The following is a 288,358-nucleotide window of genomic DNA, read 5'->3' on the forward strand; positions in this document are numbered from 1 at the left end:
ACCCAACTGCCACCACAGCACAAGCAGCCCTGAGGCCACCAACCCAGCTATCCAACACAAAGATGGTAGGTCCCCTTAACCCACCCAAAACATACCCCCATAATGCCCCGCTGGCCCCGGATTACCATACCCCGCCCCCACAGGCACACTAAAAGCTGGCACACACACACACACACAGACGCCACAATATATACTTTAAAAAGTTTATATACCCACTTAAAAGTAACCAGGCAGCATAAGGCAGACATGGCAAAACCTCACACCAAAGAAGACTGTATATAATCCACAGAATGTACTTCAAAGTATTTCATATTAAAGTGGTCTATTTTTGTAATAATGTGTTCTTTCAGAGTAAACCTTGAAAAATGTGTTTGTATGAAATGAAAGGGGAGCTATTATGTCTCTTTTTACACAAGTTAGAATAGGTCTGTGGGCTATACATAACATATTAATGAAAGATTGGAAGTAGGGATGATTGTGTGATTTTAAATGTGAAATTTATATTGTTTTAAGAACTACAGACTGCAAAGGTTTATAAACATATCATACTAGTCCATCTCAAAAATGGACTAGTCTTTATTTTAGTAATTCAGTCCAAAATGTTGAACTCATGTATTATATAGATGTATTACACACGGAGGGATCTATTTAAAGTGTTTTTTATTATTTTTTATTATTGTTGATGATTATGGCTTACAGCCAATAAAACCCAAAAATCAGTATCTCAGAAAATGAGAATATTATAACAGACCAATTGGTACTTTTGGCAGTGTGGGCAGTGTGCCAAGTCCTGCTGAAAAATGAAATCCGCATCTTCATAAAAGTTGTCAGTAGCAGAGGGAAGGCTGAAGTGCTGTAAGATTTTGTGGGAAAACAAAACTGCACTGACTTTAGACTTGATAATAAAACACAGTGGATCAACACCAGCAGATCACATGTCTCTCCAAACCATCACTGATTATCAGATACATTTCATTTGTAAATCAAGAGACCACTGTCAGGAATAAGAGTCACAATCAGTGATGGTTTGAAGAGACATGTCATCTGCTCAGACAGCTGTGAATGCACATTATAGCACATGTGAGCTGTACATTAGAAACACCCATTTACATTACAATTATTCAACATTATAATAGTATAATACAGTAAGAGTACAGTAAATATACACTTAATCTTCTTATGTATGTATTATGTGAATGTAGGAGACTGTTATTAACAAAGCACTAATGATCGTCTGACTAAGAGGATATCACAGCAAACCTAGAGATTATATGGATAAAACTGATTTATAGTTTAATATATGGACATGACTTTAATCATTTTACTGTGTGTTTTATCTTTTAGTTAGTAAGAAGAGCCCACTAATGTAAATGTAAATGAGCCAGTATGTTGACTTTTTTGTCATTTTATTTTAGGTGGCAATTTTATTTTATATTGTTTTATTAAATGTTTTATTTATTAAGGATATTAATACATTATCAATTCAAATTCCAATGTCTGAATATTGTTATTATTTATTATTATTATTATTATTATTATTATTATTATTATTATTATTATTATTATTATTATTATTATTATTATTATTATTATTATTAATATTTTTAATCAATAGTTTTTAAATAATTTGTAAATTCTTTACAATTATGATTGTTAGGTGGCATAAAAAGTTCTGAAAAATAAAATAATAATATTATTCATTACAATATTTTTTTTTTGGTACAATATATAAATCCAAACAAAAATATGTATTGAATATCAAATTGTATTATTGTATCTCACATTTCTGAAAATATTTTATTAGATCTTTTTATGTGGAAACACTGAAGATATGACACTTTTTAAATATTCAGTGGCCAGTATGAGAGAACTGAACCCGAAACACCAAACTTACCAGTCTTACTCCGCCTGAGACCATATAACCACAGGATACCGAGGAAGGAAAATGCCTAATTGGGCACAATTTGGCCATTTGGGTGTACTAACTTTTATTGCAGCTGTTTGGGCCTTAATGGCTGTGTGTTTATTTAATTTGAGGGCACAACAAACTTACACTCCTTACACTACATTACACTGTAGCAATGTGTCATACACTGCCTGACCAAAAAAATGCCTCCATCTGGATTTAAGTAAGTAAATGATGTGGGGTTGATGCTGCAGTTGGTCTGCAGGTTTAGGTTCAGCAACAGTATGTGCTGAAAGAATGAGGTCAGCTGACTACCTGAATATACTGAATATAGACCAGGTTATTCCATCAATGGATCAATTTTTTCTTCCTTGATGAACACGGGCATATTCCAAGATGGCAATGTCAGGATCCATGGGGCTGGAATTGTGAAAGAGTGATTCAGGGATCATGAGATCATCATTTTCACACATGGATTGAGAGAGAGTTCACCACAGAGTCCAGATCTTAACCTCATTGAGAATCTTTGGGATGTGCTGGATGGAGAAGAGCTGCTTTGTGCAGTGGTCAGACTCTACCATCATCAATGCTGCTGCAAGAAGATCTCGGAGAAACATTTTAATTTTAATGAATTAATAAATCTTGTAACATTGCAGAATCTTATTGAAACAATGCCACAGTGAATGCACAGTGCAGCAATCAAAGTTAAAATGTATCTTCATTGCCAAAAACTTTAATAAAATGCTTACAAAAATATAAGAAGTGTACTCACTTTTGTGAGATACTGTATATTGTCTGACTCAAAGTAAGTCACTCTGGATAAGAGCATCAGCTACATGTGAATTAAAATCCTTGGGCAAGACTCCTAATGCTAAATTCACTATGTTTGTGATACGATGAAATTCTTTAAAAGGTTAGTGCGAAAGACTGTCTGCTCAGAGACTGTTAAGATTATGACAGATAAATAAACAGCTTTTTTATTTTAAAGCTCACCTTCCGTCGTTTCATTTTGAAATGTCTAGTTGTGGTCTCTAGTATGAATGAATGACATGTGAGCCGTTTTTGTAAAAAAAAATGCTCAGGTGTCTCTGTATAGCTCTTTTTTAATGGACTGTTTTAGGGGTGTGTCCAAAATGACCGGATTCCAGCTTTGCTCATGAATATTCATACATGCAAACAGCATGCAAATATCTCTCCTCTGATTGGCTAGGAGCACTGCGACGCCCCTCCACCGCTCTGCCGCTCACTGCCTCCCACCTCCTAACTGATGAGCGGTGATGTTGCGTCGCTTCAGCTCCGCCTCTGGGAGTTTCTCGAGCCAAGGTGGGCTGGTCTGTGAGTTTCTGCCTACGTAGGCAGAAAGATAATTCAAAATTCACCCGTTTTTCGGAGGGGGGGAGGGGGGATTTCTTTGCTTAGCTCCTGCAGACAATGGGGGCTGCAAAACAGTTTAATGTGCAGGTGTACACATTCAACTCGGAGAGACCTACTGTATTCCACAAAAAACAAGAAAAATCGGATTTTCGCGGAAGGTGACCTTTAAACTGTAATAATTTCTTTCATTCTTCACTGCTTGTTTTTTTTTTTACAGTTTAAGCCAGTATTGTGTTTCCATTCAGTAGCAGTTGTCTTTAAACACCTGCTGCATGAATCTGTAGAAGTATCTGTATGAAAAAAAGGAAAATATATCTTATATCAGGCATAAATGAAAGCTTTAATGTGCAGAAACCCATCTGGCCTCTCAGCAATTCAGCAGTAGTGAGTGAAGGTATGTGACTGCGGCACCTGTTATTACACTCCACATCTTTTAATACATGGTGTTCGGCTGCAGGGTTCTTCAATATTATCTCCAGCTCTACTGTAATGACCTCTAAAAACGGCCGTGACACAGAAAGCATTAGCACTGTGAGAACTAGGCTTAGCTTTGTGGTTTCCTAGTTTTGACTCATACTTCTGATCTGAGTTGAGAGAGATCGGTTGAAGCCGGGGAACGAGGCTGTTATTTCGGTTCCAACATGGCCACTCTCTGTCTTTATCGGGGTGGTGGTGTGGGCTGCTGAGAGCTAACAGTGGCACCAGGAATCAAACAATCAAACTGAAAAAAAAAAGTTAATGAACTCAGAGGCCTTTGTCTCCTTTTAAACACACTGACTTCCTGCCATTATAGGCTTCTGTGTGTATATGCCTGTGTGTGTGTGTGTGTGTGTGTTTACAGCATTATCTGCTGCACCATCTACACACCTACTGTGTCCCAATTACTGTGCAGGGAACAAGTACAGGTGTGTGTGTGTGCTATGTGTGTGCTATGTGTGTGTGTGTGCCATTCTGTGATAATATATATATATATATATATATATATATATATATATATATATATATATCATTTACAGGCTTGAGTTCAGTCTTGAAGTCATGCAAAAGCATCAGTTCAAGGGTTTGAGCTTCTTCACACACGTAAAAATGATCAGTACGCTGGATTAAAGTGGCCGTCTCCCTTTTGAAAGTCTTTAGCCAGAAGCAACAAATTACATCTCTGTTTTATGTTTTATAAATGTTTGCTGCTAGCATTGTATGATTGTTTTTAATGGCATCCTCACAAAGATGCATTTCACAAAACCGAGCAATGCATATAACATTTTTTTTTTGATGAAACATTAAAGAACGGAAATAATTCACCTTCATTTCTGTGAAAATTCGCAGAAAATACTGTATCAAGTGCTGCTTCACACGGTTATCACAGGCCTCGTGCAGGTTGCAAAGTTCTCCCTTTTGAAACTTTCTTTTCTTTTTTTTCATTTTGCTGAATGTAAGTAAAAAGAAAAGAAAAGGAAACCTCTTATAAAAGGCAGAGAATGAAACTCTTTTCTTGTCAAATCCACCCACGTTTCCTGGGCTCATTCGTTCCCTCCCTCCTTCTCTCTCTCTCTCTCTGACTGAGCTATTGTTAGAGAAATAGAGAAAGAGAGAGAGAGAGTAAGAAAGAGAGAGAGAGAAAGAGGAAAAGGGGGGGGGGGGGGACTTTGCTTCAAACTGACTCCCTCTCTTAAAGACTACCAGACCAGTTACATATGTGGTCTCGTTAGCTAAAAATGTTGACATGGAAACCAGGGCCCATACGTTGCTCGGCCACATCAAAGCAGGAGAAAAATGGCCAGAAAGAAAGAGAGAGACAGAAAGAGAGAAAAAAAATCTCCTGTCAATGAGACTGTTTGGTGCACGTTGCACCGCAAAAGTTTAGATGCCGCACAAGTGGAAAGTTTCCATGAAGCAAGTTTCCTCAAACTGTCTCCTCGCCTCAGACCTCCTGACCAAACGTCCGGCTACTGTTCTGCACTTGACCATGTGCATGTGCTCAAAACATGTGTTTCAGCCTGTTCTGTAGTTCTGTGTTTACAGGATTGTCGAAAATTGGTGGTGGTTGTTTAAAGTAAAAAAAAATGGAAAAGGATGAAAAAACAGCATAAACTTAATTATTTTTCTTGGAAGTTGTTAATAATAAGAATTGTGTAGAAAAGTGAAAAAACAAAAAGGTGCAAAATTTCAAGACTTCAATTTCAAGTTAAATGGTGTAAACAAATAAACAAATATAGAAGTTAATTAATAAAATATTTATTTTAATAATTATTTATCTGTTACTAAATAGTTATATTCATGCTTTATGAAGTTAAGTTGATGGGTTTTTACTGTCTGCAAATATTTATTGTAATAATATGTGTAAATTGATTAATATTGTTTTTAAAGTAAAAAAAAATGGAAAAGGATGAAAAAAAAACATTAACTTAATTTTTTTTAAAGTTGTTAGTAATAAGAATTAATAAGTGGAAAATCAAATAGAATTTCAAGACTTTCCAACAGTAAGAAGTTAAATGGTGTAAACAAATAAACTAATATAGAAGTTAATAAATAAAATAATTATTTATATTCTACTAAATTGCTATATTTATGCTTTATGAAGTTTAGCTGATGGATTTTTACTGTCTGCAAATATTTATTCCCTTTTAATAATTATTTTTAGCTGTAATTAATAATAAGAATTAATAAGTGGAAAAACAAATAGATGCACGACTTTCCAACAGTAAGAAGTTAAATGGTGTAAAAAAATAAACTAATATAGAAGTTAATTAATAAAATAATTATTTATATGTTACTAAATTGTTATATTCATGCTTTATGAAGTTTAGTTGTTGGATTTTTACTGTCTGCAAATATTTATTCCCTTTTAATAATTACTTTTTAGCTGTAATCTCCACACTGGTTGAAATTCTTTAGTGATTTTTACCTGTTTTAATAGTTCGACCACCAGCATGAAGTTTATTAAGGAACATTTTAAACATTTGGCACCAGTAAAAAGTGTAATGTGTAAATTGATTTATATTGTTGTTAAAAGTAAAAAAAAAAAATGAAAAAGGATGAAAAAAAAACCTTCATTATTTTTCTTGAAAGTTGTTAATAATAAGAATTAATAAGTGGAAAAACAAAAAGGTGCAAGATTTCAAGACTTTCCAACAGTAAGAAGTTAAATGGTGTAAAAAAAGTAAACTAATATAGAAATTAATTAATAAAATAATTATTTATCTGTTACTAAATTGTTATATTCATGCTTGATGAAGTTTAGCTGATGGATTTTTACTGTCTGCAAATATTTATTTCCTTTTAATAATTACTTTTTAGCTGTAATCTCCACACTGGTTGAAATTCTTTAGTGATTTTTACCTGTTTTAATAGTTCGACCACCAGCATGAAGTTTATTGGAGAACATTTTAAACATTTGGCACCAGTAAAAAGTTTAATGTGTAAATTGATTTATATTGTTGTTAAAAGTAAAAAAACAAACAAACATAAACTTCATTATTTTTCTTGAAAGTTCTTAATTATAAGAATTAATAAGTGGAAAAACAAATATATGCAAGATTTCAAGACTTTCCAACAGTAAGAAGTTAAATGGTGTAAACAAATATAGAAGTTAATTAATAAAATAATTATTTATCTGTTAATAAATATTATATAAATGTTATATTCGTGTTTTATGAAGTTTATTGGGGAACATTTTAAATCCTCATTGCAAACACTTTGTGTGTTTTGCATTATTTAATATAGTATGGAATAAAATGTGATTGATATGAATTCATTGTCAAGTTACATTTTGAAACATTGCGTTTTAAAGAACAGCTGTAATTCAGTGTAAATATAAAACATTAAAATCTATCTTTCCATCATGTGACTATGTTCAGATTGCCTTTAACTTCACACCTCAGAGATTCTCAGGCTGGGTGTTATTTAGAGGTAATTAATTAGAGATAAGTTACTGATCTGTAACATGAATCATAACATGTTCTGTAGTTCTGTATTTACAGGGTTGTTGAAAATATGTGGTAAAAAGATAAATATGATATTAAACATTTCTCACCAGTAGAATGTTTATTGTTTAAATAGATTTTTTAACATACAAATACATGCATTATTAAAGTCATATTAAAGAAGAAAAAAAAATATCTGGACTTAATTTTGTGTGACAGATCAATAAGTACCTATGATTTTTTTTTAATTACAAAATGAAGTTGTAAAATTAATTTATCTATTCACTTGTTTCTTTTCTTTCTTTTCTGTCCTCATTAATATCTTGTTCTGCACTTGACCATGTGTGTCCTAACAGTAGAAGTTAACTGGTGTAAACAAACATACAGGTTAAAATATTATATTTGATTAAATGTTTCATGCTTTATGACGTTTAGCTGTCAAATGTCTAAACAATTCATCTTACATATTTTCACTGTTTGCAAATATTGTTGTCCATTTTTAATCATTTTTAGCTGTAATTTTCACAATAGTTAAAATGATTTAGTGACTTTTACCTGTTCTAATAGTTCTTAAAATAGGATGAAGTTTATTGCAAAACCTTTTAAATCTTCATTGCAAATGCTTTGTGCGTTTTGCATGATTTCAATAGTATAAAATTAAATGAAAAAATAATTCAATTATATTGATATGAATTATTTCAAATAATAAAAGTAAAATGTTCCTCACAAACAGGTAAGTTACATTTTGAAACATTGCATTTTAAAGAACAGCTGAAATTAAGTGTAAATGTAAAACATAAATATCTAGCTTCCCATCATGTGACTCTTTTTAGGTCATAAACATGTAAAATACTCATATTTCAGTATGTTAATTGCATTGTGTTGATTGCTTTCAACTTCACACCTCAGAGATTCTCAGTCTGGGTGTTATTTAAGGGTAATTAATTAGAGATAAGTTGCTGATCTGTAACATGAAACATATTAAAGCATCAAATACTAAACATGCTGCTTAGAAAAACACAGCTTATAAATGATGCTGTATTTCTATCATTCACTGTAAACAACTAGTTTAGTGCTGTGTGTGAAACAGTGCCGTATATGAAGGAATAAAGTAATACTGTATGAAATACGGAGGCAGAAACAGCATTTCTAGAACATACACAAAGCACTCATGATGCGCCACCTCCCATTACCTTGTTTCATTAAGAATGTATGACTGAGATTTCCACATAATGTGCGTCATAACACAAAATGGTGCTTCAGTTTTCCGATTGCTCAATAATGATCTATTTGTCAATTAAATACTAGCAGAGGTGCCTGCTGCAGTATGAATAAAACATTTAATGGGGTTTGGGGGGGGGGGGGGAGTGGGTAAGGGGTGGGGGTGTTACTTCAGGCAGAACAGCAGCACAGAGTACATGAGATCTACCTGCAGACCCTCAGAACTGTCCTTCTCAGAACAGCACCTTTAAATCCCCATCACCGTCTCTAAAACACGCATTTAGTTTATTAGCCACTGAGGTGTTAATGGATAAATATGATTAATATCGCTTGTTATGTACAGTGCTGTAAAAAAAAAACTACAGATTTCTTTCATTTTTATTTTTTTTATAATACTTTCATTTTTAAATGATCAAACGAACTTTAATATTAGACACGGATATAAGATAAACACTAAGTAAATATAAAAAGATTTTTTTTAAATTATACTTTCATTTATTTAAGGAAAAAAAATGGTATTGTTTTAAAATAAGGCTCCTTTATACATTGTTTATAAATGAGCTAATTAGATAGATAGATAGATAGATAGATAGATAGATAGATAGATAGATAGATAGATAGATAGATAGATAGATAGATAGATAGATAAATCAACAGTGACTTTTTTAACATATGTAATAAAATAATAAAGAAAGTCAGTTAAGCCAATCCATATGCTTTAAGAGTTAAATTAATAAAGTTAATAACAGAAATTTTTAAAAAAGTAAGATAAGCATCTATTAAGATTTGATGTTTAACAGTTTTTTTTATTATAAATGAATGTGGAAATCCTTATTTGGTACACGACAGGCCATGGTTGTCCTTCGTATTCATGTGTCGTATCAGCTTATGAATGGTTTTTAACCTAATTAATAACCGTAAATAAACTCCTTCATAAGCTATTTATAAATCCTTTATAAAGGAGTCTTATTTTAAAGTAGTACCCATAAATCTAACCAAACCAACCTGGTACTGTAGATCTAAATCAATAAGAAATAAAGACAACTTGTTTCACCTTTAACATTTTTTTATTACGGACAAATGAAACAAAAAGGCATAGTGACACAAAATGACCTGGCTGGCAAGGAAAGAAAAGGCCAGCATCAAAAAGTAAAAAACAAAAAAACCCCAAAAAAGCAATCATCATCAAACCAAAAAAAAGAGCAAAAACAAAAAAACAAACAAACAAACGAGAAAATTCAAATAATGTAGTTATAAGCAAAAAATGATCTCATTTTGTTCATAAATAGATAGGAAACCTGTTAAACAATTAAATAACTGATGGGCAACTTGCAAAAAAGATAAGTTGGTAACAATTTAAAATAATTATCATTACTGGCTTTACAAATAAAATAACTACAATTGGCAGGTTTGTACACAAATTAAATGTCTTAAAAGTTATTCTTTTTTTTTCCCAAACTAAAATATTATGCTACAGTGAAAGAAAGAAAGAAAAAGTTTGACTAAATGATCAAATGTAATTTTTTTTCCTCACAAAACTTAAGGATGAGATCAACACAATATAACACCTAGCAAAGCTACTAGAAAACTATAGACCCACTGTTGTTTTTAAATGTGTGCTGTAATATCTCACATTGAGCATGGTTTAGTTCACCTGGTGTGGATTCATCAGTCAGACTAGACAAAAGCTTTGCCTTTTCATCCAGACCTGCGCTTGTCTTTATTCTGGGGGTCTAAATCTCTTTAAACCTGTTCCCCAATACAAATGTTCTCCCGTCTGAAATGTACAACCTGAGACACAACAGCCAATCAAATCGCTCCAGATTTTATTCCCTAAAACAAAGCTCGACAGAATCAGACTCGGGCAGTAAAGGTTTCCACGTGAGCGACGCGGGCGGAGCCGGAGCGCGTGGAACCCGAGTGCGGAGCCAGGTCACGCGGTCAGTGATGGTTTCGGCCAACCGTCTATCTTTAAATATCCAACCAGTGACCACAGATTTAATGCAAGATTGTGTTTATGTGAAACACTCCTCTGATATCACCTGCACAGGCTGATCAATGTTTACAATGCACACTCTCACACACACACACACACTCGTTCACACACTCACACATTCTCTCACACACACACACATACATACAGACAAGCACACTCGCACGCGTTCGCTCAGTCACCTATCAGCACACGCTCACAAGATACCATTTAAAATACAAATTAATGAATTATAAGTCATATTAAAGAAGAAAAAAATATCTGGACTTCATTTTCCCAATTTGATCCCAAAAAAAGTGATATTTACAATCACACTGTGACAGATCATTAAAGACCTATGGAGGTCTTTAAAAATTACAAAAAGAAGTTGTTAAATTCATTTATCTATTCACTTGTTTTTCTTTTTTTTTTCTTTTCTGTCCTTACTAATATCTTCTCGAAATTCACAGAGCATCAGGTGGACCTACATTAAGCTGTGGGCCTTTGATGACTTCATCAGAAGAGTATTTCTCTACAGTACAGGACCTGTTATTGGCAAAAAAAAGCGATGTAGCAAGCAAGAAATAAATAAACCAACATAAAACGAGAGCATGAAAAAAAAAAAGTAACCGAGAGGAGGAGAGTTTTTCCTCTGTTTTAGTTAAAGCTCGTTCGCCCTGAGGGCCAGTTTTACGGTAGTTTGTCTGTTTGTTTTTTTTCCTTTAATATATCTCTTTTTTGTCTTTTTTTTTTAATTTATTTATTCAGAGAAAGAATGAGTGCTCTGGAAGGTCTCCAGTGGGAGGCCTATACATTTTAAGTGCTTGGCAAAAAAATGAGAGGATCACTAGTAGTCTTCAGAACACGCGCACACATCCTTCTAAAAACGAATGCAAAATGACACTGAGGAAAAACAGAGGGTGTCGGGGAAGGGTGGAGAGGTGTAGGGTACTCCCTGGTGTTGTTTCATCACTTTTTTTGTCTTCTTCCTCCACAATTCACTTCAAGTGAGGTAGAGTGTCTTCTCCCTGCCTATCATGCTGCCACTGTGAAATCAACACACACAGACAGGGCAGGTTAGGACAGAAGTCTGGTTCAGTTTATAGAAGCAGAAAAATTGCAATACTGCAGGTATAACAAGATTGTTTGATACAGAAGAGCACAGCACTTTACTGAAGGGCAATTTTTTTAAGGCTGCAGAAAGTTGGTATACAGTGAATAGCCCTATTTATTTAATGTTCTAATCCATATTATGGCCAGAACTACTCAACTAAGTAAATAAAAAAATACTTTGAACTTTGAAAGTTTTCATAAGTGCATTGGAAAAGACCATCAAAAACATTATGATGAAACTGGCTCTCATCAGGTCCGCCCCAGGAAAGGAAGACCAAGAGTGCCCTCAGTTGCACAGGATAATAAATAAATGCTCTTATACAGAGTGTTTTGTTTTGTTTAACACTTTTAAGTCTCTACATGATTCCTGGATGACTTCAGTATTCATTTACAATAAAAATTACAATTACAGTAAATATTAAATAAGAAGGTGTAACCAAACTTTTGACTGGTACTGTATATTGTCTCTGTAACACACACACAAAAAACTTGTATTTCCAAATCTTAAAATGTTTCCCTTCAGTAAAGTGTTACCAGAAGTTACAATTAGAATCCAGTTCCAAACACAACCACATACACATTGCTTTAATGCAAAAAACATATATATCTTCTAAAATTATTAATGTATTTTGTATTCTTTGTATTAAATGATTAAATGATTAAAATAAATTTGGATGCTCCTTTTCCTTTATCTTAACCCTCCTGCTATCCTCAAATTTACTAACACTCTTTATTTCTAGGGTCAACATGATCCCAGCAATTTAAACCTCCAGAAAATTTAAATAATATTATTAAATTATATAAGTATTGTGTTGTTAAGTTAGGGCCTAAAAAAAGGAAAGGAACGTTTAGAAAAAGCTTATAAAACTGAACATCATAGTGACCAAACAAATGTCTTTAACATATTTTTTTATTTATTTTTTTTAGCTTTTACTTATTGTCTTCATCAAATTAAGAAAAGACAATATATATATATATATATATATATATATATATATATATATATATATATATATATATATATATATATATATATATATATATATATAGAATCCAGTTCCAAATATATATATATATATATATATATATATATATATATATATATATATATATATATATATATATATATATATACAAAAACTAATGGCAACCATTTTTCCGAGACTTTAAAAACTGAATGGAGTCAAATTGACCCCAAAGATAATAGGTTGGTTAACAAAGACAAGGACATTGATCAGCAGTGATAATAATTAGTAAAAAGGAAGTGTAAAAACACTTTTAATACAACACACTAAAGTTAAGGTTACAAGGCAATTAAACCCTTCAATTTACATTTTCCACGGAAGCATAAATGCAAAACGCGATCTGTTCAGGATTCGTTATTTTTAATACGTGCCCTAGAGGTCGTTATATTCTACATATCAAGGTTTTCTGACACTTCAGGTTCTCTTTCAGTCACTCAGTCAAACGCAGCGCTGCATACAGGCTGTAGAGCAGACCACACAACCGGGCAGCAAAATGCCACAAATGAGGCGGCGCTGCCACTTCCAGGCTCAGTGTGCTGACAGTGGCCTGGCTGCTGCATCTAATAACTACCAAGTGTGTGGATCTCAGCTCAGCTGATTCAAGCCTGCTTGACATCTTCTTCCACCTCCACCAGACGTAGCAACTACATGATGAGTGTATTCTGGGACAAGCTCTCTCCAAGCCAGTGCCTGGAAAGCAGGGATGTTTACTGGGCAGTAAGGGTGCCAGTGTGATCTCTTTGGTGACAGACACTGCTAAGGCTGGTGGCACAGCTGCTACGACTGTCAGGGGAATAGTCTCACATGAGCACTTTGGGAGCTGCCTGTGTCACGGCATTGGCCTGCAGAGGACACTCTCAAATCCACACGAACACACACACACACATTCTAACACTCCTCAAACAAGAATATCATTGAACCAGAATTTGGTTGTTTAATCTGGCTTTGTTTTTTCTGTATTTTCTCCCAAATTTACGAGGCCAATTACCCAACCGACTCATTAGGATTTCCCCTATCACTAGTAATGCCCCAACACAAGAAGGGTGAAGACTAGCACATGCTTCCTGCAATTTGGAGGAAAAAGTAGCAACTCGGTTCTGATACACCAGCTCACAGACGCAGCCTTGTGCTGATCGACATCACCCTAGGTGATGATGAGAGGAAAGAGCGCCATCTACCCACCCAAAGAGAGAGCAAGGACAATTGTGCTTGCTCAGGGCTCCGGCAGCCGATAGCAAGCTACATGAACAGGATTCGAACCCGTGATATCCTGATCATAGTGGCAGCGCTAAGCCCGTTGGACCACTCAGAGCCCATGGCTTTGTTGTCTAACTTTATTGGTTGCCTTATTAACGACCAAAAATTTTTCAACAGTTGTAACACACTACTGAATACTGTGCCAAAAAATACACAAACGTTTAAATCGTAATTAAATTTTCATTATAGTGACAATATTTTACATTATTTTAAATATAAAAAAAAAAAATAGTAAAACAGAGGTTTATACTCTACAGCCTAAGCCTGGACTAAAACCATTTTTTTGTGGTTCTTAATGGTTCTTGATATTGCATTTAATTGAAATGTTTGGTCAGTGAGTGTGTTTACATGCACTTGGCTAATCATGTAAAAGAAAAAGAAAACACTAATAATATAATAAATACTCTGATCCTAAGAAATCAGAGTATGATGTTTATATGAATAATTATTATAATGGATACAGGGATTATAAACAGCCTGGTGGACCACTTGGAGCCCATGGCTTTGTTGTTTAACTTTATTTGTTGCCTTATTAATGGCCAAACATTTTTCAACAGTTGTAACACACCACTAAATACTGTGCCAAAAAATACACAAATGTTCAAATCGTAATCTATTTGTCATTATAGTGACAATATCTTACATTATTTTACATATTAAAAAAAAATAGTACAACAGAGGTTTATACTCTACAGCCTAAGCCTGGACTAAAACCATTTCCTGTGGTTCTTAACTGATTTTGCATTTAATTGAAATGTTTGGTCAGTAAGTGTGTTTGCATGCACTATAATCTGCTTACTGCACTTGGCTAATCATGTAATAGAAAAAGAACACTAATAATAATAATAATAATAATAATAATAATAATAATTACTCTGATCCTAAGAAATCAGAGTATGACGTGTATATGAATATTTATTATAATGGATACAGGGATTAAAAACACACCAAATTTTCAGGAAACTACAACACACTTTACCACAATAAAAGTCAATAGTTTATGATGACCAAATACTTTGAAGTTCATAGATTACTCCATGGTAAATGCAAAGATTTTTGATAAATTAAGGCATTTACACTGTTAAACTCTATTAAACTGTCATCCAGTATTTTCATATTTTAAACAGAAACCGTCTATAAATTCATTAAATTTATCGTAGATTAAATCTGAAGCTGTAAACAGCTCCTAAGCAGAAAGCTACAAAGGCTAAAACACTGTTAGCCCACTTAGGCAGGCTACTGAAGCTTGTTGGCAAAACTACCCAAACAGCAGCAGATCAACAGACGCTTCCAGCGAAACCGGGCCAGAAAAGTAAACAGTCCACTTATGGTGGAAACAGCTCATTTTCAAGAGTGGAAAAGACTGAGCTCCACAAATCCACTCAGTGTGAAAATAACAGGCCAGTTAGGTGCTAGCATGCAGGCAGGCCCACTGAGAAGAAAGCGAAGAATCCCTCTTAACAAGATAGACCCTCTTCTGATTTACTGCAGCATCCCGACTCCCAGCAGAAGAGCTAATCTCTCAGGCTGTTCAATTAGCAGAGGAGGTTCTGTCAGAGATTGGGGAGGTTGCTGATGTTTCTGCAGGGGCTGCAAATCATCATAAGTGTGTGTGTGTGTGTGGATAAAACGGAAACGGCTTCATGTACAGTATCTGATTATGGGCTGTCACTATTGATTATATTCATCATAGAGTAGTTTAGCGATTATTTTTACTATCAATCAAATATTTAGAGATCTGAATACAAAAATGAAGAATAATAAATAATGCATTGCCTTTCAAACACTGCAGAATAAAAAGTGATGAAAAAGAGTAGAGTTTATCCTGTTTTTGTTGGAGTAAGTGTCTCAGGACTGTGTAGGGAAATGATGGGACTAATGATGATAAATAGAATCCACCTGTGTGCCTCTGTATAAATGCACCTGCTCTGTGATAGTCTCAGAGCATCATGAAGACCATGGAACACACCAGGCAGGTCCGAGATACTGTTGTGGAGACTTTTAAAGCCGGATTTTGATACAAAAAGCTTCCCAAGCTTTACTTTCAACACCTTAAGGAGCACTGTGCAAGTGATCATATTAAAATAGAAGGAGTATCAGACCACTGCAAATCTACCAAGACCCGGTCGTCCCTCTAAATTTTTATGGAGAAGACTGATCAGAGGTGCAGCCGAGAGACCCAAGATCACTCTGGATGAACTGCAGAGATCTACTGAGGTGGGAGACTCTGTAAAGCTGCTTTGTGACGACATTTGTTGTAATAAATACGTTTTAAATTAATTTACGTTCAGCATAGTTCAACACTGGCATGGGTCTATGTTTTTTCTTCTTCTTGGTGTGGGAGGGATCAGTACAGGACTGAAATATAAAATATGCAGCATCATCTTAATGCAAACAGCCAACTAATCACTGCTGATTCATTGAGCGGTAAATTTTAATGCACTGTCTAAACTGACCAATCACATTTAATTTCTTAATTGTTGACAAACGCAATGTGCTCTGGGAACTCTGTTTGACGAGAGTGACTGAAGGAGAAGCACACACACACACACACACACACACACACACACACACACACACACAGAGATACACACACACACAAACATAGGAACACACACCTGCAGTGGTTTCCACACTCCCGATTGCAGTACTCACTGTCCCACTCAGGGTTCTGTCCCACTGGGTTCGGAGCCCCAGGAGACTGAGAGCCCCCCACAGTCTTCTGATACTCTGACTGTAAGTGAGAGAAGCCCTGTGGAAGAGATAGAGAGAGATAGAGAGAAAGAAAGAGAGAGAGAGAGACTCATTTACTGCTACCTCCACAGTAATTCAAAATATTGATTTTTTTTCATCAAATTCTACAGTGATGAGCAATTTAAAAAGACAAGACGGGGAAAAAAGGGGGCTACACTCCGACAATTTCAATCTTCAACCTGCAACCTCCCTCCTGTGTCTTAAACGCTTTCTTTTTTCTTTTTTTTTCTACTTTACGACTTTGCAGAGAGGCGCTAAGCACGAAGAGCCGGTTTCTAAAATCAGACGTTTTCACTCAACTTCACACTTTGCAGGTCTCTGCTGATTCAGATGACACCTCAATACACACCTCCATCTCACAAAACAACACACCAACTGAGCCCATCTCACCTCAGTCACAAAACATCACACTTCATTACAATATATCCACTGTGAACACACACGAGAGGAGATCTGTGTGTGTGTGTTTGTTTCTTCACTTTAGCTGGTAGGAGGTGGTGGCTTAAGGTTTTTAGTAGCACTTCTAACATCTGAAAACACTAAACTCTAAAGCTCTCATTACCAAACACAGCAAGACCCTGAAAACTTGCAGCCGCACCAGTTAAAAGTGTAGCTGCATCTGCTATTATAACACTTTTGCTAACACTTCATTTTTAAGGCCACCTACACAGGGACTTCACAACACGTGGGTAAGCACTGAACAGCACACTTAGAAAGCCATCCTTAAGTACTTGAAGGTGCAGATTATGCTGCTAATCATCAAATAAAATAATGTGTTTTATTACTAATAAAGTCATTAATACTAAAAAAAAATGCTGGTAATTTAGTTTAAGGGTTCACAGGGCCCTATCTTTGTAGCGCATGAAGTTTGAGCATCTGTACAGGGTTTAACCAGTTACATTAAAATTGACCCTGTACTAAAGCATTATTTACAAGCACTGTATCTAATATGGATCTAATAATGCCTTATTAATAATATGCGTTCATTATTTCAGTACAAGATTCAGTGAAGGTGTAGATTATGCTGCTAGTCATCAAATAAAATAATGTGTTTTATTACTAATACAGTCATTAATACTATACAATTATTGGTAGTAATTTAGTTTAAGCATTTTTGTGGGTTCCACAGGGCCCTATCTTTGTAGCGCATGAAGTTTGAGCATTTGTATATTTGGTTTAACCAGTTCAATTAAAATCGATGCATGTTTGTTCTATTATTACCTTGTAATAAAGCATTATTTACAAGTACTGGATATGTACTTGTAATATGGATCTAATTATGCCTTATTAATGATGCACATTCATTAGTTCAGTAAAAGATCTAGATTGAATTTACAGTATGCGCTTATTTGCATACATATTTTCCATCTGTATGAAGATACATAATTCATGTTCTTTTGCATGAAAGTAGAAACACTCTGTATGATTATTACAGTTCTGCTAGATTCATTTTTTTCTTGAATAATTTCTTCTAAGAAATTAAACTCAACCTTATTTATAAAGCACTTATAATGTACAAATAACAGCTGAACAAATTGTTGTACATAGATAATAAAAAAAAAAAAACATAAAACAAACACTAAAACAACAACTAAGTCAAGATAAAATAATTAAGGTAAAAAAAATATATGTATATTTTGGGTCAAAAGCCAAAGTATAGAAATGAGTTTTAGGACTAGTTTTTAAAACAGACATTGAAGAGGAATGCCTAATGTATAACAGTAGGTTGTTCCAAAACTTGGGAGGAGCAGCAAATCGAAAATGACAAAATAACAAAATTACAAAAATAAAAATGTCTGCAGGAAAACACACATCCTTAATATAGAACTGTGAAAGTGTGGTGTTCATACTGTAACTTGGTCTAATGAGCTAGGAATGATGCCTAATTACAGTGTTGTAAATGGATCAAATGTCCATAACTTTAGCGTAAACCTCTTAAGCCAGTACAATTAAAAAAAATCTAATTGTATAAGAGGTTATTAAAAGTTTCCAAAGACCATTGATAGCACAAAAATACTCTAAATTAGCATAACAAGAGTTTGCTACAGTGCAAAGTTTCAATTGCACACCAGAGCAGCACTAAGAGAAAACATATAAGCTCTATTCTGGATGACAAACTTTCGAAAAAATGGCAAAACCTCTATAAATGCTGTATATATATATATATATATTCATGTTTATTAACCATTGAAGGAAAGCTCTGTAAAATCTGTTGTTCTTGGAGATGCTAAATGCACTTATTTAGGATTTAGAGTTAGCTTTCTGCATTTTCTATTCTATTTTCATCAATGGAAATTGATTAATTGAATAATCTGTAAAATAACCAATAGATAAATTGACGCCAAAATAGTCATAATACATAAAAGAGTGTAAATATACACATCAGACTTGCTGCTATCTCACATACAACAGTTTGTAGACACTTAATAGTGGTGAGCTTTATTGCAGCTTCAAGATATTTTGGTCTAAACTCTATTTATTACCATATTACTATATCTAAACTTTTAAGCGATCTTTTCTGAGCTTTTTTATTGTTTTGTATAGATATTGTAACACAAAACAGCATCTTCTAAGCACCAGCCAGCATCTCTGCAGCATCCTCAGGTGCACTCACCTGTTGGCCTGGGGGCGGGGAGTGGAGGGAGGCCTGGAGGCCCATCTGGTGGGAGATGATTGGCTGTGACTGGACCTGCTGCATGCGGATGGGCTGGTTGAGGAGGGAGCCCTGGTGCAGGGAAAGCTGCTGGTGGAGAGGGGGGCTGATCTGAAAGGAGGCAGGTGGGGAGGCGCTGAGGGCGGGCAGCATGGCCGAGCGTGGCAGGCCGTGGCGGGGCGCCCCGGCCGCGTAGCTCTGCAGGTCGGACAGAGGGAAGGGGCTCGGGCCCAGGTAGGGGGAGGAGGGCTGGGGAGGCACACTGTACAGCGGTGGGTTGGGGGGCATCATGTGCGACGAGGGTTGGCTGGACTGGGCATTTTTGCTCTCCACTGGGTCATTGTAGGTCTGGAAAACAGGATGAGAAAAAAAAGGGAGAGAGAAAGAGAGTAAGAGAGAGAGTCAGGGATCAAAGAACTGCGAAACACTTATCACAGAGCACAGAGACAGAGCTTTAAGCTATTCGTTCAGAAAAGGAAATATAATTTATACAAATTTACACTGCATCCCCCCAAACCCCCACCCTCAACTCAAACCTCCAAATGTGGTCAATCATACAAGAGATGCTTGGGTTTAAAGTTTCTAGAGTTACAAGACATACAAAGAAAAAAATACACCCATGATCCATAACACTATATTTATATTGACAATCTCACAACAGATCTGATTCATTGAGGCATCAAATCTACAAGACCTCAGAAATTGTCCTGCTGTACACTGCCTGACCCCCCAAAAAAAAGGTCGCCACCTGGATGTAAGTAAGTAAATGATGTGGGGTTGGTTGATGCTGCAGTTGGTCTGCAGGTTTAGGTTCAGCAACAGTATGTGCTGAAAGAATGAGGTCAGCTGACTACCTGAACATACTGAATATAGACCAGGTTGTTCCATCAATGGATTAGATTTTTTTCTTCCCTGATGACATAGACATATTCCAAGATGACAATACCAGGAGTCATGGGGCTGGAACTGAGAAAGAGTTCAGGGTTCAGGGAGCATGAGATCATCATTTTCACACATGGATTGAGAGAGTTCACCACAGAGTCCAGATCTTAACCTCATTGAGAATCTTTGGGATGTGCTGGATGAAGAAGAGCTGCTTTGTGCAGTGGTCAGACTCTACCATCATCAATGCTGCTGCAAGATCTTGGTGAAAAATTTATGGATTGAAATAAACTTTGTGATATTGCTAAAGCTTTTTTTATTATTAGTTATACAAATAGGTGTTATGGCTGATTACTCTTACTTGAAGACTTGGATTTCACTTATAATTGTTCATGCTTTCAACTATACACTTACATCACTTCAAACCATGTGGAGTTGTTTAGCATGTTCTGTATGACCCACTGCTATCTAGAACCCTATGGGCCAAGATATATTAACATAGCTAATATACCTTAATATATTATTGACTCTAACGTTCAGCTGGAACACCACTAATGACACTAGAGCACTAGAACACTGCCCTTAGCTTAGAGTGAGACATGATCTAATGCAGCGGTAAACACAACCTTAGTGAGTGGGTTAGCATCTATGCTAGGCTGAAGGCTAACCCCAAGTGGGTGGTGGCTGGATGAATAGAAACATGAATTATTAGAGTTTAAAGAAGGCCTGATAAGGGGGTGCCAGGCGGATTAAACATTTTATTGGCATGCCAGTGTCAATCTATCTGTATATATGACAGTCTGTCAGTCTCTCTGCATATCTACTATATCTACCTAAAGTAAGTATCTAAAAATTCAGTCTCGGAAGAATTAATACGACCCACACTAATAAGTAACAGAATCACATACAGTAGAATAAATTACATGATTGGTGTATTGGAAAATAAATGATTCCATAGCTGTTGTATCTTAGTTACTTAAGTCATCTTAACACTAAACTCCAGCACACTTTGGGGTAAGTTAGGCCAACAGTTTATGCAGTGCTTTTTTTAAATAAAATTTACATTACATTACATTTATGCCATTTAGCTGAAACTCTTTTTCAGAGCGACTTACAAGGTTATTTCTAAATAAAGATGGTGGTAGGCCAATATACTGTTAGGAGTCTTGCCCATGTACTCTTATTGGTGTAGAGCAGTAAAGTCACCCAGATTGGGAATTGAACCCCAGTCTCGCGCATGATGTGGTAGCTCACTGGCAATGCAGTGGTGTCAAAGATCCACTACGCCACACCAACCACACCGCTTCTGGTATCTACAGTGCAAACCTAGTATTATAAAGTATAAATCTTTGACACTAATAAGCTGACTGGATTTACAGTATCTGCAGTAAGAGCAATGTTACATTTCCTTTTTTGGCTGATCTGAGCTTTAAATTAGACGTATAAAATACACCACATTAAACAGCAATCTCTGTCTTCTAGCAGGGCAGTTTAAGAGGAGGAACAAGGAGAACTGCCCCAGGCTATCCTCCCACTGGTTCATCCTCCATTTAAACCAAAACCAGTTATGTCACTCAGTTTGTAATAACATTGCTGGGCAAATCTTCTCAAACATGCAATGCAGGATAAACAAACACATAATTCCAAGCAGGAAATAAAAAATAAAACTAAAACGAACAGACCATGCAAACTAGTTTATTCATAGTTTTCTGCTTCGGCAATCTGTAAAGGTCACCGTCTATTGCTCCTTTACAGTTCTCTACAGTTCAGATCTACAGGTTCTAAACAGCGGTATTTATAGCGCATGATGAAAAGCTGGAGCTTTCATTACCTGCCACAATAACTGCTGTGATCTACGATCAGACTACTTATATATATTGAACAGTGAGGCAGAGCTGATCAATATGAAAACAGCACATGGATGAAGGGAGAGAGATGCATTTGCAAGGCTGTGTGGAAAGGGAGTGGACGTGTGTGTGTGTGTGTGTGAGCATGAGTGTGTTTGATAGAAGTCACCTGCTCCGAGAAATTTCTAAACATATCCATCTTAAAATTAAACAAGGAGACTTGGAGCTCCTCCAGGAAGTCATTTTTTATCCTTCTCCCCCCAAAACATCACTCTGAAATCCTGCGTTTACATTAAAACCCTACAGCCACGGATATACAGCATGGACATAGGACACATAGGATTTCACAGCATTCAATTAAATAACCACCTCATATGTCATAAAACAGTGCAACATTTCAGACCTTCAGCACATTCTAGCACTCATTTAATGTCTCTCTTATAACATAGTTGTGCGGATAGATAGTTGTTTTTGATGCGCAAGACCGAAATACATCAGTTTGCGCACCAGATGTGCCTGAGAGAGGTGTTAATATATCATTCCACATTAGTGTTACGCCTGAAGAGGGAGGAAGGCCTCCTTTAAAAGTGGGCTTTCACTCAGCTGCCATAATCAAGCGATGTACATTTACAGAGACAAAAAAACCTTCACAATAACTTATTAACCTACAAAATGCTGCCAGGTGTGTGCCCAATCCAGAAGCTTTAGGGAAAAAAAAGCCCACTGCTTCAGCTCACACACAATCAAATCTGTCTTTCAGTTAGGGTTTTAAGTGCGCTCTCCACAAGCTCTCCGAAGAAATATACGAAAAAATAACATCCTTTAAGAACAACAGTCATTTTCTCTACATAAATATATGTTTCAAGCCTCGGAGGCTCTGAATGTGCTGCGGATTTGCTGGTTATTTCATATTTCCACCCTTCTTTTTCAGTTTTTCTTTTTTTTCTTTCTTTTCAGAGCCTGCTAGTTCACAGACGCATCAATCAAAGTGTCTGTGAGAAACAGATTTTGACGAAATATTTAATTACGCGAGACGAAGGACGAGAAAGGCGTTTAATAGGAGCTGCTGAGGGAGGAGGCTTGATGAATACACCATTCATGGCTTAATCAAGCCTCTTGTTTTGGGCCAAAGAGCTTAGAGACAGAAGTATGGAAAACGAAGGAGAGAGAGAGGGAGGGAGGGAGAGAGAGAGAGAGAGAGCAATAGGGAGAGAGTGTAAGTGAGAGAGAGAGAGAGAGAGGGGAGGGTGGAAGGGAGAGAGAGAGAGAGAGAGAGAGAGAGATTGAGAGTGAAGCAGAGAGAGAGGGAGGAAGAGAGAGAGGGTGAGGGAAAGAGAGGGTGTTTAGCATGAAAATGCAATTTACGTTTTTGAAAAGGAAAACAATGGCTGTGAAATTAGGGGTATGAAAATGGTGTGTTTTATTATGTAGATAGAAATATGCAATGAAGCGATCCATTAAGCGGCTCCTGCTGAAACGACCCTGAGATGAATCACTTTCTGTAAATTAGAAAAATTATATAGATCTATGGATTATGTGTATGACCGACTCTCTCTCTCTCTCTCTCTCTCTATATATATATATATATATCAGTATATGGGATCTAATGGACTACAAAATCCAGATAAACTTACAGCAATTCCATTATTCCAAAAAGCTATTAGCTATATATCACGAATAATAATATATTTTATTATTATATATTATTATGTAAGCAAACAGAGACTATTTTTGCATACAGACCTATTAAGGGGTCTAATTTTGCATGCACACACACACACACACACACACACACACATATCTACATCCACAAAACACACATGCACATTTCCCTTGACAGCCCCTCCCTGGAGACTCGACTGAATTCTCCATCTAATGTATAATATACCCTTACCCTCACCCACCCCCCACCTCACCGCTGACCGCACATATCAAAGACATGACCCCCTCCTCCCTAGGTTACCTTGGAAACCAGGCTCGCTCGGTACGCTGCCAGGGCCTTCAGGTACTCCTTTTTAGCCGCTTCTGTTTTTCTCTTATACCCCTGCGAAAGAGAGAGAGAAAAAGAGAGAAAGAGAAAGAGAGAGAGAAAGACAACAGTGATTAGAAACAAACACACAAGCAGGACTTCATGATCAGATACTTAACCTGACTTTAGATACTTTCCCCTCGTCCAACACATTTCCTCACATCTTCAAGCACAACCGAAAAACTGCAGATAACAGATGAAGTCCTTTTCTCCACCGTCCCATTTAGAATTATTGCATGAAACTCAATTACGGGTTCTCTTCTAGACCGTTTTAGAGAGTGACTTCTCTAAGAAATGCAGGCCAACACAACACACACACACACTGAAAAAAACGAGCACACACAAATTCAAAGAAAAAGGAAAATCAGTTCGGATTTTAGCATTTCTGCTGGAGAGTCCATTAAGAAGACACATCGTTCTATCAGAGTGGTTGTCACATCAGAGAAAGAGCACAAAGAGAGAGAGAGTGAGAGAAGAAAAAGACGACAGGGTTTAACAGGGAAGGCAATCTATAGCAACGGAATGAAGTCACCGAGAAATGGTGAGATTGGAATGTAGGCTAATGTAATGGCATGTCAATCATTTCACCGTCTCTGGAAAAAGAAAAAATCCATTCGCTCCGAAATTGAGCGGGACAACAGTGCGGTTTCGGCCGATGAGAGAAAACATGGTTTAAATTGGTGAAAGAAAATAAAAAAAGAGCACTACTTCAGTGTGTACTGAATGGAGCTGCTTGTGTGTTGGTTTAATTGATGGGGAAGAACAGCATTAAAGAGAAGCAGTATGGAGAATATGGTGTTGAAACTGATGAGGGAAGAAAAACACATTCTTGCTGAAATTGGGTGAATGAGAGAAAACGATTCAAATTAAGAGAAAACCACAAACCAAACAGCAGCAGAAACACACAGTCACACAGTACTGAACTAAACAGAGCAGCAGCACCGTAAGCGCAGTGTAATTGATGAGAAAACAGCATTAAAGTGATGAGCGCGACTCACGACAGGGTTTAAACTGACGAGGAAAAACTCCATTCACTCCTAAACTGAACCGATGACAGAAAAAAAAAAACATGCTCTAAATGAGAGAAAATAACGGCACAGTCACACTGCAATGAATGGAGCAGCAGAAGTGGTTTATTAATTGATGAGAAAAACAACATTAGAGTGATGAGTATGAGAGGAAAATATAGTCTCACTAAATTGGAGTGAATGAGAGAAAAATTGTTATAAATTGGGGGAAAAATATAGTGTAACAGTGCACTGAATCAAGCAATGGTCCAATTGATGAACATGAATATGAGAAAAATGGGGTTTAAATTCAAGCAAAAACATTGTAACTCTTAAACGGCTACTTTACAAAAGGTCCATTTATTATGAAATGTTAATACAGTGTAGGAAAAATGCCAAAATGAAGATTTATGGTTTTGCATGATATCAACAACATAAACGTATGTAAAATCACTATAACTATTTGCACAGTGACAAAACTATAATTGGAAGAAACGTAAAAAAGTCAGATTAGGGTGTAGATTTTAAATTTTCATATGGAATTCAAGGGATTTAACAACACTATTTCCTTAACCTTTTAGAAATGTTTTCTATCTTTCTTATCTCTTAAAGTAAACCTTCTTTATTCAATTTTGGGCATCTTTTGGCAATGATATGCCTATACCTTCTCAAGAGTGTTCTTGACTAAATGTTATGAAATAAAGTCTCCTTGAATTCTTGAAGAGGTTTTTCTTCACCAAGAAAAGAAGTATGTGATCATCTACTACCATCTAAAAACGAGTTACCTTCAGTGGCGCTTCAGGCCTAGTGTTGCTGAGCTCATCAGTGCATTCATTCTTTTTAAAGATGGAACAAACTGTTGTGTTCCAATGCTAAAGTTTCTTCTATATCTCTCTTTCTCTCTTTGATAAGATAGGATTGTATATATTTTTCAACCAAATGATGACCACCTTAGTGATCATCACCTTGCATTATCTTCTGAACCGTTTACACACCTCATACAACTCTGTAGAACTCCCTTATAATCTCTTTTAATTTGTAATAAGAAGTAGCACATGGCTGTGAAACTCCTTATCCGTACTACTACTGAGTAAAACATGCCTGTATTTCCTAAACATTTAACTTACACATATATATATATATATATATATATATATATATATATATATATATATATATATATATATATATATATATATATATATATATTATAATGATTATGCAACAAACTGATTACGAAACATGCTGTTCTGCTGTTGATGAGAGAAAAAAAAAACATTAAAGCAACAACATTAGAGCGATGAGCACAGTAACAGTGTTTAAATTGAGAGGAAGAAAAAAATAAATAAAATAAATAAATAAAACAACGGCGCCACCTCTCCCCGGGGAGCTTGTTATGGAGTGGAAAGATGGAGGAATGGTGAGAACAATGATTTTAAACATTTACATATGGCTGGACCTGGGTCTGCCGGCTCCAGTTACCATTAAGCTTTAATGGAACATATGCATGACTACTGACAGACAGCAACACGGACATGTGACAGACAACCCCCTCACCCAACTCACCCGCCCCCCCCCATACACACACACACACACACACACACACAGATATATAAAGTATAGAATATACTATGTACATATTGTACATATAAGTACACAGTGCTGAACCCCCACCCCCAGTATACAATCCAAGGACACTGCATGCAAATACAAAGCAAAAGCAATGTTCCCATATAAAGCTTCTAAACACACTCACACAAACACACACACACACACACACACATAAACACACACAAACAGAAACAGCGGCGGCCGGGGTTAAATTAGAAGGCCAAACTTCTTTTATTCCGTTCACACTGGCTGAAACAAAAACGCCAAACAAACGGCAGCAGAAGCGCGTGGCTATTATTAGCAGATTATTAGTCTTAAGCATTTTTAGATAAGGCAGCCGGGGCAAAGTTTGAGAGCCCCGCATCCTGACAGTTAAATATTGAACGAGGTTGTGTGGCTTTTGTAATAATGAACTCCCGAGGAGCTCCCGGCAGCTCTGCTTTCAAATTAATTTAACCCGAGCTAATGAGTGGCCCTAACGACAGCAACTCTTAAATAAATTAGCACGCCTAAGGATTTCTAATTATTCCAAAGTGAGCGGATTCATTAGCAATTGAAGCCGTCAGAGAGAGGGAGAGAGAGAGAGAGGGAGAGAGAGAGAGAGAGAGAGCAGGTCGCGTTGAATTAGAAATAAGGAAGGGGATGTGCTGGAGCGAGGGAGCACATGTTGCCTTCTTAATCCCGACATGGCGGGTGTCCCCCCGCAGAATTATCTGGTAATTGTACCTTAATGAAATGTTCCTGTTTGATAACCGGTTAATTATGGAAGACAATAACTCGCGGAACCTCCTGACACGAGGGAAGGGGCGTATACCCTCGGGGAGGGGGGGCACGAGAGCGAGAGAGCTACAGAAAGACAGACAGAAAGAGAGAGAGAGAGAGAGAGAGAGAGAGAGAGAGAGAGAGAGAGAGAGAGAGAGAGAGAGAGAGAGAAAAAGAGTGAGAGGTAGAGGGAGAGAGAGAGATTGAAATAAAAGGGCTTTTTCTAGAAAGGGACCACTCAATTCAATTCAAAGGATGTCATTATGGCATTATGGAAATCTCTTTCATTCTCTTTCTCACTATTCTTTCATTCTCCTTCTTTTGTTTACTTTCCCTCTCCCTCTATGTTCTACCTGTTTCTCATCTTTGTCTCTCTAATTCTGTCTTTCTCAATCTTTCTTTCATCCTCTTTCTTTTCCTTGTCAGACTTTCAGTTTCTTTTCCCCCACTCTTTCATGCTCATTTTTTTATATTTCTCTTAATTCACTTTGTCCTTCATTATCCCACTCTCTCGCTTTTATTCTTTCTTCTTGCTGACTTTCTCTCACTTTTCTCACTCTGGTTCTGTCTCTCGCTCTTTCATCTCTCTCCATTAACTGTTTTTCTTCTGCTTCTATCTGTCTGTCTGTCTCTCTGTCTCTCTCTCTCCCTCTTTTAATGTACACGGAATAGTCTAAATCTAATTCTGCACCACAGCTGTAATATTTCCTCTAATCTCATCCCCTCAGTCTTCAGTACTGCATGACTACTGGACTACCAGTCTACAGTACTACAGGACTAAAGGATTACAGGACTACTGCAGTATACAGGTCATTAGTACTACAGGAATAAATTACTGCAGTATTACAGGTCTACAGTATTACAGAGCTACAGTACCACGAGGCTGTAGGTCTTCAGGACTGCAATACTACATAACTACAGGTCTACAGTGCTACAGGACTCATAGACTGCAATACTACAGTATTACACTATTGCAGGTCTATTAGACTATTAGACTATATGACTACAGGACTGCATGTCTACAGTACTACAGGACTAAAGTACTACAGGACTACATGACTAAAGGACTGCATGTCTACAGTACTACAGGACTACATGACTACAGGTCTACAGTACTCTAGGGCTACAGTACTACAGGTCATAAGTTCCACAAATAAATGACTGCAGTATTACAGGTCTACAGTATTGCAGAGCTACAGTACCACAGGGCTGCAGGTCTTCAGGACTGCAATACTACAGAACTTCAAGTCTACAGTGCTACAGGACTCATAGACTGAAGTATTACAGGATTACACTTTTGCAGGTCTACAGGACAGTATGACTACAGTACTACAGGACTGCATGTCTACAGTACTACAGGACTAAAGTACTACAGGACTACATAATTAAAGGACTGCAGATCTACAGTACTCCAGGGCTACAGGTCATTAGTACTACAGGAATAAATGACTGCAATACTACAGGACTAAAGTACTACAGGACTACATAATTACAGGACTGCAGGTCTATAGTACTACGGGTCTACAGTATTACAGGTCTTAAGGACTGCAGTACTACAAGATTACACTATTGCAGGTCTATAGGAATATATGACTACAGTACTACAAGACTGCAGGTCTTCAGGACTAATGTACAACAGTACTACATGACTGCATGTATACAGTACGACAGTACGACTGTATTACAATACGTTAGGACTACAGTGCTACAGGAATGCAGGCCTACAGGACTAAAGGATACAGGTCTACAGCACTACAGGATGTACAGTGCAGTGATGGCAGGATATTCTGCACTGTTACTCATTGCTGTAGTGCACAATACATCTCAGAAACACTAAAACTAATGAGGCTGACTCCAAAGCATGAAACATTAAATCCCATGGGAATTAATATGAAAAGACGGGGTTATTAAACTCTGCAAGCCAGCAAATGAAAATAAACAAACAAACAAACAAACACAAACCCGACATCTAAAACATGCTTGCTGGGGCTCAAGGACGACATGACAACAAACCGAGCACAAACACAAAACACAGACAACGATAAGGGCGTGTACTATTTTAATATCTGGGTCTTTTTTTATCCTGATTAAATTATTTCATGCTCTAGTTTGAACGCTAGAGGCTCCATACTCAACGTCAAAGGGTAACAAGGATGGAGAGACCGCAGGACTGAAGGCTTGGGAGGAAAGGGGTATTATTGGCACCGTGCGTGATATAAGTGGGGGCAGGACGGATCAGTACTACAGCGTCTTGGGCGTCACGGTTCTGAGCCGTTTAACATATTCCTCATTGGTATGAGTGACGGGTCAGGGCCATCACTAAAAGAAATGACAGTCATCTATTGGAGAGGAGGTCTATCAATCATCACTTAATGGGCCTATCAGAGAGGCTATTCTGGAGGCAGATAAGGATCCTTCACCTCTTCTCCATTCCCCTCCTTTCTCTGAATGCTGGGGATGGACAGATCAGAATGGATAGAACAGACATGGATTACACGCTGTTTCACTACTGATGCCCATCTGTGGATCATGTCAGAACCAGCTGTTCGGGTTATCAAATGCACTGATGCTCCACATCAATAAGCAACAAACAAAGTGAGATGTTTTTTATATATTTAGAAATATATGAAAAGCATGTACTGTACCTATCAGAGGAATAACATTAGAATTATTTAGCACACATAAGAAAAAAAGATGCCTAGATGAACACATACTAGTGCATCTCAAAAAGTTTGAATATCATTGAAAAGTTACTTTATTTTAGTATTTTTAAGCATTAATATATTTTATTGTTGATGATTATTATAGCGTACAGCCAATGAAAACCTTAAAAAATCAGTGTCTCAGAAAAATAGAATATTATATAAGACCAATTGGTACTTTTGGCAGTGTGGGCAGTGTGCCACGTCCTGCTGGAAAATGAAATCCTCATCTCCATAAAAGTTTTAGCAGCAGAGGGAAGCATGACGTGCTGTAAGATTTTGCAGGAAAACAAAACTGCACTGACTAATAAATAAATAAAGAAAAACACTATTATACCATTAATTAGTATTATACCAATAATTCGGTACTGTATTATTAAACAAATAATTCTTGTTATTGTGCTAAAAACAATGCTAAGATAGGTTAGGCTATGCTGCTATGTATGTATCTTCTGAGTTGTAATAACAGGGGTGTAAATAGGTGTGCAAAACTACATCTGGGGCTTTTTTTTAGCCCTAACCAGAGTCACATAATTACTATTTAAACATCATAAACTTGCTTACAAAAACATGCTGAATAAATGCATCCTATGCCAGCTTTAAAGTGTGATTAGCTTAGCCTGTTCTTTCGAGCATTTTATAAGTAACATGTAACTTGACATGAAAGTGTCAGAATCCACTTAAATTATGAGGCATTACTAAACTACTTCTCACAGAAAATGTGTGATTTTTAATTACTTAATCCAGGAAAAGGAAGTGCAATACGTTTAACTATCACTATACTGTATATTATAATTCATAATGTATAAATATTAGCCTCATAGCTTCAGTACAAAACTTAAAAAAAAAAATAAATAAATCTAACCTTACTCAACAAACACTTCTGAATCACTACGCTGGAGGTTATGGGGGGAAATTGTGTCTCTAGGAAGGAGAAATTTTGTTATTTGAGGACTGCAAATGATTGGCGGCAGGTGATGAGGTCATCAAAAGCCTGAGCCATCTCCTGATGACCTCATCAGCTCCACTGATATGGAACAGATGTGTTCTGAAGTTTCCGAACTGAGTCAAAGGAAATGGAGCCTACATTTTTTTTTCTTCTTCTTCTTCTCAGGCTTACTTAAATAAAAGAGGATGCATTGTTATATATTTTAGTAGGGAACAAAAAAAGGAACAAAAACAAGACAGCAAGCAAGCAAAAAAATAAAAAATAAATAAAAATAATAATAATAAGCTACACTGGATGCAACAATCCAAGGACAAACCCTATTTTCCTCAGAGCTTATGTCTGAGATAATGAAGCAATTAAAAGAGTTAAAAATATATAAGAAAAATAAAAAAATAAAACAGGAAACAAATAATGAAAAGTACAGATATTCACAGATCTGTATCGATGTCTGAACGTCCTGGTGGACGAAGGGTTAAGAAGCACAAACAATAACATTTCGGAGAGCAGATGTCCTTGAGGGAGAAAAGAAGGGCGCCGGGCGATGGCTAATCTTGTATTCTCAGCATGATCAAATCACCAGGCAACAGATATAAATAAAAGGGCCGAGGAAATGAGGAATTCACATTCAAGAGTGTCAGCAGCAAAATGAAGATTCATGGTGAAGAGGGGAGAAGGGAAGGAGGCAAAAATTAACTGCACATAAAAGGACACACAGCGGCCCACAGAAAAGAGAGAGGGAGAGAGAGAGAGAGAGAGAGAGAGGGAGAGAGAGAAATATCACATGGCAGAGGGGTGAGTGGTCTGCACTCTGTCATGGAGACAGGTGCTTTTATTTGACATGCAATAGCAGGCCTTTGTTATGGAGGATATTCTAAAAATACGGTGCCCCCCTCTCTCTTTCTCTCTCTCTCTCTCTCTCTCTGTCTCTCTCTCTCTCTCTCTTTCTCTCTCTCTCTGTCTCTCTCTCTCTCTCTCTCTCTCTCTCTGTCTCTCACACACATCATCACTCTGCTTCATGCACAGCTCATTACTGAAGAACACTCATATACACACACACACACAGACACACACAGCCAACTCTACACACACACACCACACACACACACACACACACACATATATATATATATATATATATATAAACAAGCAAAATTACATGCCAGTAAAAATAGACTTTTAGTATGTAAACCTTAAAACTTAAAACAAATACTTATTTTTAAGAATCATTAGAATAATTCTGACCATATTAAATATATCATTTTTGCTGTGTACTTCAAGAACTGGAGTTTGATCTTGACATTTCCCCTGAGGGTTTTCACACAGTATACTAACTAAGTTGAACTATGGAAACCCATTCCCACCACCTAAAAAAAAATAAAATAACCCAGCACATTTCAAAATAATGACTTACTATCTCAAAATATTGAGATAGCAGTTTACTTAATAATAATAAAAAAATGTGCTGGATTATTGTTACATTTTGTAGGTGGCAGGAAAGGGCTTCCATACTGAACCAACCAATACAGATATAAAATTATTTTCCACAGATTCCTCCCATCCTACAGGCCCTGTAAAATCCTGAGCACAGTGTTCTTACCTGTTTCTGCTCCTCTCCCAGACTGTCCCACATGGAGGCCACAATCTTGGAGACGTCCCCGAAGGTGGCGTTGGGGTTCTGGCCCTTGATGGCCGCCTGAGTGTCCCGAAAGAAGAGAGCGTAAGCTGAGACCGGCTTCTGAGGCTCATTGGGGTCCTTCTTCTTCTTCTTCTTCTGAGGTTTGGGCTTGGGCTTCATCATGTCTGTGGAGGGTCTTTTCTCCCCCGTGATCTGCAGAGAAGGAGGGAGGAGGACAGTGTAAGGTAAAGGCATGGAGCTAAACACATACAGAGAGATGCAGCCACTAGGATTTACTGTGATATAGTAACAGAAGGTAGATGGAAGCAGAATACTGAGCCACTTCAGTTTCTGTATCAGTTTCTCTGATTTTGCTATTTATAGGTTTATGTTTGAATAAAATTGCATAAAACAACATTGTTGTTTTATTCTTTAAACTACAGACAACATTTCTCCTAAATTCCAAATAAAATATTGTCATTTAGGGCATTTAATTGCAGAAAATGAGAAATGGTTAAAAAAAAGATGAGAGCTTTCAGACCTCAAACAATGCAAAGAAAACAAGTTTATATTCATAAAGTTTTAAGAGTTCAGAAATCAATTTGGTGCAATAACCCTGGTTTTTAATCACAGTTTTCATGCATCTTGGCATGTTCTCCTCCACCAGTCTTACACACTGCTTTTGGATAACTTTATGCTTTACACTCCTGGTGCAAAAAAATCAAGCAGTTTAGCTTGGTTTGATGGCTTGTTTTCAAATGTTAAGCTGTCTCTTATTGTGGTCCAGAGCTGTATATTATAAATATTATCACATTGTCACGCAAAAACTTTGAGTCTCCAATGGAGAACTTTGCAGATGAAGGTTTTTTATTGCTTTACAATATTTTCAGGTAACTTATTCAAGCCACTGGATGGATATATTTTTATTTTAAACATGAAGAACATGTTAGTTATCTTGACAATGCTTTTTATCTACTTGCATATCTTCAGTTGCAATGTCACTACAGTACCCAAACAATACCATATATGTTTTTACATCAAATAAAGTTATTTATAAACCAAATATACAAGATTTGAGGGTTATTATTGGGCAAGATAGCCATTCAAACAGGTCAGATTGGTCAAATCAGTGAAACCAACTTTGAGTTCAATACTGGTTCAGTCAATATTAACCCATTAACATGCCTTGTCCTGTATACAGGCTACAGGTGTAGATGATACAAAACCCTTTTTTACTGCAGTAAAATAACTTATTTATTTACATTCTGGAAAACTGAGGGCTTTGAAATCTCCTACAGGACACTGTAGGAGAAGCTGCCTGTCTTCCCTCTACTTCACTTAATACTTCCAGATCAGTAACAGGAATTAAAACAAATTCTGCAGATTTGAAAATAGACGTAAAAATTAAACAAACATAATGAAACTAAAGGTTTGGAGGTCATGAACTGTCTGATTTGTATTCAGAAAAATATTGATTTTAAAATGAAGTTCAGGAAAGAGCCAATTTCATGATGTAATTCATTATATTTTGATGTTAGCAGATTTACTTAAATCTTTTTTGTATAGTTTCTTTAACAATTACAAATATGCTTCTAAGTAATGTTCCTTTACACACATAAAAGCTTTATATGTAATTCTTGAATAGAAATCCTCAAGATTTAATAATGTAATATCAGGCAGACAACTGACAAAAATCCTGGCCTGTTCAGGGGGGTAAAGCATGTTCTGTTCACCTTGTTCTGTTGTTCAAACCCAAAAGTTTTATAAGTTGCTGAAGGGTGAAGATATAAGAACTGAAACATTATGAGTTTGTAAAATGAACACACAGGAGTAGCGAGCGTCTACCGGCCTCAGATCTGTACCTGCTGCTGCTGCGTCTGAGAGCCCGAGTGGTAATGAGCTTCTAGTTATGCGCGTGTTTGACTATGCAAATGTGAGTTGTTCTTTTAACTGCAAACATCATGAAATAAAAATGGGATACACTGAAATCCAGAGAGTGCTTTCACTCAAACCCACTGTGTGTAATCTGCTCTGACAGGTTATGGACAATCTCTCTCTCTCTCTCTCTCTCTCTCTCTCTCTCTCTCTCTCTCTCTCACACACACACAAACGCACACACACGTGAGTGTAAAGCACACAGGACAGAGAAGCCCTGGAGAAAGAGCACTGAAATATTCAGGGCGAAATTGATTGCTCTACCGTGGGCCGAGCTGAGCAGGCATTGTTAATATCCCATTTGAATCAGTGCTACATGGCTTCATCTCGTGTCGGACGCACACTAAAATTTGTTTCTTCTGTTCAAGCATCCACACACATCTAAAACAAAACAATTTCATATTTCAAACGAGTGGAAACGCAGCGAGAGAGAGAGAGAGAGAGAGAGAGAACCATGAAATATTTGGAATAGAGAGTCTAAACTCAAGAGTGTTCGAGGTTTCTGGGACAGCGGCATACTTAAAGGCTGCTTAAGAATCACTATTCACAGTTGTCAGCATTTTCATCAGTGCCACTACAAGATTAGGGTGGAAGTAGGTGGTGTATTCGCTAGCGTGTAATTGCAAAAAAGTAAAGTATAAAAATGTACACTACCACAGACTTATATGTATATATGTAATATAGACTTATTTAGGATATTTGGACCTATTGTACATTTTAACCCTTGTGTGGTGTTCGGGTCTGTGGGACCCGTTTTCATTTTTCATCAAATGATACCAAAGAAATATTTTTTCTAACTCAAACTCATTGGCATTGGCCCATTTTTGGTGAGAAACATATATCAAAACACATTTTCGATAAACACACACTGTACACCCCCCCCCCCACACACATTTATATTACATACAGTATGTTTGGCCAAGGGCTAATAAACATTGCTTCATTTGTAAATTTGAAACTAAACAAATTTTCAACTCATATCTTGAGTTTAATTCATTTTCTTTTACATTTTATTAAAAAACTAATAAAAAAAGGAGTAGCACTTTTTAAAAGAAATGTAACATAAGAAAGGTAAAGGGCAAATATTAACCATGTAAGCTGTTTATATTGCTTGCAATTTAGGTGAAGCAAGAATGTGTAAAGCATTTTAATGTAGAATTGCTTCATTTTGCTGAATTAAAGACAAGTAACAAAGTAAACGAGTAACAAAAATATGAACACCACACAAGGGTTAAGTCTCTATAATTACTGTGTAGTTACACGTAGTTACACAAACTATGAGATAGCAATGCACTATATATGCAATATATATATATATATATATATATATATATATATATATATATATCAACTTCAGTTTTGAATACTGCACATTGCTGAAACAGGTAATGCTTCTATATTCCTCTTATCTCTCCCTCACACATTATTTTTACATTAAGTCCCTATAATTACTGAGTAGTTACATGTTAACAAACTATGTAAACATAATGCACTATAGTATATTAAAACTGGTATAATTACACATGTGTATCAACTTATTACACATATATAACCACAGTAATTACACGAATGTAATCTAAACTAAAGATACACATGTAATTTCACAAGCTGTACTACTGTAATCTATCTCTAATAGTAATTATTAGGGTTGAGGTGGGATGGTGATCCAATAGGATTTTGGCTCTTTTTCATGAATATTCATACATGCAAACATATCGCCTCTCATTGGCTAACAGCACTGCGACACCAGCGAGACGGACAATAGTTAAAAACAATTAAAAATAAAGACATTTTTACACCAATAACAGTCTTTGCAATATCATATGTGTAATTCCTTGCTAAGTGCAGTTCAGCCTCTGACCTAGTCTTAGAGTCTCTGTACAACGCAAAATCCACCGGAGATCCTGTGTAAACACAGACACGGGTCCAGGTCCAGAAAGTAAAATTTCTAAATTCCAAGAAAAATTGGATTTTAGTGGAAGGACACTTTTAACTGCATGTGTGAGCATTAATAATGACTTGTGTTTAATAGGGCATAATGTATGTGAATTTTCACATGCAATAGTAGGTTGTAGTGTAGTGCGTATAGTAAATGTTGTGTATAAATGTATATTTTTGTATCTGTACATAATTAAGACGATTGTTTTTGAATGTAAAAATATTCTACTTTGTCTAAATTAAAACCTTTATACACATTTTTCATAACATAACTTGTACAACTGTAATTGGTGTGTAATAATGTGTAGTTACACACTTATTACATGGATTGTTAATGTGTAACTACACAGTTATTAGAGACACTTATTATAAAGAGTGATTGGTATAAGCAAGTGCCCAATTACTTTAGTCCATATAGTGTATACATTAAATACTGCAGCACTGGGGTGGAGCTACGCAGATTTTTTGTGTTTTTTATGTTATATTATCACTTTGTTTTAAGAAATGTTATAATAGGATCTAAATGAGAAACACAGCAGTTTTGGGGGTTCTGAGGTTTTATCATGTTGTCATAAGGTTGTAAGTTCTGTAGTAACTTGAGGCAATAATCCCATCAGTCACTCAGTCTATCAGCTGGGGTGTATTTTAAGTGAAGAGAAAGCTGTGGTTAGTTAAGAATGCATGAATATAACATGTTTAATTGGCGAGAGCAACTCAAAGGAATCTGAATATGCATGTTCTCATATTCATATTATTCATTTCTCATTCTGTTAGAACATAAGTTACGACTGAAGTGAAATCTGACAGATTTGCATTTAAAAAAGGAGGATTTGAATCACGTCCAAACATAGTCTCCGACACACACACACACACACACACACACACACACACACACACACTCAACAAACACATATTCACACAGATACACGGGGAAGTGGGTGGGGAATTTACACTCTTATGCAAAAGTCTGAGCACCCTTAGTCCAATGACATCTAGGTAAAATAAGTGTATAAGTGAACAAACACTCTACAGTAAATAAAAAAGCAAATGTTCATGTATTTGCTGAACATAAAGCAACATTACACAGCAATTGTTTGTTATTATTAGAATAACAGCTTCAAAATCATGTTGATGCTTCATTAACTAGATTTCCATCCAAATGTTTTGCAAACATTATGCACAATTAGGAGATTTTGGCAGTCATTTCTCAATTCATTATAGTTATATGAATACATCTTTGATGAAAAAAAAGCAAAACGGAGAGACTTAACTAATTATAAAAATTGTTACAGTTATTTGTAGTCTTTTTATGACAAAAGAGTTCAGGTTTCTTTTCCCCCTTTTTTATTTCAGCAAAAAAAAAAAAAAATATCAGGGTAATCAGGGTAATGGAAAACGCTGACTGTAACCCTGACAGCACTAGGGAGAGTGGCATCTCTGTAATTGCCTTTCTGAACTACATAACACTACATAACACTGTTCACAATTGTGTTAAATCCTGTAATATTCATCCACTGCCTGTATCTCTCAGCTTGTCCAGAAATGCATGTGCAGAGCTCTCCATGAGGGGGAGCTCAAAGAGCATGTTGTATTTATGACAGTGGTCATATTGCTGCTTTTTTAAACTTATTAGAACATATAAAATATATGACATGTGCCATAACCTAGATAGATGTCACATTTGAACACTATGAATTTCTTTAAAAAAGGGCTTATTTACAGAAATAATTATAAATAGTTATAGTGTAATAAATGTGCAGATGTGTGTGCTTTCTTTAGAGAATGTTAATTTATTTATCTCCGAAAATCATGAATTATTCAGAATTTTGCTTAAGATAGAGGATGAATGTGGTGCAGTGTGCATGTATTTAGGCACACTATAGACAGTATAATCTTATGCATACAGGTTTATGAAATGAATACATTCTTATGTGCAGTCTGAAGAGCATGAGTGTGTGTGTATGTGTGTATAATCTCACATCTATACCATGTATGTGTATGTGTGTAGATCTATATACTCTCATATACTCTGTATATGTGTGTGTATAGGTATATATGTATGTATTTGAATGTGCGTTTGTATGTATGTATGTATGTATGTATGTATGTGTGTGTGTGTATCTGGTGCACAGCTGCAGATAAATATGCAAAAGTAAAGCCTCCCTGATTCAGTTACAGCTCTATTGTGTTGATGCTCACTCTCTCTCTCTCTCTCACATGAGAGAGACACGTGTGCTGAGAGAGCTGCCTGGAGAGCAGCCAAGACCTACCTTACTATATGGATTTACATTCATTAAATTCATTAAATACGCTTTCCAGCAGCCTAGCGTTGCGGTCATGAAAAAAAAAGAAGAAGTACTTATTGTAGTGTTAGGTAACGTGGACCTACACATAGATTAATGAATATTACAATAACTATAAATTATCTGTCTTGACTTATTATATTTATATTAATGTGTATTATATCAATTTAATACACATTAACAGCCCACAAATACAGCTACAAATGACAAAATACCATATACAACAGACCACAACAACGTTTTCAATGCTTAATTTTCCTACAAGTAAAGCTGTTTAACAAGGATCACTCTTTTGTATGTCTACAGTAATTAAACCAGAGCAGCCAAAACATTAAGTACACACAAAAACTCTCCAGTCAGGTGGCCTATTATTGTGAATTAGTTTCACATTGAAGGGCAGCATAGAAAAAGGCTTTTTTATTAGATATGACACAATACCTATTTTATCTGCAGTCGCAATTCCATGATAGTTAACTAGCTAACTATTAAACTAAGGGGTTAGACAGCCATGGCCCCGCCCCCATAGTGAAAATCATGAGTCTGATTGGTTTGATAGCCCTTGGACTTTGCTAATAGACTCTTTACTATACCCTTCAAAAAATCAGTAGAAAGGGTACGCAGCCATTTTAAAAAGCAGTTCTGATTGGTTAGTTCCTCTGTCAGTCAGATATGCATCCTATAGCAACTGAAATGAAATGCAGAGTAATGCTTTGAATTTGTTTTCATGAACTATATGCAATTTACAATAACTATGTAAATAGTTTTATTGTATTGTATTTTATTGTATTTCATTTATTGTATTGTAAAATACAATTTACAATAACTATGTGGACAGTGCAGTGGGTGGTAATGACAGTGAAAGGTGACATCTGGCCAGAATTGTCCATGTGAGCACACATAAAGCATTCCTTACCATAAAAATGGTCTCATGCAAGTCATGGGAAAAAGATAGTAGTTCATAACTGTGTCAATTGTCACTGAAGGTCAATGTATGTAGGTCAAGATGTAATTCTCAGTTATTCTGGAGCATTTCTATTGGTGCATTCATTGTAATTTTTTTTATATAAATGTAAAGAACACCTGTTATATTCATGTTACGTCAAAAAGTAAAATAGTCTGACTGAAAATGGGTAAAAAAAAAATAGAATACAATGTTTTTGTGATTACTGGCACAGTTTGGTGGTTGTATACTGTGTACTGTATGAGTGTACAATGCTACCATTTTCCATTTCCAGCAGCAAACACAAAACAAAACAAAAAAAAAAAAAAAACAATGCTGCAAACATATGCACAATATGCACTATCGCTGTTCACCAACTTGTCTAAGGCAAAAGAATCGAACAGTCTGTTCGAGTAAAATCATCTACACATATGGGAAAACGCTAAGAACGTCCAAATTTACACAGCCTGGAGCGCACCTAGTGATTTGTGCTCCACTCTAATAGATCTTTGTGTAATCCGGCGGCCTAAAACAATGTAATTTAAGCATTGTGCAAGTTAATTCACTCTTTTTACTCTGGGATCCAATTAAGCATGCTGCATCGCGATAATGAGGGATTTCTAGCAGCCAGTGCATTACTGCCGCAGTCAAATTAAATTCCAACTGACACTTTCAATAAAGGGAGAGGATGACGGACAAGCTGGAGTAATTGGATTTCTAGGACAATAAAAATAGAAAGAGGGCGAGAAAGAAACATAGAGAGAAAGAGAGAGAGAGAGAGAGAGAGAGAGAGAGAGAGAGAGGAGTAAAGAGAAAAGACAACATGCTTTAGTAAAGGAAAGAACAAAAGGTGGCTGTATGTGAAGCTGAATTGCTGTAATTTGTAAACATATAAAAGAGACCTCTTGCAGAAAATGCATTCGACAACTGCAATTACTTCCACACAAACTAACACCCACCCCCCCCCCTCAAAGAAATCACTCTGCACAAAATAGAAAGTTTTAAACACCTTCTTAAACAACCTGCTCCTCCTGCATGAACACCTAAAACCTACAAAACTACAAATCCCAAGCCTACACATCACAGTCCTTTCCCTCAGTTAGCTTTTTGCAATTTTTGCCATTTCAGGCATCCTGAGCTTCACACAGAAAACACAGTCCACTTCCCTTCCCTGTACCTTCGTGTGGTAATCTGCTTCCTCTTCCTGGGCGGAGCTCGAAGGGGAGGGTGTGGCCGACTGGCTTCCCGGCGACGAGGGGGAGCCACGAGTATAGGAGCCTCGGCCAATCTGAGAGCTGAGCTGGGACAGAGCGCTCATGGGGTGGGGCAGTATCCTAGGAGACCTGTTTAGCATGGGCGCGTGGCAGGCCGGGGGGTAGCGGCCGCCATCTGGCCCGGCCAGCGCCTGCATCTACGGGCAAGAGAAGAAGACCAGACTTTACTAGGAGATCCAGCTAGCTGGCTGAGGCAGGAAGATGTTATACTCTTTGACTGGAGCCTTTAATTTAGTCTTTTTTGTCTTTTAACTGCAGGCAGAATGGAGCCAATCGAGCTGTAAATGTCAAAACTTCTACATTAGTGCTATTTTTTCTCACCTGCGGGATTTCTAATGATATGTTAGCACCAGTCTAAAGCGAATGCACATGAATATGTTGGGCTATTTTGAAATTAAACACTGAAAAAGAGCTTTAAAGAATTTATTTAGGTTTTCCCAAATGTCAAGAATTAAAGAATTATGTTTATAATAAAACCGAAGACGGAAAATCGTGAAGAAGGAAATAGAAGGTGAAGGGTCGTGCCACACTGGGAGAGGGAGCAGCACAAGGCAGCAGTGACTGATTGAGAGGCTGAGGCACACTATAAAGCATATTAGCACGGCCATTGGCATTAATGGTGGCTTTGACATTAGCACTGGAATGGAATCGTTTTCTGGAAATGATGCTCATGACCACTGTTTATCATCATGCTTCATCATTATCTGTGCTGGAAAACTGATGGCACCTTCCCTCGACCTTGGAAACCACCTTCCTGGCCTTCCCTCAGCCAATGAATCAACCTGCTTCACCTTTTATCAGCCAATAAATATTGTATTTTACTCAGCATATTTATATTTTTAGATAAGTTTGACAGATCAGTCTATAATTGTAAAAAACACTACACCGATGCTACTTTCTTGTAGCATCTCTGTGGAATTTCTCTAATTCTAGATACTATTGATCTCTTTCATAATATTTATGCATCTATCCAAGTCTTTTGGCTAACGATATATGTTTTTTTGTACATGATCTGCTCTAGCAGGGTGGGTATTAGCATGTAAGCTAGCTAAAAAGGAGGCAAGCACACCATTCTACACCAATAAGTGTTCTTGAGTAAAACATTGAGTGGACATTCTTAGTCTATGTTCTCTCCTACATGTTCTCTCCTACAAATTTCTGTAGGCTTAACCAATAGGAACGCTTGCCTGGCTGTCTCAAACCTGATATTACAAAGAAAAGAAATATCCAGACAGTTTTGTGTTGAGATTCAAGGATTTTTGTTTCTTAAAAAACTAAAAGAAATACTGTAGAACTTGTAGAACTGAAATCTTTCTCATTAAAACAGTAGGGTCAGCATCTTCGAGAAAGTCTTAATGCCCAACGTCTTGTCATGCCCAACGAAACTGAGAATGTGAAGCAAATCAGTACTGTGCACTCTATCCCCTCACAAAGCAAATCTTCAAAGGTGCCCTTATTACCAACCAAATCCTCAAAACCACAAGAAAAAAAAAACAGAAAACGACTTCACCCAAATGCAAAGAAAGCACCTACCTCTACAAGCTCCGTTCAGAACTTTACACTATTGAGGAGCAACGAATCTACTGTGCCACTGGCTGACCTGGTATATCAAACACGATCGTGTGCGAGATCACAGAGATAAGCTCTCCATTTACAGTAAGTCGTTTACCGCACACTGTTTTCAGCATGACTTTCAAAGGCACTTCAGAAACCATCAAGGCTTATCTTAGTACAATCTGAGAGCAACCACAGGAGAACAGCTTTGGCTAATAACAATTCGTCCGCAGACCGTCTTCACACATTCGCACGCCCGACTTCAAATAAAGCGGGTCACGACACCAACACACTTCCGAACACGGTGAGAAAACCCTTACAACAAGGTAGGAAACAATGCAAACGCATTCATATTCATTCAGACGCTCAAAAATCAAGCGTTAATCTTCCAATTCAGCATCTGCTACACTTTCCATCCCTCCTCGGGGCCTCAGTTTCACCGCCGCAGCTCAATGAGAGATGTGAGCAACTGTCTGTTCCACAGCAGCAAACGCATGTATTCATTTACACATAAATAGGAATGCTTAAAAAAAAAAAAAAAAACGAGCAAAAGTTGATGAACCAGCATTTATTAGCGCCATGCAACATTTATGCGCTGAATAATACATTACACAGGAACTTAGTGCTTCTTAAAGTGATTGATGAAGTTAGAGAGGGTCGAGATGGAGCTCGTCTCGGTAAACAGAGGAGGAGGGGCTGTGATCTTTGTCAGGGTCTGTAATCGTGTTAATTGGCCTCAACAGAGTCTTCAGCGTAGTTAAAAAATAAAAAAGGGTGGGTGGGGTTAGAGGGGGGCCTTGCGAGGGATGGACTGAGACTGAAGAACTGAAGACGTAAGCGCTGTAAGGACTGGTGCGCTGGTGGAGCTGCTGGTGGTGCTGGAGATGAGATGATGTTGTATTTACAGGACATTATACTGTGCTTCCTCACTGCCAGTAACAAAAGGGGGAAACCCTGAACAAAAGCAGAGAGAGAGTCTTTTGCATTTCAAATTTTTACCCCTGAAAAAAAAGATAGAAAGAAAAAAAAAAACAGAAAGAAAGAAAAAAGAATGACGCCCCTCCCTCCCCCTTCACCTCCTCCGAGCCCAAACACAACCTCCAACCTCAAATCATATTTCAAAAACACCATCACTTCACATTTCAAATGCAGTGAAATAGCTTCTGCGTGGAAAGAAGAAAAATAGAGGGGCAAAAAAGAAAGGGGAGATAGAGAGAGAATGAGTGAGAGAGAGAGAAAGAGAGAGAGAGAGAGAGAAAATCCATTAATTTTCCATTTTCACTAGAGTTGCTCTTTAAGAGCTTTCACAAACCAAGAAGCATCGAAAAACCAATTAATCAAACATGAATGGCCTATCATAGCTAGTGCAACCCTATTTCCATAGCAACAGCCGCCGGCTAGAAGCGTCAACCCTGTTCTTTAATCTGAGCACACTATAGCGTTCTCTAAACAACAGGAGGAGAAGAAGAAGAAGAAGAAGAAGAAGAAGAAGAAGAAGAAGAAGAAGAAGAAGAAGAAGAAGAGGAAGACAAGAGAGCCGGGCAGAACAGAGCACAACACAGCCTCCACCTTCAGATCACTGCTCCAGATTCAGCCTGTGATTGGAGACCCCGTATTTTTTTTTTTTTTTTTTGGGAGGGAGGGAGGACGAAAGGTATCATCATCATCGCTTCTCCACAGTCAGCCGAGCAGAGCACCAATCTATCCCAATCTGCTCCCTCTCTCTCTCTCTCTCTCTCTCTCTCTCTCAGAAAAAAAAAATCTGAATAATTTATGGTATTTGTTTCAAAACTGGCATAGCAGCACCATGATTTAAATTCTGAATATCATTTCAGCTGCATTGACTTGAATTACTGCTCCCATTGCCTGCTGGATGGACTGGTGCTCCAATTTGAAGCAGGAAGTGGAGCGAAAAAAAAAAAAAGAAGAAGAAGGTAGGGAGGGAGCAGTGCACAGTGCAAGAAAAGCCATTATTATATACAGTATTTTATATTTTAGAAGGTATATATATATATATATATATATATATATATATATATATATATAATAACATTTTTATTAATGCATTTAATTTTTGTTTTTTTACCAATTGTCATAGGTAGAACCACCTATATTCCTATCTTTATGTTCAATTTAATGACGTATCCCTTTTTATTGTTGATATAACTTTACCTTTTACTTTGTGCCTTATCTTTGTACGTAAAGCGTCTTTGAGAATTTTGAAAAGCGCTTTATAAATAGAATGTATTATTATTATTATTATTATTATTATTATTTTTGACATTACATGTATTTATGTTATGTTGCTGTCCAGTAAAAAAACATGTATCTCTAAAACAGCGACTTTACAGGAGAGAAAGAGAGAAAGAGAGAGAGAGAGAGAGAGAGACTTTCAATGGAAGTCAACGTAAAAAGAGTTACGTACTAAACCAAAAATCAACAAAAATGGAGATACTTCTTTTTCATTGGACAGTCACAATATACACATATGTAATACATATTACTATTGCTACAGTATATGACTATTACAAAAAACAGTACGTATATAGTGTTACATTTATTTTGGTTAAGGCAGTGTTCTCTATCTCTGTCTATAAATACAGTATAATTAAGCTTCAAAAAACAACATTTACTAACATTAAATAACTGCACATTTGAGCTATTAAATAATTAAAAACTGCCACAGTCCAGTAACTACAGGTTCATGTTTAATATGTTCTCTATTTTCAGGTACTAGACCAGGCCTTTTTGGACTAATAGTGGATCATCATTGTTAAACAAAACCTTATATCTCTTAAAACTTCATAAAAGAAGGAAAATATCTTCTTACACAACTTTTAACAGATAAAGAACAACTGTCAGATTCAAATAATGAAAGTTTTAAACAGATAAATGTGTTTTTTTTAGACAAGGTTTTTGCATGACAGCTCACGAGCATTAAAGCAGCGACAGGCACTCTGCACATGAACGTCAGATTTATTTTTAAAATAATACGTCAGACATAAAATTGCATATTTGCGCTAAATATATCATTTATTCTTTGAAAGAGTGATTTTCCTTTATTTCTTTCCATATTATAAAGCCATCACTTCCAAGACATCTCGCATCATTTCAGCAAATAGAGAACAAACAATCTGCCGAACACTTCGGCGGCGAGCCCGGCCCCTTTTGTTTAGTGTTTAGTGTTGCGTTTGCATTCGGTCTGTTCTGAGTCACGAGTGCAATAAAGAGAATAAAAAAGCGCGAGACGAACACCTTCGACGAACGACGCGCCCCTTAAGTATTGCTTCCAACAAATCAGCCCGTGTGAATCATTAAACAAACCATATTTCATGCAATGGCTGCTTCCCATACGTTTAGAGTACAGAGCAAATATTTGTTTTCGATGCTGTCGGCTGTTCTATCAGCGGAGGGGAGAGGAGGGGGGCTGGGGTGGAAAAAAAGAAAAAAAGAAAAGACAGATTGAGCAAGTATGAGGCAGAAAAATAGGGGGAGACGAAATGAGAAAGTGAAGCGGTTAAGAGCCAAAGAGAGAGAGAGAGAGAGAGAGAGAGAGAGAGAGAGGGATAGTGAGAGAGAGCAAGGTGGAATGAGAGAGAGAGTGAGACAAAATGTGTGAAAGAGAGAGAGAGAGAGATAAAAAGAGAAAGAGAGACAGAGATAGAGAGTGATAGATATAAAGAGAGAAAGGGAGAGAGAGCAAGGTGGAATGAGAGAGAGAGAGAGAGACAATGTATGTGCATGTGTAAGAGAGAGAGAGAGAGAGATATAAAAAGAGAAAGAGAGATAAAAAGAGAGAGAGAGAGAGAGTGACAAATATAAAAAGAGTGAGAGAGAGAGATAAAAAGAGAAAGAGAGAGATAGAGTGATAGATATAAAAAGAGAGAGAGAGATAAAAAGAGAAAGAGAGAGAGATAGAGACTGATAAATATAAAAAGAGAGAGAGAGAGGGAGAGAGAGAGAGAGAGAGAGGGCTATCTCTAACAGTCATCAGTAAAGCAGGTTGGGGACGGCTGTACAAACATTATGAAAGAGTCTTACAAAGGTTACCCGTTGCCATAGGTACTGTATGCTAATTACTAAATGGTATCATCCGCGGCGGGGGTGGTGGTGGGGGGTGGTACTGTCTGGGTAACTGCCTTTATTTGGCCATTACTGTCTCTGAGGCCAAGACAAACAGCCCTGGTCCCCTCTGCATTCTAATACAAAGGGTCAACACCAGTGCCAATATCCAGATATACACACGATCAGGCCAGATCCATAAATTTACCTTTTTTTTCCTCCCCCTGGAGATAAATGTGGAACAGGCCTTTTGAATTACCTCTGAGACGTGATAAGAGAGAGCCATTCTACACCCCACACACACAGACACATTAACACACGCACACACACACACACGCTCATATACGCAGCATATTGTTCATTTTTGTCTTGGCAGTGAAAACACTGGAAAGTTCTCCGATTCGTTTCCTGTTTCTCTGTCGTACCCAGAACGCTCTGTGTCCGTGCCATGTCCATCATACTCAAACAGGACCCAAACAACAACAACAGCAGCAGCAGCAGCAGCTCTTATCCAATTATGGGCGGCGCATTGTGCGCATGTTTGTGTGTGTGTGTGAGAGACAGAGAATGGGGAGAATTAGAGCGAATATCTCAGTGTTATTGTTCCAGTGATCCCATGACCCGGGCTTTGATTCGCTCGCATACACTCCACCGTGTCCGCTTCGACCCGGCCACCATCGCTGGAAAAAAAAATCACAGCTGTGCTCCTGCCTGTGCTAAAACATATACCGTATTATAGCATATACAAATCACGAGATAACGAGATAACTTTATGGTCTTGGCAGTAGTTCACACACGTGTTTATTTGTATATTCGAACATTTGGAGATCAATGCTATAGCTGCATTTAAAGCCATGCAGTGACAGACTAAACTATATTTACGTTTTTGTGTAAACAATAGGAGAGTATATATTGGGTATCTGAACTACAAAGCTACTAATAATAAAGCTAACAAGCAATTTTAGCTCGCCATAGAGCAACTGCTACAGTAGCTTTGTGTGAACTAGACATGTACTGTACTGCAGTCTATATATAAGTCTTTGATTTAAACACACATATGGCCTCAGACTTTTATAGTTAGTATAAGCATTTATACTGTAGTTTGTAGCATGTTTACATACATAGTGGTCAATAAAATAGACATAACACTATCAGTAGCAATCCCATCTGGAATGCTACATTTTTGACACAAATATTGAATGAATATCAGTGTGAATCAATGTTTTACTAACAATATCTGCCTTTTGTAGATCTGTGATAATGTAAAAAGAGATGGCTTGTCGTTAATTATGAGTATGGTTATTAGTGTAAAATACAGGCCAAGACCCAGACCTCAACCTCATTCAAAACCTAATCAAGAGCAAGATGGATCACATGACAACATGCATCAAAAAACAAGGCTACACTGCTTGAATGCTTGTGCCAGAAGTGGCATGAGGTCACCCAAAAGCAGCATGAAAGACTGGTGGAGAGCATGCCAAGAGACAAGAAAGCTGTGTTTATTTACAGTATCTTCCTGAGTTAAAACATTAGTTTTATTGTTGCTGTTTTGAAATGAATATGAACTTTTTTGAGCACTTTTTTGTTATTTTGATCATTTCACATGTTCTGCAAATAAATGCTCTAAATGACAATATTAATAAATCTTAACATAAATAAAATGATTATATTCATTTTACTCAAACATATGCCTATAAATAATAAAATCAGACACAGGGGTCTTTTTTTTTCAAAGATAAAGAGAGTAAATCTGATCTGATTCTGAAGCAGCAAAATAAATGTAAATATCTATCCAATGAAAATGATTTATTTTAAAGAATTATCTTCTCTGTGGCCTCCATAAATATCACTAGCATGAATTCCTGAAGCAGTAAAGCCGTCCACTGAAATTCAATAGATTTGATTTAATGATTAATTCATTGTTAAACCTCTGAAATCTCCCTGTGCTGAGATCAGGCCTCACTGTAATCAGGCGTGTTGGTCTGTGAGGTCACCAGCTGGAGTTCCAGTCATGACACTTTTGCAGGATCGCGGTATGAATGCAGTGAGCCTAATAGCCGCTGGGTGACGGGGCATATCTTGGCATCTTGGCATCCCCATTGTCCTTCCCTTTTCCTTTTTCCATCCCCCTCCAGCTCTTCACCCCCTCCCCCCCTCTCTGATTGGAGACATCTTGTTGCGAGTGATGGCTCACTCGGCGCAGGTTCACAGTTGCTATTGTAAAATCACAGAGCGTTTAATTGAAACAAATGACTATAATAATAGAACATTATCCCGGCAGGCTCGCGGCCATGGCAGCTTTAATTAGCCAAGCGCCGGAGACTGATCCTTCACAAGCGCCGTAAACAGAGCGAGAGAGAGGGAGAGAGAGAGACTGAGAGAGCGAGAGAGAGAGAGAGAAAGATAGAAGCAGAGGGAGGCTCGCCGTGCCTTGCCCTCCCTACGACTCCTCGTTCGCCCCGAGGGCAGAACATGAAAACCCTCCACCGTTCCTCACCTCCTCCATCTCTCTCTCTCTCTCACTCGTTGTCTTGCTCTCTCTGTCTGCCGGAGAAAGAGAGAGAGAGAGAGACAGAGACCCCAGAGGGTCATTTATAACACAGCTAAGAGCGCTAATAAGGGAGTGGATTTATAAATCACACGCTGGTTAAAGCAAAGTGGACCTGCTCTTTCTGCAGACGTGTGTGTGCTGCGTCAGGTAAAAGAACCAGGATTAGGGACCGAACACACTTACAGAAAAAAAAGCTCTAAAGAGTGCATACAGAACCAATACACTGCCGTTATATACTGTGATTCTATACATATATATATATGTATAGAATCAGTTTCTCTGATTTTGCTATTCATAGGTTTATGTTTGACTTAAATGAACACATTATGTTTATTCCATAAACTACAAACAACATTTCTCCCAAATTCCAAATAAAAATATTGTCATTTACAGCATTTATTTGCAGAAAATGAGAAGTGGCTGAAATAACAAAAAAATAAATAAATGCAGAGCTTTCAGACCTCAAATAATGCAAAGAAAACAATTTCATATTCATAAAGTTTTAAGGGTTCAGAAATCAATCTTTGGTGGAATAACTCTGGTTTTAAATGAAAGTTTTTATGCATCTTGGCATGTTCTCCTCCACCAGTCTTACACACTGCTTTTGGATAACTTTAGGCCACTATTGGTGCAAAAATCCAAGCAATTCAAGCAGTTCATCATCCATCTTACTCTTGGTTATATTCCAGAGATTTTTAATTTGCTAAAAATCAAAGAAACTAATCATTTTAAATACAATTTTAATTCTATTTTTTCCCATTTTCTCACGAATTTACACAGCTAATTACCCAACCCACTCACTAGGACTCCCCACTATTACTAGTGATGCCCCAACACACGAGGAGGGTGAAGACTAACACATGCTTCCTCCGATACATGCTGCTGCTGATGCAGCATTGCCGAGTAGCATCACAGCACGCTCAGAGGAAAGCGCGATGACTCAGCTCCTATACATCAGCTCACAGACACCCTGTGCTGCAGACATCACCCTAGGAGTGGGGGGGAGAGCGCCATCTACCCACCTGGAGGGAGCAGGGCAGCTTGAAAAAACTTATAATTTGTAACTGCTAAGGGCGAGTAGAGAAAGAAAAAGAAAGAGAAAGAGATAGAATACCAAATAATAGGTAAAAGAGAAAATAGGTGAGAAATATATAGCAAGAGAGTGAAAAGAGAATGAGTGAGACATAGAGTGAGAGAGAGACAAACTGAGATAAGGAGTGATAAACAAGGCATTAGTGAATAAAACAGAGCTACAGTATAGAGTGTAAGAGAATGATGGAGAGAGTCACACAAAGAGGTAAGAGAAGTATAGAGTGAAGGAAAGAAAGAGAGAGAAAGTTAAAAGCAAAGAGTGTGAAACAGACAAGACTGCAATAGTGTTTGTGTGTGAGATAGAAAAGAGATAGTATGAAATGGAAAGTACAAACGGGTGTTTGTGGGCACCCATTCTAATTAGTGTGTTTACCAACTTGAAGTCACACCTATTGCTGACACAGATGTGCAAAAGCAAACACACAGCTTGTGACCCTTTGTCCTTGTCTCTGTTAAGAAGTACTGCCAATAGAATAGGACTCTATAGAGTGTATATACATGAATCTATTGGCACCATGATAATAAAACCAGGAGTGGATGAGATGAAGAGTTTAAAGGCCCCAACATTGGGCTTCAGTGGAACGTCCACAGTCTAATATTTAATTGAACCGCCTTTATCTTTGATTGCAGCAATAAGCTTCAATAAGCTTCTGCAATGTTACAAGATTTATTTATTTCAATCCAGTGTTGCTGGATTAATTTTTCACCAAGATCTTGCAGCAGCATTGATGATGGTAGAGTCTGACCGTTGCACAAAGCAGCTCTTCTCCATCCAGCACATCCCAAAGATTCTCAATGAGGTTGAGGTCTGGACTCTGTGGTGAACTCTCTCTCAATCCATGTGTGAAAATGATGATCTCATGCTCCCTGAACTCTGCATTCTTTCACAATTCCAGCCCCATGAATCCTGATATTGTCATTTTGGAATATGCCCGTGTTCCCATCAGGGAGGAAAAAATCAAATCCATTGATGGAATAACCTGGTCTATATTCAGTATATTCAGGAAGTCAGCTGACCTCATTCTTTCAGCACATACTGTTGCTGAACCTAGACCTGCAGACCAACTGCAGCATCAACCAACCCCACATCATTTACTTACTTAAATGCTCCAGGTGGAGACTTTTGGTAGAAATTCCACCTTAGAAGCATTAGAAGCAGTAAATGAGCAGAAAATATTTAATATATAATACTGTTGTATATATATATAGCGATGGTAGAACGAGCAAGACGGATCAGGGTGAGAAAACGTGTAGTCTGCACTTGACTGCAAATTCTGAATTCTGTTCCGACTCTGAAGGCTCTGAAGTATTAAGCTATGGTTTTAATAAATAAGGAAAGACGGGCGGAGCGAGGAGAAGCTGAGCAGGAGAAGTGCGTCACGCTGTTCTGTGCTTTTCTTTATTAGCTGTTTACACTGTGAACTGTGAGCTGTTAATGAATCACGGTACGGTAGACGAATGAAATAAAAAAAAAGTGAAATAAAAAGTGAAAAAGTGAAATAATTCTGTTATTAGTGTAAATACCGGGTGATGATTGAAATATAGAAAATATTGTATGGCTAATTAAAAAAGAGAACAATAGGGAAAATATGTCAGTATAGTCTCTAAACAGCTGCTCATTTCTTACAGTCATCTGTTCAGCTGAAAGAGCATCTCTCTCTCTCTCTCTCTCTCTCTCTCTCTCTCAGAGCTTTGACATGACAGCTTTGGAGAGGCTGGGGAAGAAAAGACGCAGCCGACTCCACACATGATCCAGACAGTAAGACAGAACATTTCTGCTGCGTCTAATGAGGGGAAAAAGAAGCCCCTCACACACACGCCGCACGCGCGTACACACTCCTCAGCGGGGAGCCGCAGCAACAATTAGGTTCATTTGAAGATGATTAGCGAGTGTGTTAACTCTTCACACGTGCTCGGCGTGTGTGTGTGACAGCAGAGCAGCACTCCAAAAAGTCGGTCCAAAACCCGCTGCCAACTCCAAACACATCTGCCTCGGCACTCCCACCGTCTAAACGGGCTTCACACACTCTCTGGAGCGTGACTCTGGTGTTCAGAGGGAGCCTTTTGATATCACTTATACTCAACTTTGGCAAAAATCAAACTGGAATTAGAGCTGAGAGCGGAGATCTGCGCTTCTCGAGTCTGAGGGACTTCAGGGCATGTTTTCTTTGTTTGTTTGCGACGACTTAACGCATTAAAGCTGAGCCTGACGGTTCTGAGAAAAAAAACAAAAAAACAAAACAATATCACACACGAATTTCTGTGACAGAACCGCTGTGGCAATAAAACTGAAGCCCGAGCAGCGAATCCCCTTGTTGTGATGTCAGCACTCATCAGAACTCAAACCTGTCATTTTTGGGTCAGCGGTGGTTTTGATCTGTGCTTTTAACAAAGGTTTATGAAAAAAAAGAAAACTGTAGGAAAGTTCAGTATATGTATTTAATCTACAGTTTATATTTTAACAAGCATGATATTTTAATATAATCTACATTTGGAAAAATATAGATGATTTCCCGCAGTATTGGGTTTAGGGTTAGGTTTTAGTCCAGGATTAAGATTAAGTTGATTTTTATTGAGTTACTGAGCATTTTAATATAACTAAGTAAGTAAGTATTTAATATAATATGTGTGTGGAAAGAAGTTTATAATTATATTTGATAGATATTTTAACCAATAACACAGGTTTAGGGTTTAAAGTAGGGGTGGGCGATATGGCTCTAAAATAATATCACGATATTTCAGGGTATTTTTGCGATAACGATATACTTGGCGATATAGGAAAACTAAAATAATTAATTCATTTCAGGAATATAGTATAATAGTATAACAGAATAATCATAATGTGGCAAAATAAATAATATAGCATAAAATAATACAATGCTGGATTTTTAATATCATGATATTTCTGTGTCATGATATATTGTATACAATATAATGTTGACCACCCCTAGTTTAAAGGATTAAAAATAATTACAATTTAAATTGCAAAAAATCGCAATTAGATATTTTTCCCAAATCGTGCAGCCCTATCAGTTTGGCTATTACACCTTCTACGATTATTATTATTTTTTTTTAAGAATGTGGCAATGTCACAAACTATTATGCACAACATTGTTAAAATAAGAAGTAATTTAGTTGATTCTCAGCAGTATTAGGTTCGAAATTAGGTTTCAGACCAGTTGAAGGTGAGATTTAAAGTTTAGAGTACAGTATTTTAGGAGATAATATGAAATCTATATAAATAATATGTTAATAATGTAGTATTTCAATATGCACACCTGTACACTTTATCTTTCTTATTTTAAACAATGCAGCACTGTTACACAGATATTAGGTACAAAATAAAAATAAAATACAGAAATATTTAATGTTCCTATGTTTTAATAGCCATTTTTTTTCTGCTAATACCCTTAGTTAAATTATATTATATATATTTCCACCTGAAAATTGTAAATCACTGTACTATGTGGCACACAGCTATGTCAGCCCCATTCTTTCAGCCAATCACAACCCAGGAAAGAGACGAGGTGGGATTGGCTGCTGGTTTAAGCTTCTTCTGTATTGCACACTGCAGACAGTTAATCACATTTGCTCCCTTTAACAGTGAAGTGTAGCACACCCAGAATTCCCTGTCAGCCGGAATAGAGAACAGCCTCTCTTTGATAAACTGAGACAAAATTCAGTTTTGAACTTTAATACGCCTTCCAAGACAAAGAGTTCCCCACCAAACTCGTCCAAATGCATTATCACGAGTGTGTAAATGCATCCTGCTGGCTGACTGTAGGAATGCCAGGAACAAAACAATGATTATTCACATATGAAAAAATGATTTTTGGAGGAATTTTGCCTTCAGTGCTTCAGTTTCCTCCCACGGTTCAAAGACTTGGCGGTAGGCCTGAGCGATGTATTGAGGTTTTTAGGAATTATCAATATATTTTCATACAAGATATAAGAAAGTTGTGTTGTAATTAGCTCTGAACAGATCTCTTTTCTCTTCGCTCAGTTATTTTAGGTTTCTTAATAGAATTTATTTATGTGTTCCTTGTTTTTAAGCTACTTAAAGTGATTTTTTTAAAGAAGCAGTTTATAACTAACATGTATATTTTGAATTGTCTTTCAGTTGTTAACATAAACATAAACATAAAATGCTGCTACAACTACTAGTGTACCTCAGAAAATTAGAATATCAATGAAAATGTACTTTATTTTAGTAATTCAGTTCAAAATGTGAAACTCATATATTATATAGATATATTACACACAGAGTGATCTATTAGAAAATTATAATATAAGTCCAAAGTCAGTGCAGTGTTTTGCCAGAAAGTCTTACAGCACTTCATGCTTCCCTCTGATGACAACTTTTATGTAGATGTGGATTTCATTTTCCAGCAGGACTTGGCACACTGCCCACACTGCCAAAAGTACCATTCGGCCTATATAATAGTAACATTTTCTGAGATACTGATTTTTGGGTTTTCATTGGCTGTAAGCAATAACCATCAAAAATACAATAAATAAATGCTTAAAATAGATTACTCTGTGTGTAATATAATATATGATATAATGTAATATATATGTGTTTCACTTTTTGAACTGAATTACTGAAATAAAGTAATTTTTAAATGATATATTTTTTTTAGATGCACTAGTACTAGGCTACTAGAACTAGAACTAAAACTGGAACACGTAGCTTTGTCTAAGAAGTGTCTTTTTGATATTACTTTCTGGGATATTTAATAATATCAATATATTTATTGTTTATCGCCATACAGTGAAAAAATATTGAGATATCATTTTTGATCCATTTTGATCACTGTACCTTTAATTTAAATGGTACCACTTTAAAATAAGACTACCTTTATAAAGGGTTTATAAATGGTTTACAATTAGTTATTAATGGTTACTAATTAGGTTGTAAATGCCTTAAAAATCATTAATAATCAGTTATAACACATATGTAGAAAGGGCAACAATGACCTGTTGTTTGCCAAATAGCGAACCCACAGCCATCTATATTTTTGCCCTTTCTACGTATGTGTTATAACTGATTATTAATGATTTTTAAGGCATTTACAACCTAATTAGTAACCATTAATAAACTAATTGTAAACCATTTATAAACCCTTTATAAAGGTAGTCTTATTTTAAAGTGGTACTATTTAAATTAGTGGAATACTTGGCTTCTTGCACCTGTAACTGTTTTTTCTATACTGTAAAACATGAGTCACACATACTGTTAGCTGCTTTAGAGCCCAAACAATATGAGACACTGGACAGAAATAAGAATTTACCAGCACACAGGCAGACTCCATCTTTGTTTACTGGCATGTAGAGGGCATGTCCCGAATGACAATTTGATTTCTAGCCGACGGCCTTTATTTGACCTCTATGAGCTTCTACAATGGAGGGAGCAGCCGAGAGGCCAGTAGTTTGACATACAGCTCTGAATTGACCTAGCCAAGCTCCGTCCACAAACGTGCTTTTGTAGATCCTGCTGGAAGGGTGGATAAGGTTTAGAGAACATTTACAAAACTTCTATCTATTGAAATTGAAAATTGGTAGAAAACTGCAACAAGCTGTTTCATATTAACAAGCAATAAGTGGAGATCACCAACATCTATCAAACCTACGGAGTTGATAATAAGGAACCAGGTAAAGCTTAGTGTATTTAAATAGCATTATCTTCCAATAGGTCGCATTGCTAGGATCATACAGGTATACATATAAAAAATGAGGAGCTTCTTTGATTTTAACCAATTAAAAATCCTCTAAAATATAATCAAGAGGAAGACGGATGATCACAAGCCATCAAACCAATCTGAACTGCTTGAGTTTTTGCACCAGGAGTAAAGGCATAAAGTTTTCCAAAAGCAGTGTGTAAGACTGGTGGAGGAGAACATGCCAATATGTATGAAAACTGTGATTAAAAATAATGAGTTTTGAACTTATTTTCTTTGCATTATTTGAGGTCTGAAAGCTCTGCATTTTTTTGTTATTTCAGCCATTTCTCATTTTCTGCAAATAAATGCTCTAAATGACAATATTTTTATTTGGAATAAATAGAGAGAGAAAGAGAGAGAGAGAGAGAGAGAGAGAGAGAGAGAGAGAGAGAGAGAGAGAGAGAGAGAGAGAGAGAGAGAAAAGAGAGGGGTCATATAATTAACCTTATAACACCCAGACATTTTTATAAATTTTCTGCCTGAAATGACCTGCTTTTATCTTTAGGAATTATATTCAAGCATTGCATAAAAAGATTCCATGCTAGATAAGAAATGTTACTGAAAATCTTAATTGTACTTGTAATAGAATTGTCAAAATACAATAATAAAAAATCATAAAATCTGCACTTACCTGAAATTCATTTAAAATTAGTATTTTCCTGAATACAAATCAATCATTTAACATTACAGTTGTCTAGTTTTTATGTCTATTTTTTAAGCTTAAGAATTTGTGGTTGATTCTTGTTACTGATCTGGAATTATTAAGAGGAGTGGAGAGAAAACAAGCATCTTCTCCAAGTCTCCATGTCAGTCCTGATGCTGTCAGTCGGCCTGCTTGTCTGACTCTCTGAAGTGTGCTTTAAAGACTCTACTTCCCAACATGCACCTACACCAGAGATCCCTGACTCCACTGACACTATTTCCATATGACACTACAGTGTTCCTGCTCTCCGAGGTAATAATTGGTTCCACCTGCCCTCCCTAGTATATATACCCCTCAGTTTGCTCAGTCGTTTGCTAAGTAATGAATCTAGTTCTCCTAGTTTTTATATGACACATTTTATTGTTTTGCCTTCCTTGTTACTGACCCTTTTTGTATATCATGTATTATCTTTTGCCTTGCCAACTCTATTGATTACCTGTTGCCGACCGTTTTATATTTTTGGACCTCTCTTTTGCCTTCTCTTTTTTTTTTTTACTGTGCTTGACCCTACTTGCCTGACTACTACTCTTTTGGTATGTTGTTTACATTTTTTACCATTTTGTTAATGTCCTTGCCTGTCCCCCATAATTCTTGTAAGCCTATCCCCATTTGTAATAAACTTTTTTTACCCGTGAGTGTCTGTCCATGGTCTGGCCAGCCCTTAAAGTCTCCAGAATGTAAATAACTTATTTTACTGCAAAGAAAAAGAGTTTTGTATCACCTTCAATGTATTTTATTAAAATTATAGCTTTTGTTTTAGCTTGGTTCCAAAACCAAAAGTGTGATTAACATACTAACAGTAACTAAGGGAGAAAGGAATTGTCAGAATTGTGCCATTGGTCAATTCCCTGCTTCACCACCGTATCACTTTAATCTCGGATCTATTGGAAAAGAGCAGGAAATAGAAGGACAACTGGAGAAAAGGGCTTCGAATTCTCCACCTCTCCTCTGTCCTTTCTTTCCCATCACCATCCCTTATTCTATCATATTCTCCTTCTCTCTTTCTCCCACCCCCTTCATCCCCCCCACTCCACACACCTCCCAATAGCAGGCAGTGAGCTAAAAGTATGTCATTTGGAAGAAGCTGCAGTAGTCAGCTGATGCATGCAGGAGATACACAGCACAGTAATACGGACATGATTTCATGCTACGATAAGATGGAGGAGCCGGTGGCCAAATGAGATACATAAAATAGGGCTTTATCTATAGCGGTAGTAATAGCTGCTAACAGAGCAGCATACCCCCCTCAGCACCACCAGCACCACCCTTCTCTGTCTCTATCTCCTTCTCTCTGGCTGAGATAAAGACATTGAGGATATGCTGTTGGTACACCGACTCAACGCAAAAATCAAATCAGAGTTTGTTTTCCCAGCAACAACATCCTTCCCAACGTCCTTCCCAAATCCAGAGCTCCTCTGCTACACATGCATGACGAGACAGGGCACGTGTACAATAGCAGGGCAATGGGGAAAATGCTACTTCTAAAAGGCTGGAGTTGTCATTATTGTATTTTTTTTTTCAATTTAAAGTTATAATTAAAATATGCATTTGATGTACATCCAGTACATACAGGTCCAAAAACCACACCTCTCACCTCTACGTATATTTGTTTCAATGTGTAGTTAATTCTAATTCTAATATACTCTAATTTAATGTCTTCAACTTTCACACAAAACACAAACGTGGCTTAAATGGCTTGAAATCCTGTCTTTTAACTGATTTTCTCTGTTTGTTTCAATGTTCACATGCTGATATGTGATATTACACATTTATATATCTGCCAATGTCAATGTTTATATACATATTTATAACTTACAGAGAGACTACATAACCCCGGTATAACTTTATAACTGTAAAACTAATACAAAAAGTAGATAAAAGCTAGTTTAAATCAATTCATTTTAAAGTAGTTTGGCCAGTTTTGGAAAATGATAAAATCCAATAAATCTGTCAGCATATCAGCCGATGACAATGATTTTGAAAAAAGCAATTATTGAACGATACCAATATAATTCCCATATCATCATGCATCCCTATCAACTGTACTACATAATCATTGTTTATAGTTTCAAATATATTAATAAAAGTTAATATTTGTCATTCACAGAATGTTGTGACTTGAGTTGTACTGAGGCATGAGGCAAATGATAAATTTACTATATATATACATATTCCCATTGAATTAATTTTTCAGATTTGAAGAAGTTCTGTGTTGAAATAAATATATAGAACTCTTCTAAATGCTTAATTTTATGTTTTTTTTTCTTTCCATAATTAAGCAAATAATAAAAAATAAGGTGCACTATATGTGCAGAAATGTGTTAAGAATCAACATAAAAATCACCAATATTCTGTGACTGTATGTAGTTCAAACAAGGGTGCTGTATATCCATACTGTTACACCATCAGCCATCAGAGCAATGCTTATTTACATATTTAAATGAGTCTTAAAGTCACAGTACTAATTTTGAGGGTAATCATGTAGTATTCACGACCACCCTTGTAATAAACATAAACAAAGTAAGTAAATATTAGAAAATACTAGCCAGCAATAACTATGTCTTCTCATAAGCAGACATAACAAGATACCAAGTTTCAGTTCTGCCAATCATAAAGGACTTTATCTATGATCTGAAATGTTATTCTTAAGAAGACCGAACCTATTAGCCCATTAGGCCTAGAAGTGAATGTGTGAGTATGGTGAAGTGCACATGAATGGATCTCTACCCCTCCCCCAGGAAATCTCACTTAACATATAAAAAGAAACGAAATTAAATCCATACATTGTGCCTTGATTAGGAGGCTAATTAACTTTATTAGAAAAAGAGAGGGCTTCTCATCGGAAAGTGGAGTGCTTCTTCTTTTACTCAAAACCCCCCCTTCCACACCCCCCCCATACTCTTCTCCATTTGTGATATAATGAAATTGGAAAATAACTTCTATTTCTTTAAAACATTTCTTAATACACAAGCGCAGTCTCATATCATATTGCGGGGGAAAGAAATAAGGCACCTTCTCCCCAGAGATAATAAAAGAATTGAATTTTTCCTTATCGGCCCGGTCATCTATTTTTCCACGGAATGCTATTACTTGCTGCCTGCGGTTGCTAGGCAACAGGAAATATTAATAGGGCCTTTTATTAGGCAGGCTTTCACAGTGCAGCACTAAAATGAAGAAGTGGAAAACATGAATGTGTTACATAAATCTTTAGACCTCTCCGAGCTTTCGCACAAGTCTCTGTTTGGCTCTTGATTTATCGCGCCTTCGCCTCATTTATGGGAAATAGCGGTGTGAAATAAGAAAATGGTACATTACCCTGAAGGACTATTTGAAAATAAATAATCGCAAAAGGTGAAAAGAAAGCTGTTTAAAATCCAGGGGGAGGGGTTTTCCCTCTTTTCCCCCCTCTTTTCTGTGCTCGGATTTCACAGAAGCCACGAAACACAAGAGCTTTTCTCCCTCTCTCTCTCTCTTTTTCTCTCCTTTTCTCTTTTTCTCTCTCTCCCTCTCTCTCAATCTCGTTCTCTCTCTTTTTTTTCACGTTTTTGCTGAATGCATCAATCATCTCTGTAATACTGCTTACAGAAAATGCATTCTATCATGCTTTCTCAACTGCCAGAAGCAGGGACAAAAAAAATATAAAAGTTATTAATAGTTCCATAAAGTGTTTCCGCTGAGATTGTAATTCTGGGATTGTGCGGTGATGCAAATATCTTTGGACTGGAGCTGATTAATCGGGACAATATTTTACGCTTTAAAGAAAATATGTTCCTTTCTGCTGTTCCTTTCTCTTCTTTTTTTTTGCCACTGCTCTTCTTTTTTTTTCCGCAACGAGAAACATGCACGCGAAAGCACCACCCTTGGCCTCGCAGACAAGCGTCAGACATGACAAATGAAGTAAGCTGCTGGGCCAGACGTTTATTTAGAAAACCTGGTTCTGATTCAACTTAAATACATTTGATTAAAGCTGGTCAGAGCCCTAATGCCCACAAACAGTCTCTGAATTTCGGTAGGCCATCATCTGGAGGCTATTTACGGCCCAGGGCCGACCACAGTCCAGTTAATTCGGGCCGTGATGAATTTACCAGGCCTGCGCAGGGCTGCGCATGCACTGCAGCGAAGTGCATCCCTACACTAACATTATGGAAGCGGCCGCAGACACAGAATAAAGCCTGGTATGGGTATGGTGTCAGACGCAGGCTTTAAGAATAACCACGTGTAAAGAGCAGATGGCAGAGTGCGCGCAAATCAACGTGGAGGTGAGAAGACCGTCAGCGATTTTCCGAGCTGTAAACCAGGTTTTCTCACACTGAGAGAATTAGAACTACTTTCGCTCTTTTGATTCATTTTAACTCGTTTGTGTGTCAGAGCAATTGCACAATTGCCGCGTACAGTGTGAGCATTCTTCACTTACAGGAAATTTTACAGCAAATTTCCCTCATTTTCACACTTTCTCTGAGTGCTTCATATATATACGTGTTTATGTGCGGAGGTTTTCAGCACTTTAACGCATTATTTAAAACTATGGTAACACTTTATTTGGATGGTCCAATAAGGATAGCTCGTACTGTAGATGCTGAACTGACATTTAATTTAACATTTAACTGAATGCATATTTAATGCAACTGTACTCTTATTTGAATGTATTGTAAATGATTCTATATAGAACCTTAACCCCACACCTAATCCTAACCCTAAGCCTAACCTCAACCATGAGTCAACCCTTTAACCTAACCCTAAACTTAACCTTTAAAAAATGTTTAGATTAGAGTTTGGATTGGTGTAAAGGTACAGTCAATAGAGAATCATTAATAAGACTTTACAATAAGGGTACATTAATTAACAGTACTTAATACATTATTAATCACTGCAAAATGTGTAACTTTTGCCTCAATTCATTATTAATTAAAAAAATTCTAATGATTAAAATGCAGTTATGTTTAATAGCGTGTTGACTAGTGCCAATTAATAATTAGTTGAGACATTACTTAACCATTAAACTAAATACTGTTATTTGTGATCCCTATTGTAAAGAGTTACCGAATCATCTAATTTCACCATAGAGTTCAACTGCATTTAATAGACACGGAGTTGAATATTAATTGAATGTTATTTGAGCATAACTATACTAAGGTATCTACAGTAATAATAAACCATTTAAATAAAAAGTAATACTACTATAAAACTATTTATCTTAGATATTTGAATGTCTAAAGAGCCAAGTTTGGTTCTTATACTCATTATTATACAACTGAAGCCACTACTTAGGAATGTTGTTTGTACATATTCTAATATCAGTGTTTTACTGAGCAAATAAACAGTAACTGCCCAAATAAGGCTCTCTCTCTCTCTCTCTCTCTCTCTCTCTCTCTCTCTCTCTCTCTCATTCTCTCTCTCTCTTTCTGCTTTGTTTTGCATTGCTGTAACAGTGAGTCAGTGGCAGCTTGCTAATAGCCTACTTAACTGCAGAAATGCTGCTAGTTTCTCACAGCTGAGCTTTGCCTTAATAACTTAGTCGACATTAATGTTTCTAATGTTTCTTACTAATGCCTGAAGTCATAAGGCGTGGCGTGTAAGTGGAAATGAACCTTTCAGACTGTTTATTATTGTGCTTTGTGAAACGAACTAGTGAGAGAGTACAGTCAAAAAACATGTATAGTCAAGAATCAAGTCAGAACACGACACTTGATGCACTGTAGTTTTTCTTTATGTCATATCTGTGCCAGTTTTACAGGCGCTTACAAAAAGCGAAAGCCAAGAGCCCCTTATTAGCATCAAACAAACCGCAAGCCTGAACCGTTTCATTTTCACTCAGACTAGTCCTTCAGATTGGCCTCCTTTCTCTCCTGCAGACTTGCCAACAGAGACTTTTCTGAGTTTGTTAAAGTGTAAACTGGAATACAGTATTAGCATACCAGTAGTAGCACCGCGGGTGCCACTGATGTTTACTGCCTTTCAATTATATACCTACACTGAACCATGACTCTCTCCACATGCAATATCCAGCAGGTAGCTCGCTCTCTGAAAAGCTAGATAAGGTAAATATTGGAGGTTCACTAGGCAGAATCCTCCACTAAACTGTGACCAAATATTAAGAGAAAATGAGTGTTGTATAATGAAAGCAGGTACAGAATGTCACTCAGTGACCAGAAATAAAGGCTTTTCATAGCCGTTGAGCAAATGAGCCATGAAAATGCCTTTCTGTTCTTTAGTAGCTGAGCAACACTGGAGTTTCTCCCCATTTCTATTTTACAACAAGTCACAAGGCCCAGCTGTGTGACTAGAGAGGAAAAAAAAAACATGTTTTTACTCCGATTTTGCTATTTATAGGTATATATTTGAGTAAAATGAACATGGCTGTTTTATTTTATAAACTACAGACATTTCTCTCATATTTAAAAAATTATTAAAAATATTGTCATTTAGAGCATTTATTTGCAGAAAATGAGAAATGGATGAAAAAAAAGATGCAGAGCTTTCAGACCTCGAATAATGCAAAAAACAAGTACATATTCATAAAGTTTTAGAAAGTTTTGGTGGAATAACCCTGGTTTTTAATCACAGTTTTCATGCAACTTGGCAAGTTCTCCTCCACCAGTCTTACACACTGCTTTTGGATAAATTTATGCCTTTACTCCTGGTGCAAAAATTCAAGCAGTTCAGCTGGGTTTTATGGCTTGTGATCATTCATCATCCTCTTGATTATATTTCTGAGGTTTTCAATTTGGTAAAATCAAAGAAACTCATTTTTAAGTGGTCTATATTGCTGTATATATTGATTGGCCCAATGTTTATCATGTAGATACTATATACAAATTGTGTGTACTGTTATTTATATAAATATATAAATGCAGAATCTAGAAACTTGCTCTACCTGAATTAACATCATGGAGACATATCTGTTGCATCTTCATTTTTGTTTTTATTACAAAAAAAAAGTACTTTATTATGTATAGGCCAATAAAACCTGTCATATATAAATCTGATATGTTGCAAAAAGTGAGTTTTAATCACCATTAAAATATACACAATGGTTTAACATATTTATCTGGCAGTACACTTCTTTTAAACATTTATCTGCCCACACTTATACAATATATAAATATGATACCATTGTGCATCTTGACTAATATACTGTATTACGATTTGTGTCATAAAATTCTCTTCTCTTCTCTGTTTCCTTCATCAGCACCTTGTCGCTTGAGGGGCATGTCTGACTTCAAAGCAGAACACTATGGAATGTGTCAATCATGACATGTCAAATGAATGATTTCTTCATATTCTCATTAAAAAAGAGGCATTTTTATTTTGTTTATGTTTAGAGAGGTATGACGGTAATTAAAATATGACTTTTTAACTTTTAGTTTTTCTGTCTATTTCTAATGCCATTCAATCAAACACATTTCTGCTTAAATTTGCTGCTTTTTGTATTGTACTCTGCTAGAAATATATAGATTTAATGGTACCACTTTAAAATAAGACTACCTTCATAAAGGGTTTATAAATGGTTTACAATAAGTTTATTAAGGGTTACTAATTAGGCTGTAAATGCCTTAAAAAACATTAATAATCAGATATAACACATACATAGAAATGTACGTAGACCTGTTTTTTTTTTGCCAAATAGTGAACCCAAAGCCATCTATATTGTTGCCCTTTCTACATATGTGTTATAACTGATTATTGATAATTTGTAAGGCATTTACAACCTAATTAGTAACCATTAATAAACTTAATGTAAACCATTTATAAACCCTTTATAAAGGTAGTCTTATTTTAAAGTAGTATCGATTTAAGACTTTAGCTACATCATGCCTCGGAGAAAGAAGGCAGTTGTGGCTGCTGTGCTCTATATGCTCTATATGTGCTGGAAATGTCTCTGTATTTTCTGGGTTGAGGTCCATGTCATGTATATAGATGAACTAACGCTTTTTTCCACTATGACGTGTTAAACAAAATAGGAAACTTCTGATGACGAATTTCCATGTCCCTTTAGGCGTTTGTTGAAGTGATGAATAAAAATCGATTTGCAAAAAAAAATAAAAATAATAACAAATTAATAAATACTACATTAGAATAAATACAAAATACCTATAGTTTCCAAACCTTCCCTTAACAAATCCTATAATTAATCATCCAATACCTATATAGTTAATAGTAGCTAATCCATAACCATATATTGGCTGGGAGTATCCAGCTACAATTGTTCTTAAGTTGCAGGTTGTTTTACTATATAGTTTACATCGATAAATAAGGTATCTTTAAAAAAAAAAAGGTCTTTGTAAGTACTATTGAGGTTGTGCAGGTTCAGTTTTAAATAGCGTTGATATATTATAATATTAAAAGCAGAATGTAATCTGAAGTTCAGGGTGATGCAGGCAGTGTTTGTTTCCTGAGTAAAACACAGTAAAATCCATAAATAATAAAAGCTAAATGGTACCACTTTATAAAGGGTTTATACATTGTTTATAAAGGAGTTTATTAATATTATAAATTAAGTTGTAAATATTTTAAAAACATTAATACGCACTCAAGTTTCTAAACACTTTATTTTGTATCAAATATACAGGCTCATCTATAAAAGGTTTATAAATAGTTTATAAAAGAGATTATTAATGGTAATTTATTAGTTTATAAAGCATTAATAAGCAGTTAAAACCCATACATAGAAATATAAAAAATATAGAACATCAGTTTAGTTTTTTTAATATGTTATTATAGCTAAATGAATACAGTTATTAACATAAATGTTAATGATGACTGATGGAAAAGTAAGATCTGAGGTTTAACAGAGTATATATATATATATATATATATATATATATATATATATATATATATATATATATATATAATTGACTGTGGAATCACTATTTGTTACACCACAGGACACAGTTGCACTTCCAATGTTTGTGTTGTAACTGCTTAATAATGGTTTATTTAAACTATTTATAAACCCTTTATAAAGGAGCCTTATTTTAAAGTGGTACCAGCTAAATAAACTGTATGAACAGAATGGTTTAAGCAGCTTGTAAAGCATGGCTAAATGTTCCTCATCACATCCTTGTTTACAAAGCCCTTGCTGGGATCAAATCCCCTTTTCCCTTTTCAGAAAATTTGTACAGTACCTTCCTGGGTCTGATTGATAAGATCGATGCCACCTGATCGTGGATATTAGATGTCTAATGCGTTGGGGCCGGTGGAAGATGCTATGACAGCTAGCGCATTAGCGAGACGAGTGGGGGGCTTGCCAAGTGCATCAGTGCATCAAGACCAGATATCATGTTCATCTGGAAATATTTGATACTCTCTCCTGAAGGAATCTTAGGCCTTTTGGCAAACGGGCAAATGCTTTCAATCAACAGATGAGGCTGCTGTACAGAGGGTCTAAGCTAGCAGCTGAAAAATTAATGCATGGATAGCTTTGAAGTAATTTTTCAGATTAAGATCAGCTTTTAAATGACTCTGATATACTGTATCTGGCAGTACACTGTCTGAGAAAAGCCCACGCTCGCTTACAGTGCCGCCTCAGAATCAGATAATATCTCCTAGACGCTGGACGTTCATATCTGCACATAGAATTAAAATCCAGCCTTTAAATTCACTCACTATGGACGACTTGAGGGGACGGGGGGTTGGCCGAGTCGACTGCTAGCATATTCATGCCGTATTGCCCTTACTGTAACTTGAGGTTAAAAGCCTTGCTTAAGGGCACAAATGCACCGAGGTGATGAATTTCCATCCCTCATTGTAGCAATTTAGTTTTACTTAATGTAGCACCAGAGACTCCAGCGGCATCCCTCTGGTTACTGAGCTGAATACATGACCTCTGAGTTTTCCTGCTTACAGAATTAAAGTGAGTGAGTAAGCGAGGACCCAACAAACTATATATATTCACTTGCTAGAGTTGCCAAGATAATTTAAATTAAAAATATTGACTGAAATGTAACTCTGAATGAATTGGTTGTGAATTTTAATATCTGGTCTATCCATTTCCAGGATGATAATTCACATTCTAAAAGGCTAATATCCAACAAGTGTATTACTCAGTAGCGACAATAAATTATCCAGGAACCACTACAAACAATTTAGTATCTACAATCGATTATCTAATGGATACTATGAAATATTCAGGAACCACTATAAAATATTCCATTGCTACTTTTAATTATTCAGTGTCTACTGTAAATTTCTCAATAACCACTATGAATGATATTATATATAAATACTATAAATACAATTGCTTTTTCTGCACTCATGATTTGTTCATGATCTACTATACATTTCTAAGTAACCATTATGAATTATCCAGTGACAACAGTAAAATATTCTGCTTTTACTATAAATTATTCAGTATCCACTATGATTTTTCTGTACTTGCTAATGTATTATGACTAGTTTCGCATCTAATATGCATTAATCAGTAATCACTACAATGTATTCATTATCTGCTATTAATTACTCAGTAGCCCCTACAAATGATTTTGTACAAATTATAAACTATCCTGCTTCTACTATGAATTATTCAGGATCCCTTATGAATTGTTCAAAGAATACCATGGATTGTGCTCATAACTTCTTATGATTTATTCAGTATCTACTATGAATTATTCAGTGACCCCTAAAATGTATTCATTATTCTGAATCTACTATGAATTATTCAGTATCCACTATTAATTGTTCAGTAAATACTATGACTTTTGTTTTCTTTTTAACATATTTGTATCTAATATGAATTACTCAATAACCCAGAGGTTATTCAGTATTTATGACAAATTATTCAGTAATAACTATTAATTGTTCTGATTCTACTATGAATTATTCAGTATCCACTATGAAATGTTCAATAAATACAACGGATTTTATTTTCTTTTTCACTTATTATGATTTATTCAGTATCTACTATGAATTATTCAGTAATCCCCTAAAATGTATTTCAGTACTGGCCATTGATTATTCTGATTCTACTATGAATTATTCAGTATCCACTAAGAATTGTTCAGTAAATACTACGGGTTTTCTTTTCTTTATATCTCATTAAGCTTTATTCAGTATCTACTATGAATTATTCAGTATCCACTATGAATTGTTCAGTAAATACTATAGGTTTTCTTTTGTTTCTAACTTATTATACTTAATAACTCAAAGGATGAATAATATGGATTTTCTTTGTATTTATGACAAATTATTCAGTAAACCCTAACATTTATTCTGTAATAATTATTAATTATTCTGATTCTACTATGGATTATCCAGTATCCACTATGAATTGTTCAGTAAATACTATAGCTTTTCTTTTCTTTCTAACTTATTAAGCTTATTTATTCAGTATCTGCCATGAATTAGTTAATAACTCAGAGGCTGAGTAATTTAATTTAATCAGTATTTACAACAAATTATTCTGATTTGACTATGATTTATTCAGTATCTACTATAAATTATTCAGTAACCCCCTACAATTTATTTAGTACTGACTATTAATTATTCTGATTCTACTAAGAATGTTTCAGTATCCACTATGAATTGTTCAGTAAATACTATGGATTTGGTAACACTTTACTTGGATGGTCCATTTTATGTCCTTGTTGATGCTCAAATGACATTCAACTAACACTGAATTGAATGTCCATTAAATTTAACTTAACCCTATGTTGAATGTGAATGATTCAAAATAGAACCTAACCATACACCTAACCCTAACCTTAACCCTTAATCAACCATAAAATCTAACCCTACACCTAACCCTAACCTTAACCCTTAATCAACCTTAAAATCGAACCCTACACCTAACCCTAACCTTAACCCTTAATCAACCATAAAATCGAACCCTACACCTAACCCTTACCCTAACCTTAACCTAAGCTTAAAATCTAACCCTAAACCCAATCCTAAAATATTAAGATAAGCGTTTAGAGTTGAATGTTGGGTTATATTCAATAGAGAATAATTTACTTTCACCTTTCAGTTCATTTGCATTTAATAGACATGTAGTTGAATGGTAGTTGAATGTCAGTTGAGCATCAAAGAGGCAATCAAATGGACCATCCAAGTAAAGTGTTACCATGGATTTTCTTTTCTTTCTAACTTATTAAGCTTTATTCAGTATCTACTATGATTTACTTAATAACTGTGAGTAATTGAAGCATGGGCCAACGTAAAGGTCTTGATGCTTTGAAGAGTAGCTTAAGCATTAGGTAATAAACTTCTTATTACTCTCTGTCAGCACTGCTGCTGCTGAGTTTGTGAAAAGGCGTCCGTGTGTCAGAACTGATCGAACAATAATATATTGAAATCAGCTTTACCATAAAACCATAGGAGAAATATGATCCAGCCAAGCAAATGTTCTTGCTTAAGAAGTGCAGTCTTCATGATGCCTAATGGAATGGGAGCTGCATCCATGAGCCAAAAAACTCCTGCAGACCTCTTAGTACTGATGACATTCCATTCAAACCTGTGCTCCTTTCTGCCTTTTCATTCACTCAACCATTTTTCACTCCCTCTTTCTTTCCCACTATTTCCTCCATATCTCTCTCTCTCTCCTTTTCTCATTTCTTTTCACTGACAGTCTCTCTCTCTTCTCCCTCTCTCTCTCTCTCTCTCTCTCTCTGCTTCCTTCCACCTCATTCTAAACCACTCTAATGAAAACAGATCTCTCTATCTCTCTTTAGCAGGGAGAGAGCTGGGGGAGGAAGATGAACCCTAATGGCTTTTTTTCCCCTCCCTCCTCTCCTCTTTTCTGGTGATGGAATATATGCACTGACCTCTCGATGCGTCCGATACATTTCATCACCGCAGATTCTGTTTACGTGGAAGCCAAAGCGGCGCAAACAAAGCCTGGGAAACGACATGACCCAACGACGTCAGGCGACGTGCCAGACACGACACACACCAAAGCCAGTCGCTCTACGTTAGCAGGTCTTCTAGAGCTCTACCTGTAAATGAAAATGCTCGTACTCATTGCTTTGGTGCTCGGGTGTTTTGGTTTGGGTTCAGAACCACAGTGTCTATTGAAATGAAAGAGCAATGCTGTTTTTTTTGTGATTTGTTGAGGTGTGGTGTGTCTGTGTTTTGTGTTAAACGTGAAAACACACAAAAAACACACAAAAAACACACGAGGCAGTGAAACTACCACAATAATCTGGAGTAAACGAGAAAGAGTGACATTTTTAGATTCAAATCAGCAGCATTTCCTCAACATTAAATATGTTACCATTATATTCTACTAATAAAGTCTCATCTGTTATAACGTTATTATTCCTCCTAAAGCACAGTAATTCACAGTGAACAGTATCAGACTGTATTACTGCTCATTATCATTGTAATGTACACTGTATTTGTACAGTACGGACAGCCTGGCTCAGCTCCAGAGCTTCAAGAAATCAATTAGACAGGACAATTATGCCCAGATACAAGACCACATTTATTTCCGATCCTGCAAAGTGATTGGCTGTTAGGTTTTTTTTTTAGAGCTGTTATCAGCCGGTAGTGCACTGTAACCGACGCTCTCCATGTATTACTACGCCACATACACGAAACCTTGCAATGATGCAGCCCTTACGAGCCAAATAGTGCAGCTACAAACAGAGCAGCAATGGAACTATTTTAACTCGCCGAGTGTTTATAAACGATTTATAACAGATCATATTTTCTCGTCCTTTTTAACTCAAAATCTTTCAATAAAAAGAGAGGTACCACTTTAAAATAAGACTACCTTTATAAAGGGTTTATAAATGGTTTACAATTAAGTGTATTAATGGTTACTGATTAGGTTGTAAATGCCTTTAAAATCATTATTAATTATTAATAATCAGTTATAACACGTACATAGAAAGAGCAACAATATAGATGGCTGTGGGTTTACTATTTGGCAAACAACAGGTCATTGTTGCCCTTTCTACATATGTGTTATAACTGATTATTAATGATTTTTTAAGCCATTTACCGCCTAATTAGTAACCATTAAAAAACTAATTGTAAACCGTTTATAAACCCTCTATAAAGGTAGTCTTATTATAACGTGGTACCAAAAGAGATAATGAAACTATAGTATAATTGCAATAATACACTCAAGGTTCGTGCTATAATGTGTGATAATGGGACTGTTGTGCTGATCTACGGCACTCCCTCTCATGTATTATTGCTTAATTATACCACAGTTAGTTCCGGCCCTGCAATATGACTGGCTGAGAGGCGTTTTATAAGTGACATTATGAGCCGGTAATGCACTGTAACCGAAGCTCTTCATGTATTAATCCGTCACATACAGGTAACCTAGCAATGATGCAGCGCTTACAAACCAAATACAAACCAAATGCAATGTCATTATATACCACTGGGAGCCACTGGATCCCATAGAGGCTCAGTCCAGAAACGCCATCCCACAAATAAATAAGCCCAGCGATTCAAAAATACACATTATTACATACATTATCAGCCACCATTATCAGTTCAAGAGTTGCTATTATTAAAATAAAAGCTTAAAAGTATATATTTTTCAGTTAATATAGGGTATTTTAAGCTGAATGTAAGGTGACCGAAAATAGGGGACCCTTTTAATTCTGTAGATCTTGCCGCTGGGGGGCACCAACGTAAACAAAAATCGAAAAAAAAAGAAAGAAACAAACAAACAAAAAAAAAATGCTGGACTTTAATCTGCACATATTTCTCTTCTGAAAAACGTTTATTTGGGTGAGTAAAGCTCTTGCATTCATTTACAGTGCGCTAAGATTTCCACACTTTTGACGTCGGTGGCCGAAAATAGAGGCCACTATGCTAACCTGCGGCCTCGTGCCTATGACCACAGCATAGCAGTGCCAATATTACACAGTATAGTACCACCTCTCATATATTATTGCCTAAATATACTGTGGCAGTGAGTATCTAGTAAAAAACTAAATAACACAAATTTAACCAGTATGAAGAAGAGAATTTGCCTTGGATGAAACCCAATATATAAACATTCAAACTGATCAAAAACGTGTAGAGTTCTGAAAATAAATGTACAGTACTCTCTCTCTTTGTCTCTCTCTCGCTCATCCTTCATCCACCCATCCACTACAGCACAACATACAGTACCTGTAGCACGTAGGATGTATGTAGCACATATAGGAGGCCTTTGTATGCTTCACACTGCGTGTCTACCATATATAGTCAACGCTACTGGCTCCCTGTTTAGCAGCTGTGAGTAATTCTCTCATCAGCAATATAGCTTTCAATACACTCCTGCCTCAGCTAACACCCCCGTAACAAATGAGAAGACTATGGTGTACAAACCAGAAACCTTCTTCCACAGCTTGAGAAGTAGCCGTAATAAATAACCCTAATGACTTTAGGGGCCATCTGATGCTGAATTTATTGTCAGTCAGGCAAATGGAAGTCCCTGAAACCTACCTGTTTGGTTCCTCTGCTTTAGCGATGTCAGAAACTAAATTGTCCACATGCTTCATGCGAGCAGCGGCTACAGAAACATCTCAGTACCAACATGCAGGCATACATGCATAAAGTAACACAACGCTGCTTCTCTATTTCTCTATGTTGTGCTAGACTGCACCATATCCTCCATCCCACTCCATTATAAGTGGAATTAAAATAACAGCAGACTATATAAGTGGACAAGTCAAATCGGCAGCATTTCCTCACCATCGAACATGTTACCACTATATTGTATTAATAAAGTATCATCTGTTATAACTGTATTATTCCTCCTAAAGCACAGTAACTCTCAGTGAACAATATCAGACTGTATTGCTGCTCATTATAACTGTAATGTACAGTATGGATAGCCTGGCTCAGCTCCAGATCTTCTAGAAATATATTAGATTTCACTTTGTGAGGACAGTCAGCTAACCCTACTGTAATGTTTAGACTGTCTGTACTTTTTCTCCAATGTTTGAGGCTCCAGATAATCTGTAAAAGCTGTAAAACAATTAAAACATATTTCTTCCTTTAAGGTAATTAATAAGGGTGAAAGCTGTGGCCATAAAAGATTATAAGATTAGAAGTAAATAATAATAAAGTTAATAAAGAAATTTAATGGGTTATATGTGATATATTGCAAAATATATCATCACTCTCATGCAAAAAAGTAGATCCAATTCTTTTGTTGTTTTTTTTTATTTATTCTGACATAATGTGATATAATCACGCAGTTGTTCTTTACATTGAATCAAAAATTTCTAATGAATTAAAAAAATTCTACCAGTCTACGTGGGACGAACCGCTAGCTGATAGCGACCTGGGTGACTGGAACACTCAGGGTTCGTCAGTGTAGCGCTGTCGGGCAGCATTTACTAGCGCTAGCGCTGCTGCTAACCATCCTGGTGAAAATATAAAAAAATCTAAGCTTATAGTAAATAAATGGAAGCACTTTATTTATTCACCCAAATAAACACTTTTTTAGGAGAGAAATCTGTGTAGATTAACACCCAGCACTTACCTGACTTTAAAAGTAAATGTTTTGTTTTTTTATTACAGTTTTATTAACTTGCCCGCATCTAGCGCTGATGAAACAATGTTAAGTATGTGTTTGATATTTAATGAAATCTACAGGCCCCCAACATAACATGAGGGTTAACTCTTTACAGAGAAGATTTCTGCAGGAGCTGACCAGGATGAATGCAGTGTTTGCTGATAGAGTGATAGAACGAGTGTCTGACAGTTGGTGACAGGAAAAATAACTGACACTGATGAATTTACCTTGAGGCTCTTGTGTGTCACAGGTGACACTGAGACGTACCACAGGGAACTAAGAATATATCTTTCTCTTTTTGTTTTCGTATCACTGTTCTGTTTTATATTGCCAGCATACAGTTCATAGTGTTCACAGCGTCACAGAGTTTATGTTTATGAGCTAATGTGGATGGATGTGGAGTAATTCAAATGCAGGTTTAGTTACAGTTACAATATATATATATATATATATATATATATATATATATATATATATATATATATATATATATATATATATATATATATTGGAAATAAATTAGGAATGTGTTTTAAACATAGTTTTAAAAAGTACACATCCATCCATTTAATCAGCCATCAATTGACCAATCAACCCATCCATTTCTCCATCCATCAATAACTCCTTGTCCCCATCCATCCAACCATCCATCTATCTATTCACCCTGCCACAATATTCATCCTAGGCATGCATCCATCCATACTTTTAGCCATCCGCCCATCTATCAACCCATCCATCTATAAACCCATTCATGTATCCATCTATTCAACTATCTCTCCACCCATCCATCCACACATGCATCTATTCACCCTGCCACTCCTCACCCAACTATCTATCCATGCATCTATCCATCTATCCACCCATCCATACACACACATCCATCCATAGACCACCCCCAACCATCCACTATCTATCAATTAAACTGTTGAACTATCTATTGACCCATTCATCCATCCATCCATCCATCAATTGTCCCTGCCACACTATTCTTCCTAGCCATGCATCTAGCCATACTGTTACTCATCCACCCATCAGCCAACCCATCTATAAACCCATTTATAAATCCATCTATCAAACAATCTCTTCACCTATCCATCCATAAATCCATCCACACATGCACGCATTCACCCTGTCACTCACCCAACCATCTATTTACGCATCTATCCAGCTATCCATCCATCCATCCATCCATCCATCCATCCATCCACCCACACACACATCCATCCATCCATAGACCCACCCACCTATCCATCAACTATCAATTGACCCATCTATCTATTGACCCATTCTCCATTCTGCTCTACACCCACCCACTCATTCATTCATTCATTCATCCATTCTTATTCATCCATCCATGCATCCATCCATCCATCCTACACACACCCATACACACACATATCCATCCATAGACCCACCCACCATTCCATCATCTATTAATTGACCCATCTATTTATTGACCCATCATCCATCCATCTCTACACCTACCCACTCCTTCATCCATCCATTCATCCATCCTCCATCCATTTATCTATCTATCTATCCATCCATCCATCAAACTATCTCTCCACCCATCCATCCAAAAATCCATCCACACATGCATCTATTCACCCTGCCACTCGTCCAACCATCTATTCATTCATCTATCCATCCATCCAACAAACACATCCATCCACAGACCCACCCACCCATCCATCATCTATCAATTGACCTCACTTGTTCATCCATCTTCTTAACTATCCATCCATCCATCCATCCATCCATCCATCCATCCATCCAACCTTCAATTCACCCTACCACCCTAATCTTCCAACCATACTTCCCCTCTTCAATCCATACATCTATATATCCATCCATAAACTCAACTGATCATTTATCCATCTTTCCCTCTTTGCCAGGCTGTAGTCCCCGGGTCCCTGCGATGGTTACTCACCGAGGGCATTTGACTGGAGAGCAGGTGTCCGTCCTGTGCCAGCATGTTGGACATCATGAGGGCGGGCAGCTCGGGGTAAGAGTAGGGGTTGATCAGGCCATTGTGTGGCAGGGAGTGACACAGGTAGCTGGACTCTGGATCCATCAGGTGCAGAAGAGGCGGCTCGGGGTGGTTTGGCGGAGTTATGGGTGGAATCTCGTAATCCTCGTCACCCCCACCTCCTCCGTTCCCACTGCCCCCACCCTGACCAGAGTAGTTCTGCTGTAAAAACAGAAAAGGAGAGAGACAGTGAGAGTGTGAAGTGAGGTTATAAAACTATACATCACACACTTAAAGAGTGGAGTTCACTTTTAAAAGATCACTAAACTACAAGAACATTAAAATACAGATTTTAATAATCATGTCTGTGATTTCTCAGCCTATAGCAGTTTAGTCATATATTTACATTAAAGTGGTGTGGAGTGTTGATTCTGTAGTTATTATTCAGTTATTGCACTGTAAAATAAACTTGAAAATACATTTAATTTTGCTTCGAAATTGAATATTTCTCTAAATAAATATTTAATTTAAATGTGAGCATCGACTAATGAAAAATCATCTCCTGTCCATCAAACAAGTTCACTTGCTTGATTCACATGACTGAAATTATTTCAAGCCATGAATGAAATGAATCATATTGATCTTATTATTTGTATACTATATTTTTTATGTATTCATGTTTTTATATATATTTACATATATAATTGTTTCTGTGCAAAGAACCAGTACAACAATACGTTTTTAAAGTAAAATTAGTGGCCTATATATATATATATATATATATATATATATATATATATATATATATATATATATATATATATATATATATATATGTACAGTATATATATATATATATGTACAGTATATATATATATATATATATATATATATATATACATATATATATTTATGTAGAATTACAGATTAATTTAATAATAAAAGGTAATTTAGGAGGAAATAGGTGAGTTATGAAAGGCTCAGAACCCTGGTGCAATAACCCTGTTTTTAATCACAGTTTTCATGCATGTTGGCATCATGTTCTCCTCCACCAGTCTTACACACTGCTTTTGGATAAGTTTATGCCTTTACTCCTGGTGCAAAGATTCAAGCAGTTCAGCTTGGTTTGATGGCTTGTGATCATCCATCTTCCTCTTGATTATAATAAATATATATGGGACAAAACTTCAATTAAAAGTTTTAATGTTATATGCTCACAGCAATAAGACAGCCTGTTTAATTCTAAGAGATTAATAGATGTTGAAAAAACGGTGATGCAAAACAAATGATAAGTGTTTCACTGGTATAAGAGGACTACAGTGGGGTATTGCATGAGCCTTTTTAATACAAAAATAAATAAAAAAATCAAGCAGATGTTTTTAGTGAGTAGTAGTTCTGAGCTAAGCTTCCAAAAAAAAAAAAACTGACAGAGAACAAAGCTCCTAATCTGAAATACAGAGAGTTATTTTGAATAGACTAGCTCACATTTAAGATGAAGATCTTAACACTACAATGCTTTTAGGAAACAGGCCCTGATTAATAATTAGTAATTCTGATTTCAGCTCCAAACTGCTCCAAGACGACTGGAACATGGAATTATGCATTGCTGCAATCAGTACGTGCTACTGTATCATTAGATTACCACTTCCACAGATGAAAGAATGATTTTCTATCATGTTTTTTTTCTCTTCTCCTCTTATTATTTTTTTTCTTTCTTTAACATGCTAATTCAGGGTGACAAAACTGACAAACCAGATACGTTTAAAATATCTGGGTCTGATAGAAGAAAATATCCGACTGTACATTCCATAGGAAAGGAAAGAGTGAGACAACTAAGAGGAGAGAAAGAATAAAAATACAGAGGGAGAAAGAGTAAGAAAAAGAGAGAGAAAAGGAGAGAGAGACAGAGAGAAAAAGAGAAAAAGAAAAAGCAGGGCTATTCAAGGAGGAATGAAAAGCAATTTTGTGGGAGGCGATCTGACTGGAGCCCCTTCCATAATGACTGAGTCAAATTAATCATCAGAAATAATATTCCGCTGTCAAGAATTCAAGAGCTTTTTTAATAGAATTTTTATGATTCATGTCTGCCTGTATACATCAAACAGTCAGTTCTGCAACATTTCAGAAATCAATTCAATATCATCTTTGTGTTGCCTGTCATCTTCTCTCGCCGAGCAGCCATTTATCTCGCAAACAAATACTTTTAGCAAATCCACGGCCGTGGAAAAGGACAGAAGCAAGGACCTCCGATTTCACCTGGCCGGCGCGTACAACCCAAATAAAAAGACCTCTATTGTTATGATCTCCCAATAATTCACCTTTTCTCCAAGGTTGAAAAGCTTATAAATGAATCTTTTATTCTGTAATGTTACAGAGCCAGCAGTGTTAAAGAGCCAGTAGCACAGAGAGGCACAGGAAAGCAACTACATATACATACATACAGCTTTGGAAAAAAATAAGAGACCACTTAATGATGATGTTTTTCCTTGATTTTACCAAATTGAAAACCTCTGGAATATAATCAAGAGGAAGATGGATGATCACAAGCCATCAAACCAAACTGAACTGCTTGAATCTTTGCAGGAGTAAAGAAATAAAGTTATCCAAAAGCAGTGTGTAAGACTGGTGGAGGAGAACATGATGCCAAAATGCATGAAAACTGTGATTAAAAAACAGGGTTATTGCACCCAATATTGATTTCTGAACTCTTAAAATTTACATACATGACAATATTTTTATTTGGAATTTGTGAGGAATGTCCGTAGTTTATAGAATAAAACAACAATGTTCATTTTACTCAAATATATACCTATAAATAGCAAAATCAGAGAAACAAATTCAGAAACTGAAGTGCTCTCTTAATTATTTCCAGAGCTGCATATACATATATACATCAGAGAGAGAGATATACAACTGAGAGAGGGAGGTCATATACAACTGAATATAGTCCATATATATTTTTCACACACAATAGAACAGGTCACTAAAATTAGACTCACAAACTCCAGAACTGATCTCATTCTATGGAAAGGTATGGGTATTTTTAGAGTGATTGTCTCATCCATTGATTGGCCACTGCTGCACTATTGCTTAAGAATGCCCAGGCCAAAGTTTACGACAAGAAAACAGAAAAAAAAAACCCTCTTGCTGCTGCTGTTGTTGTCTGCGATGTGATTGGGCTCGTTGGCTGCATTGTCCTGCCAGGTTTTGGATATTAATTTTCTAAATGGTCTCTTTGAAGACAGATGTCTTTGTAAAGCTTCGGGGCCTGCCTGTTATTGTTTGGTCTAATGGACGTGAAAACGAACATTTCCTGAGATTCAATTTCCCTCATAATTGTTGGAAGGAAACTAAATTGTCTGTTGTAAACATGGAGGGGCATTGTGTGAAGAGAGTCTCTCGCCGCGTCCTCGGGAGATTTCTCACATCTCTATAATCTCTGACAACCAGGCCGTGGATTACCAGAAATGCCACTTTAAATGTGCGAACTGTGTTAACCTCTCCGGAGTCGTACTTTGCGAAACTCGCTAACAGGACAACACAGTCACTTTTCCTGCAATAAGGCCATGTGTTCCCAGCAGAAGGAAAACAGGGTTGTGGAAAACTCAGCTCACAATCACAACGAGGCCCAGAGGCATGAAGAACATTGTGAAATGTCCAGCAAACATAGTAAAAAAGTATATTCCTAAATATTAGAGCTTCTAAATTAGCCTACAATGGACACAAAGACTGCATTGTGCTTGTAATAGTCAAGAAGCAACAAACCCTCAACCTAAAACACATACATTTGATTTTTTAAACCCTTTAACAGGCCAGGATTTTTTTCAATTTATTCAAGCATTACATAAAAAGCTTTCATGTTTAATAAGGATAAAAAAGTAAATCTGCTAATGTCAAAATATAATGAATAAAATCATAAAATTGGCTCAGGACAGTAAAAAAGGACAGTTCATGTGCTCCACACCTATATTTTCCATTGGTTTGTCTGTTTTTTACGTCTATTTTCAAACATGCAGAATATGAGTTGATTCCTGATCTGGTTCTTACTATGCAAAACACAGTTAGAGAATATGGTATTGCTGTTGATACTGGAGAGCAGCTCATCCCCTCCAGAGTCTGCTAGTCTGATTGGAGTTATGGAACACGGTTGGCTATATGTTACCCAGGCCTTGTGATCAGGCAGCATTTCTGGTGTCAGTTTCCCCAGAACTAGAGCTCAAACTCAGGATGCAACAAAGTAAAGGCCAAGGAAGCGAATGGGGATTTGCACTAAGCTAAAGGCTAGCTAAACACTAGCTGAGGGATCTCTTTATCGTTCCTCCTTATCAGAATGTACAATCTACAGCAAAATAACAAAGATGTGAATAGGCTTATACTGTATAATGACATCCAAGCATTTTTCACCACCAAGTACTACCAAAGTACGTTTGTTTTATTGATTCATTGTTAGTTATATAGTTATATTATAAATAGTACATCACAGAAGATCTTACATACTCAATAAACACTGTCTGTACATTTACCTATAGTAAAACTGTCCCATAGAACCACCATGCAGAGGTTTTTTCAAACTTTGAATCCCAAAAGAATCCACAAGTGATTCTTCTTCTCAGGCATCGACTCAAAAAGCCCCTTTTTCCTGCACTTTAATTTTGGCTGTGCAGATGAATTCACCTGCAAAGTTGGATCGGAGTTGACATGCAAATGTAATCAGAGTTACAATTAAATTGGACTTCATATTGAGTGGCCTCTGGCAGCTTTTTTTTTTTGCGGTTGGGCTGCGGTTTAGATCTGGACTTTCAGGTGTGAAAACGGCCTAACAAAGCTGTTTTTTTTTTTTTTTTTGACCAGTATCATATTTTTCGGTCCCACTTTAAAATAAGACTACCTTAATAAAGGGTTTATAAATGGTTTACAGTTAGTTTATTAATGGTTACTAATTAGGTTGTAAATGCCTTAAAAATCATTAATAATCAGTTATAACACATCATTAGAAAGGACAACAATATAGATGGTTGTGGGTTCACTATTTGGCTAACAACAGGTCATTGTTGCCCTTCCTAATTAAGTGTTATAACTGATTATTAATGATTTTAAGGCATTAATTAGTAACCATTAATGAAATAACTGTAAACCATTTATAAACCCTTTATAAAGGTAGTCTTATTTTAAAGTGGTACCTATTTTTAGGTACCTATTATAAGGCGCACTATCAATGAACGTCTATTTTCTGGTCAGTTTTCAAACATAAGGTGCACCAGACTATAAGGCAAATTATGCAACACTGTTAAAAATGCCTACAGTACCTTGAAGTGACCAAGGGTGTTGCCATGTATTCTTTCTAATGGTAAACAAAACTGTAATTCTTCTTTTTAACATTTTCTTTTAAGTCAAATGACTGTTGGATGTTAATCTACACACAGATTTCTCTCATTAAAAAACCCTCTGTCATTATTTAGGTGAGTAAAATGCTTCCATTTATTTAGTGTAAGGTTAGATTTCCAATATTTTGTCTAAGGGTGAGATTTCAATTAAGTTTCTCCAGCACTAAGGCTGGGTGCAGCAGAATTAGCACATTAGCTGATAACCACAGTGCTAGCGGGACGTAAATGCCGCCCCATATCGCTAAACTGTGGAATCCTGAGTGTTACGGTAAGCCAGGGCACTATCAGCTAGCGGTTTATCCTGGGTCGCTTGATTTTAACAAAGTCCAATACACTCACCTCTAAGTGGGAAAAGAGCTTGTGCTGTGGTTAGCGGCTAGTGCTAATGCTGCTGCACCCAGCCTTAGAGCTGGAGAAATTTTACAGAAAGCCCATCCTTATAACTCTGTACTTCAGCGGAGCGGCTTTACTGCTTCTTAATACCTGACTGGTAGAATTCATACACAAGGCGCACTGGATTATAAGGCGCACTTATAGTCCGAAAAATACAGTACATTTTTGTTTTTCTATTAACTTATTAACCAAATTAATCTAAACATGCTGATTGGATTGCTGACAAATTGAATGCATTTAATGGTCAATTGGCAGCCTCATTAGCTTCATAGCACCAGTGGAAAACTAACTGTCAAAAACCCCAAACAAATCTTAGTCACCTTGCTGAAAAAGGGGGTAAACTATGTAAATTTGGCATTTCCAGCTAACTATTCCCTAACTAAGTCCAAAAACATTCCATATGAAATGCATTTACATGATTCATACATGAGCACTGCCTACACAGAGCACAAACCGTGTACTGAGTTCTCATTGGGCGAGAGCTGGAGAGTAATTGTACTGGTTACACAGGTTAAATAAACCTTGAGACTCGAAGCAGAGCTGGAACTGAGCGCTACATTACTGGATCCTCCCATTCAGAGCCTGTAACTGCAGCAGCCATTCTCCCGACTGTCATGGCCGACAAGCCTGAGTCATCACTTATCTTAAGTAAGTAAAAGGCCGTATTCATCAGGCGATTGCGCATCTGACCGAGTTTTCGAGAGACGGACAATAAAAGCTTCGCCGAAATGTGTTTTTTTTTCTTCTTTTTTTTTGCCTTTTGGTGCAGCATGAGAGAGAGAGAGAGAGAGAGAGAGAGAGAGAGAGAGAGAGAGAGAGAATTTGTCAAAGTAGCATTAGGATCGAGCTCACACAAACGCCCTTGACGATGAAATGTAAATCTCAAGGACATGCCCAGCTTGAAAATACATAATTCATATGCCTCACTTCAGAATGCAATTGTGTGTATTACAGATTTAATGCATGTATGCACCCCCACCACTCTTCTCCAAGCTAAAAGTCTAAACAAGAAAAGTGGTTTTTAATAGGATGGTTCTTTTTTCCCACTCGTCCACAGAAAGACACGTCCACTGCGCCGTACTCCTGTTCCTGCATTTTATTATTTTTTGCGCTGCTTTTTTCTCGCAACATCCCTTTCCTTCCATCCCTCCTTCCAATTTTCAAGGATATTAGAACTCAATTTGGATGCACGATGGTGCCCGCATTGAGTTTGAGGGTTTCAATTTAGAACCTTCATTAACTGGAGCAGAGCAGCCACTCAAAAAAAATGAATGCCATCAAATTCCTCAGAATATTTACAATGTGTGCTTGCTATGTGGAAAACATTCGGTGCTGCTTTATTAAGCGAGGGCCTGCTAGTAAAAAACGAGCTTACATACATATATGCATATCCTCACTGTACATTAAAAACACATGTACAGATGCATCTCAAAAAAATGAGAATACCATTAAAAAAACCTAATTATTGAACTCATATTCTATATATATATATATGTATTACACACAGAGTGATCTATTTAAAGTGTTCTTTTATTATTAAATAATGAAATATAAGACCAATTGGTACTTTTGGCAGTGTGGGCAGTGTGCCAAGTCCTGCTGAAAAATGAAATCCACATCTCCATAAAAGTTGTCAGCAGAGGGAAGCATGAAGTGCTGCAGATTTTATTTTCCACTGTCAAAAGCACCAGTTGGTCTTATATATTATTCAGATTTTATGAGACACTGACTTTTAGGTTTTCATTGTCTGTAAGCCATAATAATCCTCAACAATAAAATATAAAAACACTTAAAATAGATCACTCTGTGTGTAATAATGTAATATATATATATATATATATATATATATATATATATATATATATATATATATATATATATATATATATATGAGCTTTACATTTTGAACTGAATTATTGAAATAAAGTAATTTTTCAATAATATTCTAGTTTTTTGAGATGCACCTGTATATTCAAAACAGCAACTTTACACGAGAGAGAGAGAGAAAAAGAGGGAGAGAGAGAGATAGAGAGGGAGAGAGAGAGAGAGAGAGAGAGAGAGAGAGAGAGAGAGAGAGAGAGAGAACTGTCTTAACATCCAATGAAAGTTAATTTAAAAGGGTGGTTATTTCATGTCATTGTGGAACATTTCTATTGGTCCATTCTTTAAAAAATGTTTTTTGACACAGTGTAAGGGACAGTGTGTGTGTGTTCAAAATGTGCCATTAATTAAAAATTAACAAAAATATAGTAAAAAACTATCACTGCATATCATCATATGAACTGTCCAGTAAAAACCTTGTGTTTAGCAACTTTTACTGTTTTTCTATTTCATCATACAAAAGTTTAATGTTATGTATCTTTTTTGTCATTTATACATTTATACAGTACAATTAAATTCTTCTATTGTTCTACTGCACATCCCAGCTTAACCATATAAGGTAAAAGCACATTATCAGCCATGCTTAAGCACACCTGGAGCAGGTAGGGTGCTTTTGTTTCAATGGTCTAACGTTGGCAGCTTAGTGAATCTGGGTATCAAACCCACAACCTTGTGACAATGTGAATCTTGCAGTTGTACTTCACATCGTGTCCAAATATCATAACGCATGGTCCAATAAAATGCTCCAAAAAGACTCTAAATAAAACATTTTTACACTAATTTCTATTGAAAGTTAAGGAGGTTTTTACTCTTCTCCTGTAAAACGATGCCTTTTTCAAAATACAAGGTTTGCGTTGCGCGACAGCGACAATATACACAAAGCGACACCTTTTCGTTTTGAAGCAAACAGATCAGCAGACAGTTTGCTAAAGGATGCACACACACTCAGAGAGAGAGAGAGAGAGAGAGAGAGAGAGAGAGAGAGGGAGAGAAGGAAAAAAGAGAAAAAAAAATCTGTCTACTTTGGGAAGGTTTCCAAGCATCTCTGGCATAAATCTAATCCATTGTACGCTGGCGCACTGATTAGAACTCCAACCATATGACCATATGAGCTTCAGTCTTAGCACAACAGATGCCGCTCGGCCGTAAAGCTATTTCCATCCGGTTTATTACACTGAGAACTTTATTACGCAAATGGATTTGAGGGGCAAAAAAATTAAAGTATAACTTATGCAGCAGGTATAAACACTCAACCCTGAATTCTGCGCGAGATTTCCTGCCAGATTCCGAGTGTTTATAAAAACCCTGATCGTTTTTTGTGTTTGTGTAATGTGCGACCTTATAGAACAGACGGAGGAGGATAAACATGACATTCACATTTATATCTGCTTAATCTAAAATAACCACAGCCTGCGGCAGAGCTGTTTCACCTTAGTTAAAATAATATCTGTGAATTAGCGCAGTTTTCCCCCTGTATTCCTGCAGTGCAGCCAAGAATGTCTTTAATGTTAATGAAATTTTCAGCAGTCTGGGTTGGGGCTTTATGAGGTGTGTCAATAAGACAGACCAGGTGTGTGTGAGATTGTGTGAAAGAGTGTGTGTGTGTGTGTTTCTGTGTGTGTGTGTGTGTGTGTGTTGGGCGATGGATTCCCTTTCCTCTCTAATATGCACTTATCTGCCTATAGAAGTCATAAAGTGACATGTATGATTTATGTCTGTTCACCTTAACCTTGCACACACACACATAGACATACACACGCACATACACACTCTCACACACACACACACACACAGACAAAGCAAGCCACTTATCTCTGATTCCCAGTTTGTGTAGGTGTGTGCGCATGTGTGTGTGTGTGTGTGTGTGTGTCTGTGTGTGGCTTTATCGAAGCAGACGTTTGGGAGCGTCATCTGTTTTTATTTGGCTGGCGGTCGGCACCCGTCATAAATTACCCCTAAGGACACACGTTCACTTCTGACTGTGTGTGTGTGAGAGAGTGTGTGTGTGAGTGTGTGTTTGTGTGTGTACATTTAAAAGAGAAAGCCCAGCTAAAGGAAAATAGTATACGTATATTAAGATTTTTTTTAAAAGGTTCCGGGAAGGTTAGTCTGTAACATTACACAAATACTATTCCAGGGACTGCTGGATTATATGATGTAATAATGCTTTTCATCACAATGTTATTAGAATGTTTCTCACACAACATCCCCAGTTAGAGAGACAATCACATTATGGAAACATTATATTAAACATTACACATTAATCACACTGATCTCAGGTTAATAAATAATCACACCGATATCAGACTGATCCATAATCACACTGATCTCAGGTTAATAAATAATCACACAGATTTCACACTGACACATAAGCGCACTGATCTCAGGTTAATAAATAATCACACCGATATCACACTGATACCTAATCACACTGATCTAACAGAGATAAATAATCACACTAATTTCATGTTAAAAACATTATCACACTGATCTCACTCTGATACATAATCACACCGATCTCAGGTTCATAAATAATCACACTGTTCTCACACTGATGCATAATCACACTGATACATAATTACACTGATATCTAATCACACTGATTTCAAGTTAATAAATAACCATAACATTACACTTACATCATATTAATGAATAATCACACTGACCTCACACTGTTACATAATCACACTAATGAATAGTCACAATCATATTAATGAATAGTCACAATGTTTTCACACTGATATATAACCACACTGATATATAATCACACTGATATATAACCACACTGATATATAATCACACTGATATATAATCACACAGATCTCATGTTAATAAATAACCACACCAATATCACACTGATCTCACCCTGATATATAACCACACTGATCTCACATTAATACATAACCACACCAATATCACACTAATACATAATCACACTGATATCTAATCACACCGATCTCATGTTAATAAATAATCACACCGATATCACACTGATACTTAATCACACTGATCCCATGTTAATAAATAATCACACCGATATCACACTGATATATAATCATACTGACCTCACATTATTAATCACACTGATATCACACTGATACTTAATCACACTGATCCCATGTTAATAAATAATCACACCGATATCACACTGATATATAATCATACTGACCTCACATTAATAATCACACTGATATCACACTGATATATAATCACACTGATATACAGTCACTCTGACCTCACACTGGCACATCACCACACATTCCCACTGATTTTACACTCTTACATAATCACATGAATACAAAATCACAGCGATTCATAATCACACTAATCTCATACTGATAAATGATCACAGTAAAAATTATTTGGTATTTTTATTTATTTGGCTGAGCACTAAAAGCATTTTTGGGGTTTTTTTTATCTGAATATTTTTTATGCCAAATATTTAGTGCATCCCTTTGATTTTCATGCTGATATCACACTGATAGATCATCACACTGGCATAATAACCCATTTTATGTTTAAACAACTAAATGTTACCGGAAATCATGTTCTAAAAACGTTCTAAAACACTTGACAGAATGAACAGTTTAAGAACCAAAAGTCAGAACATTCAGAAAATGCTCTACTGAGCTAAATCTGATATCTGGAAGGGAGAGATTGTGTCTGCTGCTCAAATATTTACCTATTCTCTGCTCTACCACCGAACAAAGAGGTGGAAGGAGTTCAAATCTCCAGCAGTGAGAAACTATTAATTAATCAGGCTGCTAAAGTGGAGCCAATCACAGGCGTTACTGTACACACTGATTATTAACATGCTGATTATTATTAAGCCAGAGATATAGCTGTGAATATGGAGCCTACACACCATCTGGTCATACCCATATTTTTCTTAGAGCTTCAATGTGTTTGTGTTGGTGTGTGACCGTTGGTGTGTGCAAAAGTGTGTGTGTGTTTTGTTTGTGTGTGTGTGTGTGTGTGTGTGTGTGTGTTTGCACGTGGACGCCTTCTACTTTCTGTTCTACACTCTGATATAATATCTGGCACACAAAGCAAGTCCACTTACACTAGAGTCAGGTTACTGCAATACAACACAACACAATACAGTACAGTACAGTACCATCCTTTCTTTCTTCCTTCCTTCCTTTCTTTCCTTTAGTCTCTTTTACTCCTTCTCTCGTCTCTCACTCTTTTTTAAATTGAACTAAACAAATGATTGAAAACAGAGAGTTTTAACAAGTTCTGACTCCCAAAAAAAATATTTTAAGAGACACAAAGTTTAAAAAAAGAATAAAGTGATGTAGAAGATCCCTTTCTAAGAGATGTGTAAGTAGGGAGAACCTACTTTTTTTTTTTTTTTTACAAAAATCACTATAAGAATCACTTGCAACAACTTGCAAATTGCAAATTTAACATCTTGGTTAATCAAATTTGAGAAATCATGTTTTGCCATATTCAAAGTGTGAATATGAAGAACCTTCACTCATCAACTTATTTAACCCTTAACATGTTCTTCACACTGACTTCTCTTTAAAGAAAGTGGTTCTTTATATGACTTTATGGCTCTATTTTAGAGATCTATAGCAAACAGGTCAATTGCGGATCATGCAGCTGGATTTATGGCATGTCGATGTGTCTTTGATATCTTGAGGGCACAAAAAATACACCTTGCTTAGCTCAAAATGCACAAAAAGGCATGTGCTAATTCGCTTAATTAATTATGAGTGTGTTTTGGGCGTGATGTGAATTAAACTAATCAGTGTTTTACTTGCCTTTTCCTTTAAGAGCCAGATGTGCTATGACTTTGGCTTATGATCTTAACAGAGCAGCGCTTTTGTGCGTCTCGGCAGGGGATATTGACCTGTGCGTTCACACTGTGAAGATACACCAGCAGCTAATTTAAGTGGGAACAGCTGTCATGGTTTTAATCAGTCAGTGGTGCACCGGATATTTACCTGAACACAACTCACTTCCAGACCACCACGCCTATCAGTGTAGATTTATTCCTAATCTCCAACACTATTTTAATGTTGAAGGCACAAGTTTTAAAAATTTTGACTGTTGACAGGGTGTAAGATAGCAATGAGCATCACGACACATCTTGCTTAAGGTGGATAGGGCCCTATATCACTATATATCACTATGTACCACTATATGCCAGAACTGTTAGTATGAGCTTTTATTTTTAAGGGGGTATAAGTGCAACTCGTTTTACATTTTTCTTTCTTTACATCTTTCTTGTCTTTGTCCATCGAGATCTGAGAAATCATGTTTTACCACTTAGACCAGGCCTTCTTATCTCCATTCACTCTCTAAGGTCAAGAGGTCAGCTTCAACTGAATGCCTTCTAGCATGTGGTAACCTTTTTGCCATAGCTCATTAAATGTGTGTGCGAGGGCACCGGGTGACTGTGATTTGATTGCTGGTGCTGCAGACGACTTGTTATTACTAAAGAACAGAGCGTACGCCATTAAGACAGAGTGCAAAACTTGTCAGATTCAGTAATATAACCAGTTTCAGATTTTTTTCTGTTATAAACAGACATCTTTGCTGTGTTATCAAGTTTATTTCGATCTGTAAAGGATTTGATTTGACAACTTGCAAGATATGTTTAGCTGCTTAGAAAATTTCACCTCAACTGAGGTGAATTTCTGAGGAGTTTTCATGCAATAATGTAGCAGTTTGCAGCAGCCTTGTTAATGTTGATGCTCCGCCATTGGTTGGCTCATTTTTACCATGGTGGTTCTTCACTAAGCTCCTCCTTCACATTGCAATTTGAACATCTGCATACTTGATTGCTTGATGGATTAGCCTAGCGAGACATGCTAGCAGGCTAGATGTCCTGCTAATGGGACTGCATCTCCTAAAATGTAAGAGCTAATTTTAGCACACTTACTCTCCTAACACCTCTAACACACTAACTACTTCTAACCTCATTTCCTTCTTCCCCTCCTTTACTCCTCTATCCTATTATCTCCCTTCGACCTCCTTTAGGCCCTGTTTAAAAATGTTTTTACCTTTAACTTCTATAAATTTTTGTACTTCACTATTGTAAGTCGCTTTGGACAAAAGCGTCTGCCAAATGTAATGTAATGTAATGTAATGTATAAGTGTTTAATCAGTAGATGTACTGTGGTGTTCCTTTGAAACTCCTAAGTATAATATTTTTAAGGTCAGAAACTTTTTCTCTAAACATTTTCTCATCTATATCATCATCATCATCATCATCATCATCATCTGACTAACTCTCTCCTTTTTTAATACGGCTGCTTGTTTGTTAGCATTAATATTACTGACTTTACTCACAGCACCAGTTTACAGGGATTAAGTTTTCTAATTTTTCAGCTAAAGCTATATAAAACCACTCATCCTCCAGAAAACCCAACACTACCACTATTTTTTTCATTCCTGAAAGCTTCTCTGTCATGAATGCATGTGTGTGTGTGTGTTTCCACAGATTGTCTGCAACACAAATAAATTAACTTTCTTTATACAATAAGAATGAAAATATGAGAAATATGATACGAAGGAGCTGAAAGAAGGAGTGGAAAGACCAACGCGGCTGTTTCTCCTTCTTCTTTCTGCTCCACTATTGGACATGAGTGTTGGTTGAGCTGTGTGTGTGGAGCCAGCGCTAACAGGTCATTATAACTGCACAGTGGACTGGAAGAGAAACGCTACTCAAACATTACAGAGAGAACAGACAGACAAGCAACATGGAGAAGAATGGGACTAATGAAAAGAAAAGGGGACAAAGAGAAGGGGAGGGGGAGGAGAGAGGGGGAGAGAGAGAGGGAGGGAGGGAAAGAGGGGGGAAGGGAGAGAGAGAGACAGAGACAGAGAGAGAGAGAGAGAGAGAGAGAGAGAGAGAGATGTTTAACAGATGTTTAGCTGAAATAAATAAAGGTTGATTGAATTGCAGATTTGATGAGTTTATATTTATCCTCTAAGGACAATAACGCTCCGGAGAAAACTCAATATAATCCGTCAGTGATGCCAAGACTGGATAATGAATTACTAAATTATCTTTCATAATAATCATCAAATCAATCATGAGAATAAGTGTTTTTTGTTTAGAGTTGAAATGGGTGTGACAGAAAGAGACAGAGAGAGAGAGGAAAAGAGAGAATGTGAGAGAGAGAGAGAGAGAGAGAGAAAGAGAGAGCGAGGGATGGTTCAGTTGTTCACTCTTATTTTCTCCATCTCAGCAGAGAGGCCTATAATCGAACTTATTGCCTGACATGAGGCATTTAGTATTTCAGGATGACACACACACACAGCGGCACTTGAAAATACATTGCACAAACAACACTGCTGCATCGAGCACTCAGAATCCATTCTCTTGTTTAAAGGTGAATTTTCCTGGTTTTTTTATATGTTTTGCATGATTATAAAGAATTCCGGTCTTAACAAAGTAATTCTCTAACATAGTGAACACACAGTAGTGAACACAGTAATGGTGAAAGGAACCAAACGAGTATACTCTACTAATAAACAATATTACACACAACGGTTACAGTAGAACTATGCAGTCTGATGTCTGGCACACTGTAATAGTAAAGTAAAGTCAGTGGAGCTCCTGTGTTTTCCACCACCAAAATATATAAAAACATACCAGAAATTTATCTGAACACACCTCACTTCCAGACCACCACACCCGACCATCAGTGTAGATTTATTCCTAAACTCTGACGCTATTTTAACAGCGCAGGAGCAAGGTGTAAAAAAAGACTGTTGACGGGGTGCAAGATAGCAAAGAGCATCCCAACACACCTTGCGCAGGGTGTACGATAGGGCCCTATATGTTCAAATGTTCAAATGTGGACAGTAATTCAACGGAATGTATTCAGCAGCTTTAAGAGACATACTACATGCACGTCTTCTCGGGACACCAGAGACAGTTACTCCAACATAGGCAGTAGGGGTGTCACGATTTCGATATTTTATCGAAATCGATCGAAATTATGTCATGGTCTCGAGCATCGAAGTCAAAAAGATGATCGACAATCCCTCCCTCTAAGCTACGCAAGCACGCGCACGCTACGCAAATGGCGCAGCACACTGTAGCCGAGTCTGCGTGTGACTCACTGTGACTGCTCAAAGAGTAGCCCGTTCTCCAGAGAATGTGGACATTCTCATTCTCTTAAAGAAAAACTTGAAAATATAAAAATAACAGTTGTTTTGTCTAGCCTCAAATATGTTAATAGTTTTGGTACCTTAAAGAGCATCTTTCTCTCAGATAAAGTTAATAATATATCTTTGTTAAAGAAAAAAACTTGTCATTCTCAGGGACCGAAAAACCCTTAAAGTCTTATTTTTCATATTTAACTGTTAAAGTAGGATAGTTCAGTTTGTTAAGGCTCTAATTTTTCTATTATTTTGCACACAGACTGCTGCTACCAAAAAAGCCACTAGATGGCATTACAAATATATCTTAATTAAATAATTTAAATTTGACCATTAGTGTCTAATGTGGTGTATTACAGATCACTTGTATCACTTTGCATCACTTATATCAAGCCCACCTTTTGAAATAAGATATTGTAAATTTGATGAATCAAACCAATGACTGACCATAGACTAATCTAAAACTGGCATAGGCCTCTCTGATGTAAATAAAATCGAATTGAGGATTTAGAGAATCGTGACACCCCTAATAGGCAGTATAAACTCTTTTTAATACCCTTAAATTTCAGAAGAAACTACAAATTAGCAAAAGTTCCAATAAATTGGCACATACAGTTTATAGTATAGCATATTCATATTGATCCTTTCCAATATGCGTTGGCAAGTTTCAAGCCAAGTCAAGTGATTTTGACAAATGAACCATTATTTTTAACCACTGATCGAATAACCAATAAATAATTTTGCATCAAAGCTACCCTATATGACTCTATGTACAGTATTTACTAGCCTAATATTATGATTCACTTTTTAAACTTTTGTTTAGTTACCTTTTAGTACGCTCACTTTTTAAATCTCTCTCTCTCTCTCTCTCTCTCTCTCTCTCTCTCTCTCACACACACACACATACACACACACACACACACACACACACACACACACACTGCAGTCAGCACAGTGAGGCCTGTGTGGCTGTGAGCAAACAAATGCTATTCTGTTCACACTGACTGAATGTTTCAATAAATAAATTCCAATTTACCCAATTAAAGACTGTGTGCTTTAACAGTGTGAAGACTGACCAACACAGGACAAGACTATTCAGGGAATTCTTTACACACATCGCTCATGTGTGTGTGTGTGTGTGTGTGTGTGTGTGTGTGTGCATCTGTGTGTGTGTTTTTAAGTGAAACAACTGCATTTGGAAATGTGCATGGGAACAGTGTGGTCCATAGAAACTTTTCCATTCTATTTGTCAACTTTCTCTCTGTCTTTCTCTCTCTCTTTCTCTCTCTCCAACGCACACACACACACACCAAACTAACACAATAAACAGAACGCAAAAAAGTATCTACCAATGCATTGTTCAGCTCTGTGTTTATCAGTCCTCCCCAGCTGTGTGTGTGTGTGTGTATATGTGTGTGTGTGAGTGTGTTGCCAATGTGAACAGACACATTGTCAATGAAGTCTATATCTGTCCTCAGCCTTACAGTCCCCAGCAGCTCTCTCTCAACCTTACACACTTTACGTCCAAGGCCAACAACACACACAGAGTCCTGCCATTCACACACTACTGAAACACACACACACACACAACTGAAACACTCTACTGTACTTTTTTTTTACTCACACTTGAACCCACACAGATGTAGAATCCCTGAATCACCTCTTTCTACAGGTTGTTTAAGTATCACTCACTCACAGCTACTATGGTTTTCACTCTTCTGGAATTTTCCCAATTTTTTTACTCAGAACGTATTTTTAAGAGATAATTTTGATATCACTTTCGATTTCAGGAAGAGGGGATCTCCAGTCTTAAACAACGTAAATTAACTTACTGTAAATGTGAATCAGAAACGCCTGCATCCCATCAGCATTAATGTTTAGATTTAGTTTATACAAAAAGTCAAAGGGAGTCAGACATGTACATCATCACTATGTCACACACAAACTCTTAACAAATCTCACTCTTTAAAATAAAGTGAATCTGGCAGCTGCTTTTTTACATTGTGTCCAAATATCATGATGAATGGACCAATAGAAATTCTCTAAAATGCCTTAAAAATAAATATTTTTAAACTGAAGTCCTGTAGAGATGTCAGGGCCAGACAGGAAGGAGACTGGTGCAGATACAATAAAATAACTTATATTAAAGTTATAGAGTAAACAGGGGTAGTCAACAGAAACAGGGTCAATACCAAAAATGCACAGTGTAGAGAAACCATACCATAAACGGAGGACAGTCCAGAGTTCATACACGGAAAGGCAGTATCACAGGTTAGGCAAAAATCCAAAGTACAATAAACAGTCCAGGTCATACACGGTAATCCAACACAAGGGAGCAGGCAAAAATCAAAGTCGGTAGAAAACAAAAACAGGATCATACACGGAAAATAGCAAGGGCAAGAGAAACGCTTTGTATTGTAGGATTTACCAAACAGATACTCGGCGAGGTGTGAGCGTGAGCATGGTCCTTAAATACTCTGAGTAATCAGTACTCGGGGCTTCCTGGTGGCGTCATGTGACGTGACATGTGATCGGGAGTGTGTGTTGTGTCATGGAGTGGTGCGTTCTGGGTATTGTAGTTGTTACTGTGAGAATCGCAGATAGAGCTGGATGTGGGAGACACAGACGTGCTTTCAGCACCAGACATGACAGTACCCTCCCCCTGAGGGCCCGGAGCGGAGGCAGAACGGGGCCGACCCCGGCGACGACCACCCGGCGGACAGGGAGTACCGGCGGGAGGTGCAGGTGTCGGAGCGGAGGTGCCAGACAGACGGGGCTCACCAGAGCGAGAAACCCGACGAGTTGGAGCAGAGGAGGTCGGAGGACGCTTGGGACGTCCACGGGGCCTAGGAGCAGGCTTACCAGGAAAACGAGCATGAAACTCCACGAGCAAGGCAGGGTCCAGCACGTCTTTGGCAGCCACCCAACAACGCTCCTCCGGACCATACCCCTCCCAATCGATAAGGTATTGGAGTACACCCCCACGTCTGCGTGAATCCAGCACCTCCCGGACAGAATACGTGGACGACCCCTCCCCCTCCACAGCCGCGGGTGGAACATCAGCCGGTGCAGCGTCAGCGAGCGGACCCGGGACCATAGGCTTGAGGAGAGATACATGGAAAGAATTATTAACACGATACTGAGGGGGTAACTCCACCTTGTAAGTAACTTCATTAATACGTGACAAAATCTTAAGAGGACCAATAAACTTAGGCAGGAGCTTTCTACAACTACCCTCAAACCTAAAGTCCCGGGTAGAGAGCCACACCCGATCTCCTGGTTGGTAGTCTGGGTTGTCACCACGGTGCTTGTCAGCACGCTCCTTGTACACGCGCAGTACCTCAGAGACTTTACGATGCGTGTCTTCCCACACCTGCTCACTGCGCTTCATCCATTCATCCACAGCCGGCACATCAGTGGACACCGCTGTCCAAGGAGCTAGAGGAGGCTGAAAACCCAGAACACACTGAAAGGGGGTGAGGCCAGAGGTAGTGTTAACTAGGGAGTTTTGTGCTATTTCAGCCCAGACGAGGTATTGTGACCAATCAGTGGGATGTTTGAAGCAGTATGTGCGGAGGAATTTCCCGAGTTCCTGATTAACCCTCTCACATTGACCGTTACATGTAGGGTGGAACCCAGAAGTGAGACTGACATGTACACCGAGATGTTCAAAAAATGCCTTCCACACACGAGAAGTAAATTGAGGACCACGGTCAGACAAAATATCTTCGGGGATACCAAAGTGTCTAAATACATGCATATAAATAGCTTGAGCAGTTTGGAAGGCAGTAGGCAGAGCTGGGAATGGAATAAATTTAACCCCTCTAGAGAAACGATCAACAATAGTGAGAACTGTAGTATAACCCTCAGATACAGGCAGATCAGTAACAAAATCAACCGCTATATGCGACCAAGGTCTCTCAGGTACAGGGAGAGGTAGTAGCTTACCGGCTGGAAGGGTTTTAGGCGTTTTACATTGCGCACAGACAGAGCAGGAGGTAACGAAAGAGTGAACATCAGCACGCATAGAATCCCACCAGTAACGGGCAGAGAGTAATTGTAACGTGCGTGTGACACCAGGATGACCAGAGGTTAAAGCGGAATGAGCCCAGGTGATGAGCCTGTCTCGAAACTGAACGGGTACGAACGTTTTACCCTGAGGACAGTCCTCAGAATTGGGCTGATTAGCGTTACTTTGGCGAATCTGATCGTCTAACTCCCATTGAATGGTTGCGATCTGAACAGAGGGAGGAAGAATGCGTTCAGCCTCCTGGGGCTGGGATGCGCTGTCCACAGTGCTGTAAACCCTGGACAGCGCATCAGCTTTAGTATTACGGTTTCCCGGACGGAACGAGATCGAGAAGTTAAATCTAGAGAAAAAAAGGGACCAACGTGCTTGTCTCGGATTAAGTCGTTTAGCCGTGCGGAGGTATTCCAAATTCTTGTGATCAGTATACACAGTGAACGGATGAACGGACCCCTCCAGCCAGTGACGCCATTCTTCTAGAGCTAATTTCACAGCAAGAAGTTCCCTATCCCCTATCCCATAGTTACGCTCCGCAGGGGAAAGCTTGCGTGAGAAGAAGGCTACAGGAAACAATTTGGGTGGCGACCCACTACGCTGAGAGAGAACCGCGCCAACACCCGATTCGGAAGCGTCCACTTCCACTACGAAGGGAAACTCGGGATTAGGGTGCCTAAGTACAGGGGCTGAAGTGAACGCAGCTTTCAGCTCACTGAAAGCGCGATCTGCTTCGGTTGACCACTTCAGGATTTTAGCAGCCCCCTTAGTGAGAGCAGTCAGGGGCGCAGCAATGGAGCTAAAGTTACGGATGAACCGCCTATAAAAATTAGCGAAGCCAAGGAATCGCTGGAGTTCTTTAATGGTCTGGGGCACTGGCCAATTAGTAACGGCAGTTACTTTCTCATCGTCCATAAGGACACCGGAGGAACTGATAACGTAGCCGAGAAATGTGACCCTTTGAGTGTGGAACTCACATTTCTCGGCTTTGGCAAACAGACTATGTTCTCTCAGGCGTTGGAGAACTTGGCGGACATGCTGAATGTGTGTGGGGAGATCTGGTGAATAGATAAGGATATCGTCTATAAAAAGGACAACAGAGTGATTAATGAGATCGCGAAAGATGTCATTCATAAACGACTGGAATATAGCTGGGGCGTTAGCGAGACCGTAGCTCATGACCAGGTATTCATAGTGGCCATTGGTGGTGGAAAACGCCGTTTTCCATTCGTCACCTTCCCTGATGCGAATGAGATTATAAGCGCTACGGAGATCGAGTTTGGTGAAGTACACGGCATTACGTAACTGTTCGAGAGCTGCTGGGATTAACGGGAGCGGGTAAGCGAACTTTTTAGTAATGTCGTTTAAGCCTCTGTAATCTATGCAGGGTCTCAAACCCCCATCCTTCTTCTTCACGAAGAAGAAACCTGAACCAACTGGGGATTTGGATGGGCGAATGAAACCCTGCGCAAGAGCTTCACTAACATACTCTTCCATAGCCTTCTCCTCATCACGAGACAATGGGTACACACGAGCTTTGGGCAGTACAGAACCCTCCATTAAATCAATAGAGCAATCATAGGGGCGATGCGGAGGTAACTCAGTAGCTTTAGCTTTACTAAACACATCAGAAAAATCATAGTACTCGGAGGGAATATCAGGGGTATCTACAGAATTAGGGCTTTCGACAGAAGTAGATTGCAAAGAGAGTGAAATTAAAGATAAACAGTTCTCACGACAGAAAGGAGACCAGGCAGTGATGTCTCCCAGGCTCCATGAAATGACGGGGTCGTGTGTCTTTAGCCATGGCGCTCCCAAAACCAGTGGATGTTCTGTGCGTGGGAGCACATAGAGAGAGAGCTGTTCCACATGTAGAGCGCTGGCTTGAAGGGTGAGAGGAAGAGTCTGCAGGGTCACAGGTTTGGAGCGTACAGTCTCTCCATCGATGGCATGGATGGAGATCGACTTGGAGAGAACTTTCGTGGGTATGGCGTGCTCCTCCACCAAATCCAGGCTGATAAAGTTCCCCTCCGACCCAGAATCTACAAGCGCTGAGACACAAAAAACATCCGTTGGAGTGGTAATAATAACAGGCAACACGAAACATTTTTCTTTAAGTTTAGAAACAGGGGTACATACCACGTTAGCGCGTGGAGTACTCTCCACGCGCTGTCCCAGAGCAGACGCTTGAGCAGAATTGGGCCGGAGTTCACAGTTAGCCCTTAGATGATCTGGACCACCACAATAGAGGCACAGGTGAAGGCGTATGCGACGCTGCCTCTCAGCGACGGATAGTCTGGATCGTGTGATTTCCATGGGCTCAGGGCTGGGTGCAGGCGCAAATTCCGGAACTGGATTCCCGGACTGGAGTAGTGCAGGGCGAACCGCAGGAGTGTGGCTAACAGCTTTGGGCTTACGGGAAAGGAGCTGATCCAGACGGATAGACAGAGCGATCAGCTGATCCAGGGTGAGTGAGTCGTCCTTGCATGCAAGTTCTCTTTGAATCTCAGGGTTAAGTCCGTGTCGAAACATGGAGATGAGAGCAGGGTCGTTCCAACCGCTGCTAGCAGCTAACGTACGGAACTCCAGAGCAAAGGCTGCCACAGATAGTTTACCTTGCTTCAAGGTAATCAGAAGCTCTCCACTAGATTGCCCATAGCGTGTATGATCAAAAACGCTGCGAAAAATAGACAAAAAAGTGTCGTAGCTGGATTCAGAAATGTTCTCCCAAATAGCTGTAGCCCAGTCCAAAGCCTTGCCAGACAGTCGAGAAATTATAAACCCGATTTTAGCTTTATCAGAAGCAGGAGGTGAGTTGCTAAAAAACACGGAGCACTGGAGCAGAAACCCATTACATTTCTCAGTGTTTCCGTCATAGACTTCGGGTTTACACACAGCGAAAAAGGGAGTAGTGGTTTTGTTAGGGCTGGCTACAGGACTAACCACTGGGCTAGGGTTCTGGGTGGACAAACCCCGGAGGTGACTCATAATCTCGGCTAGCTGCTGCTGTTGGTTAACCTGGTGGCGTGCTAGCTCGTCAACAGCTTGGGTCACACCAGCGAGCGTTTGCTGGTGCTGACCTAAAAGCCGACCCTGGTTAGCCAAACCAGACTTAATAGACTCTGTATCCGCAGTCTCTGTCATTACGGCCGAGTATCTTGTCAGGGCCAGACAGGAAGGAGACTGGTGCAGATACAATAAAATAACTTTTATTAAAGTTATAGAGTAAACAGGGGTAGTCAACAGAAACAGGGTCAATACCAAAAATGCACAGTGTAGAGAAACCATACCATAAACGGAGGACAGTCCAGAGTTCATACACGGAAAGGCAGTATCACAGGTTAGGCAAAAATCCAAAGTACAATAAACAGTCCAGGTCATACACGGTAATCCAACACAAGGGAGCAGGCAAAAATCAAAGTCGGTAGAAAACAAAAACAGGATCATACACGGAAAATAGCAAGGGCAAGAGAAACGCTTTGTATTGTAGGATTTACCAAACAGATACTCGGCGAGGTGTGAGCGTGAGCATGGTCCTTAAATACTCTGAGTAATCAGTACTCGGGGCTTCCTGGTGGCGTCATGTGACGTGACATGTGATCGGGAGTGTGTGTTGTGTCATGGAGTGGTGCGTTCTGGGTATTGTAGTTGTTACTGTGAGAATCGCAGATAGAGCTGGATGTGGGAGACACAGACGTGCTTTCAGCACCAGACATGACAAGAGACGCCATTTTTGAGATATTTATTTTGTTTTTGTGTGACACCAATGATGAATATGTGTAGACTACTAATATATATATATATATATATATATATATATATATATATATATATATATATATATATATATCAATGATATACCGATATATATATATATATATATATATATATATATATATATATATATATATATATATATATATATATATATAAGTGAAACAAATCAATCATGATAGGGTTAGTATACATACTGTGGAAGATGAGTCCTAATATATATATATATATATATATATATATATATATATATATATATATATATATATATAATACAAATCTGACTCAATATCTACCGATGTGTCGACATTTCTTCCAGTACAATAAAAACAAGTAAATAAATAAAAGTGCTACACAAGGCTTTTTTTAAATTGTTATCATAGAAGAGACATTATAGGTTCCAATAATAACCATTTTTGTTAAAAAAAAAAAAAATCTGTATGACTGTTTTCTTTTAGAAATTCACTATACGCATCTTAACATTTATATCTCTTTTACTTACAAACTAAAAAAAAGGTTCTTCATCTAACCAAAAGTTGTTCTTCTGTGCCATTACTTAAAAACAAAGCATAAATGGTACTATACTATACTTGCCATATCACCATCTTGACTTAAACACAGAATGTACATTTTATAATTTTATTTCACTGTCATGTAAAGTTGTGTATCTCCATTTTTGCCATTTTGACATAGTTTGAATCAGGCAGTTCTTCATTACATTAAGCCAAAATGCAGTTATAAATGTACCAATAGACATGTAATGTATATCTTATTATGAAATTCAATTTAATGGAAATACACTAATTTGGTGTAGTGATATATTTAGCTATGAATCCCTCATCCTAGCCTCATACTAGCAAACAGGCTCTCCAAAAGTCATCAAAAACAGATTAAATGGTTAAAAAAAAACTGAATCAGCATTTGATTTCTTTCTTGGTTCTTTACCTAGTTAAACTATTCTTCATATACTTCATATAGTTCCAGTCTGTTCTCATACAGAGTTCCCCAATGGTGGAACAAACTACCTTCTACTACCAGATCAGGAGAATCTCTCACCATCTTTACTAAAATCCTGAAGACAGAGCTCTTCAAAGAGCTCTTACTCTCCTAACACCTCTAACAAACTACCTTCTACTACCAGATCAGGAGAATCTCTCACTATCTTTAATAAACTCCTGAAGACAGAGCTCTTCAAAGAGCACTTACTCTCCTAACACCTCTAACTAACTAACTACTTCTAACCTCATTTCCTTCTTCCCCTTCTCTACTCCTCTATCCCACTACTTCCCCATGACCTCCTTTAGGCCCTGTATAAAGATGTTTTTATCTTTAACTTCTATTACTTTTGTACTTGACTATTATAAGTCGCTTTGGACAAAAGTGTCTGCCAAATGTAATGTAATGTAATATAGTTCTTTGTATGCAACAAAGCAGCTCTATATACCACCCAAAACAGTTCCACTACTGTTAGGAATTAAAAAAATCCCCTTCTCAGCACTTCACAGAACTATTTCTGTAGAGTTAATTCTACAAATACAGCTGCTGATAATCTTCTCCAGATGTTTTTGAGGTATTGTGTTTAAGTAAAGAGCTCTTATAGCATCCACGATGAATCAGATTCAGAGCAATAATGTCGCAGAACAATAGCATTTAGAGGAACTGTAAACCGAAGCGAACGCACAAACATCTTCTAACAGCACGAGGCAGATGAATAGTGGGTGACGTGTTTATCTGCAGGGTTTTAAACAGTAAGAATACGTTGTGGATTGATAGAGTGCGGTGTATACACACGCTAAAGCAGCGCTTAAGTGTGTGGCCCAATAAAAGCCCATTTTAAAACAGCCGTCACATTCACTTCCAATCAGTAGCAGCGGCATTAAAGGAGGGATGGGAGTGGACCTGGCAACCCGTGGCCCTTAAGTAAACACGCAGCTGCATTTGTTAGCAATCCAGTGTCAGAGAGGTATTCCAAACAGCCAGAGAGTGATGGGGAGAGAGGGGGGTGAGGGAGAGAGAAAGAGAGAGAGAGAGAGAGAGAGAGAGAGAGAGAGAGAGAGAGAGGGAGGCTAAGAAAGAGTAAAAAGAGAAAGAAGAAAAAAGCTGATAATAAAGTGAGAGAAACAGGGAGTGAATGAGAGTGAAGGAGAGAAAGAGGGCAGAGATAAAATTAAAGAAAGCAAGATAGAAAAGAAGAGAGACAGAATGATAGTAAAAAGAGAAAAAGGGAAAAAGAAAGAGGGAATGAAATGGTAAAAGAGAAAGAGGGAGAGGAAAGGACAAGGCATAGAAGGGGGGCATAGAGAAAATAAGGGAAAGAGAGAGAAAACAAGAACAGAGACAGAGAAAAAGAGTAAAATGAGAAATGTGGATGGGGCGATGAGAGAAGGAGAGAAAAGAAATTAAGAGAGAGTAAAAATACAACGAAAAATAGAGGGAATGAGAGGGGAAGAGAGAGAGGGAGATGGGGAGAGAGATAGAAAGAGAGAGAGAGAAAGAAGTAAGAGAAGCAGAAAATGAAAGAGAAAAATTCAGAGGGAATGAGAATGAGAGTGGATGGGGTGATGAGAGAAGGAGAGAAAAGAAATGAAGAGAGAGTAAAAATACAACAAAAAAGAGAGGGAATGAGAGAGGAAGAGGGAGAGAGAGGGAGAGAGAGAGAGAGCGAGAGAGAAAGGGAGGGGGAGCAGAGATGAGCGTTTTTGCTGTGGCATCAAATCTAGCTTGCCAGCCATCTCTCTCTGCTTTGTCTTCTGACTGCCTCTCTGCTTGGTCAGCGATCAGCTATAGAAATATTTTGGCAGGCTCTCTTTTTGTTTTCATTTCACAAAAGATGGAGAGAGGTGGGGTTGGAGGGGTGAGTGATAACTTGCTGGCCTCTCTCTCTCACTCTCTCTCACTCTGTTGCTCTCTCTCTCTCTCTCTTTCTCTCTCTCTCGTTCTTTTGAATCTAAACAGCGGGAGGAAGTAGTAAATCATGGTAATGCACTCAGCCGTAATTCGGACCAGCAGGGAGAAAACACACACTTATACACATACACACACACACACACACACACGTATACATATATACACACACTTACACACACAAATGCCTCCTTGCAAAACGGCGGGAGTTTACCGGCAGCATGGCGACTCTTTAATCAACGAAAACGAGTCAATGATATGAAATCTCCAATCACAGCCAATCAGGAGGCTTCCTGTCAGTCACAGTAGACTGCAAACTCCAATCACAGACTTGTAAAAATGAGCTCACGTCAGTCCGTCTTACAAACCGTAGCCTTTGAAACAACGATACATGCTTGTGATCCCTCAGGTGTGTCAGAGCACATGATGTCAGCCAATAAGAATCTCAGCAGCTCTGTGTAGTCTGAGAGAAAGTGGGCGCGAGAGCTTCATTATTAAAACTGAGAGTAACTCTGAAACTGCAGACTCCTGACGAGTATCAGGGCTGGTCTACGCCTGAGATCAAAGAAAGTCGGGAGTTTACACTGAGGTCAGCACACATACAGACATAACCATATATATACATAACCACACATACAGCTAATAATAATAATAATAATAATAATAATAATAATAATAATAATAATAATAATAATAATAAAAATGCAGCTCAAAGTGCTTTACGTAGGGAGAAAGAGAGTAAGAAATAGCACACAAGCAAGCAAGATATAAAAAATGAATTAATGAAAGTTATGATAGAATAAAAATACAATCAAAACCAAACAGATAAAAATAAGATCTAATTAAAAGCTGAGGCAAATAGTACACCAGTTAATAATAAATAATAAATAAATAATAATAATAAGAATAAGGTCTAATTAAAAGCTAATGTAAAAAAGTGTGTTCCACTACACACTCTCTGGATAAAAAACCCATAGTCATCAGTGTGGAGTCGGTCCCCTTTGCAGCTTTTACTGAGTTTTAGAGTTCAGACTTCTCTGCATTATGCTGCTCAACACTCAGAGACCCCATTCTATAGCTTCAGGTGGTCTGACACATTATAGCTTGCTGTGAGTCGCTATGGTTCCTAAACGCTTCCACTTTTCAGTAATACTGCTCACAGCTGATGGTGGAATATCTACAGCAGGAGGGAAAAAAAATCATCAACTGACTCGTTGCAAAAAATCAGGTCTATCAGGTCCGAAACATACTTCACACAAGGACTCAAAGGCAAATGTCAAGCCCTGCCAATGCTCTGCAAGCACAGTACAGTCATGCTGCACAAACTCAATGTGCGACATTACATTACTGGGGCTGTTAAAACACTCAGGGGGGCAATAGAATATAGAGAATATGAGAGAAAAAAAGTTTAAAGCCGACACCAGACTGGTGGGAGAAAGGACCAACTGGAGCTATGGTAGAAGCAGTCGTAATGTCATGCAGATTATGATCGGGAGATCATGCTGATTCGAATCCTGGTCATGCAGCTTGCCATCAGGTAGATGGCTCTCTTTTCCCTCATCACTCCTAGGGTTTGTGAACTGATGTATTAGAACCAAGACACTGCGCTTTCCTACAAGCCCACTGTGATGCTATTCGGTAATGCTACATCAGCAGCAGTTTGAAAAGAGGCGGAGTCTGACACCACATGTTTTGTGGCATCACCAGTGATGAAGGATATACAGTTAGCTGTACGGCTTAGCTAAATTGGGAGAAAATGGGGGGAAAAAATCTGAAATAAATGTAAAAAAGCTAATGCTAGGCTGACTGGGAAACTAACTATGGAAGCAAAGCTGGCATGTTTGATTCTGAGGCATGTTGACAGGGTTGTAACAAGGCTTATTAAACCATATCTGAGCACATTTAATCCATGTTTAAGCATATCTAAAAATATTTAATCCAAAGTTACATGATAAACATAGAATTATAAATGATAACCCTAGTTAGCAGGTTCTAACAATTAGCTAACAGTTAGCTGACCATGAACTCCATTTACCCCATATCCTGTATCTACAGTATGCTAGCCAAATATGTCCTTGCATATGTGTTGTTAGCTAAACAGGATGGCCAATGTTTATATATTTTTTTCTGTTACTGTGTGGAATTACTTATAATCAGTAGAAAATAAGTGGTAAATAGCTTTTTTATTCACTAAGTGGGAAGTTACCTAGCACTGGAGAGCAAAGGCTATCATGCTGTGGGAATGAGATCTAGACCTACCACAGGGGCTAATGGCTAATCAATATTGTAAAACATGAGCAGATAAAGGCTTTTGGAAAAAATAGATACACCTGTCCTGTTCCAAACTTTTCCCAGGGATTTTGTCAGAGTGATCACTCCTCCATTCTTCCCTCACCCTCTTCCTAATTCCGTTAGCACTAAATAGAACTTCCTTTCCCTTTGAAGCCTCGGTTTGCCTCCATATCCAACTTCTCTTCGGGACAAACCGTTTGCTCTTCTCTTCCCCCTGCTCCCTCTATCTCTCTTCAACTTCTCCGTGCTCTGCTTTCTTAATCAGCAGCCCTACTTGGCAGCCGGAGCTCTGAGGAACTGGTCGGCAATCAATAAAACCTTGTTTCGCTAATTGCGAGATTATAATCTATGCCGCTGCCTCGGCTGCAAGTCCAAACAGCGAGGCCATTAGAGAATTATTCCTACTATGTACTGAGGCCAAGCATGCTAATGCTATTGCTAATGCTACCGCTGATTTCCTGCACAGATAAGAGAGCAGAGGCAGAGATCCAGGCTCCAGGCACTCGCGCAGAAGCTGGATCAGCACGGGCTCTTGGGTTTCTTCTTTTACAGAAGTAAAAGACATGGGATTTTGATAACATTTACTGTGCGCTCTTATATTTAACACTTTGCTGGAGGTCAAGCTCTGATTTGTACTGTATTTATAACATTAAAGAGCTTGTGCTGTGTGCGGTACTGCCCACACTTTTTTTTGGAATAAAAAGGACTTTGATATAGTACTTACACATCAATAAAACATCCAAATTTACTGTTCAAACCACATGGTATAGTGGAGTGGGCAAGACTGTTGCCCTGGGGATCCCACTGGGGTTTTATTCCAGGCCTGGGCAAGAAGACCATTATATACTACTGTATATACAACTAGTACATTTTGCCTGATTCTTTAAAATGATCAAACTGATTGTCATGTCTGGTGCTGAAAGCACGTCTGTGTCTCCCACATCCAGCTCTATCTGCGATTCTCACAGTAACAACTACAATACCCAGAACGCACCACTCCATGACACAACACACACTCCCGATCACATGACACGTCACATGACGCCACCAGGAAGTCCCGAGTACTGATTACTCAGTGTATTTAAGGGCCATGCTCACACTCACACCTCGCCGAGTATCTGTTTGGTAAATCCTACAATACAAAGCGTTTCTCTTGCCCTTGCTATTCTCCGTGTATGATCTTGTTTTTGTTTTCTATCGACTTTGATTTTTGCCTGCTCCCTTGTGTTGGATTACCGTGTATGACCTGGACTGTTTATTGTACTCTGGATTTTTGCCTACCCTGTGATACTGCCTACCCGTGTATGAACTCTGGACTGTTCCCCGGTTATGGTATGGTTTCTCTACACTGTGCATTTTTGGTACTGACCCTGTTTCTGTTGACTACCCCTGTCTACTCTATAACTTTAATAAAAGTTATTTTATTGTATCTGCACCAGTCTCATTCCTGTCTGGCCCTGACAAGATACTCGGCCGTAATGACAGAGACTGCGGATACAGAGTCTATTAAGTCTGGTTTGGCTAACCAGGGTCGGCTTTTAGGTCAGCACCAGCAAACGCTCGCTGGTGTGACCCAAGCTGTTGATGAGCTAGCACGCCACCAGGTTAACCAACAGCAGCAGCTAGCCGATATTATGAGTCACCTCCGGGGTTTGTCCACCCAGAACCCTAGCCCAGTGGTTAGCCCTGTAGCCAGTCCTAACAAACCCACTACTCCCGTTTTCGCTGTGTGTAAACCAGAGGTCTATGACGGTAACACTGAGAAGTGTAATGGATTTCTGCTCCAGTGCTCCGTGTTTTTTAGCAACTCACCTCCTGCTTCTGATAAAGCTAAAATCGGGTTTATAATTTCTCGGTTGTCTGGCAAGGCTTTGGACTGGGCTACAGCGATTTGGGAGAGCATTTCTGAATCCAGCTACGACACTTTTTTGTCTATTTTTCGCAGCGTTTTTGATCATACACGCTATGGGCAATCTAGTGGAGAGCTTCTGATTTCCTTGAAGCAAGGTAAACTATCTGTGGCAGCCTTTGCTCTGGAGTTCCGTACGTTAGCCGCTAGCAGCGGTTGGAACGACCCTGCTCTCATCTCCATGTTTCGACACGGACTTAACCCCGAGATTCAAAGAGAACTTGCATGCAAGGACGACTCACTCACCCTGGATCAGCTGATCGCTCTGTCTATCCGTCTGGATCAGCTCCTCTCCCGTAAGCCCAAAGCTGTTAGCCACACTCCTGTGGTTCGCCCTGCACTACTCCAGTCCGGGAATCCAGTTCCGGAATCTGTGCCTGCACCCAGCTCCGAACCCATGGACATCACACGATCCAGACTATCCGTCGCTGAGAGGCAGCGTCGCATACGCCTTCACCTGTGCCTCTATTGTGGTGGTCCAGGTCATCTAAGGGCTAACTGTGAACTCCGGCCCAATTCTGCTCAAGCGTCTGCTCTGGGACAGCGCGTGGAGAGTGCTCCACGCGCTAACGTGGTATGTACCCCTGTTTCTACACTTAAAGAAAAATGTTTTGTGTTGCCTGTTATTATTACCACTCCAACGGATGTTTTTTGTGTCTCAGCGCTTGTAGATTCTGGGTCGGAGGGGAACTTTATCAGCCTGGATTTGGTGGAGGAGCACGCCATACCCACGAAAGTTCTCCCCAAGTCGATCTCCATCCATGCCATCGATGGAGAGACTGTACGCTCCAAACCTGTGACCCTGCAGACTCTTCCTCTCACCCTTCAAGCCAGCGCTCTACATGTGGAACAGCTCTCTCTCTATGTGCTCCCACGCACAGAACATCCACTGGTTTTGGGAGCGCCATGGCTAAAGACACACGACCCCGTCATTTCATGGAGCCTGGGAGACATCACTGCCTGGTCTCCTTTCTGTCGTGAGAACTGTTTATCTTTAATTTCACTCTCTTTGCAATCTACCTCTGTCGAAAGCCCTAATTCTGTAGATACCCCTGCTATTCCCTCCGAGTACTATGATTTTTCTGATGTGTTTAGTAAAGCTAAAGCTACCGAGTTACCTCCGCATCGCCCCTATGATTGCTCTATTGATTTGATAGAGGGTTCTGTACTGCCCAAAGCTCGTGTATACCCATTGTCTCGTGATGAGGAGAAGGCTATGGAAGAGTATGTTAGTGAAGCTCTTGCGCAGGGTTTCATTCGCCCATCCAAATCCCCAGTTGGTTCAGGTTTCTTCTTCGTGAAGAAGAAGGATGGGGGTTTGAGACCCTGCATAGATTACAGAGGCTTAAACGACATTACGAAAAAATTCGCTTACCCGCTCCCGTTAATCCCAGCAGCACTCGAACAGTTACGTAATGCTGTGTACTTCACCAAACTCGATCTCCGTAGCGCTTATAATCTCATTCGCATCAGGGAAGGTGACGAATGGAAAACGGCGTTTTCCACCACCAACGGCCACTATGAATACCTGGTCATGAGCTACGGTCTCGCTAACGCCCCAGCCATATTCCAGTCATTTATGAACGACATATTTCGCGATCTTATTAATCACTCTGTTGTCCTTTTTATAGACGACATCCTTGTCTATTCCCCAGATCTCCCCACACACATACAGCATGTTCGCCAAGTTCTCCAACGCCTGAGAGAACATAGCCTGTTTGCCAAAGCCGAGAAATGTGAGTTCCACACGCAAAGGGTCACATTTCTCGGCTACGTTATTAGTTCCTCCGGTGTCCTTATGGACGATGAGAAAGTAACTGCCGTTACTAATTGGCCAGTGCCCCAGACCATTAAAGAACTCCAGCGATTCCTTGGCTTCGCTAATTTTTATAGGCGGTTCATCCGTAACTTTAGCTCCATTGCTGCGCCCCTGACTGCTCTCACTAAGGGGGCTGCTAAAACCCTGAAGTGGTCACCCGAAGCGGATCGCGCTTTCTGTGAGCTGAAAGCTGCGTTCACTTCAGCCCCTGTACTTAGGCACCCTAATCCCGAGTTTCCCTTCGTAGTGGAAGTGGACGCTTCCGAATCGGGTGTTGGCGCGGTTCTCTCTCAGCGTAGTGGGTCGCCACCCAAATTGTTTCCTGTAGCCTTCTTCTCACGCAAGCTTTCCCCTGCGGAGCGTAACTATGGGATAGGGGATAGGGAACTTCTTGCTGTGAAGTTAGCTCTAGAAGAATGGCGTCACTGGCTGGAGGGGTCCGTTCATCCGTTTACTGTGTATACTGATCACAAGAATTTGGAATACCTCCGCACGGCTAAACGACTTAATCCGAGACAAGCACGTTGGTCTCTTTTTTTCTCTAGATTTAACTTCTCGATCTCGTTCCGTCCGGGAAGCCGTAATACTAAAGCTGATGCGCTGTCCAGGGTTTACAGCACTGTGGATAGCGCATCCCAGCCCCAGGAGGCTGAACGCATTCTTCCTCCCTCTGTTCAGATCGCAGCCATTCAATGGGAGTTAGACGATCAGATTCGCCAAAGTAACGCTAATCACCCCAATTCTGAGGACTGTCCTCAGGGTAAAACGTTCGTACCCGTCCAGTTTCGAGACAGGCTCATCACCTGGGCTCATTCCGCTTTAACCTCTGGTCATCCTGGTGTCACACGCACGTTACAATTACTCTCTGCCCGTTACTGGTGGGATTCTATGCGTGCTGATGTTCACTCATTCGTTACCTCCTGCTCTGTCTGTGCGCAATGTAAAACGCCTAAAACCCTTCCAGCCGGTAAGCTACTACCTCTCCCTGTACCTGAGAGACCTTGGTCGCATATTGCTGTTGATTTTATTACTGATCTGCCTGTATCTGAGGGTTATACTACAGTTCTCACTGTTGTTGATCGTTTCTCTAGAGGGGTTAAATTTATTCCATTCCCAGCTCTGCCTACTGCCTTCCAAACTGCTCAAGCTATTTATATGCATGTATTTAGACACTTTGGTATCCCCGAAGATATTTTGTCTGACCGTGGTCCTCAATTTACCTCTCGTGTGTGGAAGGCATTTTTTGAACATCTCGGTGTACATGTCAGTCTCACTTCTGGGTTCCACCCTACATGTAATGGTCAATGTGAGAGGGTTAATCAGGAACTCGGGAAATTCCTCCGCACATACTGCTTCAAACATCCCACTGATTGGTCACAATACCTCGTTTGGGCTGAAATTGCTCAAAACTCCCTTGTTAACACTACCTCTGGCCTCACCCCCTTTCAGTGTGTTCTGGGTTTTCAGCCTCCTCTAGCTCCTTGGACAGCGGTGTCCACTGATGTGCCGGCTGTGGATGAATGGATGAAGCGCAGTGAGCAGGTGTGGGAAGACACGCATCGTAAAGTCTCTGAGGTACTGCGCGTGTACAAGGAGCGTGCGGACAAGCACCGTGGTGACAGCCCAGACTACCAACCAGGAGATCGGGTGTGGCTTTCTACCCGGGACTTTAGGTTTGAGGGTAGTTGTAGAAAACTCCTGCCTAAGTTTATTGGTCCTCTTAAGATTTTGTCACGTATTAATGAAGTTACTTACAAGGTGGAGTTACCCCCTCAGTATCGTATTAATAATTCTTTTCATGTATCTCTCCTCAAGCCTATGGTCCCGGGTCCGCTCGCTGACGCTGCACCGGCTGATGTTCCACCCGCGGCTGTGGAGGGGGAGGGGTCGTCCACGTATGCTGTCCGGGAGGTGCTGGATTCACGCAGACGTGGGGGTGTACTCCAATACCTTATCGATTGGGAGGGGTATGGTCCGGAGGAGCGTTGTTGGGTGGCTGCCAAAGACGTGCTGGACCCTGCCTTGCTCGTGGAGTTTCATGCTCGTTTTCCTGGTAAGCCTGCTCCTAGGCCCCGTGGACGTCCCAAGCGTCCTCCGACCTCCTCTGCTCCAACTCGTCGGGTTTCTCGCTCTGGTGAGCCCCGTCTGTCTGGCACCTCCGCTCCGACACCTGCACCTCCCGCCGGTACTCCCTGTCCGCCGGGTGGTCGTCGCCGGGGTCGGCCCCGTTCTGCCTCCGCTCCGGTCCCTCAGGGGGAGGGTACTGTCATGTCTGGTGCTGAAAGCACGTCTGTGTCTCCCACATCCAGCTCTATCTGCGATTCTCACAGTAACAACTACAATACCCAGAACGCACCACTCCATGACACAACACACACTCCCGATCACATGACACGTCACATGACGCCACCAGGAAGTCCCGAGTACTGATTACTCAGTGTATTTAAGGGCCATGCTCACACTCACACCTCGCCGAGTATCTGTTTGGTAAATCCTACAATACAAAGCGTTTCTCTTGCCCTTGCTATTCTCCGTGTATGATCTTGTTTTTGTTTTCTATCGACTTTGATTTTTGCCTGCTCCCTTGTGTTGGATTACCGTGTATGACCTGGACTGTTTATTGTACTCTGGATTTTTGCCTACCCTGTGATACTGCCTACCCGTGTATGAACTCTGGACTGTTCCCCGGTTATGGTATGGTTTCTCTACACTGTGCATTTTTGGTACTGACCCTGTTTCTGTTGACTACCCCTGTCTACTCTATAACTTTAATAAAAGTTATTTTATTGTATCTGCACCAGTCTCATTCCTGTCTGGCCCTGACACTGATACATCTATGCTCTAAATAACAGTGTTAGACAGACACTTACTAAAGTAAGTCACTACGAGTAAATAATGCTGCAGAAAAACAACAAGCAAATGTACAATATTACACAAATCCAAATTAACTATTTGCTGGCAACTGTAATAGAATGCCAATAGAATACGACCCTCTAAAACAGAAAAAACTTAAATATATTACACTTTCTAAAGTCTAATGTCAATATAAGAGGGCAATATGAGAGGTATACAATAATTATCTAATAGTTATCACTCTTTAGTCATATTCTTTCACAGACATCCCCCTGAGAAACTAATCCTGTATGGATAAGTTTCTCAGGGGGGTGTCTGTGAAAAAATATCACACTTATCACTAATCAGTGATAAAACTCTTGCATCCACACTGCAATCAACCACACTGTTTTTTGGTTTTCTCTGTCACATGACATCATCGTGTTCAGTAGCTCCTCCATTTCCACTCGCTGTTGTGTTTATGAGGATCTCTGTGGAAACGCGGCCCCAAAGTGTAATTACGTGTGTGCGTGGCAGTGGACAAATAGCTATTTAATTAAACGCGAGGAGACGAAACTCAGAGATATGAGTCTGGACGGGACAAAAATTACTGGAAGACCAAGTTCAGCGAATAACAGTAGATAACTCAGTCTGTAATTTTCTCAGAGGACGTTTTACATGATTGTTCTGAATGGGAATAGTCACAGAGGACCTCCCATAAAAGATTAAAAATTACCCCAGGACCACGTGACAAAATAATCCTGTCCAGATAGGGCTTTTGTGGAGAAAAAAAAAAACTTAATGGGAGAATAAATTAAAAAATCAAGGGAAAACTAAAAAGTGATGTTCTGTAAAGTCTAGGAGGCACCACAGGTGGGCTGCATTTCCTGGTCACTATGTCATAAAAGATATTTAAAGTAAAGGACTCATATTCATATACAGCTGAGAAAGGACGCAGCTGATGTATCCTTCCTCAGAAAAAAAAAAAACAGCACCGTGAAAAAAAAAAACGATAAATTGTTTTTAGATGTTTTAAAAATCATTTATAAATTAGTTATGTGAACAAATGAAAAAGCTTGTATGAAGCCTAATTATTTTGTTCTTTGTGTTTGTGTGACCAACAGGCTGCTGAGAAGAAGTCTTTGTAGAACAGTTCAACCTCTACTGCAGCCTAGAGTTCGGAAGGCAGCTAATATAATTACAGTTTGCTCTCAGTAAGTAGGGTTTTATGGACGACGGCGAGCTCTGGGGTAAAATTCAGCCATACTGAACGTCCAATCTATATAGAGGGCTTTTTCTTCACCATCCGTTCCTTCTCCATATTGTCTCTGTGCTTCTTAATTCAATTCTCTCTCTCTCTCTCTGTCTTCTCTTTCTCTCTCTCTCTCTCTCTCTCTCTCTCTCTCTCTCTCTCTCGTTTGGCCGCGATCGATCAGCTCTTGGCGGGAGGTCAGCCCTCAGTGGGCTCCAGACTCTTTTGTTCATACTGGCTGCCACGGCGCTCCTGCCTGACCTTGAACACACAGAGGGCTCATTAGGGGCCAAGCGGAGGCCACCTCTCCCCTCCAATCAGAAAAGGCCAAAGGTCACTGGAGGACAGCCAGGGTCAATGTGGAGACTCAGAGGAGTATTGATGTACCTGGACTGAGAACAGAGTGAGCACATGATGAAAAACTGGTGTGCTCTTCTGTACTGTGTCTGTTCTGTCTGTGTGTGACTGTAATATGTGGGACATCTTCACTTTTAAATCATGTTTAATTTCTACTGCCTGAGCAACGTTAATATCAGACCTGCCAACCTTTTTCTAAAGAATATTATATATATATACTGTACAATTTTTTAAATTCCCTATATATTTTTTTATTTTTGGAGGGGGGCAGTAATAAAGTGAAGTCTGGCAGTCTAAATTCATTTTTAATTTATTTTAATATATTGAGGCTGCATGATATTGGAAAAATGTTATAGTTGCAAGTGTAAAAAAACCCGAGGAAAGCAGCAAACCTACAGTAATCAGCCCTTTAATCAGGCATTTAAATGGCTTTTTAAAAAGTAAATAAGAGCTTTTTGTGTGGGATTAAAAGCGTGAATTCAGCTGTAACTGGAAATATCTGCGCCACAAAACTGTGCTGGACTGTGGCGCACAGCTTTCAACACGTGCTCAACCATGTGGATGGAGGCCATGCGGTTACCTTGTGTTTACTCCTGCAACCCCCCCTCCCCCTCGCACTTCTCGCACAGGCAGCATGAGCCTGTCACTAACACAGACACAGAGACAGCACTGTGTATCTATTTTGCATGGTGTTTGGTTTAATTACGTGCTGTGATGTGACTATTGTGCATGCGCACATCGTGATGGCGATGCTTAAACGATATATCGTGCAGCCCTATCATATATCAGTCTATAAAGAGAAAGAGATAGATAGAGAGAGAGAGAGAGAGAGAGAGAGAGAGAGAGAGAGAGAGAGAGAGAGAGAGAAAAGAAAGAGAAAGAGAGAACCTTCAGCACAGTGATAATGTATGTGGACAGTTTGGAAGAAATAGAAGCGTGGAAGAAAGAAGCAGTTGGCACTTTTAATGGAACTTAGACTTTGTCACTCTTAAACACTCTTAAGTGGTTTATACTGTAGGTTAAAATGTTCTTTTTAAATTATATATTTCACCATTAACAATTAAGAATTAAAAATATATAGTTTTATGATAGTTTTTAAGACTTTTAATATATAGGGATTTTATTTTCTATATAAAGCAATGCATCTGCATTATTTGCATTTTTAGAGTAAAGAAAGTAAAGAATCGGTTCCATGTTTATATAAAAAAAACGTATACTCCAGTTTATGACACATATATTACACATTAACTGTATTGTATTTTATTTATTATGTTTTTAGTATTGGGAAAGTTGCTTCAGATGTTTCTATAGTGCTAGTGTTTTGTCTACCTGGGGAGGTTGTGCAAGATCTGTTGCACAACTAATTATGTTGTTGTGCAAACCATTATCACGTCACACATTTTCAGAACATTCCTGGAATGTTATTTCTGCAATGCTACAGACTAAAGTTCCTGGAATGGTTTGCAAACATTGAACATACTTGAACATACTTAGCAGTTCATGTGTTGCAGCTACGTAAATATAAACTATGATATGAATTTCTGCTGCTATCTATTTTCTATTTTTTATCAACTTATCTACAGGCAAGATATGATTCCTTACCAAGTGATGGAGATTTCCTTTCTTACCTTTAGATTAAAAACACCAGGAAGAATCCCTTAATCTTTAATACTGACCATAATCTCAAATCGAGATCAGTGAATTTGAGATTACACAGAAATACGGAATAAAACGCGGATGCTTAAATTAGTAAAAGCCATGCAGTAAAATTGATTAGAACGATAATAAATGAAATAAAAGTGTATTGACCAGCTAAACGGAGGTAAACTCGGACCGAGGGGAGAGAGGGGAATGAGAGAGAAGCCTATTTGTTTGGAGTTGATAAAACAGAAAGACATTCGGAGCATGTTTTGATTGTTCGCTTCCCTGAAAGCACTGCTTTGGTCTTGCTGTCAAGAGCATTACAAAGAGAGAATGTGTGTGGGTGCCTGTGCGCACACACACATGAGTGTGTGTGTGTGTGTGTGTGTGTGTGTGTGTGTGTGTGTATGTGTGTGTGTTTGTGTGAGTGTGTGTGCGCACGCATGTGTGTCAGGAACATTACAGCAGTAAAAGGAAAATCAGTCTGAACTGCTTGAACTTGGTCAAGCGGAGGAGAGAGGAAGACAGATGTCAAATATAACAGACCCTGAGTAAACAGCTAGAAACAAAAGGAGAGAGAGAGAGAGAAAGAAAGAGAAAGAGAGAGAGAGAGAGAAAGAGAGGGAGAGAGAGATAGAGAGAGAAAATAGATCTGATAAGCTAGGTAAAGAGGAGCAAAAGCTCTCTCCCTCTCTTCCTCCCTCCATCTCTCTCTCTCTCTCTCTCTCTCTTTACCTCTTTCTCTCTCTTCACTTCTTTCTCTCTCATGAATAACATAGACATCCTTCCATCAGGCTGTAAAGATAGAACAGCAGTAGGAGAGATGGAGGCACAGCAGCATGTTTTACTGAAACATTGCAATATCCTTCTCCTTCTTTTATGCCGTTTCCATTTTCTAGCCATTTTCAGCAGGGAAGAGATCTATCTGAATTACTGTAGTTTTTCTCCAGGACGTGCAATTTTTAACACTTTGCCTCAAATACTTGACTTTTTTCATTTTGTTCCTTATAATGTAAAAATTATAGTTATTAATCATTAGTTAATGATATATATATATTTATAAAAGCTATTATAAAGTGTTACAAAAAAATATATATCAGAATTATGATGCATGCCAGACAGACCCTGCTGTTGAAAAAAAAAAAGCTTAGAATCAATGTTTTCAATAAAATAAATCCCTTCTGGTTGATGATAAATGTATAAGACGACTCAAATGAGCTCCCAGGCCTCAAATGATAAGTAAGAAAGAGAATTTTTAGCACTTTGCCTCAAATACTTGACTTTTTACTCCTCGACAATACTGATCACTGTATTCTTTATATGCATGCTCACACAAAAAACAAAAAAAACAAAAAACAAAACCTGTATTACCTTGTATTTTAAACCTTTTTAATTCTGATATATAATCTTTTGTAACACTTTATAATAGCTTTTATAAATATATATCATTAACTAATGATTAATAACTATAATTTTTACATTATAAGGAACAAAATGAAAAAAAGTTGCTGACATATTTGTAAATACTAATAAACACATTGGCAACAATAACTGCAATTGATAAACCTTTTTTCCAGGTTTAAAGTACTTATTACTAGTGATCTATTAATGTTCAAATTCTGATGATTTGATGATTTGATTAAAATTACTTATTCGGGGGTGTCGAGTGGTCCAGTGGTCTAAGGCACTGCCACTATGAGCGGGAGGTCGCAGGTTCGATCCCCCGCTCATGCAGCTTTGCCATCAAGCTGGCACTCAGAGGGAGCACAATTGGCCCTGCTCCCTCTGGGTGGGGAGATGGCACTCTCTCCCCACATCACTCCTACGGTGATGTCCACAGCACAGGGCATCTGTGAGCTGATGTATCAGAACCGAGTCGCTGCGCTTTCCTCCAAGCGCGCTGGCTGCTCGGTAATGCTGCATCAGCAGCAGCTCGAAAAGAAGCGGTGGCTGACTTCACATGTATCGGAGGAAGCATGTGTTAGTCTTCACCCTCCTGGTGTGTTGGGGCATCACTAGTGATAGGGGGAGTCCTAATGAGTGGGTTGGGTAATTGGCCATGTAAATTGGGGAGAAAATGGGAAAAAAAAAATTACTTATTCAATTAAATATTCAAATATAATTTTCATGTTTAAACATTTGTTGATATTCAAATTCTCAAATTCTCTGATGAACTAATGCTTTGTTCACATTTATGTATCATTAGTTAAAAGTATATTAATGATATATTAATAATATATGCAATTGATATATATATATATATATAAATAAAGTTATCATAAAGTGTTACCAATTTTTCTATATTTATACTCTCACAAATTACATTTGCACATTTGTCTCAAATTATCCTGATACCAACCCAAGAAATGAATGATAGCATTAAACATAGTGCTCTGTTATTTTATAACAGTTTTATAACGGGTGAGTTACTACCACACTTACGGTATTTTGTTCTAAAAACACAATTACACCATGTTATTATATAGCTTGGATGGCTTAAGTGAATGTATTCCTCTAAACCACTATAGAGTTAAGATGATTATAAGATTATAAAAATAAATAACTCTAGCTCTCCAACTGCTGACCAACAGCTGTCCAAGGTCTCCTATACCGCAGCTCTGCGTCTGAAAATAACATGCATTTCAGAGGCTCGTTTAATCACATTTTTCCAGATTAGCAGCAAAGACGCACAGCTCCTGGAACCAGCCCACACCGCCCCGCTCTGACGTCAGCAGCACAAACTTCCTGAAGGCTGAACACTGAGGGAGTCTGTGTGTGAATTCACTGTTTTCTATCATAAAAAAAAAAACACGCTTGTGTAGATAAAGAGCTTCACGCATGCCAGACAGACCCTGCTGTTGAAAAAAAAAAAGCCTAGAATCAATGTTTTCAATAAAATAAATCCCTTCTGGTTGATGATAAATGTATAAGACGACTCAAATGAGCTCCCAGGCCTCAAATGATAAGTAAGAAAGAGAATTTGGAAAAAAAAATAAATAATAGATGTGTACAGAATAACAAACGGAGTGATAGAATGTGGAGGATCCAAAAAGCTATAAAACTGGCATCACGTTTTGTAAGTGGTGATTCTAATTTGATACATATATCGGCTTATTTGTCATTTCAAATTTCCTTAAAAGCTAGAAATACTCATAATGTAAAATGTTAAAATCTACTCTATTGTTTGCAATTTTCCACTCTATAAATACCTATATAAATAGTTTAAATAACAAATTCAATCATGAGAATGTCACAGTTAATCTTTGCCAGTTGATCGGGATAACCATGGCCATAAGATAGGGGTGGTAACAGCGTGGTAAGAACTTTAACTTTAAGAAATGCACCATCATATACTATGTATGTGTTTTAAAGGGGACATGTTATACCTGTTTTTATACAAGTTACACACATTAAGAGATCTTACAGGACCTATTCTTGCCAGTTTTAGTCCCTTTCAGAATGAGCCATTTAAGGGCTCTGTCACTTTTATGCAAATAAGCTGTTGCTGGCCACGCCCCATGTTTACGCTAAGCATTTACAACACCTTAGTGTTATATTGTGCTAAATGTCAAAACACAAACAAGCTAGTTCATGCTTAACTTTGATTAAAACACAAAACTCCTTATTTGAACCATAGGCGTAGGAACCGGGGGGGATGGGTGGGACATGTCCCACCCAATATTAGAAACAGGTGGATTTGTCCCCCCCAAAAATGATATCAGTTCGCTCAGGTCAGCTGTACTATTAATGAGGAGACAGACCGGACCAATCACGGAGCCGGTTCAGGTATTAAGTCACGCCTCTCAGTAGAAACAGCCAATCAGCTTGCTGGTTTTGCGGCGCGCGGAGCAGAGGCAGTTTGCTGTTGGGGAAGCCCCGCCCCCTCGCTGTGAGATTTAGCAGCGGGATCGGGACGCAGCAGCTTCAGCTGATTTTAAAACAGAGATGAATATACGGAGATTTTACTAAAATAAAGGTAACGATAGGCTAACCACTTCAACTGTGATGATATGTTTCTGATAGCTGGTTAAAAATACACGTCTCTGAATCAGCACACAGTTTAAACCCACTGTGATTAATAAACTGCAGCTGTGTTAGTGTGTAAGCTTATCTTTGGAATTAGCTAGATTGGGAGTCAGGGTTAAAGGAAAAAAATAAAATATATATGTAATGTTTCCCTGTACCTGATCAGCTAATCACTTTAATTTTCAAACTGTTTATTCATTTAGGATTACAGGACTTACTGTGAGCTATAATGAACGAAAATTGATTTAACTAACTAGTTATCTAGAAGCTGGATGTAGATGATCGCCAGAATTTTGGTAGTTTGGTAGTTTAAAGCAGTTACTTAACCCCGATCACTGCCCTAAACTAGTGTTTTCCACCTGATCAGCTAATAAACAGTCATTTACTGAGTTTACCTGTTAAAATCCTTTAGCCCCCTATGGAGTCTAAATTAATCATGTATATCCACCAGAGGAAGCTCTAGAATATGCAGAACAGTGTTAATATGCAGTAGAATATATAAGAACAGGGTTGAGAAACACTGCTGTAACGTGACTTCTGTTCATTTGTAGTTCACAGTAAGACCACATATCCTGACGTTTATAAAAGTCTCTATGAAACGTAAAGTTACATTCTTTTACATAAAAGGACACCATCTTAAGAAGAGCTCTCAGTAGAAAAAAAATAAAAGTGCAGGAGAAAATGTAAATATACAACAGAATTGACATTGCCAATACATAATAATAATAATAATAATAATAATAACAATAATAATAATAATAATAATAATAATAATAATAACAATAATAATAATCTGTTATATTATTTTAAATATTAGGTTATAACTCAGACATTTCTTGCATAATTTTTGTAACAACAGTAGCTGTAATGTGGAGTAACATGTTTAGCTTGTAAAATCACCTTTTACTAATAATAATTTACTTTTAATTAAAAGTAATTTCCACAAATGTTGTTCTAGGAAACTATTGGGTGGGCTTGGGTTCATATTGGCAAATGTGTCCCCCCCAATATCAAGCCCGCTCCTACGCCCTTGATTTGAACGCACTTACATGTTCCTCATCTGCTGACTTGCAACAGACAGTAGATATAGATTCCCCCTTCAGACGAAGTCTGCTGGCTGATCCTGCTGTGCACTGTCTGAGGTTCTGTGTCCCCTTTAACATGTTCAGTAGACATATAATATACATCTAATAGACAGAGGACATGTTCATGACTGCAGGGATGGAAGAGAGAGATAATGGATTGCTCTCTCTCTCTATCTCTCTCTTTCTCTCTATTCTCTCACTATTTCCTTCTGCAGTTTGTTTAATAGGGGAGCGATACAACTAATTCAGCAAATCCCCAAACACAAACATAACCATATGCCCTGCCATGTGTTCATCACAGCTGTGAGTGTGTGTGTAGCACAAGTTTGTGTGTGTGTGTGTGTGTGCCCAACCTAGCCAACAACATCATACACCCATTGACATATTAAACGCTGGTGATTTCTCCACTTTGTGCCACATAAAGGTCCATGAAATAGACTAGAATAGAATAGAATAGAATAGTGCAATTTACCAACAAGGGCACACTGCGCCATAACACCAAGCTCCACACCAGTGTGTGTGTAAGTGTAAGTGTGTGTGTTTGTGAGGGTGTGTGTGCACGCAGGAACACTTACTGGTCTTACCTGACTCGGGGAAAGGAACTCTTGGTTGTTTTCATTCATGTACATGTTTTCACCATCAAACTGGAGAAAGAGAGAAAGAAAGAGAGAGAGATTGATTAAGTATTTGATAAACCACATACACAGGATTTGATTGCATCCAGCACCAAGTGTTAGTGATGTCAGGATGTTGGAATGATCACCACAACAACTCATCCCAAAAGTAATGAATGGAGCACCATCATTCCTCCATTATCATGTTTACAGATAAAAAAAAATACACCCTTGAACAAAAAGAGCCAATCAGCGTGCTGCATTCGCTGTTCTAGAGGGTAAAGCTTCCCAATGAGGAGATCTGCACAGGCGCAGCAGCCATATCAAGCCATTAAAAAATCAAATTAAAACAACATTTTTGTACATCACTGAGCCAAACACTATGTTTTTGAAATGGTAATTCGCCCTTTATTTTCTTATATTTTATTAATTGCTTGTCAACATAGCAAAGACAGTCACAGAGTGAACGTAGTTGTGATAATAGTGATATTCTAGAAAGCAGCGTATTCTGTATTTGCAGTCTATTTGTTTACACTAAATATTCCCTAATTATAAAGAGTTCTCCCCAGCTCTATTTTTGCCAGTTTCAGTCCCTTTCATAATAAGACATTTAAGGGCCCTGTCACTTCTATATATTCTATGCAAATAAGCTGTTGTTGTGTTATCTTAGTGTTATCTTGTGCTAAATGGCAAAACATGAACAAGCTAGTTCATCTTTAACTGAGATAGAAGCACAAAACTCATTATTTGAAAGTACTTACATCTCCCTCATCTGCTGACTTGCCACCGACAGTAGATATAGATTCCTCCCTCAGACAAAGTCTGCTGGCTAATCCTGCTGTGTACTGTGTGCTGTGTTTGGTCTGTTTTTCACACAAAATCGATAGATGGATTTTCTTCATGTTTGAAGTGTTTATAGGGGCAGTCGAGACCCAAGTGTAAATACAAAAACATGCAAAAAGCAATGTTTGCATTATATGTTCCCCTTAAAATGTTCCCTTTTTGTTACATTATTTATTTATTATAATAATTTTGTCACACCTTAGCCTGTGTCTGTCCAGTGTCTTTCCTTTTTTGGTTCCTTCCTGCTCCTGTCCTCTGTTCTCTTTTGTTTACCTGTCATGTTTCCCAGCCATGTGCTAATGTTGTGTGTTGGTCTTGTCTCCGCCTTAGCTCCGCCTTGTCATCTGTAACCCCCCCTGTCTATTTTTTAACTCCGCCCCCTCATTACCGCCACAGGTGTCCCTAGTGTGTGTCTGTGTATAAATACCTCATGTGCTCCCTTGTTCTCTGTTGCTCTTTTTGTTTGACCGTGTCCTGTTACTCTGTCCGGATCTTGTATATCTGTTTTGTTTAAGCCTCATACCTGCTGTGTTTTTTGTATTCAGTATTCCAGGTTTGCTTTATTTAGTTTGTTTCTTTGGTTGTTATTTTTGCTTGTTTGTTTCAGTCTTTTAGTTTATTCTCTGTTTCATAGTGTTTGGTTTCAATAACCTTTTCTTTATATTATTCCGTAGTGTTTTGTTGTTTGTTTACTTTTTCCAATATGGATAATAAAACCGACTTACACTTGCATCCTGCCTCCTCTACGTTACAAATTTTCTACAAAGCCAGTCTTTGTTACTGCTACCTTACTGCGGTTATAGACAAAAGTTTGCAATTGTATTGTTTCTATTGAATGTTTAAAACTATTACATTTATGTTAAATGAAATGTTACCATTTATTTTTGTTGCAGAAGTAAATGTCTTAAAATTAATTAAAAATACTGTAAAATATTGTGATATTATTTTAAGGTCGTATCGCCCACCCTTACTGCCCACACTTTAAGTGCTCACACCCTGCCCTTTCTTTCCTTTCGCTCCACCTGTTCATTTCATCCCTCTCTCCAGGAAAAAGAAATGCTGCTACTATTGGATGGTGTCTGTAATCTCAAGCCTTCTCTCCAAATTACATAATAAACACACACACACACACACAGACATACACACACACACACACACACACAGGGCCTGGCGAGAGGCTGAGGCATTTGGAGCTGTGTGTTCTGGCCAACACAAGAGTGTTAATCACTCCCTGTCTCGCGTGTGCGCACACACACACACACACACACACACACATACTTGGATGCTTGCAGAAACACCCCCCCACACAAACACACACACACACACACACACAGACAAACGCGCTGACTGGGTTGCCCTGCTGTGTCAGAGGTGGCTGTGGGAGCGAGCGGTGGTGCTAAAGGCCGTTCTGCCCTCTTAGCTACTGTGTGTGTGTGTGTGTGTGTGTGTGTGTGTGTGGGTGTATATGACACTAGGCTCTGCTGGGGTAATTAACGCTTCCGTGTTTCTGACACCCCCTGCAGTCACCTCACGTGACACGTGTGTCTCTTTGGAGCACCAGCACAAGTGTGCGCGCGCACACACACACACACACACACACACACACACACACACACACACACACACACACACATATACACACACATTGTTCATCCACACCCCTGACTGGCCTAATTACCCCTTAGCTAATGAACTGTAATTACAACTGCAGAGCTGTGGGAGCATCTGAGAAAGTCAGGCTCTCTCTCTCTCTCTCTCTCTCTCTCTCTCTCTCGCTTTATCTTTTTAAATTCTCGCTTTTTCATTATTTCATTTTTCACATTCTTTCTCTTTATCTACTCTACATCCGTATACAGTATTCACCCTTCCGAATTAATGCATTCAGCTCATTTTAAATTGCATCGATTGCTGACACAATGGTGCAAGAGTACATATGCATAGATTTTCCTGTCTGTCGCCTGTTGAGAAGTATCGCCAATAGAATAGGACTCTATGGATCAAGTTCAATTTAAACTTAGACTTAGACTTAAGCTAAAAGAGTACAAATCCTCCAGTTTAAAATTTTGGAGACATCAGTAAAACATCTGTCCAACACTTTTGGAATGAGTTGGGATGAGGAGATGAACCTCACTAACACTCTTGTCGATGGAGGCAATCAAATTCTCACAGCAATGCTCCAAAATCTAGCAAAAAAGCCTTCTCGGGGGATTAGAGACAGTTACTCCAACAAAAGCAGCATAAACTCTATTATAATATCCTTTACTTTGGAAGTAAATCAATGAGAATGTGTCCCAAGACTTTTGTCCCTATATTATATTTGCAAATACCCTTTTTACCCATATACTTTCTGCTAATCTGGAAGCATATTCAACAAATCTGGATAAATTGAGGGCTTCACAAAACATTCACAAAACATTCATTCAAAAAAGACCCATCCTGACTTTTTAAAATATTTTTTAAAATAAAATATTTAAGATACACCTACACACTGTTACAGTTCCAAAATATACCATTCATTCCATATCTGGAAATTCAGACAAACATATATGATACATATATAGACATATCTGACTGTTCCAAGCATGCCTAGCAGTGTGAATGCCAGTGTTAAAGCAACAAAATGAATGTTAAATTAGTTTTACACTAATAGTGTTGATTTAATAATGTTACAAGCATGCTGTATACAACTGTCTAGCCTTTCCTTTAGCATTTAGCTAAGGCATTAAAAAAGTTAAAGCCACACCCATTCAGCTTATAGCAGTTTAGCCACACAGATGAATTAATTAAATTAATTCTACAGTAATTTAGCCTCACCTGATTATATATACTGTATACTGTACATATATAGCAATGTAATCACAACACATGTTAATGTATTTTTATCATCCTACAGCTCCATTAATTAGACCATACAAAATGCAAATAGTGTGAGAAAGTACTCTATAAATACACTGTGTGTGTGTGTGTGTGTGTAAGACAATACATACATAAGACAAGACCACATTTGCTTTGTCTCTGCTGCTACAGACCAGTGTTTCAGTGTTTTTCTTCTCAGGTATTCTCAGTATGTCTCACGTTCATAATCTGAGGTTTTAAACGTGCAAACGTGACACTGGTGTGCATCACCTCCACAAAATAAGATGGCTGCCACGAGCAAGTTCTCTAACAAAAGCCACATGAAATACTATATAAATATATAAATATATATATAAGTGCGTATGTGTGAATGAGTGAGTGTGCACACACTCATGTCTGGTTTAAATTTAGTGCTTAAAATACGAGCAATACCCCAGTGTAATCTCTCTTTCTGTCTTTCTATATATGACTCTCTCGCGATGTCTTTCTCATTATGTCTCGCACCTTTTCTATATATTTCTATATGTTTACTCGTTCTCTATTATAGATAGAAAGTGTGTCTCTCACTGTATTTTTACATGTGTCTCTCTCTATCTCTTTCTCTTTCTACATATCTTTCTCGCTAGTCTTTTTCTCTATTTCTCTATCACTGACGTTCTCTCTGTTGCTCTTTTAGTCTTGCTCTCTCATTATATATTTCTGTATATTTCTCTCTATATCTCTTTATCTCTTGTTTGCTGCCTTTCTTTGTCACTCTCTCTCACACAGATCTCATCTCTCTCTCTCTCTCTCTCTCTCTCTCTCTCTCTCTCTATATATATATATATATATATATATATATATGTCTCTCACACTGTTTTTCTCACTATGTCTCACCAAAATTCTATATATTTCTTGTTCACTCTTTCCCTATTAGTGTCTCTCACTGTATCTTTATCTCTCTTTCTTTCTCTCTCTCTATCTATATCTATACATTTCTTGCTCACTCTCCTAGCCATTTTCTCCATCCATTTCTTTCTGTAACTGGTGTTCTCTCTATGTCTCTCTTTTAGTCTTGCTCTCTGTTCTTCTTTGTATGTCTCTCTTTATATATGTATATATTCTCTCTATTTCTCTTTCTTTATGAGAATCTGTCACCTCACTACAACTAATGACGTGCCAATCAAACACCTGATAGAGAGAGACAGCCATTCAAATCTGCCCTGTTCTTCTGTCTCTTAGTATGTGTGTCTGTGTGTCTTTGTGTGTGTGTGTGTGCGTGTGTGTGTGTGTGTGTGTGTGTGTGTGTGTGTGCTGTGTGTGTGCTTATATTATGCACTTCTCAGAAAGGACTGAAACAATAACTGGTTATACCTAAGGAACCACAGGCTTATTCAAGCAAAACAGAAGCCCTCACACACACACACACACACACACACACACACACTTACACACACACGCTGCTCGACTGAGAAGAATGATCATTGTTTCCTTATGGACTAAAGGCTGAAGAAATGAGCCAGAACAGCTGAACCGCCTCTCTAATTAACATGCAAATGTATCCAAACGGAGACACCAGCAGCAGACACCTCAACAAATTACACCCTCTTCCAGTGTGTGTGAGTGTGAGCATGCACCCAGCGCCTCTGTGTGTGTGTGTGTGTGTATGTGTGTGTATGTATATATGTGTGTGTGTGTGTGTAAGTGTTAGCAATCAAAGCAACCACTGGAGAATCATTCACCATCATCTGCTGGTCTTAATTACTCCTCAGTGTTTGGATATGGCGCTCTCTCAGCCTCATTCATCGCCCTGTTTCCCCAATTCTGCTCGTACGGAGAGAGCGTGAGAGTGCGCGAGAGATTGCGAGAGTGAGAGAGAGGGGACAAAACAAAGCCCGGAGTTAACTAGGTTTATAAAGTGAGAAGAGATTCAGAGTAACAAGATTCCAAAATCTAATTTCGGGAATGAGCAATTACGCGAAAGTGCTGACAGGAGAGCTTCCATGGAGCATTTTTCAGCCACGTCTGTCACATGTGTGGAGCGCGAGAGGAGCTGCACCGAACTGAAGAAGAGCCATTCACTAACTCAAACCTGCCATCTGAAGATGCTGTAATGATGTAATGCTCCATGTGTACTAGGGTGGGATGTTTGTAGAGGCCACACAATATGAAATTATCATAATAATTAATACAAATCAATTTTATATACTGAATATTTTGTCAGGAAGTGGTTTATTTTGGGTTGGGTTTAAACCTTGATTGAATAATTATGTATATTTTTAATTTAAATTACAATATATCCCAATATATCACTTTGCTAACAGCATAGCAATATATTACAACAATGTAATACCTATCCTATTACAAGGTTTGTGCCAATGCAAACTTGGCATTGGAAATCTATTTGGCAATGTTTTTCTATAGATATTATCATAAATGTGTATCTCCACTGGGGATGGGCGATATGTCCCAAAAATGATGTATTATGTATTTTGCAATAACAATATTCTTAATGGTATGACAAAACATTACATTAAAAAAATATATTTTATGAATATACTACTGCAACAAAACAAATATTAAAGTTTTTTTTTTTTTTTTACAAATCTAAAAGTTTTAAATAATTAATAAAATAAAATATTTTTTTTCTATTTCATAAACAGTAACCAAAACCCTAATTTTGCATAAAATAATAATAATGTAACCAAGGTTAATTACATCAAAAAAACACAAAACGTAAATGCAGAATATTAACTGCATGCATATAAACTGCATACAAACGATTAAAAGCAAATACAGTAAATAACAAAACAAATACAACGTAAAACATTGCTATTGAATAAAAAGAATAATAATGCTATTTTTTAATTGTGTCAAATAGTGTTGTGATGTTATTGCATATAATACGATACGTAACACGCCCTATTTATTTTACTGTTTTCTTATATATAGTGTGAATATGGCAGATGTTCTACACATCCAACGATCCAAAATGACTTGAACACATACAAAAAAAATTATATTTACTTCCACAGAAAGTTCCTATGAATCATGTATTTTTTACTATTTTGTTGCTTATTATTTCTAATTTTTCTAATTTCTTATTCAATGTTTTCAATTCCTTTTAAACTGTAAATGCTCAGCAATATTGTAAATGAGGGTCACTCTTAATGTATTACTGAGTGAAAATAAAGGTTGATTGATTGATTGACTGTTCTGTAAAGACACAAACATCTAAACATGTAATATAAGCCCGTAGTATTAAAACCCCAGTCTTAAATCTGTAATCTGTTCAACAATTTGTCAACTGCTCTCTGCACGATTCATTACAGGTCAGTTTCTGGCCATGACATATTATTCATATGGTGAACCATTTTCTGCATAGCACTGACACTGACGTGATGGTGGTAGGGAAGTGTGAGTGGTGCTGGTGTGTGTTTCAGAGTTTTCACACACATCAGCATCACTGCTAGTTTCAGAATGGACCTAAAAATATCCGGCCGAGAGCAGCTCTGTGGTCAGAAATTTACCACAGATGTAGAGTTATAGGAGTGTCTAACTGTAAACAATAGGGTGTTTCTAATATAGTGGTCATCAGGTGGAGCTGGTTCCCAAGAGCATTTAGTGCTGTGTGTTTTACTACACTGTAAAAATTCATCTGAACTAAAGTTTTATTGACTTATTTAACAATTTAAAATGTACTTTGAGTAAAAGTTACATAGTTACTTTTAATTATTTGATGTAAAAAAGTACAACAAATCATAAATTAAATCATTATAAATGAACTATTATTCCACATAATAATTTGGACCTTTCAGGCAGTATTTGTTCAGACCACCCCATAAAACATTTTCAAGAACAAGTGACATAGGTTTCTATTTTTTTATTCAGACAATTGTGTTTTCCCCCAGCATTTTATTTTTTACTCAGTAATTGGGATTAAAATTATCTATTTTAAAAACTATTACAATTACAGTAACTTGAGTAAATGTAATTTATTACTTTCCACCTCTGATCAACAGTCTATTTTCAACGCATAAAGCGCTGTGCTGTTAAGATACGAACGTGCCAAAGTCAGAGCTCACCTGACTAAAGGGAATAACAAACGACACACTGGTTGGTTTATTTCATGTTACGCCCAAAACACACAGATTATTAATGAAAATATTTAGTACATGCTTTTTTGCGCATTTTGAGCTGCGCAAGTCGTGTTTTTTCTAAATTCAGCTGCACGATACACACTGGTGACTGGTGCGCTTTAGATTGCTAAAATAGGGAACTAAATCTTCTAAATCTCCTTCTTGCTGTGATTCTCAGCCTATGTGCTGCACTGTGCAATTCAAATGTTGTTAGAAGTTAGAAAAGCACTGCCACTATGATCCAAGGATCCCGGGTTCTAATACTGGGTTATGCTGCATCAGCAGCTGGAGTCTGAGAGAGCACCATAGGCCATGCTCTCTCTCTGGTTGAGAATATGCTACTATATACCTATGTAACTTCTAAGGTGATATTGGTCAGCACAGGCATCTGTTAGCTGATGTATTGGAGCTGAGGATCTGGCACTTTCCCACGAGTGTGATGTTTTATCACAGGCAGAATTGGGGTATCTTCGAGAATTGGGGTATTACTAGTGATAGAGGGAGTCCTAATGAGTGGCTTTAGGTAATTAGTCTTCCAAATTGAGAAGAAAACAGGATAAAATTAGAACACAATTATTAAAAAAAATAAACTAAGCATTGTTTCCATTACTAACTGTTTTTAACCAACTCCTAAAGATAATGTGACACACTTTCATGCTTTTTAGGCCTCTTTAGCTCAGATTTGACAGCTCTTTGTCAGTATTCATTACTGTAGCTCTACTGTAACACTTCAAAAGCAACAGGCGGAGAGGCCAGCAGGCCATTTAACGATTGCTGGCCAATTTCATCTCCGCCCACTAAACTCTGGGGTGGGAGCATTAGCGCAGAAAACAGCTGGCCCTGATGCCAATCACACAGTACCAGTCAAAAGTTTGGGCACACCTTCTCTTTCAATTTTCTCTTCATTTCTTTATATAGATTATTTTTTATATTGTAGATTAATATTAAAGACATATGGAATTGTGTAGCAAACAGTAAAAAAGTGTTTGTCCTCCACATTAATCCCCTGATCTAAACCTGATGAACTGAGATGGTGATTTGAGGTGATTTAATTGGGATGAGCTGGAGCTTCACAGCGTGAAGGAAAAGCAGCAACTATTGTTCAGCACCTCCAGGAACTCCTTCCTTCAAGACGCTGAGAAAACTATTCCAGGTGACTCCTGAAGACACTGAGATTAAAATACCAAGAGTCTGCAGATCTGTCCTCAAAGATAAATGTGCTACTTAGAAGACTCTAAAATATATTAAAACATATTCTGGTTTATTTAACACTTTGTTTTGTTATAGAATAATTAGAATAATTCATCATGTGTACCTATAGCTTTAATACAATCGTCAATATTAAATTTACAATGTAGAAATCATACTGTATAACGATACATTTTTTTACAACACCTGTTTCAGTATGTTTTAAACCCAATTCATCCACCCTTATCTAAGTGTAAAAATATATATATGTTGGTGATATTTAGAGATTGTTGATTCAATTTCTTTACGTTCATTTTTCAAAATTTGTAAAAAAAAAAAAAAAAAAAAAAAAAAAAAGTTATTGCCTTACTATACTAGTACTTACTATTCTGCCTTACTAAAACCTACTATTCTATCACAAAAATATATTTGAATATAAAATCAGTTCAAAGCAAGCCACTGTTGAACAAGTTTAAACTTTCCTAGTGACAACACTATCTATAAGGATGTCCCCAGTGAGCACTGATGAGAACCATGCAATATAACAGGGGTCACAGATGTTATCTCAGAGGGGTCAGTGTGGCTGCAGATTTTCATTCCGGTCAGGTAGAAGCACACCTGATTCCACTTGTTTAATCAGCTGGTTTCAGTCTTGAAACAATTGATTAGTTATATGAGGTGTTTCTATGGGGATGGGCAGAGAAACCTACAGCCACGCCGGCCCCGTACTGATAAGAGTGGTGACCCCTGCTACAGACCAATCAATTCTGTTTACCTGAAGGAACTTTTGTAAAAGAGATGTGGGTCTGAAGAACCTCCACAAAGACATAAAGCTTCAGTTTTAGTTAAAGATTTCACCTAGAACCGTATAGCCAATGCACAAAACATTGAGAAAACTAGGCTAGTGCATCTCAAAGAATTAGAATATCATTGTAAAGTTACTTTATTTCAGTAATTCAGTTTAAAATGTGAAACTCATATATTATATAGATCTTTTACACACAAATTGATCTAATTTAAGCATTTTTTTATTTTATTGTTGATGATTATGGCTTACAGCCAATGAAAACCATGAAGTGCTGCAAGATTTTGGACTTGGTATAACACAGTGGATCAACACCAGCAGATGACATGACTCTCCAAACCATCACTGATTATAGAAACTTCACTCTAGACCTCAAGCAGCTTGGACTGTGTGTCTCTCCACTCTTCCTCCAGACTCTGCTCCCTTGATTTACAAATAAAATGTAAAATTTACTGATGATCAGTGATGGTTTGGAGAGACATGTCATCTGCTGGTGTTGATCCACTGTGTTTTATTAAAAAAGTCAGTGCAGTTTTGTTTTCCCACAAAATCTTACAGCACTTCATGTTTCCCTCTGCTGACAACTTCTACGGAGATGCGGATTTCATTTTCCAGCAGTATTTAGCACACTGACCACACTTCCGAAAGTTCCAATTGGTCTCATATAATATTCCATCCATGTAAAGTGTTTCCTGTATTTGTTATGTCACAAAAATCAACCAACACAAGTTAGATAATTTACTTAAACTTGCCAATTCACTACACAGCTACAATACATGCTTAGTCTGCTCAGCTTTATGAATAAAGAATAAAGCACAAGTCAATCAAATGATTTTCCTATGTTTTAGTCTTAAAGGCATAGCAACGTGAAAATGTAGAAGCTAGGGGTGGGCGATATGGTTCTAAAATAATATCACGATATGTCAGGGCATTTTTGTGATAAGGATATACTTGGCGATATAGGAAAACTAAAATAATTCATTAATAAATAATATAGATATAAATAATATAGAATAAAATAATATAATGCAGCAAATAATATTGCAGAAACTTTAGTGCATGCATATAAACTGCAAACTAAAACAATTATACAATAAATACACCTAAAGCTTCACAGTAAATAATAGACTACTTTTAAGACAGAACAGCCCTATTATCACAATATGGATTTTTAATATCATGATATTTCTGTGTAACGATATATTGTATACGATATAATATTGCCCACCCTTAGTAGAAGCCCATATAAATAATAATAAAAACTCATATAAATAATAAACAAAGGACTCAGAGGTTTGGGGCTGGGGTTTGGGGCAGCTTTAAGGTTTTTAAGCATAAGGCTGAACCTCTGCCACGAGAAAAAAAAATACAGAAAAAAGGAGAAATATAGGGAGGAGGTGGGTATGAAGTTGTTCGAAACGCAGGTAGAGAAGAAGTGAGGGTTTATATATATATAGGGCTGAGTGGGAGGAGTAAAGGGATATTATATCATACCTCTACTTTGAGCTTAAATGGACATTAAGGGGAAAATATACAAAAATAGACAAAGAGGATTCATGGAATCTACAATATTGTTTTTCATTGAATTATGTTATTTTTAAATATACATGTGTGCATATATGTGTGTACCCTTGTATTTATGTGTGTGTGTGTGTGTGTGTGTGTGTGTTTGATCTGAAAGCCTGTAAACATAGTCATCGGCTACCATTAAATCTATTAGAGCAGCGTGCATTAGATCCAAAGGACAACAAAGGCCCATCTCTCAAGGCCCATCCCAGCGGACGCAACAAAGAGAGTCTTCTACAAGCAGACTCATCAAACCATTTCATACACGGCACATACCAACATAGCAAGGGCACGAGAAAGAGAGAGAGAGAGAGAGAGAGAGAGAGAGAGTGAGAGAGAGAGAGAGAGAGAGAGAGAGAAAAACTACATCCTTTTCCCATTTTAATGTGAATGACTCTCTCTGTCTCTCTCTCAGTTGTACGTGAGGAGAAGCTTAGAACATCAATCCAGTTGCGGAGTTGAAGGAAATGTGTTTGTGTGAGTGCATTTACAAAAAAAAAACATGTCTTTTTACCCAGCGGTCCACTTCACCCCTCGCTCCATTTATCCCGATGAGTTTTAACTTAATGGCTTCCCTCAATAAAGATGTCTGATGGTTGTCATTCCTGTGCAGAATGTGCTTTCTATTACGTATATGATGCTATAAGGCATCGTTCCGAAACTCTGAAGTGTATCATGTAATATAACGACATATAATGAATAAACATACCGTGTTTTACAGACTATAAGGTGCACTATCAATGAACATCTATTTTTTGCTCTGTGTTCAGAAGGCACACCAGATTATAGGGTGCATTTTAAGCAACAACAGTAAGGAACAGGGGTGTCGCATTGTTTCCCTTCAGCAGCAGTATGGACACTTTATGGTACATCCTGTATATTCACACTTCTGGACACTACACCACTCACTTAACTTAAACACAATACATGCACAGGTGTTATGTTTAGTATTTGTAATATCTGCTGATACCTGCTATCTCATATACTTAATTTAATTTATTCTGCATTACTGCACTACCGCATATCTACGGATGATTACTTTCACACTCTGTATAGCTTTTGTATTTATATATTTAAGTATACATTCTTCAAATCTTCAAATCTCCGTTTAGAATCTTATAGTTTAGAGTTTTATATTTCTTGCTGTGCTCTCTTACTGTACTCCCCCGATTGCTGTTTGTTTCTACTGTGTTTCTCAGGGACAGCTAAGTAAACAAAACTGTAAATCTTAAAAAAAAAACTCAACTCAACTCAACTCAACTTTATTTATAGAGCACTTTAAAAACAACAACAGCTGCAACAAAATGCTGTACATAGCAAACTATAGGACAAAACAAAACACTAGAAACAATAAGACAAATTAAAATATAGGTATCAATAAAAAAATAGTATTAGATAAATATATGAGCTAAGTAAAGTAAACAATTCTTTTAAGGTCACATGAGCGCTGAATGTTAATCTACACAACTTTCTCTCCTGAAAGCTGTTTATTTCCAAGTTTACTTTCAGTAAGCTTAGATTTCCAGTATTTTAGAGCAGTCAGCAGCAGCGCTAGCCACACTTAGCACTGCTTAGCGCTAGTAAATGCTGACCGACAGTGCTACACTGAGAAACCCTGAGGTTCCAGTAACACATGGCAATATCAGCTACTGGTTTATCCCACGTAGCTTGTTTTAACACAGTCAACGTGCAGATTACAGTCCGATATACTCTTCTCTGAACGGTGACTAAAAGCAGCTAATGCTAAAACTGCTCTAGCCTTAGTGCTGGAGAAACTTCAGTGGCTTTACTGCTCCTTACAACCTGACTGGTTGAATTCATACATAATATGTACCGGATTATAAAGCGCACTTTTGATTTTTGGGAAAGTGCACTTTTTAGTGTGAAAAATACGGTATCTCTAATATGATAACTCTATCACATTACACTCCACCCCAACACTCTTAGCCTGAGAGTGAGAAGTTCTGGATTGGAACACTTCCACAGCACACTGGAAGGTCAAGGTCAGCAGTGTTTAACTCTAATAAAGCTGAACGTAATCAGATTGAGCTGTGAAGGAGTAAACACAGCACTGCAGGAGTTCACTGTCTGTAACGGCTTCATATTAGTTTCCATTCCTGCGAGCCTGAGAACCTCCTCAATTTAAATGTTTAGACGAACCTGGTGCCTACGAACCTACGTGTTTACGGAAAGGGAAGGAATGCTAAACAGAAAAGAGTATCCTATGCTTTTAGGGCCCCTGCTGGGTTTCCTGGAGGTCACGGGAGGAATCTATAGTCCTGAAGAAAGAATCAGATTTTTTAGCACTGTAGAAATGATGATATTGTTTAGTTATATAAATAGGGGTTGGCTATATCAAGCTAAAATAATATCGCAACATTTTAGGGAAGTTACACGATATGCAATAATCTTTGCCCTATGGAAAAATTATAAAAAGTAATTTATGAATTTTAAGAGTATACTACTGCAACAAAAGCACTGCTCAGGTTTAAATAAATTAAATAAACTTAAGGATATGTAAGGAAGTTTGCCACTGTAATATAATTGGCATCTCTATGGTGCTGCACATTAAAAGCATGGACCTGTTTTTTTTTTTTTTGTAAAGCTGATTTATGACAACTTTTGTTGTAAAAAGCTCTATATAATTTATTTTATTGAAAATTAAATTGAATTATATATAGTGTAAATGCATAGTGCATGCATATAAACTGCAAACATAAAGAACTATACAAAAAATATACAGTAATTGACAGTAATTTGCTAATCTAATGCAAAAAAAAATGATTGCTTTCAAGATTTTTAAGAATACATTTTTACACTTTAAACCAGGGGTCCTCAAACTACGGCCCGCGGGCCGCATACGGCCCCCTGCGCTCATTTGACCGGCCCCTTTAGCTCCAACAGCAGTACCTGCTCCCTGGCCCCTCACGCAAGCAGCATTAGCTATACGGGGGGGAAAAAACAGTAAAAAAAAATGACAATTGGCCATCGAGTGTCTCCGTAGACAGATGAAAAAAAACAGAAGGCTATTTCCCACGGTAATCAGACAACATACTACCACTCGCTCTGTGCTGTTCGCATGAGCTCTGAGACTCACATCTGACGGAATGTCGAGGAAAAGAAAAATCGACTCTGAGTGCAGGGTATTTAATCAACAGTGGACCTCTGACTACCTTTTTGTGCAATGTAAAGAAAAGGCTGTTTGTCTCATATGCCAGGAGTCAGTCGCCGTGTTTAAGGAATACAACCTGCGCCGCCATTATGAATCGCGCCATAAAGACAAGTTCGGCTGTCTGACGGGGCAGGTGAGGACAGACAAAATAGCAAAACTGAAACATGTGTTGGAGACTCAGCAAAATTCTTTTATAAAGCAAAAACACCTAAATATATCATCAGTTCGAGCTAGCTTTCAAGTGGCCAAGCTAATAGCTAGCAGTGGAAAGCTGTTCACCGACGGAGAGTTTGTAAAACAGTGCCTGACGGCGGTTGTCAAGGAGGCGGACCTGTTCAGCGCGGTGAGTCTATCCGCACCCACAGTTACACGGAGAGTAGAAGAAATGGGCGACAATTTGCACCTTCAACTGCAAACTCAGACAAAAAGACTTTGCTCCTTTTCACTGGCTCTTGACAAAAGCAACGTATGCGTGACACGGCGCAACTGTTGATTTTCATCCGCGGAACTAATGATAAGTTCGAAGTCACAGAGGAGCTTGCTGGACTACAAAGCATCAAGGGAACGACAACAGGAGAGGACATCTACAGGAAAGTTCACCAAACGGTGGCGGATTTAGATCTGGACTGGGCTAAATTAGTGAGTGTTACCACGGATGGTGCGCTTTGAAGTAAAACTGGGTCTCCTCCTTAAACATGTGAAGGAGAAAAAATTCTGCCATTTTCCCACTACACAGAGTAACAAACATGGAACCTGACATTGACAGTCTTGTCAGCCAGAAGCAGGCTCACAGTTCACATTAACTTATGGAAAAGCACTGTATGAGGTAGGATAATGGAAATTATTACTTAATAAATCATTAAAATGTCTGCATTGTGAATTACACATATAGCATATATTATGCAACCAGTATCACATGATAAATAGTTTTTAATGTTTATTTTTAGTCCGGCCCCCCAGAAGACTGAAGAACAGTGAGCTGGCCCTTTAGTTTAAAAGTTTGAGGACCCCTGCTTTAAACATTAGGTTGATATTGTCATGTTTGATACAATATGTTTTACATGGTTTATGATATAGATTTAGATAATTAAAAATGTTTAAAGAGACACAAAGTACCTAGATAGGTAAGAAATGTTCTGAAAATGTCTTAGCTATGCAGCTATGAGGCTTTTTGCATAGGAGCTACTGTATGAGGTTTACTCACTTACAGCCAATCACACACTACATACTCTTAACCGGAAATGACTGTCCACCTGGAGGACTTCATTGGGCACTGAAAATGAGCAGGTTTTGCACAAAAAGAGTATTGGAAGCAATATTCTTTTTGAGGGAACCACAAGCAAAATGGACAAACAACAACACTGATTGCTATCTTCCTTTTTGGAAAAGCAAAGTTTAATCACTCATATTAGAGAGAAAACATTATAAAACTTTAGCATTTTCCATTTTGCAAAAATGCCATCAACACATTTTGAGTTTTTTTCCACTACATGAGACAAAGCTTTAAATAACTGTCAGAATACTCTAGTTGGCTGTTGCTATTCCAGTGGTAAAGCATTCCTGTTAAAGGTTATAATAATGAAAAGGGGTGAAAAAAAATGCTTGCCGTTTTTCCATCTAAAAAAATCTAGTCAAATGTAAAAGACATCATCACGCTTAAATAAAGCAGCTGACATTTAAATAAATGATGCTCAGTGTGTAAAGGCCTCCCAAAGGGAAAAAAAGTATTTTCTTTTGTGTGTTTCAAGAGAAATAAAGTAAATCTCAACATTGTTTTTAATAAAAATGGCTGGTTTCTGAACACAGTTTCATTTATTTTCTCTACCCTTTAAACCTGCTTAGAAATTAGAATCAGATTTAAGATACCTGTGAGAAATATATGTTATATATACGTTTCTCAGAAGCTAAAATAGTACTCTGATTTCAAACACAGTGCATTTTTTACGTAGCTCCTGAGCTCCCCCTACAGTTAGGGAGTGTAATTCACTTTCACTACACTGCAGTAAATACAAATCACATGCTTTGAGCATCTCCTTATTGACAGCTGTAAACATGCTTTTGTTGACAAGCTGAGAGATACAGAAGCAGCATCTGTATTAGTATAAGAAAAGCAAGTAAACTGAGAGAGTAGAGTAATATTATGGGATTTTACACAAATTTACATTTACATTTATGACATTTGGCTGATGCTCTTATTCAGAGCAATTTACAAGGTTCCTATTCCTATTAGAGAAGTGGGCCAATGTAGTGTTAGGAGTCTTGGAGCCCATGGACTCTTATTGGTGTAGAGCAGTATAGTCACCCAGAATGCAGTGGTGTTATCCACTGCGCCACACTAACCACTGTAATACAAATTACGCAGCATTATTTTTTAGTTCTGATGAGTGTTTTGCAATATAGAGAGATCCAATATAGTGGACCATATTTGGAATTGATCTCCAGTCTTCCACATGATGTGGTAACTTACTGGCAATACAGTGGTGTTATCCACTGTGCCACACCAACCCCTGTAACACGAATTATGCAGCATTTCTCAGTTCTGATAAGATTTTCATGCATATTCAACAACAAATTTTCACCCTATAACAGATGAGCTGTTACATTGTTATACCTCCTGTCAGTGGAGCATCAACACAACACTGAAACTCTTATTTAAAAAAAAAAAAACTAATTAGTACACAATACTGATTTAATAGGAGATATTGTATACAATATTTGAATCATTAATCATAACATTAAATCATGCTTCAAATCTGCGTTATACCATAGTTAGTTCTGATCCTGTGACCCTGCAATGTGATTGGCTGAGAGGCGTTCTATGAGTGGCGTTATCAGCCGGTAATGCACTGTAAACCGAAGCTCTCCATGTATTACTCCGCCACATACAGGTAACCTAGCAACGATGCAGCACTTACAAGCCAAACAGCGCAGCTACAAACAGATCAGCAATGGAACTATTTTAACCAAACAGATCATATATATTTTTATAATAAACTGCGATAAAGGAACTATGCTATAATCGTGTCTACGACCGCAGCACAGCGCCAATATTACACGTTATAGCACAAACCTTGAGTGTGTATTGCTGCTTAACTATATTGTGATTACTGTGTTATAATTTGAAATATTCTCGATTAAATCCTGAACAAAAGTCTACCCTGTCATGTCAGAATCTATATCAGCAAGAATACTTAGATCCGTGGACAAGAATTGAGGCCAGGACGTGATGATTTATGCATGCAGTTTGTATAATACTAATTGGATGGGTATAAGCCTCTATTCTTACTCATTACTCACTACATTAGCCCCAATAGCTTCAGCACAAAACTAACAAAGTAAACTTCGGAGAACAAACATGTCTTGTCTGATTGAGTAGATTGGGCTAAAGGTTAAAATTGTGTAAATTGGGAGTTTTTTAAGCAGCCTCTGCTCTGCCTCTGTTTAAACAGTTCTCTCGTTAATTTTCTCTCTCTCTCTATCGTTTTCTGGAAGATCGTTGTGTTACATTTAACTCCTTTACAATTTGTTCCTAATATCTATTTTAACATAGCGGATTTTCAAGGACATTTGTGGCACATTTAACTTGTTTCTAGTTCATTTAAAATATCAGTTCTGTTTTATTAAATTTTTATGGATGTTTGTGCTACAATTAACTAGCTTTAATTTGTTCCCTATATCCCTTCTAACGTATACGATTTCTAACTATGTCTGTGACACATTTAACTCATTTTCTGTTCCCAATTCCCAATTTTATGGATTTCTTGCTTCATTTAATTTACAATATCCATTCTAACATATCTAATTTTCAAGGATGTTTCTGCCACATTCAACTCACCATCGATTTATCCTCACGATCACAATTTTTGAGGATCTTTGTGCTGCATTTAAGTCTCTTTTAATTTGTTCCCATTATCCATTCTAATGTACTAACTATTTAAAGATTATTCTCAATATTTATCCTATTTTTTAAGGATGTTTAAGCTGCTTTACACTTGATTTCAGTTTTTAAGCAACCTCTGCTCTGCGTCTGTTTAAACAGTTCTCTCCTTAATTCTATCTCTCTATCTCTTTCTCTCACTCTCTCCCTCGTTTTCTCCTCACTTCGCCGGCACTACCTTTTCCAGTCCCTTTGTTTCTCTGCTCCTCTCACTTTCTTGCTTTCTCGCTTTCTCACTCTCGCTTACACACTCCTATTCTCCTTCATTCCCTCTCTCTCTCTCTCTCTCTCACTCCATTTCTCTCAGCGCGCTGTGCCGAGATTTTCTATTACCAGTCTAATTGCACATTCCGTAGTGACAAGAGCTCATTAGGTCTTAATTACACGTGTGTTATTTAGTACAAACATCTCTATTTGGGTTCCCTTTTGCGCGGTAATTGTACTGTGGGGACGGCCGTTTGAGATGGGGGGCAGATTGGAGTGCGTAGCGCTGACTAGGGAAGGATGGAAGTAGGTCATGAACAGTAGCAATAAACAAGGAGAGAGCTGGAATAAAATAATTCTCTCTCTCTCTTTCTCTTTCACTCAAACACACATATACATACACACAAACACACACACATGTTTGCTACCATGCCAAAGCTAGTGAGATCCAGTGCTCATGTAATATTTACGGTACACTAATAGATAGATGGCAGGTTTTTTTTTTCTTCTTTTTTTCTGAAAGGGAAAAGAAAGAGAGAGAGAATGAGAGAGAGAGATGTTGACACAGAAGCATAAAGAGAAAGAAAGAGGGAGAAAGCCCCACCCCCTTTTTTACATTTGAATTTCAGAGAAAGCTGGCAGACTACATTAATATATTTGGGCCTAGTGCATTAGCGTGTATGTGGTTCACATTTATATCTGTGTGTGTGTGTGTGTGTGTGTGTGTGTGAGAGAGAGAGAGAGAGATTTGTGTGTTTACAGTGGTGTGTGTTTGTCTTTCCACAAAGCTGGTGTGAGTGTTTGCAGCAGTGCATATCTGCCTCATCTGGACGAGAAACAACAGCGAGCAAGTTCAATCAATCTTTCCATTTTTCCCCATCGATTCTCTTCCTCTTTTGTTTCTTTTTTTTTTCCGAATCGCTCTGCTGTTTTCCTTCCATTCGACCCAATTACATCCCGATTCGATTAATAACAACGTGCTGCATTTAACTGGCTTCCCAATTCCCAATTAATTTCCAATATCCTTTCTATCATAATGGATTTACAAGGATGCTTTCGTCACATTTAACTCCAGTTCCAGTTTATTCCCATTTAAATCTGTTGTATCGGATTTTCATGGATTTCTTAAGCAAATTTAACTCCACACTTATTTGATTCCAATATCCATTCTAAAATGCCGAATTTTGATTAATATCTGAGCCACGTTCTCAATATCTGATCTAATGGACCAGATATTCAAAACCTTTGTGTCACATTTAACTCTCGTATAATTCGTATAATATTCGTATAATATCCATTCTAACATAGCAGATAGTCAAGGACATTTGTGGCACATTTAACTTGTTTCTAGTTCATTTAAAATATCAGTTCTGTTTTATTAAATGTTCATGGATGTTTGTGCTTTAATTTGTTCCCTATATCCATTCTAACGTATACAATTTCTATCTATGTCTGTGACACATTTAACTCATTTTCAGTCCCAATTCCCAATATCTTCCTAAATTTCCTTCGGGTTAAATAAAGTATCTATCTATCTATCTATCTGTCTGTCTGTCTGTCTGTTTTGTCATATCACAATTTTATGGCTTTCTCACTTCATTTCATTTACAATATCCATACTAACATATCAACGATTTCCAATGATGTTTCTGCCACTTTCAACTCACCATCAATTTATTCTCACAATCTGATCTTTCGTACCAAATTTTTGAGGATGCTGCATTTAAGTCTCTTTTAATTTGTTCCCAGTATTCATTCTAATGTACTAAATATTTAAATATTCTTCCCAATATTTATGCAATTTTTTAAGGATGTTTAAGCTGCTTTACACTTGATTTCAGTTCATTTCCAATATCCTTTCTCTTGTACCATTTTGTATGTGTAATATCTGTGCCACATTCAATGAATGAATTTTTAAATTAATTTGCAACATCTGTTCTAATGTACAGTTGATTTTCAAGGATGTCTATTGTGCTACATTAAACTTGCATCACATTTTTTCCCAATTTGTGTTTTATTGTACTATATTTTGATGAAACATATCAGATTTGCGCTGCATTCAACTCTTGATTGATTTGTTTGTAATTTCTGTTCTTTTTGTCTTAGATTTTCTAGGTCTGTCTGGCCTCAGTTAACTTGCTTCCAATTCTAATTTCTACTATCCAAATTTCCTGAAATGTGACCTCCTGTTCAACGCGTACCTGTTTTATTTATTTATTTATTTATTTTCTCTCACACACTTCTATCTGGCAACCCATGCGCATCCTCAAGTGGGCTGAACTTAAACTTGACACATCAGACAACGTCAGGGTTGCCAGTGGAGTACCTTCTTTATTTTCTTGCCTTTTTTTAACTTCTCTTTTCCTTCGTTTTTCCTTTCTTTCCTTCTTTTTTTCCACCTCAATCAGGATAAAAATAAAGAGCACAAGCTGTAATGACAGTCGCTGCAGCTGCTGTATATTCCTCTGAGCAGGCTGAATAATGTCCCAGCGCTGCACAATCTAATAGGCTCCCCTTCCCTCTTTCTCTCTCTCTCTCTCACTCTCTCTTGCTCTCTCTCACTCTCTCTTAGATATGCAGCCTAGAATGGTGCTTATGAAATATTAATATTATACAAAAATATGGCAACTCCCGACTCACTCCATCTCTCAAAAATCCAACGTAATTGACTATGCAAGCCTTTCCGAATCAGACAGGGGAAGGGAGGCATGTGTGTGAGGAGAGAGGTGGTATATGTGTGTGTGTGTGTGTGTGTGTGTGTGTGTGTATGAGGGGGCGGGAGGTGGAGTGGGGGGTAGATTTCTACTTGAAACCTGAAGAAAAAGGGTGGGACGTGTCATCTTTCCCCGGCAGAGGGTGAAGAAGAACAAGGGATGAGGGAGCAGTAAACGAGAGGAACGGGTCAGGATGAAAGGATACTGAAAACTGTGATGCTGATGGGTCTGATGGAAGTGCGGACAAACGCAAAAACACGGCAGGGTAAAAAAAAAGAGGATAAAAAGAGGCATGGAGCCAAACCAGACTACTGCCCTCACTATAGCCTCCAATCTACACACACACACACACACACACACACACACGTAAACTCCCTGTGGCCACAAAACAACAGGCCCTGCTGGCGTTAGATAAGGAATACTGACCACAAACTCAGACCAAAGAGAAGCACCTGTTAGTCTGCTGGTTAAACTCTTCATCTTCACAAACTGAAACGTTTCTCTCTCTCTGGGAAAGCTGACCTCAGAACATCAGAACATCAGAACAGCCCAGAATTCAGCTCCTCCAGCTCATTTCATTAACTGCTGATTATATTCATAATTAGGGCTAAATAATCAGTATTCATGGAGTAACTTTTGTGTCAAAAGATGTCTGATAGTGGATTTTATTAATGTAATTTACAAAAAAATGATTTATTGAACAATACCAATATATCACCTTGCTTACAGTATCACAATTTACTTTATACTTGTCGTGATGTGTATCATATTGCCAATTTCTTACCAATACACATGAAGCGAATTTTGTGCCAAAAGTTTTCAGATACTGGATTTTATTAATATGATTAGTGTGATGATATTTATATTGTAACTGTTATTTACAAAAAAAAAAAAAAGATTTATTGAACAATACCAATATATTACCTTGCTTACAGTATCACAATATACTTTATATTTGTTGTGATGTGTATCGTATTGCCAAGTTCTTACCAATACATACGGAATGAATTTTGTGCCAACGGTTGTCAGATAGTGGATTTTACTGAAATGAAAGTGTAGATTTTATATTGTGATTGTTATAAAAAATAAATAAATAAATAATCAATACCACCTTGCGTACAGTATTGCAATATCTTTTATTTATTGTTGTGATGTGTATCGTATTGACGATTTCTTACCAATACATATGGAATGAATTTTGTGCCAGAGGTTTAAGCAAAAAATAAAATGTGCAATCAAAATTTTACTAATCAGAAGGAAGAAGTGTACTGTATGTTCCAAGTTCTAAAGAGAAAAAAATATATATTTAGCAAATATATATTCTTAAATATACTTGCTTACTTTATTATTCTTTGCATTTATTTGAAAATTAGTTCAGTTTGCATTTTGTCAGTCTTTGCTTTAATTTTTGTGTTTTTTGGGTTTTTTTTGGATTTTGCTGTTTTTGCTTCTGGAATCTCTCCTTTGCTTCTGCTTCATTTGTTTTTTGTTTTTTTTTTGGTTTTGGTAAAGTTTTAACAAGTGGGTGGGCTTAGAAAAATATATTTGATTTGATACACTTTTTCCTTTTGGTTTAGTTTTTTTTTGCATAAAACTATAGCCACAAAATTGACTTCATATGTATTGCTAAGAACTTGGCAATATGATACACACAACAATATATATTGTGATACTGTAAGCAAGGTGATATATTGGTAATGTTTAAATCATATTTTTCTAATCACATTATAAAAATCACACTATCATATCAATAAAATCCAGTTATATAATACAGAACAGATTTGACAACACTATCTGACACCAGCCTGAACATCCAAAGTTTTAATTAATAATCAATGCTGTGCCTTTTTTTGGCAAATCATTTTAAATTGCCAAAGATTTGGTACATCCAACCAGAAGACGACACGCAGTACCTGGTACCAATTTGGATCTACTGTATTTTTAATGCAATAAGTGTAAATGTAAATGTTATGTATACTGCATCTGTGAAGGTCTCTGTAAAATATGAGGTTTGTTGATGTTTTAGCTGTAATTCTGAATTCAGTGCTGGTTTCCAATTGCATCAAGCTGAGAAAAGCTCTTTTTCCAATTAACCTAAATTTAACCTGCTGTTACCCAACGCTCTGGTCAATACAGGAGGGCAAGGGGAAAAACAAATCATATCTTATTTCCAGAAGATTAAGTTAATGCCTCTTGGAGATAAGCTGGGAGTACACAGCTCTAATGGAAGGCTGCGTGGTGCTGTGCCGGTTCCTGCACCCTGTGCCACTGTGCGCTATTGTAGTCCACTGCGGGTTATTATTATATGGAGTTCTGTTCTGCCCTGTTTGCCCAGTGGATGCCAGCGCTGTGCTGTTGTTTGCACACGACTCCAGCTCTTACTGTTCACTACTGTAGCAGTTATCAGCACGAGCCAAGAGCAGAGTTAAGGGCTTAAGCACATGACCACAAGGGAAGAGGAGACTGAACACATGCATTTAGCTTAACTGAGAGAAAGAGAGAGAGAGAGAGAGAAAGAGAGAGAGAGAGAAAGAGAGGACGGAACAGTTGCAGATATCAATAACTCAATCAATAATTCATCTTGATCATATCATACACATTGTATAGTCACAGGACAGCAGCTTCTATTTAAAACAGCATTAGACATGCACTCTGACAACTACATGTAATCTGATTTCCATCGATGTTATATGTTTACATATATATGTTATATATATATATCGCATTAATATGACATACTATCTATTAATTAGGCTTTTCTACCCCATTATTATGCCATATATCATGATTCTGACTTAATATCTCATAATTATGACTTACTATTTCATGATTCTGACTTACTATGTAGGAATCTTTTAATTATGATACACTATCTCGAAATTATTATTACTATATTACTAAATTATTACTATATCTCATTATTATGACTTTCTATCTCATAATTAAGCCTTTCTATCTTATTATTATGACATATCTCATGATTCTGGCTTATCATCTTCTGATTCAATTAACATTCTTATGATTCTGACTCACAATCACGTATTTATTACATGATAAATACTGACTTACTATCTCACAATTATGACTTAATATCTCATGATTCTAACTTATTATTTCGGAATTATGACTTACTATCTTAAAATATGACTTAATATCGCATGGTTCTGACTTACTATCTGAAAATTAGGACTTACTATCTCATGATTGTGACTTACAACCTAGGAATCACATAATTATGACTTTGTATCTCATAGTTTAGACTTACTATCTCGTAACAATGACTATGTTTTTGGTGGAAGTGGGCTACCATACCAGTTACTCTGTTTAAGATTATTTCTGTTGTTCTGAGGTTGAGCGGCTGCACTGCAGGCTGGTAAAAGGTGAGATTATATTCCGGCTGCAGATTATAATCCCACTGCCTGTTCTCTTCAGGCTCGAGATCTGAAGTCAGGGCTGTGGGTTAGTGAGCTGCTGGACATGGCGCTTAATTTCACTTGTGATTAGGCCACTGTGGAGGTGCGAGAGCGGTAGTGTGAAGCTGTGTGAAGTTGTGCCCTTTACCAAAAAAGAGAGAGAGAAAAAAAGTGAAGGGGAAAAAGAGAGAGAGAATGAATGTGTGAGTGTATGTGTGTGTGTGCGTGTGTGTTTAAATGTGCGCACACAAGTAAGCATGCTTCCGCAGGAGCTTGAGTGTTAAGTGTGTATGTTTGTGAGTGTGTGCGGGTGTGTGTTTGTGTGTGTGTGTAATAAAGGTGCAGAGTGGGGGGGGGGGATATGTGCAGGGGGGGGTATGTGCAGGGGTGGGCAGGGAGGGAGGGAGGGGGCGAGGGGGGGGGGTGTTTTTGGCAGCACAGCGGATGTTCAGCTGAACCCATTTTTAACTGAACCCTGTGCAAAGTGATATAGAGATACTGAACAAAGGCCTTAAACCCTCACCCCCTTTCTCAACCTCCCCACTCACTCCACCACAACACCTGACATGAGTGGGGGAGTGGGGGCTGAGGGGTTGGGGGGGGGAACGGAAAAAAGAAAAAAGTAGAAAGAAAAAAGAAAAAGAAAAAAAAACGACACATTTCCTTTAAAAGCTGCTTTAGTGGTTGCTCTGTGCTAAAACCATGCAGTCGCTTTGGTTAGACTTCTTAAAAGGAGGGAAGAGGAGATGTTTGATAAAAGGGAGATAATTTCAAAAGGCATTCATATGGAAATGGGCGCACGCATCCGGAAACCGAGCAGAAGAAAAATAAATCGAAAAGTTGTTTTTTTCTCTCTCTCTCTTTCTTTATTTAGATTGTTCCTCTTAGACTGAGATGAAGCGATGAGCAAAAAAATAAAATAATTATATCTGAGAGAAAATGAGCTTTAACTTGCTACAAAAAAGGAATAGCAATATTAAATAGTATACCTATTAACCATTACCACCATTGTGATCATTATCATATTATTATGATTATTATTAATACTGCTAAGCATATACCCTGAATGATAATATCAAGTGGGTATGATGAACTTGTAATAAAAGACTGTAATAAACAGTTTTTGAAAAAAGATTAAGAGACCGCTTCAGTTTCTGAATCAGTTTCTCTGATTTTGCTATTTATAGCTTTATATTTGAGTAAAATGAACATTGTTGTTTTATTTATCTATAAACTACAGACAACATTTCTCCCAAATTCCAAATAGAAATATTGTTATTTAGAGCATTTATTTACAGAAAATGAAAAATGGTTGAAATAACATAAAAAGAGGCAGACCTCAAATAATGCAAAGAAAACAAGTTCATATTAATAAAGTTTTAAGAGTTCAGAAATATTTGGTGGAATAATCCTGTTTTCTATTAGCAGTTTTTATGCATCTTGGCATGTCCTCCTCCACCAGTCTTACACACTGCTTTTGGATAACTTTTACTACTGGTGCAAAAATTCAAGCAGTTCAGTTTGATTTAATGGCTTGTGATCATCCATCTTCTTTTTGATTATATTCCAGAGGTTTTCAATTTGGTAAAATCAAAGAAACTCATCATTTTTAAGAAGTCTCTTTTTTTCCAGAGCTGTATTTTAACGTGCACATTTGGGGCCCTATCTTACACCTTGCACAGGGCATGCCATAATGCTCATTGCTATCTTACACTTCTCCAACCGTCAATTTCACATCACATCTTCTGCCTGCATCATTTAAATAGCAACAGTGCTGGTGAATATATATCTACACTGACGGGTGTGGTGGTCTGGAAATGAGGTGTGTTCAGGTACATTTCTGGCGTATTGCTATCTTGGCAACAGAAAAAACAGGTGCTCCACTGACCGAATACAACCTAGACAGACGTCAACAGTCAGACGTTCATTACTATCTCGTTCCCCAACTAGCGATCCGCTACATATGCCAAAGCACAAAGCACAAAACTTTTAAAGGGAATGGCAAATTTCTAACCATGGTCTAGTCTGTTAATGTGCACCTCATTCTAATGTGTTCTAATTTTAAATCCAAAGAAAATTACGCTTCTATTAATTATTATTAATTAATATATATTTTTTTATTTTTATGTGTTTAGCTACAGTTTATTACAGTATACATTATATAAAATGTTTTTCATTGGGTGCCCTATAATGTATGTGGTGTTTAGGTAGCCACATACCATTAATTTGTCATTTATAAATGATTTTGACCAAAGTAAAACTGGTAAAAAATGTATAGTAATGTAATATCAGTTTTTCCTCAAGCTTTGAGGGATTTCATCCTTGGTTACATGGGGTTACATGTTTTACTTGCATTTCGGTCATATTTCACTGTTTAAAGCAATATACAAATAGTTTTAAATACATTTAACTAATAATATTGATTTAAAAAACAAACAAAAAAAAACAAATATCAAATGATTCAAATCTACTTTCTCTAGCTCTAGGAGCAGATTTTTAGTTCTCTCTCTATGTCTCTCGCCCTATCTCTCCTGACACTGCACTCATTGGGATGATTTGTGTAGGACGGTCCTGCAGAATTGCACTTACAGTATTGGCTGCAGAGATAACGTACGAGAGCTAGCACTAGCACTGGGCAGTGTGTTGGTAGGAAACGCTCCGTTAGCACTCTGCCGGTGATAAATGATTTAAGAAGGCGCCTTCTGAAACATCAATACCATCTCTTTTATAATTAAAAAAAAAAGAGAGAGTGCGGGAGAGAGGGAGAGAGGGAGAGAGCCCACCCACGACACCGCAGAGCTCTGAAAAGATAATTCAGAAAGCTGCGATAGTTACAGAGACTTTGTAAAAGGAATTCTTTATTCCATTGTCTCCGGGTTCCTATATGTAGCGCGTGCAGATAAATGCGCTGCGCAGAAGAAAAAAAAAAAGAGGTCTAGGTTAAAATCTTGATGATTTTTATTTAATGAGGGACGTTTTTATTGCTATTCATTAGGCGAGTCTTGTCTTCGTTAAAGGGGAAAGGAAAATGAAAAAGTAAACTTTTTAACTCCTTTAAGCTGAATGTCAAACAATGTCACTCTAGTGATGAGTCATTTCTATGAGTGTGTGTGTGTGTATGTGTGTGTGTGTGTGTGTGTGAGAGAGAGTAAGTGCTGCGGGTGAAAAATGCTTCGTAAGGACTTTTATCCCCCAGGTAGAGAAAAAAAAGAAAAAAAGAAAAGGAAAGAAAAAAAAACAGTGTTAGGGTGTGTGTTTGCACTTACTATATGTGCTTTTAATGTGTGTGAGTGTTTGTGCATAAGTGTGTGTGTGTGTGTATGTATGTGTGTATGTGTGTGTGTGTGTGTGTGTGTGTGTGTATGTGTGTGTGTGAGTGTGTAGGTGGGTGTACACTGTGTCTGTTGCGTTGTCGCTCACACACAAAATGGAGGCATGGAAGCTATAGGCCTACAGATTGCGCCAAAATGGCTCCAGAAATTCAAGCAAAAGCAAAGCGAGCAGGTTCTAGAGGCAGCGTGAGCTGAGGAGCTGAGGAGCTTCAGCGTGTTCTGAACTCTGAGCGTTCTGAGGACGTGCAACACTGAATATTCTGTGGTTTGTGATGAAGCACAAACTGTAGTTCAGTTCAGGTCACACTTGTAGTGTTGTGATCATCCGGTGCAGTAATATATATATATATATATATATATACAGTACAGAAAAATAATATATACAGCAAAAATAATATGTTCTCGGCTCAGCTGATGCTTATGGAGATGCATGTCTCCTTGGCAATGACTTTAAATGGTTCACAATATGTTTCACAGGGTTTTACAATAGGAAATTTGCACTGAAAGGACAGAGTCATAAAAGAAAAAGGGAAAATCTAGAAAGTTTCATATGACTAGTTTTAAAAGTTAGGCTGGTAAACCATTTGCATTGTAATTAAGAGGTCAGTAACAACTAGTAAAAAACAGTTAGTGAGGACTAGCAAAATAATACATACTATTTAATTAATCGTAAAAAGATTTAACTTTACAGCAACTTTAGGAAATTATACTGCATTGCTATTTTTACTGTTTTTTTTTCACTTTTTTTACTGTAAATCTGGCTCGCCTAGTGGTCCTGTAGTCTAAAGTGCTTCCCCTATGATCGGGAGAAGCGCTGGTTCGAATCCAAGTCATGCAGCTTGCCATCAGCTGCCGGAGCACTGAGAGAGCAAAATATGCGCTCGTTTCCCTCATCCCTAGGGTGATGTCGATCAGTACAAGGCGTCTGTGAGCTGATGTATTGAAACCGAGTCTTTTTTTTAGATATAATTAGTTCAATTAGATGTGTAAAACCAGGAAAAATCACAAAAACATGCAGGACCAGAGCCTCAATTTATCACAACTTCTAAAAATAAGGATTGTTTTGTCCCAATTGAATGTGAAACTGTCTGGAGCTAACCAGTCAGAAAGACAGCATAGAGTAGCATACACTAAAGAGAGTTAAAACTCAAAGTTTTTATTTTTGCTTCTTTCTAATTTCTTAAAACTGAAATAAACAATAGACAATATCAGTTTCTAAACCATTAAATATACACTGGCTCAGTGTAATATTACTTAGATAGCTTCTACAATATTAACAACTTTTCCCAATCTCAGATACATGAGCACACAGCTCAGTCTGGATCTGTTTAGATAGCTAGTTACTTTTATGTTTAAAGCTATACCAGCACAAGGATGCTGATTTGGAGTCAGTTTGTAAGTTTGTACCTTGCCATTGCAAAGCAATAGGCCTGTCACGATAGTTTAATTGCCAACTTATCGCACAATAAATGGACATGATCGTTAAAAAAAATAAAAAACTGAATAAAATGTAAGCAATAGTTTAGCCAGTTGCAGAACGACCAATGCATCAGTGACTATTATTATATAAACTTATATAAAAGTTTATTGTAATTTAAAACAGTGCAGTTTTCTTGTATTCTACTATATTATCAGTACAATAGTGGCATTAAATAGTCTCAAAATGACTAAAATATTATTATTATACTGTTGTATTGTTCACTTCTAGAACAGTGTGTCATCCAAAGAAAATAGTTACTGTGGCAGGCCTACAGAGCACCAAATATGACTACAGGGACTGGTGAGATCTGACCTTAGATCAGTGTTTTCAGTGTTGGGTCTGGATTATGAGTAACTGAATCGCAGTATGCTAACTCAGAAGTTCTCATGGGTTCTCCCTCTGACTCAAGCTTTGTCTGCATATGTGTTTCAGTGTGTGTGTGTATGTTGATGTGTGTGTGTGTGTGAGTGTATGAGAGTGTGTGAGATCTGTGTAGGCCTTGGGGAGGCTATCGTGGGTGTGAAGTGTGACTCCATTGGGACGCTCTTGGTCGTGGGGACTTGGTCGTGCTGGCTGTCAGTCAATCACATGACTCTTCTGCCTGGCAAGTTTCTAACCACAAAACCACCACGAGAAAGGGCCTACCAAATACACGGGGTGCTAAACAGAGGGAAAGAGAGAGAGATAGAGACCAAAAACGACAAAGAAAGACAGCAAGAGACAAAGAAAAAAAGAGAGAGAGAGAGAGAGAGAGAGAGTGGTAGATGGGTAGAGGGTCTCACCCCTGAAGAGGGCAGTCTTTTCCCGTCAGGGTTGGGCCTCACGGGGAAACCGCTGTACAGCCTAGCACGATCTCCTACACTGTATCTGTTCTGTAGAGGAGAGAGAGAAAGAGAGAGGGAGAGAAAGATACAGAGAGAGAGAGAGGGAGAGACAGAAAGAAAGAAAGAAAGAAAGAAAGAAAGAAAGAAAGAAAGAAAGAAAGAAAGAAAGAAAGAGAGCAATGGTTGTAGGTAAAAGGTAGAGAGTGATGGCACAGAAAGAATAAGGTACAAAAGAGAGAGAAAGAAAGAGAAAAGGTAGAAAAAAGGGACAGACAGACAGAAAAAAAAGAGAGGACGAGAACAGGGACGACAATTCAGTGTCATGGACATCGACAGCTCTAGAAATTACGATTTAAGAGAAACAAGGACACAGTGTCATTCATGTGAATCACCCCTGGTGCTTTTTTCAGCCTGTGGTCATCTCTACACGCTGAATACTGCTGCTCTGATAAAGAGCGAATGTTGGCTGAACACTTGTCGCATTGTAGCAGCGTTGAATAGACTCTGAATTCAATCTCCTACTCATAGCAAGTTCCTTTCTATTATATATCATATACACACAATAAAAACAGTGTATTGACGTCTTTTTTTTAAGATCCTGCTGGTGCAGGTTCAAGCCGGAGGGCCATCAGCAACCATAGACCTGCAGATTACTGCAGATCACAATTAAGAACACGTTTTTACACCTGTAGTTGTGTTATAGCATTTATGGTCCGGATTAGTTGATGAGTTCCTTTACATGGAGCATATCTCCTTCTGTCTGGTTTGTTTTCACACGGGCATAAACCTAAATGCACCACAATGCGCACCAATAAGCAATGCGAGCACTTTGTCTCCTCTGATTTGTTAGAGCTTTATGGCATGGGGCAAGAAACTAAATATAGCAAAAAGATTTTGTGAGCAGTGAACGCTGCACATACTGTGTGTGTAAACAGCAGCGCTTTTCCATATCTGTGATAATTAGCGTTGTCTGGCTAATATATATACATATATATATATATATATATATATATATATATATATATATATATATATATATATATATATATATTTATATATATATATATATATATATATATATATATATATATATATATATATATATATATATATAAGATTAAACTGCACCTTTTCAGAAGTTTAGCTCAAATAAAAGAAATATATGTGATAACTGGGTCGGTTTGGTTTGGTTTCACACAGGCATAAACCTAAGCGCACCAAAATGTGCACCAATAACGCTTCTGTGAGCACATTGTCTCCTATGATTGGTTATCTGTCTAATTGAACAAACTAAAAAGCACTTATCTTATCAAACTTTCTGTATACAAGCATAAACAAGTGATAGAATGAGTAAAGGAATAATATTACACTACATTACATTACATTACATTTAGCGAATGCTTTTATCTAAAGCAACTTACAAAAAATGAGATACAATATATAAGCAATAGAGTACATAAAAGTACAAGGCAAAAAAACATATTGGCAGGGCCTGAGGGAGGCCAAAAGGGTAATATAATGAGTGAGTGAATGAGTGAATATGTGAGTGAACTAGTGAGTGAGTTAGTGAGTGATAAGCCGGGTCCTATAAGTGATTCACGTGTTGAGAAAAGGGCCCACCAGCTCTGAAACACAGACAGTACGGGCGTGTGAAAGATTCCGCCTCTGAGCGCGGCAGGAGTGATGGGATCAAACAGTGTTGAGCCCCGCGGTGAGGAATCCCCTCCACGCCGCGCCGTGTGTGACGAGGGCTTGGGAAAACACTAGCGGCGGGAGGGTTGGCAAGCTGGCTCTGGAGCCAGAGCAATCCAGCATCTAATGATTCACACAGCACACTGTGCCAAACACACACACACACACACACACAGACTGCACAGAGACATTTCAACCCATGTAACTTGTAGTTCTCTCTTTCATTAGCCACTACAGAGAGACTGTAGTGTAAAGATTAACAGATGCTTCTGGCCACTGCTAATTAGAGCCTCCAGCCTGCCCCAGCAGCGCTCTCTCTCTCTCTCTCTCTCTCTCTCTCTCTTTCTCTCTCTCTTTCTCTCTCATTTCAAATGCACTGCCGCTGAATCATCAGAATTAACATGTAAAACACTCCTCAAAAAAAAGCTGTAGACATTTCTTTCCACACACATCTCCCCTCCGCCCCATCAATCCATAAAGATTTAATGAAAATATTCAGCAAAAAATCTAATATTTCCACTCAAAGATTAGAAGTTTCCCTTCATTCCTTCTTTTTTTTTTCTAAAGTAATCCATCAGCCAAGACGTGTTTGGCGTCTGAATATTGCTTCTGAGCTAAGCTTTCTTTACAGCATTTCTTCACAAGTTAAGAACCTGTGACCTGTAGCATCGATGCTGAGCTAAAGCAAAGCTTGGACACTAAACAACAATTTAAAAACTTAATTGTTAAAATTGCCTGCAGTTTCCAGCATTAAGTTCATTCCAGATACCAGCTTGATTATTGGCAAATATACATGAAATATTGTAGCAAATGAATGAATGAACAGACATGAAGTGGCTAAAAATGAGCTCAAACTAGTTTATATATTCTTTTATAATGACCTGCTTCCACTGCTGGTGTGGCTATTCATCCACGTGAATGTATAATGACGTTTTAAAATTAATTGATTATAAGTTGTCTGACCAAAGGAGGATGGGTCCCCCCTTATATATAAGCCTTTATAGTACATGTAGTAGTACAAGATGTGAGCCTTGGTTCCTCCCATATTGATACTTGTATATTTTATAATGTGTTCTTTAAATAATCAGCAAAAACCATATATATATATATATATATATATATATATATATATATATATATATATATATATATATATTATTTTTTGTTTCAATGATACTTAACCATGTTGTATATGAACATCACAATGCCACAGAAATGAGCTCACAGATACTTATGATCTGAATCGTTTTCAGTTTAAGTTGTAAAAAAGGACTTGATTTTTCTGGTTAGCTCGTTGTTTTTGTAGTTTTTTTTTTTTTAATTACAGAAACATGAGATAATTTCCATCTTCGACTGATTAATACACTGTAACATTAGGGAGTACAATGTAAAAACATTTTATCATATTTTGATACATTTTCTCATTGTATCTCATTCTTTAAGCATATCAAGTAAACCATCAGTGCTTAAAGAACTTTGACCCAACTGCACATTTCATTACAAATGAAATTAGGCCAGTTTAATTGGATGGGAAGTTGGGCAACTTAAATGAAATCAAAGTACTAGTTGTTTCAACTGTTGCTATTGATGCATTTTGACTGCAATTATGTATATTGTGGATCATGAAAATGTTTTTAAATATAATAAATACACTTGTTCTGGTCGCATATCCTCCCTTATCTGTTAGCCAGTGTTAGCTGGTAGCATTTGGTGTTAGCATTTAGCCATTTACTAGCCTTACTTCCATTTTCTCCTTAGTAGCTGTTACATAAGCATGTTTTACAGCATAAGTTTAGAGCTGCAACGATTAGTCGATATAATTGCCAACAAAAAACACATTTTACACTCAACTCAGCCTGCATCAGCAAAAATGTGCCCAACAGATTAAATGATTTATTCACAAAAAAAACAGCACTTTCCACAATTAAAAGGCAATTGTATGGAAATTTGAACACCATTTAAATCCCATGTCTAGCTGTTCTATCATTTTAAAGCGACAGAGAAAACTAGAAACAGTAGCCGTTACACACAGCCAGCAGAGATGAAGGTTATGGCAGAAATAATCGCTGATTAATCGACTAAAACATTATTGTCAGATTAGTCCGCTATCAAAATAATCATTAGTTGCAGCCCTAGTAAAGTTTGCTTTATTATGAAGCTTCATAATAGGTTTATTTTCCAGTTTCACCAAATATAAGCTAAATATTTCATCTAAAACATAAAAAAATCCCACAGTTGTTCCACTTCTGTCCCCAGACCAATTTTAACAAGTACTGCAGTCGATATGATTAGAATTATTAGCATTATTGTGACCACAATCAGTGTGATGACTGTAGATTCGATGCACTGATAAGCGGTGGAATGCCCCTTTAAAATACCCTCACATCGAGGTGTCCTACACATCCTGTTCTGATGTAAAAACGATATCACACCGAACCGCACAAGCAATTATTTTCTAAATCTGTACATCGAAGTGAGAACGTGAGGTCTGAACGTAACTGTACTAACAAGCATTTCCAAACTGCTGTAATTAGCACGGCTTGACAGCATCCGTATGTCAGATGTGGTGGAGAAGGTCGGCTGCTGCGACCGTACTTTTGACTGATGGGACTCTCTCTTTCTTTCTTTCTTTCTCTCGTTCTTTCTCTCTTTCTCTCTCACACACACACACACGTTTCTAAACTTAGACCTGTAAGGGTTTTTTCTGCACCTTCAGCGCTCCTGTTAACCACTGCACGTGTCAGTAAGGCCATGGCATTTACTGTAAGTGCTAGGTGTACAGCGGCTCGTTCATATACACCCACCTGAAACGCTGGAGGTTTCATACAGGTACTGGGGAGTAGTTAGATTAGATGATTAAAAATTCATATGCGGGGAGGTATAGAGCAGGGTTTGTATGGTGCTTAAACAACTGTTTACCAAAATGTAATGAGAGAAAAAAAATGAATTTACACAATTTCTCTTAAAATTCTCAATTTCCTCAATTTTACACTTCTACGGCTCTGGTCCCACTCTGTAATTCATATACCGCATATCAGTAGCAAAATATTTTCAATAATTTCAGGGAGGTATCCCCTGACCTGGATAGATAATAGCCATAACGTACTAGTTATATACACTTGGATATACTTTAGAGTAGTCAGAGGTGAAAGGAGTTTTAATGGGAGCCATGATGCTCCTGAACGCATCCCATCCAGAAGGGAAAAAACACACTGCCCACGCACAACAAAAAATGATTGGCTGACTCATAGACACTTTGTAGAGAACAGGCCATTCAGAACCTTGCATTCTTTCTCGCATGAACTTCATGAAGATTTTATCTGATTTTTGGGCATTAGGGAGCCATTATTGATATGCGGTAGACTCGCGCAACTTCCGGGAAACTTAAGAAGTCTGCAATGGTATTGATCACATCAATTATCAGAATGGTGGGGAAAAAATATGGTTGTTTCCAAGAAAAATATGCCAAGCTTTGAAGTTTCCATCAGGTTCCACATTTTTCAGCCAAGAACAGAAAGCTGAGGCTGCAGTGAGCACAGTCTCACCAAGATTAGAGCACTGAACACTGGGGAAATGTAGCCTTATCAGATGAACATTGAATTTATGATGTAGAAAATTAGTTTTAGCACAATTTAGGCCCATTAATACTAATCTGTCAGTGCTTGATTGGTACAAACTATTAGACTCTTGTTGTTGAACATGTGCATATAACTTCATGCCAGAAGCCAGAGGTTTTTTGTGAAAATACTATGGTTTCTGAGGTGATGATACTCAACAGAATATAGTATGTCATTCTACATGTTGTAGAAACATGTAGAAATCATTGTAATCACATCAAACATCAATACAATCATTATTACAGAATATTGTATACTCTTATTTATTGTAAGCATATCGAGATATGCACCTTTACTCTTTAAGACCTTTTTTGTCACTTTGGTAAAATAAGTTTGACACAAATTTTGCTTTGTGACATGGGTATCATATTACTAGAACCTGCTTTTAGAAGAAAGTATATTGTGGTCATGAAGGGCTGCACATGGTCAGCAACAACAACAGTCAAGTAATTTGTGACAATCAAGCAAATGGTAATTATTAATAATAGTAATATAAGGATCCTAGAGTAGGGGTGTCACGATTCTCTAAATCCTCGATTCGATTTTATTTCAGATTTTAGGGTCACGATTCGATAGGATTCTCGTTTTTCTTTTTTCTTTTTTTTACAGCAGAGAGGCCTATGCCAGTTTTAGATTAGTCTATGATCAGTCATTGGTTTGATTCATCAAATTTACAATATCTTATTTCAAAAGGTGGGCTTGATATAAGTGATGCAAAGTGATACGAGTGATCTGTAATACACCACATTAGGCACTAATGGTCAAATTTAAATAATTTAATTAAGATATATTGTAATGCCATCTAGTGGCTTTTTTTGGTAGCAGCAGTGTGCGCTAATAAAACAGCAATGTGCAACATAACAAAATAAATAATAAAAAAATATAGGAACAGTCATGTACAAAATAATAGAACAATTAGAGCCTTAACAAACTGAACTCTATCCTACTATAACAGTTAAACATGAAAAATAAGACTCGGTCCCTGAGAATGACAAGTTTTTTTCTTTGACAAAGATATATTATTAACTTTATCTGAGAGAAAGATGCTCCTTAAGGTACCAAAACTATTAACATATTTGAGGCTAGACTAAACAACTGTTATTTTTATATTTTCAAGTTTGTCTTTAAGAAGATGAGAATGTTCACGTTCTCTGGAGAAAGAGCTGCTGTTTGAGCTACAGTATGCTGCGCCATTTGCGGGAGGGATCGTCGATCCTCTTTTTGACTTCGATGCTCGAGACCATGACATAATTTCGATCAATTTCGATGAAATATTGAAATCGTGACACCCCTAGTGCTCAGTGTATACTGTATATATAAGACAACAGACAAGAAGGCAAGAAGAGAGAAGACACCAAACAAAATGAAAGAGAGAGAATGAAGGAAAGAATAAAGCAAAAAACGAAGACAGAAAAACAAAAAAAGAAAGAAAGAAAGAGGGAGGGAGGAAAAACATCTGCATCAAAGAGAGCAGCAGTGGAGCAGCAGCTGCTCGAGTTCGGATGCAAATGCAGGGCCTCGACCACAAGAGCATTATTACATTTTGAATATTGGATATTATTACCATGCAAATTGCACTGGGCCAGAGATTAAGTTGCAATTATGGTCTGAAAGCCATCGAGGCCGGTGGAATTATTCTATATTCAGAGGCCCGGCTGGAGGGATGCTTCGGGGACAAGATGCACTTAGTGATAGCAGATATAACTGGAATGCTGCGCTATTACCAGCATGTATGGTATACAGTGTACGGAGGCATTAAAGAGTGTGTGTGTAAGTGTGTGTGTAGGTATGTGTGTATTTGTGCGTGTGATAGCTGTATCTAACACTGTATTTGAAGGCTTTGGCAGGGTGCGTTTTAAACAGCCATGGGAACTAGCACCTCTGCTGACCATGTGTATGTGAGTGTGTACGTGTGTACGTGTGTGTGTGTGTGTGTGTGTGTGTGCGCGCCAACCCAAACACTTAAAAGCTGCACTAAAGCTGTGATAAATGAACCTGACCTGTAGAAATATAAACAGCAGCCGTGAAGTGTGACGGTGTGTTCTGCTCTCTCTCACACACACACACACACACACACACAAACACATGTACATATCAGCTTTCTAATCATTAAATACTCATATAATTACCTTTCTAACAATTTAATATACAGTACCGTTCAAAAGTTTGGACACACCTCTTCTCATTTAATGAGTTTTCTTTCTTTTTACGATTTTTAACCAGAATATGTTTTATACTTTATACTTTAGATTCTTCTTAGTAGCACATTTATCTTTGAGGACAGATCTGCACACTCTTGGTATTTTAATCTCAGTGTCTTCATGAGGGAGAGTCACCTGAAATAGTTTTCTCAGCGTCTTGAAAGAAGGAGTTCCTGGAGGTGCTGAACAATAGTTGCTGCTTTTCCTTCATGCTGTGAAGCTCCAGCTCATCCCAATTAAATCACCTCAAATCACCATCTCAGTTCATCAGGTTTAGATCAGGGGATTAATGTGGAGGACAAACACTTTTTTTTTACTGTTTACTAAATAATTCAATATGTGTGCCTTAATTTAGTCTTCATGTCTTAATATTGATCTGCAATGTAGAAAATGATGTAAATTAAATAAAGAAATAAAGAAAAAAAACTTTTGACTGGTACTGAACATACAGTCACATTTCTAACAATTAAAGAATTACCATTCTAACTGAATCATCAACCTAATAACAGTTGGACAATAAACATACTAATACTACTCATCAAATAATCATGTAAAAGGCTTTCTAATAATTAAATAATAAACGTTTAACAAACAAAAATATCACCTTTAATAACTTTTTAAACGTTCTTAAAACCGTTAAAAATCGTCAACCTTTTTTAACAATAAATATTACTCTAATAGCTAAATAATAACATTTTAATGACATTTTTAATGTGTTGGATTATTGATGTATGATTTTCAGAGTTAGTGCAGCATGGTGTGTTGAAGTGTGTGTGGGTGTGTGTTCGTTACTGATTCTGATGATGCCAGTATATAGAAAGTCACACCTTCATCACCGGAACAATGACTCAGCCTGGGCACACACACTCACGCACGCACCCATACACACACACACACACACACACACACACTAACTAACAAAAACACACACACAAACTAACACATATGTCAGAAATATATGGGAAAAAACAAAAATGGAAAAAACAAGGTAGTACGAAAGCATTATCCAAAACATCTGTAACTAAAACGCTCTCCCTCTCTCTCTCTCTCTCTCTCTCTCTCTTCTCTCTCTCTCTCTCTCTCTCTCTCTCTCTCTCTCTCTCTCCGGTGCCAGCTTTTCCCAGGCTCAGTGAATCCTCATTATGCAAATGGAGAAAATTGTATTTCAGCTGCTTTGTGCATGTGTATGTGTGTGTGTGTGTTCGAGAGAGAGAGAGAGAGAGAGAGAGAGAGAGAGAGAGAGAGAGAAGTGTGTGTGTGTGTGTGTGTGTGTGTGTGTGTATCAGGGGGTTCTAATTAGGATAACACAGAGAACGAGGGAGCTGGGTTGGGGGGGGAAGGGGAGGGGGGCTACTGAACAGTGCACCTGCAATTCAATACTGCCGTTTCTAAAGAGCCCACTCCCTCCACACACACACTAACACACAAACACACACACACACACACACACATATACACACACACAAGCACAGGTCATTGCACTTAGTGTTTGGATCCACAAACGCATTGCCGTCGGGCGTTGCTATGGTAACGAACCAGTAACCCTGGGTTACATATCCATAAAAGAGCAGTGGCCTGGATGTAGTTGTTTACACTCAGTTAGGACAGCGGAGCAAAGTTAACACTGAGTACCTCTAACAGCATCACACACACACACACACACACAGCCTGCTCAGGGCTTCAGATCAGCACCCAGATAGCAAAGAACATTGAATTAACGTTCATTTCTTGGTTGCATTACATCTTTTAACCCATAAGAGCCCAACCCAGTTCTAAATATTGAAACTGATGGTTGGAACTGAGCTGTAGAGCTGTGCAAAAACAAATACACCTTTAAAAAGAGCTGGTTTAGTTTTTTTTTTTTTTTTTTTTCTCCAGCACAAACCCAGCACTCCTACATTCTGTAAATGAGGTCACATGACCACAGTGATGGACTGAAGTGAAGTGCTGTAAGAAACTTCACACAGCTTTTAAATGGTGCATCACACACACCTTACAATGTTAATGATGGAAAAACAACCAATAAACAGCCTTTATTTAATAATTTGAATATTGCTGAAATTCTTATATTAAATCAATGTTAATTTAAAGGCTCTGAATATACACTCACAATTAAAGCTTTCAGGTAAAAGCTGCTTCCCTCACATAATTATAATAACGATTAATAATATTGCAAATTAAATGTCACTTTCTATACTATACGAACATAGTACAAGCTATAAGAACAGAACACAAGCAAGACTGACATATTTAAGGTAAGTAAAGTTTTATACAAACAGTATCTATAAAATCATAATGTTGATATAATATTAATATAATTAAGTAAAATCATGTTGTTCAAATGTTCACAAATAACTCAATTCTGAGATCAAAATTGTTTCAATGCATTAGCGAAGAAAATAATAAACACTGATTCAACAATAAGGCTGTGTTCACATTATTAAGCTTGTGTACATTAAACTGATTTGGTGTGAACACATCAATTTTAGATCAGATGTAAATGCATAGATTCTCTAAGTGCAGATTTTTCTCACTATATTAAAGGTTCTGTAGATTTCTATGAGTTTATAAGGTTAAGAAACACCAGGTCCTGTCCTCCAGAAAGGTAAGCAGGTCTGTTTGTTCTGTTCTCCTCAAGCTACGTCTGCACACACATCACCCACTTTCTAGGAATCCAGATCACTGCTCCAGGAACACTGCTAATGTTTAGCTTGCTAGTAATAATATAGAGCGGCCATGCTGCTAAAAACTGAAAAAAACATCCCACCTGTCTGTCTTTCTTTCTGCCTCTCTGTTTCTCTGTCTGTCTGTCTGCTTCTTTGTCTCACTCTCTCTCACTGGCTGTTTGTCTTTTACTTCGGGTGTATGTGTGTCTGTTTTCCTGTATGCCTTTCCGTCCTTCTGTCTGTCTCTATTTCTCTGTCTGTCTGTTTTTCTGTCTCTTTCTCTCTCTCACTGGCTGTTTGTCTTTTACTTCGGGTGTATGTGTGTCTGTTTTCCTGTATGCCTTTCCGTCCTTCTGTCTGTCTCTATTTCTCTGTCTGTCTGTTTTTCTGTCTCTTTCTCTCTCTTGCTGGCTGTTTGTCTTTTACTCCAGGTGTGTGTTTGTATGTTTCTCTGACTGTCTCTATTTCTCTCTGTCTATCTGTCGGTCTCTGTCTCTCTCTGTCTGTCTGTTTTTCTGTCTCTTTCTCTCTCTGGCTGGCCATTTGTCTTTTACTCCAGGTGTTTGAGTGTGTTTGTTCTCCTGTCTGTCTTTCTGTCCCTCTGTCTGTCTCTTTTTCTCTTTCTGTTTCTCTGTCTTATTCTCTCTCTGGCTGGCTGTTTGTCTTTTATTTCGGGTGTATGTGTCTGTCTGTTTTCCTGTATGTCTTTACATCTCTCTGTCTATCTCTATTTCTGTCTGTCTGTTTCTCTGTGTCTTTCTCTCTCTGGCTGGCTGTTTGTCTCTTATTCCAGATGTGTGTGTGTGTGTGTGTGTCTGTTTTTCTGTCTGTCTGTCTTTCTGTCCCTCTGTCTGTTTCTCTGTCTGTTTGTAAGTCTTATCTGCTAGCTGTTTCTGCATCTGTTAGTCTCTCGGTTACTCTCACTTTATTTGTCTGTCTGTCCATCTGTCTGTCTGCGTGCCTGTCTGTCTGTTTCTCAGTCTGTCTCTCTGCCTACAGGCCAGTGCAGATCAGAGCAGTGCAGTATGTTCCCACTGGACCAGAGGGAAAAAATAACACACTCTTTGGAGACAGTCCAGCTAATAACTCTGGTCATTTGCTGACTTTTTTGGGCTCATGTGTTTTTTTATTTATTTCTTAGTTTACTTTACAGTGTGTGTGTGAGTGATTTTTATGTCTCAGGTGTGAATGTCTATGCACAACATGCAGCGACAGCATGTTTGAGAGAAAATGACATTCTGTGTTGTAGGTGTGTGTGGGTGTGTGTGCATATGTGTGTGTGTGTGTGTGTAGTTGTAATAGAATCCTGCTTGGTTGGACACTTCTAGACCTCATTGCACAAATAAGATAAAATAAGACAGTTACGTCATTCGTTCTCTTTCCCAGTGAATCACTCCGGCCCTGTTTGTGAAGCAACTGGTGTTTTTTCTTCCTCTGTCTTTCTAAGTCTATCAGCCCAAAATATCATCATTTTACTTTTTCCTAAAGCGTGCACAACATTGTGCTCCTCATACACTGCTCTAAGTGATGCTTTTAAATTTAACTCATTTAAATATGTGTCTTGTTTTTTATTAACATATTAAAATAACGTTGTCATTCTATTGGGGAACAGATACTGAGGTCATGTAACGTATTTGACTGATGCACACTGCCAAAATCAATGTTTATATCTTGACTAGTAAAATCATATTCAGTATAGTATACATATGTGGTTTAGATGGTTGTAAGAATATTGCACAATCATGCAAGCTATATTTATTTCTTTTTTCTGTATATTTGAAAAAAGCTAAACAATGTGGTTTAACTGTCATGTGCAAAATTATAAACATTTGCACAAAACAAAACATGCATAAACATGTAAATTCTATAAAAACAAAATCTAGAAATAAGTTATATACTCCTGAGAATCTAATCACAATCTAATAACGTGATTCATAACACAAAGAGTGCAATGTGTATCAGTTAAGGCTTGATATATGATAAATGGACCAATTAAAACGCTCCAGTGCTTACTTTGAATTAAATACAGTTTATAGGCAAAATATATTAAGTTATTTAAGTCAATTATGAGAATGGAAAGCAAAGCTGTGTTCACATTACACTGGTACAAAACAGATTTTTCTATTAAAGGGGCACTAAACTCCCAGATTTTTGTTGACTCCACCCTCAGCTCAAATTTGAAAAATGCTAAAAAATGGGAGTGGTAGTTTGGGAGGGGCACTGGTGATGTATGGGTTTAGAGGTGGAGCAGGAGGAAGAGCTGATTGGCTGAGCTGCAGCACCAGCGTACCTGCGTACCTCTGATAGCGGTGAGACCCAATTGGTCAGCAGGGGGGCGGTATTATTGATTGAGCATTTTTTAAAGGTTAGAAAATGTTATAAAAAATGAAGCAGGACTGGTATGTTTTATTACTTCAAAGAAACACATTTTAGCTATTAATGGAAAAAAAATATATGATTTAGGGTTTAGTGGCTCTTTAATCTGATTTTTTCAAAGTGATGTAAACACACTCGAAAAAGTCACACATTTAAATGACTTCATCATAATCTAGTATAATACACAGCTGAGATCGGATCACAGCTTTACAGTGATGCTTCATTCACACCATCGTACTAATTTGGATGTGCACATGTGGGCCAATCAGGGCGCAGGTGTGTTCACACTGCTGACAGAAACTCACTCGAGTGTGTCACTTCTGCACACTGAATGCGAACCATCTAGTTTTTTTTTTTTTTTTGTTCGTAATTTAACAGATGTGTTAAAAACAGCACATTAACACACTGTGTCCTTAACTAGACACACCTGTGTTTCCAGGATAACAGTTTTAGATGTGTTTAAGTGGAGACCAATTTGACACAGAATGTTTTAAATAAAAATGGTGTTAATTAACACTTTTTTTAGAGTGGGGTCTCAAATCTTTATCTGATCTGATCATTGTTCATCTCTCTATGGGATTAATTTCCCAAAACTACCCAAGTGTTAAAACTATCTCAATATGTACCAGGATTGTCTTTGTGCTAAGATATGTTTCATTTTTTTTTTCAGATAATCTAGCCATGCTCAGGTTGTGTGGCGCAGTGGATAACACCACTACCTGCAAGCGAGCTACTACAGGGAGACTGGGGTTCAATTCCTGGTCTGGGTGACTGAATGCTGCGCTTCACCAATAAGAGTCCTCGGGCAAGACTCCTAACACTACATAGATCCACCTCTCTAATAGGGATAAAAGTGTCAGCTAAATGCAATAAATGTAAGTGTAAATAAATTATTAATATCCGCACATTACCGATACAGTACAATACTTCATTATCTAGTATAAGTAAGAAGACACTTTGCAATAAACATTCCAGTTAGGGCTTAGAGGTTAATCGAATATTTTTTTATTAATCAAATTACTGTTTTAATGTGTTATTCAAAACAGTATAATAGAGATTGTACATCTTTATACAGCTCTGAAAAAAATTATGAGACCACTTTAGTTTCTGAATTGATTTCTGAATCAATTTGAATCTGTCTGATTTTGCTGTTTATAGGTATATGTTTAAGTAAAGTTCAGAAATCAATGTGTTTTTTTTTTCTCATAGTTTTCATGCAACTTCGCACCTTCTCCTCCACCACTCTTACACACTGCTAAAAATGCTGTTTGTATTTATTGTAATGCTTTACTCAGTAATTTGTTTTTTTCTGAGCTAATAAACTAAGAAACACTTATTTCACAGATACAAAGCTTTTTCTTTACTAAAATTCCCACAGGTGCTTAAATACTGTATATTTGCACAATACTGTATACTTGAAGAATATCAAGATTTTTTTTTTTATTTAAACATCGCCCAGCCCTATGTCTAGTACTCTACACTAGCACCACTATTCAGAACCCCCAGTTTGGAACATACAAGGCTAAGACTGTTGTGTAATGCACACACATAATATTCAGGAAAAGTTTAAATATGGTAAAAATAACCCTGCCAGCACAACACAACAGTCACAAGTCAAATTGAGCAGCGAGGGGAGCTTTCTTCAGTTCAACCCTGCTTTTCTGTTCCTTTCTTTGGGGATTATTGCCTCCACAGTAATAACATGTACACCGCATTAAAATAATCTACCATTTGCATGACTCATGGCACACAAAAGGAGGAAAGTGTTTCCCAAAACGTTAAAGCAATCTACTTACAACCATCTGTTCCCAGTCTGAATCACACTCGTGCTGCCTGAGTAAAGCGTTCCAAATTTCCCTCTGCCAAAATGCAGATGTAATACAATCAGCCGCAGTCGCGCAGCAATAAAAAAACTATGAGGAAGAAGTTTCTTTCCAAAGTTCTGACAGCTCAAATGCAGTTGTTTATCAGTCGGCTTCAAAAGGGGAAGAGCTGAACCTGTATTTTTTCAGCAGAGCAACTACAAAACAAGCTTAAAGAAAGCTCTAGAACAGGGGTTCTCAAACTGTGGGTGGAACATAAAGCATCCCAATGTGGTGCACCAGATGAAAACTACTCAGGATTAAAATCTATAGTCTAAAATGTATAGTTTTAATCTGTATCTGTCATCAATTAACCCAAGAACACTAACATTACAATGAGTTACACTCATTAACACTCACTAACGTTGGGTATACACTGTGTGACAAGTTTTCGATCCCTTCTTTAATTTTGCAACATACAAAATCACATAAAAAAAAAGGTACTAGGGGTGGGCGATATGGCCCTAAAATAATATCATGATATTTCATGGTATTTTTGTGATATCAATACTCTTGGCGATGTGACAAAACACTAAATAAAAAATTATTTCAAGAATACACTACTGTAACAAAATAAAAATGCAATTTTATTATTGTATATGATATGATATGGCACACCCCTGAGATATCAAAAAATACTTTATCAGATTTTTAACAGAAGTCAATGATCCAAAATGTCATGATACTAATAATTATGCACTCCAAATATCTCCATTTATCCAGGATTAAAATAAAATAAATGATACTGGACAGATACAATCTGTCTGTAGTAGATATATAACATGAAATGAGAACAGTGTGAATTTTTCATTTACTAAAAACAGCAAAAAGTAGTACCCTGATGTTATTATTTGGGGTGGGTGATATAGTGATACGATATTTCAGGGTACGATACTATATGGCACACCCCTGAAAAAAGGTACCATGGATGACTCTATAAAAAAAGCAGAAAAAATATAGGAAAGTCAGGTAATGTCCTAACAAAAAAATAAATAAATAAATAATGCTGCTAGGAACTTGGTCTTTGGTCCACCCATTCCTGAGACATGTGATCGCCTGATTTAAACACACAAACATCACTAACATCAGGTGAATTACACCCATAAAATATCTTACTCTCCATCACTGAAAATCACCTGAATGCATGACTCTTGAAAAAAACAAAAAAAAAACCAGATAGAAGGAGGGAACGCCATGTTTAAGGTCTTTACTCTCATAACTACAGTCTTAAAATAATAATTATCACCAGTTTCATGGGACCTACAGTAAAACCCTGAGGGACTCTGGGACCGATTCCCAATGGTTTCTATATTAGGATTAGCTGATTAGCTGTATAATTAACCCAGGGTTCAATGGGGGGATGCCATCTAGACAATATAGTTCACTATATTGTCACCATCTCTCACTCCTGTTATTCCTCTACATCTCAAGCTTTTCATGATTTCTTAGGAATACAGGAATACAGCATTTTTAAACCAATGAAACAGAAACAATAATCAACAATTAACGTGCAGGTATCAAAAGCAGGTAGGCCCATATAGTAGCCCCAGTAGGTGGTGAGTTTGTTAGATTTATTTAGATAATGGTTGATATGTGGTCTACAGGTGTGAGAACCACTTGTCTATAATGATAAAAGAAGCTGAGATGCTTCCGAAAAGAGTTAGAAAGCTAAAAAAAAAAAAAAATAATAATAATAATAATAATAATAATACTAACCCTGCTTCTGGAGAGCTAATCAATCTCACCTGATCCATCTAATTACTAGGTGTTACCTGCAATATGGTAACGATCTGGTGGCAATAAACTTGATTTGATTCGATTGATTATGATGTAAAGTTATGACAATCCAAGCACAGTTGCTGTTTTTTAGACCAGGAGTAAATTTAACTTGTTAAATAAATTAATTAAGCGAATAAACTCAAAGACCACAACTGTGCTGATGCAGCTAATGCTGCCTATTTAATACATGTGCAAACAATGTAGACATTTAAATCAACCTGTTTAGACATTTGAAAAATGCAGCATCTAAAATAAAGTCATAATAACACGAATATGTAAAATAACTTTTATTCTTTAAGTGGTGATCCATTCTCAAGGTGAGCAACATGATAATGTTAGATGTTAGATTATTAGAGTTATTTATATTTTAAATACTGTCTATTTTTTTTTTTTACAATTCAAACACAGTTTATTATCTGACAAGAAAAGGGGAAATATATTAACTTGTAATTTGAAACAGCTTAATATGTTTGATAGCAGCTACATATGAATCAAATGTAAACTATATATAACATCAACGCAACTGTTGCCAATATAGAGATGAGTTTTTCTTAGATTTTACCAAATGGAAAACTTCTGGAATATAATAAAGAGGAAGATGGCTGATCACAAGCCATCAAACCACCAAACTGAACTGCTTGAATTTGAATCCACCAGGAGTAAAGGCATAAAGTTATCCAAAAGCAGTGTGTAGGACTGGTGGAGGAGAAAATGCCAACATATCCACTAAATATTGATATTGTTGTGAAAATGGGAGAATTTGATTCAGAAACTGAAATGATCTCTTAATTATATATATATATATATATATATATATATATATATATATATATATATATATATATATATATATATATATATATATATATTCTAAAAAGCCAGCACCTGTGTTGAAGTAATGTACCCTGTATAACTCAAATGAAATCAGTATATAGATTCAGCTCGATATTTTATTTATTTTCTCACAGAAGGAAAGTATTTCAGGGATTTAATGTTTGACTACATTATTTATAACGTTTAATCCACACAACTCGTAAAAAGTAGCTGTAAATCATAAATAGATGAAATGTGCATTCTGTGAGTCCAGGTTCTAATGCATGTCCTGAAATGTCAGACGTTTATGGATGTAGCCACTGGAATTAGCCTGGCGACAGACACTAGCGGCAGTTTTAGCCTGCGTACTGGACCCTATGATCTGTGTGTATGTGTGTGTGTGTGTGTGTGTGTGTGTGTGTGTGTGTGTGTGATGACCTCATGGGGTGTATTTTCCACAGCAGATGTCTCATGTTGGACGACACTGCATATTGCTGTCCATGCTGACAGAGAGATCAACATGCACTGAAACTATGGGATACATCTAAACAGAGAGACACACACACACACACAGAGCACTCATCAATGTACTCATCACGTACTTGCGTATCCTGAAAAATACACTGCTGTTCAAAAGTTTGGATTTGCCTGTCATACTTAATATGTAATAATCTAACTATTAACTATTATAAATTAAATTATTGTCATTTTAGGATCATTTTATTCCACTGATATATTGATGATGTAACAGCGCATTAATAATAATGCAATTACATCTTTTAAAAAGGCAATGAATGCTTAATGATTAAGAATATTCAGGCATTGGGATTGAAAATATCCTAAATATAGATTTCATAAATCTAATCAAACCAAAAAATAACTTTATGGTTATACTTTATAAAAAAGTGTCCATGTCTAATAACTGTGTAGTTACACATTAACAATACATGTAATAACAGTGTAACTACTGGTGTAGCATGCGTTGGTACAGATTTATTACAGTTGCACCTGCACATGTATATTAATGTCAATTAAGTGAATTTTTACATGTAATTGTGTGTGCAGAATTAGTTGTTATAATGTAATAAGTACTTTACTGTTAGTTACACTGTTATTACACAGACACTTAAGACAATGCATCTACTTTCATGTATACTGTGCTTTTTAACTACTATTAAATTTGACTTGTTTGCACTGTTCCATAATTTCACCTCATTAAACTCTCATCAAAACCTTCGCTCAAACTTTTTACTACATTTACTAAGTTTAATACTTTGTTATTTGTGTTTAGCTCCAAACAGTTTCTTTTAGCTTGTATTGTTCTTTCTCAATAACAGTAGATCTACTTAAATCTAATTTAATCTTATCTAATCTAATAACAATGAGAATTTACTATAATAAATTACATGTCAAATGTATTTTTTCTAATGTTTTATTCAATAATGTAAGTATTGTGGGGAAAACACAAATGCTTTAAATGATAAATCATACACTGTACTGTCATCTTCTCACGTTTTCCGCCTCGAGATTGGATCACCACTTTAGAAACACGAGTCACTGTGCATAGTCATTTTATTATGACTTCCTTCTTGGTGTTTCACAGCTTTCTGAGTCATTTCAGAAGCATCTACAGCTCTACCCATTATTCTAGAGACTTCTTCATTTTCTAAATAAACTACAATCCATCTGGCACTCACTATCAGGCCTTGAATAATTCATGTTTAATTATGTTCGCCAATGTCCAACCCCACTCACAAGATAACACCCCACAATGTATAGAGGTATAGGCATTCCTATAAGCTATCCTCTAAAGTAAATGTAAAGAATATACACTGCCACTGCCTGGCCATTGTTTCAATAAGCTTCTGCAATGTTACAAGATTTATTTCAATCCAGTGTTGCTGGATTAATTTTTCACCAAGATCTTGCAGCAGCATTGATGATGGTAGAGTCTGACCACTGCACAAAGCAGCTCTTCTTCATCCAGCACATCCCAAAGATTCTCAATGAGGTTAAGATCTGGACTCTGTGGTGAACTCTCTCTCAATCCATGTGTGAAAATGATGATCTCATGCTCCCTGAACCCTGAACTCTTTCGCAATTCCAGCACCATCAATCCTGACATTGTCAATTTTGGAATATGATACTGTCATTAGGTAGGAAAAAATCTAATCCATTGATGGAATAATCTGGTCTATATTCAGTATATTCAGGTAGTCAGCTGACCTCATTCTTTCAGCACATACTGTTGCTGAACCTAAACCTGCAGACCAACTGCAGCATCAACCAACCCCACATCATTTACTTACTTAAATCCAGATATACACATACTAGCATCATCTACTGTGTGTGTTTCCATCTGAGCGAGGCACTATTAGCACTGACTTCAGCGTCACTCCCTCTGCGAATTTTAAACATGTAGTCTAGTCTGCGAGGTGCATTAAAGCGTGATTAAATTACGGCGTGTTTAAAGCAGTGCAGAGATGACTCAATGCAAATGTAAGTGTTTAATAATGAGGAGCTGAAATGTTTTCATAAACTTCATACAAAATGTTCGGCCCTCCATAATGGTAAGTGATGAGCTCGTCAACGGACGGGCAGCAGGCTTTAACCAGCGCGCTGACAAATAACCCTGCCTAGGAAAATCACCTAAAATGCTTGTGTGAGAGTGTGTGTGTAAGTGTGTGTGTGAGTGTGTATATGTGTGTGCATGGTACCTGAGAGTTATTTCTCCAGAAATAAACTTGAACAGCTCCATAGAGAGTTGTGTTAAAAAAAAAAAAAAAAAAAAAAAAAAACTGGCAGGCCTATGTTTACCCTGTGAGTAATGCTATTACATAAGCTAAGACCAATGGCGTACTGTATTCTCACATTCTTTCTCCAGCTCGGTATTGTGTGTGACACTCACTGGACTCGCAGAGGCTTCACCACTGACCTTAAAGGCACCGGAGGAAACCGAGCAGACCCCGCACTTCAGCTCTAACAAAGAGCGATCTCTCTCGGCCACCAGCAGCAGCCAGCACGAGCCTATTCGCACGGCGAGGGAACATTGTTGCGGCCGTGCCTCAGAGATGATTCACATTTTCTTTTTTGTTGCTGAATGTCAGCACTTCGCACCACAATGATATAAATGATAAACTGCCTGTGCAATACTGAAAGTGCCTGCTAAGACTCTGTGGTCTGTGCAAACGACTGAAGGCACATTCAAAACACCTCATATAAGCTAGATTGGATACTTGCTCCGGAACTGAGAATATGGAGAGAACACTGAGTACAGTCATGATATCTATATTGTGCAGTATACATATATTGTCGCTGCCAAGTCAAACTATTGCATTGAGTTGTAATAGAGTTTTTTCTTCTTCTTTTTTTTTCCACGCCATCTGCCGTTTACTGTGTGTTGACATTTCGTGATAGAGGGCCAATATAAATGTGCCAAAAATAGTTCTAATTAAATGTGTGTCTACGTCTTTACTTTAACATGCACTGTAACTCTTAACTCTTTAAAAAAAAAATGAAAAGAAAAGAATCTTGTATTTTGACATAAAAATGCATGAATCTGGTAGCTGTTCTTCACATTGATTAAACATTTCATCTATAATGGACCAACAGAAATGGGTCTTGAAAATGATTAACACTTCCATCAAAGGCTAAGAAGGTTAGTTCCTTCTCATATATAAACCTATTTTAGTATTCTGCAAATACTAAATAAAATAAAAAAAGTTTTCACATGTCAATGATAATTCAAACATAAAGGGCTTCATTTTTTTATTAAGCTGCATTACATTACATTACATTTAGTGGAAGCTTTTATCCAAAGCGATTTATAGAAAAAATAATAATGATTTATCAATAGAAGTTCAAGGCAAAAAAAAACTAAAAACATTTTAGACAGAGCCTAAAGGAAGCCAAATTGAAAAATACTGGTATAGAGAAGGAAAGTACAAGAGGAAGAAGGAAAAGAGGTTAGAGTAGTTAGTAGTTAGATAGTTAGAGGTGTTAGGGGAGTAAGTGCTCTGTCTTTAAAGAGCTCTGTCTTTAGGAGTTTATTAAAGATGCTCTTGTAGTGGAAGGCAGTTTGTTCCATCATTGGGGAACTCTGTAGAAGAACAGTCTGGAGTGTTTTGTGTAAAAGTTTGGCAAAGCTAGACAATGTTATTTACTTCTTAGAAATGATGATAAAAAGATATATGTTACATGATGTACTGTACTGTGTTTAACTACAGTGCAAACACTTCATGTTTCAGGATGTTCAGGTCCTCTTCATTAACCACCAAAAACATCCTGTTTTCGATAAATCATGAATCATCACTGTGTTGCCCAATGACAGGGTGTTACCAAATCAAAACACATTAATGTCCTCCTTTTTTTCCAACATTTATCATATTTGTGATGTCATAAAAACCGCTGCATTTGCATACAGTATATCTTCATATTCATATAGCTACTCCCACTTATGATGAAGTTATACGGGATGTTTTAATCCAGATTTCTTTCTAAATAAGAAAGAATACAGAACAGCTTATCAGAATATTGTCACATTTTGTTACTGTATTGCACAAAAAAAAAGTTTGTCAGTTTGAAGTTTTTCCTATTTTTGCGTAACTTATGGGAAAATGATCATTTTGAGACTTTTTGATTCGCTCTTCCCAACAAACACAAAAAATCTTCCAATTTCAGGTTAATCGTACATGATGACTTTGGCACATAAGGTGCATAAGGTGGATTTAAACTGTAATAAACTTCACACCTAGTACTTGATAGAAAATTAGCATTTTCTCTTAAGTGGACAGCATATATAAATATAGCATTTTTAATTACTTCCATCTATTTAGGAGGACCTAAGAAGTATAAAATCTTAACTTTGTCTTCTTATAAGAAGTCATTTTTGCAAATAAATAGTAATAATAATATATCCTTGTCATTTGGGATCAGCCGGACCCAATTAGTCAAAAGACAAAATTTTAGCTTTGTACAGAAAGTGAATAACATAGTTTAAAATCTAAAATTCTATGAGATTATTATTTTACCTGTCCCTTCAGTTTCTGTCTGGACTGGCTGTAGAAACTTTTGACTGGGATTCCTACCACCTTGTTTTCAATCACTTAACTATAATGTTGTCATGTGACCACTAAATAGTACAGGTGATGTCTCCATATGAAGCTAAAGGGTCAACCTTTTATAAAATTAAGTATAACGGTGTAGAGAAGCAGAAATGTAATGTCCTTGTATAAGGACGCTGGGTCTCAGGGTACATTTAGGTACCTATGGCTATACAGTACTAGTCAAAACTTTTATTTTTCCTACACTGTAATACAGAAGTCATCTAGACTATGAAGAAACACATAGGGAATCATGTTGGAACTTAAAAGTGTTAAACAAACCAAAATACTCAGGGAACAATTTAGGTGCTCTTATCTAGAGGGATGTTAACTAGAGGTTTCTGAAGCTGGTAACTCTGATTAACTTATCCTGTGCAAGAAAGGTAACTCTTGCTCTTCCTTTCCTGGGATTGTACTGATGAGTGCCAGTTTCATCATCATAACATTTTTGACGGTCTTTGCGGTGACTGCACTTGAGGATACTTCTTAAAGTTCTTAAAATGTTTCAGATTGACTGACCTTCATTTCTAAACATTTTTTTTTTGTTATTTACTTGAGTACTTGACATAACCTGGATTAGAACATTACTCAAATAGAGCTGTTCACTGTATACCTGTACCTCTACCTCTTCACTAGTTTACTTTAACTGATGCTCTCAAACACTTCATTAAGAGGCAAGAAATTTAAGTTTATTAACTCTTGACTAGTTCAGCACAGCTGTTAACTGAAAGCTTGAATTCCAGGAGACTCTACCTTATAAAAAAATTACTGTGAAAATTCAGCCAAGATGTTCTGGTTCGTTTAACACTTTTTTTCTTCATAGTTTGGATGACTTTAGATGCATCCAAATGTTTTTATATCTTCAGTTTATGTGCAACATATACAGCTATGTATGTATATATGTTTTTGCCTTAACAAGAACACTTTTTTTTCTCATTTTCACTATAGAGCTTCCAGTTTGGAGAGTTGGAGGTGTTCACTCGTCTTTACTGTTTACTGTTTAAAAGGAAATGAAAAGGGGAGGATAAAGGGCTCTTTAATGAGCTGAATTCTATTAGCCAGTCCATAGATGTCTATTCTATTACCATCTCATAAACAGTTACAGACAGATTCATACATACACACCCACACACATACACACACACCACGCATACACACATGGACACACAACTACACACACACCCAAAGAGTTTTCAGGAATGGTGTGTATGTGTGTGCGGGTTAGCACAATGCAGAGACTATAAGAGGTTCTTTATCTGCCAGAGATGGGGAAAGGGGGGCAACGGGGCAATGCCTAAGATTCCATTCATTGGTGAAGACTTAAGCATGCATGTCTATTCTACTAATCTGGAGAGAATGTTACACACATAGACACACACACATGCATACTATTACACACCCATACACCCATACACACACATACACACTGTCCATTAATGCTAGATGGGTGTAAATGATACAACATAAGAGGACTTACGTTTCAGGTAATATAACCCAGCCAGCTGCTCTCAGAGTCTCGCATCACTGGCAACACACAGCAAACGGTGTGTGTGTGTGTGTGTGTCTTTATATGTGTGTGTGTGTGTGTGTGTGTTTTACACAGTTAAAACTGAAACCAGGTCCCCACACCTGCCATACATGCTACATAAACCTGTCATTAGAGCAACATGGCAATGTTCCAAAGGTTACTGGGCAAAACTCATCAGCCGTAAGTAAAACAGTAACCAATGAGCTTTACGGGCTTGTTTTTCCAAGTTGGTCCCCCGTAGGTGGGTTGTAACCATTTGTTGATTAATAAAAAATGAAAAATAACCTTCCTGATTACTCAGCTGGCAGTCGGCATGAACGTAATATATATTTTAAACTCTTAATTTGCTGCTTAAATAAATAAACTGACTAAATGAACAGAGCCTGAAATAGTCAGGGCAGCATAATACAATACAGTAACTGATTACAAAGAGGTTTGTTGAGTTGAGTTAACTTCTAACTCACAGCTCATACTGTACGTTAATACATATTGAGTTGAGACTCAGGAGCTACAAAATAAACATCTTAAACAATATTTAATCAAATATAATCGCTTTTAAGACTCAACTTAAAACGTATTGTTGACCAAACTGAGAAAGGGAAGCAATACATTTGAGTCAAACTAAGTTGAGTTAACTCAACTGAACGATTGTATAATAGGTTACATCAGTCATTTTAAAGCTTTAATGGTTTACAGTGAAATATTATTTTTCAAGAGAACTACCCAGAAGTTTTAAACTAACTAAACGTAACAAATAAACTGAGCCTGAAATAGTCAGAGCAGCACAACATGATACAGCAACTGATTACAAAGAGGTTTGTTGAGTTGAGTTAACTCCTAACTCACAGCTCATACTGTACATTAATACATTTCGAGTTGAGACTCAGGAGCTACAAACTAAACATCTTAAACAATATTTAATCAAATTCAGCTGTAGCTCATTTTATAATGTTTTTGAAGACAAACTTAAAATGTATTGTATACCAAATTGAGAAAGGGAAGCAATACATTCGAGTTAAACTAAGTTGAGTTAACTCAACAATTCTATAATCAGTTACTTTGTCATTTTTGAAGACTTAAACTAACTAAACTAACTAAATGAACAGAGCCTGAAATAGTCAGAGCAGCATAACATGATACAGTAACTGATTACAAAGAGGGAGTTAGGAGTTGAGTTAAATCCTAACTCACAGTTCATACTGTAGATTAATACATATTGAGTTGAGCCTCGGGAGCTACAAACTAAACATCTTAAACAATATTCAATCAAATTCATCTGCAGCTCATTTTATAAGGCTTTTGCGACTCAACTTAAAATGTATTTTTGACCAAATTGAGAAAGGGAAGTAAGATATTTGAGTTACCCTAAGTTGAGTTAACTCAATTGAACAATTCAATAATCAGTTACATCAGTCATTTTAAAGCTTCAACTGTTTTACAGTGTAATATTATTTTTAAGAGCACTACCCAGAGATTTTTAAGTCTTAGTCTTAGAAGATGTGCTGATATTAGAATAAATGCAAACTGCAAACATCACTATTTAAAAAAAAGTAGTGATTTTACATGTGACTGTGTTCACTTTCTCATTTTTAAACTTCCTCTCATGAAAATCTAGTTTTATTTGTTGTCATCATCATGCGGTGCTTGGTTTGGTTAAACCAGCCAAGAATTAAGCTAAATTAGAGGAGCTGCTGCTTCTGAGTATGTGAATAAATCTGTGTGATGTCCTGCTCATTAAGGAGAAATTAGGAACCAAACCTTTCTGTACTTCTTGCTATGTTTGTACTGCATTAATATGTATTTATATATATTTTAGTGAAAACTCTCATGAAAAGGTTGCTATATGTTTAAATATGGTTGCTGCTGCTGTCATGCAAAAATCTACTAAATCTACACATATCTACATATAAAAATGAGTCAGAGTGCAAATATGTATTTTTTTAAGTAATTGTAGAGGATTTCTATTGGTCCATTCATCATGCAGTTTTGAAACAATGTACTGAAACTACTGCCAGATTCACATGCTAAGTACCAGTCAAAAGTTTGGACACCTCTTCTTTCTTTTTATATGTTTTTACATTGTACATTTAATATTAAAGACTATATCAAAGCTCTACAGGAACACATGCTGAATTATTATCTAAACCAGATTATGTTTTTTTTATATGATTATGTTTTAGATTCTTCTAAGTAGCTTTTTTGGTATTTTAATCTCAGTGTCTTCATGAGGGAGAGTCACCTGGAACATTTTTTCTCAGCGTCTTGAAAGAAGGAGTTCCTGGAGGTGCTGAACAATAGTTGCTGCTTTTCTTTTACACTGTGAAGCTCCAGCTCATCCCAATTAAATCACCTCAAATCACCTTCTCAGTTCATCAGGTTTAGATCAGGGGATTAATGTGGAGGACTAACACTTCTTTTTTTACTGTTTACTACATAATGCTATATGTGATCCTTAATTGTTTTCATGTCTTTAATATTAATCTACAATGTAGAAAATGAGTTACATAAAGAAACATGTACAAAACATGTTACTGTTAATTTAGCATGGTATGAGCATTCTGCTCAATCGCTAGACCCCCCAGTAATTAGGAATAGTGACAGATCTAGTAGGAATGGTGTGAACTGGACACTACTGGACTACTCGGACTACAAGGATTTGGCCTTGGAGGAAAGTCAAAAGGAAAGCAGTCTTGAATATCAGAATACACACATTACTCCTGCCTGGCAAGCATCCCCCTCACACCAGCGATAAGCTACAGCAATATGGCATCCGTTTCTGCTTGTTTCGCTGGCGCTCTGCCCAGGCCCCATTGTTTTTCCCCCCCATATCCTTCCCTGCACTCGTTTACTGCTCCCTCCTTCCCTGTTTGCTCACCGCGGCAACCGTCCCGTGTGCTGATTGGCCGGGAAGATCTGGCAGCTCAATTAGCCGGTAATGTCGTGTTTACCTTTCAGACCGCAGAGGGGGAAGTCCCTACCATGCACACGCAAACACACACACACACACACACACACACACACACACACACACACACACACACACACACACAGATACACACACACACGAATACCCACACAAATACACACAAAGACACACACACACAGTACATAACATGACAACATATTTATTTATATATCTATTTGAGCAGGTTTGTGCCCATTTGTGTGCATATGTGTGTGTGTGTGTGTGTGTGTGTGTGTGTGTGTGTGTGTGTGTGTGTGTGTGTGTGTGTGTGTGTGTGTGTGTTTAGGCCCGTGTTTCCTGTGGCGTGCAACCAGTACATCAGGTGCGTGTTCCACAGTGCTTTAGATGGCATTGTTTCAGAAGCGCCAGGCTGGAGCTTCACTCATGTTGGGAATATGCAAAACTGAGTTATTAAGCTGCTCCAGACTCTCTCTTACAGCCGGGATTCACCGAAACGACTCAGATCTGTCTGGTTACTTGTGTAGGAAAGCAGGAGCTTGCTCATTCTTCCCTTACCCCACAGGATTATGGGAAAGACCCTAAATAGCATTTGTCCCCCTTATAGCTTAACCCTAGATTAGAGGTACAGTATAAACATATACTCGGTAGAGGTACAGATACTATAAGATAGATAGATAGATAGATAGATAGATAGATAGATAGATAGATAGATAGATAGATAGATAGATAGATAGATAGATAGATAGATAGATAGATAGATAGATAGATAGATAGATAGATAGACAGAGGGAATACAGCAAAACATAACAGGTGCACAATTTTTTTTGTGTTAAAGATTCAGTTCCCATTTTATATTATTAAAAAATATATATTTATTTTTTTAAATAATACATTAGTCATGTTTTCTTCTTCCTTAGCTCAGTATTAAGAAACTGTTAGCTTCAAACTAATAATAATATATTGCATTGTATTGTATTGTTCAGCACCTATGTGTTACAATATATAATAGCTTACTCTGTGATAATATTTGGAGCAAATTGAAAATCAGAAGAATTTTCTCTATCATAACTATTGTAACTCATAACTTGTTTTGTCATTTATCATTCCACATATCAGTATTCATGGGAAACTGTGACACAAAAAAAGTATAGTGTTGAAAGATTTTTTGACATAATGTAAATGTAATGTGTAATTTGTTCTTTACATTGTTTAGGTATTTTACAATGAATGGACCAATAATAATGCTCAAGTCAAGTCAAGAGGCTTTTATTGTCAGTACAACTGAGTACAGGTACACAGTGTAATGAAATAATTTGGCAATGAAATAACCTTTTTATACTGACTTCCATTTAACATAAAGAATTTATTTCTCTCTTTTTCAAATTAGCTATCTGCTGATAAGATAGACTGTTTCATAATTTTGACACTTTAGTTAAAAGAGCATTGGCTCATACAAGCTCTCCAAAAAATACAATTTGAAAGAATTCACATAGCTAATCGTTAAAATATGATTTTATTAGAAACGTTACACAGTAATCTTGCTAATATCTACAAATGTTAACATTATAAAATACTAATCAAAAGTTTATTTTGTTGAACACCATGTTGCAATGTATTGTGAGGGCAGTTAGTTTTTTTTTTTTTTTTTTTTTTTAACTGTGTAATTGTGTATAAGGAATTTATTATAACAGCAACTAAAGTATGTCACCACTGTCATGCAAAATGCAAACTTGTTGAATCTGCGTGTTATTATATATTTATTTTCTTTACCTCTATGTTGTATTTATCTATTTATTTTACTTTTTGTTATTCCTTTTGGACATACTTGAATATGGCAATTTCTTGATAAATGGACCGATAGAAATCCACCAAAATAACTTGAAAGGCCTGTCACCATAACTTCATTATCGACTTATCGTTCAATAAATGGACATGACTTCAATCATTTCAATAATTGTGATATCATCCTTTAGGTTTGCACTTAAAAAAAATGCACTAACATATATTGTCACATATGTTGCCTTTATGGGGTTTTTATGCCGGTACAACACGTGCCAGCTGGAATAGACCGGGGATGTCCGTCATGGTCTGTTGCAGACACGCGGTTCCCCTGCCTCCGCACTTTGCAGTGTGTATGTATATATAGTACATACTATAAAAAATCTACTATAACATACTTTGGTTCAATCTGGAACTTTTCAGGTTCCAAAATTAGGTGCGTAAACAGGTTTGGAAAGTTTATTTTCTTTAAAAGGGTTAATTCCTTCGTTACGATGTTATGTTATAAATTATGTCAAAAAATGCCAACAATATTGTTTATCGCAATCATTTCTGAGAAATGAGAAGAAAAAAAAATTATTGTGACAGGCCTAATCTTTTTTTACACAGGTTTTTCCTTCTCCTCTACTGTAAATGCGACATTATGGAGCCCTATTTCTTTTTTTTGCATAACAGAAATGATATGCAACTCAAAGCTATAATCTCTCATTAGGAAACAGGCCGGACCTCCTCGAGTCACACTGAGCCTCGGGACTTGAACTGATGTCATCTCTGGCTGTGATTTACAAATCACAACGGGAGTTTTCGAGTTAGTGATAGAAATTCCATAGGCAGAGGAGAAGGACACAGCGGCAGGAGGAGGGAAGGAAAGAAAAGGAAGCTGGAGGAGAGGATGTGAAGAGGGAAGAGAGGGAAGAGAGGGAGGAGAGGGAGAGAGAGAGAGAGAGGGAGTCCCTCGCTCGGCGGGTGCCAGCTGTATAATGAGAGTGTCAGTGCTGGTTAGTGTGTGTCGGTCGCGCTCTCTCTCTCTGGCTGTGGACAGCTCTCATTAGCCCAGTAATGGCATGCCACTGGGTCTATGGGGAGAGGGGGAGAGAAAAAGAGAGAGAGGAGAGAGAGAGAGAGAGAGAGAGAGAGAGAGAGAGAGAGATACAAGGCTAATGGAATGATGGAGGGCATGGAAAAGTCTGACTGCTGATTTTACAGTAAATAAAAAAAGAAAGAAAATAAAAGAACAAAAAACAAGTGGAGAAAGAAAAAGGCAGTAAGTAGATAGTGACAGAGAGGATGGAGGGAATAGGGAGGAATGGAAGTCAGAAAAAGCAGCTAGAATCAGAGGAGAAGGAGACAGATGTCTAAACAGATCCTGCAGCTTTTGAGGGCCATACGCACAAAACAGACAGGCTGCACCAGCCCACCATTATCTGTTAGCTCATCATCAGCTCACTGTAATCACTAAAACACTGATGTCCTTACTGTACACACACACACACACACACAGATCGATGGGCCAAGTTTACAGTTTACATACACTAACTAACTAACTAACTAACTCCATAATGCCACATACTGTAGATGAAGATTTATATGATTCCAGTTGGACCCAATTGGATGCTTATGATTCAACAGCATGATTCAGTTTTCATCTCAGCAACAGGGCTGGGCGATCATCTGCATTTCTGTTATTGCAATATGACTTTTCACAGTAACACATTGTGTTAAGAGCTGTAAAATGGCTTAAATAACATAAAACTCAGATTGCATTATCTCTGTGCAGCCACAGAGGGAGCTCTTCATACCGCTCTTCAGACTGTGATCATGTGGCATAATGAGACTGGAGGCAGAGCAAGGCAGAGCAAACTGAAGTGAGATCGCAAACACCAACCTACTTCTTGGTCTGGGAAAAAATGAATGCCACCAAGCCAACTGCTGAAAAAACCTCCAAGAAGCTTAAACTTACACTAATTTGGTATCTTAATTTATCACATTTTACTTAGGTGGGTATTTCATGAGACCCAACATTGCAATCCATTTGTCCAAAACTTTTCTCCCTAGGCTCAGCACTATGCACTATTGCAATCCAACTGTATCCATGTTTATAGATACCACAGTGTCAGAAACCATGTAAACCATGAGTAAATTTTATATAAAGAGGAAACTGAGAGGAAAACCTCAGAATTCCATGTGGCATAAATCTATTTAAATTAGTTTCTAAAGAGCATCAACCTGATGGCAGCTATAGAGCATGCGATCATTCTGCGGTTCAAGGCTGACAAGAAATATATTGACTGTGTACTCTGTATTTTTAGTTGTTCTTTGATGTATAAATAGTTGTGTATGTTTGTGACATAGAAGTGGTTTTACACGTCTATTTACAAACATCTGTTATTTTTTCCTCTGATTAAAATATGCTGATTTTCCATTCATGTATGGTTCGGGTAAAAAAAAAAGAAAAAAGAAAAAAGAAACAAGAAGCTCTTCTATAATTGGCTGGTTTACAACATTACGACCGCTCACAGATTAATACTAATCCTTTGAGATAATTAGTAATAATATTTTGTATATGTGTATAGTTTAAGCTCCTGCTTTTGCAGAATTTTTCAGATTTACTGACCTTAATTTCCTAAATTTCTATTATTTTTTTTTACTTAGTTGAGTAGTTCTTGACATAATATGAATTAGAATATTACTTAAATAAGGCTATTCACTGCATACCTGTAACTCTACCTCTTCACTACTTTACAACTGATTCTCTCAAACACATTAAGAGGCAAGAAATGCAAGTAATTAACTCTTGATGAGTTTAATACAGCTGTTAACTGAAAGCCTGAATTCCAGGTGACTCTACTTCATAAAACTGACTGAGAAAATCCAGCCAGATGTGCAAAACTGTCATTTAAACAAGATGTGCCTTTAGGTTTTGTATGTTTTTCTTTAGAGTTTTTATGCTTTAGTATGAATATAAAATGCAGAACATTTACACATGTTAAAAAGTGTGTGCAAACTTTAGACTAGTACTGTACATCAGCCAAACAACAGTCACTGTAGGAAGTCCAAATGGAAAATTCCAGAATACCAAATTCAGACATACAGGATGTTTATTAAAAGCTACATTAGCCTGTTAGCTTCAGGCTAACAAGGGGGAAATTGTATAAATCAGATTTTATGTGAGGGCATTTCTTTAAGTGATCCGCAGTCAGTGCAGTATATGTCATATGTGCAATTACATATAGTCATAGCCTCCGTAGCCTAGCATCTGCCAGCTAATGGAATGAGAGAAGGACAAGGCTGCATTTTCTATGCTTTCTCCTGTCCAATCCTTTCATGTCATCTCTCTAACTCTCTCTCTCTCTCTCTCTCTAACTCTAACTCTCTCTCTCTCTCTCTACCTTAAGCTTTGCTGATGGCTCTTCTCTCCTCCACCTCTTATCAGCCGAGCCTCTCCAGGATGAAAACCGATAAGAGTTTGTTTGCAACACAACATCAACGTCCAGCAGCAATGCTCTCCACTTCCTCCAAAACCCTCCTGCCACGAGGGCGGGTTGCCTTTACACCCCCCCTGCATTCTCACACAGATGTGAGGGGAGCAGAAATGTTATTGCATGGTGAGAAACTGTTCTTTGAGACCAGCTGTAGGCTCTAACAGCAGCAGTCAGTTGCTTAAATTAGCATGCTCATCTAACTGGGTGGTACTTTAGGCTGGACACAGATTAGGGTTTCTCACTAAGCTGAATAACTACTGTGAGTTCTCTGGTAGTTCTCTGGCAGGGAGATAACTTAAAGTAATACTCCATTAGTTATAACCTAATCTCGATCAGCTGCATATGAGATTAGACCTAAAAGCTCTTAGAGTAGGACGGTCCAATGAGAAAGACCCTTACTTCACCTGTCTCCTTACTGGGCTTATAAGACTGTTGACTTAAAGGGCCCTTCCTGTATTTTGGCCAATTGTTTTGTATGTTATTTATATTATGAGGTCAAAAAAGGTGCAAACATATTCTTTTTTCATGTATCAAAACCATGAATCATCTTTGTTCGTTTTCATGTACTTTATTAACTATCTGCTTTTATTACTGTACCGAAAATACTTAACTCAAAAATGTGCATCTCTGAAATGTATTTAATGAAATCCAACGTACGAAGCCAACATCATCAGTGACCCCTCACATCCTCACTATGGTCTGTTTTCCCTGCTGGCTTCTGGAAAAAGATACAGGAGTATGCGGTGGAGGACCACCAGGTTCTGTAACAGTTTTTTCCCCCAAGCTATTAGACTGTTAAACTCCTAAAACCTTGGTCAGTTTAAGGAAACTCTAAGTCATATGCTAAACTGAGTACTATTTATATACTTTTTCACACTTATTTCTAACTGCACAAGTCACTTTTTATTTATAGATATTTATGATACTATCATAGAGGTGTGTATATTTTTGCAGATGTACATTGTGTATCTATGTGATATATCTATACTTAATATTTATGCAGCTAAATGCTCATATATCTTTGTATTTTACTTACATGCTATATTTATTTATTTTTCTCTCAGCTTTTTTGCGAGTCAAAGCAACGAAATTTCGTTCTGCGTACAGGAGTGTATTAAGAATGACAATAAAGGAAGTCTAAGTCTAATAAGAAATTCTGTCAGATTTAAGTGAAGAAAATGGCATACTAGGACATACAAGATTTTTGCATGACAGCTATGACACGTTAACAACCTTGTAATTAATGATTCAATGCCCTTTTTTAAAAATTGCCTGGTCTAAAACTGTACTTAACTGTACATAACTTCAGCTAGAATGTCAGCGACAAGACAAATAAGTGAATAAATGTACACTGACATGCTGACACTGACAAAAGTCATGGGATAGCAGTGTGCAAATGGATCACAAAGTGCTTCCTCAGCAACTGGCTTGGAAATTTCTAGATCTGCATAAGTTGTGAGGTGTTATCTTGTGAATATGGTTGGCTGGCCTGCTAATGGCATTACGATGTGAATTATCGAAATTGAAGTGAGGCCTGATAGTGGTTGCCAGATTGATACAGATTGAACTTTTCCAAACACTAAAGTTTTAAAGTGTGGATATTCATCATTCCTCAAATTACAGTGTCACATGCTTATATGTGAAGGAATACATCAAAGAAGGCATTACCACTTACAGTAGACAGAGTAGTAGACGGTAATGATTGTGACCAGCAGCATCAAGCTAGAATTGACCATGCAAACATATGGAAGTGACTCAATTAGAAATTACTACATCCACATTTAATGCAAGAGGAGGCCAAACACACACATCCCACAGGCAAGTTTAACATTCTATAGGCTTCAGGACTCATGGCAAAAGTCATGGGACACGATAATAGTTCCTGTACCATATCACAGCAAGCTGTTTTATTTGATAGAAAGCAAGAAAAATCCCTTTTCATTGATACTGACCTATTAAATCTGGCTTTGCTGAATACCCACTGGACTTTATTAGTTTTCTAATTAGACAACTGGAACTGAAAATATAACTTAGATAGATTAAAGCAATACTTCAGTAGTTATAACCTAATCTCAATCAGCTGCATATGAGATTAGACCTAAAAGCTCTTAGAGTTCTTAGACCCTTACTTCACCTGTCTTTTTATTGGGCTTTTAATAAATGTTGGCTTTTTTTATGTATTTTTTTGTATGTTAATTATATTATGAGGTCAAAAAGATAAAAATATGCAAACATATTTATTTTTCTTTATCATTTACTTTATCATTAACTGTCTTTTTTATTTCTTTGCTGAAAAAAACTCTAAAACTGTGTATCTCTAAAACTTCACAGAACTTTTAATGAAAGCCAATGTAAAAAGGCAATCTGTCACAATGTAAAGATCAACCGTAAGATTTAAGTGAAAATAAATGAAATAAAAGACATACAAGAAAAAAGCAAGCTGTTTCATTTGATAGACAGCTAGAAAAATCCTTTTTTCCTTGATACTGACCTATTAAATCTGGCTTTGCTGAATACCCCCTGGACTTGATTAGCCTTCTAATGGGAAACTGGAACTGAAAATACTCCTTTCTACTCTGTTTAATCCTAGTCTTAACTACAGTGGCTGAGATTAATGCCTATGGTGAAAAAAAGGCATTATGCATTTGCAAATGTCTTTTTGTCCACCTCTGTCTACTCTGTCTAATATACAGTATATATATATACAGGGGTTTGTCGTTTTTGTCAGAGATGGAGGAGCGCGGAGCAGCGGCTGATTACAGCTTGTGGATGGTATTAAAGTTAAGAGCTTTTTCTATAGGAGAGCTTCTGTGGCTGCAATGGTGGCATTTAGGCGTTTAGATCCAAGACAAAGTGTGTGAGTGAATGTGTGTGACTGCATGTGTGTGTGTGTGAGAGAGAGAGAGAGAGAGAGAGAGAGAGAGAGAGAGAGTATGTGTGATGTACTACATTTGTGTGTGTGTGTGTGTGTGTGTAAAAAAAGAGAGGAGAGAGTTAAAACTCTTATCTCTGGGCTCCAGAAGACATTCCTCTACGAGGCCACAGTTCGCTGGTTTCCTGCCTACTTGCCCAATGCCCTATTTTTACCCCCCTGCCTTTACCAGTACCCAAGGCAGCTTTTTCCTCCCAACTCACACACACTTCCTGCTATTGACATACCTCCTCGACACCGGCCTTTCAAAGGGCTATAACCTGTGCCTCGCTACTGTTAGCACTGTACGCTGGGGTTCATATAGCCTGTGCGTTATGGACAGCTGGTGAGGGAATATCAGGACTGACTACTAATAAATATTATACAGTGCCAATCAGGGGTGGGAGATATGTCCCTAAATTAATATCACAATATTGTATGGTATTTTTTTGCGATAAGGATACTCTTGGCATTATGACAAAACAATGAATAAAAAATAAAAAAAGGTATTTCATGAATACACTACTGCAACATTATTGCATACAATATATTATGGCACACTCCTAACTGAGATATCAAAAATATCCAGATATCTCCATATATCCAGGATTAAAGTAAAATAAATTACACCGGACAGATATAAAGATATGTAATAGAAAAAAAGAACAGTGTGAATTTTTCTTTTGCTAAAAACAGCAAAAAAAAGTAGTACCCTGATGTGATAGTTAGGGGTGGGTGAAATGGTACAATATTTCAGGGTATAATATCGTTCACCATATTCATTATTCTTATTTTACATAATATACAGTGATATTTAAAAATGTGGGCACCCCTGATAATTGTTATGATTTTCCTGTATAAATCATTTGTTTTTTGGCTCAGCAATTTCACTTAAATAAATAAAAATCAGTTAAACTACCAAACCTGAAAAGTGAATTGGAGAGTTTTGTAAAGAAGAATGGTCCACACCTTCAACTAGAAGCCAGACTCTCATTGGAAGCTTTAGGACGCATTTAGAGGCTGTTGTTTGTACAAAAGGAGGATCTACTAAATATTGTTACATACATTTTTTATTGGGGTGCCCAAATGTATGCACCTGCTAAATTAGGTAAGAGAATTATTGCACATTTTCTCTAAATTCTATAAACTTAATTTCACTTCTCAAATATTACTGTGTTCATCTGCTACAGAATATATTTAACTGAAATTGCTGATCTGAAAAATCAGTGATTTATAAAGAAAAATCATCAGGGAAATGATCAGAGGGTGCCAAAACTTATTAATACCTCTGTATACTACAAGAGGCAGAATAAATCTGTCTAAAATCAATTATTAATTTATTTATTTTTTGCTATAGTGGCACAAAAGGGGACTCAATGAATTTGTGTTAAATTAACTTATTAAAATGAGCAGATCAGACCTGCCTGAGAGCTGTCTGAGCATTTCTGAACTTTCTGTACAGAGGCCATAGCATGATCAGTGGCACACATTTGCCTGAATTTGAATGTTTGTCCAGACACAGAATAGACAGCAGAATAGCTCATCTTGGGTTTACTCACCTAATCTTTTTTACAGGTAATATTTCATAATTTAACGAAATATGTTGTCAGTGTTGTTTGTTTGCAAGATTAAAACAAATTCAAAGTAATACTACACAAACATTTAGTGGTGTAAGTTTTTGTATTTTAAGATACTCTTAAATAAAGAAATATATATGTCTAAAGAAAGCACACTTTAGCTATTTTACGTAAAAAACTGATCTTTCCAAAATAATAAATGGTTAATATATGGTTATTCATTGGAATGGTTTGTTTATTGAGGCTGGGAAAGGGTAGGGAGGGTACAAAGAGAGAATATGAAAGGTTTAAGTACATAATAATGGGGGGAAAACATTCTTGCATAAAAGCTTCATGTATGCTCCTTCATATTGGCATTTAAATGAATCCAGATCAATACAGGTTTTAAAGCTTTCGTTGAAGACAGATGAGAGACACTTAAATTCATACATTACTCATAAACCGAATCACATGCCTTCAGGCTACTATTTTAACCCCACTCTGAATAATCCTCCTATAGAAACCATCCACTCTCCAACACCGCAAGTTCTTTCACAACTCTCCCCCAAAAGTCTTCACTCAGCACCTCAGCATTCCTATAACTCTCCACACTATAAGCAGGTTCCTCATTCTCTAAAGCCATTCTGTAAAATCACACTGCACTTTTGGTTCATCGCGGTTCATTTGTGGTGACATCGCGGGACGAAAAAGGAGAAGAGGGATGGTGGAGAGCAGTCGGAAGTGGAGGCGGTGGTGAACGGCTATGGGATATTTGACCACAGCTCAAATTAGAGGGTCAGCTTTTCACATCGAAGAAACTGAACATCACCACGGCTTCACTTCCACCTGCAGACCTCGAGGAACACGGCAGTTCCTTCTGTTATTCTAACGACCCAGTGACCTGTGCTTGTAGAACGATTAAAAAGGCAAAGTGAGAAAGAAGAAAGACAGAAACAGAGGGAAATGAGTTTGTGAAAAATAAAGCTAGACAGTAGGGGAAAAGAGAAAAGGGAGGGAGAGATGAAAAGAGGAGGAAAAAATAGAATGTAAGAAGACAAAAAGAGACAAATGAGAGAGAAAAAGAGGGGGAAACAGAGCATAATAAAGTGAGACGGAGAGAAAAAGATGAGAGAAAGTGAGGGAAGCAAAAGGAGGAAAATATAGAGAAAAAGTGTGGGGAAAAGATGGGGAGTAAAAAAAGAAAAATAGAAAAAAGTGAGGAAAAAGAAAGAAAAAAAGAAAAAGAGAGACAAATACAGATGAATGTATAGATTGAGAGAGAAAGAGAGACTGATTGAGAGTGACAGAAAGATAAATGACAGAGTGCATGATAGAGAGAAAGACATAATGAAAGAAAACTAGAAAACTAGACAAAATGTGTGCAAATTGAGTCACATATGCTTGCATTAGTTAAACAATGTATCACTAGGGAAAGTGTAATCTAAAAATGAGTGAAATAAGACTTAAATCATGCATTTTTTAATGCTTGAATTGGAAAACAAGAACCAGAATAATTTGATTTGTGATTTTTGTTCTTGTTTCAAGTTCAAGTGACTTAATAATATAAATCAATAAGGTAAAATAAGGTAAAATTCTACTGTTTAAGATTATTTTTCCTTAAAACTAAGCAAAATATTGTTACACATACAATGCGAAATTAGACAAAAATAAGTTTTGTTGCCTTGAAATGTAATAATTTCTCTTGCTATTTAACTGACTTAGATTTTTGGAACGAAAGGGCAACACAGAAACACACATCTTCTAATGTGCGCATACAGATAGAGAAGTACTGCCAAAAGAATAAGACTTTTTTTAGAGCAGAAAAAGATGAATCTGTTAAAACCTGCATGATATATATATATGAAGAGAAAGAAAGAGAGAGAGAGAGATAGAGAGAGAGAGGAAGAGAGAGGGAGGGGGAGAGCATTTTCTCTGTATCTGTCTGAAAGGTTTTTTTTTTTTCCTCTAGTCTCTTCATGTTAATGGACTGAGCTGCAGTGAGCCATGTGAGCATGCTTTCACGTGACCATGGCTCTTCAACATGGCAGCTTTTAGCTACATAATCACACCATAACTCTCTCTCTCTCTTTCTCTCTCTCTCTCTTTCTCTCTCTCTCTCTCTCTCACACACACAGGGGCTGAGGAGGATTCCACTATATGCATTAGAGAGAATTGCATTATCTTATTTTGCACTCCAGTAAGAGCAATATCAACAAGAGGAACCGTCAGAGTGACAGAAAGAAAGAGAATCTTAAATCACAAACAAACTCCGCTCCAAATAAGAGAAAAGCTTCTCTTTCTCTCTGATGAACATACATATGTTTATTTAGCCAGAAATAACGCTCAAAACAAGCTGAATTATCTACAAACATAAGTCTTTTACACATATTGTAGTCTTCAAAAAAATAAAGGCATCACAGTGTATTCAGCGTAAGAACCTATTGTATAAAGAGATATTAATGAACTTTTATACTGTCATATTTAAACCTTTTTTTCATTACATTTTTGCCCTGAAAATACAAAAATACAATAGTACAAAAGTACACACACACTTACACACACACACACCCAATCCGGCCCTTGTCCAGATCTGGGACATGCATGGATTTCTCAATTTGAGCCCTCTATATCCACTTTAATTTAGACTCAATTCCAGCCCTCTCCAGTTCTGAAAGGAAGCCTATATCTGCTGCAGCTTCATTGTGGGGCTGAATGGCGTGAAACTGATTGGTGGTCGTTTGCGATGAACGCCGTTAAAAGGCTTGCTTGACAGCAGAAAATCCCGCCTGGTCACGCCTCTGTGATTATTTGATTTGCTGTGAGAAATAATTGGCTTGTGTCTGACACAGGCTCTCCTTCCCAAACCGGACAGTTGATTCCTCTTTAATTCCTGGGAAGTGATGATTAGAAGCAGAGCACATAATCAATTGGTAATTATTAGTGAAATGAAGTGTGTGGGTTTTTTTTTTTTCTGGGCCTGTTTTCTTCCTCTGTCTGAACTCAGGAAGTGTGAAACACATTAAAACAAGCTCGTGCAGAAGTCGCCATTTCCCCTTTAACCAAAACCTTTCCTAATTTAACACAGAGCACACACAACAAGCTCTTTCTATGAATCATATACTGAAATAACAGCACTGAACTGACTTGATTCAAATGTGTGCATCACATCACGTTTACTGTAATAAAACTCAAAGCGTGACGATTACTGTAAAAAGTAAATGACCAGACGGATGCGCTCATCAATTCAGTGCATCACTACTTTTTCAGTGTTACACACTTAGAGCACAGGTCATTGTCCTGGTGTGTAATGACAAGTCCAGCGAGCTTGTTTGTGTGTGGTGGGTTTCTGTGTGTGTGGTGCGTATGTGTGTGTGGTGCGTTTCTGTGTGTGTGTGTGTGTGTGTGTGTGAGTGTGTGTTTGTGTGTGTGTGAGTGTTTGTGTGTGTGTGTGTGTGTGTGTGTAAAAGTGTTATTTGGCCATGGTTTTGCCAAAGAGCCACCTGGTGAGTAGTAATAAGGGCAGAACAGTGGGGTCATTGTGTGTGTGGGCTGGGTGATACAGGCTGAGTGACCCATTTAGGGGCCCGTACGAACACACACACACACACACACACACACACAGAGACAAACACGTGCAGATGCGAGTGCACACGGTTAAACACATCCACACAAAAGAGCCTGCTATATGTGAGACATCTGGAGAGCCTAGGGCACTGGAATATGACTAGATATGTACAACTACATATATATATATATATATATATATATAGTTTTAGGTGTTCAGTAATCAATATTTGGTGGAATAATCATGGTTTTTATGCATCTTGGAATGTTCTCCTCCTCCAGTCTTACACACTGCTTTTGGATAACTTTATGCCACTCCTGGTGCAAATAGTTAAGCAGAAAAGAAACTCACTATTTTTAAGTGGTCTCTTATTTTTTTCAAGCGCTGTATATGTCACTATTAATATGGACTAATAGAAATGCTTTTTACATGCTTTTTTTTTTTTTTTTTACCAAAATTTAGTATGCCACTATCATTAGAGCATAAATGTCATGGAATTAAAACAAGTGAGATTGCCGCTAAACTGTTCTGATACACCATAATTTGTCAACATTAAAATTTTTCATCTTTCTGTATCATAACCAACATATCCATGATATATTGTTAAAAAAATAATTATTTTCAAATCTAAGCCACATAATAGAATAATGCAAAAAAAAAAAAAAACATTAATAAAAATATTATGACTGAGTTTGGAATATAAACAGTGATTAAATATCCTACATAAATAAAATAGAAATAAAATAAATCCACTGCTGTTACACAAAATTAACATACAAGCTTATTTGTTTGTTAAGTAAGGAAAACGTCTACTATTATATTAGGTTCAGCAAAAATGACTGGTTTTCTTTCACCTGATAATAAAGCTCCTAAAGTCTTAACCAACAGTCCAAAATACTACAAGCATGATGTTAAATTATAGAAATACATTAAAAAATAATAGAAAAATAAAATGTAGCCAAAAACAAACAAGCCGCCTCAGATTACACAAAGAGAGACAGAGAGAGAGAGAGAGAGTGCAGATAAATCAGCTGAATCTACAGTTAGTGATGAGATAAATGCCAGCTACAGTAAACGATGCTTATCATGGGCTGACTCACCTTTTCGCACGTTGCTGTATTTGTACGACACTTTAGCAATGCAAAACACACTCGTTCATATTAGCATGATCTCGCCAGCCCCTCTGTGTTGGACTTTCATTCCACAGAGGGACAACTGTGAGACAAATCACACACCTAGCTGTTTAGCTTAGCTCACTCTGCTGCTGCTGGATTGATATGCAGATACCATAGTGTGAAGGTAAACATTTGTCTCACTTGGCATTTTGATTCCGTACAGGGCACTGATTTGGACTACATTATCTCCGGCTGTGACAACATGTAGGTATTGTGTGTACTGTGCTACATTTTGATGAACTGTTTCTTAAGCTTATATTTACTTAGTTAAAACATTTAAATCCCACTGGCAGTTTAAATCTATTTTTTTTGGGGGGGTTTAGCACACACTATGATTTATGGGAACTTTTTTACATGGAGGACCTGTTTATACCTGTCATAATTAGTTTTAAACCTCACTTTATTCTTCAAATATTAAACAGTCTGTTTAGGTACTGTGCCTTTAAGATATTTAATTTAAATGACCCCAGTTTGGGCGCCAAGTAGTCCAGCAATCGAAATCACTGCCACTATGACAGGGAGATTGCTGGTTCGAATCCCAGTCATGCAGCTTGCCATCAGTTGCCAGAGCTCTGAGAGAGCACAGTTGGCCTTGCACTCTCTAGGTGGGTAGATGGCGTTCTTTCTCCACATCGCTCCAAATGGTGATGTCAACCAGCACAAGGCGTCTGTGAGCTGATGTATGGGAACTCTTGTTGTGGCATCACTAGTGATAGATATAGAGCTGAGTAGGACAACTGGCCTAGCTAAATTGGGAGAAAATGGAAATTAAATTGAAGAAAAATGTATAACAATGACCTTAGTTCTTGCAATGTGAGCGGGTGGAGCTACACTGCACTAAACCTATAAGATATATACACATACATTTTTTTTTTGTGACTTGTGACAAGCTGGACTGTATAAAAACAAAAGAGTCCATTCAAAATGCCACAGTGTTTACATATGACATTATGTATACTTTATTCCGTAAAAGCAAGAAACCATTTTAATTTATCCTGCTCAAAACCTAACATCTTACCTCAAATATCGAGAGTAATAACAGCACATTTAAACTGTGCTAAATGTAGCAGCAAAATCGTGAACTGGCCTTTTTTGCGAGTTAAGAATAGCTCACACCTGCGCCCTCTAGAGGCCTGCAGGAGCAGTGCGGCGTCAGAGACGAAGAAGGACACTTCAGGGCCACAGAGGACAAAAACATAAAATCCTAAAAAGCACATTCTGTTTTTGATGAGGATTCAAAAATGCAATAGCTCTTGAGGGTGTGACCGCTTGCTTTTAAAGCAAGCAAATAAGACTTTCTCTCACACTGTCACTTACTGTCTCTCTCTCTCTCTCTCTCTCTCCTTCCTACTCTCTCTCTCCTTCCTACTCTCTCTATTTCTCTCTCTCTTCCTCACTCTCTTTTTCTCTGTTTCTTTCTTTCTCTCACACACAGACAGAACAGCACACACACACATCTCTACCTCCACCAATAAAAGAGAAAAAGAGCTGACCCAACTAGAGGAAACAAGAAAGAAAAAAGGGAGCGATTTTAATTTGACCACTTCATGAAAAAAAAAAAAAAAAGGAAAAACGACAGGATTGAAGAAAAAGTGCTGGATCAGAGCCAAGCTCTCTAAAGCTTTCTCTTAATTTGCTGAGACTTCAGGGCTGTGCTGCCAGCTTCCTGAGAGGATTGGCTGAGTAGAAATGTGAAGAGATGATAGAGTGATAACTTCTAGAGCCTCCTGCCCCCATGCTTGCTTTATATTAATGTCACTGCTTAAGTAGAGGGACAGGGAAGATTGAGAGTGAGAGAGAAGCACAGATAGAGAGAGAGAGAGAGAGAGAGAGAGAGAGAGAGAGAGAGAGAAAGACTGTCCAGGAAACTGGCAGCCATCTTACAAGTCAAAGGAACAGCCATCAAACCTCACCCGTGGAATTGCAGGCCTTGCCAAGCCCACAACACAATCCCTTAGAAGCTTCGGTTCTGGGCCAATCATAGTAAAGGCAACCACAAGTATGTTACACACTCACAGTCGCTCCCTCGAGGAGGTCAATTAAAACACGGTTGTTGACAAAAAAAAGGCAATCTCATTCTTCTTCACTCTTTTTAAGTCACTTTCACAGCGTCAGAGCGCGGCATTCTTCTGGCGTACGCGCCGGCTCGGGCTACTAAGTGGCTGAGCGAAAGGTCAGAGTGAAGGGCAGGGGATATGATGGCAGGTGGAACAGATTGGACATTGTATGAGGGCATATAATCAAGGCTTAGCGTCTACCTCGCCATCAGATGCCATATTAAATATCCAAGTGGGACTGTGGGACTGCGTTACAGCCTGTTTTAGGCGCTGGCAGACTGCTCCGCCCAATAAGGTCTGATGACCCTTGTCAGTTGCTGTAGAACATGTGTTACTCGTTTGGGTGAAGAACATGACAGGCTTGCAGAAGCACGGCACACCAGGGGGAGATACAGGTCTAAAAGCCTACTGTACGATTTAAATAAGTCATCTGATATACTGTAGATACCAGGTAGGTACCAGTAAAAAGTTTGGAAACACCTTCTCTTTCAGTGTTTATATATATATATATTTTTTTTTTTCACATTTTTCCACATTGTAAATTCTGAATATTGAATCATGTAGTAACTTAAAAGTGTTAAACAAACCAAAATGCTCTAATGAACTTATGATGAACTTGTACCATGCAACAGAGGTAACTCTTGTTCTTCCTATCCTATCCTGGGACAGTCCTGATGAGAGCCAGTTTTTTGACTGCACTCGAGGATACTTTCAAAGATTTTTTTTTTCTTTACTTGGCTGAGAAGTTATTGAATAGTTATTGCACTTGAGCTCAATTTGCTTGGACAAAAATGATGGGAATGGGTACTTGAGTGCTTGGACAGATGCCAATGCTAAGGTGCCATTTGTCATATTTCACTATGGGAATATAGGTAAGGGGCAGCCTTTTCATAATAAAGTACATTAAAGTACATTAGCCTTATACTTTACCATCTTGCTTGAAAATTGGTCTAATTGCACATCCCTAACATATGAACCATTGTGCACAATGCTAAATGTCGTACTCTTCAGATATACATACTGTCTCACTGACCTCAAGTTAAGCCCTATTCAGACAGCATTAGCTTCTCAGGGGGGTGTCTGTAAAAAAAATATTTCACACTTCTACTCATTGATAAAACTCCTGCATCTGGACTGCTATTGAAAAAACAGGAGGACCAGTGAGTTTTTTTTTTTTTTTTTTTTTTTGCTTTCTTGGTCACATGACATTCAGGCGTTCAGTAGCTCCTCCATTTCCACTCACTGTTGTGTTTACGTGGATCTCTAAATAGCTATTTTATTAAACGCGAGGTCACAAAACTTATACATGGTCATTCCAGATGAGAATTAAATCACAGAGGACCCTCCATAAAAGAGAAAATTAGGGGCTTAAATTAGTTTTGTCAAAATATTTTCTGCCAAATGTTCCACAACAGGTAGCAGGGGGTGCCTAACTGAGTTTCCTAGGTTGGCAATTAATGTTAAAAGTTTTTACCACAGGTGTGTAGATCTTCAGAGACCTAAAATAAGCAGTAAAATCACCCACATGCTACTGCACCAGCAGCCACATGTTAAACAAATGCCACAGTCCACATGCTAGCACCCTGGCCACGCTCCTATTTGATTTCTCCTTCTCTATAAGAGTAATCGCATTGCAGGCAGAGGCGAGCCACGCAAACGATTCAATCAGCTGCGCCTTGCTTCATTCGCTGCCTAATTAATTTGCTTAATAAAACAAAATATGTAAACACACAAAATGATTCAGAATGAAATTAGCATGTTTAATCACAGGAGATTAGTTTAATAACTCGGCGACTGCTAGTCACATGCTGCCGCTGCCAGAGTCGCAACACGCCTTTAGTTCTGATGCCACCGCAGATCAACCTGGGGCAAGGCCTTGTACGAAAAAGATTTTTTTTTGTGTGTGTGTGTGTGTGTGTGTATGCGCACGAGAGTGTGTGTTTTGGAATGGAAAAAAGGCCTTGAAGCCTGTTCCAGCTTGTATCTTGTAATCCCTAATTAATTCACTGTACCCGTTTAAAAGGCTGATGTGTAAAAAGGTGTGATAGAGAGGTGTTACAGACACTTTTAGTGGCAGCGACTCTCAGGAGGGCTCCGGGCTAAATGATACACGCTCTCCAGAAAAGAGAGAGAGAGAGAGAGAAAGTCATAATCAGCGCTAACACATGTACCATCCTGCCCTGGTTCCTTCCTCCTGTTTGTGTGTGCATGTGTGTAAGAGTGTGTAAGAGTGTGTGTGTGCTAATAAAAAGGAGAATTTTATGAAATGGTTAAATTTAATGGACTTCTTGAACAGTATTGAAGTGGATTTGGGGTAGCTGTGGCTTAAAGCTTAGGGAAGTGGGCTTGAGACTAGAAGGTTGCTGGTTTGATTCCCCTGGGGACTGCTATTGGTGTGTGTTCACAGTGCACAGTGCACAGTGGTTATGTTATCCTACTTTTTTTCCATTTGTCTATTATACAGTGACCTTGAAAGAAATATTAATATGATTATGTATATTATAATAAGTAGTAGCAGTATATGAACATATCGTCATATTTCATCACTCTCCAGTGCAAAACCAGTATTTACATTTTGGTTGATTTTTTATTTTCTACATAATGTGAACACACAAACTGTTGCTTACACTGCGTCAAAATGTCTTGAGGAATGGACCAATAGAAATTCTCCAAAATTATCTGGAATAAACTTATAACTTTATACATTGACTTCCATTAATCGTCAAGAAGATTTAGGAATAAATCTACACTGATGGTCTGGTGTGGTGGTCTGGAAGCGAGGTGTGTTCAGGTACATTTCTGCCGTGTTTCTATTTTAGCTTTGTAAAACACAGGTGCACCACTGACTGAAATGAACCTAGACAACAGTCAATCATCAAAATCCATTCCTATAGGTGCATCCCTACTCATTAAACACACACACAGACGCACGGCAGAGCACAAACCCGACTTCTTTTAACTCAACAATAAACAGAATAAAGAATAAAATAACATTGCTGTTCCCTTTTAATGAGCTGCTGGTGTATCTTCATAGCGTGATCTGTTTCTGGTTCGTAGCGGAATCTGTTTCTGCTGAGACGCACAAAAGCGCTGCGCTGTTAAGATACAAACGTGCCAAAGTCAGAGGGCATCTGTCTCTTAAAGGGAATGATGAGCGAATGACACACTGATTGGTTTATTTCACGTTACGACCAAGAATTAACCACACCCATGATTAATTAATATAATTAATTTGTTCATGCCTTTTGCACATTTTGAGACACACCAGCTGCCCTTTTAACTCTGTCCTGCTGTTTTAGAGATACACGTTTTTCATTGGACAATGGCGATATGTGACATTGTGATAGTATGGCTGTATGTTTCTACAATGGTGTGTGTGTGTGTTGTGTGAGAGTATAAGTGTACATTTATGTGTGTGTGTGTGTGTGTTTTACTGTGGCTATATGAGCGAATGATGAGCCTAAGGGGCTTGTTGGAGGTTTTTTTGTATCCTGGCTTTGTCCACCAGCTGTTACGCTTCTAATCCGAGCGCTGGAGCACTATTCTCTCTCTCTCCATTCTCATAAACCTATAACTGTCACTGGGCCTTTCTGTCTCTTACTCTTTCTCTTTCTGACTCTTTCTTTCTCTTTCCTTCTCTCCAATCGCACGGTTCAACCACTGTCGCCCTGCCTCTCTCGTTCTCTCTTTCTTTTTTCTAACTCTCTGTCCCTCTCTCATTTCTCACGTTGGCCACAAAAACGACAACAGCAACGTTTACAATGAGCCGGGCGTGTGTGTGTGTGTGTGTGTGTGTGTGTGTGTGTGTGTGTGTGCTTCTGTGCTTTTGTCTTTCCACGTTTGAGGCACATGAAAGCATCACCCCACGCATGCCCCCAAGGCTTTGGCGTACACACACGCACACACACACACACACACACACACACACACACACACACTCACACACACACTCCAGCACTTTAGCCTCACTCTCTCTTTCTCTCACTCTAAACGTAACACTCGTAAAGCGCAACACTCATCGAATCGCTTGAGGAACTAGATTCTCCGGGCGAAACACCGGCGGCTTTGGGAAGGCTTTTGATGTCTGATTTAGCATGCTATTCCAGATGGCTGTTGGATTAAGACCCTGGATGGATTTCATGCAGAAATACAGAGAAAGCACCATCATAAAGAAAAAGAGAGAAAAAAAAAAAAGAAAAATACGCTTTATGTTACAGCACGCTCTCTCTGTCATACGTGGGGAATAACACTGGGACACTTGTACAACAATGCTGATCTCACACAATACCCCCAGTACGTGATCCACTGTGCACTGTACAAGTCAGCGCCAGCCATCGTTCACATCCTATTCAGCGCCAGTCATGTGTAACTTATGCTTTATATGTTTCAGTGGGCGTTCATTCTCGCCGATGTGCCAATATCCACATCATACAGAAGCAAAAAAGACAAATCCATGTAAGGATCCTTCCAGAATACGTTTTTTTTAGCAGTCAAATTCAGAGAAATAGTAAGATTTCAAAGTTTTTAGAAGGCAGTTTATCCATAAACCTTGTTATTTTAACCCTAAAGCAGTGAAGTAAATGTAGATAACAAATAACAGATGTTTAAAGGCCCTAGTAATCATTGTAGCATCATTGCCTCATCATATTACTACACAGATCAAGTTAAGAAAACCTCAAAATGTCTTGCTGATTCGTTTGGTAGCACTGTGTCTATAAAACGGACTATCTTTCGTCACACTTTTGTTTATTTTTATATATAACAGAATGTTACACTGTCAAAAGCCACATGCAAGCTGAGCTCATCAATATTGTTGCGGTAGTAGACATCAAAAATAAGCATGTGCTAGACTTTACTCTCATGATAGCAGTGTGTGATTAGTGAAGACCAAGCAAGAAGGAAACAGTGATGACAAAATTAACTTAAAAAAAAAATAAAATTATAAATAATAAATTAAATAAAACAGAAAAGAAAAGAAAGCAAACGTGTTTGAGGCACATGTGGTGATTTACTCTATGTGTTATTAGAAGTTTTTATGTGTTTTAGAAGTATTAACTTCTAATATCTATTTATTATCTATTTATTATCAAGATTAACCTTCAAGCACCAATGCAGTTTTACGTCAGTTGACTATATTTGAGCCCTTCCAATGAATAACCATATATCAACCATTTCTCCCTTTTTTTCTTTTTTTTTATAATTTGGATGTAGAGATTGGCACAATATCAATATTGGCACAGAATCAATATTTTATCTTATCATGATATATATATTTTTTTATTTATGATCGTATTGACAATATGCATATCGAGGACACCAGCCGTGCTAAAAGACAGCTGATGCTACTGCTCATTTTAATACAAAGAGTGTATAAAACCCTGTTAAATTGGAAGATGTGCAGCAGAGACTAAATGAAAATAACTGTTGAGTGCACTTCAAAGTGATAAAAAAATATAAATATTGCATATTATGAAAATGTCTTTTTTATTTATTTATTTACCTTTTTTTTTTTTTTTACCAGGGTTGTCACATTGAGCCCTGGCCAAGACAGCAGCACAAAAACACAAATCAACTAATCTACACCCTTATAGCATAGAAAAGTAATACACATATACATACCAACAAAATACTTTAACAAGATATCTTTATCTTTATATATTGTGATATAATATTTTTACAATTTCAGCCAGCTCTATCAGTGTGTGATTACATACACTAAAGACGATGGCTATACTGTTCATATTGATATTATGTTTTATTATTTTATATTGTTTTATACAATTATTTTAGAATAGTGTTAGTGTTTATTGTTGAATGATATTGTTTTGACAAAGAAATAAAGATATATATTGTGATACATATTTTTGGACACATTGCCCACCCCAATTTGGAAGTTTTTGTATTGTAAATGTATTCATTTAGACTTTCTTTAATCTTTATTTATTTAGAAAAAGAAGAAACTAAAATAAATTGCCTTATGTTAGTAAGGGAGGAAGTAATACATGGTAATTTGTTGTATATAAGTATATAAGAGCTCAGTCTGTGAAGCAGGTTAAACTGTGTAAATTTGAGCTCTGGACCTCTGGACTATGTCTTTAAGTTTCCACTCTGTTCCTCTGAAAAAGAATATCAATCTGACAGGTTTTAGACAGACTTGTGTTACCCGGACTGAAGGTTTGGTATTCCTCTGCAGTCCTGCTCCCCTCTCTCTCATCTCTGAGAGCCGGTCTCTGCACCAAACATAAAATATTACAAAAATAGCTCGGAAAGAGCTGGAGCTGATTTGACAGGACAAGTACACAGGAATGCTATTACTAAAGGTGGGGGGACTTTTAGAGAGAAAGACCTCAGCTGATACATTTACAGCCAGTGTTTGGTCTTTGTTTGCTGATGGCTATATATATATATATATATTTAAATATATTCACCCCCTCTGTTTTTTTTTTTTTTTTTTTGAGCGGGCTTTTAATTCATTTGACTGTTACACATCACACTTATGTCCTTATCTGACACCTTTTACAGTTGTGACACCTCTTGCTTTTTCGAGTATACAAAGCTCACAGACAATAGAAGGACTTTTTTAAAGCCACGTTGATCAGTTTGTAGCTAAGAAAACGTTGGTGTGTTGTGTGAAAAAAAGAAAGAAAGAAAGAAAGAAAGAAAGAATATTAACCGCAACAAGGTTTTGCTACAAGAAATTATTTTATTCTCACGTTCCATTCATGGTTAAAATCATATTGCTTTATAAATATGAATACTGATGACGAACTGACCTGTAGAAATGCATCAAAATGTCTAACTGAAATCAAATTTCCAAGTTTTTTTTTTTTACTTCTCCAGTAAATTTGCCAGTTTGGAGATTTTTTTTTTAAAAACAATAAAGAGACTATACAGTATATCTCTATATAACATTAAAGCTAAATTTAAAAAAGGCGAATAAACTCAACATAAGCTCACAGAATCACAGAAACACACCAGGAGGACTGTATTTAGCAAGACTTTGCAAACATTGCAGAAAGACCTTCTCGTTCAAATCTGTAGTTCTTCCCTCTTAAAATTCCTGAGGCCTATTTGAACGGGTAGATACGGCCATGGTGCTCTTGTTATTAGTGCAGGGCCTCTGCTTAGCTCTTAGTCCGCTCATTTTATTCACTAGTGGAAAAGGGGTGGGGGTGGCTCTCTCTGTCATTAAAATGGGGCCGTGTTTATTTGCACAGTCATTCATTTTTCTTACATCACTGGCTCATTAACGTCCTTTTTTCCACAGCTACAATGCTTGAGAAACGTCAGTTCTGACCAGTTGACAATGGAAAACTCTCGTAGACTCGTAGACTTGTTCTTAATGTTTTAAAGGTAAGCTTCGCTATAAATAATAATGTTTACATAAAGTACATTTATCTTCTTCTTTTCTTTTTTCTTTTTCTGTTTTAAAGCAGAACTGCCTCACAGTTTCCAGTGGAGCTCAGTGCAGGAAAAAAAGGCAGAGGGCCTTGTTAAGACTTTATAATTCAACCACACATCAATAACAGACAGACAGAAAAAAAAAGAAAAAAAAAAAGGAAAAAAGGAAGAGATGGAGAAAAGATTACAGAAAGTCCCGGATTTTAACAAACGGCACCTTCAGAATGTCAAATAAAAAGGTTGTGTGTGGTGGGGGAGAGGTGGTTTAGGGGCAGGGAGACTAAGCTGGTCTCTAAACTCATTTAAAACCTAAACAAGGATTACAAATATTCAACTGTGCTATTCCCCCTGCAGCCTTCCTTTAAAAATAAACTCTCTCTCTCTCTCTCTCTCTCTCTCTCTCTCTCTCTCTCTCTCTCTCTCTCTCTCTGTGTTCACTACATAAAATGGATGCATGCACACTGGCAAGCAGCCAGTTTGGACACAGAACAGTCCAAAACTGCACGAAGCATTCAGCCCACCGAAAAAAGCCCTGCCATAGGTGCTGCGCTTTCCTCCAACTCAGCTCAGACAAAAAAAGCTCTAAAATAAGAGCGCTTCAATAACGCTGCGACTTTGTTGCATTACATGCTTCCCTCTTTTCTCCCTAATCGCGCCTGACAGCAGGGGAGTAAATTAAGGGCATTTAAAAAAGAACAGACAGGGGGAAAAAAGACGATCAAAAAAAAAAAAAGAAGAGAAAAAGCAAATACAGAAATCTGAATCTCTATTTAGTCCAATTTGCAGCAAGGTCTGGTTTTACTGATTAGTCGCCTTTAAAAAGTCAATCAGGAAAGTGTTGAGAGATGTTTGTTTGTTCAGCTCCACTACGCCAAAAGTAGGCAGACGAAGAGGACCTGGTTGAGAACAGATGCCAGGAACAGCAGCAACAACAGCAGCAGTAGCAGCAGCAACAGCAGAAACAGCAGCATTGCGATTTTTGTTTTTTTCTTTCTTTTTTCTCCCTTTTTTGCTGGGCGCTCTTAATTTGAAGTCTACCCTTTGCCACGGAGTGCTGTAACCGCGTTTGGAAAAACAAACATTTTATCTCGTTTTCACTGGGGGTCAGAGGTTGGGCAGGCTGGGAGAAAAGAGAGAAAAAAATGGTGGCGGAGAAGAGAAACGGCGAAGGTTTATACAAAAACAGATTGCTGTGGGTTTGGGATAATTACAGAACAGAGTGCGGAGTAAGTGCACTGTAGCAGACTGTTCTGGATTTACTGTAGTTTGGGGAAAACTACGGTGCTTGATTGGGATCTGAGTAGGGTTGAAGAGAGGGAATTTTAGCGCCGCTATTATCCACTGAAGTATTCTTTAGTCATCGCCTCACTCATCTGCTGGAGACTTTTTCATTTCTTTATTTTTATCCTTTAGATTTAAACAGACAGGTTTTCTTACTGTGTTTTTTTAAGTTCTGATTGGCTGGTCTGAATTGTGCCTTACTTAAAAACAAATCCATACTTAAACACATACATCACTAATACACATACTGTATATGTATTATATATATACTTGTACGGAACTGAACTGTTGTAGGCTAAATAGGCATATACACAATCTGCTCATTCATTGTTTCTTCTAAAATCAAGGGAATTAAAAAAAGTGTACCCTGTTTTTGTTGGAGTAACTGTCTCTATTGGTCAGACAAGGCTTTCTACTATATTTAGCAGCATTAAGCAACAAAGGAAGCATTAGTCAGGTCAGGTTATGATGATTACTGGTAGTTTATGATCACCACATTATTACTACATCACCAACTTCTTAACTCCCGAAAGTATCCCAAAAGTATAGAGGACAGAGATCCACTGCTCCACAGCTCAATACAGAGTATTTATACACTTCTTATAGCTCACCCCTGCCATTATACGTGTTGCTAGGCACTCAGTGATGGCTGCAACTTTTGTTCAAGTAGATGCATCCATCAACAAAAATAAATAAATAAATATAAACACATATAAACCGTAGTTTCAAGCATGAATGTGTTTCCTCTTGACAGTCTTTTTTTTTTTTTTTAAATATAGCAAACCCTCTCCATAATCTATATTCTATCTCTTTCTCTCTCTAAAAAAAGAGAGAAATATCTCTCTCTCTCTCTCTCTGTCTCTCTCTCTTTTTATTTCGCGCTCTAACAAAAGACACTTCCTTCTGTTGACGACAGCCTGAATAATTACTCTCCAAATTCAACAGAAACGTATCAAATCACCTTTATAACATCAAAACAGCCGGGCTGCGTCGCTAACCGGACTGCGCGAATGCATAAATCACAGGCGAACGTCTTCCTGTGCACCTTCTTTCAGTGCTAACAAAAAGCCATCTACCCTGCAATTGAGTGAAACTGTACTAAATGGCTTTTCCAACATGCAGAGGGGATGATAAAGACAGGCGTCAGTTCCTTTGCCATACTGCCTTTATGCTGTATGTGATTACCAACTCCAACCCACACGCCCCAATCTGTCATCCAAACATTCACACACGGGGAGAGAGAGATAGGGAGAGAGAGGGAGAGAGAGAGAGAGAGAGAGAGAGAGAGAGAGAGAGAGAGCTTGAAAAACAGTGTGAGAAAGACAGAACGACATTCACTTCAAAGTCTTTTATATAGGCCTCCTTTAAGAAAAGTGTCTAGAGAGAGAGAAAGAGAGGGAGAGAGAGAGAGAGAAAACGCTAGATAGATAGAGAAACCTAGTGAAAGAGAGAAAGAGAGAGAGAGAGAGAGAGAGAGAGATTCCAGTGTCTTTTGTGTCCAAGATTAGGAGTGATTAGGAGTGAGCTGGAATGAGAGAGCTTTCTGTTTGCACTGTGATTGTACATTATCTCTGCTACAACAACACATTGCATTCCACACTAGTGCACACACACACACATACACACACACAGGCATACACCACACATCACACACAAAAACATACATACACACAGAATTCCACAGTCTCAGTGGAATCAAAACTTGAGGAAAATAAAGCGATCTGTAAGCAGTCTCTCATTCCAGCTGTACAGACACTGACATGCTGAAATCCTCCATCTCACCTTTTAAAAGGATGAATAAAATAGAGATAGAGATGTGTCGAGATCAGAATCAGACAGACACTCATATAGATAAAGCATAGAAAGTATAGAAAGCCAAATGTTTATCAGCTACGCTTTAATGCAGCAAATTGAAGTCACTGGTGTGTTCCAGGAAATTGAAGGTGTTATGATTATGGCTGGGAGGGTCCCTCCACAGCTCAAAGTTCACACATAGGACAGTCAACTGTAAACAGTGTAATGATAGCATAAACTGTCTGTCGTAGCAGAAAGGGGATTTTTTTTTTCACTTCAGCATGTCACGGGAGATAACGTGATAATAAACATGACGAGAGAATTCTGCAACTAATTTCTACACAGTTTCAGAATGAATGCTTTTTTATATGTGTGTAAGAATTAAAATAATAATAATAATAAAAAGATTAGTGCTTTTATTCTATCACAAACAATATGTAAAGTAACCTAAACCTAAACCACAGCTTTAATTTATATATGCAAAGAATAGAAATTGTGTTATCTTTCCAAAAAAAGTATTGAGTAGCTTTTATGACTTCAGTTTCAATATTAATCACAGCAACTTTCAGTAGAAACTGACATTTTTAGACGTTATTTTTTCTCATTTTAGGACATGTTTCAATGAAAATGAAGAAAATTAACCTTAAAATGATCAACAGCCAATGATCAATCCCAAAAATAGAGCATATCATATCATGTCCAATAAAAAGCAAGTATCTACATATCATATCTTCTTTAGTTCACTACATAATTTAAACACACAAACTGTCCCTTGCACTCTGACAGCATTTCCATTCATGATGAATGGATGAATAGAAATTCTTAAAAAAAACTGAAAAAAAAGAAAAACACTTTTTACATTTTTAATCTTACTTCCATTTGCTTCCTGTTAAGTTGCTGTTTTGGAGATACTTAATTTTCATTGGACCGTGATAATATGTTGATAATACACTCATTATAACTTTTTGAAATAATGTTAACATAAAGAATGCTTACTTTACACTGCATCAAAATTACATTAAGCATATGTAATACTATAATCATAGAAATGCTCCATATTTAAAAAACAAAATCTTAAACTATTTTACAATTAATTTCTTTTGCTAAATTTTTCCAGAAAAGTTACAATTTCTTATTGTTTTTGCAAGCTATTATACTAAAGATAGAGCTAAATATTACTAAATATGACTAAAGTCTAACTGTGTGAAAATCCTCACAAATTTACCTGCTTAAAAAATACAGTAAAAGTGATGTATCCAAAAAAGTGTGTGTACTAGCATAGAGCTTTTGTATTATTATATGTGGAAGTAATATAAACTCACATATTTCAGTTACAGAAATAATTCTTCTACTAAGAAACCTTGTACTGAAAGTTTCTTTGGGGAACTGAAAGTGACTTTATAGCAATGGTTTTGAACTACCTTCACTGTAAGAGTGCTGTGAAAAAAAAGTGTTATAAGATGTTCAGCACGTTCAGAGGAAAATGTGCACTGTATGACTTTGCAGGAGCGAATTAGTGGTGTGTGTGTGTGAGTGTGTGGGTGTGTGTGTGTGTGTGTCAGGGCCCTGGGGGTAGCTCCTCCTGGAGGCCCCAGAGCTATCCTAAGCTGGGCTTAAAGCCAGCCAACTCTGCCACTGTTTGCTCAGGACATGCCATAGGAAGCTAAGACAACTGCCTGTGTTTGCCCAACCCTGCTCTCTCTCTCTCTCTCTCTCTCTCTCTCCCTCTCTCTCTCTCTCCCTCTCTTTTTCTCTCTCTCTCCCCCTTTCTCAATAAAGTCAGCCACTGCATTCCTCCCCTCCATCCATACCACTCTCATGCTCTGTTTATTTATCCCATATCCTCTTGCTCAGCCTATGGAATCTACATAGCTGCAGCTACTCTTCTCAGAAATGCCATGAGGAGACGAGAGCGATTGCAATAGACTGCTGCAGTGAATAGCCTTTTCATTCCCGGACCTCCGCACACGCTGATATCATTAGGAGAAGAAACGCTTTAGCACCAGCTGGACCACGACTCCCACCTCAAACCCCACTGGGAGAATGTAGTTGGTCACAGTTCAGCTAACCTTGCAAACTTTGCGGTTGATGTCCCGGGTTAGCTTTAGCCGCCGATGCTAGCTAGCCCCTGCCTGAGGTCCGGTCCTCTCAGACAGGCAGACATCAGACCACACAGCAAATTCTGGTATATAAGTTTTTGAAACAAACTCAATGAGAGTTAATATCAACTCATTTTAAGTATACAGTATGTATATGTGTGACCATCCAATACACTCTATGATAGAGTTAAAGTAACTCTTTTCTGGGAGTTTTCTGGCCTTTTAACTCTGTTCAGGAGTTAAATCTGAACTGTTGTGGGAGTTTAAATATTTACAGCTCTCAGCTGGAGTTCATTTTAACATAAACTCCTACACAGCGTTAACAACTAATGCATACATTTGTTATAAAGCTAATATCATTAAAACAACATCGCAAAAGTTAAAAGAAACAGCAGTTTTCAGTGCATTGCCAGCACTGCACAATTTACAGTGCAGAAGATGGTAACTTGCTCTTATAGCCAACAACATGTCGGCTAGGCCAACAACCATTACATAAAATCTAATGAAACACTCCATGGAAGGAAGCCCTGGTGGGCAAGACTTCACACTGAAAGTGGTAATCTGGGATTGGGGACACGCCCATTATAGAGTTCAGTCACGCTCCTCAACAACTTGGAATAAACTCTGAAATTAACTCTACACTAGGGCTGTGCCATATCGTATTATACATGATAATATCGCCATTTTTATATATATATATATATTTTATTTTATTTTTTTTCTTGCAGTGTATAGTGTATTTTTGATTTTTTTTTTTAAGTGTTTTGTCATATCGTGATATTATTTAAGAGCCAAATTGCCCACCCCTACTCTACACCACCAAAGAGGTCCTCTCAACTCAACCTGTAGTTTAAGTTGTAGAATAAACTCACACAATTTAACACTTTCACACATTTTTGTTTAACTCCCGTTTTTTCGAACTCCAGAAATTTGCTGTGCAGCTTCACCTCGCCCTGTCCCTCACACCGCTCCTAAAAGTTCTGATAATCGGCGCAGATACAATATCAGCAACTTCCAGGCCATGTCAAACTTTCTTCCACATTACAGGCACTCAGACCTCCATGAAATTGTCTCCACTCTTTTTCTCTTCTCCTTTTTTTTTCTGTTACTTTGGGCTCTCTTACCCCTCTTCGACGTTTCATTTCCTGATAAAAAGAGGGTGATGAGAGTCTATTTCACACTGCCGAGCTATTTTCTGTAATGTAAAGCGACCACGGAAAGCTACCAAAATAACTCCCTCGCATAAAGCTACATCAAAGTCAGCTATTACTTCATGCTAATACTACACGCGAGCACTTCATGCTAACGTTACAGGATTCCGATGCCTCACACTAAACCACTTCAAGGTTCAGAAAAACACACAAAATATTGCTGACGCTGTGAAAATCCCAGTCAATTTTTTTTTATTATTCAAGTTTCAAAACAGAGAAAAAATAAATCCCAAAGCTACACTTCCAGACAAACCACACTACTGTTTTATTTTTTGTTTTATCGTTTTATCCTCATAAAAAAAGAACAATCCAATGAATAATCTCTTTTTTAGGGGTTTAACAAAAATAATATATTATTGTTATATATATTTTTTGCTATACAGTTTTGTTATTAGTAGTATTATTGCTTTAAAAGACGCACTTTACACAAAACATGTTTTACTTAAAAACTTGAAAAAAAAAAAAAAACGTATGTATTCTGACATGCCAAAAGTCATGGGATACCACTATGTAAGACTGTATAAGTTGTGAGGTGTAATCAGGTGTTATAAGAAGTGAGGATGAGCACTGGCCAGTGTGCTCATGGCAAAATTACGTGGAGCGAGGTCTGGGAGTGGGTGGCAAATGGATATTAGCACCCACAGTGGACAGAGCAGTAGGCAGGAGGCATTTAGCCTTAGTATTTTAATTCACATTTAGTGCAGAATGCTAAACCCACAGCATAGATCAGTACACGGATAGTGTATTCCATGGCAAAAATGTATAGGACCTGATGCTAGTTCTAGTTCCGACTGTTCAATACTCATTTAGTTATACCAATATTTGATTTATTATTATATTTTAGCCACAATAACTTTATATGACCCTATTTCTCATTTCTCATCACACCACAGTTAACAATTTTTTGGGAACAATATTTTTTTAAAACGATATTGTTGGCATTTTTAGACATAATTTCTAACATAACATCGTAACAAAGCAATTAACCCTTTTAAAGAAAATAAACTTTCCAAACCTGTTTACGCACCTAATTTTGAAACCTGAAAAGTTCCAGCTTGAACCAAAATATGTTATAGTACATGCAGTTTTTTTATAGTATGTACTATATATACATACACACTGCAAAGTGCGGAGGCAGGGGAACCGCATGTGTGCACCACACCATGACGAACATCCCCGGTCTGTTCCAGCTGGCACGTGTTGAACCGGCATAAAGACCCCATAAAGGCAACATATGTGACAAGGCATGAAGTCATGTCCATTTATTGAACGATGAGTCGATAATGTAGTTATGGTGACAGGCCTAACCACAGTATCATTTGTTAATGAGACCTGCGTTACTACTCTTGTTATCAGTATCAGTGTCAAAATTCTGCTGCAGTGAAAAACGCTCATGTGAACTGCAGATGACCGCACATCTGCGCAGGAGCCTCATAGCTGAAAGCACTGAGAACGTACCTGCTTTTACAGTACACAGAAACTAATTTCCTATAAGGTAAGCTACACATAAAAAAAAACATTTAAAAAAAACAGCGTGAAGTAAACCAGATCCAGAGCATCTCATGAATATAACTTTTCTTGTTTGTTCTGAATTCATTTCATCAGTGCGCCGCCTTGCCCTGAAAGATCTATTCATTCTGCTTGGTAAAAAGTGATCTTCTACAAAGAGGTTATAAGGTTTTGATTCCAGCAGAAAGGTTTTGTGCAGTTTCAACCGCTTGTGTTTAAAGTTTTCGAGAATGGAGAAAGCTGCTGGTTATAAAAAAAAATAGATATATAACGCTGAAAAATGCAGTACAAAAACAAGATGCTGCCCTTTAAAGAAATAATCCTAAATGCCTGCTCGCGCGCCAAACAAAGATTTCTGTGCAAGCTGAGTTCAAAAGCTTGAACTACAAGTTTGCAGGGCTCTCTGAAAAGCCACAGATGAGAAAGGTCTACACTGAAGCGGGTGGGCTAAAAATAAGGCAAGCAGTTTCATTGTATTTATGTAACGCTTCCTTTAAAAAGTCCCTCATCAGAACAGCACAACAGTGAGAACAGTGAGAACACGAGTCATTTGCAGGGAAGACAAACAAACCCAGCTTATGATGATAAAGGTGAGGGAGCACTGCACAGTTCCACTGAAAGCCCACATTAGTGCACAAGTGTTTTTGGATGTAAATGTGCAATCAAACAGAAATAGACGCAGTCAATCACATCAAGATTAGATTTATTACGTGTCTGACTACTAAGTTATCTGGATCACTTTCGTAAAGCTTTATTTACCTGAGCACCACTACAAAGTGTGGCCGGGGGCAGAGGCCTGGGGCCATGTTACAGTACCACCCGCGCAACTGGAGGGTTACAAGAATAAAATGGCCACATCAGAGAACAGCCAATCAGAAAAAGGCCGTTAGAAACCCTCCAATACTAAGTCAACATCTCTGGTGCCCATCCAGAGATTAAACCAGCTCCACCAGCAGTCAGATCCACTGTGGAAAAGCCTACCCACTGCTGCCCCGGGCATTTTGCTGCTGCACTGACTATAATTAGCAGTTCTGTATCATACTACTCTTCTTTATGCATTACTTTAATATTTTTGAGCCCTACAAACATAAACAATCCATATGTTATTTAACCTATCTGAATTTGGACTCTTAAGTTATAACACAACAATTAAACGCAACAACAAACAAGTTTTTCTGAATTTTTCAGAATTATTAAACAAAATATTTATAATAAATACATAAGCACAAGTTTATACACAAGTTTGTAACAGTCTCTATAATCTGGTACTGATGCAAATAGCATAAAATTAAAATACAAAATTACAATACTTAAAAATTACACTTGTGAAAATACAGCTCTGAAAAAACTAAGTTGCTTTGATTTGACCAAATTAAAAATTCTGGGACATAATCAGGAGGAAGATGGATGATCACAAGCCATCAAACCAAACTGAACAGTTTGAATGTTTGCACCAGGAGTAAAGGCATAAAGTTATCCAAAAGCAGTGTGTAAGTAAGTAATTTTGAAACCTGAAAAGTTCCAGCTTGAACCAAAATATGTTATAGTACATACAGTTTTTTTATAGTATGTATATACATACACACTGCAAAGTGCGGAGGCAGGGGAACCGCATGTGTGCACCACACCATGACGAAGTGAATATGAACTAATTTTCCTTGCATTATTTGAGGTCTGAAAGCTCTGCATCTTTTTTGTTATGTCAGCCATTTCTCATTTTCTGCAAATAAATGCTTTAAATTACAGTATTTGTATCTAGAATGTTGGAGAAACGTTTTTTGTAGTTTATAGAATAAAACGACAATGCTATGTTTACTCAAATATATACCTATAAATAGCAAAATTAGAGAAACTGATTCAGAAACTGTAGACTACATCAAGTTGAATTTCATTATGAAGCAGAATTAGAAAATATATATTTTCAACATTTTATATATTTAAATGTATATTTATTTAAAATATTTGTTAGTGTACTGTAGCAAACGGTCAATCAATTTGTGTATAAAATAAAAGTCCTGTTTTGATATTTATACATTACATATTTTGTATTGTTTCCACTGGAAGACAAACTAACCATGCAGTGTGTAGACTGTAATACTGTAATAGGTGGGCAAAAATATAATATTTCATGATTTTATGACACTTATTATTTTGTGATACTTAGTTACGTACACTGTAACATATTTCATTACATAAAGTGTATTTTGTCCTGTTTAATTGGATAAACTGTAGCACATTTGGAATAAAAAGTACTATAAGTATTATATGTAGTTGAGATTATTTCAATTCGTTTTTTTTTTATCCCATGTTATTTGATTGTTAAAATATCGCAGTAAATAATGTGTACTGTGAATATTTCTTTAAATGTCGTAACATAATATTTTTACCCTTGTGAGACATTTACATGCAAAAACTGAGACAAAAGCGAAGCTAGATTACAGCCACCAAAGGAGTGACTAACATAATGAGCGAATGACTTATACACACAACTCACTAACCAAAACCACTTGTGATATAAAAAAATCCTTTCATTGTGAATCTTAAGAAATGTCATCCTGACCTCAACATGTGCAGATGGGAAGATACAAAATATCATTCTCATTATTTTAATTGCAAAACAAAATCAGACCAATGATTGATGATTGATAATGATGGATGGAAGTCACGCTACGTTACAGTACATATCACCTTATTTGGGTCACATTTATCTCTTCCTTTTTTTTTTTTTACTTCAGCAAATGCATATCTAAAATCAATGCCATTTAACCAGAGCAGACACAGGAACCCCTGTAGATCTTACATTTGACAAGATGACCGCAGTGCACTGAAATCCTACAGCACATTATTATATTTATAAGCGTAAGTGAGGCAACTTAAAACTACAAATACTAATGATACATACCAAAAAATCTTACTGGCAGACATACGACACACAAAGAAACGTTACATTTATTTGTCCCAAAATACACTGACAGTTTACAGATTACAATCACATTCAGGTGGCTTTTTTTTTTTTTTTTTTTTAACAGCAACATGTAGACACGCGGTTTATAGCATCCGGCTAACATAAAATATAAACAGCCATTGAGAAATGTAGCCTTACAGTAAATGATGCTCAGAGCAAATTCAATTCAATTCAAGTTCAACTGTTCTCATCATGTACACACATATACACGCACCACCATATATACACACACGTACCTACAGACATTTGTTCAGGGGTTAAAACACTTCCTGACCAAAAAGTGCAATACTGAAAACCACATACACGTGGGTGACAAAGAAACTGTGCTAACTGTGAGATGCCATCCTGTTTGGTTGAGGCTCTGCTGCCACAAAGATATTTCCTATTTCAAACTTACACAAGATGCCATAGTACAAAACTGCACAAAACAATGGCTCTGCCTGGAGCGGATGTGGACGCACAGAAAAGGATTTTTTGATGTGCCTGGCGCCATTTTGAACACCATAACAACACCATCCATCTGCTCTTTTATTGTGGAGATACTGAATGCTGGAGTACGGCGCTTGTTTAGCGAGAAGGCGGCATTTATGAAAAATTGGCAAATAATATAAAACAGAAACACTTTCATCTCAGCGTCATTTGTTGTGCTAGATTTTCTCGAGCGGCGACGCAGTTAGGGCCTTGTTTGGCATTAACTGTTAACGTCTACGGAGAGAGGCATCAGTCAGCAGTTTATGGGTTCTGAGTTCTGAACCACGCCGGGTGCACTAGAACAATAAACCTCTGTCTTTCAAGTGACAGTCGGAGCGCGGCAACATCTGGTGGCAGGGCTCATTTTGGGTTTCCACTCTGCTGATTGACATTATAGTCCGCTGAAAAATAATGTGCCTCTGCCCGCCCCCCCCCATAACCCGCCATTCCTTCCTCTTAGGTTTCCACCTCGCTGATTGACATTACAGACCCTTGAAAAATAATGCACCCCAGAAAAATCCACTCCCGCTACCCACTGAGGTTAACCCTCCCCCATTGATATAATGAGGAGCAGGAGAAATATGATGCGAATGCGAGTCTGTGTCGAGGAGGGAGGGGGGGTGTAGCGAGCTGGTGCCGAACCCACCACCACTTCCTGAAGCAGGGGGTGTGTTAGAGCACCACGGCGCACCGCCGTTTCTGTAACGCGGATGGGTAGGAAACGCAGGCCCACATCAAGGACTGACTGATCCTGATCAAAGTGCCCTAAGTGCTGAAGGGGATTTGAATTAATATGGCTTCTTTGGGTTGCTTTCAGTAGTTCATTCTAAGGTCATCTTCAATCTCTGCCTTCACAGGCACTCGCAGCAATCTCATTTCATACGTTTAGTTCCAATGACTGTAATTTCAGTAAGTAAAGCGGTCTGAAGCATTCAATTACATTCTACACACCATTACCCAAACGCACTTTTACCTCGCAAAGAACTGCGCTGTTTATTCTTCTCCGCGCGGCATCATTAATCATGTCAATTAAAGCCATTACATGCTAAGCACACAGACCCGTTTCAACGAAATCATCCCCGCATTCCCGGGAATCAAACAATGCAATCTATCTTCGGTCCGGACGAGGCTTTTTTCGCCTGGCAGCACCTGGAACTACTATTGTACATTACAAGCAGTGAGATCCTCTCAGCAGGCTCTGGCATCACTACAGACCCGAAGAAAGAAAAAAAAAACACCCCAAAAAAGCACAAAAAAAAAAGAGTTCTTTTCACATCAGCTATTTTAGCAAGTTTCAACAGAAGTCCAGCGCGCTCTTTTCCCCGTGGACAGGCATCATTATTATTTACAGTGTGCATTAGTGAATCAGTGTGCTATTCAGCGTCCAGCCAGCAGCCATTCAAAGCCTCGACCCCCCTCACAAGAGCTCCAAATCTGTCTTTCTGCCAAGGCCAATTTGCGCACTGCTAGGCTAGCACTCCCACTGCTGCTACCGCTACTGCTACTTCAAAAAAAAAAAAAAAAAAAAAGCAGATACATTCACATTCACTACAGTACTATATATAGAAAGCAATTCCTATTAAAAAAAAATGCAATGTATTTGTATGTAATGTGCACTAACTGGTTCATATATATATATATATATATATATATATATATATATATATATATATATATATATATATCAAGAGCATTAAAAAGTAAGTTTTCTACAAGATTTTGGAACATTGCTGTAAGGACTGGATTTGGTTGCATCAGCAAAAACAGCATTTGCAAGGTTAGAATGTTGGAAAACCTCTCTACAAAGAGAACCTCTCTAAACAAAGCAGCTAATGTTCAGCAAATCAACAATATTAAAGGGTTTATTCCAACATGGCCTTATAATAAACTACTTTATCTTAAATATGTACAGATCAATAATTACAAAAAGAAACAACATTCAAAGCATTCAAACATTTTATCTTCATGTGTGTATTATACATGCATATGTGTTTAGTGCAAAACTGCCCAATCTGGCAACATTGTGATCCACTAGATTCGGTAAATTTCCCTGTGTAGTTCATTAATGTGAAACTTATGTTTAAGTTTAGATTTACTAACTTTAATTCAGAGCACAAAGAGAGAGTGTGTGTGTTTATAGAGTTTTAAATACAGCTAATGATGAGGTAGCGTCTGAATGCACTTGTGTTTTCACTGCTATTCTCCCTATATAGCACAATACTAATAAGGGACTATGAATGACTTTGATGTGCTATGTCTATATCTGCATATGTAGCACATCGTGTCTAGCTAACCAACAGATGCATCAAAGAAGCTTTTTGTAAAAAGTGGGCGAATAATCAATATATTAGTCAGCCAGCCACAGCAAATGGAGAAGGACTGATGATGCAGTGGACACTTGAGTTTCCATGAGCCATAAGGTCTGCATAGGCCACCACATTACACAGCAGCAAGCTGGTGTCAGACTGGAGTAAAACACACGTTACAGCACAGCTCTGACTCATGCAGAGCACAGAGTGCATACCACTGGAAAGGTCTCACCAGGCGCAGGGTATGCATCGCAGCATTTCACATTTCCCCTTAACGCCACCGCTGCACAGTATGACAGTATGTGGTTTGCAATGCTTACAACTATATATATATACTATACTATACTATATACTAGTGCATCTAAAAAAAATAGATTATCATTAAAAAGTTACTTTATTTCGGTAATTCAAATTCAACATATGAAACTAGATGCAACATATATTATATAGATGTAATGTATTACACACAGAGTAATCTATTTTAAGCATTTATTTCTTTTATTGTTAATGATTATTATGGCTTACAGCCAATGAAAACCCAAAAATCAGTATCTCAGAGAATGTTAATATAATATAAGACTAATTGGTACTTTTGGCAGTGTGAGCAGTGTGCCAAGTCCTGCTGGAAAATGAAATCTGCATCTCCATAAAAGTTGTCAGCAGAGGGAAGCATAAAGTGCTTTAAGATTTTCTACGAAAAAACACTGCACTGACTTTAGACTTGATAATAAACCACAGTGGACCAACACCAGCAGATAACATGGCTCTCATTAAAGAAATAAATGCTTAAAATAGATCACTCTGATATATATATATATATATATATATATATATATATATATATATATATATATATATATATATATATATATATATATATATATATATATATAATATAAAAGTTACATATTATATATAGAATATAAAAGTTTCACATTTTGAACTAAATTACTGAAATAAAGCAACTTTTCAATGATATTTTATTCATATGGTATGGTATTTTATATGATATGGTATTTTTGCAACAGGAGTGGCATAAAGTTATCCAAAAGCAGTGTGTAAGACTGGTGGAGGAGAACATGCCAAGATGCATAAAAACTGTGAACTTGAAATTTCTGAGCTCTTAAAACGTTGTGAATATGAACTTGCTTGCTTTGTCATTTTTTCCAAATAAATGTTCTAAATGATCAATTTTGGAGAAATGTTGTTTGTAGTGTATAGAATAAAACACAAATGCTCTTTTTACAAAAAAATGTACCTATAAGTAGCAAAATCAGAGACAATGATTCATATATATATATATATATATATATATATATATATATATATATATATATATATATATATATATATATATATATATATAGGGTACATACATGTGTGTGTATGCATGTGTGCGAGAGAGACAGTGTGAAAGGTATAATTTTGCTCACTGCAAATTAAGTAGCACCATGTAATTTGAGAGACTTTGAAATTTTTACAGCTCTTTTTCAACATCTGAACCCACATTCCCGGCAGTCTACACAGAACGGATTTCACACAATGCACAGAGAACTATGATGGCCGTCATTTCCAACTCATAAATATTCATAACAGATCTGATCTTTTCATGCCCTCCCTCCCCCACCACTTTTATCCAGTGGTGCATTCCTTGCTTTATGATATGCATGGCTTAGCTCTTTGCCTGATGAGAGCACAGCACCACTGCAACATGGATCCATCCAGTCAGCAGAATGAATGAACGGCCCGATGCAGCCTAAAACTCAGTCTCTCAGTCTGTTACAGACTAAACCTGGCTCTTCCTGCCTGATCACCTTCACGGTGTGCAAGCCACAGCGCTTTGGCCTACCGATGTGTTTCATATCTCATATTTTCACAATGGTTGAGTCATGTGAGAGTGATAAAGAGAGAAAAAAACAACATATTGACCGTAAACAAGCCTGTGCTGTGGGGAATCGGTTAGGCAAATAGGAAGAGGAGTTTTTTTTTTTTTTACTGTACATGAGCTAATATTTAGGTGCTGTTATGGCTGATGACTGACGATAAGACAGAGAGAAAAAAAACACATTTCAGCATGTGCCCATCAGTAAGACAATTCTATAATTAAACAACGTCATTGTGGTCGGGTAAATCCCGGATTGCGTAGAGCTATCAGTTATCAAAATATAGATAACAGATTATGTGTGTGTGTGTATTTGTGTATATGTGTGTGTGTTTGTGAGTGTGCCCACATGCACAAGTGCTCACTGTGCGCCCGGGTTAAATCAGTGTAACAATTGTACACCTGAGGCTTATTCCTATTGAATCATATGCTCCATAGATCTTGCCTCAGGGTGTGTTACCAATTTGAATACACATTCTGCACACACACACACATATATATATATATATATATATATATATATATATATATATATATATATATATATATATATATATATATATATATATATACATACATAGACAGAAATACATACATAGAAAGAAAGAGAAACGTGCACAGTGCCTGCATACAAATAAACACACACAAAACTAAGGAATTAATTTTTATAATAATAAATCAAACAAACATTAAAACATGCATGTATATCATTATTGCATTATAACTCTCTTTTTACTCTGTAAACTCTACATAGATTTGCTGCTCACTATTGATTCTGTTTTATGTCTTATTTAAGTCAAAGACATTTGCACTCCTAGATTCGCCACTGTGCAACCCATTTCCAGTAATTGCACTGCCTGCGAGTTATTTTTAGTTGGTTTAAGCGGCCGAGTAAAAGCTAGAGAGAGAGTGAGAGTGAGAGAGTAAGAGTGTGTGAGAGAGAAAGAGAGAGGTAGAGATAGAGAGAGATACAGAAAGAGAGAAAGAGAAAGAGAGATACTGTACATGGTATGAATAATGTGATGAGCTCTCTAATGGGGACTCAAACTCTACTTAAATGAATCAAGGTCTTTTACAGTCATCAGGTATGTAACAGATATCACGCCACCCTCACCCACACACTGATCTTTGATTCAGACTGAAAACGAGGGTAAGAAAGTTCTAGCTTGTCATTTTTAATCTTTGATGCACGCTGATGTTAACTGGAGAAACTGGCCCATATTCTCTGAATTCCATTGTGACAGTTATAGTGACATGTGCTTGCACAATATGCCTCTTGTTTATGGATATCCAATTACATCCAATGGTTGGGTTCCACGTGATTTATAGCAAAAACGAAAAAGATTTTCTTTATTTAAAGACTACTAAATATGTATTAATATATAAATATATTTTATTACAGAATATAAAATCCTTTTTGCATTTTTTCTTGCTGTTATTGTTTGACATGATCTAAATCAGGCAGTTGCTTATATACATTGTGCCCAAATCTTACAACAAATGGACTAATAAATTGCTTTAAAATTTATTTATACAGCTTTCATTGAAAGTCAGCAGTTTGGGGTTAGAAGGTCTTCAATTAAAGTATTTTTATAGTATATGTGTATGTACTGGTATATTAATATTTCGACACACGTTTCATTTTACCTGCCTGTCTATGTTCTTAATTTCTATAATAATCGTTAAAAAAGAGCCCCAGTGAGCTGTAAAACTGTTCCTATTAAACTTGATAAAGCTGAACAGAGTTCCAGCTACGTTTCTTGTGATTTCATTAAAGCGCTTGCATTGTAATGCATGTCAATACTTTACAATAAGGTTAGAACGATGGAGGGAAAGTGGGCCAGCAGCTTCTCATAACCTATCCAACTTCATTTTTTAATGAAGTGGATGAGCCCCAGGCTTCACACAAGTCATAATGCATTCAGCAAATATTCTCTGGACAAAACATGCATTTATGAAGAAATGGCCTTTACTGGAGGAATGCATAGAGAGTATGCTTAACAAACAATACACCCACTCATGAGTGAAAGGGGGGAGAACGGGCGAGCGAGAGCGCGAGAGAGAGAGAGAGAGAGAGAGAGAGAGAGAGAGAGAGAGAGAGAGAAAGAGAATAGGCAAAAAAAGCAAGTATGACTAACAACTCCAAGAAAATGAACTCCAGCTCAAAGGCATATGTAAGAAAGGATTCTGAAGCTTCTGGGCTAATGTTCTTCACAAACTCTCACTTCACTTGCCTTAAATACACTGCCGAGCAATAAAACATCTATTCCTGACACATTGTGATACTGATTTTTAGTAAGATATTTGATAAATCATGAGCTGAAGGTGATACGATGCCTAGAAAATAGCAGTGTGACTTACAATGTGTACAAAAGCACTTGTTTTCAGCTTGTTAGCTTTTATTTTTCATGTTGAGCATTGCAACCAGGCTGATAACTGAATTATACACCTAGTCTGTCTGATTATTTTATGTTATTTAAAATCTATAGCAAATAGGATGTTTTATATTTCTGTGAATTGGTAGTCTAATTTAAAAAAACTGCAGGGAGTACCAAGCATGGGTTACACAAACATAAATATCATGAAATATTTGGCTAATATGGACTTTTATTAATATTTCTCATTGTTTTCTTGTATATTACATTGTAAATTATGATATCTATAGCCTCAACCCAAGCCACTCAAAGCAAGGTTTTTTAGAGCTAGCTTATACTGTGAAACTCAAGGTTGTGCCTGACGAACATCAGAGGAAGGTCAGACCTTCTTTCAGTTAGCACTCTGCTTTGCTGGTAACGAAAGTGAAATATATATGCCTTCTTCTCTAAAATGCAACACATCTTCACCATAGTGCCACCGGAAAACTGATGCTAGCTGTTAACTGGAGGCACCAGACTGGCTAAAGCTACGCATGCCATATGCATTTAGAATGAATGTCACGTGATAAACGATAAGCCGACAGATTCTCACTTGACTGGTATTTGGAACCGCTTGGCCTGCTGCCTGTTCATCGCTTCCTGATTGACTGCATATTGGTCTATTTAAAGGCCATCGTCCATGCTGAACATACTGCAAAGTAGCATTCTTCTGGAAGACAACTGGAATGTCTGCATTACTGCTCAAGTTTAACCATTCATTAGGCTCCATATGGCGCATTTTATATACATTTTTGTTGGCACAGTGAATGGAAATACAGTGTAAGCAGTGTAATTTACGTAGGCTGCTTCAAATGAAAACCAAAGCATTTCAAAGTGAAATCCCATATCTACTCTTTTGTTTGATGACTGCTGCTTCGCCACTCCCACCCATTCACATACAACCTGTTTCTGGCAAGTATTTTGTTAAGTTCCCATAGCAACAAGCAATGTGTGTCATTTGGCCACCATGTTGCCTCTTCCACATCTATAAGCTTCAGGTGAACCCAGAGAGAGACACAATATTGGGGGGGGGGGGGGTCAATGAATCACAACTTCCCCACATCTATCAAGCATCAGGCTTCCTGTACGTACAGTATGCTAGCGCACTTCCATCGTGAGAAAAAGAGCACAAGTGCAGCTGTAGAAACGAAGCAGCTAGCACGTTAGCATGTTAACAGCAGGAAACGAGAGCCACCCATCACACTTGGCCTAGTTTTTTAGAACCATTTCCGGTTCATGGGATGCCGCAGAACACCAGCGCACATCTCGATAATGACTCTTGTTGTACACGCGGCCTGTTTTAGGTCACATGGCCTCACAGACGCCTTTGGATGATTGCATTATTAAAGCAGGGCCATATAAAGGGCCATTGTGGTCAAGGGAGCAGACGTTTCCCTTCAAATTTGCTGCATAATGTCCACTTGCATAAGATCACTTTTCTTCATATGGAGCTGGCGTACTGTACTCGCACTCTCCTCGGCCGGCTCGCCTGCTGATCTTTTCCATATGTTCCAAGCCACAAGCTAAACTCCATGACATACTTCTATAAACACACATCACCAAATTATGAGTTACTTATAGGCGAGAGGGAGGTTTTTAAGAGCGGCGCAATGAATGTGTTTCATACAGCAAGGCTTTCGGTGCCCTATATTAGCTCACTTATCGTTCAGTCGCATGATGTTTGCAGCCAATTTCTGTTATTGTTTGCCTTTATCGCACATTCCATCTGCTCTATGCAATTTCATGTGTTACTTCACTCAGGGACGTCGAAATGTAACCAATTTATGGCACCGGCTTTGAACAAATGTTCAGTGCGTGAATCAGACAGCAGATGGAATGTGGCTACGCTAACTCTCTCGGTAATGACCAATAGGCCTACTCTCCAGTAAGAGGGTCACGGTGATAAACTATTGGACCACTGACGCGATGTGATTAGCTTTAAATAGCCGTGTGGTACATCTACACTTCTTAAATCAAACCCACTGTGGTAAATTACAGCAGTCGCTGTTCTGCAAAGTCTACAGTGCTCAGAATGTGTGTGGAAGATATATATGTTCTTCAACAGACAATGCAGCTCATTAGCTGCCACTTCAGTGACCTTTTTTTCTTTAGGAGAACAGAAAACACTCCTGCAAATACAGTATATGAAATGTATACTTGAGTAATGTTTGAGTAAATTTATGCAAAATAATAAAGAAATATCTTCCTCGCTTCTATATGGTCCTATAGGAGATTTAAGTCTTATAAAGCACTTTTACAAACATTAACACATAACTACAGCGTATTACACAGTTTTAAAGGTTTATAAAAAGTCTACATACAAACAAACCCATTCCTATCAAGCCCAACCACAAATGTGGGTGGAATTTCACAGCAATCAGACGACAGACAGGCAGACAGACAGACAGAGCAGAGTCCCATACCAGCTCTGCAAAACCTAATTAAGACTCCACTGAAGTGGTCACTACCACAATTATACAGTTCCAGCTCAACCCAACACACAAATAAAGGTCTTTTGGATTCAGTGGAGTTTGCTGACAGGTGCGAGATCCTTTTGTGTGCTAACAGAACCCCTACAAGTGACCAGGCCTCAGATTTCACATCCAAACTATATGTCAGTTTCTCAATACGAGTTCTTGTGTATTTTGCATCCTCGTGTTCATGCCTGACGTCATTTTTATTGCCCAAACTGCAATCAAAACCTCAAGAATTAAATCACAAACTACTGCTTTTAAAAATAAATGAGGCAAAAAATGAATCTTGGTTCATTTGATACAAACAACAATTGTTATTGCTAATACTGTCATGTTGGGAGGCTTATATACTCATGTGTGATTGCCTTATCTTAGCTAAACACCTTACAATAATGCTGAGTAAATTAAAGGGTAGATTTTATCATTATATCCTACACTATTTTCATTTAATATAGCTATTAAAATTGCAAGCATGCACACAGCACCTCAATGCACAACATATTGTTGTGTACTTGACAAAAACGTTCTTCCCAAGAATATAAATGCATTTTTTTTTTCGTTCTTTCTATTGAGAAACACCCATGACCCCATCAACACTGGACACAGGACCTGGGACTACAAAGTGTGATATGAGTCGGAACCAGCGCGCAATAAAGTGAGCGTCCACGCGCCCAAAGCGTTTACACACGTTCCAGCTCCAGCAAGCCAAAGGTGCACGCGCATCTATAAGTCTCCAGCTCCATTACTTCCAGCTGCGTGTCCTGCTCGGCTTAAGCAGCCTGCGGCCACACACACACACACACACACACACACACACACACACACACACACACACACACACGAACAACGCGTTTAAACAACGCATCTCTCCATTACCGGCTGATTCGGTTCGAATACATTGCGCTCCGAGACTATTGCGCGCGCCCCAGCAGACTACAAGTTGACTTTGCGCTCGAGTCAAACATGCAGCATGATTGTGCTGCATTAGTGCAATGCCTCGCGCTGGTGAAAATGCAATTGCGATTGCACGGCCACATGAACTAATGTTACAGTGCATGCATGCATACAGTACATAGACACGCGCTACATGCACGCGCTGCACGGGATATAGCTTGAAGCTGCCGCTGGGGAAACCGGGCGCGCGACATCAGCGTGCAGGTTTTGTCTTCGTATGCACGAGCCAGACGGTGGTAATATGAGAATAGCCTCGGTAGTTCGCTATATAATAATTAGCCCAGGGCTAATGAATCGCGGGAGTCATGCAGACACGTGCACTCGAGACCAACCACCACGTCACGCGTCACGGGTAGCGCGAATGTATAGCCTAGTGATTTTTTACTGTAAAAAAAAAAAAAAGGAAGCTTGTCCTGTAAACAATAACACCACCAACAAGTGCAGTAACAACAAAATAACATTTAAATATGTTTGATTAATCCTGTGTTTAATCAAACGCACGTGCAACTTCACTTATGGTCATAATTTTTGTATGCCAAAGCCAGTCTTTTTTTGCTCACACCACCAATTAAGTTAGTCAATTGCAAGCATTTAACCCCTTTCTTATCGCGCCATAGTACAACTGATACAAGCATTGCTGTATTTATGTTCACTTTGAAATCTCCTTCTTAACGACTTTGGAAAGCTAAGTAGGCTGCATGCGCAAGGCTTTTTTTTTTTTTTTACTAATATTTTGTGAAATTATTACAAATACAAAAGAAACCAAAAAGCAAACATTGAGCAAGAGGTGAAGGATATTATTATTATTATTATTATTATTATTATTATTATTATTATTATTATTATTCTCATTGTACAGTAGAAATATCAGTAGCATGCACGCATCTCATTTTCTCATCATCTTTTACGTGTGTGGATCAGAAGTACGCAAATAAAAACACCCTGAATTTGCTTTTAAACATTTCTCTCTACTATTTCTATATTATTTCTGCTGATTTACAACAGATTTACATGTTTGTGTTTGCATTTTGGCGTTTAAGTCTTAAATACAATATTCCCGAGATGACTAAGGCTAAATACAGCTTTAGTTTGGGCTGCTGTTGGTACTGATGTATGTTGTTGTTGGGTACTGTTTTTGTTTGTTTCCTCGCGACCCACGAACTCGTACTTGGAATTAATTAATTGATTAATTAATTAGCGCGAGAGTGGACGCGCGTTTAAGCGCGTGCGCGCGCGTGTGCGTTTGTTCGCGCGTTCGTTCGTTCGTTCGTACGCTCGCTTACTTGCTTGCTTGCTCGCTGGCGCTTGCTCGCTTGTTCGCACATGCACGGGGAAAAACGCGCGTGCTAAAGCCGTATCAGGCTTCTTCTGTTTCTGCTTCTTCTGTGCAATTACTAGCCTACTGCAACAACTACAACAGCAACAATAACACAAAGCGAAGAAAGTAAGTAAGGTGCATGAGCAAGAAGCGCGTGTAAGAAGAGTGAAAGAGTGTGTGTGACAGACAGACAGAGAGAAAGAGAGATAGAGAGTTTGAGAGGGTGGGAGGTGTTGTTTTTACCTTGTTGCAGTGGTAATAGTCCAGAGAGGCGAGGCTGGGTTCGGCAGGCAGCGTGCAGGAGCCCACGCTGGAAGGGGGTGCAGGATAAAATCTCACATCCATCGCCCGCTCCGCTACACTGAAGGCATGAACACAGGTTCAGCGTCTCTGCGAGTCTCTCTCTCTCTCTCTCTCTCTCTCTCTGTTGCTCACTCACTCACTCACTTGCTCTCCCTCTCTCTCTCACTCACTAGTTCTCTCTCTGTCTGTGTCTATGTGCCTCACTCTCCCTCTCCCCACTCTCTCTCTCTCTCGCTCTCTCTCTCGCTCTATTGTTAACCCAAACAAAAAGAAACAGAACGTTTGAAAGAGAGAGAGAGAGAGAGAGAGAGAAGGGGTCGAGCCTCACTCTCTCTCTCGGAGTCTCGTTTTTCTCTAAAAAACACTATTTCCTCACACCCATGCTGCAGGTTTTATTCTTTTTTTTTATTCTTTTTACTATTATTCACAGCACAAAAACACAAAAAAACAGAATAAACTGATGAAAAGTTAATTTTTTTAAAGAAACTAAGCTCAGAGCACTGAGGAGGAGGAGGAGGAGGAGGATGCTACAACAACTTTCAGGAGGCGCGCGCGCCTCAGCTTTTCAGCTTTTGTTCACGAGGTTGTTCACGAGTGGTTGATGTAAAGGTGCAGCGTGGACATGCTGCTGCCGCTGCTAGGCTAAAGCAGTTTGTTTGGCTAGCAGGGGCTGGTCTGCTGTTTCTCTCTCTCTCTCGCTCTCTCTCTCCCTCTATGCTTTGTCATGGAGCAGGAGAATGTAAGCACGCGCTCGCAGCCCCGCCGCGCCAAATGCCAGGCGACCTCTGCCGTCAGGAGAGGGAACGGGGGAGGAAGGAAAAGAGAAAGAGAGAGAGAGAGGGAAATGCACAAGGAGTGCTGGTGGGGGGAGAAGGCAGGACGTCAAGCCGTTTGACAACTACCTTTAGACATTACACGGAGAGAGAGAAAAAGAAAGAAAGAGGGGTTAAAGGGGGGTTTAAACTGAGATAAAGTTATAAAAGGGTTACAATTTCATTGAGAGAGTAAAGGGTTAAACTAAGGGGTTAAAACAGAGAAATAAAGAAAAATGGGTTAAAACATCAAAGAGAGGCTGAGAGAAAAAGAAAGGGGGTTAAAATGCAAAGAGAAAGAGGTGTTAAAAAGTCAGAGAGAGAGAAGGATAGGTTTAAAACTCAGAAAGAGAGAGAGAAAGATTAATACTCACTAAGAGAGAGGTTAAAACTCAGAAAAAGGGAGAAGGTTAAAAATTCAGAAAGAAAGAAAGTTAAAAAAAATGTTAAAATCTCATAGGGGATTAAGATTGAAGTACAAACTAGGGGATGGATGGATGGATGGATGGATGGATAGTAAGATAATGGATAGAAATGATTTGGGATATAGATTTAGGATTTGAAAGAAAAAGGGTTTAAAAATTCAAAGAGAGACTGAGAGAAAGACATAGGGGTTAAAAATGCAGAAAGAGAGAGAGAGAGAGAGAGAGAGAGAGAGAGAGAGAGAGAGAGAAACAAAAACTCAGAGAAAAAGAGAAATGTTAAAAACAGAGAAAGAGAGAGAAAGGTAAATACTTACTGAGAGAGGTAAAAAAAAACTCAGAAAGAGAAAGAGAGGATGTTAAAAGCAGTTAAACTCTCAGAGAAGGGATTAATTTAACGAACATGGAAGTATAAAGTTATGAGTGAAGTTTAAGATTATTTTGCTCATTTTAAGAACAACGACCTTAATAAATATCAATTAGACTCGTTACTCAAACTCATTTAAGTTATTTTGATTCTTGTGTCCAAATTTAGGATATACAATTCTTGGATTTGTACTTGATTCAAGTCTTACTTCGAGGATTTTTAGATTTCGTGATTTTGCTTATTTTAAGAAATCTTATTTGGAAAAACTGCTTACCCTATTGGCAAATTTATTATTATTATGTTTTAATATTAGCAAATACAATATTCAGTTCTTATATAATTTTATATTTTGTGCGGTGTAATGCCAGACATGGGCTACAGGGGGTAAAGTCCCCTTTGTTTGCGTAAAGAGAGAGAAGCTAATATAAGTTACAAAGGTGGAAATACTAAATTTAGTGTATGTAAAAAGTGAGTGTGTTCATCTGTGTGTGTGTATAAAAGAAAGAAAGAAAGAAAGAAAGAGAGAGAGAGAGAGAGAGAGAGAGAGAGAGAGAGAGAGAGAAAGAGATATAGTAGGGCAGATAAAGAAAGGATCAGCCTGTGTTTAGGGTCAGAGAGAGGATCAGGGAGAGGAAAACGACCCAAAACACCTGATTCAATCAAACCCACTCCTTACAGCCAGTTATGATTCATTCATTTTCCACCAAACGACATGAGCTCCCAGTCATTACAGAATACACAACCTCAGCAGTTCAAAGGAGGCACGGTTTGAGTGGGTTGGGTAGGACTGTGGGAAAAAGCACAGAAAGGCACAGAAGGAGGTTTAATTATGATAGAAAGTGTCTTCAGCACGTGTGTGAGATGAGCAAAATGATAAAGGAGTTCTTAGGTTCAGCACAACCTAGTGCACAATTTCACAACTAACCGCTAGAGGTGCCAGTATTTGAATGCTGGAATCACTATTACTCTTAGTTAAAGGGGGAAACCTTGGTGAAACACTTTGGTGCTTCACAGAGCTGTTATAAAGACTTTTTTTATTTAACCCTTTCAGACCCCATGTCTATTACAGTGGACATCATGTTGTCATATTTCTTTTTTTAAAGTTTAGTTGCACACAACACAGATAGGACCTGTTGTCCATCACAATAGATATTTATAAATCAATAAACAAATTTCCCAGCCCGTAAAACAGTAGCTTGACCCCACCAACCACACTGAAAAAACAATAGTTTGGCACTATAGCCAAGAAGGAAATGTAAAGGCCTATTTAAAACACTTAATTTTATTGTGTTTTTGTGGTTTAATCATAGTTTGTGAAGTATCATTTAGAATTGGACTGTCTTAGATTTAATATTAGAGTACTTCACTGATTTAACATTCTTACATAACTTGGAAATAATTCAGGTCTGAGAAAAAAAAAAAAAAAACATAAAAAATCAGGACGAAAAAATATATATTTTTTTATAGTCTGATAGTCCTATAGTGTACTACCCCCCTCCCCAAAAAACATTTTTCTAAAAGCCATAATGACTATAATGTTATATTATTAAAATGTTAATGTTGATAATATAATTTGGGATGCACTAGGCTCCTTCCTGTTTCACCTGCATATATGCTCATTGAAAATGAATGTAAAGTATTTTAGTAAAATGTAAATATATTAAAGAAGCTTAGTTCGACTGAAGTTTGTCTGGAGTTCTCTAGAGTCTCTGCACGGATCATCTTTATACTAGGCTACATACGTCTGCTATGTTCTTGCTGGAGTGTGGGGGGTGAGGGGACGTGTGCAGGTGGGATGGATCATAGTATAAACCAATAGGGAGTCGGAATGGTATATGTTTATACTTCTCTACATCCAATCACAATCAGATTCACTCTATCTGGATGGAGAGATTTATCTGGATAGGGGTTTTATTGAATGATGAGAAGCCGGAATTAAAACAAGCTGAAATGAAATAGGAGTAACGAGGCTATTTTTAAAATGTAAGGAGTAGAAAGTTCAGATAATTGTGTGAAAATGTATATTACTCCAGTAAAGTATAGATAACCAACATTTGTACTTATAACATCTTGTATATTATATATTTTTTATACAGAGCTCTTCTACCTTAAAAAACATTACATTCGAGGGGGTTCGATCACATTATTATTTTTCCACTGTATATATATATATATATATATATATATATATATATATATATATATAATTAAATACAGTGTATTTCAGTGTATACAGTATACACTGTGCAATTCCTCAGTGTATTTGTGTGTGTGTGTGTGTGTATGTGAGTGTGTTAGTGTTTGTTTACGTGCGCAGTGTGTATGTGTGTGAGCAAGAGTGAGCTGTCATTGTCATCACAGTGGGACACTTGTATTCTCTCCAGGACAGTGTGTGTATCAAGCTGCTTGCTATGCGGCACGCAGTGTGTGTGAGCGCACGTGTGTGTCTTTGTTGTGCGGGCGTGTTTGTGTGGGACAGGGTCCTCGGGTGGGAACCTGTTTAATAAAAGTCACAGATGGGGTACTCCATGGGCATGTGGAGCCGATCCACAGAAGCAACAGCTTATAGAGGTGGAGGGAGTGTGTGTTTTGTACCCGTGTGTCCCTGTGTGTGTGTGGTGTGTCTGTGTGTGTGTGTGTTATGATGCATGTACTGTATGTGCCTCCATGGTTTAGATGTTGCATGTTTGTGCACGTTAACGTACTTAACAAGCCGTGGGTTGCCATGGCATCATGGGATTGGAATGTGTGGTGCCACCCTTCTCTGCATTCCCAGCATTACACGAAAAGAACGAAATCTGGCAACTAAGCTCGTTAAATTAGTTTTATTTACCACAATTGATTGGCTGCTATGCAACAACCAACAGAAACCAATTACAGACGGGCTTTAGTCCGCCTTAATCACTCCACCACTTAAGCAATTAAAAGAACAAATGAAGCTTCTCCCTTTATAGTGTCAATGAAAGGAAATGGACGACATTAGAGGATGCTAAAACTTTCAGAAATAATTAAACTGGCAATAATTAACTTTTTTTCTTTTTAGATGAATGCAGTTGTTTTCTCCTCTTCTCTCTTTTTCACTTTCTCTCTCTCTCTCTCTCTCTCTTTCTCTCGCTCTACTCCTCCCCAAACAAACACATGAGCAGCCTAATAGCAGCCTAATTCACAGCCCTCTTTAAAGCTACACTGTTTAGCCATTTTTACAGTATAATATCAATTTAATTTTATTTATTTATGGTGGTGCTTCACTGGCTGTAACAGTGAAAGTAGTGCACTGTGTAACTCTGGTGAAGCTGCATGAGACCTCTCACCAGAAATGCAAAACATTATGTAACATTTTTTTCTGTAAAATCCTGTAATATTACTGTACCACCTCAGTCCACATGCTTCTTTAACATTCACAGCTTGCCCAGAAATGCATGTGTACAGTGGTCCTTCAGAGGAAGCTCTAGGTGTGATGTGCTGCTGTTCTAGAGCTAAGAGACCCAAGGCCAGAGTCAGGCTGAGATTTCCAAACCACTGTCCTCAGGCTGGGTCAAGTTGGGCTCTGATTTATGACGTGATAGTCACAATATATTAAAGTATCAAACCAAACTTTGTTTAAAAATATGTTGCACAAGTTAGGATGTTATAATCACACAGCTCTGGAACTGTGTGTACATGTACGGTGTCTTTTCGGTGTCAAACAAAAAAGAAACAATGGGTTTCGTGTTTTATTTGCCAACTTTTGGCCAACAGGGGGCCCCAAGCAATTGTGTGGTTTGCATGGTGTTAAAATCCGCCCCTTGAGATCATAGCCAATTGTGCTCTCACTCTGAGTCTGGCTGCTGATGGTGAACCTTTATCTTACTCCTCCACTCCTCCCCCTTTTTTCCTACTGCTTTCCTTCTCCCATTCCCTTTATTTTGCAGAGAAATAGAGACAGAAGGAGCAGTAATTAGGGAGATGGGTAAGCTGATCCCTTTAAAATATGATGTTGAATACTGATGAACTGAGCAATGTTTTGTTTTTAGCACACCCCTAGTACTGCCTGTCTGATTGCAGCTCTTTTCCAACGGTCTCTCTCTTTGTTTCTTAAAGCAGCACTAGGTAGGATTTCCTTGATTTTTGATCTTTTTAAAGAAGTAAAATTACAGCTTGAAACTCACTGCAGCGCTGCATTGAGGTGTAACAGGAGGAATAGCGGTGCTCTTATGTCTGTGCCGGAGCTCCTCTGAGCTCAAACCTGACTCTGTAAGTTTTCCTAGGCAGCCGCGACCAACGCTCGCAAGAACTGCGACCTGCTTTCCGACCTTTAGTTCTAACAGTTCTACAAGGACTACTGATTCATTCTTTACAAACTAACATACAGACACTCTGGCAGAAGCTGGAAAGAAACCGAATATGTCTGTGAAAGCCAGAAAACGATGAGAAAAAAAAGAAACTAATCCGTCTGAAACATTTATTACACTCTACAACTGTAGGGGGAGCCCACGAGCACAAAATCTCAATCCTACCTAGTGGAGCTTTAACTTACAATTATGTAAATTATAGTTTCTTAAAGGTCTCCTTCCGATAAAATCCATTTTTTTTTGTTTTTGTGAAATATTATAGGTCTCTCTGAGCTGCATATGCATGCTGCAAATGAAACTGCTCTTCATAGTAATTAGCATAATAGACTAATAAATCAGTTTAAACTACACCTTATCAGCAGTTTAGCTCAAATAAATGGACTTTATTCTGGACTGGGTCTAGTTCTTTTGATCCGCACTCGAGTGTGATTACTGTTTTCACACCTGCTCAATCGAACCGCATTAAAGTTACAAACGAACCGGACCAAATAGTGCTGGTGTGAAAACGCCCTAATTCAGTGATCCAAAGCAGGGCTAAATAGAAACACCAGAGCACTTTTTTCTCAAAAAATGGCTCACATGGCATTCATTCATTCAACTAGACATTTTAAATGGAATGAGGTCTTTAAATGAAACACAGACACACTGCATGTTTTTTTCTGTGCCTGGACGAGTATAATAGGTCAGAGTGTGAGTGTGTACTCCTCTCCATATTTGTCCATCACAAGCAAAGGCGGATAAATAAGAAGAGGTTACGCAAGTGTTATTTAACGTCAGAATGATGAGGGCATCAGTGAACTCCTGGTTTATCCGAACTGAGCCTGTCAACTCCAGCTTTCGTCACGGGTCGCCTCGCTGAACAAAAGCATCCGCTGTTCGCATTACACTCATTATGCCTCATCGTTCTTAGATATTTTTCACAATAGTTCATGATTGACCTGGATGAACTGAATGGAGATATAGAATTTTTTTTCCCCAAACATTTCAAAACTATGAAAAAAAACAGTGAAAAATGATTTGAGACGGAAAGCATAACATTATGTACATAATGTTTTGTGTTCATATGGATTATAACTCTGTATAAAAGAAGCTCCCTCATTTGAAAGAGGAAGGTTTCTTCCCATTTGTTTAGCTAAAAGAATAGACACACAAAGCAGACTTCAATGTATACATGTCCCTTCATGTCCATATATTCAGTGTCTATAGGATTTGCTTTGCTCTTTAGCAGCTCAGAGCAGGCGTAGTTGGCCCTGAGCCCACCCACTTGGCAGCTTTACTCACCAATCATGAGCATTCCTTCTGCATGTGCTGCACAATGTAAAGTGGCATCTTTGCTGTGATGTCTCCACAGGTGGTTACGTCCATTAGATTCAGATTTAATACTGTTTGCCAAGTTCCCCTAGAGGTTGGTTCAGTATGTTGGCCCCCTCCCTTCCCAACATACAGATACGTGTAGGTAGTTTTGCATTATTAAGAACTGCAAACAAAACCTGGTACCAGTTTGTGGGGTGATTCATTAAAAAAAAAGTTTGTAGATCATGAAGTAGAGGAGAAGGATTGGAAAGAAAAAGCAATAACTTTTAGGGTACCAAATGCACCTATAATCTGAATTTTGAAAATAAATATGAGACAACTTAAAATGATGAGTTTCTTTGATTTTGCCAAATTGAAAACCTCTGGAATATAATCAAGAGGAAGATGGATGATCACAAACCATCAAACCAAACTGAACTGCTTGAGTTTTTTGCACCAGGAGTAAAGGCATGAAGTTATCCAAAAGCAGTGTGTAAGACTGGTGGAGGAGAACATGCCAAGATGCATGAAAACTGTGATTAAAAACCAGGGTTATTCCACCAAATATTGATTTCTGAACTCTCTGCAAACGTTATAAATATAAATTTGTTTTCTTTGCATTATTTGAGGTCTGAAAGCGCAAAGGTCAAATAAATGCTCTAAATGGCATTTAGGAGAAATGTTGTCCATAAATGATAGAATAAAATAATAATGTTCATTTTACTCAAACATTTACCTACAAATAGCAAAAGCAGAGAAACTTATTCAGAAACCGAAGTGTTTTTTTATTATTTCCAGAGCTGTATATTAGTAGTTTGACAATGGTCATCACACTTTAGCTTTTAAGCTAAAACAAAACTTGTTCCTTATAGATGCACCTTAAACCCACAATTTGTTTGAATCAATCAAAAATCAAACATTACTCAACTATTTTGAGTTAGGTGATTATTTGTGGCCACATATACATTCAAACAGATATCTTTGAGATTAATAAACATATAATAACTGTGTTTAGTCTGCTTATTTTATATATATATATATATATATATATATATATATATATATATATATATATATATATATATATATATGTTTTTCTTTTTTTTTTTTGCTATTGGCATACTAGATGTGACCCCCAGTTTCTGCCTTTCACCATCAGTGTGTAGTGATTATAATATTATGATGAACAGTCAGGCCTCTATGTTATAGGCTGTATGAGCAAGCATCCTTTGTCTGACCTGCTACCTCTGTTAAGGCTGTGCTATACATGTGTTTACTATGTAGCATTTTGTTTTTAATATTCTAATCTCATTTTTGTGAGTATTTAAATCTATATTTTACTTACATTTAATAAAAAAGAAGACTAAATACAAATCTGTTTTATTACCCAACAGTAAAATCTATAAAATTGGAATTATTGCGCAAAGGAACTTACAAAGGTATTACTAAAAAAATACATTAAATGACTTAAAAATGTAGACATGATAAGCAAACATTTTATGTCTGACACAAAACATTAACCCTCGAGCATATGCACAAATTACTCGCACAACCCAGACAAGCACAACTTAAACAATTAACAACTTAAACAATTAACAACTTAAGCTTAATACAATGAGGTAATTGTACTGTGTACTCTTTTTGAAGCTCAATTTAAAACTAAATAAAAAAATGTATTGTTAATGAAACTCATATAGGAGGCTGAACTACATTAAAGTTAATACAAAGAAAAGCTTTGTAATTACTTTGTAATTACAATATGGCCTAACTTCAAAAGCTGTTGCTTTTTATAAACATTATATTCATAATTGTAAATGAGTTATAAAGTCCAAGTGAAAATTTAAAAATGTTGAATAAAATGTTACCAAAAATTGCTACTCTATTCATTAATGGTTATCTTTCTTTTTTATAGTGCTTTCGAATTTTTTTTTTCTTTTTTTTTTTTACAGAGATCACAGAAAAGCCACAGTTACAGGAAAGATAAAAAACACCAGTAAAATAAACAGTCCCATAATGGAAAACCCTGACCAATGAGAGTAAATGTAAAATGTGTTGTATGATAAAGTTACTCCTGCTGGAACTGCAGCATTCTACTATGATGCTGGTAATTGTGGAGGCTTTTATTAAATCGTAAACTGACATTAAAGCATACTGTTAGTTAATGCCTTGAGAAGTTCATACATATATTAATATGACCCTTGCTTTTGATATTACTTGACCTATATTTTTCATTGCAGAGGTCACAAACATATGAACCGATCAATGGTGAGATTATACAGTATGCAGCATAAATCAGTGCCTCCTGGCTACGGAACCACTGAGACATTAGTAGTATTCTTACAACTAAATAGGCTTTGATTTTTAGGCAGAATTTTAAAAAGCAAAATATGAGATGAATAGTATTTTTTTTTACTTTTATTAGATGATATTTATATTGCATGCCCCCATAAATATATAAACTAGATTACATAGATAACAGATGTCTGATACCTCTGACCCCAGCTGAGGTGACTTCATTCAGTTCATAGTAAAATATTTTTAAAAACATTAAACTTTTAATGTATGTTTAATGTAACTTAATGTAAATTCATAGATCACATGCTGTAGATCAAGACATAAAAAACATACTGACCTCAGAAGGTTTCTCAGGGGATAAATTCCCGGAATTACATCACCAAGATGAAATTTTAGAAGGTTAGATCATAGTCATTAAGTAAATGTGTTTTGACTTGAGTTTAAGCCCATCGTTTGAACAAAACAGAAATAAAGAGCAGGTCTTCTTCTTTCTTTTTTTTTAAGCATTATAGGGACATTTATGCTTTGGTTGATATCCCATACACATGACAGTCATCTTCATGTTTGCTTCTGCCACACTGTGAGCCTGCAAAAAGATAAGGTAAATTAAATAATTTGAGGTCATTGTTTAAGATTGTTATTTTCTCATTGTTTAACTGCTGTATATTTGGTGCACAATGTTTGTATTATAAAATGATCTTTTAGTCACATATGTTTAAAAATGTTGCGAGACCGTCCTGTCCTGCTTGTGAAGAGACAGAAGATCATAATTTTAAGATCATAACTGAAATTTACAGTAATCCATTCTCAGAAGTTTCAGAATAGGAAGCCCTCCACCCCCAGTATGACAATAGGAGTCCAAACCTGGAGATGGGAGTAAACAGTAAACAAAAAGAAGTGTAGGAGCCACAGACTAAACAGCTGCAGATAATTGTTGACTTAATTGAGAAATTAAATTTAGTTAAAAGAACATTTGAATAAACTAAGTTGTGTTGACTTATACTATACTGTGTATTTAGTTATTTAGCTACTTTATCATTGTTGCCATGCAATGGTATATAGGGGCGCACCGATGTGAAAATTGTGGACCGATACCGATATACACATTTATATAACTTTAGAAATAAATGTGACATTTATTTGCCTTACATTTTAGCTTTCAACCAACCATATTCAAACAATAAAATGATTTTTTTTTTTTTCATTTATTTAGCTAACTGGTTGTTACATAGACTGTTCACAACTTTAAACCGTGTTTTTTTTTTATTATTAATTATCGGGTTAAATAAAACAATACATCTTTTGAAACTAACAAACCTTTAAATAGCTTAAATCAGTTTCTTTTATTTTAATGTAGCCCTGCTAATGTCAGCCAGTTGTAGTAGCGGGGTAAACATTGCTTGGTCATTTTCCTTTTTCAGTTTTTTTATATTTCTTTTAAATACTTTTCTCCCATTTTCTCCCAATTTATCTGGCCAGTTGTCCCATCCATGCAGCTGCTACTCATCTGTATATCCCTAATCACTGGTGATCACACAACACAAGGAGAATGAAGACTAGCACATGCCTCCTCCGATACAAGTGAAGTCAGCCACCGCCACTATTTGAATTGCTGAGTAGCATCACAGCACAGCGCACTCGGAGGAAAGCGCAGCGACTTCGGTTCTGATACAACAGCTCACAGGCACAGCCTTGTGCTGATCAACATCACCCTAGAAGTGAATAGGTGAAAAAGTACCATCTACTGTACCCACCCAGAGAGAGCAAGGCCAATTGTGCTCTCTCAGGGCTCCGGCAGCTGATGGCAAGCTGCATGACTGGGATTTGAACCAGCGATTTCCGTATCATAGTGGCAGTGCTTATACTGATACCAGCTTATAATTCCATTTTCATTGTGCATCATTATTGGTGTAGTTAAAAAAAAAAAAAAATTTACTGTTTATCACTGATAAAGTGATAATTGTATACATGATTTCCTGTAAGTGGCCTCGCATCGCTGTTGTTATTATCAGGTGTTTGTATAGCTGCTAATAATATTACTGACTAAATGCCCTCCTCTTCCTCTTTGTGTTGACTGGCAGCCGTGCACCACCCCCACGATACTGCACACGGCATGCGATGGAAAAAATGTAACAATGGTAATATAAATAATAAAGCTCTTTATGAGCTGAATCGTGTGTAGGTAGAGCAGGGAAAACCTGTGTGGGAGGTTTCAGCCATGCAGTGGGCGAACTGAGGCGGTATGAAGTATCTGAGGCGGCTGAATGATGGTACGTCTCTGTTTTTTAACTCTTTCATTACCCATTTACACTACAATTGTATGGGTTTCCCCCGTAACGGTTCCCAAAAATGCTGTGGCACAAAGAGCATCAGAAAATAGCACCAAAAGTTTTTAAAACGATCTTTAAACTGTTTTTGGAAACTACACAGGGTCAGTTGGTGAGGCGTAAGTGCGCTTGTGTTGGTAAAAACTGCCAGCGATTATTGTGAATTTATTTTTAGTTTTATTCAGTTTCAGCTCAGAACCATATTTTTTTTTACATTAATAAAAACACAATTTATTAAGAACTGTTTAGTGCTTTCAATTTTAACTCATTAACATACGTGATTAATCGTTTCTAACACAAATGAATCATTTTACCTTGTTAAGCCTAAATGTCCCCCCATAATTCACTCTTCATGCAAAGCCTAGTAATATAATAGCACATTTATTTAGTGATTTAAACATTGTGTCATTACTATTGAGCTTAGAAAGTTGATTTTTTTTTTTGCTAAAATATGGATTATAACTAACTCTCACTCTCTTACAGTGCCTACCACCCTACACTTTTTTTTTCTCTCTCCCAAAAATACAGGGTAGTTTCATTTTTGTAGTACACTAGTAGCATCTTTAACTTTTTTTTTTTTAAACAACAGATATAAATATTTTTTTTAAATTTGTTTTTACTAATATACAGTACTGTTCAAATAGGTTTTAGAATGGGGTTGAGACTAATCACTTTATATGACAGTCACTTAATATGAATAAAAAAAATGCAAAAAAAAGCTGTAAAATTGAAGGTAAATGTGTTGGTGTAAGGTGTTCCAAAATAGTACATTTAGTATGTATTAAAGTACATATTTTAATTTGAAAAGTAATTTTTAAAGTACTTTTCCATGTTAAGTACACTTTACACGATATACTTCAGACACTTTTCTTTTACAAGGGTTAGCCTCTTTGTTGAGAATATGTTCACTTATTTTACCAAAACCATCACCATACAGTACCACTCAAAAGTCAGCTTGAACTCAGTGTTTTTTTCATCATTTTAAAATGTTCTGCAGTGTAAATTAATACTAAAGTCATTCACACTATGAAGAACACAAATATGGAATTATTTAGTTTATTTAGAATATGTTTATATTTATTTTATATTTTGGTTTGTATAAACTGTACCTTTTAAGTTACTGCATGATTCCTTATGTGTTCCTTCATAGTTTGGGTGACATAGTTTCAGTATTCCTTTACAATGTAGGAAAAAATAAATTTAAAAAAACACACACACACACACACACACACACACATATATATATATATATATATATATATATACATATATATATATATATATGTATATATATATATATATATATATATATATATATATATATATATATATATGTATATATATACATATATATACAACATATGTGGAAAAACTATTTGCCCCTTATAGAGTTATTATATTTTTGCGTTTTTGTCATACTTACATTTTTCAGTTTATCAAACAAACTTAAAATCAAACAAATATAACCTGAGTAAATATAAAAAGCACTTTTTAATGATGATTTAATTTATTAAAGGGAAAAAAAATATTCAAACCAAACTAGTCCTTTGTGAAAAAAATGTTTGCCCCCCATAAATTAACTGTGATTAATTACAATTTTTGTTCAATTTTGTTCAATTTCACTACTAACCACAATCAGTATAGTACAGTGATTTATTTATTTATTTATTTATTTATTTATTTTGGTGCACATCATTCAGTTAAACAAGATTCATCCACTCTGTGTAATTTTTTTCCTAAAGCATATTGTTGATATGATAAAGCAATTTATCACAATGCGATAAAATATCGTCCTATTTCCCAGCTCTTCTTCCACCCTGTTAGATGTATTTCTGCTAAACATGTATGATCTGATGGAGACTGAGCTGCACGCTGCTGGATGCATCCTGATACCTGATACCTGATACCTGCCTGCTGCATGATTCTGTAATATATTCCACATTTAGGGAAGGTAAACAGTCCGGACCGGTGTGAATGCCTTCAGCATCTACAGTGCATTATTCTGTGGCACAGAGACGACTCGATGTCTGTAGTGAACTTGTCTGGGTGAAATAGCTGGTGGGCTTCTGCAGATTTTGAGTGAAGCACAGAGCAGCTTTGAGTTTACTGCAGGGATTGATTCCTTTCTGATCTCATGTTCCTCTTTCTGCCTTCTGCCATCCGTCAATGAAAATATAAAACCCTGTTTTGGGCTAAAAAATAACCTGCTGATGCTGCTTTCACCTGTTTTCACCTGTTTACACGCTGTGAATACACTGTAAAAATATTTGTGCATCCCTTTAAAATTAAGGCTTCTTTATAAAACGCTTATAAATAGTTTATAAACTGAAAACCTCTGAATATAAGCCATCAAACCAAGCAGAACTAGTTGATTTTTTGCACCAGGAGTAAAGACATTAAGTTATCCAAAAGCAGTGTGTAAGACTGGTGGAGGGAAGAGAACATGCCAAGATGCATAAAAACTGTGATTAAAAAACAGGTTTATTCCACCAAATATGAACTTTTGAACTCTTAAAAATGTATGAATATGAACTTGTTTTCGTTGCATTATTTGAGGTCTGAAAGCTCTGCATATTTTTTGTTATTTCAGTCATTTCTCATTTTCTGCAAATAAATGCTCTAAATGACAATGTTTTTATTTGGAATTTGGGAGAAATGTTGTTCGTAGTTTATAGAATAAAAATTGTTCATTTTACTCAAACATATACCTATAAATAGCAAAATCAGACAAACTGATTCAGAAACTGAACAGTTTAATTGTTGATCTCTAGCAAATAGACAGTGAATGGCTCATGCAAACTTTAAAAAAAACATAAATACAAGAAAAAGAACTGATTTCATTATTTTTCACACGTTTCTCATAGTCAGATGAGCTTGTTCAGTGATAAACAGTCATTTTGTGAGTGCATTGCAAACTGTTTTTCATACTGGGTGTGTCTTTCCTTTTCTTGTCTCACAATCAGTGTGTAGTTGTTTCTCCCAGGCCTCCTCCTCTTGTGTATTCTTTTTTATTTTATGCAATGATTGGTTGCCTGTCCTCAGTGTTAGTGAAGGTTGTAAGAGCAACTTAACTCCTAATTTCACCCACTTTAGAAGTGGTGTGTTGTAGGTGTTTGCCATATCGTATCGTACACAATAAAATCACCAACATTTTAGAATATGGTGAACTATATTATACACTGATATACTGTGCCATATCACCCAGTCCTAATTATCACATCAGGGTACTAATTTTTTGCTGTTTTTAGTAAATGAAAAATTCACACTGTTCTCATTTCACATTATATATCTAATAGAGACAGATTATATCTGTCCAATGTCCTTTATTTTACTTTAATCCTGGATATATGGAGATATTTGGAGTGCATTATTATTAGTATCATGACATTCTGGAAAATCTGAAGAAAAAAAAAATATATATATATATATATATTAAAAGTTAGAAGTGTGCCATATCATATCATATGCAATAATAAAATTACATTTTCATTTTGTTGCAGTAGTGTATTTTTGAAATTATCATTGTTTCTAATTCAGAAACAATATAAGAGTATTGATATCATGAAAATACCATCAAATATTGTGATATTATTTTAGGGCAATATCGTCCACCCCTAGTGTGTTGTTTTAACTTTTAATAGTAACAGATTTCTCTGTGTTTCTGTGTCTTTTTCTAGTTATTATGATGAAAGTGTGAATGTGCTGTGTGTAAGTGTGTAAATGCTGTGGTAGAGAGTAACAGCAGTAAAATTATCTGTTTAAGCACTGCTTTAATATAGACAAAGGCTTTGTAAACTGACATTTAAACAAACAAAAAAAAAAAATTCAAAGCTCAGTTTATTTCCATTGTTACTTACTAGTTACCTGAAGAGATTTAATGGCAATATATAAAATGCTATTAAACTTTTGATCAGTACTGTACATGCATATTAATGCAGTTACACACTTTTAAAAACAATTAAACTTTTAAATAGTAATAAATTGGGAGGTGTTCTTTTTTTTTACCTACTACACTGTGCTCTGTATGTGGTAGCACCATTATTGACATATTGGTATATTGTTATATCATTGCACAACCTAAAATAGGATTAGATAAGATAACATAACACTTTACTGTCCATTTAATTTACATTGAATGGAATTTTTTTTTACAAGTCTTTGGTAGTCTGGCAGACAAATACATGAATTGACAGAAACACAGAAAGTAAATAAATAAATACAAAAGATAAAAATACACACAGAATTATGAGGGTAAATTGTGTATTAAATCTGTATTCAGAATAGCCACAGCCGAGAACCTTTAGTCTCCTACCTGATTGAAACGACTGAAATGATGAGTAAAAAGGGATAAATAGGGTCACTGTAGACCCAAATTGCCTTTTTCTTTTTGTTATGGATCGGCTGTATAGATTCTGTAGTGACTGTAACTGTTTGGCTCCAATAACTTGTTCCTATATTTAACTGATAGGTTTCCATGCCAAGACACAATGTTAAAACTGACAGCACTTTCAGCAAGTGACCTATAAACCATGATCAGAGGGTGATATCAATTTCAACGAAAATAATTATGATAATTATTCATGACAGGCGTAATGATAATGACACAGTTGACACAGTTTTTGTGCTACAGGTTTTCTAGCCTCTGTAGAAATCAGAAACATAGCCTTAAAGGTCTGCTCTTGTCTGTATCTCCTGCATGTTAAGAGTTTGTTCAATGTTCACGAGGCTGATTTGAAATCGCTAACGTCCGTCATCAGCCTCACGTGCCCTCAGTCTGCACTCTCACGTCCTCTAAATAACACTCATACTGTTTGCATTATGAATAATAAATGCCGAGGCTTGCTTACTCGTAATAACTGTGACATTTAAAAATCAAAACGAGTGCACTCCGCTTTGCCGAAGAGTTGAATTTTCCCTCAACAAAAGCCTTGACTCAGAGCCAGCGAAATGACTAAGATCAGCAGTTTGGTTATCGTCGGCCTCTCTGCCGTTTTACATTCGCCTTTCATCCACTCAACTCTCGCACAATCCACTCTGTCAACCTGAGAAAGAGCCGGCTGATTCAGAACGGCTGAAAGTGAAAGTCCCTGTTGGATAAAATGTGCATATTCTCTCTATTTCGCCCCTCTCTCACTCTCTTTCTCGTTTCTCTCGTTTTCCCATGTCTCTCCATCTGACTCTTTGTCAGTGAAATGTCTTCAAATATTCCCTCTTTGTTTCTTCAGGAGGCTGCAGAAAATCATCACCTAACCAGTAAATTCATTCCTTCTAGTTCTGTAACACACGCATACACACACACACACATAGAAAGCTACAGAAAGAGAGAGAGAGAGAGAGAGAGAGAGAGAGAGGGAGAAAGATGAGAAGAGGGGATTAAGGCTTGCCTTTGACCGACTTAGACTGACTTTTCATATTGCAGGAGTAAGAACTGATGTATCTCTCTTCTCTTCACAAGCCTGCTGTAATTGATTAATGCCTGCACTCTGTGGGGAACATGCAGGGTTTGACAAGGTGCTTTAACACACACACACACACACACACACACACAGCCTTCTTTTTTGAGACAGCGCTGAGAAGAAAGAAGAAGCGTGAGAAAGAAGCGCAGTGATTTAGCTGAACTGAAGGCCCCACTGTGGAATCCTGTCACTGTGCTGGATAACCATCATACTTTAACATTATTACTGAGAGAACAGTGAACTTATGATCAGGTCCACTACTGATGATGATGATGGAAATCCTTTTTTAATCCATATCATTTAATAAGAGGTGATGTATGAGATATAAACGTATAGCAGCTCTGTTTATGAATGTTTATTGTGCACTGATTTCATTTACATTTAATATTTAATAATGTAAAAAGTTCTTTAAGGAAACAAAACAAACTTATTTTTTTGCAGAGTGTGTACATATATGTGTACATGTTTCTAGTTCCAGAAGAAAAAAAAACAAACTTGTTTGTCTAGATTTCTGTTTCTTCTTTCTGAGAAACTTTTGTTTTTTTCCCCAATTCTGCATATATACAGTATAGTAGTATTTATTAAATGATGTTTTGATGTCATTATTTTATATAGTATTTAAAAGATATACTGTGAGTTGTTTTATTTTTTTATTAAAAAAAATAATTGTATAATAAAGATCTCTTAAAAAGGTAATAAACAAAGAATTAAACAATTACTGATCACATACAGTACCAATCAATAGTTTGGACAGCTTAAATTCAGTGATTTTTTTTTCTGCATTGTTGATTAATACTAAACTCAAACTCACATATGTTTTTTTATGGAGAAAAAAATATTGAATTATTTAGTAAGCAAAATGTGTTAAACAAATGAGAATATGTTTTATATTTTACATTATTCAAATTAGCACCCATTCCTTAGATGACTTTTGTGCTTTTCTCTGTCAGCTTTTCAGCATTAACAGTAGATTTCAATTACTTACTCAAGAGTTAATTAATTGAATTTATTGCCTCTTAATATGTTTGGTAGAGTTGGTATACGGTGAATAGCTCTATTTGAGTAATGTTCTAATCCATATTATGAGAAGCAAGTACTACTCAACTAAGTATATATATATATATATATATATATATAAAATAATTTAAGAAATGAAGGTCAGTCAATCTGAAAAATGTCAAGAACTTTGAAAGTATCCTCAAGTGCAGTCGCAAAAACCACTAAAAACGTTATGATGAAACTGGCTCTCATCAGGACCACCCCAGGAAAGGAAAAAACAGAGTTTTACAGTTCACTTGCTGTCACATTGTTATTTTGTTTAACATTTTGATCAACACCACCACCAAGTTTGTTTTTTGTTATTGTTTGCAATTCTTACTTTCTCTTTCTCTTTCTACAACTTTCTCTTTGTCTAAACCTAAAGTGTGTATAAAATTCAATAGAATTCAATTGGCAAATTGCCTATTTTGTTCTGTATTGCTGCACACACAATGCTTAATGTATTGTACAAAATAAAATATAAATAATAGAAAATTGAGTGCTGTTACCCATGTTGATAGGCATTAATAATCTAATTGCATTGAGTAATACCAACATAATTTACAATTCTTTCTTATTTCACTGATGTTTGATTGTGTATATGTGCACTGTCCATTTTTATCTTCAAGTAAATTGAAAGGAATACTTGAGGAATACAGTAGTCATGCTAGTTTTATTCAGTGCTGAATTATTAAGAAATTACTGTTCTTTACTAAACACATTCAGTAACACTGAGATAAATAACTGATCAGCACAGTGATTTATCAGTCTACTCATGCTTTAGTAGAGTTCAGCATTAACACTGAGATACTAAATAACTGATCACTACAGTGATTTATCAGTCTACTCATGCTTTAGTAGAGTTCAGCATTAACACTGAGATGCTAAATAACTGATCACTACAGTGATTTATCAGTCTACTCATGCTTTAGTTTGTGAATGAACAACCATCGGACATGTTTGCAGTAAAACTAAACCAACATCCTGTAAAACACACAGCTTGCAGCACCATAAGGTTCAGCAGAAACGTGGTTCACAATAAGGCTGTGTTATAAATATTGTGCAGTGGTATTCTACTCGTCATTGTTGGCTTGAAGCTAAAATAACCTCACTGGTGTACACTGATGTCTGAATAGCCTGAGAATCAGTGCTCTCCCACCATATGCACAATGTGCATCACAGCATAAGAGCATGCGACTCTCCCGTTCTCTATTAGGCTCTAACCTTTTACCCACACAGCACTGCAGCAACAGGGTTGTGGTCGTTTTGTACGTTTTCAAGCTAAAAACTGGCAACCTGCCACTGCTGAGCCAAACAAAATGCACTGTGGTTTTACGAGGTGGTAAAACAATGACAGCAGTGTTGTTTGTGTGCAATATTAAGGCATAATAAATTGCTTTTTTATTATTATTTTTTTTGAAGTGCAAATGAACCAAATTCTTTTGGGAGAGGGGGGGGGGACAAAGATGCATTCATAGAAAACCATAAATCTCATCATGATTATTTGGCCTTTCTGTGTTTGTGACAGCATCAGGGAAATATTTATACATCAGCGCACTTCTCCCGGCATTTTCAATTGTGCATCAAAATCCACAGTGAGGAGCCACAACAAGCTTGACCTTTACCAAACATGGAGTATTAAACAGTAAAGGTCACCAGTGAAGGAGAGCGCTGGAGAAAAGAAACCTCCATCCTGTGCAAAAGAATCCTTTACCTCGCAACAGTTGTGCAATTTAGAAGCTATTTTGAAGGAACAGGAGTGTGGCTAGGTGAACATGAGCAGATTAATAAGTAATTCACATTCATTTTATTAGCTATTCACTCTTACACACCTGTCTAACACCTGTCATTTTATTGTGGGAGATTTCATGGCTAAATTGGAGCAGCCTGGTGTTCAATCTTCATTAATTGCACATTATTGCACCAGTAAGAGCAGACTGTGAAGGTTCAATTAGCAGGGTAAGAGCACAGTTCTGCTCAAAATATTGCAATGCACACAACATTACGGGTGACATACCAGAGTTCAAAAGAGGACAAATTGTTGGTGCACGTCTTGCTGGAGCATCTGTGGCCAAGACAGCAATTCTTTGTGATGTATCAAGAGCCACGGTATCCAGGGTAATGTCAGCATACCACCAAGAAGGACCAACCACATCCAACAGGATTAACTGTGGACGCTATAAGAGGAAGCTGTCTGAAAGGGATGTTCGGGTGCTAACCCGGATTGTATCCAAAAAACATGATCAAATCACGGCAGAATTCAATGTGCACCTCAACTTTCCTGTTTCCACCAGAACTGTCTGTCAGGACAATAAATTATTGTGCTCTAAACCAAGTGTTTCAGTTTCATTGTCCAACCTCTGTATTATTATTTGAGTGGTGGATCATTATTCTCAGTACAAGTGGATCAGACACAGCAGTGCTGCTGGAGTTTTTAAACACCTCAGTGTCACAGTTGTACTCAGAACAGACCACCAACCAGCAGCATCCAGCACTTAGAGCTTCTGTCTAAAAATGAGAAATGTGTATTTGTAAATAAAAAAAGGTGGTTTTTGATATTCATCAAAAACAATACTAGGTTGACACAGACAACATTTTAAATGTATTTTAATGTACACTTTGGGCTCTATTTTAGCAAGACATTAACCAAACAAAGTACGTACAGCTTGATTCAGGGCATGTGTCAGGGTGTCTTTGCTATCTTAACAACAGGACAAGTACACCCTGCACAGCTCAAAACAAGCAAAAAGCATGTACTAATCCTCTTAATTAATCACTCTACATTAGTGTTAGATTTTTCAACAATAAACATAGCATGCCAGAAAGATTTATGTGTAATTCAAGCCTATTTTAAATGAACAAATGCCTGATGTCAGCCTGATATCAAATGTCAAAATAGTGGCACACCAATTGATGAGGTTTCCTTTTAGTCAACATCTCTAAATTCGTTCTGCGAAGCGACTTAGAGAGCCGCAGAAAATAGCAATCGTGATATTTGTAATTGTGTTACAGACAGAATGGATGGGACTCTCTGGAATTCAATCAAATTAACCATAGATATCTCAGATTGGATTGCTGGTAAATTAGATTTCCAACTCCAAGATCATATTCATCCTAGAAAAACGTCCAAAAAAAAATCCTTTTCAATACTACAAAGCATCAGTTCTGCACTGAATCCATATAAGAAACAGGTGAATAAAGAAACATGCTAGTCTACGGCGTACATGCAGATGTAAAAAGATCTTACAGAAAATGTTTTTTATCAAAATGTATCATGTGTGTATGAGATATTGCCTTTTTTTGATGCTGTAAGGTTTCTACTAATATCATTACTTTAAAGTACCTGTACATATATATATATATATATATATATATATATATATATATATATATATATAACAGATTTCAGCTACAGAGCTTATTTAATAATGAATCAATTAATCAATTAACCTTTATTTTTGTAAATTGAGAAGGATCCTCATTAACAATGTAGTCAAGCATAATACAAAAAGGGATTGATAATGATAAGTAAAAATTATATATAAAAATAAAAATAGGAAACACTAAAACAAGTGATACCAAATAAAATTTATCAGCATAAAATGCAATAATTATTTATTAAAAGTAAATAAAAGAACTAATAATTGTTAAAAAATATAAAAAAATAAATAAAAAGCAAAAAGTACCTCACCCAGTGTTTCAAGCCTCATGCTCTCTAAACTAGCTTAGCGAATGAAGACACAGATCTGTGGTCACTCTCATGTCCTTACGTCCCCAGAGAGGAGCTAAAGCGTTTAGCCTTGCTAAGGACACAGGGAGAGGCAGGAGCAGAGCACTTATCAGATAGTTCAGGCAGCGAGGCCTAACACTGGACACCTCACTAAAACTAATAAGCTAAATGTAGAGCTCAGCAGAGCATCAGCAGGGCATCGTGCACACACTCAGAGTGATTGGACTGATTGTTACAGTCTTACTCTCACTCTCACACATTCAAAGACACACACTCTCCAACAGTTTCACCTCACCTTACAACAAGATCTCATTAAACATGTACATAGCGTTGCTGTATTTCTGTATTTTTTAGTTTACTACATAATTTGAACACACAAACTGTCCCTTACACTGTGCCAAAATTTCCTGATGAACAGACCAAAGGAAATACTTTAAAATGATCTGAAAAAAAAAAAAAAAAAAAAAAAAAAACGATTTTTACATTGACTTCCATTAAATGTTTAGAAGGTTTTTTTGGACAGCAATAATATATACAAATAAATGCACCTCAAGAAATTTGCAACATTTGCGAGATATATTTGTAAATATATTAGTTACATTTTGTTCATATATTACAATCGACAACGAGCTCCCGTCCACTGGAGGTGCTGTTTTACCACATACACACATTACGTAAAATAGTGAACCTAAAGATACACTCTAGGTTTTTTTTTAGTTATGGATCTTCTAAAAAACAAATTAATATACAGTAATTCATATAGAAACGTTTTCATATTTTACTGTAGTAACGTTTACATTATGGTTAAGGTTTCGTTTACATCAACTTTAGGTTACAGTTAATGTAATGGTGAAGTAAAGTTAATGTCATGGTTAAGGTTATGGTTACATCAATTTTAGGTTACAGTTAAAGTTCTGGTCACGTTAAGTTTACGTTATGGTTACGGTTACATTAAATTAATTACAGTTAAGGTATGAACACGTTAAATTTAGATTATCGTTAAGGTTATGGTTACATTGACTTTAGGTTACGGTAAAGATAAGTTTATACGTTTCAGTTACTGTTACAACAACTTAAAGTAACGGTTGTGTTTATGTTATGATTAAGGTTATGGTTACATCTTTAGGTAACAGTTAAAGTTCTAGTCACTTTAAGTTTACGCTATGGTTAAGGTTACAGTTACATCAACTTTAGGTTATGGTTCAAGTTACGGTGACGTTAAGCTTACATTATGGTTAAGGTTACAATTACGGTTTAAGCAACTTATGGTTACAGTTAAAGTTATGGTGACGTAAAGTTTCGGTTTCAGTTAAGATTACGGTTACATGAACTTTTAAAGTTATGGTTGCATTATGTTTATGTTATGGTTAAGGTTACGACTACATCAACTTTAGGTTACGTTTAAAGTAACGGTGATGATAAGTTTATGTTATGGTTTTAGGTTACAGTTAAAGTTACGTTCACGTTACTTTAAGTTTAGGCTACTGTTCAAATTTGATGTATGGTTGTCTGGGTTGACAACAATAATCTAATTATATATATATAATCTCTCTCTACATAGCGTTGCTGTCCAATGAAAAACAAGTATCTACATTTGTGATGATTTTTGGTTTAATACATAATTTGAACAAACAAACTCTCTTTTATACTGTATCAAAATTTACTGATGAATGACCAAATAGATATTCTCCATAATTACCTAAAATATTTTTTTTCATTGACTTTCATTGAAAGTTATGAAGGTTTTAATTCTCTCCTGTAAAGTTGCTATTTTTGACACTCTCATTTTTTTTTTTTTTTTTTACATTGGACAGCGATGATATAAAACATCTACTTCCTTATACAGCATAAAATGAATACAGAACCATCTTTCTATCTCCAATCCAATCTCCAACAGGATATTTCATATTATAATTATTGGTTCCATAACAGAAGTGCAACAATGTGGAAAGCGTAAGATATGTGTCTGTTTTAAACAAAGCAAACAGAGGCGATCTGTCTCTTCTTTAACACAGCAGAACCGGAGAGACTTCTTTCAGCACCTCTCGAAGATTTCCAGTTTGAAGGAATGCCATTCGGGGTTATGTAACGTGCCGGCAGTGTTCCAGCAGTTCAGCCAGAAGAATATAGAATGACAGGTTTATCTTGACAATATCACAGTGTTCTCTGTGGAACAGGGCCAATGTTTGGAAAATGTCAGCCCCAAAAGCCAGCCCTGGCTTACCCCTCCTCACACCAGCCTCTTGTGGAACATAAAGAAAGAGGTATCTGGGCCCACCACTCCCATTAAACAAACCTGGACAAATCGGCAAATCAGCAGTAAAGCGATACCCGGCCTTAGCTTTTAGCTTGAGCTGCTTTTTAAAACTGTGATTCTTTGTTTTACTGCGATTCCAGGCATTATTTTTATTTGACCGTGTAAATAGTGAAAGCTAGTCTGGTAGCTCTGAGTGGTTTTTAGAGAGCTAAATCTGTTTGATGATTTAGGCAAATGAATAAAAAATAGCCCACACTTACTCCGCTAAAGCAGAGAGCCGCTTTGTTCTATAGGAAGACTGTTCTATAGGAAGGCTGGGCCGGGGCGAGGCCGTCTGAAAGGGTGTTCGTTTTAGATCAACAGAGGCAGCGCTCGACAGACTTTTGCCATCTAGTAAAGTTATATAAGCTACTTTCAGCTCATGACACACTTAAATAAGCAAAGGTTATGCAAGCCCTTTAACTGCACTTTGCCATTGAATGGGCCCAGGCAAATTAAGTAGGTGTACAGGAATTTACAAGAGAGTCAGGAAAAAAAAAAAAAGAAAAACACAGCACAGCAGATTCCTGCTTTTGTTCGGAGGGCCGCGCATTAAGACGTGTTTTCGCATCAAAAATAAGGTACAGCTGGCTGGCATTTCCTCCCTCACCGTTGAGTCACAGGAAGTAAGAGGAGGGAAAAAAAAAAAGTGAGAAAAATAGAGTCTCAACACGGCGCGCAGCTCATAACAGAACAAAAAATGGAAAACATGTTGATACGCACACCCTTCAACCTTTTTATGTGCGCCCTTTTTTATATGAAGCTGAAACAGAAAAGAGAGAGAGAGAGAGAGAGAGAGAGAGAGGGGAGGAGGGAAGTGTTGTTTTTCACCATTATGTGGAGGGCCGCTGCTTATGGATTCAGAGAGGATGGTGTTCAGAAAGTGTTAGAGGCTTTCATTGACACATTAATATTTTAAGAGTAACATGGCTTTTTTATCAGAAGTACATTTTTCCCATTTCTTTCGCTGCTCTTGATGTAAGCTGTGTGTCAGTGCATGTTACAGGATTTTCCTTTTATCTCGCATGATTATATTACCACATCGTCTCTCTCTCTCCCTCTCTCTCTCTCTCTCTCTCTCTCTCTCTCTCTCTCACTCTCTTTCTCTTTTTATACTCTCTCTCTCTCTCTCTCACTCTTGCCTCAAATGTGCTTTCACTCTCTCCCTCCCTCACTCAGTCTCTCTCTCTCACTCACTCACTCTCACCCCCTTTTTGCCCTTCTTTTCATTCTTTTTTAAGCCTGCTCCATAACAGCATAGCAACTAACAGTGCCCTTATAGTGAAGAAAGAGAAAGAACAGACAAAAATGTCCGCATTCGAACCTCACCACTGCAACTGCAGATATAAATACACTGAAAGCCTATTGTCACTGAAACACAAACACCTTATACCTCCTTATACCACCTTATTTCTAGCCGATGTTCTTTTTTTAATGTATTTACTGTAACCAGGCAAACCATTAAGAACATGTTTGTATTTACAATAATAGCATGACAGCCTTCTTAAATGCTCATAATAAGCCTCAAAAATGGTAAATATATAGTGACTTCCACTGAAAGTCAAAGATGCATTAGACAAAACAGTTTACATTTACATGTATGACATTTATCTGACACTTTTATCCAAAGTGACTAACAAGGTTATTCCTGTTACAAAGGAGAACTAATGTTAGGACTACTTCAGTCACCCAGATCGGGAATTAAACCCCAGTCTCCCATATGATGTGGTAGCTTACTAGCAGGTAGTGGTGTTATCCACTGCACCACACCAGCCTCGTTTTATCTCCCTTCAATGTCTCCCTAATACAACACTGTGAAATATGTGGAAAGCAGTAATATAGTCATTATTGTTATTTGCAGAATAGCATCTGCAAATAGGTAACTAAGAAAACATATTATTATTATTATTGTTATTATTATTATTATTATTATTATTATTATTATTATTATTATTATTATTATTATTATTATTATTATTATTATTATTATTATTTCAACCAGCAATTTCATGTTTGTTCAGCTAAACACACGTGCAGAAAGCCAGTCAATTCCCTGTATCACTGTGAGAAAAAAGAAACTGTGCTGCCCACAAAAATCATGACAAAAAACTTGCTTAAATAGGTATGAACACTGGGCATGCTTTTCCAACATTCCAACATTAATACATGTTTCTCCTGGGCAGGTCAATGTTGGCAGTTAAAGAGCTGAAGCTTGAAGAGAATTACTGAGTTATATGTAATACTGGTCAATAGCCAACACAGGTAGTGACTGATAAACTCAATGAATGCAGTCGAATACACTTGACTGTTCTTACAGCAGCTAATTGTTACAAAAACTGTTACTAAACTCTATATAAATGTGTGTAGATTTCCATATCTAGAATATTAAATTATATATATGCTAACTCATGTTATCATGTTGCTCAGACTTAAAAGTATATCAGTATTGGTATATCAGTGGTGCTTGCCACAAGAATCTATAAAAAAAAGAGTTGTGCTTTGTGATAATGGCAGGGAATGAAAGGCGGCTCCTCAGGGCTAAAAATGGTTTTAGAAATGTTGAGTTCACCATCCTATAACCCAGTAGAGGTTGTGTTTCTTGAATCTTGACTAGTAACCATTTTAACCTTCTTGTAAAGAAGATTGTAGAGAAAAAAGGTTTTTGCGTGACAGTCATGATACACTTCCTGCAGGCCGCAAAGCTAAACCCCTGACGTTCTGTCGGTAAATTGAATGAATTGGAACCAGTCCGCACTAATTCAGCCACTTAATGATTGAGAAGCGCAAACAAGCACAGCCTCTCTCAGCTCATGCATGCTCTGCTCTGCGCAGAGCCAGAGTCGTCTGAAAGAGCTACTATTAAATATTTATCACAAATAGCTATATTTATCATAAATATTCATAAGGGCTGTTATTTTTCAGAGCGCGGAACATAACATTCTGCAATTATGCTACAGTCAAGATGAAGGCGGGTATTAAATCTTTAGCACGATAGAATTTTTCATTTCTCTTAGTGCTGATGAGACATGCACGTGCAGAATTTTGAAGAGGCCGAGAGCCCTTTGGTGTGGGATGGGTACAGCAACGTTGTACCTTCTACCTGGCTGGATGAGACTTTACAGGAGGTGAAGAATGTATGCTTTAGCCTCCCTCTTAAAATTACAGCCTCTTACAGGGTCTTTAAAAGGGTTGAAGCTTTCTCAGTGCAGTTCTCATCTCCTAAATGGGCGAAGAGTTAGTGTTCTTTATAGTCTGAAGAACCAGGCCAGCAAAACATGCATAATAATTTTTACAGTCCCAGAAGTTGCTGATTTTGTTCGCCTAAATTGCAAGTTTATTGTTCAGTTATTCATTTTTAAACTGCATTATTAAACTGAAGTATTAGGCACTAACTATGAAACCACTATGTTTTAAGTCACATAAAGTTATAAGAAAGATGCTGCTGGGTCCGGCCTTATCGAGGGATACGTCAGCCGGTGCGTACACTTGATTTCAGTGTAATAGTGTAATCCCTGTCTTAGAATGTGATAAGCTTGGAAATAATTGAATACATTTTGTTCAAGCCACAAATGGCCAGAATAAAAAAATTAAAAAAACATAAAAATCTTTCACAGCAGTTGCTGCTAGGTTGGACACGCTTTACAGAGTGTTCACTGAACCCATTCAACCTAATGAGACACTGTAGCACACAAATCACAGGCTGAAAGGTGCCCCAGAATGGAGAACTGTATTTATCTCGGCATAGTTGAAAAATGAGAGTTCGCTATGTGGAAGTGACAAAGGCTAAAAAGGCTGAAAACTAATGTTAGCTGAGCAGGTGGAGCACTGATCAGAGGCAAGATCACATATCACTGGGAAACCTATAAAAATAAGCCACTTCTAGCTTGGCGCTATGGTAAAGGCTAACCCTACCAGGCCCTGCTATAGCCTTTTCAGCTTGTTACATACACTGATGGTCACACCTGGCATTAACATACACCCTGGGTAATCTAATCACAATCGATAGCCAAAAACACATGGCTGTTCACACCTGGTGGTTTATATGCATCACCAGTGGGTGCTTATGATCAGATTTCTCACATCATTTGCGCTGATGGTCTGAAGGTGGGATCGGTTATAATAAGAGTCTTCCTGTTTTCTTTGCAGCCCAAATAGAGATAACAATAATATCTTTGTACCGTCTTCATTGCTATGCCATGCAATCACTTCACGGATATATCACACTTGAAAAACGTTAGGGTCCAACTTGTTCAAAATATTGATATTTTAAAGTCATTTTACAATGAAACCTTGTTCTACAAATGCTGTGCATCTGTGTTTGCACTAAACTGTTTAAATGACAGGCTTTAAATATAAAATGAAGACCGTTTTTTGTCAGAAGTTGAGTAAATTTAAAAATTGGGTGAGCATTTTTCCTAGAAGTCATACCAAGAGTACACTAACACAGGTAGTGACTGATAAACTCAATGAATAGACTAAATACACTTGACAATACTTACTTTCCTTGCTTACTTGCATTACTTATTATTTTTTATTTTTAACAATTATTGAATAGTATTTCAAGCACCACAGAAGTTCTGATCCCCACAATTATGTGGTAAAGGTGAGTAACACATTTTAAGGTAAATAACAGGTTTTTAACAATTTTACCTGCAATGATCTACACAGGTCTATAAAATATGATTTATAGAAAAAATTGCAAATGCATTTGATAAGAATATTCTCAGGAACTGGCACTGATGCTATCACATAGCAAAAATATATCTTATTTTGAAATTAAAACCATACTGACGGCATTATTTGAATGTTTTTGTAACTGGTGTTACATTTCTTTGGTATGCAAAATATTTAAATAAATGCACAAAAAAGTAAAAAAAAAGGTTTTTGTTTTGTTTTTTGTAAAATAAAGCCTTGCTGGAGTAGTATTTACCACCATATTTGTGCAACCTTGATCTCAATGGACAAATCTAATCTATCTTATTAGTCATAGACATTTAGATACATTTGAAATAATTAAGATATATTTATATTTATAAATGAGGACAAATGAGTGAGTTTCTCTTTAAGTTAAATGCTTTGTTAAGCATCAGTATAGCTTTTCTGGCCTGGAAACAACTTAGCAACAGCTGCTAAGAAAAGTATAGTCAATTGATCTGTCTATAGGAAAAGCAGTGATAGATCAATCCCCTTATAATAAACTGAGCTTAATTAGGCTTGTTTATGTGTTGTGATAAATGAAGAGTGTGTAGGATTACAGTTTAGCTTTATTGTACATTTATGGTCTGTAGAAGTAGAACTACACCTTCCCAGCTTCTTACCTGTCTATCAAAATGGATCTGTCTCTTTTAAACAGGTGAAAATGAAATGAATTGTGAGGAGAAAAAGAAGCAGCCATCTGCTGAACACACACAGCCTTCTGCAGCTCGCGGTACCCCTTGTGGTAGACCCCATAACTCAATTAACAATTAACTCCAGAAGAGTCCCTGAAGAACGGAAGGTGATAACCCCAGTGATTAATTACCTTCAGTTTGTAAAGCTGTTCTACATTCCTTCCTCAAGCCCATGTAGAGAAGAACATCTGCAGACGGTGAATCAAAAGTGGGATTACAATGTTTGCAACTTCTGTCCTGTAGACGCCAAATAAATGAGAGGTAAGAAAACACTTACTCAGCTCCTGTAAATGAACACAGATATCAGCAGACCTTCCTCCAGCTAATGAGAGATAAGCCTCTTCCACCTGTTAGGGGTGTTAAGTATCGTTTTTAGTAACAGAATAAATTTAGAAGCTATTGCAGGCCTCTCATTAGCACTGGACTGATTCAAAGTAAAAAGAAGATTAAACCTCCAAGAGATCTTCAAAAGAAATGAAGAGGAAAACCCAAAAAATTGAGTTTTTTTTTTTTTTTTTTTACATCTGGGTAACATCTGGGAAAAAAATAATTCTCCACCTGGATTTAAGTAAGTAAATGATGTGGGGTTGATGCTGCAGTTGGTCTGCAGGTTTAGGTTCAGCAACAGTATGTGCTGAAAGAATGAGGTCAGCTGACTACATGAATATACTGAATATAGACCAGGTTATTCCATCACTGGATTTTTTCTTCCCTGATGATACGGCCATATTCCAAGATCCATGGGGCTGGAATTGTGAAAGAGTGATTCAGGGAGCATGAGCTCATTATCGGTATCAGAGGCACACTGCTGTTGCTGCTGCAGCTCAGCCAATCAGCTCTCCATCTTGCCCCACCTCTAAACCCATACATCACCCAGTTTCTCTCCCAAACTACCCCTCTCAATTTTTAAGCCTTAGCAACAATAGAAAATAGTAAAGGCTTTATTTATTTATTATTTTTCTGTTGTTAAGTTTCTCATACATGAAATAAGGTTTGGGAGACAAACCATAAAAAAGCCTGGGTTGACACTGTCTGCAATTAAATACATGTCAAGAAACATTGAAATGTGAGAAACACCACATTTTCTTTGGTTGTTTATATCTATATGTGAAGCACTTTAAACTGTCTTGGGCCTGAATAGTACTACATACATATCAATAAATGACCACCACTGTTTATTTTCTTCCCTGATGGCACGGGCATATTCCAAGAAGACAATGTCAGGATTGATGGTGCTGGAATTGTGAAAGAGTGATTCAGGGAGCATGAGATCATCATTTTCACACATGGATTGAGCGAGAGTTCACCACAGAGTCCAGATCTTAACCTCATTGAGAATCTTTGGGATGTACTGGATGGAGAAGAGCTGCTTTGTGCAGTGGTCAGACTCTACCATCATCAATGCTGCTGCAAGATCTTGGTGAAAAAATAATGCAACACTGGTTGTAAATCTAAGTTAGTAAATGTTTCCTAATTGCACAATATTACGTTAAATCATCCTTAGTGATTTTTACATACAATTTAAATGAATCTTTTTTTTAATAGGTTTCTGTATTTAACAGTATTCTGCAAATATAAAACCTATACTCTGTGGCACCATTATAGTTCTCAACCTACACTAAACTAAATAATAAAATGCAAAATACTGTATATCTTATTCATTCGAATGCACATTATTGTTCTATCTGCTTCAGTTTTCAACAACGGACAACAGACAGTCAACCACATATAATTAAAAAAAGTAAAATCATATTAAAAATCTTGAATCAATTATTTTGGTCTACACTGTGAGTGCTGCTTTTCTTCTGTAAGTAATGCACTCACAGCAGTGGGCCAGTAGATTAGCCAGTGGCTGAAGATAGGAATAAAACGGTAAACCCGAAATGATTTGGTTGTGCATGACTTCAATTACCCGCCAGAATATGTATGTTTCCATTCTGTGTGCCAATATATTAAACTATGCAATCATTAAAGGTAATGACAAACAGTGGCCTGGAATCACCTCTCTTTCTTTCTCTATCTCTCTCTCTCTCTCTCTTTTTTTCTTTCTTTTTTTACAAATGTATTGTTGATTCGATCCCCCTCCTCTTTTCCTTTGCACTTGACAACCACTCTCTTTCTCCCCGGTCAGCCCCTCCCCCCTCTCTCTCTCTCTGCGTTCTCATTTTCTACCCCTCTGCAGCCCCCACCCACCTCCCCCTCCCCCCCCCCCCCTCTCTCTCTCTCTCTCTCTCTCTCTCTCACTCTATTACTTTTACCCTCATTCTCTCTCTGTTCTTTCTTACCTTAGAAATGTACATCATCACCATTATCTGCATCATAAACATCACTACCAACATCCAAATTCACAGCACTTCAGCTTCACTCAGCGCAACACTGCTGTACTGAGACACGAGCGTCTTCTAATATGAGCAGCCAAGCAGTGTTTCCATTACATGCGGAACTGGAAAAGCAAATATTCTTTTGTGTGAGTGTGTGTGTATCAGTGTGTGTGTGTGTGTGTGTGTGTGTATGTGTGTGTGTGTGTTATATAAGGAGCCTTTGTTGTTATAGGTATACAATGAATGTTCATATCCTCCAACAAAATGTCTGACTGCCTGGAAAATAAACATGGAATTGAAACGAGTGCAGACACAGCTGCCCATAGCAGCCCGGCTATGTGCTCTTACTCTCTCTCTCTCTCTCTCTCTCTCTCTCTCTCTCCATCTCTCTCTCTCCCTCTCTCTCTGTAATGTGCACAGGTGCTGCTTAATTCAATTGGAAAACGTTGCCATGGTTTTACATTAATATGTTTCCATGTTACCCGCACAACGGTTGTCATGGAGATGATGGGACTTATTTAAGCTGAAACCTTAGCCGGGTTGGAGGAGAGGGAGAGAGATAGAGAGAATGGGAGAGAGAGAGAGAGAGAAGTAGAGACACACATACACAGAGAGAGAGAGAGAGAGAGAGAGAGAGATAGAGCTTTAGTTTGTGTTTTCATTGTCTTTCATTTAATTTAGATTTGTTTTCATGCTCAGCCATGAAAATGGCATAAAACTGATCTGCACTGCACAGATCTTTTTGTGTTTCATTAGAGAAAGTGAAACAAGCTCTCGCTCTAATTAAATGACTTGCAGTGAGCAGCACTTCCTCTTATAACTGCTGATTGCTCTCTCTCTTTCTCTCTTCTTTTTCTGCTCTCTCTCTCCTTCTCTCTCTTAGTGTGCTATAGGCCATTTCAGTTGTTTATAAAGGACATTTAGTGGCTTTTATTGAAGCAGATTTGATGCTGGCTTTTTCAGCTCTAACATAAGTTTAATTCCATCTCTTTGAGTTGTATGACAGAGAGAGTGGGTTCCATGAAAATGGCCCCAGTAACCTGTACAGAATAGCTTTTACCTTGCCATGTATGTTACTCATACATCTCACTTGAACTGTGGACATGTATAAATCAAGAGCATTATTGTGGAGTTGTGGAGATGCACTAAAATATATATATATATTTTTTTATTTGGCTAAAACCCAAAAAGAACACAATGAAACATTTGTTTTTTTATAACATCCACCACATTCACTACTTATATTTTATTACCATTGAATAAAATCTAAATATAATATAATCTAAACATATTTTTATGTTTCTAAGAACTGTGTAGTTACACATTAACGATCCGCATAATAAGAGTGTAACTACTGGTGAAGTACATATTGTTACAAAAAAATATATATATACAATTGTACAGGTTATGTAGTAGCACAAGTGTCAGCATCAATTTTGACTTTAATAGGGTGTAGTGATTTTTTTATGAATAAATTCCCTAACTCTTTTGATCATGTGATGCTAGAGCGTTCCTGCTCCCCCAGTTACTGATTGCTTCCACCTGGCCTATCCAGTATAAATACCTCTCAATTTGCTTTGTTCCCTGCCAAGTATGGAATTTATTTACCTAGCTCTTCTACAACACATTGTCTTTGTTCATTGCCTTTTGTTACTGACTTGTTTTTGTTTTTCTATTGTGTATTTCCATTGCTGAACTATTTTTTGTATTTTTTTTACCTCTCTTTTGCCTTTGCCCTTTCTCTGCTGGATTTACAGTATATGACCCTGTTTTGCCTTACTACGCTTTGGTATATTGTTACTGACCCTGCCTGTCTCATACTACTCCTGTAAGTCTAGCCCCATTTGTTAATAAACTGTGTGTTTGGTATCTGCGAGTGTCTGTCATGTGTCTAGCCTGTGTGACAAATGTAATTACGGCTTTGATTGTTTTCTGAATATAAAAAAGTAATTTATGTTTCATTATAATTCAAAATATTCTGCTATATGTAATTGACGTGCATAATCTGTACAACTGTAATTATTCTGTACCAGTGCATACTTCACCAGTAGGCATACTCTTATTACATGGATTGTTAATCCATGTTATTTGTTAGAGACATGTATAATAAAGTAAGAACAAAACAAATACAACCAAGAAAGCATACTTTGCCCCAGCAGTGCTATTCTAATCATACATTTATTTTAGCAGTGCTATTCTAGTCACACAGGTTTAGTTAACTGGCTAGCTACCTCAGCAAAGCAGATGTGCAAGGTCTGAAGGTAAAGGTAATTTTTTTAGCTGAACTAGCCTTGAAATGTTATGATGTCTGCTTGATCACCCAAAACAAAAATATATAATTTGGCAGAGAAGCTAAAGCTAGAAGGGTGTGCATAGTAGCAAAAAGGAATAACAGAACTATGTGGCTAAATTTTGCACTAAATTAACACAATGTATAAATAATAGCTAAAGCAAAACACTAACAGTGTAAAATGTAGAGAAATGTAGGGAGTGCATTTTAACCACATATTTAGTGAACTAGCTAACCTGTTACCTCAGCAGTGCTATTTTAGTCATGACATTTACCTTAGAAGTGTATAATAATCATACATTTTCCACTGCGTTGCACGTAGCTAGCTTACTTAAAATATACACAGAGGTAAAGCAAATATGGTTAACTAAAGCACTTTTTAGACCAAAAATTATTGATTGCCAAATAATGCATCCCTAAGCCACCATTGTTGTGAAGATTACCCCTTTCAGACCCTGTGTCCCAATTATAATGGACATCAAATGTTTTGTTCCACAGAACACTAATTGAGACCTGTTGTCCATCGTAAAAGATCATAAACCAGCCAATGAAACAGTAGCTTAATCCTGCCCACTGCACTGGACAAAAAAATATCAGCAACTCAGACATTAAGGGTATCAACACTAAAGAACAAATGATGCAATTAATATAAGTTAATTATTACTAATTCTTTGTGATTTAGAGCATTTTTTCTATCATGTTTAGGAATAAAAATGTTAGTTAATTAGATTTATTTTCATATAGATTTTATATAATGATAATACTGTCTTATTATTCCATCACTGGAACTCACTGGAATTCAGGTCTGAAAGGGGTAATTGTGTTTTGTTGGCTTTTTATGTATGCCAATTCTGAAACACCATAACCTGTATGTTGAAAACGATAACTATGTAATATAAATACAAAAAAACATATATAGAGTATACATTAGAAACATTTATATTTGTCCATCCATAATAATATATTTGCACAGCTGACATTTGTGAGGGTTTGTCCAGGTAGTGGCAATAAATTATTGATTTATTTAGTTTAGTCATTCATCTTCACTGATACAATTTACAACCTGGAACATGGCAAAGGGAAGGATGTGAACTATCTGTTTGTCTGTCAGTGGATAACCCGAAAGATGAATAAATGAATGAGTGCAGGCAGTCAGACACACAAACAGACAGAAATACAGACAGACAGACAGATAGATAAATAGATAGATAGATCAACAGTCTGATATACAGACATGGCTGATATGTGCTGTTCTGAGTTTGCCTTATGGTGACAGAATCATGACTGTAGTATGTTTAGCTCTAATCGATGAAAAATGGAACATAATTGTCCTTCTTTGACACATAATGTCACAGGAAATGGCAGCCATTACCATATAGATTTAGCCGCTCCAGACAGGAAAAACACTACTTGTAAAAGAGTAGAGCACTGCACTGGATTTTAGCTTTTGATTGGATTTTTCTTTTTTGTAAGAAATAAAATAAAAAATGTGCGATATGATATAACTACATATCATAAAAGCATCACTGTTATTTTCTATGTATCACATTATAAGACAGTAGCGTACGTCTCTCTCAAATCAGTATCTCTTTTGCTAATGGCAATTAAAGATAATTAGCTCAATAAGAGCCCTGCAGTCTTTTGTGATGAATGCTAGCTCTGAATGTAACACGGTGGGACACAGCAGGCTCGCTGGAGCTGTTTGGGGTTAAGTGCTTTGCTCAAGGCTACAGCAGTTAGCTGTGAGTAAACTACACCCACCAGCTCCCCATCGTCTGACAGCTTCTTTTACTTTTAAGGCAGTTTTGATAATGCTTCTGCTTTGGATAACTGTAAAGAAGTTAGACGGAGTGAAAAAGCTGAACTATTTCTCTGCAGGGGTTAAAAAAATGTCAATAACTGACAAGCCTGGACCTCTAGAACAAACATGAATAAGAGTCCCCATTTTTTATAGAAAGAGGACCAAAGGGTGTGTCTCTTTAGTAATGTCTATTAGTGCTGGGCGATATGGGAAAAATCATATATCACAATATGAAACTTTTTAATATCACAATAACGATATATATCATGATATACCAATTTTTTTTTTTATAATTTTTTTATCATTTTTCCCATTTCCTCCCCAATTTACACAGCCAATTATCCAACCCACTCATTAGGACTCCCCCTATCACTAGTGATGCCCCAACACACGAGGAGGGTGAAGACTAACACATGCTTTCTCCGTTACATGTTAAGCTAGCCACCGCTTCTTTTCGAGCTGCTGCTGATGCAGCATTACCAAGAAGCCAGCGCGCTTGGAGGAAAGTGCAGCGACTCGGCTCCGGTACATCAGCTCACAGACGCCCTCTGCTGCAGACATCACCCTAGGAGTGATGTGGGGAGAGAGCGCCATCTACCCACCCAGAGGGAGCAGGGCCAATTTTGCTCCCTCTGAGCGCCGGCAGCTTGATGGCAAAGCTGCATGTGCGGGGGTTCGAACCTGCGACCTCCCGCTCATAGTGGCAGCGCTTTAGACCGCTGGACCACTCGGCGCCCATGATATTAAATGTGTATTAAATAAAAACAGATGAGGTAGATGCAGTAGCAATTTTTTTTTATTATACAGGTATTTAAATTAAGTTATCAAAACTCAATTTACCTTTTTTTTAAAGTGTCCGTCAAATAACGTAAAGCAGCATCATGTCGCAAAACCACATTATGAAGCTTTTTGTGCGAAGATTACTTTATTATCACTTATATAAACCGAGTTTATGCAAAGTGACCATGCCAATATATATTTATATATATACATAAATAATTGATGAAATTACTGTAGAAACGATAGGGAAGATAGAAGGTAAGTAAAACGTTAGACACTTTTCTATCATCCCCACGATATTTATCGTCATATCGCACAGCACTAATGTCTATGTCAAGGTACTGAAAAGAACTGAATAGAAAACTGAATAGTCAGCAATGCTGATTGCATATTGACCATGGAATGGTGGGGACATGTGAGTTTGCCACCCTAGTCTACATGATTTGAAGGTCTGGAAAAGGCTTTTCTAAGATATAACATGAGAGGTGCTACAGGAGTATTGAGTGCAAGGGCACCTTATCCAAGTCATCCAAGCATTGTTGTTGTTGGACACATTTAGGGCTGTGCTAAAGCTCCACCCCAATAATGCACAGGATAGCAAAGGGCATCCTGGTTTTTGAGCTGAACCTCCTGTGTAAGATCATACCACAGCATCTCAATTACACTCTGACTAGGCCACTTCAAAACCTTACTTTTTTTAAGCCATTCAGAGGTGGGCTTGTTTGTGTGCTTTGGGTCATTGTCCTGCTGCAGAACCCAAGTACGCCTGAGCTTGAGGTCACAAACACATGGCCGGACATTCTCCTCTAGGACTCTCTGGTAAACAGTAGAATTCCTGGTTTTATATATTACAGCAAGTTATCCAGCAGCCCCAGACCATCACACACACACACACTACCACCACCATGTTTTACATTCAGTATGATGTTATTTTTTTTCTGAAATTGTGTTAGTTTTACGCCGAATGTAACAGGACACACACCTTTCAAAATGTTCCACTTTTGTCTCATCAGTTCAGGTTGTGGTTAGAGAAATTGAACTCCAAAAAGTGATTAATCACAGTTAATTAATTTACAAAGGGCTAGATTGGTTTGGGTAGTTTTTTTCTTCTTAATAAATAAGATCAGCATTTAAAAAGTGCTTTTTCTTTGTACTCAAGTTATATTCGTCTGATATTAAGTTTGATAAGTTTGATTTAAGTATGACCGAAATGCAAAAAAAAAAAAATCTGTAAAGGGGCAAATTTGGGCAAAGGGGCAAGTTTGTATAGCGAGCAAAAATAAATGTTATTTATATAATCCACATACCACTGATTGCAACACCAGAGATTAATATAAACAGTAAAATGTTTTTAAATATGCTGCATTAATGCATAATTTACATGCACAAGGCATGCAATGGAAAATGCACTTTTACAGAAAGCAATTTTAGCTATAGTAAATAGTATAGTAAATTTAATGTTATTGTAAAATATACTTTGTCTAATCAGAGTTTAAAATAAGAAGATCAGTTTTTTTTTGTTTTTTTAAGAGTGCCTTTTCCGATAATATATAAGAGATACTAAAAAATGTTCTTATTCAAGTAAAGGTTTCTGGGTTTCCTCTGTCGCCTGCAGCTAAATGTGCCGAGTTGTTTACTTTACTAATTACTGTTACTAATTTTACCAGAACTCACTTAGGTACATTATGCAGTTTGCAACTGACAACGTTTTCATAACAAGTTCATAAAATCTTGACCTTACAAAAAGCCTCTTTTTTTTCCCCCGTCTAAACAAATAAGCTGAGACAGAGTGCAGACTACATTAGTTTCAAGTTCAGGGGAAAAATATTATTAAAAAAACAACAAAAAAAAAAGGAAAAAGAAACAGTCTGGTGGCCGGAGGAGTAGCTCACGTCTAGGGGAGTGCTAGTCTGTGCTTTGTCATACTTTCCATCATCTTCTCTCATCATGAGGCATCACTAGGAAGGAGAAACAGAGAAAAAGGAAGAGAGAATGAAAGAGAGAGAGAGAGAGAGAGAGAGAGAGAGAGAGAGAGAGAGAGAGAGCAGACCGCACCCGGCAGCCCTTATATAAACTCGATGTGACAAGATTACTTTCTCTCTCCACTGTGACAGTTAATTCTGGACGAGGAAAAACGTCAAAAATGTTTAGCTTTGCTTGACTGGAGTTAATTACTGACCCCCAAGGCAGAGGCGACCAGGGCCACTAATGGCATTGACTTACTGATAAAAATCCATTTACAAAATGTTTTTAGCTACAGATCTAATTTACTTAAAATCAAACATTTACGCTATTGCGGACTGACAGGGTTTATGCTTCCAAAAATATCATTTTAAATGCCTTCTATTTATTGTATCTCTCAGAAATCCCTGTTTACAAGCAAGCTTTCTGCTGAAAATACAGCATGATTTTAGTCATACAGCATCGGTTCAAAAAGACACAGAAAAATAATGGAACAAACATGAAAAGATCATAAATTGCATACAATCTGACTTTCTTTTTTTTGATCTTTTAGTTCATCTTTAGGAGGCTGCCGCGGTGCATCACCGTCCTCTGTATGTCCAGTCACTGTAAATGGAAATCAGGCCTTTAGCTAATTCTGGAACATGTACAGCAATGTTAATGGAACATGACGTCATTTTTCAATGTAATCTTGATCTGTTTTTATCTGTTTTTAGCATATGATGAATTACTGTGGGCGTTAATCTCCACCTATTTTAAACTGTATTTTTCACAATAAAATAAATGCTTTATTTTTTTTACAAAAAATCAACAGTGCATCTTATAATCCAGTGCGTTTTATGTATAAATTATACCAGTAAGGTATTAGGGAGCAGTAAAGCCACTTTTCTGAAGTACAGTGTTATAAAGGAGTTTCAGTAAAGTTTCTCCATCACCAAGGCTGGAGCAGTATTAGTATTAGCATTAGCCGCTAACTACAGCGCTAGCTCTTTCGCCTCTACCTACTTTAAACAGTATTTTTTTTTTTACACTATAAGGCATGTTTAAAATCCTTAAATTTTTCCAAAAGTTGACAGTGTGCCTTATATAATCTGGTGCATCTTATGTATAAATTCTACCAGTCAGGTATTAAGGAGCAGTAAAGCCACTCAGCATGAAGTACAGTTGTATACAGATGTTTTAGTAAAGTTTCTCCAGCACCAAGGCTGAAGCAGCATTAGCATTAGCTGCTAAGCGCAGCGCTAGCTCTTTCGCAGTTCAGAGGTGACTATACTGGACTGTAGTCTGCATGTTTACTGTATTAAAACATGCTACGTGGGATGAACCAATAGCTGATAGCTCCCTGGCTTACTTGAACACTCAGGGTTCCTCAGTGTAGCCCTGTCAGACAGCCTTTACTAGCGTTAAGCACTGCTACCTGTGGCTAGTGCTGGTACTAACCATGGCAACCACTGATTCTAACTGCGGTGTTTGAAAATATGGAATGAAAATCTAAGCTTATTGCAAATAAATGGAAGCACTTTACTCAACCAAATAAACAATTTTTAGGAAAGAATTCTGTGTAGATTAACATCCAGTGCTCGTTTGACTTTAGAAATGATAGTTTTGTTTAACTTAAACGCCTTATAACCCAGTGCCCCTTATGTATGTGACCATATATGTAATAGACTAGAAAATAGATGTTCGTTGATTGTGCGCCTTATAATATGGTGCACCTTATAGTCTGTTAAATACGGTAAATAGAAAACAGGTTGATTCCAACATGTATTTAAAAGTCACCAGAGAAGATGTTTCAGTATCTGTTTCTTGAGCATATTTTAAGTCACAGGGTTTTCTGCCTTGTTTGTTGTACTTAAATGCTCATATTTCATGTTAAAAAAAGCAAAATATTGCCTTGCGATTCAGCCCATCCATATATCGGCTGTACCAAAACATCCTGTAGACCTGCTCTGGACTGAGACTGGAAGCACTAGAGCGTGATGTACAGTGGACTTTAATGATAAGCTTGTTGGGTGAGATGTAGCATAGCTGCTGAGAGCAGGTCCAGCTCCTCATATGCTGTCAGCTCTGAGTGATAGGAGCCTGGCAGCCTATTTATTTCACTGGGTCTTGATCAATACTTGGGAGTTCTGGCTAAATTGCCTCCATTGCTTATAGCTCACACTGCGAATGAGAAGAGAACATGATGCTCAGGGTTTGTGGAGAGAGCTGAAGCCAGACCTGAATGCTGGGGGAATGTAATCCTAAATATGATAAATCGCACAGAGCTGGTACTTGCAGGTAGTAAACTTACCCACGCTTAGCCTGTAGGCTATACACTTCTCAATTACTAGCACTGCTCATAAATGCACTGCAAAATATGTTATTTATTAGTATACTAATCATAAAAAATGCAAGAGGAATGCACAGATTGCAATGCTGTTTTGAAAGAAATAATAACACAAAACTGACTCTAAGGGCCCTATCGTACACCGTGCGCAAGGCGTGTAGTGTGGCTCGTTGCCATCGTACACCCTGTCAACAGTCTATTTTCACGCCTTGCGCATGCGTCCTTAAAATAGCGTTGGACTTCAGGAATATATTAACGCCGATGGGCGTGGTGATCTGGAAGTGAGGTGTGTTCAGATCAATTTCTGCCGTGTTTCTATCTTGGCGGCGGAAAAAAGAGTTGCGCGACTGATCGGCATAAACCACGTCTAAAATCAACAGTCAGTAACACACCCAAAACTGGGTCACGATCACCCTGCGTTTCAAAATACCCCAAAAACACCTCTAAAAAGCTGTAGGCACGCGTATCGGAGTTTGGCATTTTTTATGTATTCATTTTTTAGGATCTTTTTTAAATGTCCTTTCTTTTTTATGTATATATTTTATTAATCTATAGTAAATGTCAGGTTTTTTTTTTCTCATTCCCTTTTAAACTGTAAATGCTAAGCGACATTGTAAATCAGCTTCCCCCTCCAGTGTAAATAATGGTTGATTGCTTGATTAATATTCAGTGTTTTAAACCCAGTTTTTACATAAACAATAAACAGAATAGAGAAAAAAATAACATTACTCTTCCCTTATATGAGCTGCTGGTTTATCTTTACAGCGTGACGCGCAGTCAGTTTCCTATGCGCTCTTAAGATAGGAATGCACAGAAGTCAGAGCGCACCACGCTGATTGGTTTATTTCAGGCTACGCCCAAAACACACCCATTAATAATTAAGAGAATTAAAACACGCCCTCATGATACCAAAGACACAGGACACGCCCCTAAATCCAGTGGCGCAAAGCACGATTAACTAGTGCCCTAAAAATGCCCACAAAGGAACCAGTAGCTTCGAGACGCAGTTAGAAGAAACCTCTACAAACATAAAGCCCATTTTCACAAAGATCCTGTTTTCCTTCCTGTTTTGATCACTATTTCGGCTATATTGTCAGGAACAATAAGTTATTACATCATAAACAAAACAAAACTGGTCATTGCCTGCTCAACAGCATCACTCTACAAGCTACAGGCTGCTCTGTTCATGTTTGACATCATGCTTTATCTGATCTCTGTTGAGTTAAAGTCATTCCTACTTCATGCAATGCTTGCGAATTTCGTTTTGCATAAAGTATGTGAAGGCCTTTATTCACCGTCTTGGTGTTGGAGTGGAGGGTGGATAAGAGCCCTGCTGGTGGAGTCACCATTGCAAGACAGAGACCTACTGCTTGTTTGGTGGGCATTTCATGTTGTATTCTTGTACCTAATAAAGTAAACAAATGGGACTATAGCCTGGCCTTGTTACTCCACTCCCATGATGATGATGATGATGATGATGATGATGATGATGAAGTTCATCTAATATAGTGCCTTTCTAGAAACCCAAGGACGCTTTACAATTTAACCATTTTTACGTACAACCATTCATACTCAGCACTCATCCACACAACGGTGAGAAGCGGTAGCCAATAGCGCACAGCATACTCTCAACCGGAAACCACCGTCCACCTGGAGGACTGCATTGAGCACAGCAGCAATTACCCAGAACAGAGTGCCAATCCATATCTGAGTACACAGTCATACATACATTTACACACACACACATTTACATACATTCCACACACTTTACACATACACAGAGATCAATTTAGAGTATTACATTTTTTTGGGTAATATAGAGTATACAATTTTACTAGAATAATTTAGAGTCAATTCAATTCAATTAAATTTTTTTGGGGCAATTTAGAATATCCAATTTACCTGATCTCCATGTTTTTTATATTGTGGGAGTCCCCGGAGGAAACCCACGCATACACAGGGAGACAATGGAAACCCAGATAGGGACTTGAACCAAAGACCCCAGTCCTTGGAAGCCAACATGCTAACCACTAAGCCACCGTGCCGCCGCGATGCTACAGTATGTTGGAATTTATGCAGAATAAGCAGAATGCATCCCACGCTACAGAGCACTTGTGTAAGGGTGGAATGTGAAGTCGTAGTACGTAGACAGGCAGCTATCAAACACTTAATTTAGTGTGAAATAATGAAAGTTTTTACAGTCATGAAGCCTTAATAGAAAATTACTTTGGTCCCACTTTATAATAAGTGTCCCTAATTACTATGTAGATACACGGTAACAATCCATGTAACTACAGTGTAACTACTGATGACGCACACATTGTTACAGATTAACTACAAAGGTACAGGTTATGTAATTACACATGTGTATTAAGGTTAATTCTGACTTGTGTTAGTACACATGTGTACTAGGGGGAGTGTACTTACACATGTGTAACAACGTGTGTGTACTCAATCAGCCCTAATTACATACTAGACAATAGCTGTTGGATAAGTGTATATTCAACTTATCACACACACTATGACACATGTGTAAGTACACACACATTGTTACACATGTGTAAGTACACTTACTCTATCATTTGTGTAAGTACACTCACCCTGGTACACATGTGTACTTACACAAGTCAAAATTAACCTTAATACACATGCGTAATTACATAACCTGTACCGCTGTAGTTGATCTGTAACAATGTGTTCTTCATCAGTTACACTGTAGTACAGTTACACTGTAGTTATATGGATTGTTACCTTGTAACTACATAGGACTTAGGGACACTTATTATAAAGTGGGACCATTACTTTTTACTTAATGTTATCAAAGCTGTTTGCAGCAAAACAGCTTTAAAACCACAGCAATTCTCCTCCAAAAAGTATGAAAGCATACCGGAATGAATAACTAGATTCTTTGGATCACTATAGCACTTAGGATGTGTTTGTACAGTACAATGGATGAGAACGTTTTGGTGTATTTCTGGCTCTTTCGCAGTTTCTCCAGACGCTTTTCCTAAATTAACAAGTAGTTTTAGTGGTAATTGCATGCAAAGAGAAAGGTAAAAAGAGGTAGATTTAAGAAACTGTTATGTCACAGCATATTTCAGCATAAATTGAAGATGTGCTGTTTATGATATACAGATTTAGACCAGCTTATACAGTAATTATTTCGCGCAGTCAGATTGCTAAATAGCTGTTAGCCAGAAGACTTAGAGTGCAGTACAGTGCAGAAATCAGAGACCATCCTACAAAATATTTATTTAATTTCCAATTAATCCAATTAATTCCAATTTTTCAATTAATTTTCTCCAGTTTTTCTCAAAATGTATCTGGTTCTCCTAATTTATCTGCTACTCAGCTGTATTTGCCTCAACACAAGGAGGGTAAAGACTAGCACTCTGCCTTGTTCTGATTGACATCACCCTTTGTAGTGCAAGGTCAATGGTGCTCCGGCAGCAGATGGTTGTCAAGCTGCATGCCCAGGATTCGAACCAGTGATCAGCGATCTCAATCATAGTGGCAGTGACTTAGCCCACTGGACCACCTGGAGCCCTTCCAACAACAGCTATTCAACACAGTTATCATTACACAGGATATATTTCTGATGTTTCTGATGAAAATGGTCATAAAATAATCCACTTGCATAAGAAAAGGGTGAAGCTATAGGAAAACAAGTGAACAAAACACAGGAGTCACCAAAGCTGGAGTTCAGAGAAATATACGTACCAGTACCACCATGCAAGACCTAATAGACCATCTAATCTCTTTCCATCAGAAAGAAACAGCTCTTAAGATTTGTTTTTGAGAAAGAATGATAGAAGGCGTTTGTGTCCACCCTTCCACTGTGAGAAGATGACTCACTGCAGAGGGTCTGAAATGATGAAAGTAAGAACAAGAAGTTCTTACTGAGAAAAGGAAACCAACAACATAACATTTTCTCAAACAAAGAAGCTGCTGCTATTCTTAGAACTATGAACTGACCACCCAGGAATCCAGGCCTCAACATCATTAATTCTGAGAAGCAGAAAAGGAAACTCCTCCAGCGTCTGAGATTGACCTTTGTAAGTGTGGGAAATTCTCCTTTTCTTTTGAAGGAACTCTCCTCAAATTATTGTCTGTCTGCATGGTTAAAAATGTATATGATTTAGGAGATTTAGCTGTCTTTAGTTGTGTCCTTTACTTTACTTTTATTTATTTATTTATTTTTTTTATTAAATTAAGTCATTAAATCCTAAACATGAGCCCAAACTTCACCAAAAATTCTTCATCCTTATAATTACAATAGTCTCATTATTACCATCAATTTTAAATACCCTAAACACAGAACCTTATGGAACTACACAAGACATGCGAAACTGTTAGCAAAAGGTTTATTGTAATCTCTGCATTATGATTGTTAACAAAATATAAATTCTAGGGTTCAAAATATTAATGCCTTGTATTTTACTGTTTTACTATGCATTAGGTTCCACTCTTTAATTTATTTATTATCTATGTTGTTGCTTTTTTTTTACCACTTTTTTACTTTGACTACTTCAGGTTAACTCCTCTTCCTTTTAACTAATATATTTATCTTATTTGCTTTGTATCTAAATGCATACTGTATTACATATATGTGAGCAATGTGTTACATGTTCTAGCAAGCATTTAGGACAATGTTTAGTTAGGTTGACTTAAAAGTTGACTTTTTAGTGTCACATATGAAAGTGGAGACAGATTGTAAATAAAAAAAATATTTTTTTTAACAGATAATACATCTGCATCACATATGACCAAATAAATCAGATTTTCACAGTTCTCACAGATAAATCACATTGCCCATGATAATGATTATATCACAATACTGTGATTCTGTGTTACACAATATATCACAAGACAATTCTCTGTGATACTTTATGGCATTTAAGTTACTGAAGAGGATACAATACTCCAAAATAAGCAAATAGCAAAATTTTGGAATTTATTAGTGTCAGTTTTACAGAATTTAACAACCACCGCAGGTTTACTCTTTTTAGTCAAATTGGGAGGGGAGACTTTAGGGGAGAGAGGGGAGAATTTAGAATTTACATTATGTTTCAATAACAGTAGCAACATTTGAAGTCACATATCGATAAAGTATCAATAATGCAAAAATATATATACAATATATTCCAATATTGATTTTTTTATTGCAACCCTATAGCTCTATATGTCTAGCTCTTATCAGTCTAATCTGTAATCATGTATTGTTTCTAGAAACATTTACAGGATCTTCTAAGGAATTTATGCCTGGTTATTATGTCCATTGCAACATGGCTGCTATGATATTTCAGTTGATTGGTATCTCAGGTGGTTGTTGGGGTGTTGTTGTAAGTGATGTCTGTGATACTTCATGTACCACAACTAGTTGGCTAGTTATACTGGTGTTTTGTGTGTTTTTTTTTTTTATCCCATTTTCTCTCTAATTTAAAAAGCCAGTTATAACCCATTCATTGGGACTCCTCCTATCACTAGGGATGCCCCAACACCAGGTGGGTGAAGACTAGCACATGCCTCCTCCGATACATGTGAAGTCAGACTCCGCCTCTTTTCCAAACTGCGGCTGATGCAGTATTGCTTGAGTAGCATCACAGTGCATTCGGAGGAAAGCACAGCGACTCCGTTCTGATACATCAGCTCACAGACGCAGCCTTGTGCCTTGTGGGGGAGTGGGGAGAGAGAGCCATCTACCCACCCAGAGAGAGCAAGGCCAATTGAGCTCTCTCGGGGCTCTGGCAACTGATGGCAAGCTACATTAATGGGATTCAAACCAGCAATTTCCCAATCATAGTAGCAGCAGCTTAGACCACTTGCAGCCTGTTGTACTTGTTTTTTTTCTATAACTATGACATAAATTAAAAAATGTTTGCACCCTATTTATTACTATAACAAATATATTCCAGAAAAATAATAATTGACATGGTGTTGCTAGGTAGATGTTAAATGAGTGCTATAGTCTTGCTATGTGGTTTGCAGTGGTGTTGCTTAAGCCTCTGGTACACTATTTGATTTTTAAATCTAAAAATCTAAAAATCAAACCAAAAAATAATTAAACGACAAGAGATTAAATTGTAATAATTTCTTGTTAATGATTATTTTTACAGTATCTTCATCACAGCGTTCTCTGATGTTTGCACAGTAGAGTAAAGTAGCAACCTAAACACAACAATTGCAACATATTCTCACATAAACCCACTAGAATTGTAGATATAAATCTTTCCTTTGGCAGAAAACAGTCTTGTGCGTCAACTGAAACAGGCTTTGCTGGAGTGCCTCTTTCATGTAAACAGTTCACCTTTTTTTCAAACGGTTCTGAGTAATCAAGAGCAGTTGATGTATACTTCTTTCCACGTCCAGTATTTCATCAATTCCTTCAGATGCATGAAAAAAAAACAAAGATGCAAGGTGGTCTAAAGCAATGTTTTTGTGCACAGTGCTGCTGCTGCAGCGTGCAGGTGCTTAAAATAACGCAGAGTTAACCAGAAGTCTTTGAAGTGTTTTGACGGTTGCTTCTTTACTAAGTGACATTTCAGCCCCTTACCACCTGTACTGAGATGGGGGAGGGTACGAACACTTCCTCTGACCTCAGTGTCCTGGTGCCAGAGATGCTGTTGTGGTTGTGTCACTTCCTCGCTGAGAGAGCCTTGTCTGGTTGTGCATTTCTGATAAAGCCCCCTTTTTAAAAAAGATACACTGAAATAATATTTTAATAATAGGAATAATACTGTAGGTCTGTTACCACATAAAAAGTCTAAATGTTTGTGGATGAAAAAAAAAGCTACTGTAAGTCAGAACAATAAGAGATGAGCAGAAAACAACAACAACAACAACAAAACACTTCAGGAGTAGAACAGCATGAACTTGATGAACTGGTTCAGTGTAATAAGTACCAACAGACCATTTCCTGCTAAAAAGACAAGGGTTCAATTCTCAAGCTGGCCAACCAATCATATTACACCAATCTCAGGCAAGACACCTAAAGCTACATTCACCTACAATTAATTGGAAGTGTCGGTAACACTTTCTATGAATCAGGTATATATAAAGCATTATAAATGCATTCATAAAGCTTCATAAAACATTCATAATGCTTTATAACACCTTACATAAGCTTTTCTAACTATACATAACTGTTTATAATCTCAAACATAAAACATTATAACACTACATTATAAAGCTTTTTATTAAAAAGCAATATAATGCATTATAATATATTTGCATTTGCTGTTCTTAACATAGATGTTGAGTTCATTCACATAATGCTTTATCAAGGTCCACCGCGCTGCCTTTCCTCTAACTGCTATATGTTATAATGAAAATTGTTCTGTAATGTGGAATAACTCATCACTTTACCTAAAGTCTGTGAAAAGAGCTTATGAAGCTTTATAATGTGTTATATGCCTTTGATAATGTGTACTTACTCATCACTTTACCTTAAGTCTGTGAAAAGAGCTTATGCAGCTTTATAATGTGTTATATGCCTTTGATAATGTGGAATAACTCATCACTTTACCTAAAGTCTGTGAAAAGCGCTTATGAAGCTTTATAATGTGTTATATGTCTTTGATAATGTGGAATAACTCATCACTTTACCTAAAGTCTGTGAAAAGTGCTAATGAAGCTTTATAATGTGTTATATGCCTTTGATAATGTGGAATAACTCATCACTTTGCCTAAAGTCTGTGAAAAGCGCTTACGAAGCTTTATAATGTGTTATATGTCTTTGATAATGTGGAATAACTCATCACTTTACCTAAAGTCTGTGAAAAGCGCTAATGAAGCTTTATAATGTGTTATATGCCTTTGATAATGTGGAATAACTCATCACTTTACCTAAAGTCTGTGAAAAGCGCTAATGAAGCTTTATAATGTGTTATTTGCCTTTGATAATGTGGAATAACTCATCACTTTACCTAAACCTGTGAAAAGCGCTTATGAAGCTTTATAATGTGTCATATGCCTTTGATAATGTGGAATAACTCATCACTTTACCATAAGTCTGTGAAAAGAGCTTACGAAGCTTTATAATGTGTTATATGCCTTTGATAATGTGGAATAACTCATCACTTTACCTAAAGTCATTGAAGAGCGCTAATGAAGCTTTATAATGTGTTATATGCCTTTGATAATGTGGAATAACTCATCACTTTACCTAAAGTCTTTGAAAAGCGCTAATGAACCTTTTAATGTGTTATATGCCTTTGATAATGTGGAATAACTCATCACTTTACCTAAAATCTGTGAAAAGCGCTTATGAAGCTTTATAATGTGTTATATGCCTTTGATAATGTGGAATAACTCATCACTTTACCTAAAGTCTGTGAAAAGTGCTTATGAAGCTTTATAATGTGTTATATGCCTTTGATAATGTGGAATAACTCATCACTTTACCATAAGTCTGTGAAAAGTGCTTATGAGACTTTATAATGTGTTATATGCCTTTGATAATGTGGAATAACTCATCACTTTACCATAAGTCTGTGAAAAGTGCTTATGAGACTTTATAATGTGTTATATGCCTTTGATCATGTGGAATAACTCATCACTTTACTATAAGTCTGTGAAAAGTGCTTATGAGACTTTATAATGTGTTATATGCCTTTGATAATGTGGAATAACTCACCACTTTACCTAAAGTCTGTGAAAAGCGCTAATGAAGCTTTATAATGTGTTATATGCCTTTGATAATGTGGAATAACTCATCACTTTACCTAAAGTCTGTGAAAAGCGCTTTTGAAGATTTATAATGTGTTATATGTCTTTCATAATGTGGAATAACTCATCACTTTACCTAAAGTCTGTGAAAAGCACTAATGAAGCTTTATAATGTGTTATATGCCTTTGATAATGTGGAATAACTCATCACTTTACCTAAAGTCTGTGAAAAGCGCTAATGAAGCTTTATAATGTGTTATATGCCTTTGATAATGTAGAATAACTCATCACTTTACCTAAAATCTGTGAAAAGCGCTTATGAAGCTTTATAATGTGTTATATGCCTTTGATAATGTGGAATAACTCATCACTTTACCATAAGTCTGTGAAAAGTGCTTATGAGACTTTATAATGAGTTATATGCCTTTGATAATGTGGAATAACTCATCACTTTACCATAAGTCTGTGAAAAGTGCTTATGAGACTTTATAATGTGTTATATGCCTTTGATAATGTGGAATAACTCACCACTTTACCTAAAGTCTGTGAAAAGCGCTAATGAAGCTTTATAATGTGTTATATGCTTTGATAATGTGGAATAAGTCATCACCTTACCTAAAGTCTGTGAAAAGAGCTTATGAAGTTTTATAATGTGTTATATGCCTTTGATAATGTGGAATAACTCATCACTTTACCTAAAGTCTGTGAATAGAGCTTATGAAGCTTTATAATGTGTTATATGCCTTTGATAATGTGGAATAACTCATCACTTTACCAAAAGTCTGTGAAAAGCGCGTTTGAAGATTTATAATGTGTTATATGTCTTTCATAATGTGGAATAACTCATCACTTTACCTAAAGTCTGTGAAAAGCACTTATGAAGCTTTATAATGTGTTATATGCCTTTGATAATGTGGAATAACTCATCACTTTACCTAAAGTCTGTGAAAAGCACTTATGAAGCTTTATAATGTGTTATTTAATTCTTTGATAACGTGGAATAACTTATCACTTTACTTAAAATCTGTGAAAAGCGCTTATGAAGCTTTATAATGTGTTATTTAATTCTTTGATAATGTGGAATAATTCACTTTGTTCATTAGATTTTATGTGCATTTACAGAACAATTTTAACATATATATTTTAACATATCATAGCAGTTAGAGGGAAGGCATTGCTGTGGACCTTAAAAAAACATTATGTGAATGAACTCATCGTCTATAAAGCTTTATGAAACAGATCTCACCAATAATGCTAAGAACAGCAAATGCAAATATATTATAATGCATTATATCGCTTTGTGATGTAAAGCTTTATACTATGGTGTTATAATGTTTTATGTTTGAGATTATAAACATTTATCTATAGTTAGAAAGGCTTTTGTCAAGTGTTATAAAGCATTATGAATAGTTTATGAAGCTTTATGAATGCATTCATAATCCAGCTAAATAGATATATGATTCACAGAAAGTGTTACCGAAGAGTCTAATTAATCATAATTTAATGGAAATTTAGTAAACCAACCAAGACTGCACTGCACTGTACTGCACTGTAAAACCTGACAAGTTAAGTAATCTCAAACGATTTAAAGAACGTTTAATAATTAAACATCTGAGCATAATTAATATTTTAAAATGAGTGTGAATAATGCACATAATAATCATTGTTATATAGAATTGAGTAAATCAAGTGACTTTTAAGTACTAATCCCTGTTTACAATGTAATTGTTAGTTTATTTAAGTATTTGGACTCATGTGCTCCGTAAACACTAATAGGTCAAGTCTACTCAAATCATCTGAGGTAATTTGTTGCTTCAAATGAATTCAGTTTTTTAAAACTCGTTTTTTTAGGTAATTTTAATACTGTGTGGAGTTTAATTCTCAAAATTATTCATTCACATAAATTAGCTGTAGAGTGAACAGTATTGGGAGCACAGCAAATTAGTAAGCAGTAAGCAGCTTAGAAAATGATGCTTGTTCTTACAGCCAACAACACAGAGGCCAAGCAGTTATTCATGATATATAAGACCTAAGGCCCCAGGGGGGGAATCACTACACACTGATGTTAGTGAGTGTTAGTCAGAAAATGGGAGACACACCCAGTATGCAAATAGGTTTTGTCATAAGCAAATGGAAAAGAAGTTGTTAATGGCAACAGATTAAACTTAGTTACTATAAATTGGTTCAACTCAAAGATCTCCATTTGGATGTATATAATAGCTGTGCCAACTAGGGGTGGGCAATATTATATCATATACAATATATCGTTACACAGAAATATCATGATATTAAAAATTCATATCGTGATAATAGGGCTGTTCTGTCTTAAAAGTAGTCTATTATTTACTGTGAAGCTTTAGGTGTATTTATTGTATAATTTTTTAGTTTGCAGTTTATATGCATGCACTAAATATTCTGCAATATTATTTACTGCATTATATTATTTTATGCTATATTTTTTGTTTTGCCACATTATGATTATTCTGTTATGCTATTATACTATATTCCTGAAATTAATTAATTATTTTAGTTTTCTTATATCGCCAAGTATATCGTTATCGCAAAAAATACCCTGAAATACCGTGATATTATTTTAGAGCCATATCGCCCACCCCTAGTGCCAACTCATTAAAATTAAGTATATCTGCCTTAACGGAAATGCACTACATCTTAATGCAACTGAAATTCAGTGTTTTTACCCAACTCCAGAAAATCAAGTTGAGCTAACTTTTTTTTTAACTATTAAAGTAAAATAAATAGGCTGTAGCTATAAGAACTTCCTATCAAACAGCATCAACTTATTTCATTTCAGGAAACGGATTGCCTTAAATTATGTAAGTTACAACTCAAATTAAACACTTAAAACAAACACCTTTTTTAAAGAGCAGCTATAAATGCAAGAAGGCAACAAGTAATTTTTGAGTTAGTTTGACCTTATCAGCATAAATGATGCCAAGTTTCTGTAATATTTAAGTTATGGTAACTTAATTAGTTTAGTAAGAAATACAGTTAGGTTATACAGTTTAGGTTTTACTTATTTAATTTTGAAACTGGAGCTACCAGGCTAAAGCAGCTAACAAAGAAGAACACCAGAAGTGATTAGATATAAATACACGCTCACACAACTCTGTCAAACCGCATCTAGGTCTTTACTAAGGTGGCATGATCTTAGTCGATGTGGTTTACAGAGCAGTATGACTCACTGACAGCAGTAAATTCACAGAATAACTCAACTTCAGCATGTGGAAGACCATGTGGCCACAGTTACTTAAAAAGAACAGATGTTTGTTAGCAACATTAGCATTGTAGCTAAACACATGGCCGAGAGATTTCCAGAGTAGAATGATTGCACAGCCAAGGTTATGCTATGTGGTTGCTAGGTGGTTGCTGGGGTATTGTAGGTGGGGTTGATAAGAAATTCTAGGGTGTTAATAATGTGGTGTTGCTGGATGTGACATCTCATATGGTTCCCATGGCACCTCAGGTGGTTGTCATGGTGTTACTAAGTGGTTTCTTTGGTATTCCATGTTCTTTTGGGATTAAGTTGATTAATACATTGTTGCTTTATAATATTCCAGTTGCTTTGGTATCAGAGGTGGTTGTCATGGTGTTGCTTAGTGGTTTCTATAGTAATCTAGGTGTTGCAAATGGATGTATTTTTTAGATTTTAGATGTAGTTGATTTATATGTTGTTTATATGTTGGTTTGGTATATCAGGTGGTGGTCATGGTGTTGCTAAGTGGTTTCTATGGTATTCAATGTGCTAGCTATGGTGTTTGAAAGGGACATAATATTGGGATGTAGTTGATTTATATGTTATTTGTAAGTAATTAATACATAGTTGCTAAGATATTCCAGTTGCTTTGGCATCTCAGGTGGTTGTCATGATGTTGCTAAGTGGTTTCTTTGGTATTTCATGTGTTTGCTATGGTGTTGCAAAGGGATGTAGTTGATTTATATGTTGTTTCTAAGTGACTGATACATGGATGCTATGATATTTCAGTTGCTTTGGTATCTTGGGTAGTTGTCATGGTGTTGCTAAGTGGTTTCTATGGTATTCAATGTACTAGCTATTGGTATCTATCGGGTAGCTTTGGTATCTCAGATGGTTTCCATGGTATTTCCTAAATTTCCTTTGGGATAAATGAAGTATCTATCTATCTATCTTCATCCATCTTCATTTGCTTGATATGGTTTTCATGGTGTTGCTTAGTGTTTTTTATGGTATTCCATGTGCATGCTATGGTGTTGGAAAGGGATGTAATTTTGGGATGTAGTTGATTTACATATTATTTCTAAGTGATTAATAAATGGTTTCTATAATATTCCAGTTGCTTTGGTATCTCAGGTGGTTGCTCAGCAGTGCCTGGTATCCCGGGTTGTTGCTGTGGTGTTGCTAAGTGAGTTTGTGCGTAGTTATGCTACTCCTATTTGAATCCACCTCAGTAATTTTGTAAAATCTGCATTGTTATTGTCATTGAGCATCACTGCTGTTGAATCACGCGGCCGTGAGGGAATGCAGTATGAAGTTATTTGGAGAAATCTTACAAATACTTTATCCAGTATGGCGGAAGAAAAACAACCATAATTGGAACTGCCACAAAAAGCATCTGAACACCCCGTTCCTGAAAAAAATAAATAAATAAATAAATGAAATAAAATGCTGCCTTTTAAAATGCAGTAAACAGAGATACCTGTCTTCAATCCAGTTCTCCTACCACTCTCTTATTCTCTCTCTCTTTCTCTCTATTCTCATTCCTCCATGTAGATTCCTCACCCAGTCTCCATTTCAGCTGGGCTGATGTGCCAGCAGCGTGGATGAATATGGCTGTCATTCCCACGCGCCTCGCCACAAAGAAACACAGTCATTAGTATTATAGCGCACATGCCTGGGCGTCCCGCTACCACCACCCTTGACTAATTTTTTATTTGTATCGAGAAACAGGGGAAAAGAAAAGGCAAATCCCCCGAGCACTGACGAGCCTTCACATCTCATTTGACTATGCTAATTACCTTTCACATGATTAATTGGACCAATTTGAATTAGTGGTGGAGGAAAACGATTCTTGGCAAGGTGCAAGCCATTAGTTAGTCATGAAAACATTATTAATGTGAGGATTTAATCTGAGTAAATATGACGGAATTAAAGGAATAAGAACAATTATGATGTGGCATGCTCAGTCAGTCCCCAGTGTAGTGAGAGTAATATGCGTGACTGCTTCCATTAGAAATGCATAGGGCCCCTCTCGCTCTCTCTCTTTCTCTCTCTCTCTCTCTCTCTCTCTCTCTCCCTCTCTCTCCCTCGTTCACACTCTTATCTCTATTACAAATCAACACGATTAGCAAATAAACAGTGAGCTGTTGATTGATGATGTAAATCTACAGTGATTCACTATTTAGATAGATTAAACCCATTAGATATGCAGCGCAACAGTGAGTGGCCTAGTAAGCACACAGAAGAATATGAGACATTATTCAGAAACGACAGTAAATACAAACTCGCACCCTACTTTCCCACATTATACTTAATGTTTAAGAGTGGCTGTCTAATGTACAGTGCTCTTAAACCTCTTTACAATTTCTTCTACTGTCTGTGGACACATGAACAACATTTTCAGAGAGATATTGTAAAAAAAAAGGCTCTTTTTTTCTTTAGGAAACCTGGAAATTTTGAATAAAATGTTTACTTGTGAAAGGATCCCAGTGGATGGAAGAACATATTTTCTATTGTTTTTATTATATATAATATAGTGGCCTGAATATAAACAACATAGCTTCAATACAACATGGGAGTAATTAAGCATATCATGTTATTATTGTTTTATGTTGTTTTTTTATTTGTTACATTGAAATTTTAAAAGCCAACTCTATGGTGTCGCTATGATGTTGCTAACCATTTCTATTGTGTTGCTATGGTGTACCTGCTAGATTGGTGATATTACTGGATGCTATGATGTTGTTAGGTTAAGTGTGCGCTAGGCAGTTGCTATGGTATCCAACATAGTTAATGATAATATGTCTCAGATGGTTACTATGTGGTTGCTTAAAAGGTTACTAATTAATTCCAATGTACTAATGCATTTATGTATGTATTTATTATGAGTTCATCACTACACACCTCCAAACTTCATGTAGCTTCAGAGTTCATCACTACACACCTCCAAACTTCATGTAGCTTCAGAGTTCATCACTACACACCTCCAAACTTCATGTAGCTTCAGAGTTCATCATCACTACACACCTCCAAACTTCATGTAGCTTCAGAGATCATCATCACTACACACCTCCAAACTTCATGTAGCTTCAGAGTTCATCACTACACACCTCCAAACTTCATGTAGCTTCAGAGATCATCATCACTACACACCTCCAAACTTCATGTAGCTTCAGAGTTCATCATCACTACACACCTCCACACTTCATGTAGCTTCAGAGATCATCATCACTACACACCTCCAAACTTCATGTAGCTTCAGAGTTCATCACTACACCCCTCCAAACTTCATGTAGCTTCAGAGATCATCACTACACACCTCCAAACTTCATGTAGCTTCAGAGTTCATCACTACACCCCTCCAAACTTCATGTAGCTTCAGAGTTCATCACTACACACCTCCAAACTTCATGTAGCTTCAGAGTTCATCATCACTACACACCTCCAAACTTCATATAGCTTCAGAGATCATCATCACTACACACCTCCAAACTTCATGTAGCTTCAGAGATCATCATCACTACACACCTCCAAACTTCATGTAGCTTCAGAGTTCATCATCACTACACACCTCCAAACTTCATGTAGCTTCAGAGATCATCATCACTACACACCTCCAAACTTCATGTAGCTTCAGAGTTCATCACTACACACCTCCACACTTCATGTAGCTTCAGATTAGATCAACAACAGTAGAGAACAGTACAGAGACTCATGGAATGGAGAGTTTCCAGTGCCGAGCCACGCAAATCCCTCCAAGCCTCTTATAGTGTATGTATTGTTTGCAGTGACATCTACAGCTTGTCACAATTCAGATTCTACAGACACTTCTACAGAGCTCAATGTCTCATACCCTCTTCTATCTAGCGCAAAAAAACTCTACAAGCTGTAAAGAAAAGAAAAATATACCTTAAATATACCATTCTCTGTTTAGATATAGTGCAAAAAAGTGGTGCTATTCAATAGGTGTGAAAAAAAAGTTGATCAAAAGTCTGTAAAAGTGTTAATAAGTAGGTCTACACACTTTTAATGTGTTATTTTAAATTTAAATCTGTTAAATCAATTTGGATTAAAGCCACTGCAGAGACAAGCTGCACATCAACTCCACCTGCATTTTTTATATATATATATATATATATATATATATATATATATATATTTTATTTTAACAGTTGTAGCTCACCTCTTATAAGAATAACAAGTGTAAGTAAGTAGGTAATTACTGTATGAAACACACAGTTACATTCTGTTAGTCACATAGTCACACCACCTGCGAGTGGCCATGACCACCTCCATACTCTGCATACTTGTACTCTGATTGAGATCGCTGTGCTTTCCCTTCAAGGCCACATAAACATGAACAACATTATAAGAGAGATATTAAAAATAAAATAAAAAAAAAACTCTTTTGTTCTACAGGAAACCTGATTTTGTAAGGAGTGTTTACTGGTGTAAGTTATCCCAGTGGATGGAAGAACGGATTTCCTTTTGTTGTTATTATATATTATATCGTGGCCTGTATATAAACAACATAGCCTCAATACAACATGGGAGTAATTAAGCATATCATGTTATTGTTAGCACTTGTCATAACAGCTACTGATGGATCTGTTTTAGTGCATTCATAGCCAGACATGATACATGGACTATTATTTTCTAATGAAGTAACACGAAATAAAGAGCGCAAACCTATGCGGCTGTTTGCGCAGCGGCGGAGCGGTTACCAGGCGTGTTCCCTTCTTTTGTCATGAACTGTTATGTCTTCTTGACAAGAAGTCATTTTTAATGGCGGTTCTCTGGCTTTCAGACAGGCTATTCAGGTGTCATCAACACAGATGGTTTGCATTTACCTTTGAGGGCTATTCGTTTGTAATCTAAGCTTGATAAATGAGGCATCATTCTGAACGCTTCCATATGTGAGCCGTGATTTGAAAATGGGTACGTAGAGCCTGCGCTGCGCTGCGCTGAGCTGATTGAATCTCTGCGACTTAAAAGTTCAGATTGCAACCTACTTTTCGCCTGATCAGTTCAATAAAAAGAAGAGTCTGAAATTGTCAGGCCGCGGCTTTGCAGCGACGACAAGACATGGCTCATCTAACAGAGTGAAGATTGTAATTCGTGTCTTCTCTTCTTTCATCTTGGGTAAAATCAAGCTCCGGCTGCCGCACTGTCCAAATAGCTTTACGGTGGTCAGCGATTTAACAGGGACAACACCGGTAATTGATTGTGAGTTGAGGCCTGAAACACATGCTCTTGAAAAATACGTAGCATGAAAACGATGCAGCCGATTTGTTGATTTGTTTTTGTTCTTTTGAGGTCTGTGAGATTCAGAACTTCTATAATAAATAATGTAAATGTTTAATGACATATTGAAGGATTTGCCCCCCTTGATATAACCTTGATTTACATTTGCATTCTACCTCCTTTAAATGAATTCAGTTTTATCACTTACAATCTACAGCTTTGGAAAAAAAGAAACCACTAAAAAATGATGAGTTTCTTTGTTTTTACCAAATTAAAAACCTCTGTAATATAATCAAGAGGAAGATGGAAGGTCACAAGCCATAAAACCAAACTGAACTGCTTAAATCTTTGCATTGAGAGTGGCATAAAGTTCCAAAAGCAGTGTGTAAGACTGGTGGAGGAGAACATGATGCCAAGATGCATGAAAAGTGTGATTAAAAACCAGGGTTATTCCACCAAATATTGATTTCCTACTTTTCGCCTGATCAGTTCAATAAAAAGAAGAGTTTGAAATTGTCAGGCCGGGGCTTCGCAGCGACGACAAGACATGGCTCATCTAACAGAGTGAAGATTGTAATTCGTGTCTTCTCTTCTTTCATCTTGGGTAAAATCAAGCTCCGGCTGCCGCACTGTCCAAATAGCTTTACGGTGGTCAGCGATTTAACAGGGACAACACCGGTAATTGATTGTGTGTTGAGGCCTGAAACACATGCTCTTGAAAAATACGTAGCATGAAAACAATGCAGCTGAAAGCGTCAGAGGAGAGAACTGAATTTTCGCCTCATCTGGCTCCCAATCTGTTTCTTTTAGCAGCGAGTGACTTTTATGAAAAATCTCTCAAACAGAAATGATCTGGAAGAGCAATAATGTCCAGCACTAATTTAATACCTTATTACCATAAGCTTAGCGCAACGCATGCATAATAAATTTGTTGTATCGCGCCCGACTCAGGCATACGGTTGGAACAGGATTGTGGGTCCTGAAACGGCAGCCCCATTTGCATGATATGATGTGAGAGTTGAATTGGAGGATTATATGGAACACTGTCTTCCTTCCCTGGCCCATTGTACTGAGGAGAAGTATCACATACCCACAGATGGTTAGGAATTTGGAACCAACCAAAGAGAAAATCATGAAAAAAATGGTTTAAAAGAGGACAGGAATGAGAGAGAGAGAGAGAGAGAGAGAGAGAGAGAGAAAGACCAGAAAACATCAAAGACTGTGCAGTTTCTAATTTTCATTTTTAAAGTACAGGGAAAATATCTACAGAATTCTGTGCAGCAGTTTTTTTTTTCTTTTCTTTTCTTTTTTCCTCTCCTCGTCTTTAATTCTGGGGGGGAAATGAGCTGTAGTTTTAAAATGAAGCACAGCTTTGAAGGTCAAGCTGGTGTCATGAGCTCATTTGAAGTTATTCTAGGATTGCTATATTTGTGCAGTAAATTCTCCTCAAAGAACCGTGAGTTTCAGCAGGTTCTACAAATACTGAACCGTAGTGACAAATACTGAACAAATACTGAACCTCGGCCCATGATATTCAGAAGATACAGCAATATCTGGGAAGCTCGCCAAGCTATAAGCTCATTCTGAAAGCATACAGGAACCACACCTTGTGCAATGTTTGTCACACAGAAGAGCTGTGGTCGTTCTTACGTTGTTCTCTTCACACCTTTGTACTCATACAAAAAAAAAAAACAGCATCATATTTCAGAACAAAATATTTTTACAGACTCGTCTCTTTTTTCCTCCAGTTTTGCAAAAGGAACGTACTGTTATTAAGAAACGCTGCCAAAAAAGAGAGGACCCCATTTTTGCCCAGTCCTCTAGGACCCACTTTTTTATTTCTTTTTTTTGCATATGCCTGTATTATCTGTAAAGAGAATTGAACTGAACTGAAGATATGCATCTTCTGGTCCACTGGAAGTTGATGACTGAGCAACTTCCCTTACAGTAAATGTGCTCACTTTAAAGTTAGTAGGTCATAATGTGTAGGAGGACTCGGCAGAGCTTAATATTTGTCAGAAAACCCATACCAGTCAGAGGTTATTCGCCTTTTATACAACAGATGCACAAATGCATGAAGCAGATAGAAACAGTGGACTACAAATACTTTCACACGGTCTTTAAAAAGGTGTTTTTCAAGAAGAACTATATTCTGTTGAAAATTTGTTTTTTGTTGTTTTGAGGTCTGTTAGATTCAGAACTTCTATAATAAATAATGTTTTAGCATTTGCCCCCCTTGATATATCCTTGATATACATTTAGATTCTACCTCCTTTAAATGAATTCAGTTTTATCACTTACAATATACAGCTCTGGAAAAAAAAGAGACCACTTAAAACTATGAGTTTCTTTAATTTTACCAAATTAAAAACCTCTGGTCACAAGCCATCAAACCAAGCTGAAATGCTTGAATATTTGCATTCAGAGTGTTCCAAAAGCAGTGTGTAAGACTGGTGGAGGAGAACATGCCAAGATGCATGAAAAGTGTGATTAAAAACCAGGGTTATTCCACCAAATATTGATTTCTGAATTTATGAACATGAACTTTTTTTCTTTGCATTATTTAATTATTTCAGCCATTTCTCATTTTCTGCAAATAAATGCTCTCAATGACAATGTTTTTATTTAGAATTTGGAGAAATGTTGTCTGTAGTTTATAGAATAAAACAAGAATGCTCATTTTACTCAAACATCTACCTATAAATAAAAAAACTCAGAGAAACTGATTTAAAAACTGAAGTGCTCTCTTATTTTTTTCCAGAGCTGTATATTTGTCTTCAATGAAATTCATTAGAAAAACACAACACATACACTGTAGCTTCCATTATTTAAAAAGTAGAGTTATAGCCAATATTGCTTGAACTAGACAAAAGGCCATCTAGGTAAAACTAAAAAAAGCTCTTTGTGGCTTAATTTGTCTGGCAAAATATGCTAATTTAACAGGACAGCTATTTTAACCTTTATCCTCTTGTGTTTGGAGCAGGGAGATGTCCAAAAGCACTTAAAGCACTGGGGGTTTTCTACCAGGATATGGGATTAGTGGGATGTAACATTGATTGATTGTGAAGCGCAGGACAGGGTAGAAGTTGTGTGAATACGAGCCTGTTACTGAACCTGACACATTTAAGCACACTTCATTCCTCTTTTAAAGGTCACCCTGACTTTTGAGTAACCACCAGTCAAGTTTCAGTCTTACCATCTAGCTCAGCTGAAGCTGCTAACTGAGACCTAACACATACATTAAAAAGGGTTTAGAACATGTGTGTTTCTATTAGTTTTGCAGTTTTTTTTAAATGCATGTTTTAAATAATATATAAAGCTAATATTATATACTGTACGTGTCAGTTACATAACAGTAACCTTTACTAATTAAAAAAATAACACAGAACACAAAATACATACTACACTGTATGCAAAAAATATGATTTTCCTGTAAAATTACAAGAATTAATAGGCATTTGTTTCACCAGCATTGTACTGTTGTTTTACAGTGCATCAATTTGAACAGTAATTTACTGTATGCTAAATTTCTGCATGTTACTATTAGTTTACAGTGGGCCTGCCACAATAATTACAATGACTTGTTGTACAATAATAAATAGATATCCTCTTAATAATATTTGATCAATTACATCCTGGTCTCAAACTGAAAAAGAATTGTTAAAATTGATGAAAACCTATGAAGTTTACATTACATGTTATAGGGCTTTAATATACAACTAAATCTTTTTTTACTATTTTATCTACTTTTTTGCATGTGCTACTCCACTGACTACCATTTTTACCATTATTAATATTGATTTCATTGCTTTTATTAGCAGTAAACATTCATTCTGTAATAGAGTTGTGAGAAAGGATAATGGACATATCTTTAGGCAACGTTGTTTTGTTCTAGTGTGTAATTTTTGTTGAAATAAAAAATTGGATCAGAAGAAAAAATAATCAGGATATTGTCTATTGTGATTATTTGTATGTTTTTTTCACATATATATAACAATAAACCATATTTTAGCCAAGCATGCTAAATGACCAATCAGTGCTTCAACAACTACACACAGACTGCAATAGCTGAAAAAAGTAAATATTTCCCAAACTATGATTAGTTAAAAAAAATTCTGACTTTAAAAGGGTATAAATGCGTTGTTATGCTATTCTATTATCTTTATGTGGCATTTAAATGGTCCTAAAAGGACAATAATACTGTGTATAACAATTATTTCTCGAATGATATATTATCTACTAAAATTGTAATTGTGACAGGACTAGTTTATAGTGCCTCTAGTGTATTACATACTGCAATTAACTGTTTTCTAGATTGGCTGAGAAACCAATATTGTCACATCTGGCACTGAAAGCGCCCCTGTCTCTACCACACTCAGCTCTACCTGCGATCTCCAGCCTCTGGACTACGATTCCCAGAATGCACCTCACGCAACCACATGACACTACACACACTACACATGGCACTACCTGGAAGCCAATCACCAGAGTATTGATTTCACCTGTTCCCCTTAACTCCACACACACACACCTTGCTGGATTTATCCTCGTACAAAGCATTACCATTGCCTGTGTTGTCTCTCACTCATTTACTGACCCTGTTTTGTATTTTTGTCCCTGATTTTCTAATGTCTCTGATATTGCCTTGCCATGTTTTGACCCCTAGACTGTCTCTTGTTTTTGGTATGTTTTACTCCTGCTACTGCTGTTTTCCAGTGTTGACTATTCTCTGTATTACCCCTTTTTTTTTTTTTTTTTAATAAAGTCTCATTATTGCATCTGCACGTGTCTGAGTCTTGTCCGACCATGACATATATGCTAAATTGCTATATGTGAAGACGAATCTACAAAATCTACTTAATATACAATATTGAGCAAATGTTTTAGGCACCTGTTGAAATTTGAAGTAAGTATAGAAATAGAAATAGTATAGAAAAAGCATCCAAGAGAAATGTGGAACTAAAACTTTGTTCTACAGCTTGGCTCAGGATACAACCTCTCTACCTAAAAATGAGAAATTCCTGTTATTTTTATGGTATTTATGTTTATTTATTTTGCATCTGTTTAAATCATATGTGGTGCTTTTTTCAGGGCAAAAACATGTGTATTGCTAGGAAAAATTAATTAGTGTAATTTTAAGTACCTAAAACTTTTGTAGAGTACTGTACAGTACAATGCAGTAACAATTTGCACTCTAGAAACTACAGTACCTCTATAGGAAAGTACCCTATAGAAAGACAGCTCTTCACACTACCAGTGTTCCTCACTAAGCAACTGATCTCCCAGCATCTTCTGCTATTTACAGTTAGCTACTGTAATTAGCAAACTCTCCAAACTCCCACATGGCAGTGTTATATTTACAGCAATGTCCTGTATTTGATTGAAACAATACTGTACTGATAGAATCTGCAGTGTGTAATTAGCACAACTTATCTCTTCCCTCACTTTGAGCAGTACAGTATGTAAGACCACCTTTAGCACCATTACAGCTCCATACTGTATATCGTCGCTGTCCTATGAAAAACACTTATCTCCATTTTTATCGATTTTCAGTTTAGTACATAATTTGAACAGACAAACTGTCTTTTACACTGTGTCAAAATTTCTTGATGAACGGACCAATAGAAACTCTTCAAAATTACCTGAAATAAACTGTTTTTACATTGACTTCCAGTGAAAGTTTACAAGGTTTTTTCCCTCTCCTGTAAAGTTGCTGTTTTGGAGATAAGTGTTTTTCATTGGACAGCGACGATATGAAGACTGACTTGCTCTGAGGTAACGCAATAATATGAGAAATTGCCTCGCATTTGTTCTGAGCTAAACCCACTGTCAGACTAAGTAGGATAAAGCCCGGAGTCAAAATCTATAGCTTCTCCATCTAGCCCGCCGTCATCTTGTGTCATATTTTATTTAATTGTCTCCTTCAAGGCCAATCAAGTGTGGAGCAGGCCGCTAAAATTAGGCAAGGATGAGTCACTCTTGAAATCACCCTCTAAAGGTTACCTGATTCCAAAGAGCAGTAATTGCATTGGAAAGCCTATTAGCTCTGATGGCGTCTGTGATCGCAGCAAATGAAAAAAAAAGAGGAAAAGAACGAAAAAAAGAGGAGCATTCTCATGTAGGTTTACTGTATGTGCTTTTAGGCTCAGAGATAATGCATGCGAGCGTTATGAGTAAACCTTGTTGCTATTTTCGTTCTGGGCAGAAACGTTGGGCTTCCTGGTCATGGTGTGATCTTTCTCAATAATAATGCTAGCTTAGCTTTGTTAGCCCAGAAGCATAATGGTTGCTAATGCCATGGAGTTTGTTCTTTTTTTGCATACATATCCTAGAGCTGGACAATACATCAATATCATGATTCAGATTCTTATTTCTTATTGTATTGGCTTAAGAACACTGGTCCAAATGTACACATCATTACAGAGAGTGTAAAAAATCCTATTAAATTGAATCATATGCAGCAAATATTTTTTAACAATATTTTTTTTAATTATTGAGTTTTTATTATATGGTTATACATGACTTGTCTTGTTTTGTTTTAAAACTACTGTACATACAAAGCCAGAAAAAAACATGAATCAATACTTCATACATAGATACAATTTACACTCACCTCTAGCAAATGTACATTCCTGCACTAATTTCTTATC

At 37.2% G+C, this 288,358-nt stretch overlaps 1 protein-coding gene across 8 annotated transcripts; it reads right to left on the minus strand.

Moving 5' to 3' along the window:
- Positions 1 to 9,469: 9,469 nt before the first annotated feature.
- tox2 (TOX high mobility group box family member 2) lies at positions 9,470 to 223,592 on the minus strand. Of its 8 annotated transcripts, none has more exons than XM_007252680.4 (10): positions 223,284 to 223,590; positions 149,830 to 149,919; positions 119,390 to 119,449; positions 75,073 to 75,330; positions 40,896 to 41,129; positions 32,585 to 32,815; positions 23,891 to 23,971; positions 19,160 to 19,546; positions 16,410 to 16,543; positions 9,470 to 11,442 (listed from the first exon to the last, which is right to left on the minus strand). In XM_007252680.4, the coding sequence occupies exons 1-10, from the start codon at positions 223,383 to 223,385 to the stop codon at positions 11,400 to 11,402; spliced, it is 1,620 nt and encodes a 539-aa protein (XP_007252742.2). In that variant the 5' UTR covers positions 223,386 to 223,590; the 3' UTR covers positions 9,470 to 11,399. The 8 variants fall into 8 exon arrangements, with proteins under 8 accessions (XP_007252742.2, XP_015462206.2, XP_015462205.2 ...); XM_015606720.3 differs by having other exon boundaries at positions 75,073 to 75,333; XM_015606719.3 differs by having other exon boundaries at positions 75,073 to 75,333; positions 119,381 to 119,449.
- Positions 223,593 to 288,358: the final 64,766 nt, after the last annotated feature.

The sequence above is a fragment of the Astyanax mexicanus genome, chromosome 5 (assembly GCF_023375975.1).
Source record: "Astyanax mexicanus isolate ESR-SI-001 chromosome 5, AstMex3_surface, whole genome shotgun sequence".
Taxonomy (NCBI): Eukaryota; Metazoa; Chordata; class Actinopteri; order Characiformes; family Acestrorhamphidae; genus Astyanax; species Astyanax mexicanus.

What these genes read in the sequence shown, in the direction of transcription:
- tox2 (XM_015606719.3), bottom strand. Translation starts at nt 223,385, where the DNA reads ATGGATGTGAGATTTTATCCTGCACCCCCTTCCAGCGTGGGCTCCTGC. An exon ending in CCCCGAGTCAGGTAAGACCA is followed by an intron (nt 75,334 to 119,380) that starts GTAAGTGTTCCT and finishes CTGTTTTTACAG; the next exon opens with CAGAACTACTCTGGTCAGGG. An exon ending in GAGTGTGGAAACCACTGCAG is followed by an intron (nt 11,443 to 16,409) that starts GTGTGTGTTCCT and finishes TTGATTTCACAG; the next exon opens with TGGCAGCATGATAGGCAGGG.